Source organism: Ranitomeya imitator, chromosome 3, assembly GCF_032444005.1.
Source record: "Ranitomeya imitator isolate aRanImi1 chromosome 3, aRanImi1.pri, whole genome shotgun sequence".
NCBI lineage: Eukaryota > Metazoa > Chordata > Amphibia > Anura > Dendrobatidae > Ranitomeya > Ranitomeya imitator.
Window position 1 is genome coordinate 829,940,512 of NC_091284.1, and position 288,358 is coordinate 830,228,869.

The 288,358-nt window shown below is 48.1% G+C and overlaps 1 protein-coding gene across 1 annotated transcript; it reads right to left on the bottom strand.

Moving 5' to 3' along the window:
• Nucleotides 1-64,591: 64,591 nt before the first annotated feature.
• CHRDL2 (chordin like 2) lies at nt 64,592-197,963 on the bottom strand. Its single transcript, XM_069760312.1, has 11 exons — nt 197,831-197,963; nt 132,423-132,535; nt 113,787-113,880; nt 113,301-113,443; nt 111,940-112,033; nt 105,135-105,190; nt 92,560-92,731; nt 91,912-92,106; nt 89,534-89,716; nt 87,936-88,028; nt 64,592-65,694 (listed from the first exon to the last, which is right to left on the bottom strand). The coding sequence occupies exons 1-11, from the start codon at nt 197,919-197,921 to the stop codon at nt 65,615-65,617; spliced, it is 1,314 nt and encodes a 437-aa protein (XP_069616413.1). The 5' UTR covers nt 197,922-197,963; the 3' UTR covers nt 64,592-65,614.
• Between the last annotated feature and the right edge of the window lie 90,395 nt (nt 197,964-288,358).

Below are 288,358 nucleotides of genomic sequence, written 5' to 3' on the forward strand. Positions count from 1 at the left end.
GCCATTCCTGCTCTGCTGTTCCTGGGTGCTGTCTGCTCACACAACTCTGCTACAACTAGGGGCATGTCTGCCATTCCTGCTCTGTTGTTCCTGGGTGCTGTCTGCTCACAGAACCGTGCTACAACTAGGGGCATGTCTGCCATTCCTGCTCTGCTGTTCATGGGTGCTGTCTGCTCACACAACTCTGCTACAACTAGGTGCATGTCTGCCATTCCTGCTCTGTTGTTCCTGGATGCTGCCTGCTCACACAACTCTGCTACAACTAGGGGCATGTCTGCCATTCCTGCTCTGTTGTTCCTGGGTGCTGTCTGCTCACACAACTCTGCTACATACAACTAGGTGCATGTCTGCCATTCCTGCTCTGCTGTTCCTGGGTGCTGTCTGCTCACACAACTCTGCTACAACTAGGGGCATGTCTGCCATTCCTGCTCTGTTGTTCCTGGGTGCTGTCTGCTCACACAACTCTGCTACATACAACTAGGTGCATGTCTGCCATTCCTGCTCTGCTGTTCCTGGGTGCTGTCTGCTCACACAACTCTGCTACAACTAGGTGCATGTCAGCCATTCCTGCTCTGCTGTTCCTGGGTGCTGTCTGCTCACACAACCGTGCTACAACTAGGGGCATGACTGCCATTCCTGCTCTGTTGTTCCTGGGTGCTGTCTGCTCACACAACTCTGCTACATACAACTAGGGGCATGACTGCCATTCCTGCTCTGTTGTTCCTGGGTGCTGTCTGCTCACACAACTCTGCTACAACTAGGTGCATGTCTGCCATTCCTGCTCTGCTGTTCCTGGGTGCTGTCTGCTCACACAACTCTGCTACAACTAGGGGCATGACTGCCATTCCTGCTCTGTTGTTCCTGGGTGCTGTCTGCTCACACAACTCTGCTACATACAACTAGGTGCATGTCAGCCATTCCTGCTCTGCTGTTCCTGGGTGCTGTCTGCTCACACAACTCTGCTACAACTAGGGGCATGTCTGCCATTCCTGCTCTGTTGTTCCTGGGTGCTGTCTGCTCACACAACTCTACTACAACTAGGTGCATGTCTGCCATTCCTGCTCTGTTGTTCCTGGGTGCTGTCTGCTCACACAACTCTGCTACAACTAGGGGCATGACTGCCATTCCTGCTCTGTTGTTCCTGGGTGCTGTCTGCTCACACAACTCTGCTACAACTAGGTGCATGTCTGCCATTCCTGCTCTGCTGTTCCTGGGTGCTGTCTGCTCATACAACTCTGCTACAACTAGGGGCATGTCTGCCATTCCTGCTCTGCTGTTCCTGGATGCTGTCTGCTCACACAACTCTGCTACAACTAGGGGCATGTCTGCCATTCCTGCTCTGCTGTTCCTGGATGCTGTCTGCTCAGTTGGATCGCCCCCAGACACAGGGCCACAAGTCACTCGGTACCGGTCCCTTCTCCTTCTGCTCTGCGGTTGTCACGGTGACTAGACCCGGTCGTGACCCTGCTAAGGGGCGTCCAATGAAAATGGTAGTACAGTCTGTCAGGGGGTTCGTGACGCCACCTGTGGTGTTCGGTCAGGGTGACCGACGCTGCTGTGGGGTCCACTGGGGTGATGGAATGGCAGCTGGATGGTATACCTTCCCACAGGTGAAGTATGTCCCCAGGGCTTCCCAGTAAGGTGGATGGTGATGGTGTGAGGTGCAGGCAATAACGAGGACACAAGGTTGCAGTCTCTTTACCTTTTACTGAAGGCTTCAGTACACTCAGTCCAGAGCACTGCTAACAGGGCTATCAGAGACCGGCCGGTCCGATGGGCACATCATGAGTTTCCCTCGCAGATGGAAATCGTTGCCTACCAATAGCGCCTGTGTGTTGTAGTCCTACCCTGCTGAGCATTCGGAATAGTCCTCACAACTGCTGTTCTCTTTCGTTCGTTCTCTACAGCTCTCTCTCTCTCTCTCTCGTTCTTTGGTTCCAGATGTTGCTAGTTTCTAACGTCCCCCAGATAAAGTATGGCTAGGACATCACTCGTTTGACGGGAAGGCTTGGAGGTCTTCCGGGACCCTAGAGACGCCCCTCTCCCAATGTTGCCCCCTATGTCTTCGTAGGTGTAGAAGGTAGACAGCCAACCTATAATCAACTGTCCAGTGGAGTTTGAAGTAATGCGTGAAGTCAGTTACTCCTACGGTGATCCGGCCACCGACTACGCGCCTCAGTAAGATGTTGCCTTCCTCTCTCGGCACAACTCTTACTGGCTCTCCTTTGTGCTTGATCTCGTTTGCACTGTTCCACAATATTCTTCCCCTCTTGTCTCTTCCTTAGGATACTGCCGCAAGGTGTGCAGGCGCGGTTCCGTTACGTTCTGTCCTTTCGCTAGGCGCCTGCCAGGTTCCCACGCCTGACAGGGACCCCCCTGTGTCTTCTCCCTGCAACACTCTCTGCCACGGGATGTTGCCTGGTTCCAACCCAGTCAGCTTCTGACTAACTTCCTCCCCAACCCCTAGTTTTACCAGTGTGAGGAGTGGCCCAATAAATAAAGCCTTTTTCTCCCCCTAGTGGCCGGAGTGTGAAGGGTAATGTGTTCTGGTGATACCTGGTCAGGAGAACTCTTTAGTGCCATCGGACGTACCGCTACTCGCCTTGGGGCCATACTGCAACGACCAGGTCTCTGGGGCGCTGCACATACATCTCTGCTACAACTAGGGGCATGTCTGCCATTCCTGCTCTGCTGTTCCTGGATGCTGTCTGCTCATACAACTCTGCTACAACTAGGTACCTGACTGCCATTCTGGCTCTGCTGTTCCTGGGTGCTGTCTGCTCACACAACTCTGCTACATACAACTAGGGGCATGTCTGCCATTCCTGCTCTGCTGTTCCTGGGTGCTGTCAGCTCATACAACTCTGCTACAACTAGGGGTATGTCTGCCATTCCTGCTCTGCTGTTCCTGGGCACTGTCTGCTCACACAACTCTGCTACAACTAGGGGCATGTCTGCCATTCCTGCTCTGCTGTTCCTGGGTGCTGTCTGCTCACACAACTCTGCTACAACTAGGGGCATGTCTGCCATTCCTGCTCTGCTGTTCCTGGATGCTGTCTGCTCACACAACTCTGCTACATACAACTAGGGGCATGACTGCCATTCCTGCTCTGCTGTTCCTGGGTGCTGTCTGCTCACACAACTCTGCTACAACTAGGGGCATGTCTGCCATTCCTGCTCTGCTGTTCCTGGATGCTGTCTGCTCACACAACTCTGCTACATACAACTAGGGGCATGTCTGCCATTCCTGCTCTGCTGTTCCTGGGTGCTGTCTGCTCATACAACTCTGCTACAACTAGGGGCATGTCTGCCATTCCTGCTCTGCTGTTCCTGGGTGCTGCCTGCTCACACAACTCTGCTACAACTAGGTGCATGTCTGCTATTCCTGCTCTGCTGTTCCTGGGTGCTGCCTGCTCACACAACTCTGCTACAACTAGCTGCATGTCTGCCATTCCTGCTCTGCTGTTCCTGGGTGCTGCCTGCTCACACAACTCTGCTACAACTAGGGGCATGTCTGCCATTCCTGCTCTGCTGTTCCTGGGTGCTGTCTGCTCACACAACTCTGCTACAACTAGGGGCATGTCTGCCATTCCTGCTCTGCTGTTCCTGGGCGCTGTCTGCTCACACAACTCTGCTACAACTAGGGGCATGACTGCCATTCCGGCTCTGCTGTTCCTGGATGCTGTCTGCTCACACAACTCTGCTACAACTAGGGGCATGACTGCCATTCCGGCTCTGCTGTTCCTGGATGCTGTCTGCTCACACAACTCTGCTACAACTAGGGGCATGTCTGCCATTCCTGCTCTGCTGTTCCTGGGCGCTGTCTGCTCACACAACTCTGCTACAACTAGGGGCATGTCTGCCATTCCTGCTCTGCTGTTCCTGGGCGCTGTCTGCTCACACAACTCTGCTACAACTAGGGGCATGTCTGCCATTCCGGCTCTGCTGTTCCTGGGTGCTGTCTGCTCACACAACTCTGCTACAACTAGGGGCATGACTGCCATTCCGGCTCTGCTGTTCCTGGGTGCTGTCTTCACACTTTGCTCTGTTACAACAAGGTGCTTGTCTGTCAGTTCAGCTCAGTTATACCTGTTTTTAATTCTTAAACTGGGCTCTGCTACAACAGTGTGCCTGTCCACTAGTCCTGCTCTGCTGTTCCTGGGTATAGTAGATACATTCATTTCTGTTACAAGAAGGTGCCTGTTTGTCATTCCTGTTCTGTTACAACAATGTGATTGTCGGCTAATCCATCTCTGCTGTTCCTGGGTGCTGCATGCACACTCAGCTTTACTACAACAAGGTGCCTGTATGCCATTTTAGCTCTGCTGTTCCTGAGTGGTCCACACACTTCACTCTGCTACAACAACCTACCTGTCTGCCAGCACAGCTCTGCTGTTCCCAGGTGCTGCCTGCACTCTCTGCTCTGCTACACCTAGGTGCCTGATTACATACACTGTTGTACTTTTCCTAGTTCCTTTTCAGTTCCACGCTTTTCCACATGATAGCTGTTATGATCAGGTGACCTTGGAGCAGCATGAAAACTTTCACTGGAGTAGGTGGTAACTATACTGACCGCAAACCCTGATCTTATCACCGCAACTAGAAGTAGCCGTGGGGTGTGCCTAACAAAACCTAGACACCTCGACACAGCCGGAGGACTAAATACCCCTATAGATGGAAATAGGAATTTCTACCTTGCCTCAGAGCAGAACCCCAAAGGATAGGCAGCCCCCCACAAATATTGACTGTGAGTAGTAGTGGAAAAGACACACGCAGGTAGGAAACAGGATTTAGCAAAAGAGGCCACTCTAGCTAAAATAGGAAAGGATAGGACAGAATACTAAGCGGTCAGTATTAAAACACTTCCAAAAATATCCACAGCAGAAAATACAAAAACTCCACCATCTAACTAAAGATGTGGAGAGTATATCTGCAACTCCTGAGAATCCAACAAGACAGAGAAAACACACAATCTAAGCTGGACAAGAGAAAACAAATGAATAGCACAGAATTATTAAGCACACAGCATGTGTGCCACAGAAACACAAACCAGACACTTATCTTTGCTGAATTGGCAGCTAAGCAGGAGAAGCCAGAAAGTGATCCAACACTTCAGAAGAAACATTGACAACTGGAAAGGACTAATGAATCCTGCACACCTAAATATCCCAGTCAGAACTGCAATCAGCAGATACACCTGGCCAGGACTGCGACTGAGAGACAACTGCATTCCCACCTACAACCACTGGAGGGAACCCAAAAGCTGAATTCACAACAGATAGCTCCACCCAATTGGATAAAAAGACTAGATTTCTATATGGGAAAGAGAGGCCATATTTCAGGAACAGAGAAGCTCAGGAAGAAAAGAAAAATATCGCCGGATTCAAGAGAACAGCAACATTTACACCAGGTAAAACACCTATTTATGGCAAGTGATAGAACACTTTTATCAAGGATGTTCCTAGACATTAAGGCTATGTGCACACGATGCGGATTTTGCTACGGATCCGCAGCAGTTTCCCATGAGTTTACAGTACAATGTAAACCTATGGGAAATGAAATCCGCAGTGCACATGCTGCGGAAAAAAACACGCGGAAACGCAGCGGATTATTTTCCGCAGCATGTCAATTCTTTGTGCGGAATCCGCGGCGGTTTTACATCTGCTCCAATAGAAAACTGCAGATGTAAAACCGCAGCGGAATCCGCAGTAGAATCTGCAATAAATCTGCATTAAAAACCGCAGAGGTTTTCCAATGCCGATTTATCAAATCCGCTGCAGAAAAATCCGCAGAGGATCTTTCTACGTGCGCACATAGCCTTATACGTTTGCTCCAGATCAAGTCTACCGTGAAAATACAAATGTCCATGTTTATTTTTGTGGAGGATAACAGGTTGCCAAACCCTTATTGCTCTGCTTATTTTCCTGAAGAATAAATGGCCGGGCAGGGTAAAATCCAACTTGTGTTTTGTTCACATGCTCCTTTACATTTCCTCTTATCAACGGTCTGTATGGACCTTTATAAAGGGAGCCTCCAGGTCGGGGTCTTCTACTGTACATAGTCTCTGATCGGCAGGACGGGAGGACAGATCCAGAGGTGTAACCATGAAGTGAATACCAGGTATAGCCTTTAGATAATTGCATAGGACTCAACCAGGACCAGAAATGACCATGGGCAAGATCCAGAGGTTCTGCAAGCTGTGCAAACATTACAGTAGTGAATACATCAGTGGAGCTCTACCAGGACCTTCCACCTCAAAGATGTCTCCATAGAACTAAAGATCGTTCTTTAGTTAGAAATATGGGTAAAATATGAAGCATAGGAAATACCCCCCAAAAAAATATTGGGATACTCTGCCGGGAGATGTTTAGCTATGTGTATCACCCAGTAAAAGTAGAATGAACTGCAGCCCGTCCACTGGTTTTACTGGTCTGTTCTGATACTGAATTGCATTTGCAGTGGGAGAAAGTGGAGTCCCTAATGCAATTCTCGGAAAGGTAAGACCGGGCACCTCTGCGAGAAGAATTTGTACAACAGGGCACTTATGAATATTTCCAATATGGTCTTTGTGTTTTCTGCAGACTGGAACCCCTCGTCCTCACGAATACTGAATATAACATGTTCTTTATTATGATGAATGCCCATGACCTACTACCTGGCTACTCTTCAGATTGGCATTTTCCCAGTCCCTTACACCAAAATTTGCAACAGAGAGCACTGTCTGCAAGACACATTCTGGGCACTTCAGCCTCTTAGAGGGAGACCAAGAAATGTCAACGCTCTGCAGAGACAGTCACCGGGAGACGATACTTTCTGAGTGTCCTGTCAAAGTTTTATAGGATATTTTTGTTAATTTATGTGTTTAAGAAGAGGCTTAGTGGCGTCCCGTCATAACAGTTGCCCATTAATGTGTCTCCATGCTTGGCACGGCCGATACGGGAGGTGTCTACCTACTTGTTCAAGAAACGAGTGGACAAGTTGATGTCCTCATCTCCAAGCTCTATGGGGAAATGGATGAATGACAGTGCCCAAAATGAAGTCAGGATGGCGAGAGAAGACGACGGGGGGGCACAGTGGTGGCATTTGGCATAGAGGTTGCTTTTTAATTCTCAGCAGGTGTGACTTGGAGCTTGGCATGGCTCACAGATTTCTTGCTTCTGTAGAAGCTGACAGTCTTGCATTCCTATTTACAAGCTCTTTCCATCAAAGAACTGCTGTCAGCACCATGACTCCTGAAATCATGTCTTCCTACAGCCTTGAGCAACTCTGAAGGAGCTGACAGCCAAGGAGTGGGGGTTGAATGGCAAGTGAAAGCCTTTTAACGAGCTCCTTGTATGATTCATGTTTACCCCCAAAGACAACTGATGAAACCTCCGAGGTGACTTGACGTTTGAAGCCAAAGACAGTTCTTAATTATGCAATTTATAGAGTGCATTTAACAACCTCATCCCAAGACACAACCTCCATAAACCATGCGTGCACACACACACACTTACGCTCATGACCAAGGAGAAAGCATCAAGTCTAGGAAAGTTGGCCACAGCTATTTATGGTTGAGCGACTTCAATAATGCAGAGAGAGAGAGAATGAGAAAGAGAAGAGATCACTGGTGGAAATGTCGCCTGTGGAGAAGAAAATTACCACATGTGGAAATGATCATGAGGAACAATGTCGGTGGTCCCAATCCAAAGCAACAAAAACCACTAAACGTGTGTGCTCAAGTCTATGGAGGGTGTAGGATTCTCGTCAGAAGGCTCCAGATATATTGTGTATATATTTACTAGTCAATAAATCCTGAGAATAGTAGTATATCATGAGGTCTTACCAACTCTTGATGGTCTGTTGACTATCTGGATAATTTTTGATAGCAACATTAAGAGCTAACATCTCACATGGACCAATCATTGTGTGTGCGCCAGTCTTGGGAGGCTGTAGGTTTCTCATCAGTAGGCTCCAGGTAAATTTTGATTGATACCAGTCAATAAATCCTGAGGATAGTAGTATATCTTGGGGTCTTACCTTCTCTTGATAGATGCTGGATTCTCCGGGCAATTTTTGGTAGCAAAATCAAGAGCAAACATCTCACATGGACCAATCATTGTTTGTGCGCCAGTCTTGGGAGGGTGTAGGATCCTCATCAGTAGGCTCCGGATGTTTTGCATATATATTAACTAGTCAGTAAATCCTGACGATAATATATCATGGAGTTTTACCATCTCTTGATGATCGCTTGACTATCTGGACAATTTTTGGTAACAACATTAAGATCAAACATCTCGCAAAGACCAATCATCATATGTGCGCCATTCTCGGGAGGGTGTAGGTTTCTCATCAGTAGGCTCCAGATAAATTTTGACTCACACCAGTCAATAAATCCTGAGAATAGCAGTATATCATGGAGCCTTACCATCTGTTGATGGTCTGTTGACTATCTGGACAACTTTTGGTAGTAATATTATGAGCAAATATCTCACATGGACAAATCATTGTGTTTGTGGCAGTCTCGGGAGGGTGTCTCAGAAGGTTCCAGATAAATTCTGATTGACACCAGTCACCTGGGAATAGTATATCTTGGGCTCTTACCATCTCTTGATGGTCTGTTGACTACCGTATCTAGACAATTTTTGGTAGCACCATCATGAGCAAACATCTTACAAGGACCAATCATTGTGTGTGTGCCAGTCTCGGGAGAGTATAGGTTTGTTATCAGTAGGCTAGGCTCCAAGTAAATTTTGATTGACAGCAGAGTATCCTTAGAATAGTTTCAAGATTAGATATTTAAGACTTCTCCATAACTCAATGGTTGCTTGACTACCCAAACAATTTTTGGTGGCACCATCAAGAATAATCAACTACCACTGGAGCATGTTGAATTTACGCTACTTTTAAGTATGCCAGCCATGAACAAAGTATGAGCAGAAGGAAGCAGAGAGCAGAGAACCCAACAAACTCCCCAAAAATATAAAGCGCCCCCAAACAGCAATTTACTCAGCTGTCAATAGGAGTCACAAACTTGGTTGTATGATGAATGCCCAAGAAAGTGTCGAGACGCACATAGCAGTTTTTGCTTCTTTTCCCCCACGTTTCTTGGCAGCTCATACTAAGTGCCTGACTTCAAAAACGTATGTGCTTACAGAGACTTGGAGAATGAACGTGTTAGTGATGGAAGCCACATTGCGGGGTAGTTCTGTTGTGCCTGCCGTCTTCATGGCTATGGACAGCAGTTACATGGTAGCTTTCGTTTGAGAATAAGCCGTCATGTGTTCATGAGGAATGACATTATTGTGACCATTGTGACTTGTATCCTGCTTTCATCACCAGTTTTCCCCTCTGCAAACTCCATCCTTAGTTTTCATTTTACTCTGACACTTTAGCGTCTTTGTAGAACGATGGCTGCCAGTGTTTTTTTAATTTCCGATGCTTTACCGTCCCCTTGTGTGACCCTCGTGCTTAATACTGTTTCCATATTCTCAGTGCGGGGTCCGAGGACGCGGCAATGACAGAACATTGTTATTTATAGAGCACGACTATATTAGACATTGGATGATGCATTGGATGTCGGCTGAAGGAGCGATGCCAATGATATCACATTTTTGATCTGATGTAACCAGAGTTCCTATCATGGCATTTGTGAGATTGCCAAAAAAAAGGAGCAGAAGCGAATGTACTTGTGTCATGTAGGAGCCTGCTGACAGGGCGAGGATATCGGCTGATGCACGCGGGCACGGCATAAAGAGCACGGAATAAACGCTGTCATATTCACCTGATGGGTAAAACTGACACCACTTTGTTCTATAAAGAATAAGCTGACAACATTTTCTAGAAGAGGAGAGGGGCTGATTGCATCATTAAGTCATAAAATCTGTGATGCTGAGTTACGTCCTGTATTATACTCCAGAGCTGAACTCACTATTCTGCTGGTGCAATCACTGTGTACATACATTACATTACTGATCCTGAGTTACATCCTGTATTATACTCCAGAGCTGTACTCACTATTCTGCTGGTGCAGTCACTGTATACATACATTACATTACTGATCCTGAGTTACATCCTGCATTATAGTCCAGAGCTGCACTCACTATTCTGCTGGTGCAGTCACTGTGTACATACATTACATTACTGATCCTGAGTTAACTCCTGTATTATACTCCAGAGCTGCACTCACTATTCTGCTGGTGCAGTCACTGTGTACATACATTACATTACTGATCCTGAGTTACATCCTGCATTATACTCCAGAGCTGCACTCACTATTCTGCTGGTGCAGTCACTGTGTACATACATTACATTACTGATCCTGAGTTACATCCTGCATTATACTCCAGAGCTGCACTCACTATTCTGCTGGTGCAGTCACTGTGTACATACATTACATTACTGATCCTGAGTTACATCCTGTATTATACTCCAGAGCTGCACTCACTATTCTGCTGGTGCAGTCACTGTATACATACATTACATTACTGATCCTGAGTTACCTCCTGTATTATACCCCAGAGCTGCACTCACTATTCTGCTGGTGCAGTCACTGTATACATACATTACATTACTGATCCTGAGTTACATCCTGTATTATACTCCAGAGCTGCACTCACTATTCTGCTGGTGCAGTCACTGTATACATACATTACTGATCCTGAGTTACCTCCTGTATTATACCCCAGAGCTGCACTCACTATTCTGCTGGTGCAGTCACTGTGTACATACATTACATTACTGATCCTGAGTTACATCCTGTATTATACTCCAGAGCTGCACTCACTATTCTGCTGGTGCAGTCACTGTGTATATACATTACATTACTGATCCTGAGTTACATCCTGTATTATACCTCAGAGCTGCACTCACTATTCTGCTGGTGCAGTCACTGTGTACATACATTACATTACTGATCCTGAGTTACATCCTGTAGATCTTTTATTATAAAAATGAAAAACATAACAATAATAATAGCAGAAAACATAACAAAATATTAGCCAGAAAATAATCAGCATACTGAACACTGGTCCAGCCGCTCATTCTCTCCTCTCACACAGTATATACAGAATAACTACTTTGACTCTGGTCCGGTCACCAAACAAAATAATAATAACAAATAAAATAAACAATGGCAAACAAAAACTATATATATTAACTTTTTTAAAAAAAATAAAATAACTACAAATATATACAATACTAAGCTATCCTTCATTCGCAACCCCCCGCACTGACCTGAGAGCTGGCCCTGCGTCTCATGCCTCAGTCCATGTCCAACGTCCATAGGCCAGATCAGGCAGTGCCAGTTTTCCCCCAAACAACCCAGTGTCCCATAGTCCCACAAGATAATCCCACCTCCCCCCTTTTCCCACCACCCAACCTAACACCTACACCCAAATCTATATCCCTATATACGATATATACATTATATACAGCAGCACACACCACAATAATTACACATCACGAAGCCCAAGTTCGGCGCCTGCAGCCCTACATCACTGTATAATGATCAAACAAAACAAAAATCTACAGTGTCAGCAGCAGCCCACCACCAGGAAAGGAGATGACCAGACTAGGGCACACTAAAAGAAAAGCCCCTCCAGAGGAGAGCGGCCTTCCGTGCGCCCAGTCTCCCATACTCCAGAGAGCGCACCTTGACCAGGTCACCGAGTATGGTCCTAAACACATCTTCCACTGGGAGGATTTTTCGTTGCGTCGATACTAAGCACCGTGCGTTCCACGTGTGATACCTAACCACTGCGCTAACTAGAAATAAGGTACAGCGGTCCCGACCACCAAGGTCTCCGAATGCTCCATAGGCCCATTCCGCATAGGAGAGACCGGCCAGCCGAGACCAGCCAATGAAGGCGCCCACCCTGTTGTACACCTCTGTGTTGAAGGGACAATGAAGCAGGAAGTGGTCCATGCTTTCCAGCAAGGTACCACAATGCTTCAAAGGACAATTCCTGTCCTCAGAGCTCCTACACTTCAGATTGTCCCTCACACACAGTTTCCCATGGAAGCAGCGCCAAGCCAAGTCCCAAAACTTCAAGGGGATCCTGATAGAATTCAAAAGATGCAAACCCACCCCAAGATCCCGACTTGGGCAGTCCCTGAGCGCCAGAGGCCTCTGGAAATGGGTCAACAGAACCCTATTGTCAAGGAGTTTCCTTGGCAGAGTCCTGATCTCCCACATTCCCAGACCCCACCGACGAATTACCTTCAGAACCAAGGTAGCGTAAGCCGGAAGATGTCCATGCGGTGTGCGAAGATCCTTCACTTGCCCTCCTGTCTCCCATTCCTGGAAGAAAGGCTGAAACCATCCCCTACAGGAGAATACCCACGGAAGAGCCCTCTCTTTCCAGAGGTTTGCAATATTGATCTTAATGAAGGTATCCACAAGGAATGCCACAGGGTTTACCATACCCAACCCTCCTAGTCTCCTCGTACGGTAAGTAACCTCCCTCTTGACCAGGTTCAGTCTATTCCCCCATAACAGTTGGAAGAACAAACTGTAGACCCGAGTCCAGAGAGATTCCGGCAAGATGCACACACTGCCCAGATAAATCAGTAAAGGGAGCAGGTAAGTTTTGATCAGGTTTACCCTTTCCTTTAGGGTCAAAGACCAACCCTTCCATTGGTTCACCTTCTGAGTGGCGATCTCTAGCCTGCTGTCCCAATTTTGTTTGGGGTAATCCCCCTGACCAAATTCGATGCCAAGGACTTTTGCAGAGACTTTGGGTCTTGGAAGGGTGTCCGGGAGATCAAAACCAGGATCTCCTCCTCCCAGCCAGAGACTCCCACACTTATCTTGGTTGATCTTGGACCCGGATGCCTCCGAGTAGCGATCTACCTCTGACATCAGCCACCCTGCCTCCTCATGAGAGGAAACAAACACAGTGACATCATCAGCATACGCCACCACCCTCAGAGTGGCTTCTGGTGCTGCCTGGTCCATCCCGATCCCGGCCAACAGTCCACGCTCCACCCTCCTAAGAAGAGGGTCAATTACAAACACGTACAGCAGCGGGCTCAAGGGACAACCCTGGCGAACACCGGACCCAACCTCAAAAGAGCTGCCAATCCCACCATTCACAAGCGGGAAACTCTGCCCCACTGTACAAGGTCTTAAGCCAATCAACAAACCCCCCCGGCAGGCCATATCTCAGAAGGACGGACCAGAGGTACTCATGATTAACCCGATCAAATGCTTTTGCCTGGTCCAGTGACAGCATGTACCCCTTCCAGTCACCAGCCCTACCCTGCTCCACTGCCTCTTTAACAGAGCACATCACTAAATGTGCTGCGGCCTGGAACAGAGCAATGCTGGGCCTCCAAAAGGAGTCGGGGTGCAAATTTCACCAGCCGATTAAACAGCACCTTTGCCAGAACCTTCCTGTCTGCATTGAGAAGCGCTATGGGACGCCAATTCTCAATGCAAGACGGGTCCTTACCCTTTGACAAGATGATCAGAGCAGACCTCCTCATTGACTTCGGCAGAGTGCCCGAGGAAAGACACTCATTGAATACCTCAGTCAAGAGGGGAACCAAAATGTCCTTAAAGGTCTTATAGAATTCAGATGTTAAGCCATCTGGACCAGGCAATTTTTGGGGGGCAAGCCCTTCAATCGCCAACTGAACTTCCTCTTCCCCGATCATTTCTGTCAAAACGTCAAGAGAGGGGTCTACCCCAGGTTCAGGGACAGCTTCAGCCAGGAAAGCCGACATCTCATCCCAATCAAGATCCCTCTTCCCCAAGAGGTGCGAGTAGAAGGATCTGACAACCTCCAGGATCCCTGATCTGGATCGCCTCAGGGACCCCGTAGTGTCGACCAGTCCTGTAACCACTTTACTATTCACTGACATCTTGCAGTTTCTGTAAGGGTCGGGCGAGCGGTATTTCCCGTAATCCCTCTCAAAAACCAAAGATGCGTGTCTATCGTACTGACACCTCATAAGCAAAGATTTCACTCTGGAGATCTCCTCGCGGCTACCTCCAGTTGAGACAAGATGCTCGAGTTTCCTCCTCAGACCCTGATATAGGCGGTACCTGCTCAGACTCCTGAGGCTCGAGAGCTGGCGGAAGAATCTCGCCACCCTTTCCTTGAACATCTCCCACCACTCTGACTTACTACTACAAAGATCCAGTAATGGTACCTGGCTCTGAAGAAAATCCTCAAAGGACTGTCTTATCTCCGCTTCTTCCAAGAGAGACGAATTGAGCCTCCAAAAGCCTCTTCCCATCCGGAGGGTCTCTGTAACATTCAGAGAAAACAAAATTAAACAGTGGTCGGAGTACTCCACCTCAACAACAGACAGTGCTGAAGAGACAGCTTCCTCCTTTAAATAAAACCTATCTATCCTGGACCTACAGTTACCTCTATGATAGGTGAACCCCTCGTGGCTTGGTGTGTGCCGAATGTGGACATCCACCAGGTGAGCCTCACTAGCTATACTATTAAGGGCGACGCTGTCATAAGTCAGCTTGTCTCTGGAACCTCCTCTATCTCGGGGCCTCGTGACAGCATTGAAGTCCCCTCCAAAGACAACCTGCAGACTTGTAAAAAGGTAGGGCTTGATCCTCATAAAGAGACACTTCCTGTCCCACTTAGATTGGGGACCATAGATGTTGATGAGCCGGAGCTCTTGTCCCTTCATGAAGACATCTAAGATCAGGCACCTCCCCATTTCTTTTATCAGATAAATTTTTATTAAACATAATAAATGACATCTGTTTATATTACAAGTTACATTTGTTTTTTTCATTTAACAAGAAAATATACCCCTCCCCCCCTCCTCCCTCAGATAACCAACCCCACCCGAACCAACCCCTCAACGAGAAGATCATCCCTGTTACAAACATATTGTATCATTAACATTGTTTTCAACAACCCCTCAATTGTTCCCATCTAGCCATGGCTGCCATAGCTTTTGAAAAAACCCCATCCTATTCCTCTTAATATAGATGCTTTTTTCGAGCTGGACAATATGATTCGCCTGTGCAACAAACTCTCGTCTAGTTGGAGGTTCCTCCCTGATCCAGTATCTCGCAATCACCTTCCTTGCGATGAAGAGTAGTCTAGCTATTGCCATTTTTGCAGTTTCGTCGGCCGACACTTCCTCCACATACCCAAGTACACAAACCACTGGATCCCTGGGTACCGCACACCCATAAAGCACCCCAATTTGGTTCAACACCACCACCCAATATGCAAAGAGTCTGGGACACAACCATAACATGTGCAGCATACCCGCCCCAGACTGAGCGCACCTAGGGCACCCGGAATCAGGTCTCACTCCAGCTCTAAACAACAAGTCGGGTGTCCAATAGGACCTATTTACCACATACAGTTGCGACATTCTCCCAGGTTCACTCATCGACAATTTGGGCACGTATTCCAGGATAGATTCCCATTTGTCATCGTCTATTTCTCCTAGCTCAGCCTCCCACTTCTCTCTGGCCTTAATCGGGTAATCTATTAAAAATGTGTGCAGTAAATCCCCATATACTTCGGAAATTGCCCCCTTTGTTCCGTTATTGTTTAGTATAAAGTCTAACATAAGGTCTTTCTGAATCACCATGGGCCCCCTCCTCCTCTGTGCCTGAAAAGCGTGCTGAACTCTCCTATATTGATACCATTTCAACCCCGGGAACTGAAACTCCTGCTGAAGCGCATCGTAAGATTTAAGACTCCCATTATGAATCAATTGTCCTAGCAGCCTAATGCCTTTTTCCCTCCATTCTCCCATTCCTTCCATATGGTTAAATTCTTGAAGAGCGGAGTTATCCCAGATAGGTGAAAACTCCGTGAATCCCCCAACTCCCCTAATTCGTTTCAGCATCTGCCATACCCTATGAATTAGATTCATGGTGAGAAAACAAGTCCCCAATTTCTTAAAGAGTCCTGCTTCCAGACCCAGACTCAAGGGCCACACCCAACTCACGTGCACCAGAGTACTATGAACCAGTTCCTTCTCTAGCCCTTTCCCCCAACCCCTAAGATGCTGGCTCTGTGCAGACAGAGAGTACAACCATGGGTTGGGTAGTGCCAGCCCCCCCTCGTCTTTGGGTCTCTGCAGAGTCTCCTGTCTAATCCTTGGGCTCTTCCTTCCCCACACCAACTCTCCGAATAACGATCTCAACTTACGGAATGTTCTCATTGGGATCCATACTGGAGAATTATGCAAAATATACAAAATCTGAGGCATCACCACCATCTTGAGGAGATTCACTCTTCCCACCACCGACAAGTTTAGCTTACTCCAAACTGAGATTTTAGTGCGTAATTTAGTTATTAACGGCTCGAGGTTGAGTTCCTCAAATCTGGTTAAGGGGAGAGGTACCTGGATTCCCAAATATTTAAATTGTGTGACCACCCTTAGTTTTGTGCCTTCTTCCACCTCCCTCGTACAATCCATTTCCCTATCTACCTGCAAAACACTCACCTCCCCATTTCTAACTCAATAACCTGTCGCCATTCCACGGTGCGGTAAAAAGGACCGCCACTCTGCTATACGGCTCGGCCGCAAGAGACCAATAGGAGGGCCCGAGTCTCCACTCCCTCTTAGCTTTAAACACGTCTGCCATGTTTGGCAGCCTGGTCTCTTGCAAAAAGAAAATGTCAGCTTCAACCCGGCTGAGAAAATGAAAGGCTGCAAATCTAGCTGTATTTGACTTTATGCTGGCGACGTTAATGGACGCCAGCGTCAACGGATCAGCGTCCTCTATCATTGGTGATTGAGTTGGATGGCTTTCTTTTTCCCTCTCCCCTTATCCTCTGCCTCAGAGGAGGAATCTTTCCACCTCTTTAATGACAATGAGGTATCAATTCCCACGTGTTTTTATTTTTATCGTCCTCGTCTCCGGACTCTGGGCCAGTCCCTCCGTCCAAGGATCTTACATTCCCAGAAGAAGGAGACTTGGCGTCCCCTGTGAGCCCTGCCGAAGCCGGAACCTCACCCTCAGCTTCCTCCTCAGAGGAAGAGATGTTTTCAAGGGCTTGGAACCAGTTAGAAAGACCAACCAGAGGGGAGTCGGTTTTTCCTGCCTTAGGTACCTTGGTCAGAGTAGGAGAATATTTTTTATCTCCCTTCTTTCTCTTCTTTTTGGTGCCGAGCTTACGCTTGTCCTTTAGCCACTGCCTATTATCCTCATCCATACTTTCATAATGGGAGGACTCTGAGGCAGTAGCACTTTCCTCCCTGTGGATCCTCCTGACCTCCTCATCCAACTCATCATCCCTCGGGGCCTCAGCAGCAAGACTGGTGTCCAGAACAGGGGCCGCCCCAGTAGCCCGGGGCTCGCCCAGCTCCCTATCCTGTTTGCGCTTGTCTAGACACCTTAGCTGGGCAGGTGGCTTTTTATTGCTTTTCTTCCTTGGCCCCTCCGCTCCCTCACCCCTGCTAGTCCCTTCCCCAGCAGAATCAGCCTCACAGCTTTCTCCCACCGGGGTCACGACTGCATTAGCGAAGGAGAGAGGACAACGGCTGAATGGTTGACCTAACTCACCACACAGGTGGCACCTAATCTCCACACAAGATGCAGCAAGATGGCTGCACCTGTGACAGAGCTCCGGTTGCCCCTGGTAGAAGACCAGGATACGATCCCTACCCAGGAAGGCAGATGATGGTATGTGGGCAACCATACCACCTGAACGCTTACGTTTTACCATAAACGTCCAGGCTCCTGACCAGATACCAAACTCGTCACGGTTTTTCTTTGGCATTTCTACCATTTCTCTTTACCGGCCAAGCCACATCATGATGTCATAACAAGAAAGTAACTCGTTACAAGTCATCACGGTCACTTTCTTGACTTGGTTTTGGCGAGACACCACCTGAACTGCAAAGTCTCACCAGCCGGGCTAATTTTTTGCCAACTCATAGTTCGACCAGAAGAGCTCAAGTCTCTCCGGCCGAACAAAGCTGACATCAAACTCAGGTGTGGAATAGGGATGTATCAAGGCATAGATGTCAATCGCCTTGAATCCCATCCTCAGCAGGAGCTCCACAACTTTAGACCTTGGAGGACACGCATCAGTGCCCCATCACCGAAGATGGACCACATTCCTACACTACCCGGCCCAGCTGTTGGGAGGGAACACACTATATCCCCCTCTTTGCTCTCGGAAGGCCCCAAGGCCATGCCTCTCTATCCAGAGGGATAGATCAACCTCTCGACCCTCTACCATTAGTGATCTCTCCACCTTCTTTAGAGCCTCCAGGAGACGCCGTTGAAACATGTCGTCCCCAGAGCCCGGAGACGGGGAGGATGCCCTATTTCCCCTGGAGGTGACAGCGGCAAAACTCCTGACAGCTGCTGCTACCACCGGGGGGGCAACTGGACCAGTGACCACATACACACCAACAGTATCACTATTACCCACCTCCATAACCCCCTCACCCTCTACCAAACCAGCAACCACACCACTAGACAAAGAATTTTCCTCAACCATACCCACCACCACATTCACTCCTGCTGGACCTGTGACAATGGGGGATGACATTTTGACCTCTGCATCATCAGGCACAAGGGGCTGAGTCTCCTCCAAAGAACTGGAAACGACCTCACCCCTGGTCTTATGTGTGCCCTCCGCAAAATCAGTTGATATTTTCCGCTGCTTTACTGTTGATACCAGGCGCCACTGATCTTTCACCGCTGTGGGGCACCGCTGATCTTGTTGACCAGCGGCTTCTCAACTAAATGATCAGCGGCAACAGCATTCAGGGGCACTGAGGCTACCGGAGCTTCCCCCAACACTGGGCCGCTCCCCCCTCCCACTGAGGAGTGCACCACAGTATCGTGGCCTGACCGTTTGGCCTCTTCCGGGCCGCCCTCACTGTCCAGCCTCTCAGGTGATTCACCTGCTGCTATGTCCCCGCTACTACAAGCAGAGACGGAGCTCTGCGCCTCATTACCGTGCTCTGTAATCTCCCCGCACCTTTGCACCAGATCCACAGCAGAACCCGAGCTGGGCTGGGCAACAGGGCTTATACAGCGAGCTGACCCTGCAGCTGACTCAGGCAGTACAGGGAGGGGGGCATATACATAGCTTACCGCTTCCTGCAGCTTAGGTTTCATCTTCTTTACCTTTATCTTCTGGCCCCCAGGTGCCTCCTCTGGTAAATCACCACCAAGATGGAAGTTCTGAAGGCACACTGGGGACTCCAGCAGCTTGATCTCTGCCATTAGCGCCCCTCCCTGGCCGCTGTTGTCACTGTCCTCCCCAGAGCCAGCAGAACTGCGCCCAGATGTTAATGTCGCTTGTCCTGCAGGAAGCCCGCTGCACGTGGCCTGTGAGTGACTTTGCAGGCTGCCAGGTGAGGCTTTCTGACCATCATCCTCCTCTTCATCATCATCATCCACCTGGCTCTCAGGCTACAGCCCCATCTGCCTTTGCTCTCTGTTATCAGCCATTTCTCTGAATCGATCTTCATTAATAAGTTTTTCCTTAAACGGTCCACTTTTTTCTCTGATGAAAGCTTTTCTGACTTCAAGCTCATTGATGTCAACTTTCAGTCTCCTTACCTCCGCCTGGAGCTGATTCTTCCTCGGTTTGGAAGCACCTGCAGCTTTGTTGCTTGTGCAGCGCAGCTCCTCCCGGATCCTCCTCAGGTTCTTACTCGCCTCTTCATTCTCGCGGAGGTGGCTCCTGACCCAGGAGGCATAGGTGGACACAGACTCCCGGGGTCTCTGCAGCGCCCATCCCTCCTCAGTGAGGTCAGCCGCACCTCCGTGAGTACTCAGCTTTCCTCTAGAAGGACCGCCATCTTGCACGTTAACAGTGTTATCCTCCATGGGAGCCTTGCGGCTTCTCTGGGTCTCTGCAGACCTGGGGGGAGTAGGAGCCACATTGCTGCGACTCCTGGTGGAGCGTCTCATCTCCTGAATCCTTTGATGTGCAGGCTGGTTGCTGGTTCCTTCTGCCCCCCGCCAGCCTGGTCCGGGAAGCAGAAGCCTGGGACTTGGCTCCTTCACTCATCCCAGGAAACCCACTCCCTCCCTGGGTAAGAGAGAGAGCAGGTCCCCGGGTGGAGGGGTGGTGGTTCCCAGGAGCTCAGGAGCACACAGCAGGTTCAGCAGCGACCGAACCCACAATTAGCACAATGAGGAGCAGCAGCTGAGCAGAACTGCACTCACTATTCTGCTGGTGCAGTCACCGTGTACATACATACATTACTGATCCTGAGTTACCTCCTGTATTATACCCCAGAGCTGCACTCACTATTCTGCTGGTGCAGTCACTGTGTACATACATTACATTACTGATCCTAAGTTACATCCTGTATTATACCACAGAGCTGCACTCACTATTCTGCTGGTGCAGTCACTGTGTACATATATTACATTACTGATCCTGAGTTACTGTACATCCTGTATTATACCCCAGAGCTGCACTCACTATTCTGCTGGTGCAGTCACTGTGTACATACATTACATTACTGATCCTGAGTTACCTCCTGTATTATACTCCAGAGCTGCACTCACTATTCTGCTGGTGCAGTCACTGTGTACATATATTACATTACTGATCCTGAGTTACTGTACATCCTGTATTATACCCCAGAGCTGCACTCACTATTCTGCTGGTGTAGTCACTGTGTACATACATTACATTACTGATCCTGAGTTACATCCTGTATTATACCCCAGAGCTGCACTCACTATTCTGCTGGTGCAGTCACTGTGTACACACATTACATTACTGATCCTGAGTTACATCCTGTATTATACTCTAGAGCTGCACTCACTATTCTGCTGGTGCAGTCACTGTGTACATATATTACATTACTGATCCTGAGTTACTGTACATCCTGTATTATACCCCAGAGCTGCACTCACTATTCTGCTGGTGCAGTCACTGTGTACATACATTACATTACTGATCCTGAGTTACATCCTGTATTATACCCCAGAGCTACACTCACTATTCTGCTGGCGCAGTCACTGTGTACATACATTACATTACTGATCCTGAGTTACATCCTGTATTATCCTCCAGAGCTGCACTCACTATTCTGCTGGAGTCACTGTGTACATACATTACATTACTGATCCTGAGTTACCTCCTGTATTATACTCCAGAGCTGCACTCACTATTCTGCTGGTGCAGTCACTGTGTACATACATTACATTACTGATCCTGAGTTACCTCCTGTATTATACTCCAGAGCTGCACTCACTATTCTGCTGGTGCAGTCACTGTGTACATACATTACATTACTGATCCTGAGTTACATCCTGTATTATACTCCAGAGCTGCACTCACTATTCTGCTGGTGCAGTCACTGTGTACATACATTACATTACTGATCCTGAGTTACATCCTGTATTATACCCCAGAGCTGCACTCACTATTCTGCTGGTGCAGTCACTGTGTACATACATTACTGATCCTCAGTTACATCCTGTATTATACTCCAGAGCTGCGCTCACTATTCTGCTGGTGCAGTCACTGTGTACATACATTACTGATCCTGAGTTACATCCTGTATTATACTCCAGAGCTGCACTCACTATTCTGCTGGTGCAGTCACTGTGTACATACATTACATTACTGATCCTGAGTTACATCCTGTATTATACCCCAGAGCTGCACTCACTATTCTGCTGGTGCAGTCACTGTGTACATACATTACTGATCCTCAGTTACATCCTGTATTATACTCCAGAGCTGCGCTCACTATTCTGCTGGTGCAGTCACTGTGTACATACATTACTGATCCTGAGTTACATCCTGTATTATACTCCAGAGCTGCGCTCACTATTCTGCTGGTGCAGTCACTGTGTACATACATTACTGATCCTCAGTTACATCCTGTATTATACTCCAGAGCTGCACTCACTATTCTGCTGGTGCAGTCACTGTGTACATACATTACATTACTGATCCTGAGTTACATCCTGTATTATACTCTAGAGCTGCACTCACTATTCTGCTGGTGCAGTCACTGTGTACATACATTACATTACTGATCCTGAGTTACATCCTGTATTATACTCTAGAGCTGCACTCACTATTCTGCTGGTGCAGTCACTGTGTACATACATTACATTACTGATCCTGAGTTACATCCTGTATTATACTCTAGAGCTGCACTCACTATTCTGCTGGTGCAGTCACTGTGTACATACATACATTACTGATCCTGAGTTACATCCTGTATTATACTCCAGAGCTGCGCTCACTATTCTGCTGGTGCAGTCACTGTGTACATAAATTACTGATCCTCAGTTACATCCTGTATTATACTCCAGAGCTGCACTCACTATTCTGCTGGTGCAGTCACTGTGTACATACATTACATTACTAATCCTGAGTTACATCCTGTATTATACTCCAGAGCTGCACTCACTATTCTGCTGGTGCAGTCACTGTGTACATACATACATTACTGATCCTCAGTTACATCCTGTATTATACTCCAGAGCTGCACTCACTATTCTGCTGGTGCAGTCACTGTGTACACACATTACATTACTGATCCTGAGTTACATCCTGTATTATACCCCAGAGCTGCACTCACTATTCTGCTGGTGCAGTCACTGTGTACACACATTACATTACTGATCCTGAGTTACATCCTGTATTATACTCTAGAGCTGCACTCACTATTCTGCTGGTGCAGTCACTGTGTACATACATTACATTACTGATCCTCAGTTACATCCTGTATTATACTCCAGAGCTGCACTCACTATTCTGCTGGTGCAGTCACTGTGTACATACATTACATTACTGATCCTGAGTTACATCCTGTATTATACTCCAGAGCTGCGCTCACTATTCTGCTGGTGCAGTCACTGTGTACATACATACATTACTGATCCTCAGTTACATCCTGTATTATGCTCCAGAGCTGCACTCACTATTCTGCTGGTGCAGTCACTGTGTACATACATTACATTACTGATCCTGAGTTACATCCTGTATTATACTCTAGAGCTGCACTCACTATTCTGCTGGTGCAGTCACTGTGTACATACATTACATTACTGATCCTGAGTTACATCCTGTATTATACTCCAGAGCTGCACTCACTATTCTGCTGGTGCAGTCACTGTGTACATACATTACTGATCCTCAGTTACATCCTGTATTATACTCCAGAGCTGCACTCACTATTCTGCTGGTGCAGTCACTGTGTACATACATTACATTACTGATCCTGAGTTACATCCTGTATTATACTCTAGAGCTGCACTCACTATTCTGCTGATTATCCTAGCGTTAAACAGTTTTCCATGTTACACACAGTCCAGGCAATACTTTTTGCACTACTCTATATTGCTCAGTAGAGGTCGTTACTCTGTCCATATATACCTTCTCATCTTTGCTTGTGTCTCCCCTGCTGACAGGGTGACTCTGCAGGGAAGTTATAGATCATGAGACAGTTTGGGTTTCATTGGCCTCCGGGGTTGTGCTCTGTGTGAGTAAAATATACATATAAACGTGTTTGTGCCTCACACGCGGCTTCTTGCTGAGCAGTGTCATGCGGTGGGCTACTGGTGTGGGCTGCTGGCATCTGTTTTCAGGTAGAAGGAATTTATTAGAGCTGACTGGTATATGGCTTGTCCTAAAATCAACAGGATAATTAGTCTGCAGGAAAGTGTTTTCATTGTTCACAGATGGCTTAAAGAAAGTTTTGTATTGAGTATTTGCATTGTCTCAGTAAATTCGATTGAACGTCAGTAAGTGTTCATAATGATGCCTACTTTTTGTCAGTAAAAGAGAACTATTTTGTGTACTTCCATGTTTGTTAACGAAAAGACAGAAGGGATTTATCACTATTTCCATTGCCTTTATCCATGCTATAGTGTTCTCAACAAAACCAAGCTTACTACACAGATAAAGCAGCAGAACATGCTTAGTACATAGATACAGTATCTATGTAGTATGGTTCTGTTGCTGTATCTATCTAGCCAGCATGGTTCTGATACTGCATCTATGTACTAGGCATGGTTCTGTTACTGTAACAGTAGCATGTTTACTACATAGATATAGTAACAGAACCAAGGTTATTACATAGATACATTTACAGAACCAAAGTTACTATATAGATAGGGGAGTAGAATCTTACTACATAAATACAGTAAAATAAGCAAGCTTACTACATAAATATGGTAAATAAAATGTTTAAAAAGTTTACTACATAGATATTGTAACAGGACCAAGCTTACTCCAAAGAGATAAGAACAAAACCAATCTTCATAGATACAGTGATAAAATCAAGTACACTACATAGATACGGGTACAGAAACAAGCTGCCTACATAAATACAGTTAAACCACAAAATGTCCCACTATCACAACTGGGCACTTCAACTAGCAATATAACCAAATTTTCCATATTACTCCATATGAAATGGAAATAAGAAGAGATCCCAAAATAATAAAAATTAACTTTTATTAAATGATGTATAGAAACTGATAAAAAAGCAATGGACACCGAACAGCCAATCACATAGATGAGGTAAATAAGATCATAGGGTAATAATTCAGATGTAAAAAAAATCATACAAAAAGTGTTAAGATATAAATATATACTGTAACACTCTTTACAAAAAAGTAGCTGTAACTTATACAGTATATATATATATATATATATATATATATACCAGGTCTTAATACCAGGTCTTAATAAAGTATAATTAATAACATCAATATCCCCATACACTATGAACTATTCCTAATAACATCACTATAAATGTAGATTACCTATGTCAGAAAGTGCTATGTGCTCACTCGATTCTGTACACGTGTACCCGTTCGGCGTCCACTCACCCCGACGTACGTTTCGCCGCCAGCTTCTTCCAGGGGCGTGTCAGGGTGAGGGGCAGCCAAGTATAAATACAGGGCACCACCAATCAGCTTGTTGGGAGGAGGAAGTCTATACCAGCCCGTAGTATCGCATAGCGCATGCGCCCGCCTCCCTCACAGGGCGCTTCCCTAGTAACGCTCAGACGCCTGCGTGTCAGTGGGAAAGCGTCCTGGGAAGTCCCAGGAGGCCGGAATGCACGCGCATGCGCAGAGGCACATAGACACCATAAGGAAAGGAAGCTAAGAACATTGGACACTTCATCATGATATCAATCAATAAACAATCAAAAATTAGATACGGGGAGTGGGGAGTGCTTATTATAAGATAACTACCACCAGAATGTATAAAGAAATGAGGAGAATAGTGTAAAATGGATTGTGCAAAAAAAAGTGTTAAAGGAAAAGGTATGAATAGATCATGAACACCCAAGGATCTAAACATATAATTTTATTAAGCAAGTATATATAACAATATAAAAATAGTGAAAGTGATTATACGCATAGAATAATGAATTAACCCATGGTGGACTTTATAAAAGTGACAGTGTGAATACAGATAAATAAATTAGTGATAAAAAAATTATATTATGGATCAATCAATGACCCAATTTGATATAAAGATATTTTTCAATAAATTAGTCACCCAATTAGAGTATATTTTAAATACAATTTACCCCCTAATTACTATTTCTTAATAATATAAAGTGACAGTGCCTATAATTAGTGGCCCAATTTGATCCCTAAATATATAGCATACACAATCATCTTCTTACTGTATCCTCTGTCCTCAAATCTTGCGGTCAAATCCATACATTGTCTCTCAAATGATTTCTGATCAGAACAAATTTTCTTCACCCGAAGGAATTGGCCGATTGGAATCCCCCGGATAGTCCTTTTTGGATGTGAAGAATCAGCCCTAAGATAGGAATTCGTAGCAGTGGGTTTTCTGTAGACGTCTGTATTTATAGTTCCATTTGTTGAAGCCTCAAACCATATATCCAGAAACTCTAGACTCCTGCCAGATTTCAAAGTGAGTTGTATATTATGATTGTTACTGTTTAATTTCTGCATCAAATTAATAATATAATGGAGTTTTATAATATTTATATTATTTATAATGTTAAAGGAGTAATATGGAAAATTTGCTTATATTACATAAATACAGTTGTAGAACCAATCTTACTACATGGATATGGGAACAAATCCACAAGTACTACATAGATATTGGAACAGAACCAAGTTTACTACATTGATACGGTAACAGAACAAGATTAGTACATAACTACTGGAACAGAACCAAATTCTCTACATAGATACAGAAACAGAATCAAGGCTACTACATAGATATTGCAGAAGAACCAAGTTTAGCATATGGAAATGGGAAAAGAAGCAAGCTTAGTACATAGGGTAACATAATTAAAGGTAATCTGTCACTCCCTGGATGTATTTAACCCCTTTCTGACCTCGGACGGGATAGTACGTCCGAGGTCAGAAGCCCCGCTTTGATGCAGGGCTCCGTGGTGAGCCCGCATCAAAGCCGGGACATGTCAGCTGTTTTGAACAGCTGACATGTGCCCGTAATAGGCACAGGCAGAATCGCGATCTGCCCGCACCTATTAACTAGTTAAATACCGCTGTCAAACGCAGACAGCGGCATTTAACTACCGCTTCCGGCCGGGCGGCCGGAAATGACGTCATCGCCGACCCCCGTCACATCATCGGGGGTCGGCGATGCTTCAGGATGGTAACCATAGAGGTCCTAGAGACCTCTATGGTTACTGATCACCGGTGGCTGTGAGCGCCCCCCTGTGGTCGGCGCTCACAGCACACCTCCATTTCTGCTACATAGCAGCAGATCGCTGCTATGTAGCTGAGCCAATCGCATTGTACCAGCTTCTAGCCTCTCATGGAGGCTATTGAAGCATGGCAAAAGTAAAAAAAAAAAAAGTTAAAAAAAAATGTGAAAAAAATAAAAAAAATATAAAAGTTTAAATCACCCCCCTTTCGCCCCAATCAAAATAAATCAATAAAAAAAAATCAAACATACACATATTTGGCATCGCCACGCTCAGAATCGCCCGATCTATCAAATAAAAAAAAGCATTAACCTGATCGCTAAACGGCGTAGCGAGAAAAAAATTCGAAATGCCAGAATTACGTTTTTTAGGTCGCCGCGACATTGCATTAAAATGCAATAACGGGCGATCAAAAGAACTTATCTGCACCAAAATGCTATCATTAAAAACGTCATCTCGGCACACGAAAAATAAGCCCTCAACCGACCCCAGATCACGAAAAAAGGAGACGCTATGAGTATCGGAAAATGGCCAATTTTTTTTTTTTTTAGCAAAGTTTGGAATTTTTTTTCACCACTTAGATAAAAAATAACCTAGTCATGTTAGGTATCTAAGAACTCGTAGTGACCTGGAGAATCATAATGTCAGGTCAGTTTTAGCATTTAGTGAACCTAGCAAAAAAGCCAAACAAAAAACAAGTGTGGGATTGCACTTTTTTTGCAATTTCACCGCACTTGGAATTTTTTCCCCGTTTTCTAGTACACGACATGCTAAAACCAATGATGTTGTTCAAAAGTACAACTCGTCCCGCAAAAAATAAGCCCTCACATGGCCAAATTGACGGAAAAATAAAAAAGTTATGGCTCTGGGAAGGAGGGGAGCGAAAAACGAACACGGAAAAACGGAAAAAACCCAAGGTCATGAAGGGGTTAAGCTATTACTATGGACATAGAGGTAATAGAATCGTACAAATATTCTTACCTGTGTGCCTCAAGCCGTGGTCTAGTTGTGGAGATATATAGTTTTACTGTTTTAGGCCGGCTTCACACTTGCGAGTTTTACGGACGTAAGAGCGCAGAAACTACGTCCGTAAAACTCGCAAAAAATACGGCACAATTATTCTCTATGCCCCTGCTCCTATCTGCCGTTTTTACTGATCAGTATTATACGGCTTTCTACGGCCGTACAAAATCGCAGCATGCTGCGTTTGTCACCGTACTGCGCAAGAAATACGCCAATGAAAGTCTATGGAAGCGTGAAAAATACGGATTACACACGGACAAGCAGTGTGACTTGCGAGAAATACGCAGCGGTGTTAGAGAGAAAAGCCGGCAATTCAGTGCGGTGTACAGTAAAATCACACTGACAGCTTACAGTAGAATAGGTAGAATAAATGTGTACACATAGAATAGGTATATATATATATGTCAGTGAGACACATATATGTATATATATTAATATTTATTCCAGCGCTATACAGCTTGAAAGCCGGTAATTCAATTACCGGCTTTTTCTTTCTCCTTCCTAAAACCCGACATGATTTGAGACATGATTACATACAGTAAACCATGTCTTCTCTCCTTTTTTTTTGCAGATTCCACACTACTAATGTCAGTAGTGTGTATCTGCAAAATTTGGCCGTTCTAGCTACTAAATTAAAGGGTTAAATGGCGGAAAAAATTGGCGTGGGCTCCCGCACAATTTTCTCCGCCAGAGTAGTAAAGCCAGTGACTGAGGGCAGATATTAATAGCCTGGAGAGGGTCCATGGTTATTGCTCCCCCCCTGGCTAAAAACACCTGCCCCCAGCCACCCCAGAAAAGGCACATCTGGAAGATGCGCCTATTCTGGCACTTGGCCACTCTCTTCCCATTCCCGTGTAGCGGTGGGATATGGGGTAATGAAGGGTTAATGCCACCTTGCTATTGTAAGGTGACATTAAGCCTAATTAATAATGGAGAGGCGTCAATTATGACACCTATCCATTATTAATCCAATTGAATGAAAGGGTTAAAAAAAAACACACACACATTATTAAAAATTATTTTAATGAAATAAAAACAAAGGTTGTTGTAATATTTTATTTAACGCCCAATCCAATCACTGAAGACCCTCGTTCTGTAAAAGAAAAAACATAATAAACCAACAATATACTTACCTTCCGCAGATCTGTAAAGTCCAACGATGTAAATCCTTCTGAAGGGGTTAAAACATTTTGCAGCAAGGAGTTCCGCTAATGCAGCGCTGCTCCTTGCTGCAAAACCCCGGGGAATGAAGCTAAATATAGGTCAATGATCTATATTTAGCTTCATTTGCGGTGAGGCGCCCTCTGCTGGCTGTTCATAGATCGTGGGAACTTACCTAGAAAGCCTGGGAGCTTTCTAGGAAAGTTCCCACGATCTAGGAACAGCCAGCAGAGGGCGCCTCACCGCAAATGAAGCTAAATATAGGTCATTGACCTACTTTACCTTCATTTTCCGGGGTTTTTGCAGCCATGAGCATCATTGCATTAGCAAAGCTCGTGGCTGCAAAATATTTTAACCCCTTCAGATGGATTTACATCGTTGGACGTTACAGATCTGCGGAGGGTAAGGATATTGTTGGTTTATTATGTTTTTTTACTTACAGAACGAGGGTCTTCAGTGACTGGATTGGGCGTAGAATAAAATACTCCAACAACCATTGTTTTTATTTCATTAAAATAATTTTAAATAATGTGTTTGTGCTTTATTTAACCCTTTACTACAATTGGATTAATAATGGATAGGTGTCATAATTGACGCCTCTCCATTATTAATTAGGCTTAATGTCACCTTACAATAGCAAGGTGGCATTAACCCTTCATTACCCCATATCCCACTGCTACACAGGAATGGGAAGAGAGTGGCCAAGTGCCAGAATAGGCGCATCTTCCAGATTTTGTCTAGCTTTGCCGCACTCCTTCCACAGCACCCCCGGTTGTGTAGATGTTTTTTATGCTTTTGGAATAAAGTTCACCCGCAGCGAACGTCCAGGTAGTGCGCTCCTTTCTTCATACTCGTTATTCACTTGTGGCTGCTTTCTGTGGAGTCTCGCACCCAGGACTGAGCTTTTCCTCCAAGACACAGGTGAGCGGTTCCCACAGTACCCTTTTGGCGGTGGTGCCGCCCGGCTGTTTTCTCTTTGTTTGCATATACATATACTAGCTATTGAACCCGTTCTACGCCCGGGTGGCGAGCATTTATATTGGTATATGGTCTCCATCCTGGTATGTGCTGCTCCATCCTGCGCCCCCATCCTGTCTTGTGCTGCTCCCATCCTGCGCCCCCGTTCTGTCATGTGCTGCTCCCATCCTGCGCCTCCATTCTGTCATTTGCTGCTCCCATCCTGTCATTTGCTGCTCCCATCCTGCGCCCGTTCTGTCATTTGCTGCTCCCATCCTGCGTCCCCGTTCTGTCATTTGCTGCTGCCATCCTGCGCCCGTTCTGTCATGTGCTGCTGCCATCCTGCGCCCGTTCTGTCATGTGCTGCTGCCATCCTGCGCCCATTCTGTCATGTGCTGCTGCCATCCTGCGCCCGTTCTGTCATGTGCTGCTGCCATCCTGCGCCCGTTCTGTCATGTGCTGCTGCCATCCTGCGCCCGTTCTGTCATGTGCTGCTGCCATCCTGCGCCCGTTCTGTCATGTGCTGCTGCCATCCTGCGCCCGTTCTGTCATGTGCTGCTGCCATCCTGCGCCCGTTCTGTCATGTGCTGCTGCCATCCTGCGCCCGTTCTGTCATGTGCTGCTGCCATCCTGCGCCCGTTCTGTCATGTGCTGCTCCCATCCTGCGCCCGTTCTGTCATGTGCTGCTGCCATCCTGCGCCCGTTCTGTCATGTGCTGCTGCCATCCTTCGCCCGTTCTGTCATGTGCTGCTGCCATCCTTCGCCCGTTCTGTCATGTGCTGCTGCCATCCTGCGCCCGTTCTGTCATGTGCTGCGGCCATCCTGCGCCCGTTCTGTCATGTGCTGCTGCCATCCTGCGCCCGTTCTGTCATTTGCTGCTCCCATCCTGCGTCCCCGTTCTGTCATTTGCTGCTGCCATCCTGCGCCCGTTCTGTCATGTGCTGCTGCCATCCTGCGCCCGTTCTGTCATGTGCTGCTGCCATCCTGCGCCCGTTCTGTCATGTGCAGCTGCCATCCTGCGCCCGTTCTGTCATGTGCTGCTGCCATCCTGCGCCCGTTCTGTCATGTGCTGCGGCCATCCTGCGCCCGTTCTGTCATGTGCTGCTGCCATCCTGCGCCCGTTCTGTCATTTGCTGCTCCCATCCTGCGTCCCCGTTCTGTCATTTGCTGCTGCCATCCTGCGCCCGTTCTGTCATGTGCTGCTGCCATCCTGCGCCCGTTCTGTCATGTGCTGCTGCCATCCTGCGCCCGTTCTGTCATGTGCAGCTGCCATCCTGCGCCCGTTCTGTCATGTGCTGCTGCCATCCTGCGCCCGTTCTGTCATGTGCTGCTGCCATCCTGCGCCCGTTCTGTCATGTGCTGCTGCCATCCTGCGCCCGTTCTGTCATGTGCTGCTGCCATCCTGCGCCCGTTCTGTCATGTGCTGCTGCCATCCTGCGCCCGTTCTGTCATGTGCTGCTGCCATCCTGCGCCCGTTCTGTCATGTGCTGCTCCCATCCTGCGCCCGTTCTGTCATGTGCTGCTGCCATCCTGCGCCCGTTCTGTCATGTGCTGCTGCCATCCTTCGCCCGTTCTGTCATGTGCTGCTGCCATCCTGCGCCCGTTCTGTCATGTGCTGCGGCCATCCTGCGCCCGTTCTGTCATGTGCTGCTGCCATCCTGCGCCCGTTCTGTCATGTGTTGCGGCCATCCTGCGCCCGTTCTATCATGTGCTGCTGCCATCCTGCGCCCGTTCTGTCATGTGCTGCGGCCATTCTGCGCCCGTTCTGACATGTGCTGCTGCCATCCTGCGCCCGTTCTGTCATGTGCTGCTGCCATCCTGCGCCCGTTCTGTCATGTGCTGCTGCCATCCTGCGCCCGTTCTGTCATGTCCTGCTGCCATCCTGCGCCCTTTCTGTCATGTGCTGCTGCCATCCTGCGCCCGTTCTGTCATGTGCTGCTGCCATCCTGCGCCCGTTCTGTCATGTGCTGCTGCCATCCTGCGCCCGTTCTGTCATGTGCTGCTGCCATCCTGCGCCCGTTCTGTCATGTGCTGCTGCCATCCTGCGCCCGTTCTGTCATGTGCTGCTGCCATCCTGCGCCCGTTCTGTCATGTGCTGCGGCCATCCTGCGCCCGTTCTGACATGTGCTGCGGCCATCCTGCGCCCGTTCTGTCATGTGCTGCTGCCATCCTGCGCCCGTTCTGTCATGTGCTGCTGCCATCCTGCGCCCGTTCTGTCATGTGCTGCTGCCATCCTGCGCCCGTTCTGTCATATGCTGCTGCCATCCTGCGCCCGTTCTGTCATGTGCTGCTGCCATCCTGCGCCCGTTCTGTCATGTGCTGCTGCCATCCTGCGGCCGTTCTGTCATGTGCTGCTGCCATCCTGCGCCCGTTCTGTCATGTGCTGCTGCCATCCTGCGCCCGTTCTGTCATGTGCTGCGGCCATCCTGCGCCCGTTCTGTCATGTGCTGCGGCCATCCTGCGCCCGTTCTGTCATGTGCTGCGGCCATCCTGCGCCCGTTCTCTCATGTGCTGCGGCCATCCTGCGCCCGTTCTGTCATGTGCTGCGGCCATCCTGCGCCCGTTCTGTCATGTGCTGCTGCCATCCTGCGCCCGTTCTGTCATGTGCTGCTCCCATCCTGCGCCACCATTGTATTATATGCCCCCGAATGCTGCTGCCATATAAAAAAAAATAAAAATACCATACTCACCTATCGTCCGGCTCCACTGCAGGTATGTCTTCAAGAAAATGGCGCCGGAAAGCGGGGACTGCGCAGGCGCCGATTCCGGCAGCAGGAATCAGCGCCTGCGCAGTCCGCGCTTTCCGGCGCCATTTTCTTGAAGACACACCTGCAGTGGAGCCGGAGTGTGTCTTCAAGAAAATGGCGCCGGAAAGCGCGGACTGCGCAGGCGCTGATTCCGGCAGCAGGAATCGGCGCCTGCGCAGTCCGCGCCCTCCGGAGCCGGGAGCAGAGGAGCCGGGAGACGGAGCCGCAAGCAGCGCTGGAACCGGGAAAGGTGAGTATACTTACCCTCCCTCCTGGCGGTCCCTGACTCTCCGGTGGAGATCGCGGTATGCGTTCAGTGCTTACGCATACCGCGATCTCCCGGGAGCGTCGCTCTGTGAGGCCCAGACTGCGCCGGCGCTTGCGCTTGCGCAGTCTATAGAGGCTTCGGACAGAGTGACGCTCCCAGCGTTATATTATAGATGTGTCTACTGACATATATATATATATATATATATATATATATATAGACAGTATATATATATATTTTTTTTTCTTTTTGGGACACATGGATCACTTCTATAGCGGTATGTTGGTTTTGCAAGCCTGCGAGAAAACCACGCAGTACGGATGCCATACGGATTACATACGGAGGATGCCATGCGCAAAAAACGCTGACACACCCTGCCTACGGAGGAGCTACGGACCACTATTTTCGGGACTTTTCAGCGTATTACGGCCGTAATATACGGACCGTATTTTCATACGCTGAGTGTGAAGCCGGCCTTATGTTAATGATTTCTTTCATGCTCCGGGGCGTGCGGTGCCTGTAAGAAATCTCTGCCTCCAGACTTCATTATAATACCAATGAACCTATCAAATAACTTCCAAAGTAAGATCCAAGCAGACAACTAAGCATGAATAAAAAAGAACCACTTGAAAAAATAATAAATAATAAATCCAAAAACCATAATGTACAAATGGTACTCCCTGACGAAGCAACGTGTGAAAACGCGCGTTGGAGTGCAGGGCAGCAGTTGCACCACGTGGAAAATGAATCTGGGTTAGTATATGGAGACTGCTCCTTTTACTATGTGCTGGCTACCGTCCTATTAGGGAATATTGTAGGTAATGTCACTAGATGCACTTTATTTAGTGGTTATATATGCCCGATTATTTATGCACTTTATGTCATACTACCTGGATTGGATTAAATAAATACTTATAGGCACTTTATTTTTCTATTTATTTAGATTTATGAAATTTAGTATACGCTCCCCATTATATGGAAATAGGAACTATTACATATGATATTTTTGTGATTGATGATTCAGATTACTAGTGGTGCTCTGCTCCCTCTGGTTTTTATTGTCGTTTATATGTTTTTTTTATCATGTTTTTGTGTTAGTCTTGATTGGTGTCTCTAATAAAATTTTGACATTTGTACATTATGGTTTTTTGATTTATTATTTATTATTTTTTCAAGTGGTTCTTTTTTATTCATTATAATACCACTCCGCTCCCATGCATCTCATACTACTTTGTGACGTGCAGTTGTGGTGCCATAATTCTGCGCCTGTGCCCTGCACTTATGCTGTTTTGGGTACCTTATCCGCAATTCTAAGGCTAGTGTCTTCATCCTGTTTCTGCGGTGAGTCACTGTGCAGCAATATTATATTGAAGGCATTAGATACTGTACCACACAACAGCCTGTTGGATATTGTATCACACAACTGATGGTCCAGAAGCAGAGACTAGGGGAAACTCTATACAGATGGGTAAGTGTGGAGACATGGGGGGTCAGAGGGTGCTCTAGTCAAGCTTAGGAAGCTGACAGTCCATTGAGTCACAAGGCCAGGTGACCAGAGGGTAGCATCCTGGCTTCTCCAAACTTCTCCATGGAGCCAGGTAACCGGCGAGTCCCAATCCTGGCTTCTCCAAATGTATCCATGGGTTCAGTGATGGTCATTGGAGAAGATCTGTATTCTTTCAGCCGGGTCCCTGGATCCCAAAGCTGGCATCTGTGATCTGGCAGCTACCCTATAGAGTGTTTCTGGCTGAGGTTTTGTAAAAAGTCTCTGGCTGTTTGGATTTCTGGATCTTTTAACATAGTAACATAGTTAGTAAGGCCGAAAAAAGACATTTGTCCATCCAGTTCAGCCTATATTCCATCATAATAAATACCCAGATCTACGTCCTTCTACAGAACCTAATAATTGTATGATACAATATTGTTCTGCTCCAGGAAGACATCCAGGCCTCTCTTGAACCCCTCGACTGAGTTCGCCATCACCACCTCCTCAGGCAAGCAATTCCAGATTCTCACTGCCCTAACAGTAAAGAATCCTCTTCTATGTTGGTGGAAAAACCTTCTCTCCTCCAGACGCAAAGAATGCCCCCTTGTGCCCGTCACCTTCCTTCCTTCCTTTTGCTGGCTTGGATGACTAGATGTCTTGTTACAGAGGCATATCCTCTTTTTATAGTTCACAACTCTTCTTTAAACTATCAATCACAGGTCAAGGGGGTGGGGTGACAAGATTAACCCACAATGTATGATTATTTATAATATATCCTTCAATGTTTTCAAGTCAACAAAGTGCATTGCCTGGTATAATATGTAAACAACATATCAGCAAACATCATTGTTCGGTGACCCTGCATCCCTGTTTTGCAAAGATAGCAGACAATAAACTGTAGGCGCTGATCTAAGAGGTAAATAATAACCATTCATCAAATCACAAATATCAAATAAACCTACAAGAAGAGTCAACATAGACATCTGGATAATTAAGATTAAAGGGACTCTGTCACCTGAATTTGGAGGGAACAATCTTCAGCCATAGGGGCGGGGTTTTCGGGTGTTTGATTCACCCTTTCCTTAGCCACTGGCTGCATGCTGGCTGCAATATTGGAATGAAGTTCATTCTCTGTCCTCCATAGTACATGCCTGCACAACGAAAAGTCGTCCTAAATGGGATATAGTCAGCAGTGGGGACCGCAAGGATCTGTACTGGGAGCAGTGGGTGGCATCAGCTATCTGTACTGGGAGCAACGGGGGCCACAGGAATCTATAATAGGAATCTACATAGGAGCAGTGGGTACCGCTGGGATCTGTACTAGTAAAAATGGGGACCACAAGGATCTGTATTGAAAGCAACAGGGAAAGCAGAGATTTATATTGAGAGAATTGGCAACTGCAGGGATCTGTACTGTGAGCATTGGGGACTGCAGGGATCTGGAGAGGGAAATGAGTATGCTCTGTGGCCTGGAGAGTGCAGTCAGTATGCTCTGTGACCTGGAGAGTGTAGTGACTATGCTCTGTGATCTGAAGAGTGCAGTGAGTATGCTCTGTGACCTGAAGAATGCAGCGAGCATGCTCCGTGACCTGAAGAGTGAAGAGTGTATGCACTGTGACCTGAAGAGTGCAGGGAGTATGCTCAGTGAACTGGAGCGTGCAGTGAGTATGCTCAGTGAACTGGAGAGTGCAGTGAGTATGCTCTGTGACCTGAAGAGTGCAGTGAGTATGTTCTGTGACCTGAAGAGTACAGTGAGTATGATATATGACCTGGAGAGTGAAGAATATGCTCTGTGACCTGGAGAGTAAAGTGAGCATGCTCTGTGACCTGGAGAGTGCAGTGAGTATGCTCTGTGACCTGGAGAGTGAAGAATATGCTTTGTCACCTGGAGAATGAAGTGAGCATGCTCTGTGACCTGGATAGTGCAGTGAGTATACTCTGTGACCTGGAGAGTTCAGTAACTATGCTCTATAACTTGTAGAGTGCAGTGAGTATGCTCTGTGACCTGAAGAGTGCAGTGAGTATGCTCTGTCACCTGAAGAGTGCCGTGAGTATGCTCTGTAACCTGAAGAGTGCAGTGAGTATGCTCTGTGACCTGAAGAGTACAGTGAGTATGATCTATGACCTGGAGAGTGCAATGAGTATGCTCTGTGATCTGCGGAGTGCAATGAATATGCTCTGTGACCTGGAGAGTGCAGTGAGTATGCCCTGTGACCTGGAGAGTGCAATGAGTATACTCTGTGACCTGGAGAGTGAAGAATATGCTCTGTGACCTGGAGAGTGCAGTGAGTATACTCTGTGACCTGGAGAGTTCAGTAACTATGCTCTATAACTTGTAGAGTGCAGTGAGTATGCTCTGTGACCTGAAGAGTGCAGTGAGTATGCTCTGTGATCTGCGGAGTGCAATGAATATGCTCTGTGACCTGGAGAGTGCAGTGAGTATGCCCTGTGACCTGGAGAGTGCAATGAGTATACTCTGCTGGTTGTTCCTGGAGCATGGGAACTTTCCTAGAAAGCTCCCAGGCTCGAGTTCATATGAGGACAACCAGCAGAGGGCGCCTCACCGCAAATGAAGGTAAATATAGGTCATTGACCTACTTTACCTTCATTCCCCGGGGTTTTGCAGCCAGGAGCACCGCTGCATTAACAGAGCTCCTGGCTGCAAAATATTTTAACCCCTTCAGATGGATTTACATCGTGGGACCTTACAGATCTTCGGAAGGTATGTATATTGTTGGTTTATTATTTTTTTCTTTGTTACAGAGCGAGGGTCTTCAGATGGATTGAGCGTAGAATAAATTATTACAACAACCTTTGTTTTTATTTCATTAAAATAATTTTTAATAATGTGTATGTGCTTTTTTTAACCCTTTACTACAATTGGATTAATAATGGATAGGTGTCATAATTGACGCCTCTCTATTATTAATTTGGCTTAATATCACCATACAATAGCAAGGTGGCATTAACCCTTCATTACCCCATATCCCACCGCTACACGGGAATGGGAAGAGAGTGCCAAGTGCCAGAATAGGCGCATCTTCCAGGTGTGCCTTTTCTGGGGTGGCTGGGGGCAGATGTTTTTAGCCAGGGGGGGCCAATAACCATGGACCCTCTCCAGGCTATTAATATCTGCCCTCAGTCACTGGCTTTACTACTCTGGCGGAGAAAATTGCGCGGGAGCCCACGCCAATTTTTTCCACCATTTAACCCTTTAATTTAATAGCTAGAACGGCCAAATTTTGCATAGACACACTACTGACATTAGTAGTGTGGAATATGCAAAAAAATGGTGATATGAGATGGTTTACTGTATGTAATCATGTCTCATATCATGTCGGGTTTAGGAAGGAGATAGCAAAAGCCGGGAATTGAATTACCGGCTTTAAAGCTGTCTAGCGCTGTATGAAATATTAATATATATACATATATGTGTTTACTGACATATATATATATATATACCTATTCTATGTGTACACATTTATTATACCTATTCTATTGTAAGCTGTCAGTGTGATTTTACTGTACACCGCACTGAATTACCGGCTTTTCTCTCTAACACCGCTGCATAAAAAAAAAGGAAAAAGCTAACATATTAAACACCTTCTTCTCCACGGTATTCACGGTGGAAAATGAAATGCTAGGTGAAATCCCAAGAAACAATGAAAACCCTATATTAAGGGTCACCAATCTAACCCAAGAAGAGGTGCGAAACCGGCTAAATAAGATTAAAATAGATAAATCTCCGGGTCCGGATGGCATACACCCACGAGTACTAAGAGAACTAAGTAATGTAATAGATAAACCATTATTTCTTATTTTTAGGGACTCTATAGCGACAGGGTCTGTTCCGCAGGACTGGCGCATAGCAAATGTGGTGCCAATATTCAGAAAGGGCTCTAAAAGTGACCCTGGAAATTATAGGCCAGTAAGTCTAACCTCTATTGTTGGTAAAATATTTGAAGGGTTTCTGAGGGATGTTATTCTGGATTATCTCAATGAGAATAACTGTTTAACTCCATGTCAGCATGGGTTTATGAGAAATCGCTCCTGTCAAACCAATCTAATCAGTTTTTATGAAGAGGTAAGCTATAGACTGGACCACGGTGAGTCATTGGACGTGGTATATCTCGATTTTTCCAAAGCGTTTGATACCGTGCCGCACAAGAGGTTGGTACACAAAATGAGAATGCTTGGTCTGGGGGAAAATGTGTGTAAATGGGTTAGTAACTGGCTTAGTGATAGAAAGCAGAGGGTGGTTATAAATGGTATAGTCTCTAACTGGGTCGCTGTGACCAGTGGGGTACCGCAGGGGTCGGTATTGGGACCTGTTCTCTTCAACATATTCATTAATGATCTGGTAGAAGGTTTACACAGTAAAATATCGATATTTGCAGATGATACAAAACTATGTAAAGCAGTTAATACAAGAGAAGATAGTATTCTGCTACAGATGGATCTGGATAAGTTGGAAACTTGGGCTGAAAGGTGGCAGATGAGGTTTAACAATGATAAATGTAAGGTTATACACATGGGAAGAAGGAATCAATGTCACCATTACACACTGAACGGGAAACCACTGGGTAAATCTGACAGGGAGAAGGACTTGGGGATCCTAGTTAATGATAAACTTACCTGGAGCAGCCAGTGCCAGGCAGCAGCTGCCAAGGCAAACAGGATCATGGGGTGCATTAAAAGAGGTCTGGATACACATGATGAGAGCATTATACTGCCTCTGTACAAATCCCTAGTTAGACCGCACATGGAGTACTGTGTCCAGTTTTGGGCACCGGTGCTCAGGAAGGATATAATGGAACTAGAGAGAGTACAAAGGAGGGCAACAAAATTAATAAATGGGATGGGAGAACTACAATACCCAGATAGATTAGCGAAATTAGGATTATTTAGTCTAGAAAAAAGACGACTGAGGGGCGATCTAATAACCATGTATAAGTATATAAGGGGACAATACAAATATCTCGCTGAGGATCTGTTTATACCAAGGAAGGTGACGGGCACAAGGGGGCATTCTTTGCGTCCGGAGGATAGAAGGTTTTTCCACCAACATAGAAGAGGATTCTTTACTGTTAGGGCAGTGAGAATCTGGAATTCCTCACCTGAGGAGGTGGTGATGGCGAACTCAGCCGAGGGGTTCAAGAGAGGCCTGGATGTCTTCCTGGAGCAGAACAATATTGTATCATACAATTATTAGGTTCTGTAGAAGGTCACAAAAATTCTTCTGTTCCTAGTGTCATACAGTAGGAGACCAGACTTTCAAATACACTGCTCAAAAAAATAAATAAACAACAGAAAACAGAATATAACTCCAAGTAAATCAAATTTTTGTGAAATCAAACTGTCCACTTAGGAAGCAACACTGTTTGACAATCAATGCTGTTGTGCAAATGGCATAGATAACAGATGGAAATTATTGGCAATTATCAAGACCCCCTCAATAAAGGAGTGGTTCTGCAGGTGGGGACCACAGTCCACGTCTCAGTACCAATGCTTTCTGGCTGATGTTTTGATCACTTTTGAATGTTGGTTGTGCTTTCACACTCGTGGTAGCATGAGACGGACTCTACAACCCACACAAGTGGCTCAGGTAGTGTAGCTCATCCAGGATGGTTCATCAATGCGAGCTGTGGCAAGAAGGTGTGCTGTGTCTGTCAGCGTAGTCTCCAGTGGCTGGAGGCGCTACCAAGAGACAGGCCAGTACACCAGGAGATGTGGAGGGGGTCATAGGAGGGCAATAATCCAGCAGCAGGACCGCTACCTCAGCCTTTGTGCAATAAGGAAAAGGAGGAGCACTGCCAGAGCCCTGTAAAATGACCTCCAGCAGGCCACAAATGTGCATGTGTCTGCACAAACGGTTAGAAACTGACTCCATGAGGATGGTCTGAGTGCCCGACGTCCACAGATGGGGGTTGTGCTTACAGCCCTACACCATGCAGGACGCTTGGCATTTGCCACAGAACTCCAGGATTGGCAAATTCACCACTGGCACCCTGTGCTCTTCATAGAAGAAACCAGGTTCACACTGAGCACATGTGACAGACGTGACCGAGTCTCTAGATATCATGGAGAGCGATCTGCTGCCTGCAACATCCTTCAGCATGACCGGTTTGGCAGTGGGTCAGTAATGGTTGTTGGGTGGCATTTCTTTGGAGGGCCGCACAGCCCTCCATGTGCTCGCCAGTGGTAGCCTGACTGCCATTAGGTACCGAGATGAGATCCTCAGACCCCTTGTGAGACCATATGCTGGTGCAGTTGGCCCTGGGTTCCTCCTAATGCAGGACAATGCCAGACCTCATGTGGCTGGAGTGTGTCAGCAGTTCCTGCAAGATGAAGTCATTGAAGCTATGGACTAGCCCGCCCATTCCCCAGACCGGATTCCGATTGAACAAATCTGGGCATCATGTCTTGCACCATCCACCAACGTCACATTGCACCACAGACTGTCCAGGAGTTGGCAGATGCTTTAGTCCAGGTCTGGGAGGAGATCCCTCAGAAGACCATCCGCTGCTTCATCAGGAGAATGCCCAGGCGTTGTAGGGAGATCATATAGGCACATGGAGGTCACACACTACTGAGCATCATTTCCATGTCATGACTCAGGAGGCATTTCCACTGAAGTTGGATCAGCCTGTAACTTCATTTTCCACTTTGATTTTGAGCATCATTCCAACTCCAGACCTCCATGGGATATTAGTTGTGATTTACATTGATAATTTTTAGTTTTTTTTGTTCTCAACACATTCCACTATGTAATGAATAAAGATTTACAACTGGAATATTTCATTCAGTGATATCTAGGATGTGGGATTTTAGTGTTAACTTTATTTTTTTGAGCGGTGTATTTTGTAGCAACTTGTGTGTTATAGAGGCCTGATCCAGAGGCCACCAAAAATCCTTCTGTTCCTAGTGTCATACAGTAGGGGACCTGACCCAGTGCTCAAGTGGATAGCAAGCGCAGCTTCAAGTGGCCTCTCCTCCTCTTGCTCCACCTCAACACCACAGTACAGTCCACAGAGGTGGCACCCAAATTCCCTGTGCTTCCCCCTGCATCCCAACTATCCAACAGTACAACTGACTGTACAGAACCACAGATGGGTGAGTCAGAAGAGCTGTTCACACCTTCTACGCCATGGTCATCAGAAGTGTACTCAAAAGCTTTACATAGTCAAGAGGAAGAAATCTGCACCAACGACCAAACTTTTTTAGCTGGGATCTGAGGCAGACAAAGTAGGGCCCGAACAGCATCCTGACCCTCATCATCAGATGTTAACCCTTGGGGGGGAGTTGATCATGATGAGACTAATATCTGAGGCTCACGCAGACTGTCCTGTGCTGTCAGGGCAGGAAGAGGAGGAGAGTGACTCCATGGGCGAGGAATGTGATAACACAGAGGATGATGATGAGGTGTTAGATCCCAGTCGGCATGAAGATAGAATACAAATAAACACCGTGTGCACTGCTATATATGTGGTGCAGAGACTAGGTTCCCAAACCGTCCGTAATAAGTATAAAAGTCTCGCACTCAACTTAAGTCTCTTAGATTACTTAATTTTTATTTGTGCAGGGTAGCACTAGAAACGTTTCAGCTCAAACAGAGCTTTCATCAGTCACTACAAATCATGAAAAATAATATACATAAGAAACACGAAAAACAAAATATACAGTATACAAATCAAATATATAAAAAAATGAAGAAATAAATATATAATGAAACAAAGGTATATACAGATTTCCGCATGGTCATACAATAGCCAGAGATATATTGAATAAACGTACAAAGCGTATCACGCGGCAGTGAAAACACGCTTATACATACTTGCTCGCTCTAGGTTATATTAGATGAAGAGAACACACATACCGTGCTGTGCCTTAAGAGTATAAATCGGATATGTCAAAGGTTGGTGTACAGATCATGCTGGTTACCTAATATAGCATAAGAGAATATGGGTTGAATGAAGGTGTAATGTGAATAAGGAGCATAAGAATCCTACATGGATAGACGTATACTCACAGCCAAGTAACTGTAGAAGGACAGGATAGTGGTCCTGTATTAAGTACCTATACTACAGAGTAGGAAAGCTGTAAAAACATAGAGGAGAGAGGAGAGGTTCATAATTCCCCAAAATAATGTAACATGTGACGCTTGTAGTCAGATATGTAATATTACCTTTTAATAGCAAGTCACTCTGGCAAAGGGGCAGGAGCCTCGAATTAAGTCAGCATAAGAGTGGGAACTATGAGGGATACAATATGGACCAGAGACTGAAATATAGAAAGTGAACTATGTCACAATGGTATAACGCTGCAAAGGAATGTGTACTATACCTTGTAAATATGGTGTCCGCAGTATGAGGTAAATGACCTCTAGGATGGCCAAAAGAGGAACAGGGGCTGAAATGAGCATAATCTGCATCAGAGAATGCGGAAAGATACGTATATGTCCATACAGTAATAGGGGCCGTGGGTGGGAGTAAGGAGAAATACCTGCTACTAGACGCCGCCTGTGTGAGGATGCCGTCCCTGGAGACGCGGAGTCCACCGCTCGTCTAACATATGGGACGTGAGGCGCGCTATTTAAGCTCGGCGCTGCCATACTGATAGGAGCGCCAAAACCGGAAGTGACGTCAGGGAACCCGGGCAGGGCGGAAGAAGATGGCCGTGCGTTTCACTGTGAGGAACAGCGTTCCACCAGTGAAGCGCTAAAGCGTATATGCCTCAGAACACTGGTGTGTGGAGCAAGGGAGAAGATGTCATGCAGGGAAACCGATAATGTGGTGTAATATGAGAATATAAGGATCGGGGCTAATACATGTATCTACGGAGGGTGGGATGAGAGGAGGAGCCAAGGGAGGAGAATAATCTGGTGCAGTAGAATCCAATTAGGAGTAGAAGAAGGCGTTGTGTGGAGAAAGATACGTGCCTGATAGACCATTCATGCAGATCTGTTCTATGGTGGAGATGAGTGTGACATACTAAGTCCAATATCAAGAAGTAAGATGGTGATAACCGTGTCAATCATTCATAAGTGCACAACAATGGTAGATGGTGACACAGAGAAGGTGCTCCAGACGGTGACTCAAGACGTATCATTCATCGTTAATACAGTCGATTCTAAAAGACAAAATACAGAGTCAGAACATATGCAAAATAACACCTTCATATACACGGCATGTGTGTCAAGATAATAAGGTAATAACCTCATATAAATGCAGACAGTTCGTAGTCCCTATTGAGACCTCTGGGTGATAAGGTATCCAGTGTGTGGATCCAATAGGCTTCACGTTTCTTCAGCATAAGGATCCTATCACCCCCCCTGCGTTGTAAGGGGACATGTTCTAGAACTTGAAACCTCAGTTGTGCAATATTGTGTTTAAATGTATGGAAATGATGAGGTAGTGGGAGTAATAAATTCTGGCAATGGATCGTGGATTTATGCTTGGACACTCTGTCCCTGATGGACTGTGACGTTTCCCCCACGTAAAATAACCCACACGGGCATTTTATCACATATATTACATACGTGGAATCACATGTAAAGTATCCTCTAATCTTAAATTCCTTACCGGAACGTGGATGTTTAATGGTGCTGCCTTTTTGAACGTTATTGCACTGGACACACCTCAGGCAGGGGAAAGTACCCTCCCGAGGTGTGCCCAGAAATCTTTGTCGTGTGGTGACGTTGGTACCAATATCTGCCCTTACTAGATTGTCCCGCAAACTGGGGGCTCGTTTAAAACAAGGGAGGAATGGATTCTGGAATTCTCTAACATTGGGATAGGCATTGGTGAGGATCGGCCAATTGCTACGTATGGTTCTGTGTAATCTGTACATAAAAGGGTGAAACCTATGCACAAATGGAATGCGGGAGTTAGTATCAGACTTGGGTCTGTCCGCAGTGGTTTTGGACTGTTCCAGAAGTGATAACGGATAACCCCTAGCCCTAAAATTTCTGGGTCATCTCTTCTGTGCGTAATTCCCTGGTGTCAAGATTCGAAACAATACGTTTCACTTTCTGGTACTGTGCTTTAGGTATGGATTTTTTGGTAGATGGTGGGTGAAGACTACCAAAATGTAAAAGACTGTTGCGGTCAGTACACTTTGAATAAAGGTCCGTACTTAGAAGGCCGCTAGAGTTTTTTACCACCATAGTATCCAAGAAATTCATTCTCCATAGATTGTAACTCATGGTGAATGTGATCCCAGGACATGATGTGTTGAGAAAGGATAGGAAAGTGTGAAGGGACTCCTCCGAACCCCGCCATATACAGAAGACATCGTCTATGTATCTTTTCCATATACTAACGTTGTCCCTAAATAAGGAACTGGGATAGATCTTACTCTCCTCGAAGTCAATCATATACGCGTTTGCGTAAGGGGGTGCTGCGTGTGACCCCATAGCGGTCCCCCGTTTTTGTAGATAGAACGTATCTTGGAATAGAAAGTAGTTAGATGTGAGTACAACTCTGAGTAGATCAATGCAGAGTGATATATGGTCTATATCCCTGTCTGTGTTTTCAAGAAGGTGGCGTATCGATCCGAGACCTTCTTCGTGAGGGATAGAGGTATACAGATCTCTCACGTCAAGGGTAACCAGGAATGCGTCTGTAGGAATGCTAATGGTATCACTGATAAGGTGTAGGAAAGAGCCAGTGTCCAATAAGAATGATTTAGACTTCTGAATAAGTGGGGTAAGTATGCGTTCAACATATCTAGCCATAGGGGATAGTATGGAGTCCGTGGAGGCCACTATGGGTCTCCCCGGTGGGTTCTCTAGATCCTTGTGGACCTTGGGCAGGGTGTAGAAGACCGGTGTTATGGGATTAGAGTTTAGGAGAAAATTGCATGTTTTCTGGTCTAAAACGCCACGGTCAGTATAACAACGGAGTATAGTTTCAATCTTCTGACGGATGTCAGGTAAAGGGACCCTATCGAGTGGCTGGTAAATCGAGTCATCACTTAGTTGTCGTATTATCTCAGCTAGATATTTAGATTTGTCCATCACGACCAATGCCCCACCCTTGTCAGCCGGTTTTATTATAATGGTTCTGTCCTCCTGGAGGTTTTTGAGAGAATGTCTCTCTTCTACAGTAAGGTTAGGAGGGTAGAATAAGTGTCCCCTACCCATGTCCTCTTTCAGTGATGTGAATGAGTCTTTTACAAACCCAATGAAAGTCTCAACTGCATGGTAGCTCTGTGGGGGTCTGAAATGGCTCTTGGTTCGTAGGCCTAAACTGGCTGACGATAGCAGTTTGGGGTGACTGCTCACAGGAGTCATGTCTAAGGGGGGAGGGATGGTAGCAAAGTGTGCCTTAAATCTTATAGACCGAAAGAATCTCTGAAGATCCATATCTAGATCGAAGGTGCGGCATCGATAGGACGGGCAGAATGAGAGCCCTTTTTGAAGGAGTGAGTGCTCGGCCACACTTAGGGTACGGGATGAAATGTTAATGACTAAATTGTCCATACCTTCGATTGGGTAGTCCTGTAGTTGTCCTGATTTCTCCTTGTGTTTCTGTCCCCGTCTCGTCTTCTTGTGGGGTATCGGCGCTGTCCTAAAAAAGGAAGTGTAGACACAGTAGTTGAAGATCCGGCCTCGTGATCCGACCCCGAGGTAGAGAGATCTGAGGATGTATGTAGGTTTGGACGTGTGTTCATGCGTCGAGAGTTGTCCTGCCATCTGTAGACTTTGTTATTCTTGTAGTCGTCTGCGTCCCTTGTGAATTTGTTGCGTTTCCTGGCTTCGATGTCTTTCTTGTGCCTGGTGATCCGATCCTGTATTTCTGTTTTGAGAGTGGATAATTCCTCCGGTGTACCTGTTGTAGACAACTGTAATTCAATAGCCTTGATCTTTTCAGCGTTGTCAGAAATAGCCCGTTGGAGGAACTCAACCGTCAGGGTGATAAGATCAAGAGAACACTTATTAAGGATGTGCTCAAACCTATTGCAGAAATCAGGGGAATCTTTAAATAGTGTAGGGCGCAGAGGAACCCGTAGTCCCCTTGGGATTCTTTGTACTCTTATGTACTCTGACAGGGTGGCGCAATGAAGTTCAAGATTAGTTTGAGATCTAAGTTCTCGTTCTAGGTCACGCCCCCGTATTTCACGTGGCGGGATTAGTAAGAAGTCACTGGATAATTTGGATCGAGCAAGGATGTTAGCGGTTTCCTCTGCGTTATAGGAAAACGTAGGAAGTGTGGACATGGCTAAATAGCGTGCAACCACGTATGGGTAGAACGTATACAAATAAACACCGTGTGCACTGCTATATATGTGGTGCAGAGACTAGGTTCCCAAACCGTCCGTAATAAGTATAAAAGTCTCGCACTCAACTTAAGTCTCTTAGATTACTTAATTTTTATTTGTGCAGGGTAGCACTAGAAACGTTTCAGCTCAAACAGAGCTTTCATCAGTCACTACAAATCATGAAAAATAATATACATAAGAAACACGAAAAACAAAATATACAGTATACAAATCAAATATATAAAAAAATGAAGAAATAAATATATAATGAAACAAAGGTATATACAGATTTCCGCATGGTCATACAATAGCCAGAGATATATTGAATAAACGTACAAAGCGTATCACGCGGCAGTGAAAACACGCTTATACATACTTGCTCGCTCTAGGTTATATTAGATGAAGAGAACACACATACCGTGCTGTGCCTTAAGAGTATAAATCGGATATGTCAAAGGTTGGTGTACAGATCATGCTGGTTACCTAATATAGCATAAGGGAATATGGGTTGAATGAAGGTGTAATGTGAATAAGGAGCATAAGAATCCTACATGGATAGACGTATACTCACAGCCAAGTAACTGTAGAAGGACAGGATAGTGGTCCTGTATTAAGTACCTATACTACAGAGTAGGAAAGCTGTAAAAACATAGAGGAGAGAGGAGAGGTTCATAATTCCCCAAAATAATGTAACATGTGACGCTTGTAGTCAGATATGTAATATTACCTTTTAATAGCAAGTCACTCTGGCAAAGGGGCAGGAGCCTCGAATTAAGTCAGCATAAGAGTGGGAACTATGAGGGATACAATATGGACCAGAGACTGAAATATAGAAAGTGAACTATGTCACAATGGTATAACGCTGCAAAGGAATGTGTACTATACCTTGTAAATATGGTGTCCGCAGTATGAGGTAAATGACCTCTAGGATGGCCAAAAGAGGAACAGGGGCTGAAATGAGCATAATCTGCATCAGAGAATGCGGAAAGATACGTATATGTCCATACAGTAATAGGGGCCGTGGGTGGGAGTAAGGAGAAATACCTGCTACTAGACGCCGCCTGTGTGAGGATGCCGTCCCTGGAGACGCGGAGTCCACCGCTCGTCTAACATATGGGACGTGAGGCGCGCTATTTAAGCTCGGCGCTGCCATACTGATAGGAGCGCCGAAACCGGAAGTGACGTCAGGGAACCCGGGCAGGGCGGAAGAAGATGGCCGTGCGTTTCACTGTGAGGAACAGCGTTCCACCAGTGAAGCGCTAAAGCGTATATGCCTCAGAACACTGGTGTGTGGAGCAAGGGAGAAGATGTCATGCAGGGAAACCGATAATGTGGTGTAATATGAGAATATAAGGATCGGGGCTAATACATGTATCTACGGAGGGTGGGATGAGAGGAGGAGCCAAGGGAGGAGAATAATCTGGTGCAGTAGAATCCAATTAGGAGTAGAAGAAGGCGTTGTGTGGAGAAAGATACGTGCCTGATAGACCATTCATGCAGATCTGTTCTATGGTGGAGATGAGTGTGACATACTAAGTCCAATATCAAGAAGTAAGATGGTGATAACCGTGTCAATCATTCATAAGTGCACAACAATGGTAGATGGTGACACAGAGAAGGTGCTCCAGACGGTGACTCAAGACGTATCATTCATCGTTAATACAGTCGATTCTAAAAGACAAAATACAGAGTCAGAACATATGCAAAATAACACCTTCATATACACGGCATGTGTGTCAAGATAATAAGGTAATAACCTCATATAAATGCAGACAGTTCGTAGTCCCTATTGAGACCTCTGGGTGATAAGGTATCCAGTGTGTGGATCCAATAGGCTTCACGTTTCTTCAGCATAAGGATCCTATCACCCCCCCTGCGTTGTAAGGGGACATGTTCTAGAACTTGAAACCTCAGTTGTGCAATATTGTGTTTAAATGTATGGAAATGATGAGGTAGTGGGAGTAATAAATTCTGGCAATGGATCGTGGATTTATGCTTGGACACTCTGTCCCTGATGGACTGTGACGTTTCCCCCACGTAAAATAACCCACACGGGCATTTTATCACATATATTACATACGTGGAATCACATGTAAAGTATCCTCTAATCTTAAATTCCTTACCGGAACGTGGATGTTTAATGGTGCTGCCTTTTTGAACGTTATTGCACTGGACACACCTCAGGCAGGGGAAAGTACCCTCCCGAGGTGTGCCCAGAAATCTTTGTCGTGTGGTGACGTTGGTACCAATATCTGCCCTTACTAGATTGTCCCGCAAACTGGGGGCTCGTTTAAAACAAGGGAGGAATGGATTCTGGAATTCTCTAACATTGGGATAGGCATTGGTGAGGATCGGCCAATTGCTACGTATGGTTCTGTGTAATCTGTACATAAAAGGGTGAAACCTATGCACAAATGGAATGCGGGAGTTAGTATCAGACTTGGGTCTGTCCGCAGTGGTTTTGGACTGTTCCAGAAGTGATAACGGATAACCCCTAGCCCTAAAATTTCTGGGTCATCTCTTCTGTGCGTAATTCCCTGGTGTCAAGATTCGAAACAATACGTTTCACTTTCTGGTACTGTGCTTTAGGTATGGATTTTTTGGTAGATGGTGGGTGAAGACTACCAAAATGTAAAAGACTGTTGCGGTCAGTACACTTTGAATAAAGGTCCGTACTTAGAAGGCCGCTAGAGTTTTTTACCACCATAGTATCCAAGAAATTCATTCTCCATAGATTGTAACTCATGGTGAATGTGATCCCAGGACATGATGTGTTGAGAAAGGATAGGAAAGTGTGAAGGGACTCCTCCGAACCCCGCCATATACAGAAGACATCGTCTATGTATCTTTTCCATATACTAACGTTGTCCCTAAATAAGGAACTGGGATAGATCTTACTCTCCTCGAAGTCAATCATATACGCGTTTGCGTAAGGGGGTGCTGCGTGTGACCCCATAGCGGTCCCCCGTTTTTGTAGATAGAACGTATCTTGGAATAGAAAGTAGTTAGATGTGAGTACAACTCTGAGTAGATCAATGCAGAGTGATATATGGTCTATATCCCTGTCTGTGTTTTCAAGAAGGTGGCGTATCGATCCGAGACCTTCTTCGTGAGGGATAGAGGTATACAGATCTCTCACGTCAAGGGTAACCAGGAATGCGTCTGTAGGAATGCTAATGGTATCACTGATAAGGTGTAGGAAAGAGCCAGTGTCCAATAAGAATGATTTAGACTTCTGAATAAGTGGGGTAAGTATGCGTTCAACATATCTAGCCATAGGGGATAGTATGGAGTCCGTGGAGGCCACTATGGGTCTCCCCGGTGGGTTCTCTAGATCCTTGTGGACCTTGGGCAGGGTGTAGAAGACCGGTGTTATGGGATTAGAGTTTAGGAGAAAATTGCATGTTTTCTGGTCTAAAACGCCACGGTCAGTATAACAACGGAGTATAGTTTCAATCTTCTGACGGATGTCAGGTAAAGGGACCCTATCGAGTGGCTGGTAAATCGAGTCATCACTTAGTTGTCGTATTATCTCAGCTAGATATTTAGATTTGTCCATCACGACCAATGCCCCACCCTTGTCAGCCGGTTTTATTATAATGGTTCTGTCCTCCTGGAGGTTTTTGAGAGAATGTCTCTCTTCTACAGTAAGGTTAGGAGGGTAGAATAAGTGTCCCCTACCCATGTCCTCTTTCAGTGATGTGAATGAGTCTTTTACAAACCCAATGAAAGTCTCAACTGCATGGTAGCTCTGTGGGGGTCTGAAATGGCTCTTGGTTCGTAGGCCTAAACTGGCTGACGATAGCAGTTTGGGGTGACTGCTCACAGGAGTCATGTCTAAGGGGGGAGGGATGGTAGCAAAGTGTGCCTTAAATCTTATAGACCGAAAGAATCTCTGAAGATCCATATCTAGATCGAAGGTGCGGCATCGATAGGACGGGCAGAATGAGAGCCCTTTTTGAAGGAGTGAGTGCTCGGCCACACTTAGGGTACGGGATGAAATGTTAATGACTAAATTGTCCATACCTTCGATTGGGTAGTCCTGTAGTTGTCCTGATTTCTCCTTGTGTTTCTGTCCCCGTCTCGTCTTCTTGTGGGGTATCGGCGCTGTCCTAAAAAAGGAAGTGTAGACACAGTAGTTGAAGATCCGGCCTCGTGATCCGACCCCGAGGTAGAGAGATCTGAGGATGTATGTAGGTTTGGACGTGTGTTCATGCGTCGAGAGTTGTCCTGCCATCTGTAGACTTTGTTATTCTTGTAGTCGTCTGCGTCCCTTGTGAATTTGTTGCGTTTCCTGGCTTCGATGTCTTTCTTGTGCCTGGTGATCCGATCCTGTATTTCTGTTTTGAGAGTGGATAATTCCTCCGGTGTACCTGTTGTAGACAACTGTAATTCAATAGCCTTGATCTTTTCAGCGTTGTCAGAAATAGCCCGTTGGAGGAACTCAACCGTCAGGGTGATAAGATCAAGAGAACACTTATTAAGGATGTGCTCAAACCTATTGCAGAAATCAGGGGAATCTTTAAATAGTGTAGGGCGCAGAGGAACCCGTAGTCCCCTTGGGATTCTTTGTACTCTTATGTACTCTGACAGGGTGGCGCAATGAAGTTCAAGATTAGTTTGAGATCTAAGTTCTCGTTCTAGGTCACGCCCCCGTATTTCACGTGGCGGGATTAGTAAGAAGTCACTGGATAATTTGGATCGAGCAAGGATGTTAGCGGTTTCCTCTGCGTTATAGGAAAACGTAGGAAGTGTGGACATGGCTAAATAGCGTGCAACCACGTATGGGTAGAACGTATACAAATAAACACCGTGTGCACTGCTATATATGTGGTGCAGAGACTAGGTTCCCAAACCGTCCGTAATAAGTATAAAAGTCTCGCACTCAACTTAAGTCTCTTAGATTACTTAATTTTTATTTGTGCAGGGTAGCACTAGAAACGTTTCAGCTCAAACAGAGCTTTCATCAGTCACTACAAATCATGAAAAATAATATACATAAGAAACACGAAAAACAAAATATACAGTATACAAATCAAATATATAAAAAAATGAAGAAATAAATATATAATGAAACAAAGGTATATACAGATTTCCGCATGGTCATACAATAGCCAGAGATATATTGAATAAACGTACAAAGCGTATCACGCGGCAGTGAAAACACGCTTATACATACTTGCTCGCTCTAGGTTATATTAGATGAAGAGAACACACATACCGTGCTGTGCCTTAAGAGTATAAATCGGATATGTCAAAGGTTGGTGTACAGATCATGCTGGTTACCTAATATAGCATAAGGGAATATGGGTTGAATGAAGGTGTAATGTGAATAAGGAGCATAAGAATCCTACATGGATAGACGTATACTCACAGCCAAGTAACTGTAGAAGGACAGGATAGTGGTCCTGTATTAAGTACCTATACTACAGAGTAGGAAAGCTGTAAAAACATAGAGGAGAGAGGAGAGGTTCATAATTCCCCAAAATAATGTAACATGTGACGCTTGTAGTCAGATATGTAATATTACCTTTTAATAGCAAGTCACTCTGGCAAAGGGGCAGGAGCCTCGAATTAAGTCAGCATAAGAGTGGGAACTATGAGGGATACAATATGGACCAGAGACTGAAATATAGAAAGTGAACTATGTCACAATGGTATAACGCTGCAAAGGAATGTGTACTATACCTTGTAAATATGGTGTCCGCAGTATGAGGTAAATGACCTCTAGGATGGCCAAAAGAGGAACAGGGGCTGAAATGAGCATAATCTGCATCAGAGAATGCGGAAAGATACGTATATGTCCATACAGTAATAGGGGCCGTGGGTGGGAGTAAGGAGAAATACCTGCTACTAGACGCCGCCTGTGTGAGGATGCCGTCCCTGGAGACGCGGAGTCCACCGCTCGTCTAACATATGGGACGTGAGGCGCGCTATTTAAGCTCGGCGCTGCCATACTGATAGGAGCGCCAAAACCGGAAGTGACGTCAGGGAACCCGGGCAGGGCGGAAGAAGATGGCCGTGCGTTTCACTGTGAGGAACAGCGTTCCACCAGTGAAGCGCTAAAGCGTATATGCCTCAGAACACTGGTGTGTGGAGCAAGGGAGAAGATGTCATGCAGGGAAACCGATAATGTGGTGTAATATGAGAATATAAGGATCGGGGCTAATACATGTATCTACGGAGGGTGGGATGAGAGGAGGAGCCAAGGGAGGAGAATAATCTGGTGCAGTAGAATCCAATTAGGAGTAGAAGAAGGCGTTGTGTGGAGAAAGATACGTGCCTGATAGACCATTCATGCAGATCTGTTCTATGGTGGAGATGAGTGTGACATACTAAGTCCGATATCAAGAAGTAAGATGGTGATAACCGTGTCAATCATTCATAAGTGCACAACAATGGTAGATGGTGACACAGAGAAGGTGCTCCAGACGGTGACTCAAGACGTATCATTCATCGTTAATACAGTCGATTCTAAAAGACAAAATACAGAGTCAGAACATATGCAAAATAACACCTTCATATACACGGCATGTGTGTCAAGTTAATAAGGTAATAACCTCATATAAATGCAGACAGTTCGTAGTCCCTATTGAGACCTCTGGGTGATAAGGTATCCAGTGTGTGGATCCAATAGGCTTCACGTTTCTTCAGCATAAGGATCCTATCACCCCCCCTGCGTTGTAAGGGGACATGTTCTAGAACTTGAAACCTCAGTTGTGCAATATTGTGTTTAAATGTATGGAAATGATGAGGTAGTGGGAGTAATAAATTCTGGCAACGGATCGTGGATTTATGCTTGGACACTCTGTCCCTGATGGACTGTGACGGTTACCCCACGTAAAATAACCCACACGGGCATTTTATCACATATATTACATACGTGGAATCACATGTAAAGTATCCTCTAATCTTAAATTCCTTACCGGAACGTGGATGTTTAATGGTGCTGCCTTTTTGAACGTTATTGCACTGGACACACCTCAGGCAGGGGAAGGTACCCTCCCGAGGTGTGCCCAGAAATCTTTGTCGTGTGGTGTCGTCAGCCAGTTTAGGCCTACGAACCAAGAGCCATTTCAGACCCCCACAGAGCTACCATGCAGTTGAGACTTTCATTGGGTTTGTAAAAGACTCATTCACATCACTGAAAGAGGACATGGGTAGGGGACACTTATTCTACCCTCCTAACCTTACTGTAGAAGAGAGACATTCTCTCAAAAACCTCCAGGAGGACAGAACCATTATAATAAAACCGGCTGACAAGGGTGGGGCATTGGTCGTGATGGACAAATCTAAATATCTAGCTGAGATAATACGACAACTAAGTGATGACTCGATTTACCAGCCACTCGATAGGGACCCTTTACCTGACATCCGTCAGAAGATTGAAACTATACTCCGTTGTTATACTGACCGTGGCGTTTTAGACCAGAAAACATGCAATTTTCTCCTAAACTCTAATCCCATAACACCGGTCTTCTACACCCTGCACCCTGCCCAAGGTCCACAAGGATCTAGAGAACCCACCGGGGAGACCCATAGTGGCCTCCACGGACTCCATACTATCCCCTATGGCTAGATATGTTGAACGCATACTTACCCCACTTATTCAGAAGTCTAAATCATTCTTATTGGACACTGGCTCTTTCCTACACCTCATCAGTGATACCATTAGCATTCCTACAGACGCATTCCTGGTTACCCTTGACGTGAGAGATCTGTATACCTCTATCCCTCACGAAGAAGGTCTCGGATCGATACGCCACCTTTTTGAAAACACAGACAGGGATATAGACCATACATCACTCTGCATTGATCTACTCAGAGTTGTACTCACATCTAACTACTTTCTATTCCAAGATACGTTCTATCTACAAAAACGGGGGACCGCTATGGGGTCACACACAGCACCCCCTTACGCAAACGCGTATATGATTGACTTCGAGGAGAGTAAGATCTATCCCAGTTCCTTATTTAGGGACAACGTTAGTATATGGAAAAGATACATAGACGATGTCTTCTGTATATGGCGGGGTTCGGAGGAGTCCCTTCACACTTTCCTATCCTTTCTCAACACATCATGTCCTGGGATCACATTCACCATGAGTTACAATCTATGGAGAATGAATTTCTTGGATACTATGGTGGTAAAAAACTCTAGCGGCCTTCTAAGTACGGACCTTTATTCAAAGTGTACTGACCGCAACAGTCTTTTACATTTTGGTAGTCTTCACCCACCATCTACCAAAAAATCCATACCTAAAGCACAGTACCAGAGAGTGAAACGTATTGTTTCGAATCTTGACACCAGGGAATTACGCACAGAAGAGATGACCCAGAAATTTAGGGCTAGGGGTTATCCGTTATCACTTCTGGAACAGTCCAAAACCACTACGGACAGACCCAAGTCTGATACTAACTCCCGCATTCCATTTGTGCATAGGTTTCACCCTTTTATGTACAGATTACACAGAACCATACGTAGCAATTGGCCGATCCTCACCAATGCCTATCCCAATGTTAGAGAATTCCAGAATCCATTCCTCCCTTGTTTTAAACGAGCCCCCAGTTTGCGGGACAATCTAGTAAGGGCAGATATTGGTACCAACGTCACCACACGACAAAGATTTATGGGCACACCTCGGGAGGGTACCTTCCCCTGCCTGAGGTGTGTCCAGTGCAATAACGTTCAAAAAGGCAGCACCATTAAACATCCACGTTCCGGTAAGGAATTTAAGATTAGAGGATACTTTACATGTGATTCCACGTATGTAATATATGTGATAAAATGCCCGTGTGGGTTATTTTACGTGGGGGAAACGTCACAGTCCATCAGGGACAGAGTGTCCAAGCATAAATCCACGATCCGTTGCCAGAATTTATTACTCCCACTACCTCATCATTTCCATACATTTAAACGCAATATTGCACAACTGAGGTTTCAAGTTCTAGAACATGTCCCCTTGCAACGCAGGGGGGGTGATAGGATCCTTATGCTGAAGAAACGTGAAGCCTATTGGATCCACACACTGGATACCTTATCACCCAGAGGTCTCAATAGGGACTACGAACTGTCTGCATTTATATGAGGTTATTACCTTATTATCTTGACACACATGCCGTGTATATGAAGGTGTTATTTTGCATATGTTCTGACTCTGTATTTTGTCTTTTAGAATCGACTGTATTAACGATGAATGATACGTCTTGAGTCACCGTCTGGAGCACCTTCTCTGTGTCACCATCTACCATTGTTGTGCACTTATGAATGATTGACACGGTTATCACCATCTTACTTCTTGATATTGGACTTAGTATGTCACACTCATCTCCACCATAGAACAGATCTGCATGAATGGTCTATCAGGCACGTATCTTTCTCCACACAACGCCTTCTTCTACTCCTAATTGGATTCTACTGCACCAGATTATTCTCCTCCCTTGGCTCCTCCTCTCATCCCACCCTCCGTAGATACATGTATTAGCCCCGATCCTTATATTCCCAGATTACACCACATTATCGGTTTCCCTGCATGACATCTTCTCCCTTGCTCCACACACCAGTGTTCTGAGGCATATACGCTTTAGCGCTTCACTGGTGGAACGCTGTTCCTCACAGTGAAACGCACGGCCATCTTCTTCCGCCCTGCCCGGGTTCCCTGACGTCACTTCCGGTTTCGGCGCTCCTATCAGTATGGCAGCGCCGAGCTTAAATAGCGCGCCTCACGTCCCATATGTTAGACGAGCGGTGGACTCCGCGTCTCCAGGGACGGCATCCTCACACAGGCGGCGTCTAGTAGCAGGTATTTCTCCTTACTCCCACCCACGGCCCCTATTACTGTATGGACATATACGTATCTTTCCGCATTCTCTGATGCAGATTATGCTCATTTCAGCCCCTGTTCCTCTTTTGGCCATCCTAGAGGTCATTTACCTCATACTGCGGACACCATATTTACAAGGTATAGTACACATTCCTTTGCAGCGTTATACCATTGTGACATAGTTCACTTTCTATATTTCAGTCTCTGGTCCATATTGTATCCCTCATAGTTCCCACTCTTATGCTGACTTAATTCGAGGCTCCTGCCCCTTTGCCAGAGTGACTTGCTATTAAAAGGTAATATTACATATCTGACTACAAGCGTCACATGTTACATTATTTTGGGGAATTATGAACCTCTCCTCTCTCCTCTATGTTTTTACAGCTTTCCTACTCTGTAGTATAGGTACTTAATACAGGACCACTATCCTGTCCTTCTACAGTTACTTGGCTGTGAGTATACGTCTATCCATGTAGGATTCTTATGCTCCTTATTCACATTACACCTTCATTCAACCCATATTCTCTTATGCTATATTAGGTAACCAGCATGATCTGTACACCAACCTTTGACATATCCGATTTATACTCTTAAGGCACAGCACGGTATGTGTATTCTCTTCATCTAATATAACCTAGAGCGAGCAAGTATGTATAAGCGTGTTTTCACTGCCGCGTGATACGCTTTGTACGTTTATTCAATATATCTCTGGCTATTGTATGACCATGCGGAAATCTGTATATACCTTTGTTTCATTATATATTTATTTCTTCATTTTTTTATATATTTGATTTGTATACTGTATATTTTGTTTTTCGTGTTTCTTATGTATATTATTTTTCATGATTTGTAGTGACTGATGAAAGCTCTGTTTGAGCTGAAACGTTTCTAGTGCTACCCTGCACAAATAAAAATTAAGTAATCTAAGAGACTTAAGTTGAGTGCGAGACTTTTATGGCATGAAGATAGAGGCACACAGCTGAGTAAGTCATCTGAGGAAGATGAGGTTACGTTGGGCCGTACGTCGCAGACACGTAGTGATGCAGCCACAACGAGAAATACATCCTCAGCCACACTGTGGCTGTGACCAGCACAGTCTGCGGGTCTGCAGATCGCAGGGATGGCAAGGGTTGCCTAGCCTGGGCCTATTTTGACACTGCAAAGGGTGAGCCAACTCACATAATCGCGGTAAAAAGTGCAATAATTTGACTACTACATGTATGAACCTTCACATGCGCAATCAACATGCTTTACTGTGGGAATCCTACTACGCAAAATGCGGACCTCAACAACCATCAGCCTCCCCATCAATCGCATCTGCTGCTTCTTCCTCCTCCTCTGTTACCATGCCAACTATGAAGACGCAGATCTTCGAACGCAGAACCTTGGGTTCTTTACCCGCTTCAGTCACGCTGACTGAGAGCCCACCATCGGCTGTAATAGAAGCAGACATGCGTGCTGTTTTTGACCGATCTCAGAGAACGAGCACACCACAACTTTCTCAATCCACCGTAACATCTCTACCTGCACCTCTCTCACGGTCCAGCAGTTTGTCGGGTTTACCGTACTCCGACCTGCAGCCAGCCCACGGTTCCGCAGTTGTGGTCATGTAAAAAATTGTTTCTTCCTACATCTCTAATGGAGAGTGCAGTCAGTATGCTCTGTCACCTGGGAAGTCTAGCGAGTATACTCTGTGACCTGGAGAGAGCAGAGAGTATGATCTGTGACCTGGAATGTATATCCAGTATGCTCTGTGACCTGGAGAGTGTAGTGAATATGATCTGTGACCTGGAGAGCGCAGTGAGTATGCCCTGTGAACTGGAGAGTCTAGCCAGCATGCTCTGTGACCTGGAAAGTGCAGTGAGTATGCTCTGTGACCTGGAGAGTCTAGTGAGTATGCTCTGTGACCTGGAGAGTGCAGTGAGTATGGTCTGTGAACTGGAGAGTCTAGTGAGTATGCTCTGTCACCTGGAGAGTCTAGTGAGTATGCTCTGTGACCTGGAGAGTGCAGTGAGTATTCTCTGTGACCTGGAGAGTCTAGTGAGTATGCTCTGTGACTTGGAGCGTGCAGTATGCTCTGTGACCTGGAGAGTGCAGTGAGTATTCTCTGTGACCTGTAGAGTGCAGTGAGTATGCTCTGTGACCTGGAGAGTGCAGCAAGTAAGGTCTGTGGCCTGGAGAGTCTAGTGAGTATGCTCTGACCTGGACAGTGCAGTAAGTGTGCTCTGTCACCAGGAGAGTGCAGTGAGTATGCTCTGTCACCTGGAGAGTCTAGTGAGTATGCTCTATGACCTGGAGAGTCTAGTGAGTATGCTCTGTTACCTGGAGAGTGCAGTGAGTATTCTCTGTGACCTGGAGAGTTTAGTGAGTATGCTCTGTGACCTGGAGCATGCAGTGAGTATGGTCTGTGACCTGGAGAGTGCAGTGAGTATGCTCTGTGACCTGGAGAGTGCAGTGAGTATGCTCTGTGACCTGGAGAGTCTAGTGAGTATGATCTGACCTGGAAAGTACAGTGAGTATGCTCTGTCACCTGGAGAGTGCAGAGAGTATGATCTGTGACTTGGAGAGTGTATCTAGTATGTTCTGTGACCTGGAGAGTGCAGAGAGTATGCTCTGTGACCTGGAGAGTGCAGTGAGTATTGCATGTGACCTGGAGAGTCTAGTGAGTATGCTTTGTGACCTGGAGAATGTAGTGATGATGATCTGTGACCTGGCGAGTGCAGTGAGTATGCTCCGTGACCTGGAGAGTGCAGTGAGTATGGTCTGTGACCTGGAGAGTCTAGTGAGTATGCGCTGTGACCTGGAGAGTGTAGTGATAATGATCTGTGACCTGGAGAGTGCAGTGAGTATGCTCTGTGACCCAGAGAGTGCAGTGAGTATTCTCTGTGACCTGGAGAGTGCAGAGAGTATTCTCTGTGACCTGGAGAGTTTAGTGAGTATGCTCCGTGACCTGGAGCATGAAGTGAGTATGGTCTGTGACCTGGAGAGTGCAGTGAGTATGCTCTGTGACCTGGAGAGTGCAGTGAGTATGCTCTGTCACCTGGAGAGTAGTGAGTATACTCTGTCCCCTCGAGAGTCTAGTGAGTATGTTCTGTGACCTGGAGAGTCTAGTGAGTATGCTCTGACCTGAAGAGTGCAGGGAGTAAGCTCTGTCACCTGGAGAGTGGAGAGAGTATGCTCTGTCACCTGGAGAGTCTAGTGAGTATGCTCTGTGACTTGGAGAGTCTCTAGTGAGTATGCTCTGTGACCTGGAGATTTTAGTAAGTATGCTTTGTGACCTGGAGAGTCTAGTGAGTATTCTCTGTGACCTAGAGAGTGCAGAGAGTATTCTCTGTGACCTGGAGAGTTTAGTGAGTATGCTCCATGACCTGGAGCGTGCAGTGAGTATGGTCTGTGACCTGGAGAGTGCAGTGAGTATGCTCTGTGATCTGGAGAGTGCACTGAGCATTCTCTGTGACCTAGAGAGTGCAGAGAGTATTCTCTGTGACCTGGAGAGTCTAGTGAGTATGCTCTGACCTGGACAGTGCAGTAAGTGTGCTCTGTCACCAGGAGAGTGCAGTGAGTATGCTCTGTCACCTGGAGAGTCTAGTGAGTATGCTCTGTGACCTGGAGAGTCTAGTGAGTATGCTCTGTGACCTGGAGAGTGCAGTGAGTATTCTCTGTGACCTGGAGAGTTTAGTGAGTATGCTCTGTGACCTGGAGCATGCAGTGAGTATGCTCTGTGACCTGGAGAGTGCAGTGAGTATGCTCTGTGATCTGGAGAGTCTAGTGAGTATGATCTGACCTGGAGAGTACAGTGAGCATGCTCTGTCACCTGGAGAGTGCAGCGAGTATGATCTGTGACTTGGAGAGTGTATCCAGTATGCTCTGTGACCTGGAGAGTGCAGTGAGTATGCTCTGTGACCTGGAGAGTGCAGTGAGAATTGCCTGTGACCTGGAGAGTCTAGTGAGTGTGCTCTGTGACCTGGAGAGTGTAGTGATGATGATCTGTGACCTGGAGAGTGCAGTGAGTATGCTCCGTGACCTGGAGAGTGCAGTGAGTATGGTCTGTGACCTGGAGAGTCTAGTGAGTCTGCGCTGTGACCTGGAGAGTGTAGTGATAATGATCTGTGACCTGGAGAGTGCAGTGAGTATGCTCTGTAACTCGGAGAGTGCAGTGATTATTGTCTGTGACCTGGAGAGTGCAGAGAGTATTCTCTGTGACCTGGAGAGTTTAGTGAGTATGCTCCGTGACCTGGAGCATGAAGTGAGTATGGTCTGTGACCTGGAGAGTGCAGTGAGTATGATCTGTGACCTGGAGAGTGCAGTGAGTATGATCTGTGAGCTGGAGAGTCTAGTTATTATGCTCTGTGACTTGGAGCGTGCAGTATGGTCTGTGACCTGGAGAGTGCAGTGAGTATGCACTGTGACCTGGAGTGCAGTGAGTATGCTCTGTGACCTGAAGAGTGCAGCAAGTAAGGTCTGTTACCTGGAGAGCCTAGTGAGTATGCTCTGACCTGGAGAGTGCAGTGAGTATGCTCTGTCACAAGGAGAGTGCAGTGAGTATGCTCTGTCACCTGGAGAGTAGTGAGTATACTCTGGCACCTGTAGAGTATAGTGAGTATGTTCTGTGACCTGGAGAGTCTAGTGAGTATGCTCTGTGACCTGAAGAGTGCAGTGAGTATTCTCTGTGACCTGGAGAGTGTAGTGAGTATGATCTGTGACCAGGAGAGTCTAGTGAGTATGCTCTGACCTGGAGAGTGCAGGGAGTAAGCTCTGTCACCTGGAGAGTGGAGCAAGTATGCTCTGTCACCTGGAGAGTCTAGTGAGTATGCTCTGTGACTTGGAGAGTCTCTAGTGAGTATGCTCTGTGACCTGGAGATTTTAGTAAGTATGCTCTGTGACCTGGAGAGTCTAGTGAGTAAGCTCTGTGACCTGGAGAGTGCAGTGAGTATGCTCTGTGACCTGGAGAGTGCAGTGAGTATGCTCTGTGACCTGGAAAGTGCAGTGAGTATGGTCTGTGACCTGCAGAGTGCAGTGAGTATGCTCTGTGACCTGGAGAGTGCTGTGAGTATGCTCTGTGACCTGGAGAGTCTAGTAAGTATGCTCTGACCTGGAGAGTGCAGTGAGTATGCTCTGTCACCTGGAGGGTGCGAGTATGCTCTGTGACCTGGGAAGTCTAGCGAGTATACTCTCTGACCTGGAGAGAGCAGAGAGTATGACCAGAGTCTAGTGAGTATGCTCTGTGACCTGGAGAGTGTAGTGATAATGATCTGTGACCTGGAGAGTGCAGTGAGCATGCTCTGTGACCTGGAGAGTCTAGTGAGTATGCTCTGTGACCTGGAGAGTCTAGTGAGTGTGTCTGATCTGGAGAGTGCAGTGAGTATGCTCTGTGACCTGGAGAGTGCAGTGAGTATGCTCTGTGACCTGGAAAATGCAGTGAGTATGCTCTGTGACCTGGAGAGTTTAGTGAGTATGCTCCGTGACCTAGAGCGTGCATTGAGTATGGTCTGTGACCTGGAGAATGCAGTGAGTATGCTCTGTGACCTGGAGAGTCTAGTAAGTATGCCCTGACCTGGAGAGTGCAGTGAGTGCTCTGTCACCTGGAGAGTGCAGCGAGTATGCTCTGTGACCTGGGAAGTCTAGCGAGTGTACTCTGTGACCTGGAGAGAGCAGAGAGTATGATCTGTGACCTGGAGAGTGCAGTGAGTATGCTGTGACCTGGAGAGTGCAGTGAGTATGCTCTGTGACCTGGAGAGTGCAGTGAGTATGGTCTGTGACCTGCAGAGTGCAGTGAGTATGCTCTGTGACCTGGAGAGTGCTGTGAATATGCTCTGTGACCTGGAGAGTCTAGTGAGTATGCTCTGACCTGGAGAGTGCAGTGAGTATGGTCTGTGACCTGGAGAGTCTAGTGAGTATGCTCTGTGACCTGGAGAGTGTAGTGATGATGATAATCTGTGACCTGGAGAGTGCAGTGAGTATGCTCTGTGACCTGGAGAGTCTAGTGAGTATGCCGTCACCTGGAGAGTCTAGTGAGTATGCTCTGTGACCTGGAGAGTCTAGTGAGTATGCTCTGTAACCTGAAGAGTGCAGTGTGTATTCTCTGTGACCTGGAGCGTGCAGCGAGTATGCTCTGTGACATGGACAGTGCAGTGAGTATTCTCGGTGACCTGGAGAGTGCAGTGAGTATGGTCTGTGACCAGGAGAGTCTAGTGAGTATGCTCTGACCTGGAGAGTGCAGTGAGTAAGCTCTGTCACCTGGAGAGTGGAACGAGTATGCTCTGTCACCTGGAGAGTGTAGTGAGTATGCTCTGTGACTTGGAGAGTCTCTAGTGAGTATGCTCTGTGACCTGGAGATTTTAGTAAGTATGCTCTGTGACCTGGAGAGTCTAGTGAGTATGCTCTGTGACCTGGAGAGTGCAGTGAGTATGCTCTGTGACCTGGAGAGTGCAGTGAGTATGCTGTGACCTGGAGAGTGCAGTGAGTATGCTCTGTGACCTGGAGAGTGCAGTGAGAATGCTCTTTGACCTGTAGAGTCTCTAGTCAGTATGCTCTGTGACCTGGAGATTCTAGTAAGTATGCTCTGTGACCTGGAGAGTCTAGTGAGTATGCTTTGTGACCTGGAGAGTGCAGTTAGTATGCTTTGTGACCTGGAGAGTGCAGTGAGTATGCTCTGTGACCTGGAGAGTGCAGTGAGTATGCTCTGTGACCTGGAAAATGCAGTGAGTATGCTCTGTGACCTGGAGAGTTTAGTGAGTATGCTCCGTGACCTAGAGCGTGCATTGAGTATGGTCTGTGACCTGGAGAATGCAGTGAGTATGCTCTGTGACCTGGAGAGTCTAGTAAGTATGCCCTGACCTGGAGAGTGCAGTGAGTATGCTCTGTCACCTGGAGAATGCAGCGAGTATGCTCTGTGATCTGGGAAGTCTAGCGAGTATACTCTGTGACCTAAAGAGAGCAGAGAGTATGATCTGTGACTTGGAGTGTATCCAGTATGCGTGACCTGGAGAGTGCAGTGAGTATGCTCTGTGACCTGGAGAGTGCAGCGAGAATTGCCTGTGACCTGGAGAATGCAGTGAGTATGCTCTGTGACCTGGAGAGTCTAGTAAGTATGCCCTGACCTGGAGAGTGCAGTGAGTATGCTCTGTCACCTGGAGAATGCAGCGAGTATGCTCTGTGATCTGGGAAGTCTAGCGAGTATACTCTGTGACCTGGAGAGAGCAGAGAGTATGATCTGTGACTTGGAGTGTATCCAGTATGCGTGACCTGGAGAGTGCAGTGAGTATGCTCTGTGACCTGGAGAGTGCAGCGAGAATTGCCTGTGACCTGGAGAGTCTAGTGAGTATGCTCTGTGACCTGGAGTCTAGTGAGTATGCTCTGTGACCTGCAGAGTTTAGTGAGTATGCTCTGTGACCTGGAGCGTGCAGTGAGTATGGTCTGTGACCTGGACAGTGCAATGAGTATGCTCTGTGACCTGGAGAATGCAGTGAGTATGGTCTGTGACCAGGAGAGTCTGGTGAGTATGCTCTGACCTGGAGAGTGCAGTGAGTAAGCTCTGTCACCTGGAGAGTGGAGTGAGTATGCTCTGTCACCTGGAGAGTCTAGTGAGTGAGTATGCTCTGTGACCTGGAGAGTGCAGTGAGTATGCTCTGTGACCTGGAGAGTGCAGCGAGTATGCTCTGTGACCTGGAGAGTGCAGTGAGTATGCTCTGTGACCTGGAGAGTGCAGTGAGAATGCTCTGTGACCAGGAGAGTCTTAAGTCAGTATGCTCTGTGACCTGGAGAGTCTAGTGAGTACGCTCTGTGACCTGGAGAGTATAGTGAGTATGCTTTGTGACTTGGAGAGTCTAGTGAGTATGCTCTGTGAACTGGAGAGTGCAGTTAGTATGCTCTTTGACCTGGAGAGTGCAGTGAGTATGCCCTGTGACGTGGAAAGTGCAGTGAGAATGCTCTGTGACCTGTGCAGGAGGAGGGAGGGTGTCCTTGAGATGTCACCTTTAAAAAAGAACCTGTCCAACATTTTAGTAATGCAACATTTATTGCACAGATGTCCGTATGTTTATCCTTTTGTAAATTAGGCTGCTAGTGCTCTGAGCATTTTTACTGCACTTGCAGACCATGACTCCTCTTCAGTTCTTTCCACTCAATGGTTCATCGGGTTAGTTTTTATTTGTAATTTTTATTTATTTTTCCTCTTTTAGGGATCAGGTGAGACCCCATCGTTGACTCCTCTACCTCTTCCTTCTTGGTCGATTTGTGAATAATTAAAATAAATGTGCGGAGAGCGCGTACAATAGAATAATACTTTATTATAAATTTTATAAACACAAAATAAACAAGAAAAAAAATAATTCAGAAAATATTTTAATTAGATTTTTTTTTTCTCTGAGACAGAAATATATATCAAAATAAATAGATGTGCTCCGTCACAGTCAGCTTCACGGCGACATCTGCTAAGAGATTGATAATCCAGCACACTGACCAGCTCCACGCTAGACCTCTCCTATACTTGCCTGCAAGAACCTCCAGCCCTTCCTCAGGACACTCACCTCCATCCACAAGTATAATACAGTAGATAATGTATAGTATACATATACATCTGAGCTCCATAAACACTCTCAAAGTGTCGGGCATCCTCCAGGAAGGACGGACAAAAGAAAATATGAACCTGACACTGAACCAGCAGAGACTGCAAGAAGATGCGAGCTGAGAGCCAAGTGAAAGCCAGCAGAATCCTCAGAGCAGACCCGCTGAAGGATCAGAGATGTACGTCTTATTTTTGTATGTGATTGGAGTCAGAAAAGGTGATGAGGATTCTTGAAGTTACTGAACAAGCAGCAACAAAAATTGCAACTTTTTGCATTTTCTTGTGTTTCATCGAGTCTGAATATTGTGGAATTTCAGGATTGAGCAATCCTATAACGTTCCAGGCAGCAAACAAGTCAAGAAGAAGAACATGAATGTGGCAAGGCATCAAAATCTCCCAGTTCTAGGCAGCAGGAATTCCGAAAGACGCAAAGTTCCTTCCACCCCACAGAAGGGGGCAGACCTGAAGATGGGGCAATGGCGGCATGAGGCAACACTTGCCGTAAGTCCATCCTCTTCCTCACAGAGAACCAGACATGACCACAGTCTCTGATCAGGCTGATCCGGTGCCAGGACAGAAACAAGACTCCCTTGGAGCTGAGGTCTTCTTCTCCGAGGTCCCACCACCTTGATGATCAGGTTGGGAAATGTTTTTGGCATGAATGTTTTTGTTTTTATTCGTCTCTATATATTCAGACTGCTCGGCATCGGTGGAGATCAATCATCACTACGAGGCCCCCGTCTGCAGCTCAACGACCTCGGTCATGTTCAGGTCCGGAGGCTGAGGTCTAAAGATGTTCCACTGACCTAAAGAAGAAGAAGAAGACACAAGTTAGGGGCTTCTGAAGACAAACCCACCTGGTGGTGATAACATCACTGATTGTTACCAGCTCTGTCTCCTTGCGATGACATCACTGATTGTTGCCAGCTCTGCCCCTTGTGATGACATCACTGATTGCTGCCAGCTCTGCTCCCTTGTGATGACATCACTGATTGTTGCCAGCTCTGCCCCTTGTGATGACATCACTGATTGTCGGCTCTGCCCCCTTGTGATGACATCACTGATTTAATGTAATGATATGTGATCAGAGATGAGACCATGTTAGTACTAGGTTATTGTGTCCAACCCCCTGTTCAATAAACCATCTAAGACAGATGTCTGTCCAGCCGCTGTTTGAAGACTTCCATGGAAGGAGAACTCACCACCTCTCGTGGCAGCTTGTTCCACTCATTGATCACCCTCACTGTCAAAAAGTTTTTTCTAATCTCTAATCTGTGTCTTCTCCCTTCCAGTTTCATCCCATTGCTTCTCATGTTTCCATGTGGAAATGACAATATTGATGATCCCTCTACACTGTGACGGCCCTTCAGATCTTTGTAGACGGCACTTAAGTCTCCTCTTAGACTTCTTTCTTACAAGCTAAACATTCCCAGATCCTTTGACCGTTCCTCGTAGGACACACTCTGCAGTCCGATCACCATCCAGGCTATTCTACAAGACAATCTCGTCATTGATTACTGCTGACAACCAGCCCCAATAACATGAGCAAAAGGTTGTCAGCTCAGCCCCATAATTGCACCCACAGATAGGAGGACAAATGAGCGCCACTGCAGTGTTTAACTATCTACCCACTGGAGCGGCACGTTTTCTCCCGAGCACATGCTCACAGTTGTCTCGCTTTCCTCCGCCAGCGCTGGCACAGAACCGCCTGATTTTTGTAATTTTTGGCTGCTAATTTTTTTTTTACAAGTCGTGTCGTGAAATTCTCACTCTGTGTAGCGACGACGCCAGTAAAAAAAACACAGAGTCTGATTTACGGGATCCAGCAGAGACTACTCCACACTTAGTCCAGACTTCCTTACACTCCAAGAGGGACCAATAAAGGCCTGAGAAGAGGACTGCGGTTACCCCATCATAAATCAGCGGTCTGCAGCCAGAATGATGTCACATCACAATCATCCCCCTGAGCCAGCGAGAGCAGGGGAACCACACACACCCCACTGTGCTCCCAACAAGGTGCATGGCCACACTATCCCACACCTGGGAACTTTAACCCCTTATGACTTAGCTTGATGATGGCTGACGCAGCAATTCTTTTCTTTGATTTATCTACAAATGTAATTTTATTTCCATTGACAGATAACGGTTATATTCTTGTACATATGCAGTATTATAGTAGTTATATTCTTGTACATAGGAGCAGTATTATAGTAGTTATATTCTTGTACATAGGAGCAGTATTATAGTAGTTATATTCTTGTACATAGGAGCAGTATTATAGTAGTTCTATTCTTGTACATAGGAGCAGTATTATAGTAGTTATATTCTTGTATATAGGAGCAGTATTATAGTAGATATATTCTTGTACATAGGAGCAGTATTATAGTAGTTATATTCTTGTACATAGGAGCAGTATTATAGTAGTTCTATTCTTGTACATAGGAGCAGTATTATAGTAGTTATATTCTTGTATATAGGAGCAGTATTATAGTAGATATATTCTTGTACATAGGAGCAGTATTATAGCAGTTATATTCTTGTACATAGGAGCAGTATTATAGTAGTTATATTCTTGTATATAGGAGCAGTATTATAGCAGTTATATTCTTGCACATAGGGGCAGTATTATAGTAGTTATATTCTTGCACATAGGGGCAGTATTATAGTAGTTATATTCTTGTACATAGGGGGCAGTATTATAGTAGTTATATTCTTGTACATAGGGACACTATTATAGTAGTTATATTCTTGTACATAGGAGCAGTATTATAGTAGTTATATTCTTGTACATAGGGGCAGTATTATAGTAGTTATATACTGTATATAGGGGCAGTATTATAGTAGTTATATTCTTGTACATAGGGGCAGTATTATAGTAGTTATATTCTTGTACATAGGGGCAGTATCATAGTAGTTATATTCTTGTACATAGGAGCAGTATTATAGTAGTTATATTCTTGTACATAGGGGCAGTATTATAGTAGTTATATTCTTGTACATAGGGGCAGTATTATAGTAGTTATATTCTTGTACATAGGAGCAGTATTATAGCAGTTATATTCTTGTATATAGGAGCAGTATTATAGCAGTTATATTCTTGCACATAGGGGCAGTATTATAGTAGTTATATTCTTGTACATAGGGGGCAGTATTATAGTAGTTATATTCTTGTACATAGGGACACTATTATAGTAGTTATATTCTTGTACATAGGAGCAGTATTATAGTAGTTATATTCTTGTACATAGGGGCAGTATTATAGTAGTTATATACTGTATATAGTGGCAGTATTATAGTAGTTATATTCTTGTACATAGGGGCAGTATTATAGTAGTTATATTCTTGTACATAGGGGCAGTATTATAGTAGTTATATTCTTGTACATAGGAGCAGTATTATAGTAGTTATATTCTTGTACATAGGGGCAGTATTATAGTAGTTATATTCTTGTATATAGGAGCAGTATTATAGCAGTTATATACTTGTACATAGGAGCAGTATTATAGTAGTTATATTCTTGTATATAGGAGCAGTATTATAGCAGTTATATTCTTGCACATAGGGGCAGTATTATAGTAGTTATATTCTTGTACATAGGGGGCAGTATTATAGTAGTTATATTCTTGTACATAGGGACACTATTATAGTAGTTATATTCTTGTACATAGGAGCAGTATTATAGTAGTTATATTCTTGTACATAGGGGCAGTATTATAGTAGTTATATACTGTATATAGGGGCAGTATTATAGTAGTTATATTCTTGTACATAGGGGCAGTATTATAGTAGTTATATTCTTGTACATAGGGGCAGTATTATAGTAGTTATATTCTTGTACATAGGAGCAGTATTATAGTAGTTATATTCTTGTACATAGGGGCAGTATTATAGTAGTTATATTCTTGTACATAGGGGCAGTATTATAGTAGTTATATTCTTGTACATAGGAGCAGTATTATAGCAGTTATATTCTTGTATATAGGAGCAGTATTATATCAGTTATATTCTTGCACATAGGGGCAGTATTATAGTAGTTATATTCTTGTACATAGGGGGCAGTATTATAGTAGTTATATTCTTGTACATAGGGACACTATTATAGTAGTTATATTCTTGTACATAGGAGCAGTATTATAGTAGTTATATTCTTGTACATAGGGGCAGTATTATAGTAGTTATATACTGTATATAGTGGCAGTATTATAGTAGTTATATTCTTGTACATAGGGGCAGTATTATAGTAGTTATATTCTTGTACATAGGGGCAGTATTATAGTAGTTATATTCTTGTACATAGGAGCAGTATTATAGTAGTTATATTCTTGTACATAGGGGCAGTATTATAGTAGTTATATTCTTGTATATAGGAGCAGTATTATAGCAGTTATATTCTTGTACATAGGAGCAGTATTATAGTAGTTATATTCTTGTATATAGGAGCAGTATTATAGCAGTTATATTCTTGCACATAGGGGCAGTATTATAGTAGTTATATTCTTGTACATAGGGGGCAGTATTATAGTAGTTATATTCTTGTACATAGGGACACTATTATAGTAGTTATATTCTTGTACATAGGAGCAGTATTATAGTAGTTATATTCTTGTACATAGGGGCAGTATTATAGTAGTTATATACTGTATATAGGGGCAGTATTATAGTAGCTATATTCTTGTACATAGGGGCAGTATTATAGTAGTTATATTCTTGTACATAGGGGCAGTATTATAGTAGTTATATTCTTGTACATAGGAGCAGTATTATAGTAGTTATATTCTTGTACATAGGGGCAGTATTATAGTAGTTATATTCTTGTACATAGGGGCAGTATTATAGTAGTTATATTCTTGTACATAGGAGCAGTATTATAGCAGTTATATTCTTGCACATAGGGGCAGTATTATAGTAGTTATATTCTTGTACATAGGGGGCAGTATTATAGTAGTTATATTCTTGTACATAGGGACACTATTATAGTAGTTATATTCTTGTACATAGGAGCAGTATTATAGTAGTTATATTCCTGTACATAGGGGCAGTATTATAGTAGTTATATTCTTGTATATAGGGGCAGTATTATAGTAGTTATATTCTTGTACATAGGGGCAGTATTATAGTAGTTATATCCTTGTACATAGGAGCAGTATTATAGTAGTTATATTCTTGTACATAGGGGCAGTATTATAGTAGTTATATTCTTGTACATAGGGGCAGTATTATAGTAGTTATATTCTTGTATATAGGGGCAGTATTATAGTAGTTATATTCTTGTACATATGGGCAGTATTATAGTAGTTATATTCTTGTACATAGGAGCAGTATTATAGTAGTTATATTCTTGTACATAGGGGCAGTATTATAGTAGTTATATTCTTGTATATAGGGGCAGTATTATAGTAGTTATATTCTTGTACATATGGGCAGTATTATAGTAGTTATATTCTTGTACATAGGAGCAGTATTATAGTAGTTATATTCTTGTACATAGGAGCAGTATTATAGTAGTTATATTCTTGTACATAGGGGCAGTATTATAGTAGTTATATTCTTGTACATAGGGGCAGTATTATAGTAGTTATATTCTTGTACATAGGGGCAGTATTATAGTAGTTATATTCTTGTATATAGGGGCAGTATTATAGTAGTTATATTCTTGTACATATGGGCAGTATTATAGTAGTTATATTCTTGTACATAGGAGCAGTATTATAGTAGTTATATTCTTGTACATAGGGGGCAGTATTATAGTAGTTATATTCTTGTACACAGGAGCAGTATTATAGTAGTTATATTCTTGTACATAGGGGCAGTATTATAGTAGTTATATTCTTGTACATAGGGGGCAGTATTATAGTAGTTATATTCTTGTACATAGGAGCAGTATTATAGTAGTTATATTCTTGTACATAGGGGCAGTATTTTATGATCATGTTATAATGATTAATGTCTGGAGCTCTCTTATATTAGAGTAATCAGCTCGATAATGACATTTTCTTCTCTTTGTGGGGTAGCTCAGGGTCTCTGCGCTCCCCCACAGTAGAGAACAGGTTAAACTTTTTTTTATCCTTTAATAAAATTATTTGATAAATTCCAGGGAACATTTTTTCTCGTTTCACAAGTGTTACTTACGTAAGGGAGTGAATATATATTTATTTCTAAAAGGGCAAATAACAAGGAAGATGAGGGAACACGAATAGGAATCTCCATTCCTGGGAGGTCTGGTTTCACCGCACCACCATAAACTTTACAAGAGGAGGACTTATCCACCACCGTGAAGGTCAGGACACAAGATGTGTCTGAGTCAGATGTGCTGTGCACTGGCCCTTTAATTGACCATTTCATAGTGCTGGATGACCGCTGGTTACATCACTTTCCCCGGCCCGGTGGCAGTGGGCATTCTGCACCCTACTCTCCAGTCACTGATTTCCAGCTGTGGAGTTTCCAGTGCCCACCGGCCTTTCCTACCACATGTTTGTGGCCCGGGGTCTCACGCATTTCATACCCTGGTGCCCTTTAATGCCTTAATATTCCTTAAGTTCTGTACACGGCTGACGCCTCATCAGAAGACAGAAGTGAAATGTTATTATCTAAACAGATATAAAATCTCCGTTTTACGGGCATTCTTAAAGGGCCAGTGCACTATTATGCATTACCTTTAACCCCTTTACCCCCAAGGGTGGTTTGCACGTTAATGACCAGGCCAATTTTTACAATTCTGACCACTGTCCCTTTATGAGGTTATAACTCCGAAACGCTTTAACGGATCCTGGTGGTTCTGACATTGTTTTCTCGTGACATATTGTACTTCATGATAGTGGTAAAATTTCTTTGATAGTACCTGCGTTTATTTGTGAAAAAAACGGAAATTTGGCGAAAATTTTGAAAATTTCGCAATTTTCAAACTTTGAATTTTTATGCAATTAAATCACAGAGATATGTCACACAAAATACTTAATAAATAACATTTCCCACATGTCTTCTTTACATCAGCATAATTTTGGAACCAATTTTTTTTTTTGTTAGGGAGTTATAAGGGTTAAAAGTTGACCAGCAATTTCTCATTTTTACAACACCATTTTTTTTTAGGGACCACGTCTCATTTGAAGTCATTTTGAGGGGTCTATATGATAGAAAATGCCCAAGTGTGACACCATTCTAAAAACTGCACCCCTCAAGGTTCTCAAAACCACATTCAAGAAGTTTATTAACCCTTCTGGTGTTTCACAGGAATTTTTGGAATGTTTAAATAAAAATGAACATTTAACTTTTTTACACAAAAAATTTACTTCAGCTCCAATTTGTTTTATTTTACCAAGGATAACAGGAGAAATTGGACCCAAAAAGTTGTTGTCCAATTTGTCCTGAGTACGCTGATACCCCATATGTGGCAGTAAACCACTGTTTGGGCGCATGGGAGAGCTCGGAAGGGAAGGAGCGCCGTTTGACTTTTCAATGCAAAATTGACAGGAATTGAGATGGGACGCCATGTTGCGTTTGGAGAGCCACTGATGTGCCTAAACATTGAAACCCCCCACAAGTGACACCATTTTGGAAAGTAGACCCCCTAAGGAACTTATCTGGATGTGTGGTGAGCACTTTGACCCACCAAGTGCTTCACAGAAGTTTATAATGCAGAACCGTAAAAATAAAAAATCATATTTTTTCACAAAAATTATATTTTTGCCCCCAATTTTTTATTTTTCCAAGGGTAAGAGAAGAAATTGGACCTCAAAAGTTGTTGTCCAATTTGTCCCGAGTACGCTGATACCCCATATGTGGCAGTAAACCACTGTTTGGGCGCATGGGAGAGCTCGGAAGGGAAGGAGCGCCGTTTGACTTTTCAATGCAAAATTGACAGGAATTGAGATGGGACGCCATGTTGCGTTTGGAGAGCCACTGATGTGCCTAAACATTGAAACCCCCCACAAGTGACACCATTTTGGAAAGTAGACCCCCTAAGGAACTTATCTGGATGTGTGGTGAGCACTTTGACCCACCAAGGGCTTCACAGAAGTTTATAATGCAGAGCCATAAAAATAAAACAAAATTTTTTTCCCACAAAAATTATTTTTTAGCCCCCAGTTTTGTATTTTCCCTAGGGTAACAGGAGAAATTGGACCCCAAAAGTTGTTGTCCAATTTGTCCTGAGTACGCTGATACCCCATATGTGGGGGGGGACCACCGTTTGGGCGCATGGGAGGGTTCGGAAGGGAAGGAGCGCCATTTGGAATGCAGACTTAGATGGAATGGTCTGCAGGTGTCACATTGCGTTTGCAGAGCCCCTAATGTACCTAAACAGTAGAAACCCCCCACAAGTGACACCATTTTGGAAAGTAGACCCCCTAAGGAACTCATCTTGATGTGTTGTGAGAGCTTTGAACCCCCAAGTATTTCACTACAGTTTATAACGCAGAGCCATGCAAATAAAAAATATTTTTTTTTCCACAAAAATTATATTTTAGCCCCCAGTTTTGTATTTTTCCAAGGTTAGCAGGAGAAATTGGACCCTAAATGTTGTTGTCCAATTTGTCCTGAGTACGCTGATACCCGATATGTGGGGGGGAACCACCGTTTGGGCACATGGGAGGGCTCGGAAGGGAAGGAGCATCATTTGGAATGCAGACTTAGATGGATTGGTCTGCAGGCGTCACATTGCGTTTGCAGAGCCCCTAATGTACCTAAACAGTAGAAACCCCCCACAAGTGACCCCATATTGGAAACTAGACCCCTCAATGAACTTATCTAGATGTGTTGTGAGAACTTTGAACCCCCAAGTGTTTCACTACAGTTTATAACGCAGAGCCGTGAAAATAAAAAATCTTTTTGTTTTCCCACAAAAATTATTTTTTAGCCCCCAGTTTTGTATTTTCCCAAGGGTAACAGGAGAAATTGGTCCACAAAAGTTGTTGTCCAATTTGTCCTGAGTACGCTGATACCCCATATGTGAGGGTAAACCCCTGTTTGGGCACACAGGAGAGCTCGGAAGGGAAGGAGCACTGTTTTACTTTTTCAACGCAGAATTGGCTGGAATTGAGATCGGACGCCATGTCGTGTTTGGAGAGCCCCTGATGTGCCGAAACAGTGGAAACCCCCCAATTATAACTGAAACCCTAATCTAAACACACCCCTAACCCTAATTCCAACGGTAACCCTAACCACACCTCTAACCCTGACACACCCCTAACCCTAATCCCAACCCTATTCCCAACTGTAAATGTAATCTAAACCCTAACCCTAACTTTAGCCCCAACCCTAACTGTAGCCCCAACCCTAACCCTAACCCTAGCCCTAACCCTAGCCCTAACCCTAACCCTAGCCCTAACCCTAGCCCTAACCCTAACCCTAGCCCTAACCCTAGCCCTAACCCTAACCCTAGCCCTAACCCTAGCCCTAACCCTAGCCCTAACCCTAGCCCTAACCCTAACCCTAACCCTAGCCCTAACCCTAGCCCTAACCCTAGCCCTAACCCTAACCCTAACCCTAATCCTAGCCCTAACCCTAGCCCTAATGGGAAAATGGAAATAAATACATTTTTTTTTATTTTTTCCCTAACTAAGGGGGTGATGAAGGGGGGTTTGATTTACTTTTATAGCGAGTTTTTTAGCGGATTTTTATGATTGGCAGCCGTCACACACTGAAAGACCCTTTTTATTGCAAAAAATATTTTTTGCAATACCACATTTTGAGAGCTATAATTTTTCCATATTTTGGTCCACAGAGTCATGTGAGGTCTTGTTTTTTGCGGGACGAGTTGACGTTTTTATTGAAAACATTTTTGGGCACGTGACTTTTTTTATCGCTTTTTATTCCGATTTTTGTGAGGAAGAATGACCAAAAGCCAGCTATTCATGAATTTCTATTGGGGGAGGCGTTTATACCGTTCCGCGTTTGGTAAAATTGATAAATCAGTTTTATTCTTCGGGTCAGTACGATTACAGCGATACCTCATTTATATCATTTTTTTATGGTTTGGTGCTTTTATACGATAAAAACTATTTTACAGAAAAAATAATTATTTTTGCATCGCTTTATTCTCAGGACTATAACTTTTTTATTTTTTTGCTGATGATGCTGTATGGTGGCTCTTTTTTTGCGGGACAATATGACGCTTTCAGCGGTACCATGGTTATTTATATCTGTCCTTTTGATCGCGTGTTATTCCACTTTTTGTTCGGCGGTATGATAATAAAGCGTTGTTTTTTGCCTCGTTTTTTTTTTTTTTTTTCTTACGGTGTTTACTGAAGGGGTTAACTAGTGGGACAGTTTTATAGGTCGGGTCGTTACGGACGCGGCGATACTAAATATGTGTACTTTTATTGGTTTTTTTTTTTTATTTAGATGAAGAAATGTATTTATGGGAATAATATATATTTTTTTTTTTTCATTATTTTGGAATATTTTTTTTTATTTTTTTTACACATTTGGAAAATTTTTTTTTTACTTTTTTACTTTGTCCCAGGGGGGGACATCACAGATCAGTGATCTGACAGTTTGCACAGCACTCTGTCAGATCACTGATCTGACATGCAGCGCTGCAGCCTTCACAGTGCCTGCTCTGAGCAGGCTCTGTGAAGCCACCTCCCTCCCTGCAGGACCCGGATCCGCGGCCATCTTGGATCCGGGGCTCGAGCAGGGAGGGAGGTGAGGAGACCCTCGCAGCAACGCGATCACATCGCGTTGCTGCGGGGGGCTCAGGGAAGCCCGCAGGGAGCCCCCTCCCTGCGCGGTGCTTCCCTGTACCGCCGGCACATCGCGATCATCTTTGATCGCGGTGTGCCAGGGGTTAATGTGCCGGGGGCGGTCCGTGACCGCTCCTGGCACATAGTGCCGGATGTCAGCTGCGATAAGCAGCTGACACCCGGCCGCGATCGGCCGCGCTCCCCCCGTGAGCGCGGCCGATCGGCTATGACGTACTATCCCGTCCAGGGTCAGATAAGCCCAGGGCACCTCGACGGGATAGTACGTCTAAGGTCACAGAGGGGTTAAAGGGGTTGTTCACATTTGGGGTCACTATAATTTTTTTTTTTACTTTATTCTATGTATTTTGGCCTAAAAATCATTTTTGCTATTGGGTTTTTTAACCCCTTCATGACCCAGCCTATTTTGACCTTAATGACCTGGCCGTTTTTTGCAATTCTGACCAGTGTCCCTTTATGAGGTAATAACTCAAGAACGCTTCAACGGATCCTAGCGATTCTGAGATTGTTTTTTCGTGACATATTGGGCTTCATGTTAGTGGTAAATTTAGGTCAATAAATTCTGCGTTTATTTGTGATAAAAACGGAAATTTGGCGAAAATTTTGAAAATTTCGCAATTTTCACATTTTGAATTTTTATTCTGTTAAACCAGAGAGTTATGTGACACAAAATAGTTAATAAATAACATTTCCCACATGTTTACTTTACATCAGCACAATTTTGGAAACAAATTTTTTTTTTGCTAGGAAGTTATAAGGGTTAAAATTTGACCAGCGATTTCTCATTTTTACAACAAAATTTACAAAACCATTTTTTTTAGGGACCACCTCACATTTGAAGTCGGTTTGAGGGGTCTATATGGCTGAAAATACCCAAAAGTGACACCATTCTAAAAACTGCACCCCTCAAGGTGCTCAAAACCACATTCAAGAAGTTTATTAACCCTTCAGGTACTTCACAGCAGCAGAAGCAACATGGAAGGAAAAAATGAACATTTAACTTTTTAGTCACAAAAATTATCTTTTAGCAACAATTTTTGTATTTTCCCAATGGTAAAAGGAGAAACTGAACCACGAAAGTTGTTGTACAATTTGTCCTGAGTACGCCGATACCTCATATGTGGGGGTAAACCACTGTTTGGGCGCACGGCAGGGCTTGGAAGGGAAGGAGCGCCATTTGACTTTTTAAATGAAAAATTGGCTCCACTCTTTAGCGGACACCATGTCACGTTTGGAGAGCCCCCGTGTGCCTAAAAATTGGAGCTCCCCCACAAGTGACCCCATTTTGGAAACTAGACGCCCCAAGGAACTTATCTAGATGCATAGTGAGCACTTTAAACCCCCAGGTGCTTCACAAATTGATCCGTAACAATGAAAAAGTACTTTTTTTTCACAAAAAAATTATTTTAGCCTCAATTTTTTCATTTTCACATGGGCAACAGGATAAAATGGATCCTAAAATTTGTTGGGCAATTTCTCCTGAGTACACCAATACCTCACATGTGGGGGTAAACCACTGTTTGGGCACATGGTAAGGCTCGGAAGGGAAGGAGCGCCATTTGACTTTTTGAATGAAAAATTATCTCCATCGTTAGCGGACACCATGTCGCGTTTGGAGAGCCCCTGTGTGCCTAAACATTGGCGCTCCCCCACAAGTAACCCCATTTTGGAAACTAGACCCCCCAAGGAACTTATCTAGATGCCTAGTGAGCACTTTAAACCCTCAGGTGCTTCACAAATTGATCTGTAAAAATGAAAAAGTACTTTTTTTTCACAAAAAAATTCTTTTCGCCTCAATTTTTTCATTTTCACATGGGCAATAGGATAAAATGGATCCTAAAATTTGTTGGGCAATTTCTCCCGAGTACGCCGATACCTCATATGTGGGGGTAAACCACTGTTTGGGCACACGGCAGGGCTCGGAAGGGAAGGCGCGCCATTTGACTTTTTGAATGGAAAATTAGCTCCAATTGTTAGTGGACACCATGTCGCGTTTGGAGAGCCCCTGTGTGCCTAAACATTGGAGCTCCCCCACAAGTGACCCCATTTTGGAAACTAGACCCCCCAAGGAACTTATCTAGATGCATATTGAGCACTTTAAACCCCCAGGTGCTTCACAGAAGTTTATAACGCAGAGCCATGAAAATAAAAAATAATTTTTCTTTCCTCAAAAATGATTTTTTAGCCTGGAATTTCCTATTTTGCCAAGGGTAATAGGAGAAATTGGACCCAAAATGTTGTTGTCCAGTTTGTCCTGAGTACGCTGATACCCCATATGTGGGGGTAAACCACTGTTTGGGCGCACGGCAGGGCTCAGAAGGGAAGGCACGCCATTTGGCTTTTTAAATGGAAAATTAGCTCCAATCATTAGCGGACACCATGTCACGTTTGGAGAGCCCCTGTGTGCCTAAACATTGGAGATCCCCCACAAATGACCCCATTTTGGAAACTAGACCCCCAAAGGAACTAATCTAGATGTGTGGTGAGGACTTTGAACCCCCAAGTGCTTCACAGAAGTTTATAACGCAGAGCCATGAAAATAAAAAAAAATATATTTTCTCAAAAATGATCTTTTAGCCTGCAATTTTTTATTTTCCCAAGGGTAACAGGAGAAATTTGACCCCAAAAGTTGTTGTCCAGTTTCTCCTGAGTACGCTGATACCCCATGTGTGGGGGTAAACCACTGTTTGGGCACACGTCGGGGCTCAGAAGGGAAGTAGTGACTTTTGAAATGCAGACTTTGATGGAATGGTCTGCGGGCGTCACGTTGCGTTTGCAGAGCCCCTGGTGTGCCTAAACAGTAGAAACCCCCCACAAGTGACCCCATTTTAGAAACTAGACCCCCCAAGGAACTTATCTAGATATGTGGTGAGCACTTTGAACCCCCAAGTGCTTCACAGACGTTTACAACGCAGAGCCGTGAAAATAAAAAATCATTTTTCTTTCCTCAAAAATGATGTTTTAGCAAGCAATTTTTTATTTTCACAAGGGTAACAGGAGAATTTGGACCCCAGTAATTGTTGCGCAGTTTATCCTGAGTATGCTGGTACCCCATATGTAGGGTAAACCACTGTTTGGGCACATGTCGGGGCTCGGAGTTGAGGGAGCACCATTTGACTTTTTGAATACAAGATTGGCTGGAATCAATGGTGGCGCCATGTTGCGTTTGGAGACCCCTTATGTGCCTAAACAGTGGAAACCCCTCAATTCTACCTCCAACACACCCCTAACTCTAATCCCAACTGTAGCCATAACCCTAATCACAACCCTAATTCCAACCCTAACCCTAAGGCTATGTGCCCACGTTGCGGATTCGTGTGAGATTTTTCAGCATCATTTTTGAAAAATCCGCGGGTAAAAGGCACTGCGTTTTACCTGCGGATTTTCCGCGGATTTCCAGTGTTTTTTGTGCGGATTTCACCTGCGGATCCTATTGAGGAACAGGTGTAAAACGCTGCGGAATCCGCACAAAGAATTGACATGCTGCGGAAAATACAACGCAGCGTTTCCGCGCGGTATTTTCCGCACCATGGGCACAGCGGATTTGGTTTTCCATAGGTTTACATGGTACTGTAAACCTGATGGAACACTGCTGCGAATCCGCAGCGGCCAATCCGCTGCGGATCCGCAGCCAAATCCGCACCGTGTGCACATAGCCTAATTCTAAGGGTATGTGCACACGCTGCGGAAAACACTGCGGATCCGCCATAAATCCGCAGCGGTTTAGCACTGCGGATTTATCAAATCCGCAGCGGAAAAATCCGCAGAGGACCAGAATACGTGTGCACATACCGAAAATCTAACCCTAGCCCTAACCCTAACCCTACCCCTAACCCTACCCCTAACCCTACCCCTATTCTAACATTAGTGGAAAAAAAAATTCTTTATTTTTTTATTGTCCCTACCTATGGGGGTGACAAAGGGGGGGGGGGGGGTCATTTATTATTTTTTTTATATTGATCACTGTGATAGATTATATCTCAGTGATCAAAATGCACTTTGGAACGAATCTGCCGGCCGGCAGATTCGGCGGGCGCACTGCACATGCGCCCGCCATTTTGGAAGATGGCGGCGCCCAGGGAGAAGACGGACGGACTCCGGCAGGATCGGTAAGTATGATGGGGTGGGGGGGAGCACGGGGGGGGGGGGGGATCGGAGCATGGGGGGGTGGATCGGAGCGCGGGGGGGTGGAACGGAGCACGGGGGTGGTGGAACGGAGCACGGGGGGGTGGAACGGAGCACGGGGGGGTGGAACGGAGCACGGGGGGGTGGATCGGAGTGCAGGGGGGTGATTGGAGCACGGGGGGGTGATTGGAGCACGGGGGGAGCGGACAAGAGCACAGGGGGAGCGGAGCACAGGACGGAGGGGAGCCGGAGCAGTGTACCGGACAGATCGGGGGGCTGGGGGGGGCGATCGGTGGGGTGGGGTGGGGGCACATTAGTGTTTCCAGCCATGGCCGATGATATTGCAGCATCGGCCACGGCTGGATTGTAATATTTCACCAGTTTTAATAGGTGAAATATTACAAATCGCTCTGATTGGCAGTTTCACTTTCAACAGCCAATCAGAGCGATCGTAGCCACGGGGGGTGAAGCCACCCCCCCTAGGCTAAACTACCACTCCCCCTGTCCCTGCAGATCGGGTGAAATGGGAGTTAACCCTTTCACCCGATCTGCAGGGACGCGATCTTTACATGACGCCACATAGGCGTCATGGGTCGGATTGGCACCGACTTTCATGACGCCTACGTGGCGTCATGGGTCGGGAAGGGGTTATAGTCTTGCACTGTTTGCCTTTTGTATGTTCTTGTTTTGTCAAAGGGCACGAGAACGCTGACGGAGCAGAGAGACAAAGAGTCTGTGAAAGCCAAACGGCGCAAAATGTTTAATGAAACCCAACTGTAAAAATTATTTTTAGGCCAAATTATATTGAATTGTGCTTCTAAATCATATTGCACTTTGTGTTATTGCGCTTTGTGTTTTCACTCCCCAACATTTTCACTTTAGTGTATGATGAGTGCAGCAGTCTGCCGAGCTCGATCTTTCCTACATTGCACTGGGTTATGGGGCCAAAGGAGAAGTCGGATTATGGGGCTTTGGATCGCCTTGTATTGCCTTGTTTGGATGATAGGCGGCGACCGAAAAACAGCAATTTTGACTTTTTTATTGTATTTTTCATTACGGCATTTACCTTATGGGTTAAATAATTTTATACTTTGAAGCCCAATATGTTTATTTTATTTATTTATTACTTTTGGTTTAGAAAAAGGGTGGAATGTGGTACAAATTGTTATGTTTTTTTCTTTTTACTACATTTTCAATAAATTTTATCTGTAGCATGTCAATTCTTTTTCTGCAGTGTTTCCGCACTCCTTGACTTCAATTGAGTCAGTCCAATCTGCAGCAAAAACGCAGGTATAAAAATGTTTGTGGATTTGTCATCTGTGTGACAGCATGGGAAACACCATGCGGTGGTTCTAACAGGCAGTAACGCTACCTCCGCTAAGACCATCGATGGGTCAGAGCGCTGCGGGATCATGCTGGCAGTTGTCAAGATTGATCCCGCAGCTCACTGTGACCTGCGGTAAAAATATGGCGTGGGCCGATGAGACTACTGCTCCCTTCGGGCTGTGTCTGCTGTTACTGATAACAGTGACAGCAGGTGCCGCTGATCGGAGAAGTAGTATCATCTACTGACACCTGTGGTCACAGTTGAAAAAGTAAAATTACATACATATTCACATAAAAAAAAAAATACAATCAACTAACACCAAATCCCCGATGCCCTCGTCTCCTAGAAATAACTAGAAATAACTAGAAATAATAAACCAACATATTTTCACCTGTCCGCCGTAGTCCATGTAATCCAGATTGTCCCACGGCGACCTCACGTGTAGAACAGTCACATTGGGAGATACACTGACTGCTCTACCCAGCCACCAGCGATACACTGAATGGAGGTAATCGCTCACGCAGTGTAAGGCTGAGCTGCAGTGAGAGTTCATCGGAGTTCATCAGCTGATCAGCTCCGGTGCTCTTACTTACGGGACCGCTGCGTGAGAACTTTCACGCAGCAGTAGTGCTGTAAGGGAGATCACTGGAGCTGATCACCTGATGAACTCTCACTGCAGCTCAGCCATACACTGCGTGAGCGATTACCTCCATTCAGTGTATCGCCGGCTGCCTTTGAGAGCAGTCACATCACTGATGTGACTGCTCTCAAAGTGATCTGGATCGTAGTGGGACATTATGGATTACCTTCTCTGCGGACAGGTGAGGAATATTGTGGTTTATTATTTTATTTTTGTTGCAGGAGACGTTGGCTTCGGTGGATTAGTCATTCGGTAAGTAAGATTTATTAAAGGAGTCAAATAAAGGACTTTTTTCTGGATGTCTGTGTTTTTATACAATTTCACTATAAGGTTACTAATGGATAGCTGTCTTATAGACGTCTGTGGGCTTGATGTCACCTGACAATACAAAGGTGACATCAACCCCACAAATATGAACACCACTTGCCACCGATACAGGGAAAGTGGGAAGAGTGAGGTTAAGCGCCAGATTTGCCGCATCTTATAGATGCGCCTTTTCTGGGGCAGCTGAGAGCTGATGTTTTTAGTCTGGGAAGGGTCAATATCCATGGCCCCTTCCTATGCTATTAATATCAGGCCACAGCTGTCTGCATAGCCTTTGCTGGTTATTAATTATAGGGGAAACCCACATCATTTTGGGAGGTCCCCCATTTTAATAGCCAGTAAAAGGCTAAGTATACAGCTGTGAGCTGATATTAATAGACTGGGAAGCTCCATGGGTATTACCCCCTTCCCAGGCTATAAACATCTGCCCCCAGCCATAGGCTTTTCCTCTGCTGGTTATTAAAATTACGCAGGAGCCCACGCAATTTTTTTTCTTTAAAATTAACAGTTGCTGTCTGGTTACAGCCTATGAACGTTCCTTCTGTTAATGCTCCTACTTAGGCTAGTGACAATGTGTGTGTGTAGGTATGTGTGTGTTTGTGTTTACTTATCGGCTTAGTAATGAGGGTGTTGGGTTGACAGCTGCCGACACCAAGCCCTAATTCCATTACCCTCATGCCACACTGCGTCAGCATGAAAAAGGTGATGTTGAGCCAAGAAATTACATAACAAAACTTTTTTTTTCAAATATCTCTATTTAGCTCAAAAAAGCCTTCATTGCTGTACAAAAATGCATGCAAAAACGCATATAAAAACGTGGCAAAAACGAGCATTTTTGCCGCAGCGTTTTTCCTGCCAAGGGATGCAGAAACCTTGCAGAAATTTCTGCAAGCAAATACTCAACGAGCGCACATATCCTAAATGGGTGCAGAGAAACTGCAACATCAGAAACTCATCGAAAACTCATGGTGGGAACGTAGCCTAAAACAGCTGCACACAATACTCTTCCCACTACACTTCCTGACAGAAGTTATGTACTTATCCATGTTATGTAAATAAAAGCTTATAACCTGATGTTAAATTCATCCATTGGTTCTATAAATTATTCTTTTGAAAGCTGAAACCATCAGAAATGTGGTTTAGGTTAAGAAAATAAATTGGCATCAATGCAGAAATATTCATCATTTAATGGACACAGAAGGGTCAGATTTTGGCAAGACAAAAGTTTTGTCGCCCACAGAAAGTAATGTCATTTTCAAACAAATAATTTAATTAAAATACAAATATATGTTGCATAACATTGGTGAATTAAGTTGTGGGGCTATTAGAGTCATATTTAATATTTTGTGTGACTTCCATGAGCTTGAAGGACTGCATCCATGCGGTTCAACAATGATTCCTACAACAACAGCCCGAAACACCGTGTCTGCGAATTGAGATACTGATTTGGCTTTTATGCTAAGTCATATTGCACGACTCGTTAAAGGGTTGATTGTGACTTGTAGGATCGCTGCTTCCAACAGGTGGCGCTATAGAGTTTAAGTCCTCTTTTTCTCTGAAGAGGCAATTTGCAGATACAATTTATTAATGAAGTCATCAGGAATAGCACAGAATGCAGTCTTCCATGCCTCCCAGAGTTCATCTAGATTCTTTGGTTTTGTCATCCAAGCTTCCTCTTTCATCCTACCCCAAACATGCTCAATGATGTTCATGTCTGGTGACTGGGCTGGCCAGTCCTTGAGCACCTTGATCTTTTTTGATGGAGGAACTTTGTTGTAGAGATGGATGTAGGAGATGGAGCACCATCCTGCTGCAGAATTTGACCCCTTTTATGATTTGGACTATAAGAGGTAGCTAATACTTCTTGATATTTTAGGCTATTGCTATTGCCTTCCACCTTGCACATGTTTCACCCCCCCCCATACTGAATATAACCCCAGACCATGATCTTTCCACCATCAAATGTAACTGTTTTCTGGGCGTATTTTGGATCCATGCGGGCTCCAGTAGGTCTCCTGCAGTATTTATACATACATAAAACAACTCGGCACAGACGGCAACAACCGTGGCACACGCTGCAAACACGTTTCCTGCAGCGGTGCTCCAGGTGCGCAGAACGTCTGTGGAGAAAATCTAATCTACCCGAAGATTTCATCCATTATAAGTTCATGCTAAAGACATACAATTCTGCCCTTCACCTCTCCAAACAAACCTACTTCAACACCCTCATCACCTCCCTGTCCAATAACCCTAAACGTCTCTTTGACACGTTCCAGTCCCTACTCAACCCAAGAGCGCAGGCCCCAACCACGGATCTCCGTGCTGACAATCTGGCCAATTACTTCAAAGAAAAAATTGACCATATTCGACAGGAAATCATCTCCCAATCTCTTCATACCATGCACTGTCCTCCCTCCCCCACTGCATCTAGTTCACTCTCTGACTTTGAACCAGTTACAGAAGAAGAAGTAAGCAGGCTCCTTGCATCTTCTCGCCCGACCACTTGCACCAGTGACCCCATTCCGTCACATTTCCTCCAGTCCCTTTCCCCGGCTGTCACCTCTCACCTAACAAAAATATTCAACCTTTCCCTCACTTCCGGTATTTTTCCCTCCTCATTTAAGCATGCCATCATACATCCATTACTTAAAAAACCATCCCTCGACCAAAACTGTGCCGCTAATTATAGACCTGTCTCTAATCTTCCCTTCATCTCTAAACTCCTCGAACGCCTGGTCCACTCCCGTCTTACCCGCTATCTCTCAGATAACTCTCTTCTCGACCCTCTTCAATCTGGTTTCCGCTCTTTACACTCTACTGAAACTGCCCTCACTAAAGTCTCTAATGACCTACTAACAGCTAAATCTAATGGTCACTACTCCATGCTAATTCTCTTGGATCTCTCTGCAGCATTTGATACTGTGGATCATCAGCTCCTCCTCACTATGCTCCGCTCCATCGGCCTCAAGGACACCGTTCTCTCCTGGTTCTCCTCCTATCTCTCTGACCGATCCTTCACTGTATGTTTCGCTGGTTCCTCCTCCTCTCACCTTCCCCTTACTGTTGGGGTTCCTCAAGGATCAGTCCTAGGCCCCCTCCTCTTCTCTTTGTATACTGCCCCTATTGGACAAACAATCAGTAGATTTGGCTTCCAGTACCATCTCTATGCTGACGACACCCAACTATACACTTCTTCTCCTGATCTCACGCCTGCCTTATTAGAAAACACCAGTGATTGTCTTACCGCTGTCTCTAGCATCATGTCCTCCCTCTATCTGAAACTAAACCTGTCAAAAACTGAACTCCTCGTGTTTTCTCCCTCTACTAACCTACCTTTGCCTGACATTGCCATCTCCGTTTGCGGTTCCACCATTACTCCAAAGCAACATGCCCGCTGCCTTGGGGTCATCCTTGATTCTGACCTTTCATTCACCCCCCACATCCGATCACTGGCTCGCTCTTCTTACCTGCATCTCAAAAACATTTCTAGAATTCGCCCTTTTCTTACTTTCGACTCTGCAAAAACTCTTACTGTTTCACTTATTCATTCTCGTCTGGACTATTGTAACTCTCTACTAATCGGCCTCCCTCTTACCAAACTCTCCCCGCTCCAATCTGTCCTGAATGCTGCTGCCAGGATCATATTCCTCACCAACCGTTACACCGATGCCTCTACCTTGTGCCAGTCATTACACTGGTTACCCATCCACTCAAGAATCCAGTACAAAACTACTACCCTCATCCACAAAGCACTCCATGGCTCAGCACCACCCTACATCTCCTCTCTGGTCTCAGTCTACCACCCTACCCGTGCCCTCCGCTCCGCTGATGACCTCAGGTTAGCATCCTCAATAATCAGAACCTCCCACTCCCGTCTCCAAGACTTTACACGTGCTGCGCCGATTCTTTGGAATGCACTACCTAGGATAATACGATTAATCCCCAATCCCCACAGTTTTAAGCGTGCCCTAAAAACTCATTTGTTCAGACTGGCCTACCGCCTCAATGCATTAACCTAACAATCCCTGTGTGGCCTATATTAAAAAAAAAAAAAAAAAATTAATTAACTGGTTCATGCAGCTTTACATGAACACCCAAGCCTTACACTATGGCTGGTCCGAATAACTATAGCAATTGTTACCATCCACCTCTCGTGTCTCCCCTTTTCCTCATAGTATGTAAGCTTACGAGCAGGGCCCTCACTCCTCTTGGTATCTGTTTTGAACTGTATTTCTGTTATGCTGTAATGTCTATTGTATGTACAAGTCCCCTCTATAATTTGTAAAGCGCTGCGGAATATGTTGGCGCTATATAAATAAAAATTATTATTATTATTATTATTATTATTATTTGCGGCGGCTGTGGTGTAATTCCTACAACAACAGCCCGAAACACCGTGTCTGCGAATTGAGATACTGATTTGGCTTTTATGCTAAGTCATATTGCACGACTCGTTAAAGGGTTGATTGTGACTTGTAGGATCGCTGCTTCCAACAGGTGGCGCTATAGAGTTTAAGTCCTCTTTTTCTCTGAAGAGGCAATTTGCAGATACAATTTATTAATGAAGTCATCAGGAATAGCACAGAATGCAGTCTTCCATGCCTCCCAGAGTTCATCTAGATTCTTTGGTTTTGTCATCCAAGCTTCCTCTTTCATCCTACCCCAAACATGCTCAATGATGTTCATGTCTGGTGACTGGGCTGGCCAGTCCTTGAGCACCTTGATCTTTTTTGATGGAGGAACTTTGTTGTAGAGATGGATGTAGGAGATGGAGCACCATCCTGCTGCAGAATTTGACCCCTTTTATGATTTGGACTATAAGAGGTAGCTAATACTTCTTGATATTTTAGGCTATTGCTATTGCCTTCCACCTTGCACATGTTTCACCCCCCCCCCATACTGAATATAGCCCCAGACCATGATCTTTCCACCATCAAATGTAACTGTTTTCTGGGTGTATTTTGGATCCATACGGGCTCCAGTAGGTCTCCTGCAGTATTTGCGGCGGCTGTGGTGTAATTCTACTGAAAATTCATTAGAGAAATCCACCTTCTGCCACTTTTCCGGGGTCCATCTGTTTAGCAGGCTGTGGGACTTTGCAAATGCCACACGGTTTTCTATTTGCCTTTTGTTTAGTGCTGGCTTCTGGGCACTGATTCGACCATGGAGGCCATTTCGAGACAGAATCCTACAAACTGTTCTAGTTGACACAGGGACTTGTGGTGACCAGGCCTGTTGGAGACCTGCTGTAGTGGAAGAGGGGCTTGCTTTGGATTTTCTAACCAACAAAAGTTCCTCCTGAGCAGTTGTCTTGCGGGGTCTGCCAGACCTGGGCTTATCAAACACATCTCCAGTCTATTCAAATCTATTTTAATTCTTTGTACTTGACGCTGAGACACATTAAAGGTGCCAGCCACCTCTGCAGTGGATCTGGTCTTCAGCCTCTTGATAATCCAGGCTTTGGTTGCAGCGTGGATTTTTTGAATGTTGTCAGAACTCAAGTTGCAGTTCATGTGAAGGTCTGGGGTGCTGGATTTCTTTTTATACACACACACACTAATTAACCGATCATTTACTGAGCACAGGTGAGGCTGTAAACTAGGATTGGGTGCATTATATTACCAGGCCACAAAACTTTTGGCTTGCCAAAATCTGACCATTCTGTGTCCATTAACTGATCAATATTTCTTGATTGATGCCAATTTATTTTCTTAACCTAAACCAAATTGCGGAAGGTTTCAGCTTTCAAAAGAATAATTTATACAACCAATGGATGAATTTAACATCAGTTTATAAGCTTTTATTTACATAACATGGATAAGCGACATAACTTCTGTCTGGGAGTGTACACAGACCCCCTATCTGGAGAGCTAGGCTGGTTTTCCAGGAACCCCCATATCCTAATGCTGTGATCATAGGTTGGTTGTAAATTACCTTCGCTTGTCCGGGTCACCAGCCGGAAATGTTCTGCATCTTGCTTAAAGTCCTGTTTTGCCACTTTTTTAATCTGGATTAAGTGGAAAATTCCTGCAGGGAAAAAAAATTTACAGGAAAATGAAATCTAATTGTTGCACATAAACCACAAATCACGTTCCATCCCAGAGGAAAATACGGTTTCTGCAAACTCCTCAACCACTTTCACCATCTTCAATATCTCTGGTTGCTGTCAGTGAAACAGGACATTTGTTACATAGGCTAAAAATTATCATATAAACTTTTTACAGTCATGAAATTGCTCCAGAAAATTAAGTATTTCTCCAAGAACATTATCACATTTTCCCATGGTTTGTTATACACAGGTTTGTTCCCTTTATGTTTTTTGTAACAATACAAAAAAAAACTGAAAAAAAGGCAAATTGGGCATAACTTACACAAAACACCAAAAGTGGGCAGGACAAAATTGTTAGCACCCTCCTTAATATTTGGTTGCACCCTTCGGAATAAATAACTGGAATTGATCGCTTCCTATAACCATCCACAAGCTTCTTCCTCCTCTCAGCCGGGATCTTGGCCCATTCTTCATACAATCTGCTCCCGATCTCAGATTTCGCCTTCTCCCAACATCGATTGTAAGATCTCTCCACAGGTGATCAGTGGGGTTTAGATCTGGACTCATTGCTGCCACTTCAGAACTCTCCAGCACTTTGCTTCCATCCATATCTGGGTGATTCCTGAAGTATGTTTGGAATCATTGTTCTGCTGGAAGACCCATGACCTAGGACACAAGCCCAGCTTTCTGACACTGGGCTCTACATTGCCACCCAAAATCCTTAGGTAATCTTCAGACTTCATGATGCCTTGCACAGCAACCAACTGTAAAACATCTATGAACCTCCACCATATCTGACTGTAGGTACTGTGATTTTTTTCTTTGTACGCCTCATTCCATTTTCAGTAAACAGTTGATTGATGTGCTTTACCAGAAAGCTCTATCGTGGTCTCATCTGTCCACAAGACTCTTTCCCAGAAGGATTTTGGCTTACTCACGAACATTTTAGCCAACTCCAGTCTAGCTTTTTTATGTCTCTGTGTCAGGAGTGGGGTCCTCCGTGGTCTCCTGCCATAATGTTTCATCTCATTCACATGTGGATGGATAGTTCGCGCTGACACTGATGCGCCCTAAGCCTGCAGGACAACTTGAATTTCTTTGGAACTTGATTGGGGCTGCATATTTAAGAGAAATTCTGGAAAAAATACTTTGTTTTCTGGAACAATTTCAAGGGTGCCAACACTTCCGGCCATGACTGTATATCTCACAGCTGAGGGTTTGTTACAATTGTAAACACAGCAGCAGTACAAATCTCTCCTCCTTACAGATTGTTATAATTTATCAGGCCGCAGACACAGCTGGAAACATCTGTAACAGAAGCCCAGCTGTGGGAAGCATGTGATAGGGTCGGGTTTTCACCTTCTGTAATAACTTCCGCTTTCATTCACTGACAGCAAGCAGGGATCTTGGAATGGAGACATAGAATACTTTAGAAAGCTGTAGAACTTTTCGTACTGCTTTAATTTCCCATTGGGGGATTCACCTTTCACCATCTTCCAGACATAAATCTCCACATCCTCCGAGGCTTCCTTCTCGATGGCGATTTTCCGGAGGTTTTCCTTCTGGGTGGCAGAGTTGGGGGACATGTACATGTAGACCAGGATCTTATTGGGGTTCTTCACGCATCTGGTGGAGACGACCTCGGCCGTGGGCTGCACTTTATCATCTGGAGGGGGGAGGAGAGGGCACATGTGAGACGCGAGGTTATTGTAATGTTACCCCATGAATCATATAGAACCCACATATTTAACCCGTTAAGGACCACTTGTCATTATTGCGCTTTGATTACGGCGTTCATTGTGCTGAAATGATGAAGGTCGGTACGACTGTGGCAAGACCGAACTTGTATCATTTTTATTAATTATTATTATTTTGGGGATAAAAAAAAAATCAGCACATCGTTTAAAAAAAAAAAAAAAAAAAAAAAAAAAATGTCGCTATTTTCCGAGACCCGTAATATTTTTTTTTATTTTTCCGGTTTGGTGTTTTTGTTTTTTTTCCCCAGCTGCGCAGATGTTTTTATTGCTACCACATTGGGTTAAATAAGACTTTTTATTACATTTTTACAGTGCGGCAAATGGAAAACGGCAATTTGGGCGTTTCGTTATTTTTTTTTTAATATTCTCTGCGTGTAACTGACGGGATGAATAATTGTATATTTTCATAGACTGGATTGTGACAGACAAGAAGAAACCATTTCTTTCTTTATTTCATTGGGAAAGTTTACACCGTGTTCCAAATTATTATGCAAATTGGCTTTAAGTGTCATAAAGATTTAAATGTTTTGTTTTTCATGTAAACTCGTGGATGGTTCTGTGTCTCAGGGCTCAATGGATCACTGAAATCAATCTTAAAACATGTGATAATTAGCTTTCCAGGTGATTCTAATTAAAGGAAAACTACTTAAAGATGATGTTCCACATTATTAAGCAGCCAGAGGTTTCAGGGAATATGGGAAATAAAAAAGATCTCTCTGCTGCTGAAAAGCATTAAATAGTGCAATGCCTTGGACAAAATATGAAAACATTAGATATTCCACGAAAACTTAAGAGTGATCATCAGACTGTGAAGAGATTAGTGACGAAATTCCTCTGGCCTCATCTTCAGCGATCCCCAGAGACCGCAAATCTGTTCATCTCCATGTTACCAATCAACACTCAGCTTTCATTTTACCAAGAGAACCAATCAGAGCTCAGCTTTCATTTTACCAAGCAGAGAGCAGCTCTTATTCTACCAATCAGAGCTCAGCTTTCATTTTACCAGGAGAACCAATTACAACTCACCTTTCATTTTAACAATCAACATTCAGCTTTCATTTTACCAGAGGAACCAATCAGAGCTCGGCTTTCATTTTACCTCCACTCACACAGGACTTTGATGCTTGCGCTCTCAGGATCAGGCACGGTCCCATACGTATTATCTATCCCATGGACATGTTGTTTATAGGAGAACCCCTCTTAGTGGCGGTGGTCCAGTACAACCCCTCTTAGTGGCGGTGGTCCAGTACAACCCCTCTTAGTGGCGGTGGACCAGTACAACCCCTCTGAGTAACGGTGGTCCAGTACAACCCCTCTTAGTGGCGGTGGACCAGTACAACCCCTCTGAGTAACGGTGGTCCAGTACAACCCCTCTTAGTGGCGGTGGACCAGTACAACCCCTCTTAGTGGCGGTGGACCAGTACAACCCCTCTTAGTGGCGGTGGACCAGTACAACCCCTCTGAGTAACGGTGGTCCAGTACAACCCCTCTTAGTGGCGGTGGACCAGTACAACCCCTCTGAGTAACGGTGGTCCAGTACAACCCCTCTTAGTGGCGGTGGACCAGTACAACCCCTCTGAGTAACGGTGGTCCAGTACAACCCCTCTTAGTGGTGGTGGTCCAGTACAACCCCTTTTAGTGGAGGTGGACCAGTACAACCCCTCTTAGTGGCGGTGGACCAGTACAACCCCTCTGAGTAACGGTGGACCAGTACAACCCCTCTTAGTGGCGGTGGACCAGTACAACCCCTCTGAGTAACGGTGGTCCAGTACAACCCCTCTTAGTGGAGGTGGTCCAGTACAACCCCTTTTAGTGGAGGTGGACCAGTACAACCCCTCTTAGTGGCGGTGTTCCAGTACAACCCCTCTTAGTGGCGGTGGACCAGTACAACCCCTCTTAGTGGCGGTGGACCAGTACAACCCCTCTTAGTGGCGGTGGTCCAGTACAACCCCTTTTAGTGGAGGTGGACCAGTACAACCCCTCTTAGTGGCGGTGGACCAGTACAACCCCTCTTAGTGGCGGTGGTCCAGTGCAACCCCTCTTAGTGGCGGTGGTCGAGTGTGCCCTCACACCCGCAGTTCTCGCGGCCTGTGGCAGCCCTTACCCGGGCAGACCTTGCAGCACTTCCCCTCCACCTTCTCCGGATTGTCGCAGGGATATTCCTCCGGGCAGGTGACGCGCTGACAGTCCTGGGCTCCATCTTTACACGTGCACACGATACAGGGGATCGCTCCGAAATTCCGGAAGACGGGATGCCAGACCTCGCCGTGGGAATACGTCTTCCCATTATACACGCAGGCTGGGGGGAGACAATCAGCAAGGATTACACAGGGGGTGCAGAGGTCACATGTGGGCCCTGGAGGGTCCCGATGGCTCCTGTCGCATGAGAGGCCCCCAGTATTATACACATGGCAGCCGGGAGGACGGTTATAGATTTTGCCTCCAGCTACGGCAGTTTCTGGCTGAGCTCCAGGAAGCAACCACTGCAAATAAGCAGAGATGCAGTGTAAAGCAAGGGGGGATTTTCGGTTGTTCACAGTCCAACAGTTGATGCCGCCAAGATGGCATCGCTGATAGAGCAGTGTGGCAGTGTAAAGTATGGGGAGGTGAGGTGTGAAGCAGCCAGAAACCCATGAGACATCAGGAGACGATGGCGCTAATTTTCTTTGGGTGATCGTAGCGGAGTATTAATGGATCGGAGCTGTAGTATAAAGTATGGGGAATGGCAAAACAGCAAAGCCAAGCCTCTCACCTTTCTTATGCTTCTCCTTCATCAGAATCTTCACCGTCGTCCCCCCGCCCCCTCCTTTCTGCTTGAAGCTGCGGGGGTTAAACCCCAGGGAGGGGCTGACCATGGTGGATTCTGTGGCCCCCAGGTTCTTCTTACTGAGCAGCTCGCTCAGACACTGGTCCTGGGAATGTCTCTGCGGGACACAAAACACACAGCACTTCACAAACTACACAACCAGGACCCCTGTATAAGCCCTATTCCATCTGTGGCGCCCCCCAGAGGTGAGATGTGAGGGATCCTACATTTCATCCACTTTGCTAGAACATTACGACGCTGCGTTGTTTTTGTGCAGCAAAAACTTAGCCCAAGCCTTCTGCTGGTCGGCCACCAGCTAACAATGGAGCAGATCAGAGGAGACAGGATTCCTATAGGGCCGACTGTTTTAGGATCGTGCAGAAAATGCAGCAAACGACTATACTCCTTGATCATGTCTAAGTTTAGTTTTCTTTCAAGGAGTTTTTATGTACAGATCTTTGGACAGGTGTCATAGACATGGGGCACATATTGTGGCTGATATCACCTTAAAAAAGTAATAACACAGTTAATGCAAGAAGCAGGATGTGTTGTGTGTGTATGTGCGTGCCTGTATGTGTATGCGCGTGCCTGTGTGTGTATGTGCCTGTGTGTGCCTGTATGTGCGTGCTTGTATGTGTATATAGATGCATGCCTGTATGTGCGTATGTGTGTGCCTGTATGTGTATGCGCGTGCCTGTATGTGTGTGTATGTGCCTGTATGTGTGTGCCTGTATGTGCGTGCCTGTATGTGTATGCACATGCCTGTGTGTATGTGTGCCTGTATGTGCGTGTATGCGTGTGCCTGTATGTGTTTGTATGTGTGTGCCTGTATGTGTGTGTGCGCGCGTCTGTATGCCTGTGTGTGTGCGCATGTGCATGCCTATATGTGTGTGTGTGTGTATGTGCATGACTATATGTGCGTGTGCATGCCTGTACTGTATGTATGTGTGCATGTGCGTGCCTGTCTGTGTGTGTGTGCGTGCCTGTATGTGTGTGTATGTACGTGCCTGTAGGTGTGTGTGTGCATGTGCATGCCTGAATATGTGTGTGTGTGTGTGTGTGCGCATGTGTATGCCTGTATGTGTGTGTGCATGTGCGTGCCTGTATGTGTGTGTATGAGCATGCCTGCATGTATGTGTATGTGCGTGCCTGTATGTGTGTGTGCATGTGCGTGCCTGTATGTGTGTGTATGTCTGTATATGTGTTGTGCATGTGTGTGCCTGTATGTGTGTTGTGCATGTGCGTGAATGTATGTGTGTGTATGCGTGTGCCTGTATGTGTGTGTGCATGTGTGCGCCTGTATGTGTATGCGCGCGCCTGTATGTGTCTATGTGCGCGCCTGTATGTGTGTGTATGCGCGTGCCTGTATGTGTGTGTATGTATGTGTGTGCGTGCCTGTATGAGTGTATGCGCATGCCTGTATGTGTGTGTGTGCATGTGCGTGCCTGTATGTGCGTATTTATGCGTGCCTGTATGTGTGTGTGTGTGTGTGTGTGTGCGTGCCTGTATGTGTATATACTGTAGATGCATGCCTGTATGTGTGTGTATGTGCGTGCCTGTATGTGTATATAGATGCATGCCTGTATGTGTATGTGCGTGCCTTTATGTGTGTGCTTGTATGTGCGTGCATGTGGGTGTGTGTGTACGTGCGTGCCTATATGTGTGTACAGTTGTGCTCAAAAGTTTACATACCCCGGCAGAATTTTTGCTTTCTTGGCCTTTTTTCAGAGAATATGAATGATAACACCAAAACATTTTCTCCACTCATGATTAGTGGTTGGGTGAAGCCATTTCACTATGGCTGGTCCGAATAACTATAGCAATTGTTACCATCCACCTCTTGTGTCTCCCCTTTTCCTCATAGTTTGTAAGCTTGCGAGCAGGGCCCTCATTCCTCTGGTATCTGTTTTGAACTGTATTTCTGTTATGCTGTAATGTCTATTGTATGTACAAGTCCCCTCTATAATTTGTAAAGCGCTGCGGAATATGTTGGCGCTATATAAATAAAAATTATTATTATTATTATTATTATTTATTGTCACTACTGTGTTTTCTCTTTATAAATCATAATGACAACCCAAAACATCCAAATGATCCTGATCAAAAGTTCACATATCCATTTCTTAATACCGTGTATTGCCCCCTCTAACATCAATGACAGCTTGAATTCTTTTGTGGTAGTTGTGGTTGAGGTTCTTTATTTTCTCAGATAGTAAAGCTGCCCACTCTTCTTGGTAAATGCCTCCAGTTCCTGCAAATTCCTGGGCTGTGTAGCATGAACTGCACTGTTGAAATCTCCCCAGAGTGGCTCAATGATATTGAGGTCAGGAGATTGAGATGGCCACTCCAGAACATTCACTTTCTTCTGCTGTAGCCAATGACAGGTCGACTTGGCCTTGTGCTTTGGATCGTTGTCATGTTGGAACGTCCAAGTACGTCACATGTGCAGCTTCTGGGCTGATGAGTGCAAATTTGCCTCCAGTGTTTACTGATAACGTGCTGCATTCATCTTTCCTTCAACTTTGACCAAGTTTCCTGTGCCTTTGTAGCTCACACATCCCCAAAACATCAGCGATCCACCTCCATGCTTTACAGTAGGAATGGTGCTGCTTTCATCATAGGCCTTGTTGACCTCTCTCCAAATGTAATGTTTATGGTTGTGGCCAAAAAGTTCAATTTTTGTCTCATCACTCCAGATTACCTTGTTCCAGAAGTTTTGCGGCTTGTCTCTGTGCTGTTCTGCATATTGTAGGTGAGATACTTTGTGGCATTTGCACAGTAATGGCTTTCTTCTGGCGACTCGACCATGCTGCCCATTTTTCTTCAAGTGCCTCCTTATTGTGCATCTTGATCCAGCCACTCCACTAGTTTTCAGAGAGTCCTGTATTTCAGTGATGTTATTTGTGGGTTTTTCTTTGCATCCCGAACAATTTTCCTGGCAGTTGTGGACGACATTTTTGTTGGTCTACCTGACCGTGGTTTTGTTTTTACAGAACCCCTGATTTTTCATTGGTTAATCACAGTGTGAATTGTTGTGAATTCTGTGGCCATGCTCCCTCCTGTGGTCGTGAGTGGTACTTCGGCTGGTTCTGTCTATGTGCTTCCTTTGGTGGATGGGAGTGGTACTGCGGCTTCTGAGTTTCCTTCCTCAGGTTATGAGGTTAAGTCGTTAGGTGCTGCTCTATTTAACTCCACCTAGTGCTTTGATCCTGGCCTCCAGTCAATGTTCTAGTATTGGTCTTGCTTCCTCCTGGATCGTTCCTGTGGCCTGTCTATCCTGCATAAGCTAAGTTTTGCTTGTGTTATTTTTGTTTGCTACTTTTTCTGTCCAGCTTGCTATATTGGTTTTTCTTGCTTGCTGGAAGCTCTGGGACGCAGAGGGAGCACCTCCGTACCGTTAGTCGGTGCGGAGGGTCTTTTTGCCCCCTCTGCGTGGTTGTTTGTAGGGTTTTGTGTTGACCGCAAAGCAATCTTTCCGATCTTCGGTCTGTTCAGTAAGTTGGGCCTCACTTTGCTAAATCTATTTCATCTCTGCGTTTGTATTTTCATCTCAACTCACAGTCATTATATGTGGGGGCTGCCTTTTCCTTTGGGGTATTTCTCTGAGGCAAGGTAGGCTTATTTTTCTTTCTTAGGGCTAGCTAGTTTCTCAGGCTGTGCTCGAGGCGCATAGGACTGGTCAGGAGCGCTCCACGGCTACCTTTAGTGTGGTTGGATAGGATTAGGGATTGCGGTCAGCAGAGTTCCCACGTCTCAGAGCTCATCCTATGTTTTTGGTAATTGTCAGGTCACTTTGTGTGCTCTGAACTTCAAGGTCTATTGTGGTTCTGAATTACCTATTTATAACAGTACTGGAGGCCCAAAGTACTAATGCTTCTCAATAGAGGGAAAAGAGAAGTTCTGAGACCATTTTTTTTCTTTGCACTGTGTTCTGTCTTTCTTTTCCCCTTTACATCAGGGTGGTTCAGAACACAGGTGTGGACATGGACATTCAAGGTCTGTCCTCTTTGATGGATAATCTCGCTATAAATGTACAGAATATTCAAGATTTAGTGGTTCAGAATCCTATGTTAGAACCTAAAATTCCTATTCCTGAGTTATTTTCTGGAGATAGAGCTAAGTTTTTGAATTTTAAAAATAATTGTAAACTATTTCTGGCCTTGAAACCCCGCTCCTCTGGTGACCCAGTTCAACAAGTTAAGATCATTATTTCTTTATTACGTGGCGACCCTCAAGACTGGGCATTTTCCCTTGCACCAGGAGATCCTGCATTATGTAATATTGATGCGTTTTTTCTGGCGCTCGGATTGCTGTACGATGAGCCTAATTCAGTGGATCAGGCAGAGAAAAATTTGCTGGCTCTGTGTCAGGGTCAGGATGAGATAGAGATTTATTGTCAGAAGTTTAGAAAGTGGTCCGTGCTCACTCAATGGAATGAATGTGCGCTGGCAGCTATTTTCAGAAAGGGTCTCTCTGAAGCCCTTAAAGATGTCATGGTGGGATTTCCTATGCCTGCTGGTCTGAATGAGTCTATGTCTTTGGCCATTCAGATCGGTCGACGCTTGCGTGAGCGTAAATCTGTGCACCATTTGGCGGTATTATCTGAGCATAAACCTGAGGCTATGCAGTGCGATAGGACTTTGACCAGAGCTGAAAGGCAAGAACACAGACGTCAGAATGGGCTGTGTTTCTACTGTGGTGATTCCACTCATGCTATCTCCGATTGTCCTAAGCACACTAAGCGGTTCGCTAGGTCTGCCACCATTGGTACGGTACAGTCGAAATTTCTTTTATCCGTTACTTTGATCTGCTCTTTGTCGTCCTATTCGGTCATGGCATTTGTGGATTCAGGCGCTGCCCTGAATTTGATGGACTTGGAGTATGCTAGGCGCTGTGGGTTTGTCTTGGAGCCCTTGCAGTGTCCTATTCCATTGAGAGGAATTGATGCTACGCCTTTGGCCAAGAATAAGCCTCAGTATTGGACCCAGCTGACCATGTGCATGGCTCCTGCTCATCAGGAGGATATTCGCTTTCTGGTGTTGCATAATCTGCATGATGTGGTCGTGTTGGGGTTGCCATGGCTACAAGTCCATAACCCAGTATTAGATTGGAAATCAATGTCTGTGTCCAGCTGGGGTTGTCAGGGGGTGCATGGTGATGTTCCATTTCTCTCTATTTCGTCATCCACCCCTTCTGAGGTCCCAGAGTTCTTGTCTGATTACCGGGATGTATTCGATGAGCCCAAGTCCAATGCCCTACCTCCGCATAGGGATTGTGATTGTGCTATCGATTTGATTCTTGGTAGTAAGTTTCCTAAGGGTCGACTGTTTAATTTATCTGTACCTGAGCACGCCGCTATGCGGATTTATATAAAGGAATCCTTGGAGAAGGGTCATATTCGCCCGTCATCGTCGCCATTGGGAGCGGGGTTCTTTTTTGTGGCCAAGAAGGATGGTTCGCTGAGACCTTGTATTGATTACCGCCTTCTAAATAAAATTACGGTCAAATTTCAGTACCCCTTGCCGCTGCTGTCTGATTTGTTTGCTCGGATTAAGGGGGCTAGTTGGTTCACCAATATAGATCTTCGTGGTGCATATAATCTTGTGCGTATTAAACGGGGCGATGAATGGAAGACAGCATTTAATACGCCCGAAGGCCATTTTGAGTACCTGGTTATGCCATTCGGGCTTTCTAATGCTCCATCAGTGTTTCAGTCCTTTATGCATGACATCTTCCGAGAGTACCTGGATAAATTCCTGATTGTATACTTGGATGATATTTTGGTCTTCTCGGATGATTGGGAGTCTCATGTGAAGCAGGTCAGAATGGTGTTCCAGGTCCTGCGTGCTAATTCTTTGTTTGTGAAGGGGTCAAAGTGTCTCTTTGGTGTTCAGAAGGTTTCATTTTTGGGTTTCATTTTTTCCCCTTCTACTATCGAGATGGACCCTGTTAAAGTTCAAGCCATTTATGATTGGACTCAGCCAACATCTCTGAAGAGTCTGCAGAAGTTCCTGGGCTTTGCTAATTTTTATCGTCGCTTCATCAATAATTTTTCTAGTATTGCTAAACCGTTGACTGATTTAACCAAGAAGGGTGCTGATGTGGTCAATTGGTCTTCTGCTGCTGTGGAAGCTTTTCAGGAGTTGAAGCGTCGTTTTTCTTCTGCCCCTGTGTTGTGTCAACCAGATGTTTCGCTTCCATTCCAGGTCGAGGTTGATGCTTCTGAGATTGAAGCAGGGGCTTTTTTGTCGCAGAGAAGTTCTGATTGCTCGGTGATGAAACCATGTGCCTTCTTTTCCAGGAAATTTTCGCCTGCTGAGCGAAATTATGATGTTGGCAATCGAGAGTTGCTAGCCATGAAGTGGGCATTCGAGGAGTGGCGTCATTGGCTTGAAGGAGCTAAGCATCGCGTGGTGGTCTGGACTGATCACAAGAACTTGACTTATCTTGAGTCTGCCAAACGGTTGAATCCCAGACAGGCTCGTTGGTCGCTGTTTTTCTCCCGTTTTGACTTTGTGGTTTCGTACCTTCCGGGCTCTAAAAATGTGAAGGCGGATGCCCTGTCTAGGAGTTTTTTGCCCGATTCTCCGGGTTTGCCTGAGCCGGCGGGTATTCTCAAAGAGGGGGTAATTTTGTCTGCCATCTTCCCTGATTTGCGGCGGGTGCTGCAAAAATTTCAGGCTAATAGACCTGACCGTTGCCCAGCGGAGAGGCTGTTTGTCCCTGATAGGTGGACGAATAAAGTTATCTCTGAGGTTCATTGTTCGGTGTTGGCTGGTCATCCTGGAATCTTTGGTACCAGAGATTTGGTGGCTAGATCCTTTTGGTGGCCGTCTCTGTCGCGGGATGTGCGTTCTTTTGTGCAGTCCTGTGGGACTTGTGCTCGGGCTAAGCCCTGCTGTTCTCGTGCCAGTGGGTTGCTTTTGCCCTTGCCGGTCCCAAAGAGGCCTTGGACACATATCTCTATGGATTTTATTTCGGATCTCCCCGTCTCTCAAAGAATGTCGGTCATTTGGGTGGTCTGTGATCGCTTCTCTAAGATGGTCCATTTGGTGCCCTTGTCTAAATTACCTTCCTCCTCTGATTTGGTGCCATTGTTCTTCCAGCATGTGGTTCGTTTACATGGCATTCCAGAGAACATCGTTTCTGACAGAGGTTCCCGGTTTGTTTCGAGGTTTTGGCGAGCCTTTTGTGCTAGGATGGGCATTGATTTGTCTTTTTCCTCGGCTTTCCATCCTCAGACAAATGGCCAGACTGAACGAACCAATCAGACCTTGGAAACATATCTGAGATGTTTTGTTTCTGCTGATCAGGATGATTGGGTGTCCTTTTTGCCTTTGGCTGAGTTCGCCCTTAATAATCGGGCCAGCTCGGCTACTTTGGTTTCGCCGTTTTTCTGCAATTCTGGGTTCCATCTTCGTTTCTCTTCAGGACAGGTTGAGTCTTCGGACTGTCCTGGTGTGGATACTGTGGTGGATAGGTTGCAGCAGATTTGGACTCATGTAGTGGACAATTTGACTTTGTCCCAGGAGAAGGCTCAACGTTTTGCTAACCGCAGGCGCTGTGTGGGTCCCCGACTTCGTGTTGGGGATTTGGTTTGGTTGTCATCTCGTTATATGTTCCTATGAAGGATTCCTCTCCTAAGTTTAAGCCTCGTTTCATTGGTCCATATAGGATTTCTGAGGTTCTTAATCCTGTGTCTTTTCGTTTGACTCTTCCAGCTTCTTTTTCCATCCATAACGTGTTCCATAGGTCATTGTTGCGGAGATACGTGGCACCTGTGGTTCCATCTATTGATCCTCCTGCTCCGGTTTTGGTTGAAGCGGAGTTGGAGTATATAGTGGAGAAGATTTTGGATTCTCGTGTTTCGAGACGGAAACTCCAGTATCTGGTTAAGTGGAAAGGTTATGGTCAGGAAGATAATTCCTGGGTCTTTGCCTCTGATGTCCATGCTGCCGATCTGGTTCGTGCCTTTCATGTGGCTCATCCTGGTCGGCCTGGGGGCTCTGGTGAGGGTTCGGTGACCCCTCCTCAAGGGGGGGTACTGTTGTGAATTCTGTGGCCAAGCTCCCTCCTGTGGTCGTGAGTGGTACTTCGGCTGGTTCTGTCTATGAGCTTCCTTTGGTGGATGGGAGTGGTACTGCGGCTTCTGAGTTTCCTTCCTCAGGTCATGAGGTTAAGTCGTTAAGTGCTGCTCTATTTAACTCCACCTAGTGTTTTGATCCTGGCCTCCAGTCAATGTTCCAGTATTGGTCTTGCTTCCTCCTGGATCGTTCCTGTGGCCTGTCTTCCTGCATAAGCTAAGTTTTGCTTGTGTTATTTTTGTTTGCTATTTTTTCTGTCCAGTTGCTATATTGGTTTGGTCTTTGCCCCCTCTGCGTGGTTGTTTGTAGGGTTTTGTGTTGACCGCAAAGCAATCTTTCCTATCTTTGGTCTGTTCAGTAAGTTGGGCCTCACTTTGCTAAATCTATTTCATCTCTGCGTTTGTATTTTCATCTCAACTCACAGTCATTATATGTGGGGGGCTGCCTTTTCCTTTGGGGTATTTCTCTGAGGCAAGGTAGGCTTATTTTTCTTTCTTAGGGCTAGCTAGTTTCTCAGGCTGTGCTCGAGGCGCATAGGACTGGTCAGGAGCGCTCCACGGCTACCTTTAGTGTGGTTGGATAGGATTAGGGATTGCAGTCAGCATAGTTCCCACGTCTCAGAGCTCGTCCTATGTTTTTGGTAATTGTCAGGTCACTTTGTGTGCTCTGAACTTCAAGGTCTATTGTGGTTCTGAATTACCTATTTATAACAGTGAATGCTGCTGACTGGCATTATCAATTGCTTGGATATCTTTTTGTATTCCTTTCCTGTTTTATACAATTTAACTACCTTTTGCCGCAGATCCGCTGACAATTCTTTTGCTTTCCCCATGACTCACAATCCAGAACTGTCAGTGGCTGGATGAAAGATGCAAGAGTCTGTCTGGATCCCAGAAACTCACTTAACTTTTATGCACACACTGATTACAAGCAAACAGGTCACAGGTGAGGATGTTCCCTTTAGTAGCCAGTCACATCCATTTGTATCAACTTCTGTGCATGTTATCAGGCCAAAATCACCAGGGGATGTGAACTTCTGATCAGGGTCATTTGGATGTTTTGGGTTGTCATTATGATTTAAAAAGAGAAAACACAGTAGTTTGACAATAAATGGCTTCACCCAACCATTAACCATGAGTGGATAAAAAGTTTTGGTGTTATCATTCATATTCTCTGAAAAAAGGCCAAGAAAGCAAAAATTCTGCCGGGGTGTGTAAACTTTTGAGCACAACTGTATATGTGCGTGTCTGTATGTGCGTGCCTGTATGTGTGTATATGTACGTGCCTGTATGTGTGTGTCTGTGTGCGTGCCTGCATGTGTGGGTATGTGCGCGCCTGTACGTGTGTGATAAATTGGCATGTAAAAATTTTGAACAGTTAAGCAAGTTGAAGATGAAATTATCTCTAAAAGGCCTAATGTTACAGATGACACATTTCATTTGTATTTTAGGCAAAAATATATACGGTATATATTTTTATCTTTTACATTTTAAAAATAAAAAAAAAGAAAATGAGCAGATGCAAAAGTTTGGGCACCCTGCATGGTTAGTACCTAGTAGTGCCCCCTCTTACAAGTATCACAGCTTGTAAACTCTTTTTGTAGCCAGAAAAGAGTCTTTCAGTTCTTGTTTGAGGGATTTTCCTCCGTTCTTCCTTGGAGAATTCCTCCAGTTCTGTGAGATTCCTGGACGTTTTGCTTCCTCTGCTATTTTGAGGTCTAGTCACAGATTTCCAATGATGTTCAGATCAGGGGACTGTGAGGGCCATTGTAAAACCTTCAGCTTGCGCCTTTAGAGGTCGTCTATTGTGGAATGTGACATGTTTAGGATCATTCTCCATTTGTAGCAGTCATCCTCTTCCTCTTCTTCTCTTCACCTTCAGCTTTTTTACAGATGGTGTTAGGTTTGCATTAAGAATTTGTTGAAATTTAATTGAATCCATTCTTCCTTCTACCCGTGAAATGTTCCCCATGCCATTGGCCGCAACACAACCCCAAAGCATGATTGAGCCACCCCCATGCTTAATGGCTGGCGAGATGTTTTTTTTTTTCCCTGAAATTCTGTGCCCTGTTTTATCCACACATACTGTACCTTTGATCATTGTGGCCACAGATTTCTATTTAACTTCATCAGTCCACAGGACTTGTTTCCAAAATGCATCAGGTTTGTTTAGATGTTCTTTTGCATACTTCTGATGCTGAGTTTTATGGTGAGGATGCAGGAGAGGTTTTCTTCTGATGACTCTTCCATGTAAGTGTCTCTGAACAGTAGAACAATGTACCACAACTCCAGAGTCTGCTAAATCTTTCTGAACATCTTTTGCAGTCAAGAGAGGAATCTGATTTTCATCTTTAGCAATCCTACAAGCAGCTCTCACTGAAATTTTTCTTGGGTCTTTCAGACCTTATCTTGACCTCCACTGTTCCTGGTAACAGCCATTTCTGAATTACATTTTGAACTGAGGTAAGGACAACGTGAACGCTTTGCTCTCTTCTTATAACCTCCTGCTTTGTGGGCCTCCACCATTCTCATTCTCAGAGTGCTCGGCAGCTGCTTAGAAGAACCCATGGCTGCTGTTTTCGGCACAAGGTTAGAGGCAGATGGTTTTTATAAAGCTGTAAATTTGCATCACCTGCCCTTTCCTAACAATGATGGTGAACAAGTCATTACCCTTACAGGCTAATTAAGGGCTGAAACCTCGGTCAAAGTTATCTGAGCACACAAATCTCCAAGGGTGCCTCATATATATATATATATATATATATATATATATATATATCTATCTATATATCTATAATATAACGCTGGGAGCGTCACTCTGTCCGAAGCCTCTATAGACTGCGCAAGCGCAAGCGCCGGCGCAGTCTGGGCCTCACAGAGCGATGCTCCCGGGAGATCGCGGTGTGCGTTCACACTGAACGCACACCGCGATCTCCAACAGAGAAGCAGGGACCGCCAGGAGGGTGAGTATCGGACATATTCACCTGTCCCCGTTCCATCGCTGAGCGCCGCCATCTTCCCGGTCTTCTGGCTGTGAGTGTTCAGTCAGAGGGCGGCGCCGGCGCCGGCGCCGCCCTCTGACTGAACACTCACAGCCAGAAGACCGGGAAGATGGCGGCGCTCAGCGATGGAACGGGGACAGGTGAATATAGTAAGTGCTGGGGAGCCTGAGCTGGAGGCGATACCGGCACCTGACCCCCACAGCGCGCCGGTGTCCCCGCCTGCTCCGGCCCCCCAGCACTCGGCGCCGAGCGGGTCAGAGGCAGTATGGGGACGCAGGATGGAGCAGCAGGATGGAGCAGCAGGATGGGGACGCAGGATGGAGCAGCAGGATGGGGACGCAGGATGGAGCAGCAGGATGGGGACGCAGGATGGAGCAGCAGGATGGGGACGCAGGATGGAGCAGCAGGATGGGGACGCAGGATGGAGCAGCAGGATGGGGACGCAGGATGGAGCAGCACATAAGGATGGGGACGCAGGATGGAGCAGCACATGACAGGATGGGGACGCAGGACGGAGCAGCGCATGACAGGATGGGGACGCAGGATGGAGCAGCACATGACAGGATGGGGACGCAGGACGGAGCAGCGCATGACAGGATGGGGGCGCAGGATGGAGCAGCGCATGACAGGATGGGGACGCAGGATGGGAGCAGCGCATGACAGGAAGGGGAACGCAGGATGGAGCAGCACATGACAGGATGGGGACGCAGGACGGAGCAGCACATGACAGGATGGGGGCGCAGGATGGAGCAGCGCATGACAGGATGGGGACGCAGGATGGGAGCAGCGCATGACAGGAAGGGGAACGCAGGATGGAGCAGCACATGACAGGATGGGGACGCAGGATGGGAGCAGCGCATGACAGGAAGGGGAACGCAGGATGGAGCAGCACATGACAGGATGGGGACGCAGGACGGAGCAGCACATGACAGGATGGGGGCGCAGGATGGAGCAGCACATGACAGGATGGGGGCGCAGGATGGAGCAGCACATGACAGGATGGGGACGCAGGATGGGAGCAGCGCATGACAGGAAGGGGAACGCAGGATGGAGCAGCACATGACAGGATGGGGACGCAGGACGGAGCAGCGCATGACAGGATGGGGACGCAGGATGGAGCAGCACATACCAAGATGGAGACAATATACCAATATAAATGCTCGCCACCCAGGCGTAGAACGGGTTCAATAGCTAGTATATATATATATATCTGTGTCATCTGTAACTTTAGGCCTTTTATAGATCATTTCACCTTCAACTTGCTTAACTGTTCACAATAACAGTGATTTTGACCGGGGGTGCACAAACTTTTACATGTCACTGTATGTGCCTGCCTGTATGTGTGTACATATGTGTGTCTGTATCTTGCGGAGCACTTCAGAACTTGGCAGTAAATGTATGAAGATATAGAGAGAAAAGAGCAGAATGTCACGTACAACACCTCTGTTTAACTGCAGCGGCTCTTCCTCCACCGAACGATCGAATGACCCGTCTGAAAAACACAAGTCACAGTGAAAGCTGCACCGTCGTATGTAGCCAAACCATAGTGGCTGTAAAATGTGGAAGTCAGCAAGTTTAGAATGTACGCTGCGTATTATGAGGTTCTGCAGCAGCAGAGGTGTACTATGAGGTTCTGCAGCAGCAGAGGTGTACTATGAGGTTCTGCAGCAGCTGAGGTGTATTATGAGGTTCTGCAGCAGCAGAGGTGTACTATGAGGTTCTGCAGCAGCTGAGGTGTACTATGAGGATCTGCAGCAGCTGAGGTGTATTATGATGTTCTGCAGCGGCTGAAGTGTACTATGAGGTTCTGCATCAGCTGAGGTGTATTATGAGGTTCTGCAGCAGCTGAGGTGTATTATGAGATTCTGCAGCAGCTGAGGTGTATTATGAGATTCTGCAGGAGCTGAGGTGTGTAGCATGAGGTTCTGCAGCAGCTGAAGTGTATTATGAGGTTCTGCAACAGCTGAGGTGTATTACGAGATTCTGCGGGAGCTGAGGTGTAATATAAGGTTCTGCGGCAGCTGAGGTGTATTACGAGGTTCTGCGGCAGCTGAGGTGTATTATGAGGTTCTGCAACAACTGAGGTGTATTACGGGGTTCTGCGGCAGCTGAGGTGTATTATGAGGTTCTGCAACAGCTGAGGTGTATCACGAGGTTCTGCGGCAGCTGAGGTGTAATATGAGGTTCTGCGGCAGCTGAGGTGTAATATGAGGTTCTGCGGCAGCTGAGGTGTATTATGAGGTTCTGCAACAGCTGAGGTGTACTACGAGGTTCTGCGGCAGCTGAGGTGTAATATGAGGTTCTGCAGCAGCTGAGGTGTATTATGAGGTTCTGCGGCAGCTGAGGTGTTTTATGAGGTTCTGCAACAGCTGAGGTGTATTACGGGGTTCTGCGGCAGCTGAGGTGTATTACGAGGTTCTGCGGCAGCTGAGGTGTAATATGAGGTTCTGTGGCAGCTGAGGTGTATTATGAGGTTCTGCAACAGCTGAGGTGTATTACGAGGTTCTGCGGCAGCTGAGGTGTAATATGAGGTTCTGCAGCAGCTGAGGTGTATTATGAGGTTCTGCGGCAGCTGAGGTGTTTTATGAGGTTCTGCAACAGCTGAGGTGTATTACGGGGTTCTGCGGCAGCTGAGGTGTATTACGAGGTTCTGCGGCAGCTGAGGTGTAATATGAGGTTCTGCGGCAGCGGAGGTGTATTACGAGGTTCTGCGGCAGCTGAGGTGAATCATGAGGTTCTGCGGCAGCTGAGGTGTATGAGGTTCCGCAGCAGCGGAGGTGTATTACGAGGTTCTGCAGCAGCTGAAGTGTTTTATGAGGTTCTGCAACAGCTGAGGTGTATTACGGGGTTCTGCGGCAGCTGAGGTGTATTACGAGGTTCTGCGGCAGCTGAGGTGTAATATGAGGTTCTGCGGCAGCAGAGGTGTATTACGAGGTTCTGCGGCAGCTGAGGTGAATTATGAGGTTCTGCGGCAGCTGAGGTGTATGAGGTTCCGCAGCAGCGGAGGTGTATTACGAGGTTCTGCAGCAGCTGAGATGTATTATGAGGTTCTGCAGCAGCTGAGGCATGGCTAAAGTTTTCAGACTTACACATATTTTGGTTTTCACATTTCACTGTTCAGTTCTTATACTGGTTATTAGCATTAACTCCAGATTGTCATGAAGAACAATTAGATAAACTGCAGTCGTTTCTTGCCATGAAAATTAACTTAATCACAAATCCCCATTATCACTGAATTTCAGCCCTGATATGCCATCACCTGCTCACACCATTTCAGTCATCTTGTTAGCTCAGGAGAAAATGTTATCAAGGACAAGGACAACTTTATAATGATGCTGGTGCTTGAAACCATTGTCTTCTGTTAACCTTGCCTTGCATCCAAAGGGCTTTACAGGCCAGGTCATTGCTACTTGTAAGATTGCCCCTAAATCAACCATGTATTGGATCATTAAGAACCTTAAAGGGAACCTGTCACCCCGAAAATCGCGCGTGAGGTAAGCCCACCGGCATCAGGGGCTTATCTACAGCATTCTGTAATGCATTCTGTAATGCTGTAGATAAGCCCCCGATGTTACCTGAAAAAGGAAAAAAAGACGTTATATTATACTCACCCAGGGGCGGTCCCGCTGCTGGTCAGGTCAGATGGGCGTCTCCGGTCCGCTGCGGCACCTCCTATCTTCTTTCCATGACGTCCTCTTCTGATCTTCAGCCACGGCTCCGGCACAGGCGTATTTTGCTCTGCCCTGTTGAGGGCAGAAGATAGTACTGCAGTGCGCAGGCGCCGAGCCTCTGACCTTTCCGGCGCCTGCGCACTGCAGTACTTTGTCTGCCCTCAACAGGGCAGAGCAAAGTACGCCTGCGCCGGAGCCGTGGCTGAAGATCAGAAGAGGACGTCATGGAAAGAAGATAGGAGGCGCCGCAGCGGACCGGAGACGCCCATCTGACCTGACCAGCAGCGGGACCGCCCCTGGGTGAGTATAATATAACGTCTTTTTCTCCTCTTTCAGGTAACATCGGGGGCTTATCTACAGCATTACAGAATGCTGTAGATAAGCCCCTGATGCCGGTGGGCTTACCTCACCCGCGAATTTCGGGGTGACAGGTTCCCTTTAAAGAGAGAAAATAAATTGCTGTTAAGAAGCTCCAGGACGCCCAAGAAATTCCTGCAAGTGCCAGGACCATCTCTTAAAGTAGACTCAGCTAAGAGAGCACTTCAACACCAGTGCAGAGCTTGCTCAGGAATAGCAGCACGCAGGTAATGCGCAGCAAGGCAAAAGCTGTTGGAGACTTCCTGGTGTCAAGAAGAGCAGCAAAGAAGTCACTTCTCTTCAAGAAAACATCATAGAAAGACTGACATTCTGCAGTAAGTGCAAAGATTGGACTGCAGACGCCCAGAACCAGATATCCAAATGCTGAGGAGAAGAACAGAAGTCTGGAGAATAAGGAGCCGGAGTCTGGAGAATAAGGGGCAGGAGTCTGGAGAATGAGGGGCAGGAGTCTGGAGAATAAGGGGCAGGAGTCTGGAGAATGAGGGGCAGGAGTCTGGAGAATGAGGGGCAGGAGTCTGGAGAATAAGGGGCCGGAGTCTGGAGAATGAGGGGCAGGAGTCTGCAGAATAAGGGGCAGGAGTCTGGAGAATAAGGGGCCGGAGTCTGGAGAATAAGGGGCAGGAGTCTGGAGAATAAGGGGCAGGAGTCTGGAGAATAAGGGGTAGGAGTCTGGAGAATAAGGGGCAGGAGTCTGGAGAATAAGGGGCAGGAGTCTGGAGAATAAGGGGCAGGAGTCTGCAGAATAAGGGGCAGGAGTCTGGAGAATAAGGGGCAGAAGTCTGGAGAATAAGGGGCAGGAGTGTGGAGAATAAGAGGCAGGAGTGTGGGAAATAAGGGGCATGAGTGTGGAGAATAAGGGGCAGGAGTGTGGAGAATAAGGGGCAGGAGTGTGGAGAATAAGAGGCAGGAGTCTGCAGAATAAGGGGCAGGAGAGTGCAGAATAAGGGGCAGGAGTCTTCAGAATAAGGGACAGGAGTCTGCAGAATAAGGGGCAGGAGTCTGGAGAATAAGGGGCAGGAGTCTGGAGAATAAGGGGCAGGAGTCTGGAGAATAAGGGGCAGGAGTCTGGAGATTAAGGGGCAGGAGTGTGGAGAATAAGGGGCAGGAGTGTGGAGAATGAGGGGCAGGAGTGTGGAGAATGAGGGGCAGGAGTGTGGAGAATGAGGGGCAGGAGTGTGGAGAATGAGGGGCAGGAGTGTGGAGAATGAGGGGCAGGAGTGTGGAGAATGAGGGGCAGGAGTGTGGAGAATGAGGGGCAGGAGTCTGGAGAATGAGGGGCAGGAGTCTGGAGAATAAGGGGCAGGAGTCTGGAGAATAAGGGGCAGGAGTGTGGAGAATAAGAGGCAGGAGTGTGGAGAATAAGGACAGGAGTGTGGAGAATAAGGGGCAGGAGTGTGGAGAATAAGGGGCAGGAGTCTGGAGAATAAGGGGCAGGAGTCTGGAGAATAAGAAACAGGAGTGTGGTGAATAAGGGGCAGGAGTGTGGAGAATAAAGGGGCAGGAGTGTGGAGAAAAGGGGCAGGAGTGTGGAGAATAAGGGGCAGGAGTGTGGAGAATAAGGGGCAGGAGTGTGGAGAATAAGGGGCAGGAGTCTGGAGAATAAGGGGCAGGAGTCTGGAGAATAAGGGGCAGGAGTGTGGAGAATAAGGGGCAGGAGTGTGGAGAATAAGGGGCAGGAGTGTGGAGAATAAGGGGCAGGAGTGTGGAGAATAAGGAGCAGATGTCTGGAGAATCAGGGGCAGGAGTGTGGGGAATCAGGGGCAGGAGTCTGGAGAATAAGGGGCAGGAGTGTGGAAAATAAGGGGCAGGAGTGTGGGCAATAAGGGGCAGGAGTGTGGGGAATCAGGGGCAGGAGTGTGGAGAATAAGGGGCAGGAGTCTGGAGAATAAGGGGCAGGAGTCTGGAGAATAAGGGGCAGGAGTGTGGAGAATAAGGGGCAGGAGTGTGGGGAATAAGGGGCAGGAGTGTGGGGAATAAGGGGCAGGAGTGTGGGGAATAAGGGGCAGGAGTGTGGGGAATCAGGGGCAGGAGTGTGGAGAATAAGGGGCAGGAGTCTGGAGAGTAAGGGGCAGAAGTCTGGAGAATAAGGGGCAGTGCTGGGAATATTGAGGTTTCACATAAACTCTATATATTTGTCAACAGAAGTGTAAGAACATCAGGAATGTTTATAAATGTCCTTCAGGAACCAGAGAAACATCCGACTTAGGCTACTTTCACACTAGCGTTTTTTTAAATCCGTCACAATGCGTCGTTTTGCAGAAAAAACGCATCCTGCAAAAGTGCTTGCAGGATGCGTTTTTTTCCCCATAGACTTCTATTGACGACGCATTTGCGACGGATTGCCACACTTCGGATGCGTCGTGCTTTGGCGGACCGTCGGGAGAAAAAAACGCTACATGTAACGTTTTTTTCTCCTGACGGACCGCTTTTTCCGACCGCGCATGCGCGTCCGGAACTCCACCCCCACCTCCCCGCACCTTACAATGGGGCAGCGGATGCGCCGGAAAAATGCATCCGCTGCCTCCATTGTGCAATGCAGTAAACGCTAGCGTCGGAATCTCTCCCCGACGTATTGCGACGGGGAGATTCCGACGCTAGTGTGAAAGAAGCCTAAGGCTGCCGTCACATGATCAGTATTTGGTCAGTATTTTACATCAGTATTTGTAGCCAAAACCAGGAGTGGGTGATAAATACAGAAGTGGTGCAGATGTTTCTATTATACTTTTCCTCTTATTGTTCCACTAATGGTTTTGGCTACAAATACTGATGTAAAATACTGAGCAAATACTGATAGTGTGACGGCAGCCTAAGAGCGAAAACACTGAAGAGGTGAAATGTGAAAAACAAAATTTGTGTTAGTTTCAAAACTTTTGGCCACAACTGTATTATGAGGTTCTGCAGCAGCTGAGGTGTATTATGAGGTTCTGCAGCAGCAGAGGTGTACTATGAGATTCTACAGCAGCTGAGGTGTATTATGAGGTTCTGCATCAGCAGGGGTGTAGCATGAGGTTCTGCAGCAGCTGAGGTGTATTATGAGGTTCTGCAGCAGCAGAGGTGTAGCATAAGGTTCTGCAGCAGCTGAGGTGTATTATGAGGTTCTGCTGCAGCTGAGGTGTACTATGAGGTTCTGCAGCAGCAGAGGTGTTGCATGAGGTTCTGCAGCAGCTGAGGTGTATTATGAGGTTCTGCTGCAGCTGAGGTGTATTATGAGGTTCTGCTGCAGATGAGGTGTATTGCGAAGTTACGAGGTTCTGCAACAGCTGAGGTGTATTACGAGATTCTGCGGCAGCTGAGGTATATTAAGAGGTTGTGCAGCAGCTGAGATGTCTTATGAGGTTCTGCAGCAGCTGAGATGTATTATGAGGTTCTGCAGCAGTTGAGGTATACTATGAGGTTCTGCAGCAGCTGCAGTGTCTCATGAGGTTCTGCAGCAGGTGAGATGTCTCATGAGGTTCTGCAGCAGCTTAGGTGTCTCATGAGGTTCTGCAGCAGGTGAGATGTCTTATGAGGTTCTGCAGCAGCTGAGGTGTCTGATGAGGTTCTGCAGCAGCTGAGGTGTATTACGAGATTCTGCGGCAGCTGAGGTGTATTAAGAGGTTGTGCAGCAGCTGAGATATCTTATGAGGTTCTGCAGCAGCTGAAGTGTATTATGAGGTTCTGCAGCAGTTGAGGTATATTATGAAATTCTGCAGCAGCTGCAGTGTCTCATGAGGTTCTGCAGCAGGTGAGATGTCTCATGAGGTTCTGCAGCAGGTGAGATGTCTTATGAGGTTCTGCAGCAGCTGAGGTGTCTCCTGAGGTTCTGCAGCAGCTGAGGTGTCTCATGAGGTTCTGCAGCAGCTGAGGTGTCTCATGAGGTTCTGCAGCAGCTGAGGTGTCTCATGAGGTTCTGCAGCAGCTGAGGTGTCTCATGAGGTTCTGCAGCAGGTGAGATGTCTTATGAGGTTCTGCAGCAGCTGAGGTGTCTCCTGAGGTTCTGCAGCAGCTGAGGTGTCTCATGAGGTTCTGCAGCAGCTGAGGTGTCTCATGAGGTTCTGCAGCAGCTGAGGTGTCTCATGAGGTTCTGCAGCAGCTGAGGTGTCTCATGAGGTTCTGCAGCAGGTGAGATGTCTTATGAGGTTCTGCAGCAGCTGAGGTGTATCATGAGGTTCTGCAGCAGCTGAGGTGTGCCCTGTGGGCGGCAGCCTCTTACCTCTGCACACTGGGCAGCAGGAGTCCGGTACGGTCAGTGGGGAGGCGCAGACCAGCTCAGGACAGGTCACCAGGCCGCAGTAGATCTGCCCGTCCTGAAATAGGAGCCAATCACAGGAGATCTCATTATAATACTACAACGATGGTTTCCAGACCTCTGCTGCTGCCACTGAATGGGAACATTGTGGACAAGTCAGACTCTCACAGAGGACTTGGTACATTTGTATCATGACCCCAGACTGATACATTGTAACAGACTATCAGGACGTGGGGGCCGGGGGGGGATTTGTTCTCAGAGAGGAAACATTGCAACAAACCCTCAGCTATGAAAAGTACAAGATCTAAGCCTGTAAATGTCAATATTGAATGTTCACAGTAACGACAGCAAGCAGAGATCCTAGAACAGCGAGAAATGAAAGCACTGAATACACTGGCAGCTGAATATGGGGGTCAGCGCAGAGACCCCACAGACACATTGGAGGGTGATGTGAGCCGTCCCTCGGGCCCCCGCTCCGCACCTCTGGGGTCCGCCATATTATTCTTCCCCTCCCATATACAGTAAAAACCACATCAAATCTCCCACAAAATCCACCGAGAGCGGAAAAAAGTGAAGCAGAACATAAAAGCTGAGGCTTTCCTGGAACAGACTGACATCGGCTGCTGCCAGGAACCCCCCACCACCTGAGACAGGGGGTCAAGTCAGAGAAGTCAGGATCATGGACGCTGGGGAACTACAACTCTCAGCAAATTCCTTTAAGGCCATTTCTGGAAGATGATAGTGGTTGTAGTATGAATGGAAGAAGCGTGCACTTCATTTCCAAGAACTCTGCTTTCTGTTCACATTCAGAGGCTGTATGGCCCCGATACTTGTCACAGCTGAGGGTTTGTCACAGTTGCGTCCAGCGTAGACAATAAACTAAGCACTGAAGCACATATTGTGTCCCGATGGTTTGTTACAATGTGTCGTCTAGTCTGGATACAATGCAACAAACCCTCAGCTGTGAGTAGGGTTAGAAAGCCATGGTGGCTTGCTTTCAGAAACAGCGCCACCCCTGACTACGGGTTGCACGTGGTATTGCAGCTCAGTGCCAGATGCAACCCATGGTCAGGGGGGACGCTATTTTTTTGGGGGAAAATAGCAGCTATGTTTTTCTAAAAGTTTATAACCCCTTTAATAGGAAGGTTTCTATTCACTGACAGCAAGATTCTATAAATGTATCACAGCAATTAAAGGGGACAACAATGCAATGGTAGTAGGCCCCTCTCAGAGCGGACGGGAGGGCTCATCTCCGGGAGGCTGACTGGGATCGGCTCCCTATGGGGGGTCTGTCCGCACTATGGGGGTCCGCGGCTGGCACTCACCGAGCAGCTGCACTGCACGCACTGGTTGGACTGTCTGGACGGGAACAGCTCCTGGGTGGTGAACATCTCGCCCTGCTGGTAAGTCGTCCCATTGTGCTGGCAGACCTTCGGAGCGGCCCGCAGACCGGAGGGGGAGTGCGGCTCTGCAGGAAAGAGCACACGGCCTGAGCAGCAGCCTATCACAACCTCTCACAGCTGAAGGTTTGCTACAATTGTATCTCGTCTAGACAGATCAGACTGATACATTGTAACAATCTGAGGATAGGAAGATGTCTACACTGGATACAATTGTCACAAGGAGCGCTCCACAGCTACTATTCACTGACAGCAAGCCACGCTCTTTCCTGTGCCTCAATGCGTCGTGGTCCTTCATTTTGGAACCCAAAAAAAGTTGTCTGCAGGCAATTTAATAAAACCGTGAACGTGATGCAGCAGTCTGACAATATGCATGGGTGGGGTTGCATCCTCCTTCCGGGGGCCACTTACCTACACATCTGGGGCAGCACTGCTGAGGGTCCGTGACAGTGTGGACGCAGTGCAGGACAGGACACTTTATTCTGTAGCAGCTGACGCTGCCGCCCTGCTGGACACACAGAAGAAACGCAAAGGATTATTTGCTGCCTTCTCACAGAGGATTGTCTGGACCGGATACAATTGTAACAAACCCTCTAAATGTTTCCATTCACTGACAGCAAGATGAAGCGAATACTGGATTTCCCTGGTGACGGGACGGGATTGTCATCCGCTCACAGTAAAGTTCTGCAGCTTTATAAGACCCTTATGTCCAGGTCCTTGCTTGCTGTCATTGAATGGAAGCATTCTTGGGTAATTTAGAGACTTGTCAGGCTTTTCCCTCTCGGTGCGCTGCAGACAATAGCGCCATGTCTGCCGAGAATACAGAGAAATAGGCTATGTGCACACGGTGCGGATTTCCTGCGGATCCGCAGCGTTTTTTGCGGTGCAGAAATGCTGCAGATCCGCAAGTGATTTACAGTACAATGTAAATCAATGAGAAAAAAAAACGCTGTGCAGATGGTGCGGAAAATTCCGTGCAGAAACGCTGCGGATTAAAAGAAGTAGCATGTGACTTCTTTTTTGCGGATCTGCAGCGTTTTTGTACCCATTCCATTATAGAAAACCGCAGGGGTAAAAAACGCAGCAAATCCGCAAAAAATCTGCAGCAAATCCGCAACAAGAACGCACAAACTCCGCACAAAAACGAGACAAATCCGCAGCAGAAATTCCTAAGCCTAATCTGCAACGTGTGCACAGAGCCTTATTTTGAGGCGGCCGTAATAAATCTGTCTGCGGAGCGGGGGCCAAGTGATGTCAGTGCCATGTCTGGGGGGTGCAGGGGTGGTCAGTGCCATGTCTGGGGGGTGCAGGAGTGGTCAGTGCCATGTCTGGGGGTGCAGGAGTGGTCAGTGCCATGTCTGGGGGGTGCAGGAGTGGTCAGTGCCATGTCTGGGGGTGCAGGGGTGGTCAGTGCCATGTCTGGGGGGTGCAGGGGTGGTCAGTGCCATGTCTGGGGGGTGCAGGGGTGGTCAGTGCCATGTCTGGGGTGTGCAGGGGTGGTCAGTGCCAAGTCTGGGGGGTGCAGGAGTGGTCAGTGCCATGTCTGGGGGGTGCAGGGGTGGTCAGTGCCATGTCTGGGGGGTGCAGGGGTGGTCAGTGCCATGTCTGGGGGGTGCAGGAGTGGTCAGTGCCATGTCTGGGGGGTGCAGGGGTGGTCAGTGCCATGTCTGGGGGGTGCAGGGGTGGTCAGTGCCATGTCTGTGGGGTGCAGGGGTGGTCAGTGCCATGTCTGGGGGGTGCAGGGGTGGTCGGTGCCATGTCTGGGGGGTGCAGGGGTGGTCGGTGCCATGTCTGGGGGGTGCAGGTGTGGTCGGTGCCATGTCTCGGGGGTGCAGGGGTGGTCGGTGCCATGTCTGGGGGGGTGCAGGGGTGGTCGGTGCCATGTCTGGGGGGTGCAGGAGTGGTCGGTGCCATGTCTGGGGGGTGCAGGGGTGGTCGGTGCCATGTCTGGGGGGTGCAGGGGTGGTCGGTGCCATGTCTGGGGGGTGCAGGGGTGGTCGGTGCCATGTCTGGGGGGTGCAGGGGTGGTCGGTGCCATGTCTGGGGGGTGCAGGGGTGGTCGGTGCCATGTCTGGGGGGGTGCAGGGGTGGTCGGTGCCATGTCTGGGGGGTGTAGGAGTGTCCCCGCTGATCCCGGGGGGCAGGCGGCCGCTGCGGTGTCATGGGCATGTGTGACGTTGTGTCTTTCTCTATCATGGAGCCGGTGAGACACCGCTCTGCAGCTTATGAATGAGGCCTTGTTCGGTTACTGCTCCGGAGCAGCGCTCAATGGGATTAAGAACAAAAATGTTGTGGCTTGTAAAGGGACCGCGCCGCGAAATCCTCCACTGCAGACAAAGAATAGGGCAGTGTTAGTGTGCGCAGCCCCCCGGGGGTTAACGCCGTCACTGGCGGGAATAATTCCCAACATAACAAGGATTCAATTACATTTATGTTAATTTTAGTCATTTATTAAGGACTGCAGGCAGTAAATGCCGGGTCTGCCCCTCCGAGGTGAACACACTGCGCTCCCAAACTCGGGGCGCCCAGGATTAAAAAACAGAGTCTGTACACAGGTGCAGAGAACTACAACCCTCATCATTCTGGTCCTGTTAGGTGGTGGCTTCTATCTATGGGGCCAGTGGCTGTTGGTTTCCGGGCGCAGCGTTGGGACGGGCAGAGGAGCAGTGTCCCGAGTGCAAAATTCTATGGGGAACAATATGGGAAAAGAAAAGAGCAGAAGCATCGCTGGCGGTGAAGATCCGGAGCAGAGCACATGCCCAGGACTTCTAGCCGTGTGTCCCCGATCTTCGAGCGCGCGCTACTTTAAAATGTTTCACTGTCAGCATTACACCAATGTAGATGGACACAATGGCAGAACAGGAGGAATGGACCATTCTCCATCCAAGGACCTCACTGCACTACGACATCTGTGCAGAGCCATGGACCATTCTCCATCCAAGGACCTCACTGCACTACGACATCTGTGCAGAGCCATGGACCATTCTCCATCCAAGGACCTCACTGCGCTACGACATCTGTGCAGAGCCATGGACCATTCTCCATCCAAGGACCTCACTGCGCCACGACATCTGTACAGAGCCATGGACCATTCTCAATCCAAGGACGTAACTGCACCACGACATCTGTGCAGAGCCATGGACCATTCTCCATCCAAGGACCTCACTGCGCCACGACATCTGTACAGAGCCATGGACCATTCTCAATCCAAGGACGTAACTGCAACACGACATCTGTACAGAGCCATGGACCATTCTCAATCCAAGGACGTAACTGCACCACGACATCTGTGCAGAGCCATGGACCATTCTCCATCCAAGGACCTCACTGCACTACGACATCTGTACAGAGCCATGGACCATTCTCCATCCAAGGACCTCACTACACCACTACATCTGTGCAGGAGCCATGGACCACTCTCCATCCAAGGACCTCACTGCACCACGACATCTGTGCAGAGCCATGGACCATTCTCCATCCAAGGACCTCACTGCACCACGACATCTGTACAGAGCCATGGACCATTCTCCATCCAAGGACCTCACTGCACTACGACATCTGTGCAGAGCCATGGACCATTCTCCATCCAAGGACCTCACTGCACTACGACATCTGTGCAGAGCCATGGACCATTCTCCATCCAAGGACCTCACTGCACCACGACATCTGTGCTGGAGCCATGGACCATTCTCCATCCAAGGACCTCACTGCACCACGACATCTGTACAGAGCCATGGACCATTCTCCATCCAAGGACCTCACTGCACCACGACATCTGTACAGAGCCATGGACCATTCTCCATCCAAGGACCTCACTGCACTACGACATCTGTGCAGAGCCATGGACCATTCTCCATCCAAGGACCTCACTGCACTACGACATCTGTACAGAGCCATGGACCACTCTCCATCCAAGAACCTCACTGCACTACGACATCTGTACAGAGCCATGGACCACTCTCCATCCAAGAACCTCACTGCACTACGACATCTGTACAGAGCCATGGACCACTCTCCATCCAAGGACCTCACTGCACTACGACATCTGTACAGAGCCATGGACCATTCTCCATCCAAGGACATCACTGCACTACGACATCTGTACAGAGCCATGGACCACTCTCCATCCAAGAACCTCACTGCACCACGACATCTGTACAGAGCCATGGACCATTCTCCATCCAAGGACCTCACTGCACTACGACATCTGTACAGAGCCATGGACCATTCTCCATCCAAGGACCTCACTGCACTACGACATCTGTACAGAGTCATGAACCATTCTCCATCCAAGGAACTCACTGCACCGCGACATCTGTACAGAGCCATGGACCATTCTTCATCCAAGGACCTCACTGCACTACGACATCTGTACAGAGCCATGGACCACTCTCCATCCAAGGACCTCACTGCACCACGACATCTGTACAGAGCCATGGACCATTCTCCATCCAAGGACCTCACTGCACTACGACATCTGTACAGAGCCATGGACCATTCTCCATCCAAGGACCTCACTGCACTACGACATCTGTGCAGAGCCATGGACCATTCTCCATCCAAGGACCTCACTGCACTACGACATCTGTACAGAGCCATGGTTCATTCTCCATCCAAGGACCTCACTGCACCACGACATCTGTGCAGAGCCATGGACCATTCTCCATCCAAGGACCTCACTGCACCATGACATCTGTGCAGAGCCATGAACCATTCTACATCCAAGGACCTCACTGCACCACTACATCTGTGCAGGAGCCATGGACCATTCTCCATCCAAGGACCTCACTGCACCACGACATCTGTACAGAGCCATGGACCATTCTCCATCCAAGGACCTCACTGCACCATGACATCTGTGCAGAGCCATGAACCATTCTACATCCAAGGACCTCACTGCACCACTACATCTGTGCAGGAGCCATGGACCATTCTCCATCCAAGGACCTCACTACACTACGACATCTGTACAGAGCCATGGACCATTCTCCATGCAAGGACCTCACTGCACCACGACATCTGTACAGAGCCATGGACCATTCTCCATCCAAGGACCTCACTGCACCACGACATCTGTGCTGGAGCCATGGACCATTCTCCATCCAAAGCTGTCACTTCACCACGACATCTGTGCAGAGCCATGGACCATTCTCTATCCAAGGACCTCACTGCACCATGACATCTGTGCAGAGCCATGGACCATTGTACATCCAAGGACCTCACTGCACCACGACATCTGTGCAGAGCCATGGACCACTCTCCATCCAAGGACCTCACTACACTACGACATCTGTACAGAGCCATGGACCATTCTCCATCCAAAGCTGTCAATTCACCACGACATCTGTACAGAGCCATGGACCATTCTCCATCCAAGGACCTCACTGCACCACGACATCTGTACAGAGCCATGGACAATTCTCCATCCAAGGACCTCACTGCACCACGACATCTGTACAGAGCCATGGAGCACTCTCCATCCAAGGACCTCACTGCACCACGACATCTGTACAGAGCCATGGACAATTCTCCATCCAAGGACCTCACTGCACCACGACATCTGTACAGAGCCATGGAGCACTCTCCATCCAAGGACCTCACTGCACCACGACATCTGTACAGAGCCATGGACCATTCTCCATCCAAGGACCTCACTACACCGCGACATCTGTGCAGAGCCATGGACCATTCTCCATCCAAGGACCTCACTGCACTACGACATCTGTGCAGAGCCATGGACCATTCTCCATCCAAGGACCTCACTGCACCACGACATCTGTGCAGAGCCATGGACCATTCTCCATGCAAGGACCTCACTGCACCACGACATCTGTGCAGAGCCATGGACCATTCTCCATGCAAGGACCTCACTGCACGACAACATCTGTGCAGAGCCATGGACCATTCTCCATCCAAGGACCTCACTGCACTACAACATCCGTGTACGAGCCATGGACCATTCTCCATCCAAGGACCTCACTGCACCACGACATCTGTGCTGGAGCCATGGACCATTCTCCATCCAAGGACCTCACTGCACCGCGACATCTGTGCTGGAGCCATGGACCATTCTCCATCCAAGGACCTCACTGCACTACGACATCTGTACAGAGCCATGGACCATTCTCCATCCAAGGACCTCACTGCACCACGACATCTGTACAGAGCCATGGACCATTCTCCATCCAAGGACCTCACTGCACCACGACATCTGTACAGAGCCATGGACCATTCTCCATCCAAGGACCTCACTGCACCACGACATCTGTGCTGGAGCCATGGACCATTCTCCATCCAAAGCTGTCACTTCACCACGACATCTGTACAGAGCCATGGACCATTCTCCATGCAACGACCTCACTGCACCACGACATCTGTACAGAGCCATGGACCATTCTCCATCCAAGGACTTCACTACACCACGACATCTGTACAGAGTCATGGACCATTCTCCATCCAAGGACCTCACTGCACCACGACATCTGTACAGAGCCATGGACCATTCTCCATCCAAGGACTTCACTACACCACGACATCTGTACAGAGCCATGGACCATTCTCCATCCAAGGACCTCACTGCACCACGACATCTGTACAGAGCCATGGACCATTCTCCATCCAAGGACCTCACTGCACCACGACATCTGTACAGAGCCATGGACCATTCTCCATCCAAGGACCTCACTACACCGCGACATCTGTGCAGAGCCATGGACCACTCTCCATCCAAGGACCTCACTGCACCACGACATCTGTGCAGAGCCATGGACCATTCTCCATCCAAGGACCTCACTGCACCACGACAAATGTGCAGAGCCATGGACCATTCTCCATCCAAGGACCTCACTGCACCACGACATCTGTACAGAGCCATGGACCATTATCCATCCAAGGACCTCACTGCACGACGACATCTGTGCAGAGCCATGGACCATTCTCCATCCAAGGACCTCACTGCACTACAACATCCGTGTACGAGCCATGGACCATTCTCCATCCAAGGACCTCACTGCACCACGACATCTGTGCAGAGCCATGGACCATTCTCCATCCAAGGACCTCACTGCACCACGACATCTGTACAGAGCCATGGACCATTATCCATCCAAGGACCTCACTGCACGACGACATCTGTGCAGAGCCATGGACCATTCTCCATCCAAGGACCTCACTGCACTACAACATCCGTGTACGAGCCATGGACCATTCTCCATCCAAGGACCTCACTGCACCACGACATCTGTGCTGGAGCCATGGACCATTCTCCATCCAAGGACCTCACTGCACCCCGACATCTGTGCTGGAGCCATGGACCATTCTCCATCCAAGGACCTCACTGCACTACGACATCTGTACAGAGCCATGGACCATTCTGCATCCAAGGACCTCACTGCACCACGACATCTGTACAGAGCCATGGACCATTCTCCATCCAAGGACCTCACTGCACCACGACATCTGTACAGAGCCATGGACCATTCTCCATCCAAGGACCTCACTGCACCACGACATCTGTGCTGGAGCCATGGACCATTCTCCATCCAAAGCTGTCACTTCACCACGACATCTGTACAGAGCCATGGACCATTCTCCATGCAAGGACCTCACTGCACCACGACATCTGTACAGAGCCATGTACCATTCTCCATCCAAGGACCTCACTGCACTACGACATCTGTGCAGAGCCATGGACCATTCTCCATGCAAGGACCTCACTGCACCACGACATCTGTGCAGAGCCATGGACCATTCTCCATGCAAGGACCTCACTGCACCACGACATCTGTGCAGAGCCATGGACCATTCTCCATCCAAAGACCTCACTGCACCACGACATCCGTGTACGAGGCATGGACCATTCTCCATCCAAGGACCTCACTGCACAACGACATCTGTACAGAGCCATGGACCATTCTCCATCCAAGGACCTCACTGCACTACGACATCTGTACAGAGCCATGGACCATTCTCCATCCAAGGACCTCACTGCACAACGACATCTGTACAGAGCCATGGACCATTCTCCATCCAAGGACCTCACTGCACCACGACATCCGTGTACGAGCCATTGACCATTCTACATCCAAGGACCTCACTGCACCACGACATCTGTGCAGAGCCATGGACCATTCTCCATCCAAAGCTGTCACTGCACTGCGACATCTGTACAGAGCCATGGACCATTCTCCATGAAAGGACCTCACTGCACCGCGACATCTGTGCAGAGCCATGGACCATTCTCCATCAAAGGACCTCACTGCACTACGACATCTGTGCAGAGCCATGGACCATTCTCCATCCAAGTACCTCACTGTTATGACACGGTGGTCCAGGAGCAACATGGAACGAGCTCTGAAGGACGTGGTAACTGTACTGACCGTAGTCCCTAAGCTCAACACAACACTAGAAGTAGCTGTGGGATGCTCCTAACTCTCCCTAGGCACCTCGTCACAGCCTAAGATCTAACTACCCATAAAGATAGAAGCAGGAGAGCTATCTTGCCTCAGAGAAAATCCCCAAAGGATAGATAAGCCCCCACAAATAATGACTGTGAGTGGAGAGGGAAAAGACATACACAGAATGAAACCAGGATGAGCACAGGAGGCCAGTCTAGCTAAATAGAAAGGACAGGATGGAATACTGTGCGGTCAGTATAAAACACTACAAAAAATCCACGCAGAGTTTACAAAAAATCTCCACACTTGACTAAAGGTGTGGAGGGTAAATCTGCTTCCCAGAGCTTCCAGCAAGACAGAATTAATTCATACTGATAAGCTGGACAAACATAGAAAGCACAGAACGAATAAGTACACAATCTGTGAACAGAGCAGAGCAAGAAAGAACTTAGCTTTGCTGAACTGGTCAGGATAACAGGGAAATCCAAAGAGATGTGAATCCAACCAGGAACCATTTACAAGTGGCACTGGCTGAAGAAAGAGCCAGGCCTAAATAGCCGAGCAGAAGAGACGATCAGTAGAGGCAGCTGCTGATAGCCAACTCCAAGGAGCAGCCATACCACTCGAAACCACAAGAGGGAGCCCAAGAGCAGAACACACAAAAGTGCCACTTACAACCACCGGAGGGAGCCCAAGAGCGGAATTCACAACACCTCACTGCACTACGACATCTGTGCTGGAGCCATGGACCATTCTCCATTCAAGGATCTCACTGCACTACGACATCTGTACAGAGCCATGGACCATTCTCCATCCAAGGACCTCACTGCACAACGACATCTGTACAGAGCCATGGACCATTCTCCATCCAAGGACCTCACTGCACCACGACATCCGTGTACGAGCCATTGACCATTCTACATCCAAGGACCTCACTGCACCACGACATCTGTGCAGAGCCATGGACCATTCTCCATCCAAAGCTGTCACTGCACTGCGACATCTGTACAGAGCCATGGACCATTCTCCATGAAAGGACCTCACTGCACCGCGACATCTGTGCAGAGCCATGGACCATTCTCCATCAAAGGACCTCACTGCACTACGACATCTGTGCAGAGCCATGGACCATTCTCCATCCAAGTACCTCACTGTTATGACACGGTGGTCCAGGAGCAACATGGAACGAGCTCTGAAGGACGTGGTAACTGTACTGACCGTAGTCCCTAAGCTCAACACAACACTAGAAGTAGCCGTGGGATGCTCCTAACTCTCCCTAGGCACCTCGTCACAGCCTAAGATCTAACTACCCATAAAGATAGAAGCAGGAGAGCTATCTTGCCTCAGAGAAAATCCCCAAAGGATAGATAAGCCCCCACAAATAATGACTGTGAGTGGAGAGGGAAAAGACATACACAGAATGAAACCAGGATGAGCACAGGAGGCCAGTCTAGCTAAATAGAAAGGACAGGATGGAATACTGTGCGGTCAGTATAAAACACTACAAAAAATCCACGCAGAGTTTACAAAAAATCTCCACACTTGACTAAAGGTGTGGAGGGTAAATCTGCTTCCCAGAGCTTCCAGCAAGACAGAATTAATTCATACTGATAAGCTGGACAAACATAGAAAGCACAGAACGAATAAGTACACAATCTGTGAACAGAGCAGAGCAAGAAAGAACTTAGCTTTGCTGAACTGGTCAGGATAACAGGGAAATCCAAAGAGATGTGAATCCAACCAGGAACCATTTACAAGTGGCACTGGCTGAAGAAAGAGCCAGGCCTAAATAGCCGAGCAGAAGAGACGATCAGTAGAGGCAGCTGCTGATAGCCAACTCCAAGGAGCAGCCATACCACTCGAAACCACAAGAGGGAGCCCAAGAGCAGAACACACAAAAGTGCCACTTACAACCACCGGAGGGAGCCCAAGAGCGGAATTCACAACACCTCACTGCACTACGACATCTGTGCTGGAGCCATGGACCATTCTCCATTCAAGGATCTCACTGCACTACGACATCTGTACAGAGCCATGGACCACTCTCCATCCAAGGACCTCACTGCACTATGACATCTGTACAGAGCCATGGACCATTTTCCATCCAAGGACCTCACTGCACCACGACATCTGTACAGAGCCATGGACCATTCTCAATCCAAGGACTTCACTGCACCGCGACATCTGTACAGAGCCATGGACCATTCTCCATCCAAGGACCTCACTGCACCACGACATCTGTGCAGAGCCATGGACCACTCTCCATCCAAGGACCTCACTGCACCACGACATCTGTACAGAGCCATGGACCATTCTCCATCCAAAGCTGTCACTGCACCACGACATCTGTACAGAGCCACGGACCATTCTCCATCCAAGGACGTCACTGCACCATGACATCTGTGCAGAGACATGAACAATTCTCCATCCAAACACGTCACTACACCACGACATCTGTGCAGGAGCCATAGACCATTCTCAATCCAAGGACTTCACTACACCACGACATCTGTACAGAGCCATGGACCATTCTCCATCCAAGGACCTCACTGCACCGCGACATCTGTACAGAGCCATGGACCATTCTCAATCCAAGGATGTCACTGCACCACGACATCTGTACAGAGCCATGGACCATTCTCAATCCAAGGACCTCACTGCACCGCGACATCTGTACAGAGCCATGGACCATTCTCAATCCAAGGACGTCACTGCACCACGACATCTGTACAGAGCCATGGACCATTCTCCATCCAAGGACGTTACTGCACTACGACATCTGTACAGAGCCATGGACCATTCTCCATCCAAGGACGTCACTGCACCACGACATCTGTACAGAGCCATGGACCACTCTCCATCCAAGGACCTCACTGCACCGCGACATCTGTGCTGGAGCCATGGACCATTCTCCATCCAAACACGTCACTACACCACGACATCTGTGCAGAGCCATGGACCATTCTCAATCCAAGGACCTCACTGCACCGCGACATCTGTACAGAGTCATGGACCATTCTCAATCCAAGGACATCACTGCACCACGACATCTGTACAGAGCCATGGACCATTCTCCATCCAAGGACGTCACTGCACCACGACATCTGTACAGAGCCATGGACCACTCTCCATCCAAGGACCTCACTGCACCGCGACATCTGTGCTGGAGCCATGGACCATTCTCCATCCAAACACGTCACTACACCACGACATCTGTGCAGAGCCATGGACCATTCTCAATCCAAAGACCTCACTACACCACGACATCTGTACAGAGCCATGGACCATTCTCAATCCAAGGACCTCACTACACCACAACATCTGTGCAGAGCCATGGACCATTCTCAATCCAAGGACCTCACTGCACTACGACATCTGTACAGAGCCATGGACCATTCTCAATCCAAGGACCTCACTACACCACAACATCTGTGCAGAGCCATGGACCATTCTCAATCCAAGGACCTCACTACACCACGACATCTGTACAGAGCCATGGACCATTCTCTATCCAAGGACCTCACTGCAATACGACATCTGAACAGAGCCATGGACCATTCTCCATTCAAGGACGTCACTGCACCGTGACATCTGTGCTGGAGCCATGGACCATTCTCCATCCAAACACGTCACTACACCACGACATCTGTGCAGGAGCCATGGACCATTGTCAATCCAAGGACCTCACTACACCACGACATCTGTGCAGATCCATGGACCATTCTCCATCCAAGGACCTCACTGCACCACGACATCTGTACAGAGCCATGGACCATTCTCCATCCAAGGACGTCACTGCACCACGACATCTGTGGTGGAGCCATGGACCATTCTCCATCCAAGGACCTCACTGCACCGCGACATCTGTGCAGAGCCATGGACCATTCTCCATCCAAGGACCTCACTACACCACGACATCTGTGCAGAGCCATGGACCATTCTCCATCCAAGGACCTCACTGCACCACGACATCTGTACAGAGCCATGGACCATTCTCCATCCAAGGACCTCACTGCACTACGACATCTGTGCAGAGCCATGGACCATTCTCCATCCAAGGACCTCACTGCACTACGACATCTGTACAGAGCCATGGACCATTCTCCATCCAAGGACGTCACTGCACAACGACATCTGTGGTGGAGCCATGGACCATTCTCCATCCAAGGACCTCACTGCACCGCGACATCTGTGCAGAGCCATGGACCATTCTCCATCCAAGGACCTCACTGCACCACGACATCTGTACAGAGCCATGGACCATTCTCCATCCAAGGACCTCACTGCACCACGACATCTGTACAGAGCCATGGACCATTCTCCATCCAAGGACCTCACTGCACTACGACATCTGTGCAGAGCCATGGACCATTCTCCATCCAAGGACCTCACTGCACTACGACATCTGTACAGAGCCATGGACCATTCTCCATCCAAGGACCTCACTACACCACTACATCTGTGCAGGAGCCATGGACCATTCTCCATCCAAGGACCTCACTGCACTACGACATCTGTGCAGAGCCATGGACCATTCTCCATCCAAGGACCTCACTGCACTACGACATCTGTGCAAAGCCATGGACCATTCTCCATCCAAGGACCTCACTGCACTACGACATCTGTGCAGAGCCATGGACCATTCTCCATCCAAGGACCTCACTGCACTACGACATCTGTGCAGAGCCATGGACCATTCTCCATCCAAGGACCTCACTGCACTACGACATCTGTGGTGGAGCCATGGACCATTCTCCATCCAAGGACCTCACTGCACCGCGACATCTGTGCAGAGCCATGGACCATTCTCCATCCAAGGACCTCACTGCACCACGACATCTGTACAGAGCCATGGACCATTCTCCATCCAAGGACCTCACTGCACCATGACATCTGTGCAGAGCCATGGACCATTCTCCATCCAAGGACCTCACTGCAATACGACATCTGTGCAGAGCCATGGACCATTCTCCATCCAAGGACCTCACTGCACTACGACATCTGTGCAGAGCCATGGACCATTCTCCATCCAAGGACCTCACTGCACTACGACATCTGTGCAGAGCCATGGACCATTCTCCATCCAAGGACCTCACTGCACTACGACATCTGTGCAGAGCCATGGACCATTCTCCATCCAAGGACCTCACTGCACCATGACATCTGTGCAGGAGACAGAAGGACTATTAGGGGAGTGTAAACTTCATTACTATTTGTGGGTGGGTGGCACAAAGGGGGAATCATCACTTTTGGTAAAGATGCAATTAGGTCACATAGTTACTTTTAGAGAAGGTGTAAATACTTTCTAAAGGGGCACTCCGGGGGTATTATTTGTTTCAAGAGTCAACTTGGCATCATACCCTTTACCTCTGGCTGCTGAACTTTTGGTCTTTGCTCGCAAGTTATAGGGTGCTGGTTACCAGCTGAAGAATTGTGGGTTTCTAGTTTACCAGTCTCAGCTCGGAGGGTTTCAGCTGGTGGTTAGTGGCTGTTGTGTTGGTCACCAGCTGCTTGTCATTAACTATAGGATATACGTCGGTTGGTGCCATCTTATTCTTAGATGGCATCAGCTGTTAGATGGAGATTGCTGGTAACCAGCTCTAGACTGGCACTTTCTATCCATTGGATGGTTATTACTACTCATTTTTTGGCATCCGCTATTATTCGGTTGTTGCTAGTTATCGGTTATTAGTTGGTTGTTTCTAGCTACTTCTTGGCTGGTATCAGATAAAGATTTGCAGCTGCTAATTACCAACTATTGCTTGGTGATTTCTATCTATTGGTTCATTTTTTACCGGCTACATTTTGATGAGACTCGGCTATAGGTTTTTGACTATTGGGTGCCAGTTGATGACTTGTGGCTTGTATCCATGGGTTGGTATTACCATCTACCCAATAGTGTTTATCAGCTATAGGTTGGTGACTGTTAGAAACCAGCAGTTATCAACTGGTACCCATCTATGGATTGGTAGTTACCAGCTACTCAATGGTTGGTATCAGCTATAGGTTGGTGACTGTTGGGTGCCAGTTGATGACTGCTGGTTTCTCTCTATGGATTGGTAGTTACCAGCTACTCAATGGTTGTTATATTGATTGGTGACTGTTGGGTACCAGTTGATGACTGCTGGTTTCTATCTATGGGTTGGTGGTTACCCGCTACTCATTCGTGGGTATCAGCTATAGGTTGGTGACTGTTGGGTACCAGTTGATGACTGCTGGTTTCTATCTATGGGTTGGTAGTTACCAGCTATTCAATGGTTGGTATCAGCTATTGATTGGTGACTGTTGGGTACCAGTTGATGACTGCTGGTTTCTATTTATGGGTTGGTAGTTACCAGCTATTCAATGGTTGATATCAGCTATTGATTGGTGACTGTTGGGTGCCAGTTGATGACTGCTGGTTTCTATTTATGGGTTGGTAGTTACCAGCTATTCAATGGTTGGTATCAGCTATTGATTGGTGACTGTTGGGTACCAGTTGATGACTGCTGGTTTCTATTTATGGGTTGGTAGTTACCAGCTATTCAATGGTTGGTATCAGCTATTGATTGGTGACTGTTGGGTGCCAGTTGATGACTGCTGGTTTCTATCTATGGGTTGGTAGTTACCAGCTATTCAATGGTTGGTATCAGCTATAGGTTGGTGACTGTTGGGTGCCAGTTGATGACTGCTGGTTTCTATCTAGGGGTTGGTAGTTACCAGCTATTCAATGGTTGGTATCAGCTGTAGGTTGGTGACTGTTGGGTACCAGTTGATGACTGCTGGTTTCTATTTATGGGTTGGTAGTTACCAACTATTCAATGGTTGGTATCAGCTATTGATTGGTGACTGTTGGGTACCAGTTGATGACTGCTGGTTTCTATCTATGGGTTGGTAGTTACCAGCTATTCAATGGTTGGTATCAGCTATTGATTGGTGACTGCTGGGTACCAGTTGATGACTGCTGGTTTCTATTTATGGGTTGGTAGTTACCAGCTATTCAATGGTTGGTATCAGCTATTGATTGGTGACTGTTGGGTACCAGTTGATGACTGCTGGTTTTTATCTATGGGTTGATAGTTACCAGCTATTCAATGGTTGGTATCAGCTATTGATTGGTGACTGTTGGGTGCTAGTTGATGACTGCTGGTTTCTATCTATGGGTTGGTAGTTACCAGCTATTCAATGGTTGGTATCAGCTATTGATTGGTGACTGTTGGGTGCTAGTTGATGACTGCTGGTTTCTATCTATGGGTTGGTAGTTACCAGCTACTCAATGGTTGGTATCAGCTATAGGTTGGTGACTATTGGGTTCCAGTTGATGACTGCTGGTTTCTATCTATGGGTTGGTAGTTACCAGCTACTCAATGGTTGGTATCAGCTATTGATTGGTGACTGCTGGGTACCAGTTGATGACTGCTGGTTTCTATCTATGGGTTGGTAGTTACCAGCTATTCAATGGTTGTTATCAGCTGTAGGTTGGTGACTGTTGGGTTCCAGTTGATGACTGCTGGTTTCTATCTATGGGTTGGTAGTTACCAGCTATTCAATGGTTGGTATCAGCTATTGATTGGTGACTGTTGGGTTCCAGTTGATGACTGCTGGTTTTTATCTATGGGTTGGTAGTTACCAGCTATTCAATGGTTGGTATCAGCTATTGATTGGTGACTGTTGGGTTCCAGTTGATGACTGCTGGTTTTTATCTATGGGTTGGTAGTTACCAGCTATTCAATGGTTGGTATCAGCTATTGATTGGTGACTGTTGGGTACCAGTTGATGACTGCTGGTTTCTATCTATGGGTTGGTAGTTACCAGCTATTCAATGGTTGGTATCAGCTATTGATTGGTGACTGTTGGGTACCAGTTGATGACTGCTGGTTTCTATTTATGGGTTGGTAGTTACCAGCTATTCAATGGTTGATATCAGCTATTGATTGGTGACTGTTGGGTGCCAGTTGATGACTGCTGGTTTCTATTTATGGGTTGGTAGTTACCAGCTATTCAATGGTTGGTATCAGCTATTGATTGGTGACTGTTGGGTACCAGTTGATGACTGCTGGTTTCTATTTATGGGTTGGTAGTTACCAGCTATTCAATGGTTGGTATCAGCTATAGGTTGGTGACTGTTGGGTGCCAGTTGATGACTGCTGGTTTCTATCTAGGGGTTGGTAGTTACCAGCTATTCAATGGTTGGTATCAGCTATAGGTTGGTGACTGTTGGGTGCCAGTTGATGACTGCTGGTTTCTATCTAGGGGTTGGTAGTTACCAGCTATTCAATGGTTGGTATCAGCTATAGGTTGGTGACTGTTGGGTGCCAGTTGATGACTGCTGGTTTCTATCTATGGGTTGGCAGTTACCAGCTATTCAATGGTTGGTATCAGCTATAGGTTGGTGACTGTTGGGTGCCAGTTGATGACTGCTGGTTTCTATTTATGGGTTGGTAGTTACCAGCTATTCAATGGTTGGTATCAGCTATTGATTGGTGACTGTTGGGTGCCAGTTGATGACTGCTGGTTTTTATCTATGGGTTGGTAGTTACCAGCTATTCAATGGTTGGTATCAGCTATTGATTGGTGACTGTTGGGTACCAGTTGATGACTGCTGGTTTCTATCTATGGGTTGGTAGTTACCAGCTATTCAATGGTTGGTATCAGCTATTGATTGGTGACTGTTGGGTACCAGTTGATGACTGCTGGTTTCTATCTATGGGTTGGTAGTTACCAGCTATTCAATGGTTGGTATCAGCTATTGATTGGTGACTGTTGGGTACCAGTTGATGACTGCTGGTTTTTATCTATGGGTTGGTAGTTACCAGCTATTCAATGGTTGGTATCAGCTATTGATTGGTGACTGTTGGGTACCAGTTGATGACTGCTGGTTTCTATTTATGGGTTGGTAGTTACCAGCTATTCAATGGTTGGTATCAGCTATTGATTGGTGACTGTTGGGTGCCAGTTGATGACTGCTGGTTTCTATCTATGGGTTGGTAGTTACCAGCTATTCAATGGTTGGTATCAGCTATTGATTGGTGACTGTTGGGTACCAGTTGATGACTGCGGGTTTCTATCTATGGGTTGGTAGTTACCAGCTATTCAATGGTTGGTATCAGCTATAGGTTGGTGACTGTTGGGTTCCAGTTGATGACTGCTGGTTTCTATCTATGGGTTGGTAGTTACCAGCTATTCAATGGTTGGTATCAGCTATAGGTTGGTGACTGTTGGGTGCCAGTTGATGACTGCTGGTTTCTATCTATGGGTTGGTAGTTACCAGCTATTCAATGGTTGGTATCAGCTATAGGTTGGTGACTGTTGGGTGCCAGTTGATGACTGCTGGTTTCTATTTATGGGTTGGTAGTTACCAGCTATTCAATGGTTGGTATCAGCTATTGATTGGTGACTGTTGGGTGCCAGTTGATGACTGCTGGTTTCTATTTATGGGTTGGTAGTTACCAGCTATTCAATGGTTGGTATCAGCTATTGATTGGTGACTGTTGGGTGCCAGTTGATGACTGCTGGTTTCTATTTATGGGTTGGTAGTTACCAGCTATTCAGTGGTTGTATCAGCTATTGATTGGTGACTGTTGGGTGCCAGATGATGACTGCTGGTTTCTATCTATGGGTTGGTAGTTACCAGCTATTCAATGGTTGGTATCAGCTATTGATTGGTGACTGTTGGGTTCCAGTTGATGACTGCTGGTTTCTATCTATGGGTTGTTAGTTACCAGCTACTCGATGGTTGGTATCAGCTATTGATTGATGACTGTTGGGTTCCAGTTGATGACTGCTGGTTTCTATCTATGGGTTGTTAGTTACCAGCTACTCAATGGTTGTTATCAGCTATAGGTTGATGACTGTTGGGTGCCAGTTGATGACTGCTGGTTTCTATCTATGGGTTGGTAGTTACCAGCTACTCAATGGTTGGTATCAGCTATAGGTTGGTGACTGTTGGGTACCAGTTGATGACTGCTGGTTTCTATCTATGGGTTGGTAGTTACTAGCTATTCAATGGTTGGTATCAGCTATTGATTGGTGACTGTTGGGTTCCAGTTGATGACTGCTGGTTTCTATTTATGGGTTGGTAGTTACCAGCTATTCAATGGTTGATATCAGCTATTGATTGGTGACTGTTGGGTACCAGATGATGACTGCTGGTTTCTATCTATGGCTGGTTGTACCCAGATATAGTTTGGTGGCTATCAACTGTTGGTCGGTGGCTGTTAGATATCGGATTTTGAAGGGACCTTGGTTTGTACCAGATTTTGGAAGCTTTTGAGGAGATATCGGCTGTTGGATGAGGACACTGGATTAATTGTATCAGATATTGGTTGGTGGTTTCTGTCCATGAAATGATTTCTCGTTATTAGTTGGTGACGTCTATCTATGAGTTGGTTGTTCTCTCATGGGTAGGAGCTATTGGTCGATATAGCTAGTTTCTGACTGATGATTTCCGGCTTGGAAAACTACCGGTAATTTACATGATTTATTGACTAGAAAAAGAAGAGCAGCGTTTTTTTCAGGACTTTCTAGCGAGGAGCCTAAAGTGTAGCTGATGGCCACGTGATGCAGATGGTGGAGACCCGTGTAAAAGTGAGGAGCATGAAATAGGAGTGGAAAATGGCATCTCATGTTAATCTGTTTCTATCACAGACGCCATATACCCGGACAGACCTACCTCAGAACACGTGCAACGTATGCAATATACAACTCCTTGGGGCTCCAGGTACGGGTGCCAGCTCTCCCCCGGGCTGTACTTCTTGCCATGAAATAAACAGAACAGATCTGGACCTAAAATTAATAAAACAAAACCATTTATGAGCACTACAATCCCCAACACGAGCAAGTGGCCAGATATAATCAGAATACATTCCCTTCATAGACCACCACAACTCCCAGCATGCCATGACCAGAGGGAGATATTCCGTGGAGCGTTCGGCCAATACTCAGAGGTACTAATGCCCGGCATTCACCACCAGTGGTGCCCCACACATAGGGTGGGCAACAATCTCCGCACGTCAGGACCCCCAGCTCTGGTCACATCACAGACATCGCTCGTGTAGATTCCGGCAACAGAAAAAATCTCGCCAGCAAATAAAGATGGCGACACATACAGGCGCCTCCCAGGCTGATGGTCTTGGCTCACGGTTCTTGGCTGGGGGTTTTGTCCTGTGTAATTTCCACCATTTGATGCAATCTTCTTAATTCTCCCGGATCGTCCTCCAAATCTGAACACCATCATATAATCCCTCCAGGAAACCGAAAGAGCGAAGACATCCCAAAAAAAATCATCAGCAGTGCGGGCAGACTCTGGTAATCCACCATAATCCATGGACACATTGTCGATTTAATCCAGAAATTGATCATTATTCCAAAGGAAAGAGCAGAATTATAATCCACTGAGCTGTAATCCACAGGGAAAGGTGACAAGGGAGAATCCACCGCGATGATAAGGGTTTGTAATCCAAATGGGCGAAACATGGTGGATGCCATAAAATAGCGCCACGTTTGTAATCCACAGGAGGACGAGGGTCCGTCAGCTGCAGAGGACGAGCAACAGCCACGGGACGGACAGCGTGTGAAAGACGGAACGGGGAGAACATTCACGGATACATGCTCCAAGAAAAGAAAAAAGCGCAAAAGGGCTACAGCACGGAGGAAACGTCCATTCAGAACCTTAAAGAATCGCATTTATAGTACCCAGAATAACCACAAAGAAAACATCCGCCGTCATGTTGTACCGAGCAATGGTGGAAGTGAACAGAAATCTTACATTCACTCACAATTCACACAAGATATTCACATAGCAGGCAGGGCCGGATTTAGACAAAGTGCGGCCCTGGGCAAAAGTGTAAAATGGGCCCAAATGCTGACACATGGCTCCATCACTCAGAAGCATTTACATGCGCTGTGAAACGAGTGTGATCGACAATAATGTGCTTGTTTCCCGGCCGCTTTACATCGGCTGATGAAAAATGACGGGCACAGAACAATCACTGTTAGATCAATCTGTCCCCGTACAGCCTCATGTTTGTATCATCGCAGTTTACACCGGCGATGTGCTGCTGGGAACAATCCAATCACAATCCAAAGACCCCCATACTCCTCCACATAGTCTAATGCACACCCCATAGTCCTCCATATTGTATAATACACTCCCCATAGTACTGCGTACAGAATAATGCACTCTACACAGTCCTCCATATTTTGTAATATACTCCCCATAGTCCTCCATATACCAAAATACACTCCTCATAGTCCTCCATATAGTATAATACACTCCCCGTTGTCCTCTATCTAATATAATACACTTGCGTAGTCCTCCATATAGTATAAAATACTCCCCATAGCACTCTATACAGTATAATGCACTCCACATAGCCCTCAATATAATATAATATACTCCATATCGTCCTCCATATAGTATAATGCACACTACATAGAGTATAATGCATCCCCATATAGTACGCATAGTATAATGCAGCCCCCATATATTATTATGCCGCCCCACATAGTACACATAGTATAATGCAGCCATATAGAATATAATACAGCCTACCATAATACTATATGCATTATACTATATGTATTAAATAGGGGTTACATTATGCTATATGGGGGCCCCATAGAGTATAATTCAGCCCCCCATAGAGAATAATGCAGCCCCCAATATAGTATAATGCAGCCCCATGGAGTATAAAGCAGCCTCTCATAGAGGATAATGCAGCTATGTATACTCTATGGGGGCCACCTTAGAAGTCTCCAGTGCTTTCTCTCAAACCATTTTCTAGTGCTTTTTGAAGTGTGTTTTGGGTCATTGTCCTGCTGGAAGACCCATGACCTCTGAGGGAGACCCAGCTTTCTCACACTGGGCCCTAAATTATGCTGCAAAATTTGTTGGTAGTCTTCAGACTTCATAATGCCATGTACACGGTCAAGCAGTCCAGTGCCAGAGACAGCAAAGCAACCCCAAAACATCAGGGAACCTCCGCCATGTTTGACTGTAGGGACCGTGTTCTTTTCTTTGAATGCCTCTTTTTTTCTCCTGTAAACTCTATGTTGATGCCTTTGCCCAAAAAGCTCTACTTTTGTCTCATCTGACCAGAGAACATACTTCCAAAACGTTTTAGGCTTTTTCAGGTAAGTTTTGGCAAACTCCAGCCTGGCTTTTTTATGTCTCGGGGTAAGAAGTGGGGTCTTCCTGGGTCTCCTACCATACAGTCCCTTTTCATTCAGACACCGACGGATAGTACGGGTTGACACTGTTGTGCCCTCGGACTGAAGGGCAGCTTGAACTTGTTTGGATGTTAGTCGAGGTTCTTTATCCAACATCCGCACAATCTTGCGTTGAAATCTCTTGTCAATTTTTCTTTTCCGTCCACATCTAGGGAGGTTAGCCACAGTGCCATGGGCTTTACACTTCTTGATGACACTGCGCACTGTAGACACAGGAACATTCAGGTCTTTGGAGATGGACTTGTAGCCTTGAGATTGCTCATGCTTCCTCACAATTTGGTTTCTCAAGTCCTCAGACAGTTCTTTGGTCTTCTTTCTTTTCTCCATGCTCAATGTGGTACACACAAGGACACAGGACAGAGGTTGAGTCAACTTTAATCCATGTCAACTGGCTGCAAGTGTGATTTAGTTATTGCCAACACCTGTTAGGTGCCACAGGTAAGTTACAGGTGCTGTTAATTACACTAATTACAGAAGCATCACAGGATTTTTCCAACAGTGCCAATACTTTTGTCCACCCCCTTTTTTATGTTTGGTGTGGAATTATATCCAATTTGGCTTTAGGACAATTCTTTTTGTGTTTTTTCATTTAAGATAAATTACATGAAGATAATAATAACAAATAATTTGTGTTTGCAATCATTTTCAGGAAGAAACTGAGTATTATCTGACAGAATTGTAGGGGTGTCAATACTTTTGGCCACAACTGTATGGCCGGCGTCACACTCGGCGTAAGACAATACGGTCCGTATTTTACGGCCGTAATACGCAGAAATGTTCCCAAAATAGTGATCCGTATCTCCTCCGTAGGCAGGGTGTGGCAGCGTATTTTGCGTATGTAATCTGTATGGCATCCGTACTGCGATATTTTCTCGCAGCCTTGCAAAACCGACATCTAATGGATTTATGGGCTCAAATGTCCGTTAAAACATATATACAGTATATATATATATAAATATATATGTCATTGAGACACATATATATATATTATATATATATATATATATACACTGTATTTATATTTCATTCAGCGCGAGATATCTGAAAAGCCGGAAATTCAATTGCTGGCTTTTTCTTTCTCCTTCCTAAACCCGACATGATATGAGACATGATTACATACAGTAAACCATGTCTTCTCTCCATTTTTTTTGCATATTCCACACTACTAATGTTAGTAGTGTGTATATGCAAAATTTGTGCGCTCTAGCTATTAAATTTAAAGGTTAAATGGCGGAAAAAATTGGCGTGGGCTCCCGCACAATTTTCTCCGCCAGAGTAGTAAAGCCAGTGACTGAGGGCAGATATTAATAGCCTGGAGAGGGTCCATGGTTATTGGCCCCCCTGGCTAAAAACATCTGCCCCCAGCCACCCCAGAAAAGGCACATCTGGAAGATGCGCCTATTCTGGCACTTGGCCTCTCTCTTCCCATTCCCCTGTAGCGGTGGGATATGGGGTAATGAAGGGTTAATGTCACCTTGCTATTGTAAGTTGACATTAAGCCAGATTAATAATGGAGAGGCGTCAATTATGACACCTATCCATTATTAATCCAATAGTAGTAAAGGGTTAAAAAAACACAAACACATTATTAAAAAGTATTTTAATGAAATAAACACAAAGGTTGTTGTAATATTTTATTCTACTGGTAATCCACCTGAAGACCCTCGCTCTGTAACAAAGAAAAAATAATAAACCAACAATATACATACCTTCCGAAGATCTGTAACGTCCCACGATGTAAATCCATCTGAAGGGGTTAAAATATTTTACAGGCAGGAGCTCTGCTATAATGCAGCTGTGCTCCTGGCTGTAAAACCCCGGGGAATGAATGTAAAGTAGGTCAATGACCTGTAGTTACCTTCATTCGCGGTGAGGCGCCCTCTGCTGGATGTCCTTCGAGCGTGGGAAAAAAATCAGAAAAGTTCCCAGGCTCGAGTTCATATGAGGACACCCAGCAGAGGGCGCCTCACCGCGAATGAAGGTAACTACAGGTCATTGACCTACTTTACATTCATTCCCTGGGGTTTTACAGCCACGAGCACAGCTGCATTATAGCAGAGCTCCTGCCTGTAAAATATTTTAACCCCTTCAGATGGATTTACATCGTGGGACATTACAGATCTTCGGAAGGTATGTATATTGTTGGTTTATTATTTTTTCTTTGTTACAGAGCGAGGGTCTTCAGCGAGTGGATTGAGCGTAGAATAAAATATTACAACAACCTTTGTGTTTATTTAATTAAAATACTTTGTAATAATGTGTGTTTGTGTTTTTTTAACCCTTTACTACTATTGGATTAATAATGGATAGGTGTCAGAATTGACGCCTCTCCATTATTAATCTGGCTTAATGTCACCTTACAATAGCAAGGTGACATTAACCCTTCATTACCCCATATCCCACCGCTACATGGGAATGGGAAGAGAGTGGCCAAGTGCCAGAGTAGGTGCATCTTCCAGATGTGCCTTTTCTGGGGTGGCTGGGGGCAGATGTTTTTAGCCAGGGGGGCCAATAACCGTGGACCCTCTCCAGGCTATTAATATTTGCCCTCAGTCACTGGCTTTACTACTCTGGCAGAGAAAATTGTGCGGGAGCCCACGCCAGTTTTTTCCACGATTTAACCCTTAAATTTAATAGCTAGAGCGCCGAAATTTTGCAGATACACACTACTAACATTAGTAGTGTGGAATATGCAAAAAAGATGGGGATATGAGATGGTTTACTGTATGTAACCATGTCTCATATCATGTCGGGTTTAGGAAGGAGATAGCAAAAACTGGCAATTGAATTACCGGCTTTTAAGCTATCTCGCGCTGTATGAAATATTAATATATATATATATGTGTCCCACTGACATATATATATATATATATATATATACTTATTCTATGTGTACACATTTATTCTACCTATTCTACTGTAAGCTGTCAGTGTGATTTTACTGTACACTGCACTGAATTGCCGGCTTTTCTCTCTAACACCGCTGCGTATTTCTCGCAAGTCACACTGCTGGTCCGTGTGTAATCCGTATTTTTCTCGCCCCCAAAGACTTTCATTGGCTTATTATTTGCGCAATACGGTGACAAACGCAGCATGCTGCGATTTTGTACGGCCGTAGAAAGCCGCATAATACGGATGTGTTATATACGGCTGATAGGACCTGACCCATTGAGAATCATTGGGCCGTGTGTAATGCGTGTTTTACGGATGTATTTTATGCGCTCATACGTCCGTAAAACTCGCTAGTGTGACGCCGGCCTAAGTGTGAGTTTTTGGATGGGTTGTGCGCTCACAGTTCTCCACTGATTCACTTCCATCAGTAATGCGACCCTCGCTCTAGTTCTGCAGTAATGAGCTCAGCTCCATTAGGCAGGAAGGTGCAGACACACAGCCCACTCCTCACCTTAAATACTCTGTGCTGCTTTGGATACATATTCCTTCCACTACATGAGTCAGTCTGTGACCTTCCACAAATTAAGCATCCCTCCACTGAAATACTCTGTGCTGCTACAGGACACGGCCCCTACCAGCGAGATCAGCAAACGTATCTCTCCTGAAATACTCTGCGCTGCTGCTGAACCAGTTACTTCTATTAGGGTCTATCTTCTCCCACATTCAGCCCATGCTTGTTCTCTCGCACACCCCTCAATTATGAACCATTCCATCAGAACACATGATGCCCCTACAATATTCCAGCAGACCCTGCAGTAGCAGCAGCATGTGTTTCCTATCAGTGTTTATAAAGAACCATGGACAGCGCAGTCTGCAGACACCGAGTGTCCATAAAGAGCCCCAAACTGCAGAAACCGAGCGTCCATAAAGAGCCCCAAACTGCAGAAACCGAGCGTCCATAAAGAGCCCCAAACTGCAGAAACCGAGCGTCCATAAAGAGCCGCAGTCTGTAGACACTGAGCGTCCATAAAGAGCCGCAGTCTGCAGACACCGAGCGTCCATAAAGAGCCGGCAGTCTACAGACCCCGAGCGTCCCTAAAGAGCCGCAGTCTGCAGACACCGAGCGTCCATAAAGAGCCGCAGTCTGTAGACACTGAGCGTCCATAAAGAGCCGCAGTCTACAGACCCCGAGCGTCCCTAAAGAGCCGCAGTCTGCAGACACCGAGCGTCCATAAAGAGCCGCAGTCTGTAGACACTGAGCGTCCATAAAGAGCCGCAGTCTACAGACACCGAGCGTCCATAAAGAGCCGCAGTCTGTAGACACCGAGCGTCCATAGAGAGCCGCAGTCTGCAGACACCGAGCGTCCCTAAAGAGCCGCAGTCTGCAGACACCGAGCGTCCATAAAGAGCCGCAGTCTGCAGACACCGAGCGTCCATAAAGAGCCGCAGTCTGCAGACACCGAGCGTCCATAAAGAGCTGCAGTCTGCAGAATAATTATAAATAGAGAAACTCCAAATGCACCGTGACCATCAGAAATATTAGAAATAAAGTGCACTAGTGCCGATAATCAGCCTAAATACTGCCCATTGATCAAAAAAGTGCTAACTAATTGGTGCCAAATATATACCTGCGGTGTTTAGGCCAGTGTGCGCGCTCACCCGACGCGCGTTTCGGAAACGATCCTTCTTTCCTTCGTCAGGGGTAGCTACATATGGCTGTGTCACTCCAGGACACAGACCCCGCACGCGCACAGCCGCAACTAGAGGACAAATGGGGCCATAACCAAATGTGTAAGTATATATTGTAACATAGTAGTAGGATTGTACAGCACTTCATGTTTGTACACATTTGGTTATGGCCCCATTTGTCCTCTAGTTGCGGTAACAGTTCCTTATTACCCTTCCCTTTCCTTATCCTTTCATCTTCTATTGTTCCTTACTGGATCCGATTCATCTGTCTTCCCACAATGCGCCCCTGGCTGTGCGCGTGCGGGGTCTGTGTCCTGGAGTTCCGGTTCCCCGCGTCCATGTTTCCGTGGTTACGCTGGGTACTCCGTTCCCATGCGGCCGGTCATGTGACGCGGGGACCGGAAGTCTCGGACCTCCCGACTGCGCATGCGCCGGACATACCCGGGCCGCAGCGCTCGGATTAAGACGCTATATAAAGCGTCTCAGCGCCATATGTAGCTACCCCTGACGAAGGAAAGAAGGATCGTTTCCGAAACGCGCGTCGGGTGAGCGCGCACACTGGCCTAAACACCGCAGGTATATATTTGGCACCAATTAGTTAGCACTTTTTTGATCAATGGGCAGTATTTAGGCTGATTATCGGCACTAGTGCACTTTATTTCTAATATTTCTGATGGTCACGGTGCATTTGGAGTTTCTCTATTTATAATTATTCTAATATGTTTTAGTCCCTGGAGTGGACATGGATAAACAACAATAGGATAGGATATATATCTATTTATCTCTTTTTCTCCCTGTTTCTCCCCCCCTTTTTTTTATATTTTGCACACTGTCACTTTAATTAGCACATATTGCACATTTAATTGTTGTGGCATATGCAGTGGATTGTTTTGATAACCAAATTTTAAGTGTAATTACACCTTTGTTAATTCACATTTTCTCTTTTCGGGGTGTTATAATAGAGAGTATAATAGGGATCAGGATACTCCATTCCCCTCCTCCTGCTGTTTATCTGTATTAGTCATTCTGATTTGGCACAGTATATTTAATTTTTGGAGCAATATTGTATACACAAAAATTTTTTTTATATATTTATTTTTCATATAAATTTTATATCATTTTTACTCTTTGGTGTAGTCATATAATTATATATAGATATAAATTATATCCTGGTGGTAGGTTCGGCCATAATTTTTTCTTTTATATATTATCAGTGTGCGTAAGCTTTTATTTTAATTTTTTCGAGACTTTTACTTAAATTAATATATTGATTTTGATTTTATGTAATCATAGGCATCTGATTAATAAAGCCTTATTTTCCCTATCTCAGTCTTGGTTGTGTCTTTTCGGACTCTGTCCCATGTCACTTTACGTTGGTTGTTAGGTCTTCTTCACAGTGGGTTTTCACTGTACTCCTGCACAGCACCCTATATATATTTTATATTATTACATTTAATTTTCATTATTTATTTTATTTGGTTATAATCTTGGGTACTGTGTTATATACTTAATAGACACCGAGCGTCCATAATGAGCCGCAGTCTGTAGACACTGAGCGTCCATAAAGAGCCGCAGTCTGGAGACACCGAGCGTCCATAAAGAGCCGCAGTCTGCAGACACCGAGCGTCCATAAAGAGCCGCAGTCTGCAGACACCGAGCGTCCCTAAAGAGCTGCAGTCTGCAGACACCGAGCGTCCCTAAAGAGCCGCAGTCTACAGACACCGAGCGTCCATAAAGAGCCGCAGTCTGCAGACACCGAGCGTCCATAAAGAGACGCAGTCTGCAGACACTGAGCGTCCATAAAGAGCCGCAGTCTACAGACAACGAGCGTCCATAAAGAGCCGCAGTCTGCAGACACCGAGCGTCCATAAAGAGCCGCAGTCTGTAGACACCGAGCGTCCATAAAGAGCCGCAGTCTGCAGACACCGAGCGTCCATAAAGAGCCGCAGTCTGCAGACCCCGAGCGTCCATAAAGAGACGCAGTCTGTAGACACCGAGCATCCATAAAGAGCTGCAGTCTGTAGACACCGAGCGTCCATAAAGAGACGCAGTCTGTAGACACCGAGCGTCCATAAAGAGCCGCAGTCTGTAGACACCGAGCGTCCATAAAGAGATGCAGTCTACAGACCCCGAGCGTCCATAAAGAGCCGCAGTCTGTAGACACCGAGCGTCCATAAAGAGCCGCAGTCTGTAGACACCGAGCGTCCATAAAGAGCCGCAGTCTGCAGACACCGAGCGTCCATAAAGAGCCGCAGTCTGCAGACACCGAGCCTCCATAAAGAGACGCAGTCTGTAGACACCGAGCGTCCATAAAGAGCCGCAGTCTGCAGACACCGAGCATCCATAAAGAGCTGCAGTCTGTAGACACCGAGCGTCCATAAAGAGCTGCAGTCTGTAGACACCGAGCATCCATAAAGAGCCGCAGTCTGTAGACACCGAGCCTCCATAAAGAGACGCAGTCTGTAGACACCGAGCGTCCATAAAGAGCCGCAGTCTGCAGACCCCGAGCGTCCATAAAGAGCCTCAGTCTGTAGACACCGAGCGTCCATAAAGAGCAGTAGTCTGCAGACACCGAGCGTCCATAAAGAGCCGCAGTCTGTAGACACCGAGCGTCCATAAAGAGCCGCAGTCTAGACACCGAGCGTCCATAAAGAGCCGCAGTCTGCAGACAACGAGCCTCCATAAAGAGACGCAGTCTGTAGACACCGAGCGTCCATAAAGAGCCGCAGTCTGCAGACACCGAGCATCCATAAAGAGCTGCAGTCTGTAGACACCGAGCGTCCATAAAGAGACGCAGTCTGCAGACACCGAGCGTCCATAAAGAGCTGCAGTCTACAGTCCCCGAGCGTCCATAAAGAGCCGCAGTCTGGAGACACCGAGCGTCCATAAAGAGCCGCAGTCTGCAGACACCGAGCGTCCATAAAGAGACGCAGTCTGCAGACACTGAGCGTCCATAAAGAGCCGCAGTCTACAGACACCGAGCGTCCATAAAGAGCCGCAGTCTACAGACCCCGAGCGTCCATAAAGAGCCGCAGTCTGTAGACACCGAGCGTCCATAAAGAGACGCAGTCTACAGACACCGAGCGTCCATAGAGAGCCGCAGTCTGGAGACACCGAGCGTCCCTAAAGAGCCGCAGTCTGCAGACACCGAGCGTCCATAAAGAGCCGCAGTCTGTAGACAGCGAGCGTCCATAAAGAGCCGCAGTCTACAGACACCGAGCGTCCATAAAGAGCCGCAGTCTGGAGACACCGAGCGTCCATAAAGAGCCGCAGTCTGTAGACACCGAGCGTCCATAAAGAGCTGCAGTTTGCTGACACCAAGCATCTTGAGGCTACAAACCATAAAACACCAGGGACTAAGGCTATAAAATACGAGACACCAGGGACCATGTTTGCAAACCAAGAAACCAGTTCACCTTGTACTTTCTCTGCCCTGAGATCAGAGGAGGGTCTCCTTACATCTCACACAGGAATAGTCCAGAACAGGCTTCTCCTGTGTGATACATGATGACAGCTCTGATCTTGCTGTGGAGCCAGTACAATTTTATTGAGCACAGCAGACATACAGTAAGTGTGATTACTCACACTTCTCCAGGAGGCAGTGTGGGGAGGGGCAGTACAGTAGTGCTATGAGAGAAGGAGAGTTTATAGAAGGATTTATAATAGGACGGCTAAACTCAGGAGGTGAGACCAGGAGATCAGGGCTGTATCTGAATCTGACACACTGAGAAACCTGCTCTGAGATGTGGTGGCGGCTTGTTCTTCTTTTCTCTGAGTGTTTTTACTGGCTTATGATTGGTCAGCATCATAGAGGGGGAAAAAGGACACACCCTCCAGTGAAAACTGTCTGATAACTCATTAGCTGCCAAATACTTTGATTGTTAATATCTCTGCAGCAAAGAGGAGAAATAAAAAAAAAAGTTTTATTCCGCTCTGCAGCCACTATTACATCGTGTGTCCAGTTCACGACGAAAACTTTGGTGAAAGGTCATCTTCAACACAATTCATCTGAAGTTATGCAGCGCTAGCAGGAACATGCGTGGAAGGGTTACCAGCTTGACTTTTTATTTTTTCTGGTCAGGTTATAAAAAAAATCACGGACAGACAATATTTTTTACGGACACATTGGAAAACCATAATAATTCAATATGATTGTAAGTGATCCATGTCCACAGCCCATGATTCTGGTCTGAGACATCAGCTGCATTCACTGTATACTGTAAACGGTGATGATTACAGTCAAGATAATTTGCATAAGTTTCTTCGGCTTCAAATAAATCAGGGACACCACACATTATTTTTATGCACAGGGCAAAAAATTGACGAATCTTTATGAACTGTCCTGGAATTTCTGGACAGGTGACAACTTTGAAAGGGACTACTGTGTGAGCCTCCATTGGTGGTCTACTGTGTAAAGACTGGTGGAGGAAACGACAGTGGGGAACTATTGTGAGCACTTTATTGGATGACTATTGTGAGCACTTGATTGGATGACTATTGTGAGCACTTGATTGGATGACTGTTGTGAGCACTTTATTGAGGTAACATTGGGAGCACTTTACTTGGGGACAATTGTGAGCACTCTACTAATGTAAGCACTCTAAGGGACTAATGTAAGCACTCTAAGGGACTATTGTGAGCACTCTAAGGGACTATTGTGAGCACTCTTTCAGAGAAATATTGTGAGCACTCTAATAAGGGACTATTGTGAGCACTCTTTCAGAGAAATATTGTGAGCACTGTATTGAGGGACTTATCAGCACTCAAATGAGACTATTTTCAACACCCTATTGAGAGACTTATCAGCACTCTATCAGGGGACTATTATGAGCACTCTACAAGTGGACTATTGTGAACAGTCTATCAGGGGTGTATTGTGACCACTCTATCAGGGGACTAATGTGAGCACTCTACCAGGGGACTATTGTGAGCACTGTACCGGGAGACTATTGTGCTAACAATCAGGATATTATCATTAGCACTCTACCAGGGGACTATTGTGAGCACTCTACCAGGGTAAGGGGACTATTGTGAGCACTCTACCAGGGGACTATTGTAAGCACTCTACCAGGGGGACTATTGTGAGCACTCTTCCAGGGGACTATTGTGAGCACTCTACATGGGGACTATTGTGAGCACTCTGTTGGGGGACTATTGTGAGCATTCTACATGGGGACTATTGTGAGCACTCTACATGGGGACTATTGTGAGCACTCTGTTGGGGGACTATTGTGAGCACTCTACTGGGGGACTATTGTGAGCACTCTGTCGGGCGACTATTGTGAGCACTCTACATGGGGACTATTGTGAGCACTCTGTTGGGGGACTATTGTGAGCATTCTACCTGGGGACTACTGTGAGCACTCTACTGGGGGACTATTGTGAGCACTCTGTCGGGGGACTATTGTGAGCACTCAACCAGGGGAGTATTGTGAGCACTCTACTGGGGGACTATTGTGAGCACTCTGTCGGGGGACTATTGTGAGCACTCAACCAGGGGACTATTGTGAGCACTCTACTGGGGGACTATTGTGAGCACTCTGTCGGGGGACTATTGTGAGCACTCTTCCAGGGGACTATTGTGAGCACTCTACATGGGGACTATTGTGAGCACTCTGTTGGGGGACTATTGTGAGCACTCAACCAGGGGAGTATTGTGAGCACTCTACTGGGGGACTATTGTGAGCACTCTGTCGGGGGACTATTGTGAGCACTCAACCAGGGGACTATTGTGAGCATTCTACTGGGGGACTATTGTGAGCACTCTACCAGGGTAAGGGAACTATTGTGAGCACTCTACCAGGGGACTATTGTAAGCACTCTACCAGGGGGACTATTGTGAGCACTCTTCCAGGGGACTATTGTGAGCACTCTACATGGGGACTATTGTGAGCACTCTGTTGGGGGACTGTTGTGAGCACTCTACTGGGGGACTATTGTGAGCACTCTGTTGGGGGACTATTGTGAGCATTCTACCTGGGGACTACTGTGAGCACTCTACTGGGGGACTATTGTGAGCACTCTGTCGGGGGACTATTGTGAGCACTCAACCAGGGGAGTATTGTGAGCACTCTACTGAGGGACTATTGTGAGCACTCTGTCGGGGGACTATTGTGAGCACTCAACCAGGGGACTATTGTGAGCATTCTACTGGGGGACTATTGTGAGCACTCTACCAGGGTAAGGGAACTATTGTGAGCACTCTACCAGGGGACTATTGTAAGCACTCTACCAGGGGGACTATTGTGAGCACTCTTCCAGGGGACTATTGTGAGCACACTACATGGGGACTATTGTGAGCACTCTGTTGGGGGACTATTGTGAGCACTCTACTGGGGGACTATTGTGAGCACTCTGTTGGGGGACTATTGTGAGCATTCTACATGGGGACTATTGTGAGCACTCTACATGGGGACTGTTGTGAGCACTCTGTTGGGGGACTATTGTGAGCACTCTACTGGGGGACTATTGTGAGCACTCTGTCGGGCGACTATTGTGAGCACTCTACATGGGGACTTTTGTGAGCACTCTGTTGGGGGACTATTGTGAGCATTCTACCTGGGGACTACTGTGAGCACTCTACTGGGGGACTATTGTGAGCACTCTGTCGGGGGACTATTGTGAGCACTCAACCAGGGGAGTATTGTGAGCACTCTACTGGGGGACTATTGTGAGCACTCTGTCGGGGGACTATTGTGAGCACTCAACCAGGGGACTATTGTGAGCACTCTACTGGGGGACTATTGTGAGCACTCTGTCGGGGGACTATTGTGAGCACTCTTCCAGGGGACTATTGTGAGCACTCTACATGGGGACTATTGTGAGCACTCTGTTGGGGGACTTTTGTGAGCACTCTACTGGGAACTATTGTGAGCACTCTGTTGGGGGACTATTGTGAGCATTCTACATGGGGACTATTGTGAGCACTCTACATGGGGACTATTGTGAACACTCTGTTGGGGGACTATTGTGAGCACTCTACTGGGGGACTATTGTGAGCACTCTGTTGGGGGACTATTGTGAGCACTCTACATGGGGACTATTGTGAGCACTCTGTTGGGGGACTATTGTGAGCATTCTACCTGGGGACTACTGTGAGCACTCTACTGGGGGACTATTGTGAGCACTCTGTCGGGGGACTATTGTGAGCACTCAACCAGGGGAGTATTGTGAGCACTCTACTGGGGGACTATTGTGAGCACTCTGTCGGGGGACTATTGTGAGCACTCAACCAGGGGACTATTGTGAGCATTCTACTGGGGGACTATTGTGAGCACTCTACCAGGGTAAGGGAACTATTGTGAGCACTCTACCAGGGGACTATTGTAAGCACTCTACCAGGGGGACTATTGTGAGCACTCTTCCAGGGGACTATTGTGAGCACTCTACATGGGGACTATTGTGAGCACTCTGTTGGGGGACTATTGTGAGCACTCTACTGGGGGACTATTGTGAGCACTCTGTTGGGGGACTATTGTGAGCATTCTACATGGGGACTATTGTGAGCACTCTACATGGGGACTATTGTGAGCACTCTGTTGGGGGACTATTGTGAGCACTCTACTGGGGGACTATTGTGAGCACTCTGTCGGGCGACTATTGTGAGCACTCTACATGGGGACTATTGTGAGCACTCTGTTGGGGGACTATTGTGAGCATTCTACCTGGGGACTACTGTGGGCACTCTACTGGGGGACTATTGTGAGCACTCTGTCGGGGGACTATTGTGAGCACTCAACCAGGGGAGTATTGTGAGCACTCTACTGGGAGACTATTGTGAGCACTCTGTCGGGGGACTATTGTGAGCACTCAACCAGGGGACTATTGTGAGCACTCTACTGGGGGACTATTGTGAGCACTCTGTCGGGGGACTATTGTGAGCACTCTACCAGGGGACTATTGTGAGCACTCTACCAGGGGACTATTGTGAGCACTCTGTCAGGCGACTATTGTGAGCACTCTACAGGGGGACTATTGTGAGCACTCTGTCGGGGGACTATTGTGAGCACTCAACCAGGGGAGTATTGTGAGCACTCAACTGGGGGACTATTGTGAGCACTCTACCAGGGGACTATTGTGAACACTCTACCAGGGGACTATCATGTGTGGCTACTCAGGCTACTATATAACAATTGCTGTGTAGCTTGTACCATATTCACATAGAAAGTTCATTAAACCTAATTCTAAAGACACATTTCCATGCAATCAGAGCTGGTAACGTTTGTGACCCCCTTCTGCTTCTTCTTACTTTCTGATGTGAATCAGTTATAGCACAAACTGAAGGGAAATAATGTATCAAGTACAAGGGAGAAAGAGTCCTTGAGGAGATGACACATCCACAGTCACTGGAGACGACCACACAAGAATCCCCCTAAAGAACAAAGACCCCAAATGTGGCAGGAAATCGCCTCCTACAGCATCGGCCCCAGGTGGGAACCTTCTTCCTGGCAGAATATTACTAATTACAGGCAGCAAGGCTGCAGACGTCCTCCAGTCTGAAGGCAGCGCACGGAGACCATCAGGAAGAGGTCAAGGAAACCCCCAAAAGAAGAAAACGACCCCATGACTATGACACGGTCCATCTGTTACCACCAGTCATCAAAGCTGAAATAACCTTCCTGTAATATCATAGGGACATTATCATTTTAAAGGGGTTTTTCCATTTACGGGAAATGTATTGTAAAAGTCTCAGAGTTTGCCCACAACATTCTCCTATGGAAACGAATGATGGAACTTATTAGGGCTCTCGAGTAAAAAAAGAAAAAAATTGGTAAAAGCCACATTCGTGCTCAAAGTTGCAACTTTTTGTACTTCTCGTGGTGCAAAGCGGTGAGTGATAAAGTAAACGATGAGGATTAGGTAAAAGCAGGAGGCATGGGATCAAAATCAGCCCTACAGCAAAGAATACACGAAGACGCTGACTGGCTGCAAAATATGGTCAAGTCACTGCCAGGAACCGCTGGGCGATGTCAAGAAGTGGACAACATCTAAGAAATAATCTGGGTGACACATTCCCATTGATATGCTGGTGACATACAATCATGTTTCAAAAAAATGCAGCATTTCTCCCAGGAAATTATTGCGATTACGCATGTTTTGTTATACGCAGGTTTATTTCCTCTGTGTATATTGGAGCAACACAAAAAAAAAAGAAGAAAAAAAAAAAAGGCAAATTGGACAGAATTTCATACAAAACCCCCAAAATGTGCAAGAAAAAAAATGTTGTCATATTTCCAAAACATGTGATGCTACTTCAAACTCACCTGTGGCAAGTAACAGGTGTGGGCAATATAAAAATCACACCTGAAACCAGATAAAAAGGAGACTCAATCTTTGCATTGTGTGTCTGTGGTTGCCACACTAAGCATGGAGAACAGAGAGAGAACGGTCTGAGGACTCGAGAACCGAAAGTCTTCCAAACTATCCACAATCTCAAGGTTACAAGTCCATCTCCAGAGATCTTCATGTTGCTTTATCTATGGTGCACAACATAATTAAGAAGTTTACAACCCTTGGCACTCTAGATAATCTCCCTGGACCGTGGACGGCAGAGGAAAATTGATGAAAGGTTGCAACACAGTATAGTCAGGATGGAGGATTAACAGCCCCAATCAAGCCCAGTAAGCCAAAATCCTTCTGGGTGGGCGTCTTTTGGACAGATGAGCCCAAGATAGAGCTTTCTGGTAAAGCACATCATTCTACTGTTTGCTGAAAACGGAATGAGGCATACAAAGAAAAGAACACAATACCTACAGTCAGATATGGTGGAGGGTAACAGATGTTTTGGGGTTGTTTTGCTACCTTTGGCATTGGGTGCCTTGACCGTGTGCAAGGCATCCTGAAATCTAAGGGCTTACCAAAGTATTTTGGGTGCAATGTAGTGCCCAGTGTCAGAAAGCTGGGTTTGTGTCCTAGGTCATGGGACAATGACCCCAAACATACTTCAAGAAGCCACCAGAAATGGATGGAAACAAAGCGCTGGAGAGTTCTGAAGTGGCAGAAATGAGTCCGGGTCTAAATCCCATTGATCACCTGTGGAGAGATCTTACAATCGCTGTTGGGAGAAGACGCCTTCACATATGAGAGATCGGGAGCAGATTGTAAAAGAAGAAGAGTCCAATATTCCAGCTGAGAGGAGGAAGAAGCGGATGATGGTTATAGGAAGCGACTGATTGTAGTTACTGATTCTAAAGGGTGAAGCTAAATATTAAAAGTTAAGGGTGCCAACAATTTTGTCCGGCCTACTTTTGGGGTTTTGTGTAAAATTATGTCCAATTTGCCTTTTGTTCTCAGTTTTTTGTGTTGTTCCAATAAATACAAAGGGAATAAACATGTGTATAACAAAACATGGATAAATGCAATAATTTTCTGGGTGAAATTCAAGGGTGCCAACACTTTCGGCCATGACTCCATTACCGGGACATGCCATTGATCAGGGAGGATCCGCTGACGGGAGATGTGCTCAGCTCTGTCTGTTTGTTGCAATGTATCAGTCTGGAGTTCCACATGTTTGGTTCCCAGAGGATTCTATGCGCTTGATACAAATGTATCCACTGAGGACAGGTCTGGTTACAGGATCACTGCTGGTGAATGGACACTACCAGTGTGTTCTCATTGCCTGACAGCCAGAGGGAAAGAACATGGTGAGGAAAGGAAACTATTAGAAAGATGTGAAACTTTGCATTAATAAGACCCCTTCAATATAGAGATATAGAAAGAGCCAAAGTCTCTGCGAGCCACAAGAACTGTCTGCTGTAGTATGTAAGGGAAGACCACCAAAATGTGACCTACATAATATATATATATAATAACCCAGAGATGATCTGTGTGGTCGGATCGGCACATCATACACCTCTCATCATATAATAAGTGACAGCGCTGTAATAACACAAATATAGAAATGGTGTGTAAGAGCGCCCCCTGCTGGCCGACACACAGCTCCTCACCGTACAGGGAGAACGGGTTTACAGACCTTGTATATACTAAGCTGTGTGTAAGGGATCATTCCCCGAGAGGCAGAAGAAAATCTCATCAACAGGATCCATCAAGAGCAACAGGAGCCATTTATATATTTTATATCAGCCGCAAGGGAGTATTTACTAGCTCTACAAGATCAGCGGTGACATCACTGAGAATGTCTCCTATCCATCACCAGAGATCAGCGGTGACATCACTGAGAATGTCTCCTATCCATCACCAGAGATCAGTAGTGTCATCACTGAGAATGTCTCCTATCCATCACCAGAGATCAGCGGTGACATCACTGAGAATGCCTCCTATCCATCACCAGAGATCAGCGGTGACATCACTGAGAATGTCTCCTATCCATCACCAGAGATCAGCGGTGACATCACTGAGAATACCTCCTATCCATCACCAGAGATCAGCGGTGACATCACTGAGAATGTCTCCTATCCATCACCAGAGATCAGCGGTGACATCACTGAGAATGCCTCCTATCCATCACCAGAGATCAGCGGTGACATCACTGATAATGTCTCCTATCCATCACCAGAGATCAGCGGTGACATCACTGAGAATGTCTCCTATCCATCACCAGAGATCAGAGGTGACATCACTGAGAATGCCTCCTATCCATCACCAGAGATCAGCGGTGACATCACTGATAATGTCTCCTATCCATCACCAGAGATCAGCGGTGACATCACTGAGAATGTCTCCTATCCATCACCAGAGATCAGCGGTGACATCACTGAGAATGCCTCCTATCCATCACCAGAGATCAGCGGTGACATCACTGATAATGTCTCCTATCCATCACCAGAGATCAGCGGTGACATCACTGAGAATGTCTCCTATCCATCACCAGAGATCAGAGGTGACATCACTGAGAATGCCTCCTATCCATCACCAGAGATCAGTGGTGACATCACTGAGAATGCCTCCTATCCATCACCAGAGATCAGAGGTGACATCACTGAGAATGTCTCCTATCCATCACCAGAGATCAGCGGTGACATCACTGAGAATGTCTCCTATCCATCACCAGAGATCAGCGGTGACATCACTGAGAATGTCTCCTATCCATCACCAGAGATCAGCGGTGACATCACTGAGAATGTCTCCTATCCATCACCAGAGATCAGTAGTGTCATCACTGAGAATACCTCCTATCCATCACCAGAGATCAGTGGTGACATCACTGAGAATGTCTCCTATCCATCACCAGAGATCAGAGGTGACATCACTGAGAATGTCTCCTATCCATCACCAGAGATCAGAGGTGACATCACTGAGAATGTCTCCTATCCATCACCAGAGATCAGAGGTGACATCACTGAGAATGCCTCCTATCCATCACCAGAGATCAGCGGTGACATCACTGAAAATGCCTCCTATCCATCACCAGAGATCAGCGGTGACATCACTGATAATGTCTCCTATCCATCACCAGAGATCAGCGGTGACATCACTGAGAATACCTCCTATCCATCACCAGAGATCAGCGGTGACATCACTGAGAATGCCTCCTATTCATCACCAGAGATCAGAGGTGACATCACTGAGAATGTCTCCTATCCATCACCAGAGATCAGAGGTGACATCACTGAGAATGTCTCCTATCCATCACCAGAGATCAGCGGTGACATCACTGAGAATGTCTCCTATCCATCACCAGTGATCAGAGGTGACATCACTGAGAATACCTCCTATCCATCACCAGAGATCAGAGGTGACATCACTGAGAATGTCTCCTATCCATCACCAGAGATCAGAGGTGACATCACTGAGAATGTCTCCTATCCATCACCAGAGATCAGCGGTGACATCACTGAGAATGCCTCCTATCCATCACCAGAGATCAGCGGTGACATCACTGAGAATGCCTCCTATCCATCACCAGAGATCAGAGGTGACATCACTGAGAATGTCTCCTATCCATCACCAGAGATCAGCGGTGACATCACTGAGAATGCCTCCTATCCATCACCAGAGATCAGCGGTGACATCACTGAGAATGTCTCCTATCCATCACCAGAGATCAGCGGTGACATCACTGAGAATGCCTCCTATCCATCACTAGAGATCAGCGGTGACATCACTGAGAATGCCTCCTATCCATCATCAGAGATCAGCGGTGACATCACTGAGAATGTCTCCTATCCATCACCAGAGATCAGAGGTGACATCACTGAGAATGCCTCCTATCCATCACCAGAGATCAGCGGTGACATCACTGAGAATGTCTCCTATCCATCACCAGAGATCAGCGGTGACATCACTGAGAATGCCTCCTATCCATCACCAGAGATCAGCGGTGAATCACTGAGAATGTCTCCTATCCATCACCAGAGATCAGCGGTGACATCACTGAGAATGCCTCCTATCCATCACCAGAGATCAGCGGTGACATCACTGAGAATGCCTCCTATCCATCACCAGAGATCAGCGGTGAATCACTGAGAATGTCTCCTATCCATCACCAGAGATCAGCGGTGACATCACTGAGAATGCCTCCTATCCATCACCACAGATCAGCGGTGACATCACTGATAATGTCTCCTATCCATCACCAGAGATCAGCGGTGACATCACTGAGAATGTCTCCTATCCATCACCAGAGATCAGCGGTGACATCACTGAGAATGCCTCCTATCCATCACCAGGGATCAGCGGTGACATCACTGATAATGTCTCCTATCCATCACCAGAGATCAGCGGTGACATCACTGAGAATGCCTCCTATCCATCACCAGAGATCAGAGGTGACATCACTGAGAATGCCTCCTATCCATCACCAGGGATCAGCGGTGACATCACTGAGAATGCCTCCTATCCATCACTAGAGATCAGAGGTGACATCACTGAGAATGCCTCCTATCCATCACCAGAGATCAGAGGTGATATCACTGAGAATGTCTCCTATCCATCACCAGAGATCAGCGGTGACATCACTGAGAATGCCTCCTATCCATCACCAGAGATCAGCGGTGACATCACTGAGAATGTCTCCTATCCATCACCAGAGATCAGCGGTGACATCACTGAGAATGTCTCCTATCCATCACTAGAGATCAGCGGTGACATCACTGAGAATGCCTCCTATCCATCACCAGAGATCAGCGGTGACATCACTGAGAATGTCTCCTATCCATCACCAGAGATCAGCGGTGACATCACTGAGAATGCCTCCTATCCATCACTAGAGATCAGAGGTGACATCACTGAGAATGCCTCCTATCCATCACCAGAGATCAGAGGTGACATCACTGAGAATGTCTCCTATCCATCACCAGAGATCAGCGGTGACATCACTGAGAATGCCTCCTATCCATCACCAGAGATCAGCGGTGACATCACTGAGAATGTCTCCTATCCATCACCAGAGATCAGCGGTGACATCACTGAGAATGTCTCCTATCCATCACCAGAGATCAGCGGTGACATCACTGAGAATGTCTCCTATCCATCACTAGAGATCAGAGGTGACATCACTGAGAATGTCTCCTATCCATCACTAGAGATCAGTAGTGTCATCACTGAGAATGTCTCCTATCCATCACCAGAGATCAGCGGTGACATAACTGAGAATGCCTCCTATCCATCACCAGAGATCAGCGGTGACATCACTGAGAATGTCTCCTATCCATCACTAGAGATCAGAGGTGACATCACTGAGAATGTCTCCTATCCATCACCAGAGATCAGTGGTGACATCACTGAGAATGTCTCCTATCCATCACCAGAGATCAGCGGTGACATCACTGAGAATGTCTCCTATCCATCACCAGAGATCAGCGGTGACATCACTGAGAATGCCTCCTATCCATCACCAGAGATCAGCGGTGACATCACTGATAATGTCTCCTATCCATCACCAGAGATCAGCGGTGACATCACTGAGAATACCTCCTATCCATCACTAGAGATCAGTGGTGACATCACTGAGAATGCCTCCTATCTATCACCAGAGATTAGCGGTGACATCACTGAGAATGTCTCCTATCCATCACCAGAGATCAGCGGTGACATCACTGAGAATGTCTCCTATCCATCACCAGAGATCAGCGGTGACATCACTGAGAATGTCTCCTATCCATCACCAGAGATCAGCGGTGACATCACTGAGAATGCCTCCTATCCATCACCAGAGATCAGCGGTGATATCACTGAGAATGTCTCCTATCCATCACCAGAGATCAGCGGTGACATCACTGAGAATGCCTCCTATCCATCACCAGAGATCAGAGGTGACATCACTGAGAATGTCTCCTATCCATCACCAGAGATCAGCGGTGACATCACTGAGAATGTCTCCTATCCATCACCAGAGATCAGTGGTGACATCACTGAGAATGTCTCCTATCCATCACCAGAGATCAGCGGTGACATCACTGAGAATGCCTCCTATCCATCACCAGAGATCAGAGGTGACATCACTGAGAATGCCTCCTATCCATCACCAGAGATCAGTGGTGACATCACTGAGAATGTCTCCTATCCATCACTAGAGATCAGCGGTGACATCACTGAGAATGCCTCCTATCCATCACCAGAGATCAGAGGTGACATCACTGAGAATGCCTCCTATCCATCACCAGAGATCAGCGGTGACATCACTGAGAATGTCTCCTATCCATCACCAGAGATCAGCGGTGACATCACTGAGAATGCCTCCTATCCATCACCAGAGATCAGCGGTGACATCACTGAGAATGCCTCCTATCCATCACCAGAGATCAGCGGTGACATCACTGAGAATGTCTCCTATCCATCACCAGAGATCAGCGGTGATATCACTGAGAATGTCTCCTATCCATCACCAGAGATCAGCGGTGACATCACTGAGAATGTCTCCTATCCATCACCAGAGATCAGCGGTGACATCACTGAGAATGCCTCCTATCCATCACCAGAGATCAGTGGTGACATCACTGAGAATGCCTCCTATCCATCACCAGAGATCAGAGGTGACATCACTGAGAATGTCTCCTATCCATCACCAGAGATCAGAGGTGACATCACTGAGAATGTCTCCTATCCATCACCAGAGATCAGCGGTGACATCACTGAGAATGTCTCCTATCCATCACCAGAGATCAGCGGTGACATCACTGAGAATGTCTCCTATCCATCACCAGAGATCAGCGGTGACATCACTGAGAATGTCTCCTATCCATCACCAGAGATCAGCGGTGACATCACTGAGAATGCCTCCTATCCATCACCAGAGATCAGCGGTGACATCACTGAGAATGTCTCCTATCCATCACCAGAGATCAGAGGTGACATCACTGAGAATGCCTCCTATCCATCACCAGAGATCAGCGGTGACATCACTGAGAATGTCTCCTATCCATCACCAGAGATCAGCGGTGACATCACTGAGAATGTCTCCTATCCATCACCAGAGATCAGAGGTGACATCACTGAGAATGCCTCCTATCCATCACCAGAGATCAGAGGTGACATCACTGAGAATGTCTCCTATCCATCACCAGAGATCAGCGGTGACATCACTGAGAATGTCTCCTATCCATCACCAGAGATCAGAGGTGACATCACTGAGAATGCCTCCTATCCATCACCAGAGATCAGAGGTGACATCACTGAGAATGCCTCCTATCCATCACCAGAGATCAGCGGTGACATCACTGAGAATGTCTCCTATCCATCACCAGAGATCAGAGGTGACATCACCGAGAATGCCTCCTATCATCACCAGAGATCAGAGGTGACATCACTGAGAATGCCTCCTATCATCACCAGAGATCAGCGGTGACATCACTGAGAATGTCTCCTATCCATCACCAGAGATCAGCGGTGACATCACTGAGAATGTCTCCTATCCATCACCAGAGATCAGCGGTGACATCACTGAGAATGCCTCCTATCCATCACCAGAGATCAGCGGTGACATCACTGAGAATGTCTCCTATCCATCACCAGAGATCAGCGGTGACATCACTGAGAATGTCTCCTATCCATCACTAGTGATCAGAGGTGACATCACTGAGAATGTCTCCTATCCATCACCAGAGATCAGCGGTGACATCACTGAGAATGCCTCCTATCCATCACCAGAGATCAGCGGTGACATCACTGAGAATGCCTCCTATCCATCACCAGAGATCAGCGGTGACATCACTGAGAATGTCTCCTATCCATCATCAGCCTAACAGACCACTGCGCTCTGCAAATGACTTTCGGCTAACCTCTGCACTAATCCGTACCTCCCACTCCCGACTCCAAGACTTCTCCCGTGCTGCGCCAATCCTCTGGAATGCTCTACCCCAAGATATTAGGACCATCCATAATTTGCATAGTTTTAGGCGCTCGCTCAAAACACATTTGTTCAGAGCGGCCAATCACATTCAGTAATCAAAGTTATGTTATGTTTGTGTGTGTGTAGCCCATTCACTATCCCCATCTATTCCCCAACCACTGAAGATGGCTGGACCGTCATTGTAAATACATCATTGTAAATACACACCTGTACTTTGCATCTCCCCCACCTCATTGTAGATTGTAAGCTCTCACGAGCAGGGTCGTCTTATTTTGCTTTAATTATTGTATTGTTAACGTTGTTACTTATGACTTTTGTGTTTGAAACTGTTAAACTGTAAAGCGCTGCGGAATATGTTGGCGCTATATAAATAAAGATTATTATTATTATTATTATCACTGAGAATGTCAACTATCCATCACCAGAGATCAGAGGTGACATCACTGAGAATGCCTCCTATCCATCACCAGAGATCAGAGGTGACATCACTGAGAATGCCTCCTATCCATCACCAGAGATCAGCGGTGACATCACTGAGAATGTCTCCTATCCATCACCAGAGATCAGCGGTGACATCACTGAGAATGCCTCCTATCCATCACCAGAGATCAGAGGTGACATCACTGAGAATGCCTCCTATCCATCACCAGAGATCAGCGGTGACATCACTGAGAATGTCTCCTATCCATCACCAGAGATCAGCGGTGACATCACTGAGAATGTCTCCTATCCATCACCAGAGATCAGCGGTGACATCACTGAGAATGTCTCCTATCCATCACCAGAGATCAGCGGTGACATCACTGAGAATGTCTCCTATCCATCACCAGAGATCAGAGGTGACATCACTGAGAAATGAGAATGCCTCCTATCCATCACCAGAGATCAGAGGTGACATCACTGAGAATGTCTCCTATCCATCACCAGAGATCAGAGGTGACATCACTGAGAATGTCTCCTATCCATCACCAGAGAACAGCGGTGACATCACTGAGAATGCCTCCTATCCATCACCAGAGATCAGTGGTGACATCACTGAGAATGTCTCCTATCCATCACCAGAGATCAGAGGTGACATCACTGAGAATGTCTCCTATCCATCACCAGAGATCAGCGGTGACATCACTGAGAATGCTTCCTATCCATCACCAGAGATCAGAGGTGACATCACTGAGAATGCCTCCTATCCATCACCAGAGATCAGCGGTGACATCACTGAGAATGCCTCCTATCCATCACCAGAGATCAGAGGTGACATCACTGAGAATGTCTCCTATCCATCACCAGAGATCAGAGGTGACATCACTGAGAATGTCTCCTATCCATCACCAGAGAACAGCGGTGACATCACTGAGAATGCCTCCTATCCATCACCAGAGATCAGCGGTGACATCACTGAGAATGTCTCCTATCCATCACCAGAGATCAGAGGTGACATCACTGAGAATGCCTCCTATCCATCACCAGAGATCAGAGGTGACATCACTGAGAATGCCTCCTATCCATCACCAGAGATCAGCGGTGACATCACTGAGAATGTCTCCTATCCATCACCAGAGATCAGAGGTGACATCACTGAGAATGTCTCCTATCCATCACCAGAGATCAGAGGTGACATCACTGAGAATGTCTCCTATCCATCACCAGAGATCAGCGGTGACATCACTGAGAATGCCTCCTATCCATCACCAGAGATCAGAGGTGACATCACTGAGAATGCCTCCTATCCATCACCAGAGATCAGCGGTGACATCACTGAGAATGCCTCCTATCCATCACCAGAGATCAGCGGTGACATCACTGAGAATGTCTCCTATCCATCACCAGAGATCAGAGGTGACATCACTGAGAATGTCTCCTATCCATCACCAGAGATCAGCGGTGACATCACTGAGAATGTCTCCTATCCATCACCAGAGATCAGAGGTGACATCACTGAGAATGTCTCCTATCCATCACCAGAGATCAGAGGTGACATCACTGAGAATGTCTCCTATCATCACCAGAGATCAGAGGTGACATCACTGAGAATGTCTCCTATCCATCACCAGAGATCAGCGGTGACATCACTGAGAATGTCTCCTATCCATCACCAGAGATCAGCGGTGACATCACTGAGAATGTCTCCTATCCATCACCAGAGATCAGCGGTGACATCACTGAGAATGCCTCCTATCCATCACCAGAGATCAGCGGTGACATCACTGAGAATGTCTCCTATCCATCACCAGAGATCAGAGGTGACATCACTGAGAATGTCTCCTATCCATCACCAGAGAACAGCGGTGACATCACTGAGAATGCCTCCTATCCATCACCAGAGATCAGCGGTGACATCACTGAGAATGTCTCCTATCCATCACTAGAGATCAGCGGTGACATCACTGAGAATGTCTCCTATCTATCACCGGAGATCAGCGGTGACATCACTGAGAATGTCTCCTATCCATCACCAGAGATCAGCGGTGACATCACTGAGAATGTCTCCTATCCATCACCAGAGATCAGAGGTGACATCACTGAGAATGTCTCCTATCCATCACCAGAGATCAGAGGTGACATCACTGAGAATGTCTCCTATCCATCACCAGAGATCAGCGGTGACATCACTGAGAATGTCTCCTATCCATCACCAGAGATCAGCGGTGACATCACTGAGAATGTCTCCTATCCATCACCAGAAATCAGCGGTGACATCACTGAGAATGTCTCCTATCCATCACCAGAGATCAGAGGTGACATCACTGAGAATGTCTCCTATCCATCACCAGAGATCAGCGGTGACATCACTGAGAATGTCTCCTATCTATCACCAGAGATCAGCGGTGACATCACTGAGAATGCCTCCCATCCATCACCAGAGATCAGAGGTGACATCACTGAGAATGTCTCCTATCCATCACCAGAGATCAGAGGTGACATCACTGAGAAATGGGAATGCCTCTTATCCATCACCAGAGATCAGAGGTGACATCACTGAGAATGTCTCCTGTCCATCACCAGAGATCAGAGGTGACATCACTGAGAATGTCTCCTATCCATCACCAGAGAACAGCGGTGACATCACTGAGAATGCCTCCTATCCATCACCAGAGATCAGCGGTGACATCACTGAGAATGTCTCCTATCCATCACCAGAGATCAGAGGTGACATCACTGAGAATGCCTCCTATCCATCACCAGAGATCAGAGGTGACATCACTGAGAATGCCTCCTATCCATCACCAGAGATCAGCGGTGACATCACTGAGAATGTCTCCTATCCATCACTAGAGATCAGAGGTGACATCACTGAGAATGTCTCCTATCCATCACCAGAGATCAGAGGTGACATCACTGAGAATGTCTCCTATCCATCACCAGAGATCAGAGGTGACATCACTGAGAATGTCTTCTATCCATCACCAGAGATCAGCGGTGACATCACTGAGAATGTCTCCTATCCATCACCAGAGATCAGAGGTGACATCACTGAGAATGTCTCCTATCCATCACCAGAGATCAGAGGTGACATCACTGAGAATGTCTCCTATCCATCACCAGAGATCAGAGGTGACATCACTGAGAATGCCTCCTATCCATCACCAGAGATCAGAGGTGACATCACTGAGAATGCCTCCTATCCATCACCAGAGATCAGCGGTGACATCACTGAGAATGTCTCCTATCCATCACCAGAGATCAGAGGTGACATCACTGAGAATGTCTCCTATCCATCACCAGAGATCAGAGGTGACATCACTGAGAATGTCTTCTATCCATCACCAGAGATCAGCGGTGACATCACTGAGAATGTCTCCTATCCATCACCAGAGATCAGAGGTGACATCACTGAGAATGTCTCCTATCCATCACCAGAGATCAGAGGTGACATCACTGAGAATGTCTCCTATCCATCACCAGAGATCAGAGGTGACATCACTGAGAATGCCTCCTATCCATCACCAGAGATCAGAGGTGACATCACTGAGAATGCCTCCTATCCATCACCAGAGATCAGAGGTGACATCACTGAGAATGTCTCCTATCCATCACCAGAGAACAGAGGTGACATCACTGAGAATGTCTCCTATCCATCACCAGAGATCAGCGGTGACATCACTGAGAATGCCTCCTATCCATCACCAGAGATCAGCGGTGACATCACTGAGAATGTCTCCTATCCATCACCAGAGATCAGCGGTGACATCACTGAGAATGTCTCCTATCCATCACCAGAGATCAGAGGTGACATCACTGAGAATGTCTCCTATCCATCACCAGAGATCAGAGGTGACATCACTGAGAATGTCTCCTATCCATCACCAGAGAACAGCGGTGAAATCACTGAGAATGCCTCCTATCCATCACCAGAGATCAGCGGTGACATCACTGAGAATGTCTCCTATCCATCACCAGAGATCAGCGGTGACATCACTGAGAATGTCTCCTATCCATCACCAGAGATCAGCGGTGACATCACTGAGAATGTCTCCTATCCATCACCAGAGATCAGCGGTGACATCACTGAGAATGCCTCCTATCCATCACCAGAGATCAGCGGTGACATCACTGAGAATGTCTCCTATCCATCACCAGAGATCAGAGGTGACATCACTGAGAATGCCTCCTATCCATCACCAGAGATCAGAGGTGAATCACTGAGAATGTCTCCTATCCATCACCAGAGATCAGCGGTGACATCACTGAGAATGCCTCCTATCCATCACCAGAGATCAGCGGTGACATCACTGATAATGTCTCCTATCCATCACCAGAGATCAGCGGTGACATCACTGAGAATGTCTCCTATCCATCACCAGAGATCAGCGGTGACATCACTGAGAATGCCTCCTATCCATCACCAGAGATCAGCGGTGACATCACTGATAATGTCTCCTATCCATCACCAGAGATCAGCGGTGACATCACTGAGAATGCCTCCTATCCATCACCAGAGATCAGAGGTGACATCACTGAGAATGCCTCCTATCCATCACCAGAGATCAGCGGTGACATCACTGAGAATGTCTCCTATCCATCACTAGAGATCAGCGGTGACATCACTGAGAATGCCTCCTATCCATCACCAGAGATCAGCGGTGACATCACTGAGAATGTCTCCTATCCATCACCAGAGATCAGCGGTGACATCACTGAGAATGCCTCCTATCCATCACTAGAGATCAGAGGTGACATCACTGAGAATGCCTCCTATCCATCACCAGAGATCAGAGGTGACATCACTGAGAATGTCTCCTATCCATCACCAGAGATCAGCGGTGACATCACTGAGAATGCCTCCTATCCATCACCAGAGATCAGCGGTGACATCACTGAGAATGTCTCCTATCCATCACCAGAGATCAGCGGTGACATCACTGAGAATGTCTCCTATCCATCACCAGAGATCAGCGGTGACATCACTGAGAATGTCTCCTATCCATCACCAGAGATCAGCGGTGACATCACTGAGAATGTCTCCTATCCATCACTAGAGATCAGTAGTGTCATCACTGAGAATGTCTCCTATCCATCACCAGAGATCAGCGGTGACATAACTGAGAATGCCTCCTATCCATCACCAGAGATCAGCGGTGACATCACTGAGAATGTCTCCTATCCATCACTAGAGATCAGAGGTGACATCACTGAGAATGTCTCCTATCCATCACCAGAGATCAGTGGTGACATCACTGAGAATGTCTCCTATCCATCACCAGAGATCAGCGGTGACATCACTGAGAATGTCTCCTATCCATCACCAGAGATCAGCGGTGACATCACTGAGAATGCCTCCTATCCATCACCAGAGATCAGCGGTGACATCACTGATAATGTCTCCTATCCATCACCAGAGATCAGCGGTGACATCACTGAGAATACCTCCTATCCATCACTAGAGATCAGTGGTGACATCACTGAGAATGCCTCCTATCTATCACCAGAGATTAGCGGTGACATCACTGAGAATGTCTCCTATCCATCACCAGAGATCAGCGGTGACATCACTGAGAATGTCTCCTATCCATCACCAGAGATCAGCGGTGACATCACTGAGAATATCTCCTATCCATCACCAGAGATCAGCGGTGACATCACTGAGAATGTCTCCTATCCATCACCAGAGATCAGTGGTGACATCACTGAGAATGCCTCCTATCCATCACCAGAGATCAGAGGTGACATCACTGAGAATGCCTCCCATCCATCACCAGAGATCAGAGGTGACATCACTGAGAATGTCTCCTATCCATCACCAGAGATCAGCGGTGACATCACTGAGAATGTCTCCTATCCATCACCAGAGATCAGAGGTGACATCACTGAGAAATGAGAATGCCTCCTATCCATCACCAGAGATCAGAGGTGACATCACTGAGAATGTCTCCTATCCATCACCAGAGATCAGAGGTGACATCACTGAGAATGTCTCCTATCCATCACCAGAGAACAGCGGTGACATCACTGAGAATGCCTCCTATCCATCACCAGAGATCAGCGGTGACATCACTGAGAATGTCTCCTATCCATCACCAGAGATCAGAGGTGACATCACTGAGAATGTCTCCTATCCATCACCAGAGATCAGCGGTGACATCACTGAGAATGTCTCCTATCCATCACCAGAAATCAGCGGTGACATCACTGAGAATGTCTCCTATCCATCACCAGAGATCAGAGGTGACATCACTGAGAATGTCTCCTATCCATCACCAGAGATCAGCGGTGACATCACTGAGAATGTCTCCTATCTATCACCAGAGATCAGCGGTGACATCACTGAGAATGCCTCCCATCCATCACCAGAGATCAGAGGTGACATCACTGAGAATGTCTCCTATCCATCACCAGAGATCAGAGGTGACATCACTGAGAAATGGGAATGCCTCTTATCCATCACCAGAGATCAGAGGTGACATCACTGAGAATGTCTCCTGTCCATCACCAGAGATCAGAGGTGACATCACTGAGAATGTCTCCTATCCATCACCAGAGAACAGCGGTGACATCACTGAGAATGTCTCCTATCCATCACCAGAGATCAGCGGTGACATCACTGAGAATGCCTCCTATCCATCACCAGAGATCAGCGGTGACATCACTGAGAATGTCTCCTATCCATCACCAGAGATCAGAGGTGACATCACTGAGAATGCCTCCTATCCATCACCAGAGATCAGAGGTGACATCACTGAGAATGTCTCCTATCCATCACCAGAGATCAGAGGTGACATCACTGAGAATGCCTCCTATCCATCACCAGAGATCAGCGGTGACATCACTGAGAATGTCTCCTATCCATCACCAGAGATCAGAGGTGACATCACTGAGAATGTCTCCTATCCATCACCAGAGATCAGAGGTGACATCACTGAGAATGTCTCCTATCCATCACCAGAGATCAGAGGTGACATCACTGAGAATGTCTCCTATCCATCACCAGAGATCAGAGGTGACATCACTGAGAATGTCTTCTATCCATCACCAGAGATCAGCGGTGACATCACTGAGAATGTCTCCTATCCATCACCAGAGATCAGAGGTGACATCACTGAGAATGTCTCCTATCCATCACCAGAGATCAGAGGTGACATCACTGAGAATGTCTCCTATCCATCACCAGAGATCAGAGGTGACATCACTGAGAATGCCTCCTATCCATCACCAGAGATCAGAGGTGACATCACTGAGAATGCCTCCTATCCATCACCAGAGATCAGAGGTGACATCACTGAGAATGTCTCCTATCCATCACCAGAGATCAGAGGTGACATCACTGAGAATGTCTCCTATCCATCACCAGAGATCAGAGGTGACATCACTGAGAATGTCTCCTATCCATCACCAGAGAACAGCGGTGACATCACTGAGAATGCCTCCTATCCATCACCAGAGATCAGCGGTGACATCACTGAGAATGTCTCCTATCCATCACTAGAGATCAGCGGTGACATCACTGAGAATGTCTCCTATCTATCACCGGAGATCAGCGGTGACATCACTGAGAATGTCTCCTATCCATCACCAGAGATCAGCGGTGACATCACTGAGAATGTCTCCTATCCATCACCAGAGATCAGAGGTGACATCACTGAGAATGTCTCCTATCCATCACCAGAGATCAGAGGTGACATCACTGAGAATGTCTCCTATCCATCACCAGAGATCAGCGGTGACATCACTGAGAATGTCTCCTATCCATCACCAGAGATCAGCGGTGACATCACTGAGAATGTCTCCTATCCATCACCAGAAATCAGCGGTGACATCACTGAGAATGTCTCCTATCCATCACCAGAGATCAGAGGTGACATCACTGAGAATGTCTCCTATCCATCACCAGAGATCAGCGGTGACATCACTGAGAATGTCTCCTATCTATCACCAGAGATCAGCGGTGACATCACTGAGAATGCCTCCCATCCATCACCAGAGATCAGAGGTGACATCACTGAGAATGTCTCCTATCCATCACCAGAGATCAGAGGTGACATCACTGAGAAATGGGAATGCCTCTTATCCATCACCAGAGATCAGAGGTGACATCACTGAGAATGTCTCCTGTCCATCACCAGAGATCAGAGGTGACATCACTGAGAATGTCTCCTATCCATCACCAGAGAACAGCGGTGACATCACTGAGAATGCCTCCTATCCATCACCAGAGATCAGCGGTGACATCACTGAGAATGTCTCCTATCCATCACCAGAGATCAGAGGTGACATCACTGAGAATGCCTCCTATCCATCACCAGAGATCAGAGGTGACATCACTGAGAATGTCTCCTATCCATCACCAGAGATCAGAGGTGACATCACTGAGAATGTCTCCTATCCATCACCAGAGATCAGAGGTGACATCACTGAGAATGTCTTCTATCCATCACCAGAGATCAGCGGTGACATCACTGAGAATGTCTCCTATCCATCACCAGAGATCAGAGGTGACATCACTGAGAATGTCTCCTATCCATCACCAGAGATCAGAGGTGACATCACTGAGAATGTCTCCTATCCATCACCAGAGATCAGAGGTGACATCACTGAGAATGCCTCCTATCCATCACCAGAGATCAGAGGTGACATCACTGAGAATGCCTCCTATCCATCACCAGAGATCAGAGGTGACATCACTGAGAATGTCTCCTATCCATCACCAGAGATCAGAGGTGACATCACTGAGAATGTCTCCTATCCATCACCAGAGATCAGCGGTGACATCACTGAGAATGCCTCCTATCCATCACCAGAGATCAGCGGTGACATCACTGAGAATGTCTCCTATCCATCACCAGAGATCAGCGGTGACATCACTGAGAATGTCTCCTATCCATCACCAGAGATCAGAGGTGACATCACTGAGAATGTCTCCTATCCATCACCAGAGATCAGAGGTGACATCACTGAGAATGTCTCCTATCCATCACCAGAGAACAGCGGTGAAATCACTGAGAATGCCTCCTATCCATCACCAGAGATCAGCGGTGACATCACTGAGAATGTCTCCTATCCATCACCAGAGATCAGCGGTGACATCACTGAGAATGTCTCCTATCCATCACCAGAGATCAGCGGTGACATCACTGAGAATGTCTCCTATCCATCACCAGAGATCAGCGGTGACATCACTGAGAATGCCTCCTATCCATCACCAGAGATCAGCGGTGACATCACTGAGAATGTCTCCTATCCATCACCAGAGATCAGAGGTGACATCACTGAGAATGCCTCCTATCCATCACCAGAGATCAGAGGTGAATCACTGAGAATGTCTCCTATCCATCACCAGAGATCAGCGGTGACATCACTGAGAATGCCTCCTATCCATCACCAGAGATCAGCGGTGACATCACTGATAATGTCTCCTATCCATCACCAGAGATCAGCGGTGACATCACTGAGAATGTCTCCTATCCATCACCAGAGATCAGCGGTGACATCACTGAGAATGCCTCCTATCCATCACCAGAGATCAGCGGTGACATCACTGATAATGTCTCCTATCCATCACCAGAGATCAGCGGTGACATCACTGAGAATGCCTCCTATCCATCACCAGAGATCAGAGGTGACATCACTGAGAATGCCTCCTATCCATCACCAGAGATCAGCGGTGACATCACTGAGAATGTCTCCTATCCATCACTAGAGATCAGCGGTGACATCACTGAGAATGCCTCCTATCCATCACCAGAGATCAGCGGTGACATCACTGAGAATGTCTCCTATCCATCACCAGAGATCAGCGGTGACATCACTGAGAATGCCTCCTATCCATCACTAGAGATCAGAGGTGACATCACTGAGAATGCCTCCTATCCATCACCAGAGATCAGAGGTGACATCACTGAGAATGTCTCCTATCCATCACCAGAGATCAGCGGTGACATCACTGAGAATGCCTCCTATCCATCACCAGAGATCAGCGGTGACATCACTGAGAATGTCTCCTATCCATCACCAGAGATCAGCGGTGACATCACTGAGAATGTCTCCTATCCATCACCAGAGATCAGCGGTGACATCACTGAGAATGTCTCCTATCCATCACCAGAGATCAGCGGTGACATCACTGAGAATGTCTCCTATCCATCACTAGAGATCAGTAGTGTCATCACTGAGAATGTCTCCTATCCATCACCAGAGATCAGCGGTGACATAACTGAGAATGCCTCCTATCCATCACCAGAGATCAGCGGTGACATCACTGAGAATGTCTCCTATCCATCACTAGAGATCAGAGGTGACATCACTGAGAATGTCTCCTATCCATCACCAGAGATCAGTGGTGACATCACTGAGAATGTCTCCTATCCATCACCAGAGATCAGCGGTGACATCACTGAGAATGTCTCCTATCCATCACCAGAGATCAGCGGTGACATCACTGAGAATGCCTCCTATCCATCACCAGAGATCAGCGGTGACATCACTGATAATGTCTCCTATCCATCACCAGAGATCAGCGGTGACATCACTGAGAATACCTCCTATCCATCACTAGAGATCAGTGGTGACATCACTGAGAATGCCTCCTATCTATCACCAGAGATTAGCGGTGACATCACTGAGAATGTCTCCTATCCATCACCAGAGATCAGCGGTGACATCACTGAGAATGTCTCCTATCCATCACCAGAGATCAGCGGTGACATCACTGAGAATGTCTCCTATCCATCACCAGAGATCAGCGGTGACATCACTGAGAATGTCTCCTATCCATCACCAGAGATCAGTGGTGACATCACTGAGAATGCCTCCTATCCATCACCAGAGATCAGAGGTGACATCACTGAGAATGCCTCCCATCCATCACCAGAGATCAGAGGTGACATCACTGAGAATGTCTCCTATCCATCACCAGAGATCAGCGGTGACATCACTGAGAATGTCTCCTATCCATCACCAGAGATCAGAGGTGACATCACTGAGAAATGAGAATGCCTCCTATCCATCACCAGAGATCAGAGGTGACATCACTGAGAATGTCTCCTATCCATCACCAGAGATCAGAGGTGACATCACTGAGAATGTCTCCTATCCATCACCAGAGAACAGCGGTGACATCACTGAGAATGCCTCCTATCCATCACCAGAGATCAGCGGTGACATCACTGAGAATGTCTCCTATCCATCACCAGAGATCAGAGGTGACATCACTGAGAATGTCTCCTATCCATCACCAGAGATCAGCGGTGACATCACTGAGAATGTCTCCTATCCATCACCAGAAATCAGCGGTGACATCACTGAGAATGTCTCCTATCCATCACCAGAGATCAGAGGTGACATCACTGAGAATGTCTCCTATCCATCACCAGAGATCAGCGGTGACATCACTGAGAATGTCTCCTATCTATCACCAGAGATCAGCGGTGACATCACTGAGAATGCCTCCCATCCATCACCAGAGATCAGAGGTGACATCACTGAGAATGTCTCCTATCCATCACCAGAGATCAGAGGTGACATCACTGAGAAATGGGAATGCCTCTTATCCATCACCAGAGATCAGAGGTGACATCACTGAGAATGTCTCCTGTCCATCACCAGAGATCAGAGGTGACATCACTGAGAATGTCTCCTATCCATCACCAGAGAACAGCGGTGACATCACTGAGAATGTCTCCTATCCATCACCAGAGATCAGAGGTGACATCACTGAGAATGCCTCCTATCCATCACCAGAGATCAGCGGTGACATCACTGAGAATGTCTCCTATCCATCACCAGAGATCAGAGGTGACATCACTGAGAATGTCTCCTATCCATCACCAGAGATCAGAGGTGACATCACTGAGAATGTCTCCTATCCATCACCAGAGATCAGAGGTGACATCACTGAGAATGTCTCCTATCCATCACCAGAGATCAGAGGTGACATCACTGAGAATGTCTTCTATCCATCACCAGAGATCAGCGGTGACATCACTGAGAATGTCTCCTATCCATCACCAGAGATCAGAGGTGACATCACTGAGAATGTCTCCTATCCATCACCAGAGATCAGAGGTGACATCACTGAGAATGTCTCCTATCCATCACCAGAGATCAGAGGTGACATCACTGAGAATGCCTCCTATCCATCACCAGAGATCAGAGGTGACATCACTGAGAATGCCTCCTATCCATCACCAGAGATCAGAGGTGACATCACTGAGAATGTCTCCTATCCATCACCAGAGATCAGAGGTGACATCACTGAGAATGTCTCCTATCCATCACCAGAGATCAGCGGTGACATCACTGAGAATGCCTCCTATCCATCACCAGAGATCAGCGGTGACATCACTGAGAATGTCTCCTATCCATCACCAGAGATCAGCGGTGACATCACTGAGAATGTCTCCTATCCATCACCAGAGATCAGAGGTGACATCACTGAGAATGTCTCCTATCCATCACCAGAGATCAGAGGTGACATCACTGAGAATGTCTCCTATCCATCACCAGAGAACAGCGGTGAAATCACTGAGAATGCCTCCTATCCATCACCAGAGATCAGCGGTGACATCACTGAGAATGTCTCCTATCCATCACCAGAGATCAGCGGTGACATCACTGAGAATGTCTCCTATCCATCACCAGAGATCAGCGGTGACATCACTGAGAATGTCTCCTATCCATCACCAGAGATCAGCGGTGACATCACTGAGAATGCCTCCTATCCATCACTAGAGATCAGCGGTGACATCACTGAGAATGCCTCCTATCCATCACCAGAGATCAGCGGTGACATCACTGAGAATGTCTCCTATCCATCACCAGAGATCAGAGGTGACATCACTGAGAATGCCTCCTATCCATCACCAGAGATCAGAGGTGAATCACTGAGAATGTCTCCTATCCATCACCAGAGATCAGCGGTGACATCACTGAGAATGCCTCCTATCCATCACCAGAGATCAGCGGTGACATCACTGATAATGTCTCCTATCCATCACCAGAGATCAGCGGTGACATCACTGAGAATGTCTCCTATCCATCACCAGAGATCAGCGGTGACATCACTGAGAATGCCTCCTATCCATCACCAGAGATCAGCGGTGACATCACTGATAATGTCTCCTATCCATCACCAGAGATCAGCGGTGACATCACTGAGAATGCCTCCTATCCATCACCAGAGATCAGAGGTGACATCACTGAGAATGCCTCCTATCCATCACCAGAGATCAGCGGTGACATCACTGAGAATGTCTCCTATCCATCACTAGAGATCAGCGGTGACATCACTGAGAATGCCTCCTATCCATCACCAGAGATCAGCGGTGACATCACTGAGAATGTCTCCTATCCATCACCAGAGATCAGCGGTGACATCACTGAGAATGCCTCCTATCCATCACTAGAGATCAGAGGTGACATCACTGAGAATGCCTCCTATCCATCACCAGAGATCAGAGGTGACATCACTGAGAATGTCTCCTATCCATCACCAGAGATCAGCGGTGACATCACTGAGAATGCCTCCTATCCATCACCAGAGATCAGCGGTGACATCACTGAGAATGTCTCCTATCCATCACCAGAGATCAGCGGTGACATCACTGAGAATGTCTCCTATCCATCACCAGAGATCAGCGGTGACATCACTGAGAATGTCTCCTATCCATCACTAGAGATCAGAGGTGACATCACTGAGAATGTCTCCTATCCATCACTAGAGATCAGTAGTGTCATCACTGAGAATGTCTCCTATCCATCACCAGAGATCAGCGGTGACATAACTGAGAATGCCTCCTATCCATCACCAGAGATCAGCGGTGACATCACTGAGAATGTCTCCTATCCATCACTAGAGATCAGAGGTGACATCACTGAGAATGTCTCCTATCCATCACCAGAGATCAGTGGTGACATCACTGAGAATGTCTCCTATCCATCACCAGAGATCAGCGGTGACATCACTGAGAATGCCTCCTATCCATCACCAGAGATCAGCGGTGACATCACTGATAATGTCTCCTATCCATCACCAGAGATCAGCGGTGACATCACTGAGAATACCTCCTATCCATCACTAGAGATCAGTGGTGACATCACTGAGAATGCCTCCTATCTATCACCAGAGATTAGCGGTGACATCACTGAGAATGTCTCCTATCCATCACCAGAGATCAGCGGTGACATCACTGAGAATGTCTCCTATCCATCACCAGAGATCAGCGGTGACATCACTGAGAATGTCTCCTATCCATCACCAGAGATCAGAGGTGACATCACTGAGAATGCCTCCCATCCATCACCAGAGATCAGAGGTGACATCACTGAGAATGTCTCCTATCCATCACTAGAGATCAGAGGTGACATCACTGAGAATGCCTCCTATCCATCACCAGAGATCAGCGGTGACATCACTGAGAATGCCTCCTATCCATCACCAGAGATCAGCGGTGACATCACTGAGAATGCCTCCTATCCATCACCAGAGATCAGCGGTGACATCACTGAGAATGCCTCCTATCCATCACCAGAGATCAGCGGTGATATCACTGAGAATGTCTCCTATCCATCACCAGAGATCAGCGGTGACATCACTGAGAATGTCTCCTATCCATCACCAGAGATCAGCGGTGACATCACTGAGAATGCCTCCTATCTATCACCAGAGATCAGAGGTGACATCACTGAGAATGTCTCCTATCCATCACCAGAGATCAGCGGTGACATCACTGAGAATGTCTCCTATCCATCACCAGAGATCAGTGGTGACATCACTGAGAATGCCTCCTATCCATCACCAGAGATCAGAGGTGACATCACTGAGAATGCCTCCTATCCATCACCAGAGATCAGAGGTGACATCACTGAGAATGCCTCCTATCCATCACCAGAGATCAGCGGTGACATCACTGAGAATGTCTCCTATCCATCACCAGAGATCAGCGGTGACATCACTGAGAATGCCTCCTATTCATCACCAGAGATCAGCGGTGACATCACTGAGAATGCCTCCTATCCATCACCAGAGATCAGCGGTGACATCACTGAGAATGCCTCCTATCCATCACCAGAGATCAGCGGTGATATCACTGAGAATGTCTCCTATCCATCACCAGAGATCAGCGGTGACATCACTGAGAATGTCTCCTATCCATCACCAGAGATCAGCGGTGACATCACTGAGAATGCCTCCTATCCATCACCAGAGATCAGTGGTGACATCACTGAGAATGCCTCCTATCCATCACCAGAGATCAGAGGTGACATCACTGAGACTGTCTCCTATCCATCACCAGAGATCAGAGGTGACATCACTGAGAATGTCTCCTATCCATCACCAGAGATCAGCGGTGACATCACTGAGAATGTCTCCTATCCATCACCAGAGATCAGCGGTGACATCACTGAGAATGTCTCCTATCCATCACCAGAGATCAGCGGTGACATCACTGAGAATGTCTCCTATCCATCACCAGAGATCAGCGGTGACATCACTGAGAATGCCTCCTATCCATCACCAGAGATCAGCGGTGACATCACTGAGAATGTCTCCTATCCATCACCAGAGATCAGCGGTGACATCACTGAGAATGCCTCCTATCCATCACCAGAGATCAGCGGTGACATCACTGAGAATGTCTCCTATCCATCACCAGAGATCAGCGGTGACATCACTGAGAATGTCTCCTATCCATCACCAGAGATCAGAGGTGACATCACTGAGAATGCCTCCTATCCATCACCAGAGATCAGAGGTGACATCACTGAGAATGTCTCCTATCCATCACCAGAGATCAGCGGTGACATCACTGAGAATGTCTCCTATCCATCACCAGAGATCAGAGGTGACATCACTGAGAATGCCTCCTATCCATCACCAGAGATCAGAGGTGACATCACTGAGAATGCCTCCTATCCATCACCAGAGATCAGCGGTGACATCACTGAGAATGTCTCCTATCCATCACCAGAGATCAGAGGTGACATCACTGAGAATGCCTCCTATCCATCACCAGAGATCAGAGGTGACATCACTGAGAATGCCTCCTATCCATCACCAGAGATCAGCGGTGATATCACTGAGAATGCCTCCTATCCATCACCAGAGATCAGAGGTGACATCACCGAGAATGCCTCCTATCATCACCAGAGATCAGAGGTGACATCACTGAGAATGCCTCCTATCCATCACCAGAGATCAGCGGTGACATCACTGAGAATGTCTCCTATCCATCACCAGAGATCAGCGGTGACATCACTGAGAATGCCTCCTATCCATCACCAGAGATCAGCGGTGACATCACTGAGAATGTCTCCTATCCATCATCAGCCTAACAGACCACTGCGCTCTGCAAATGACTTTCGGCTAACCTCTGCACTAATCCGTACCTCCCACTCCCGACTCCAAGACTTCTCCCGTGCTGCGCCAATCCTCTGGAATGCTCTACCCCAAGATATTAGGACCATCCATAATTTGCATAGTTTTAGGCGCTCGCTCAAAACACATTTGTTCAGAGCGGCCTATCACGTTCAGTAATCAAAGTTATGTTATGTTTGTGTGTGTGTAGCCCATTCACTATCCCCATCTATTCCCCAACCACTGAAGATGGCTGGACCATGATTGTAAATACATCATTGTAAATACACACCTGTACTTTGCATCTCCCCCACCTCATTGTAGATTGTAAGCTCTCACGAGCAGGGTCGTCTTATTTTGCTTTAATTATTGTATTGTTAACGTTGTTACTTATGACTTTTGTGTTTGAAACTGTTAAACTGTAAAGCGCTGCGGAATATGTTGGCGCTATATAAACAAAGATTATTATTATTATTATTATTATCACTGAGAATGTCAACTATCCATCACCAGAGATCAGAGGTGACATCACTGAGAATGCCTCCTATCCATCACCAGAGATCAGAGGTGACATCACTGAGAATGCCTCCTATCCATCACCAGAGATCAGCGGTGACATCACTGAGAATGTCTCCTATCCATCACCAGAGATCAGCGGTGACATCACTGAGAATGCCTCCTATCCATCACCAGAGATCAGAGGTGACATCACTGAGAATGCCTCCTATCCATCACCAGAGATCAGCGGTGACATCACTGAGAATGTCTCCTATCCATCACCAGAGATCAGCGGTGACATCACTGAGAATGTCTCCTATCCATCACCAGAGATCAGCGGTGACATCACTGAGAATGTCTCCTATCCATCACCAGAGATCAGCGGTGACATCACTGAGAATGTCTCCTATCCATCACCAGAGATCAGAGGTGACATCACTGAGAAATGAGAATGCCTCCTATCCATCACCAGAGATCAGAGGTGACATCACTGAGAATGTCTCCTATCCATCACCAGAGATCAGAGGTGACATCACTGAGAATGTCTCCTATCCATCACCAGAGAACAGCGGTGACATCACTGAGAATGCCTCCTATCCATCACCAGAGATCAGCGGTGACATCACTGAGAATGTCTCCTATCCATCACCAGAGATCAGAGGTGACATCACTGAGAATGTCTCCTATCCATCACCAGAGATCAGCGGTGACATCACTGAGAATGTCTCCTATCCATCACCAGAGATCAGAGGTGACATCACTGAGAATGCCTCCTATCCATCACCAGAGATCAGCGGTGACATCACTGAGAATGTCTCCTATCCATCACCAGAGATCAGAGGTGACATCACTGAGAATGTCTCCTATCCATCACCAGAGATCAGAGGTGACATCACTGAGAATGTCTCCTATCCATCACCAGAGATCAGCGGTGACATCACTGAGAATGCCTCCTATCCATCACCAGAGATCAGAGGTGACATCACTGAGAATGCCTCCTATCCATCACCAGAGATCAGCGGTGACATCACTGAGAATGCCTCCTATCCATCACCAGAGATCAGCGGTGACATCACTGAGAATGTCTCCTATCCATCACCAGAGATCAGAGGTGACATCACTGAGAATGTCTCCTATCCATCACCAGAGATCAGCGGTGACATCACTGAGAATGTCTCCTATCCATCACCAGAGATCAGAGGTGACATCACTGAGAAATGAGAATGCCTCCTATCCATCACCAGAGATCAGAGGTGACATCACTGAGAATGTCTCCTATCCATCACCAGAGATCAGAGGTGACATCACTGAGAATGTCTCCTATCCATCACCAGAGAACAGCGGTGACATCACTGAGAATGCCTCCTATCCATCACCAGAGATCAGCGGTGACATCACTGAGAATGTCTCCTATCCATCACCAGAGATCAGAGGTGACATCACTGAGAATGTCTCCTATCCATCACCAGAGATCAGCGGTGACATCACTGAGAATGTCTCCTATCCATCACCAGAAATCAGCGGTGACATCACTGAGAATGTCTCCTATCCATCACCAGAGATCAGAGGTGACATCACTGAGAATGTCTCCTATCCATCACCAGAGATCAGCGGTGACATCACTGAGAATGTCTCCTATCTATCACCAGAGATCAGCGGTGACATCACTGAGAATGCCTCCCATCCATCACCAGAGATCAGAGGTGACATCACTGAGAATGTCTCCTATCCATCACCAGAGATCAGAGGTGACATCACTGAGAAATGGGAATGCCTCTTATCCATCACCAGAGATCAGAGGTGACATCACTGAGAATGTCTCCTGTCCATCACCAGAGATCAGAGGTGACATCACTGAGAATGTCTCCTATCCATCACCAGAGAACAGCGGTGACATCACTGAGAATGCCTCCTATCCATCACCAGAGATCAGCGGTGACATCACTGAGAATGTCTCCTATCCATCACCAGAGATCAGAGGTGACATCACTGAGAATGCCTCCTATCCATCACCAGAGATCAGAGGTGACATCACTGAGAATGTCTCCTATCCATCACCAGAGATCAGAGGTGACATCACTGAGAATGTCTCCTATCCATCACCAGAGATCAGAGGTGACATCACTGAGAATGTCTTCTATCCATCACCAGAGATCAGCGGTGACATCACTGAGAATGTCTCCTATCCATCACCAGAGATCAGAGGTGACATCACTGAGAATGTCTCCTATCCATCACCAGAGATCAGAGGTGACATCACTGAGAATGTCTCCTATCCATCACCAGAGATCAGAGGTGACATCACTGAGAATGCCTCCTATCCATCACCAGAGATCAGAGGTGACATCACTGAGAATGCCTCCTATCCATCACCAGAGATCAGAGGTGACATCACTGAGAATGTCTCCTATCCATCACCAGAGATCAGAGGTGACATCACTGAGAATGTCTCCTATCCATCACCAGAGATCAGCGGTGACATCACTGAGAATGCCTCCTATCCATCACCAGAGATCAGCGGTGACATCACTGAGAATGTCTCCTATCCATCACCAGAGATCAGCGGTGACATCACTGAGAATGTCTCCTATCCATCACCAGAGATCAGAGGTGACATCACTGAGAATGTCTCCTATCCATCACCAGAGATCAGAGGTGACATCACTGAGAATGTCTCCTATCCATCACCAGAGAACAGCGGTGAAATCACTGAGAATGCCTCCTATCCATCACCAGAGATCAGCGGTGACATCACTGAGAATGTCTCCTATCCATCACCAGAGATCAGAGGTGACATCACTGAGAATGCCTCCTATCCATCACCAGAGATCAGAGGTGACATCACTGAGAATGCCTCCTATCCATCACTAGAGATCAGAGGTGACATCACTGAGAATGTCTCCTATCCATCACCAGAGATCAGAGGTGACATCACTGAGAATGTCTCCTATCCATCACCAGAGATCAGAGGTGACATCACTGAGAATGTCTCCTATCCATCACCAGAGATCAGAGGTGACATCACTGAGAATGCTTCCTATCCATCACCAGAGATCAGAGGTGACATCACTGAGAATGCCTCCTATCCATCACCAGAGATCAGCGGTGACATCACTGAGAATGCCTCCTATCCATCACCGGAGATCAGAGGTGACATCACTGAGAATGTCTCCTATCCATCACCAGAGATCAGCGGTGACCTCACTGAGAATGCCTCCTATCCATCACCAGAGATCAGAGGTGACATCACTGAGAATGTCTCCTATCCATCACCAGAGATCAGCGGTGACCTCACTGAGAATGCCTCCTATCCATCACCAGAGATCAGAGGTGACATCACTGAGAATGCCTCCTATCCATCACCGGAGATCAGAGGTGACATCACTGAGAATGTCTCCTATCCATCACTAGAGATCAGCGGTGACATCACTGAGAATGCCTCCTATCCATCACCAGAGATCAGCGGTGACATCACTGAGAATGTCTCCTATCCATCACCAGAGATCAGTGGTGACATCACTGAGAATGCCTCCTATCCATCACCAGAGATCAGAGGTGACATCACTGAGAATGTCTCCTATCCATCACCAGAGATCAGAGGTGACATCACTGAGAATGTCTCCTATCCATCACCAGAGATCAGCGGTGACCTCACTGAGAATGCCTCCTATCCATCACCAGAGATCAGAGGTGACATCACTGAGAATGCCTCCTATCCATCACCGGAGATCAGAGGTGACATCACTGAGAATGTCTCCTATCCATCACTAGAGATCAGCGGTGACATCACTGAGAATGCCTCCTATCCATCACCAGAGATCAGCGGTGACATCACTGAGAATGTCTCCTATCCATCACCAGAGATCAGTGGTGACATCACTGAGAATGCCTCCTATCCATCACCAGAGATCAGAGGTGACATCACTGAGAATGTCTCCTCTCCATCACCAGAGATCAGTGGTGACATCACTGAGAATGCCTCCTATCCATCACCAGAGATCAGAGGTGACATCACTGAGAATGCCTCCTATCCATCACCAGAGATCAGAGGTGACATCACTGAGAATGTCTCCTATCCATCACCAGAGATCAGTGGTGACATCACTGAGAATGCCTCCTATCCATCACCAGAGATCAGAGGTGACATCACTGAGAATGCCTCCTATCCATCACCAGAGATCAGAGGTGACATCACTGAATGCCTCCTATCCATCACCAGAGATCAGCGGTGACATCACTGAGAATGTCTCCTATCCATCACCAGAGATCAGCGGTGACATCACTGAGAATGTCTCCTATCCATCACCAGAGATCAGAGGTGACATCACTGAGAATGCCTCCTATCCATCACCAGAGATCAGAGGTGACATCACTGAGAATGCCTCCTATCCATCACCAGAGATCAGCGGTGACATCACTGAGAATGTCTCCTATCCATCACCAGAGATCAGCGGTGACATCACTGAGAATGCCTCCTATCCATCACCAGAGATCAGAGGTGAATCACTGAGAATGTCTCCTATCCATCACCAGAGATCAGCGGTGACATCACTGAGAATGCCTCCTATCCATCACCAGAGATCAGTGGTGACATCACTGAGAATGTGTCCTATCCATCACCAGAGATCAGAGGTGACATCACTGAGAATGCCTCCTATCCATCACCAGAGATCAGCAGTGACATCACTGAGAATGTCTCCTATCCATCACCAGAGATCAGAGGTGACATCACTGAGAATGCCTCCTATCCATCACCAGAGATCAGCGGTGACATCACTGAGAATGTCTCCTATCCATCACCAGAGATCAGAGGTGACATCACTGAGAATGCCTCCTATCCATCACCAGAGATCAGCGGTGACATCACTGAGAATGCCTCCTATCCATCACCAGAGATCAGAGGTGACATCACTGAGAATGTCTCCTATCCATCACCGGAGATCAGAGGTGACATCACTGAGAATGCCTCCTATCCATCACCAGAGATCAGTGGTGACATCACTGAGAATGTCTCCTATCCATCACCAGAGATCAGCGGTGACATCACTGAGCTGAAGTTCCAGTCACAGCCTCCAGTGTGGTGTGGTGCTGTTTTCCCCATTTTCCATTGTCTCCTCCGTGTTTCCGCGTGTGGGGTCTTCACGGGAGGACACGTGGTCCCGTCCGCGGTGGGCCATCACCAGACACTCTAGGCAGTTTGTAAACACAATGTCCTGCACTTCATTGTTGGACAATCACTCCTATCTGGCGCGGCCTGGGATTACCACCATGTCAGGATTCCTATGAGTAAGTGGAAAGTAACAGGTAGATGTTTGATAGACGCGGATTAGATATACGTAGCCCCCTCATGGCCGGCACACGGGGGTCTGGATCATCCCTCATATGGGCACAGGTTCTGGAGAAGAAGAATATCCGTCCTTCCTGAAAACATCACGACTTAACCCATCGTGCACGAAAAAATCTATTCCTGAGGGTTTGTTACAAATGTATCCAGTGCAGACACATCAGCAGCACAATCTCTTGTCCGGATTGTTACAATGTATCAGTGCAGGTGAAATGTGTCCCCTCTGTATGTGATAAAGGGGCAGAGGCGCCATTACAGTTGTCATCCATCCACAGGATGAGTCTCTACTGGCTGGGGAACCTTACTGCCAAGACCCCCACAAATCTTCGGAATGGGATCCTTTTAGTTTTCAAGATCTCCTCCGCGAGCCGCCCTTATGTCCCAGTATGTAAATGTTTCTATTCCCTGAGAGCAAGCATCCTGGAAAGACTGACAGCAGATCCTTTATGAGATACTGATTGTTGACCAAGTCCCGGATCAGCGGCCCAGGAGGAGATAAGCATCGCCTCCTGCAGACTCTCAGATCCCTCCATGGATCAGGATGTCAGGTCTGAGAGCAGCAGCTGAGATGTCTCCAGCTTTCGGAAGCAGCTGGTTCGGACACATGGATTAAAGCAGGTGCAGTCATTAGTATGAGATTTACATGGGAACGACAGCCGAGCAGGAAGCGGCAGCACTGTGATCAATGTATAGGAGAACAGTACCGCAGAGGCCAGGGGAAGAGAAGGAACAACCCAAAGCACTGACCCCCAAACCACAGACCCCAGCAAGCAGAGCACCAACCACCGACACATGAGCGGACCCATTACAGGGAGTAATCAGTCCTATGTAAAAAAAAATAAGGTTTTATCATTGTGTCTGTGTGGTCCTCAGGAGCGCACTGCTCCTCTGCTTCCTTTTTCCAGGGGTCTGTGAGCTCCTGATGATTGACAGTTCGGACCAGTAGAGGTGTAGCTGTGCCACTGGACGCTACTGGGGTACCGCAGGGGTCGGTGTTGGGACCTTTTCTCTTCAACATATTCATTAATGATCTGGTAGAAGGTTTACACAGTAAAATATCAATATTTGCAGATGATACAAAACTATGTAAAGCAGTTAATACAAGAGAAGATAGTATTCTGCTACAGATGGATCTGGATAAGTTGGAAACTTGGGCTGAAAGGTGGCAGATGAGGTTTAACAATGATAAATGTAAGGTTATACACATGGGAAGAAGGAATCAATGTCACCATTACACACTGAATGGGAAACCACTGGGTAAATCTGACAGGGAGAAGGACTTGGGGATCCTAGTTAATGATAAACTTACCTGGAGCAGCCAGTGCCAGGCAGCAGCTGCCAAGGCAAACAGGATCATGGGGTGCATTAAAAGAGGTCTGGATACACATGATGAGAGCATTATACTGCCTCTGTACAAATCCCTAGTTAGACCGCACATGGAGTACTGTGTCCAGTTTTGGGCACCGGTGCTCAGGAAGGATATAATGGAACTAGAGAGAGTACAAAGGAGGGCAACAAAATTAATAAAGGGGATGGGAGAACTACAATACCCAGATAGATTAGCGAAATTAGGATTATTTAGTCTAGAAAAAAGACGACTGAGGGGCGATCTAATAACCATGTATAAGTATATAAGGGGACAATACAAATATCTCGCTGAGGATCTGTTTATACCAAGGAAGGTGACGGGCACAAGGGGGCATTCTTTGCGTCTGAAGGATAGAAGGTTTTTCCACCAACATAGAAGAGGATTCTTTACTGTTAGGGCGGTGAGAATCTGGAATTGCTTGCCTGAGGAGGTGGTGATGGCGAACTCAGTCGAGGGGTTCAAGAGAGGCCTGGATGTCTTCCTGGAGCAGAATAATATTGTATCATACAATTATTAGGTTCTGTAGAAGGACGTAGATCTGGGGATTTATTATGATGGAATATAGGCTGAACTGGATGGACAAATGTCTTTTTTCGGCCTTGGTAACTATGTTACTTTGTTACTATGTGCTCTGCCAGGCTGCAGCAGATTCATAGTTGCAAAGGAACAGTAAAGCTCGATGAACAGAGCCTGAAATCACTGAGCATGCTCGGCCACCACTGCTAGATCACAGTGGTGGCCAGTAACCTAGAAAACGGGCTGTAAACACCAAAATAAAAAAAGCAAGCCTGCCTGTTTCTACAAACACTTTGCAGTTGTAACCATCGTTGATGTGAAACGACCCATTGTAACAGACTTTGCTGACATCTCAAGATTATCAAGATCTCTGCTTGTCAGAAAATAGCAGCATCTAAAAGATACAAAGCAACCATGATACCTGAGGCTGTAACACAAAGCGTCTGCTGCAGACAATCCACCATGAGAAAGTATCCAACAAAAATAAGTTAGACCGCACCCAATACTGACATTGTCTCTATGGACATCGGGGCGCTCGTCCACACCAGGGGGTCCATCCCAGTAGAAGAATCCACAGTAAGAATACGAAGAAGGACAGCGCCACACCAGGAAGTGACAAGCAGTAACACACTTTATTCTGCCTCCTGCGGCGACGTTTCGGTCTGTGGACCTTGCTTGATAAAGGTCCACGGACCGAAACGTCGCCGCAGGAGGCAGAATAAAGTGTGTTACTGCTTGTCACTTCCTGGTGTGGCGCTGTCCACCATGAGAAGACGCTACTGATACATTGTAACAAAATGCAGGGACAGGAAAGAATGTTCTGTTGATGCAGATAGATCGTAGAATTCTATCTCATGTGTCTATTATCTATCATCTATTTAATTATATGTTATATATCTATCATCTATCTATTTATTTATTATCTATCTATTATCCATCATCCATCATCCATCGATCTAGTTATTATCCATCTATTATCTATATCTATCTATCATCTATTATCTATCATCTATTATCTATCTATCTATCTATCTACACTGCGTGCAGAATTATTAGGCAAGTTGTATTTTAGAGGATTATTTTTATTATTGATCAACAACTATGTTCTCAATCAACCCAAAAGACTCATAAATATCAAAGCTTAATATTTTTGGAAGTTGGAGTGGGGTTTTTTAGATTTGGCTCTTAGGAGGATATCTGTTTGTGCAGGTAACTATTACTGTGCAGAATTATTAGGCAACTTAATAAAAACCAAATACAATCCCATCTCACTTGTTTATTTTCACCAGGTAAACCAATATAACTGCACAAAATATAGAAATAAACATTTCTGACATGAAAAAACAAAATCCCCCAAAAATGAGTGCCCAGTATAGCCCCCTTTCTTTATGATGACACTCGGCAGCCTCCATCCCTAGATTCTGTCAGTTCCTTGATCTGTTTACGACCAACATTGGTGCAGCGGCCACCACAGCCTCCAGACACTGCTCCGAGAGGTGGACTGTTATCCCTCCCTGTAGACCTCACAGGTTCTCTATGGGGTTCAGATCAGGTGAACAAGGGGCCATGTCATTATTTTTCTTTCTTTGAGACCTTTACTGGCCAGCCACGCTGTGGAGTAGTTGGAGGCTTGTTATGGAGCATTGTCCTTCATGAAAATCATGTTTTTCTTGAACTATACCGACTTCTTCCTGTACCACTGCTTGAAGAAGTCTTCCAGAAACTGGCAGTAGATCTGGGAGTTGAGCTTCACTCCATCCTCAACCCGAAAAGGCCCCACAAGTCCATCTTTGATGATCCCAGCCCATACCAGTCCCCACCTCCACCTTGCTGGCGTCTGAGTCGGAGTGGAGCTCTCTGCCCTTTACTGATCCGGCCTCCGGCCCATCCATCTGGTCCATCAAGAGTCACTCTCATCTCATCAGTCCATAAAACCTTTGAAAAGTCAGTCTTAAGATATTTCTTGGCCCAGTCTTGACGTTTTATCTTATGTTTCTTGGTCACAGCTGGTCGTTTTTCAGCCTTCCTTACCTTGGCCATGTCCCTGAGTATCGCACACCTTGTCCTTTTTGTTACTCCAGTAACATTGCAGCTCTGAAATATGGCAAAACTGGTGGCAAATGGCATCTTGGCAGCTTCACACTTGATTTTCCTCAATTCATGGGCAGTTATTTTGCGCCTATTTGCCCAACACGCTTCTTGCAACCCTGTTGGCCATTTGCCATGAAACGCTTGATTGTTCGGTGGTCAAGATTCAAAAGTTTGGCAATTTCAAGACGGCTGCATCCCTCTGCAAGACATCTCACAATTGTGGACTTTTCAGAGCCGTCAAATCTCTCTTCTGACCCATTTTGCCAAAGGAAAGGAAGTTGCCTAATAATTACGCACACTTTATATAGGGTTTGATGTTATTAGACAACACCCCTCCTCATTACAGAGATGCACATCACCCGATTTACCTAATTAGTAGTTGGCTCTCAGTCTGAACAGCTTGGAGTGGGACAACATGTATAAAAAGTATCATGTGATCCAAATTGGCTTCTTCACTTTCTCTCTGCTGACACTCCCACCATCATCATGGGTGACTTCAACATCCCCATTGATACCCTTCAGTCAACAGCCTCCAAACTTCTGTCCCTTACCTCATCCTTTGGACTTACTCAGTGGTCCTCCGCAGCCACCCACACGGACGGGCATACATTAGACCTGGTATTCACCCGTCTCTGCTCTCTATCTAACTTCACCACCTCCCCTCTCCCTCTATCCGACCACCATCTGCTCACCTTCTCATCCCTGTCCTCCTCACCAATCATCCATATCCAGCAACATGCGCACCCACGCAGAAACCTTGCACACCTAGACACCCACACACTCTCTGACTCCATCCTACCACTGGCATCCATATTCTCACTCCACGACACAGACAGTGCTGCTGATTTCTACAATGCCACTCTCGCATCAGCTATTGACACGGTTGCCCCTCTCGTCCATGGCAGAGCGCGACGTATCAATAGACAACCTTGGCATAATAACACCACCAAAAAGCTAAGGCAAGTGTCCAGGGTTGCGGAGCGGCGTTGGAAGAGAACACACTCGCAAGACGACTTCACTGTATTCAAACAAGCAACACTCGCTTTTAAATCTGCACTCACCTCTGCTAAACAGGCCTACTTCACAACCCTCGTATCTTCCCTATCCCACAACCCCAAACAGTTATTCAAAACCTTTAACTCCCTCCTCTGCCCCCCACTGCCCCCTCCAACCTCCCTCATCTCTGCTGAGGACTTTGCCACACACTTTAAAAATAAGATCGACCAGACAAGGCAAGACTTTATTGTTCAACCACCACAACCCCTTTGTATACCAGACCAATGCCCAAACCCCATAACCTCCATATCCAACATCACTGAAGGGGGACTTAATTGTCTCCTCTCCAAATCCCACCTCACCACCTGTGCGCTCGACCCCATCCCACCTCCTCCCCAACCTCACCACCACACTTATCCCATCCCTAACCCACCTCTTCAACCTATCACTAACTTCTGGCATCTTCCCCTCTGCGTTCAAACATGCCACAATCACGCCTATCCTTAAAAAGCCAACCCTCGATCCAACTGCTATGTCCAGCTATCGCCCAATATCGCTGCTCCCATTTGCTTCCAAACTCCTGGAGCAGCACGTCCACGCTGAACTCTCCTCCCACCTCTCATCTAACTTGTTGTACGACAATCTACAATCTGGTTTCCGCCCCCATCACTCAACTGAGACTGCCCTGACCAAAATCACTAACGACCTACTTACCGCCAAAGCTACTGGACAATACTCTGTACTCCTCCTTATAGACCTGTCCTCTGCTTTCGACACGGTTGACCACTGCCTCCTACTACAGATCCTCTCCTCCTTTGGCATCAAAGACCTCGCCCTATCCTGGATCGCCTCGTACCTTTCCAACCGCACATTCAGCGTCTCCCACTGCCACACTATCTCCTCATCCCACCCTCTCTCTGTTGGAGTCCCCCAAGGCTCTGTTCTAGGACCCCTACTCTTCTCAATCTATACACTTGGCTTGGGACAACTCATAAAGTCCCATGGATTCCAGTACCACCTCTATGCTGATGACACTCAGATCTATCTCTCTGGCCGAGACGTCACCGCTCTGCTGTCCAGAATCCCAGAGTGCCTATCAGCCATATCCTCCTTCTCCTCTCGCTTCCTCAAACTCAATGTGGACAAATCTGAACTCATCATCTTTCCTCCATCCCACAAATCTTCCTTACTTGACCTATCTATCGCAGTCAATGACATCACGCTTTCCCCTGTACCCGAAGTCCGCTGCCTCGGAGTAACCTTCGACTCTGCCCTGTCCTTCAAACCACACATCCAAGCTCTTTCCACCTCCTGTCGCCTCCAGCTCAAAAATATCTCCAGGATCCGTCCTTTCCTCAACCCCCAATCTACTAAAATGCTTGTGCACACCCTCATCATTTCCCGCCTTGACTACTGCAACATCCTTTTCTGTGGCCTCCCTGCTAATGCCCTTGCACCTCTCCAGTCCATCCTTAACTCTGCTGCCCGACTAATCCATCTCTCTCCTCGCTACTCCTCCGCTTCCCCCCTCTCCAAATCTCTTCACTGGCTCCCATTCCCTCAGCGTATCCAGTTCAAATTGCTAATACTGACCTACAAAGCCGTCCACAACCTGTCTCCTCCATATATCTCTGAACTAATCTCTCGATATCTTCCCTCACGTGACCTCCGGTCCTCCCAAGACCTCCTTCTCTCCTCCACACTTATTCGCTCCTCATCCAATCGCCTCCAAGACTTCTCCCGAATATCCCCCATCCTCTGGAACTCTCTGCCCCAACACGTCCGACTATCAACCACAGTCGGATCCTTCAGACGGAACCTGAAAACTCATCTCTTCAGGAAAGCCTACAGCCTGCACTGACACCGCTGCTGCCTCATCACGAACGAAGCTACCGCCTCACCAACACCGGAGCTACCGCCTCACCAACACCGGAGCTACCGCCTCACCAACACCAGAGCTACCGCCTCACCAACACCGGAGCTACCGCCTCACCAATACCGGAGCTACCGCCTCACCAACACCGGAGCCACCGCCTCACCAACACCGGAGCCACCACCTCACCAACACCAGAGCTACCGCCTCACCAACACCGGAGCTACCGCCTCACCAACACCGGAGCTACCGCCTCACCAACACCGGAGCTACCGCCTCACCAACACCGGAGCTACCGCTTCACCAACACCGGAGCTACCGCCTCACCAACACCGGAGCTACCGCTTCACCAACACCGGAGCTACCGCCTCACCAACACCGGAGCTACCGCTTCACCAACACCGGAGCTACTGCCTCACCAACCTGCAACCCTCAACCTACTGTCTCCTTCCCCATAATCCTGTAGAATGTAAGCCCGCAAGGGCAGGGTCCTCGCCCCTCTGTATCAGTCCGTCATTGTTAGTTTGTTTACTGTATGTGATATTTGTAACTTGTATGTAACCCCTTCTCATGTACAGCACCATGGAATCAATGGTGCTATATAAATAAATAATAATAACAATAATAATAATAATAATAATAAATACAACTTGCCTAATAATTCTGCACATGGTGTATTTGTCTATTATCTATTTATCTATCTATTTTCTATCTATCTCTTATCTATCTATCTATTATCTATCTATTATCTATCATCTATTATCTATCTATTATCTATCTATCCATCTATCTATCTATCTATCTATTATCTGTCTATTATCTATCTATTATCTATCTATCTATCATCTATCTATCTATTATCTATATATCTACAGTATCTATTATCTATCTATCTACTATCTATCTATTATCTCTCTATCTATCTATCTATTATCTGTCTATTATCTATCTATTATCTATCTATCTATCTATCATCTATCTATCTATCTATCTATCTATCTATTATCTATCTATCTATTATCTATCTATCTATCTATCTATTATCTATCTACAGTCATGGCCAAAAGTATTGACACCCCTGCAATTCTGTCAGATAATACTCAGTTTCCTCCTGAAAATGATTGCAAACACAAATTCTTTGTTATTATTATCTTCATTTAATTTGTCTTAAATGAAAAAACAGAAAAGAGAATGAAGCAAAAAGCAAAACATTGATCATTTCACACAAAACTCCAAAAATGGGCCAGACAAAAGTATTGGCACCCTCAGCCTAATACTTGGTTGCACAACCTTTAGCCAAAATAACTGCGACCAACCGCTTCCGGTAACCATCAATGAGTTTCTTACAATGCTCTGCTGGAATTATAGACCGTTCTTCTTTGGCAAACTGCTCCAGGTTCCTGATATTTGAAGGCTGCCTTCTCCAAACTGCCATTTTTAGATCTCTCCACAGGTGTTCTATGGGATTCAGGTCTGGACTCATTGCTGCCACCTTAGAAGTCTCCAGTGCTTTCTCTCAAACCATTTTCTAGTGCTTTTTGAAGTGTGTTTTGGGTCATTGTCCTGCTGGAAGACCCATGACCTCTGAGGGAGACCCAGCTTTCTCACACTGGGCCCTACATTATCCTGCAAAATTTGTTGGAAGTCTTCAGACTTCATAATGCCATGTACACGGTCAAGCAGTCCAGTGCCAGAGGCAGCAAAGCAGCCCCAAAACATCAGGGAACCTCCGCCATGTTAGACTGTAGGGACCATGTTCAACCCGTACTATTTGAATGAAAAGGGACTGTATGGCAGGAGACCCAGGAAGACCCCACTTCCTACCGCGAGACATAAAAAAGTAAGGCTGGAGTTTGCCAAAACTTACCTGAAAAAGCCTAAAATGTTTTGGAAGAATGTTCTCTGGTCAGATGAGGCAAAAGTAGAGCTTTTGGGGCAAAGGCATCAACATAGAGTTTACAGGAGAAAAAAAGAGGCATTCAAAGAAAAGAACACGGTCCCTACAGTCAAACATGGCGGAGGTTCCATGATGTTTTGGGGTTGCTTTGCTGCCTCTGGCACTGGACCGTTTGACCGTGTGCATGGCATTATGAAGTCTGAAGACTACCAACAAATTTTGCAGCATAATGTAGGGTCCAGTGTGAGAAAGCTGGGTCTCCCTCAGAGGTCATGGGTCTTCCAGCAGGACAATGACCCAAAACACACTTCAAAAAGCACTAGAAAATGGTTTGAGAGAAAGCACTGGAGACTTCTAAGGTGGCCAGCAATGAGTCCAGACCTGAATCCCATAGAACATCTGTGGAGAGATCTAAAAATGGCAGTTTGGAGAAGGCGCCCTCCAAATATCAGGAACCTGGAGCAGTTTGCCAAAGAAGAATGGTCTAAAATTCCAGCAGAGCATTGTAAGAAACTCATTGATGGTTACCGGAAGCGGTTGGGCGCAGTTATTTTGGCTAAAGGTTGTGCAACCAAGTATTAGGCTGAGGGTGCCAATACTTTTGTCTGGCCCATTTTTGGAGTTTTGTGTGAAATGATCAATGTTTTGCTTTTTGCTTCATTCTCTTTTGTGTTTTTTCATTTAAGACAAATTAAATGAAGATAATAATAACAAAGAATTTGTGATTGCAATCATTTTCAGGAAGAAGCTGAGTATCTGACAGAATTGCAGGGGTGTCAATACTTTTGGCCATGACTGTATCTATCTATCTATTATCTATCTATCTATCTATCTATCTATCTATCTATCTATCTATCTTCTATTATCTATCTATCTATTATCTATCTATTATCTATCTATCTATCTTCTATTATCTATCTATCTATTATCTATCTATCTATCTATCTATCTATTATCTATCTATCTATCTATCTATTATCTATCTATTATCTATCTATCTATTATCTATCTATCCATCTATCGATCTACAGTATCTATTATCTATCTATCTATTATCTATCTATCCATCTATCGATCTACAGTATCTATTATCTATCTATCTATTATCTATCTATCCATCTATCGATCTACAGTATCTATTATCTATCTATCCGTCTCTCCAGCATTTCTGCGGTTCTCTGGACTTTTTATAGTCATGTGGGCACCGGCTACATCTCCTTGCAGCCATTGTTCAGGCTTGTTCACACCTGCTTACTCTACACCCAGTCTCCCTTGGTACCAGATTGCAATGGAATAATATTATTCAGCCGGACTTGTAATACTAGATTTAAAGGGAATATTTCAGCATGGTTTTGCTATGTAATCTGACAGCAGCATAATGTAGGGGCTGAGACCCTGATTCTAGTGCTGTATCATTAGTTTACTGGGTGCAACAATTACGATAGTCAGGACCAGGAGGCACGATACATCTAGTCCTGTAGTAATAATATCCTGCTGATAAAACACTGATTTAATCGAAACAGGAAAACAGATCTCAGTAAGTGAGACCTCACTGGAATCAGGGTCTCTGCTGCTACATCATGCTGCTCTCAGATTACATACCAAAAACCTACTGAAAAGTTCCCTTTATTGTTAGGGTGGTGTCTAAAAGGGGATGTCTCATGAAGAGAACCCTTGTGCATTTGCCCTATGGGGCATAGAGCCGACATAGGGAATCCCCCAAATGACTCAGTGTGGAGTCGGCAGAACCTGCGGCTATGTGTTCCATTGGACAACATGTAATACTACATCTCCCCTGCAGGGGGCTGCATACAACTAACATGGGGTCTACCAGAATAATATTGGAGGATAATATTAGATGATCCCATTAGTCTCTGTCACCAATCACCCCCTCCATGTCACCCCCCCCCACCTCTCACATGGACCACCGGCGTCTGTGCAGGAGCCAAAGACCCTGCACCCAACACTGAGAGAAGCACTACAAAGCCCAGCATAACGCAGGGGCCCGAAACATCCAGGGATCGATCCAGGGTCCCAGGCGCTGATTACTTAAACCATGGGTAAGATTGTTTGCTCCCTATATGGATTTTAATGGTTTTGTTTCCTTCATGTATGGGTGACACTTGTCCACATGGAAGCAACTACTATTTACTGTGATAGGGGGTTCCACACTATATGCTACGGTTGGCCAGTTTTCTCCGGCGAAACACCATATCTTTTGTTATATATTTATATGGGTGCTCTGGTACTAATACCATGGTGACTTTACTCATATCTGTGCCTGGGATCAGGATGTCTTTTTTTACTAGGGTCTCCTTGCTTCTGTTTGTTCATTTTATTATATATATATTTTTTCTATGTAATCTCAAATAAAATATATTTATATTTATTACTTTTGTATAGAACTCAATTTTTTCTTCGTTGTTTCAAGTACTGGGAGTATACGTTACTGTCCCCAAATATATACATGGATAGAACCAGATACTTATCTATATTTTTCGATGTTTCATGTGGGATTCATGTCATTTCTGTGAGTGTGTTCACTGTATGAAGGACTATGTTGGACTATGTGGGGCCCATTATGCTACATGTAGGACTATGTGGGGCCCATTATACAGTATGAAGGAGTATGTGGGGCCATTATACTGTATAGAGAACTATGTGGGGCCCATTATATTTTCTGGAGGACTATGAGTCCATTATACTGTATGGATGACAATGTAGGGCCATTACACTGTATGGAGGACTATGTGGGGCCTTTATACTGTAAAGCGGATTATTTGGGGCCATTAAACTGTATGTAGGACTATCTGGGGCCATTACACAGCATGGAGGACTATGTGAGGCCGTTATACTGTATGGAAGGCAATGTGGGACCATTATACTGTGTGGATGACTATGTGGTGCCTTTATACTGTATGGAAGAATATTATGGGTTAATCATACTGTATGGAGGACTATGTGGGGCCCACTATATAGTAGGATGGACTAAATGGGGCCAATTATATTACAAGTAGGACTATGTGGGGGCCAATTATACTGTATAAAGGAGTATGTGGGGCCATTATATTTTATGGAGGAGTATGTGGAGCCATTATATTATATGGATGGCAGTGTGAGGCCCATTATACTGTATGCAGTACTATATGGGGCCATTACACTGTATAGAGGACTATGTTGGGGCATTATACTGTATAGAGGACTATGTGTGGCCATTATATTATATGGAGGACTATATGGGGCCATTATTCTGTATGGATGGCAATGTAGGGCCATTATACTGTATAGAGGATTATGTGGGGCCCATTAAACTGTATGGAGGAATATTTGGGGCCATTATACTGTATGGAGAACTATGTGGGGCCATTATAGTATGGATGGCAACGTGGAGCTATTATACTGTGTAGAGGACTATGTGGGGCCATTATAATGTATGGAGGACTATGTGTGGCCAATCATACTGTATGGAGGCCTTTGTGGGGTCATTTTACTGTTTAGAGGACTATGTGGGATCATTCATACTGTATGGAGGACTACATAGGGTACATTATACTGTATGGAGGACTATGTGGGGTCCATTATACTGTATAGAGGACTATATGGGGCCCATTATACAGTATAGTGGACTATATCTGGCCCATCATACTGTATGAAGAAGTATGTGGGGCCATTATACTGTATAGTATGCGGGGCCCATCATATTTTATGGAGGACTATGTGGGGCCATTATACTGTATGAATGGCAGTGTGAGGCCCATTATACTGTATGCAGTACTGTATAGGGCCGTTACACTATATAGAGGACTATGTGGGGCCATTATACTGTATGGAGGACTATGTGGGTCCATTATACAGTATGGAGGAATATGTGGGTCCATTATACAGTATGGAGGAATATGTGGGGTCATTATACCGTATGGAGGATTATTGGGGCCCATTATACCGTATGGAGGATTATGTGGAGCCATTAAACTGTATGGAGGAATATGTGGAGTCATTATACTGTAGACTATATGGCCTCATATATATTATGGCTGCACATAGTCTTCCATATAATTATATGGAAGACTATATGTGGGCCATTATACTGTACACAGAACTATGTGGGGCTCATTATATTTCGTGTAGGACTAAACTGTATGGATGGCAATGTGGGTCCATTATACTGTATGGAGGAATATGTGGGTCCATTATACAGTATGGAGGAATATGTGGGACCATTATACAGTATGGAGGAATATGTGGGTCCATTATACAGTATGGAGGAATATGTGGGGTCATTATAGTGTATGGAAGAACATGTGGGAGCATTATACTGTATGGAGGACTATGTAGCCTCATGTATAATGGCTGGACATAGACTTCCATATAATTATATGGAAGGCTATATGGGGGCAATTATACTGTTTGGGAGGCTATGTGGGGGAGTTTATATTGTGTATACACCGCATAACGCGGTGTAACATAGTCCGTTAACGCCGCCATTGATTGTAATGGCGAACGCATTGCTAGCGCATGCCCGCATTGGGCGTGTGCTAGCGATGTGCCGTCATTTGAGTGACGGACCGCGAACGCTGCTTGCAGGGGATCTGCGCTAGCGGGATCAGCAAACGCGATCCCTTTTGGGATATTGCGTTAGCGCAGTCCGTAGCGCTATGCGCTAAACGGACTGCCCTAACGCAATGTGACCCTAGCCTGAACACTTTCACAGGTAAATCTCTTTCATTTTACTGACACGTCCCCCAATAATCAGTGCGGACCCTCACACCGAGCCGGACATCAGTGCCCCCTGACACCTCGCCGTCCTGCTGACACTTATTGGTCACTGCTCAGACGCTACATGAAGCTGCTGTAAGTGACAACGCTTTATTTTAAATACACCGGATATTTATCTGTAACTAAGCAGCCCCCCATACACGGCGGAGAGACCCCCATACACGGCGGAGACCCCCCATACACGGCGGAGAGACCCCCCATACACGGCAGACAGCCCTCATACATGGCAGAGTTCCCCCCCATACATAGCAGAGACCCCCCATACATGGGGGAGAGACCCCCATACACGGCGGAGACCCCCCCATACATGGGGGAGAGACCCCCATACACGGCGGAGAGACCCCCCATACATGGCAGAGTTCCCCCCCATACATAGCAGAGACCCCCCCATACATGGCAGACAACCCCCCATACACAGCAGAGTACCCCCATATGTGGCAGAGAGCCCCCATACACAGCAGAGTACCCCCATATGCGGCAGAGAGCCCCCATACACAGCAGAGTACCCCCATATGCGGCAGAGAGCCCCCATACACAGCAGAGTGCCCCCATATGCGGCAGAGAGCCCCCATACACAGCAGAGTGCCCCCATATGCGGCGGTGAGCCCCCATACACAGCAGAGTACCCCCATATGCGGCGGAGAGCCCCCATACACAGCAGAGTGCCCCCATATGCGGCAGAGAGCCCCCATACACAGCAGAGTGCCCCCATATGCGGCAGAGAGCCCCCATACACAGCAGAGTGCCCCCATATGCGGCAGAGAGCCCCCATACACAGCAGAGTGCCCCCATATGCGGCAGAGAGCCCCCATACACAGCAGAGTACCCCCATATGCGGCAGAGAGCCCCCATACACAGCAGAGTGCCCCCATATGCGGCAGAGAGCCCCCATACACAGCAGAGTGCCCCCATATGCGGCAGAGAGCCCCCATACACAGCAGAGTGCCCCCATATGCGGCAGAGAGCCCCCATACACAGCAGAGTACCCCCATATGCGGCAGAGAGCCCCATACACAGCAGAGTACCCCCATATGCGGCGGTGAGCCCCCATACACAGCAGAGTGCCCCCATATGCGGCGGAGAGCCCCCATACACAGCAGAGTGCCCCCATATGCGGCGGTGAGCCCCCATACACAGCAGAGTACCCCCATATGCGGCGGAGAGCCCCCATACACAGCAGAGTGCCCCCATATGCGGCGGTGAGCCCCCATACACAGCAGAGTACCCCCATATGCGGCGGAGAGCCCCCATACACAGCAGAGTGCCCCCATATGCGGCGGAGAGCCCCCATACACAGCAGAGTGCCCCCATAAGTGGCAGAGAGCCCCCATACACAGCAGAGTGCCCCCATATGCGGCAGAGAGCCCCCATACACAGCAGAGTGCCCCCATAAGTGGCAGAGAGCCCCCCAAGCCCCAGTATCCTCTGTGACGCATATCGCTTATCTCACCCAAAACAAAAGGCTCAGCAGGTCCTCATCCCCCAACAATCTGCTGTCAGGACAGTTGGGGGACCCCCGCAAACACTGGAGAGAGACCCCCATACACACTGGAGGGAGACCCCCGTATACACTGGAGGGAGACCTCGTACACACTGGAGGGAGACCCCGTACGCACTGGAGGGAGACCCCCGTACGCACTGGAGGGAGACCCCCGTACACACTGGACGGAGACCCCCGTACACACTGGAGGGAGACCCCCGTATACACTGGAGGGAGACCCCCGTATACACTGGAGGGAGACTCCTGTACACACTGGAAGGAAACCCCCGTACACACTGGAGGGAGACCCCTGTACACACTGGAGGGAGACCCCCGTACACACTGGAGGGAGACCCCTGTACACACTGGAGGGAGACCCCTGTACACACTGGAGGGAGACCACTGTACACACTGCAGGGAGACCCCCGTACACACTGGAGGGAGACCCCTGTACACACTGCAGGGAGACCCCTGTACACACTGCAGGGAGACCCCTGTACACACTGGGGGGAGACCCCTGTACACACTGGAGGGAGACCCCCGTACACACTGGAGGGAGACCCCTGTACACACTGGAGGGAGACCCCTGTACACACTGCAGGGAGACCCCTGTACACACTGGGGGGAGACCCCTGTACACACTGGAGGGAGACCCCAATACGCACTGGGGGGAGACCCCTGTACACAATAGAGGGAGACCCCCGTACATACTGCACTGACAGCCCAGCCCCCCGTGTCAGTATATAACGGTGGTCTGCAGAAGAGTGCTGACTCCTCGCACTGACACAATCTCCTCTGGATTCTCCTGTACATTTCATTCACACTCTGCAGTTTCTGTCGCACTCACAGCCACCGATGTCTCTGTGCACTCATCTCCTGCTCACTGACTGTCTCCTCTCATCTCCTGCTCACTGACTGTCTCCTCTCATCTCCTGCTCACTGACTGTCTCCTCTCATCTCCTGCTCACTGACTGTCTCCTCTCATCTCCTGCTCACTGACTGTCTCCTCTCATCTCCTGCTCACTGACTGTCTCCTCTCATCTCCTGCTCACTGACTGTCTCCTCTCATCTCCTGCTCACTGACTGTCTCCTCTCATCTCCTGCTCACTGACTGTCTCCTCTCATCTCCTGCTCACTCACTGTCTCCTCTCATCTCCTGCTCACTCACTGTCTCCTCTCATCTCTCGACACTGTCTCCTCACTCTGTCGCTCACTGACTGTCTCCTCACTGTCATTCACTCTGTCACTCACTGACTGTCTCCTCACTCTGTCACTCACTGACGGTCTCCTCACTCTGTCACTCACTGTCGGTCTCCTCACTCTGTCACTCACTGTCGGTCTCCTCACTCTGTCACTCACTGTCTCCTCACTCTGTCACTCACTGTCTCCTCACTCTGTCACTCACTGTCTCCTCACTCTGTCACTCACTGTCTCCACACTCTGTCACTCACTGTCTCCTCACTCTGTCACTCACTGTCTCCTCACTCTGTCACTCACTGTCTCCTCACTCTGTCACTCACTGTCTCCTCACTGTCACTCACTGTCTCCTCACTCTGTAACACACTGTCTCCTCACTCTGTCACTCACTGTCTCCTCACTCTGTCACTCACTGTCTCCTCACTCTGTCACTCACTGTCTCCTCACTCTGTCACTCACTGTCTCCTCACTCTGTCACTCACTATTTCCTCACTCTGTCACTCACTGTCTCCTCACTCTGTCACTCACTGTCTCCTCACTCTGTCACTCACTGTCTCCTCACTCTGTAACACACTGTCTCCTCACTCTGTCACTCACTGTCTCCTCACTCTGTCACTCACTGTCTCCTCACTCTGTCACTCACTGTCTCCTCACTCTGTCACTCACTGTCTCCTCACTCTGTAACACACTGTCTCCTCACTCTGTCACTCACTGTCTCCTCACTCTGTCATTCACTGTCTCCTCACTGTCTCCTCACTGTCACTCACTCACTGTCTCCTCACTCTGTCACTCACTCACTGTCTCCTCACTGTCACCTCACTCTGTCACTCACTGTCTCCTCACTCTGTAACACACTGTCTCCTCACTGTCACTCGCTCACTGTCTCCTCACTGTCACTCACTGTCTCCTCACTCTGTCACTCACTGTCTCCTCACTCTGTCACTCACTGTCTCCTCACTGTCACTCACTCACTGTCTCCTCACTGTCACTCACTGTCACTCACTGTCACTCACTGTCTCCTCACTCTGTCACTCACTGTCTCCTCACTCTGTCACTCACTGTCTCCTCACTGTCACTCACTGTCTCCTCACTCTGTCACTCACTGTCTCCTCACTCTGTCACTCACTGTCTCCTCACTGTCACTAACTCACTGTCTCCTCACTCTGTCACTCACTGTCACTCACTCACTGTCTCCTCACTCTGTCACTCACTGTCTCCTCACTCTGTCACTCACTGTCTCCTCACTGTCACTCACTCACTGTCTCCTCACTGTCACTCACTGTCTCCTCACTCTGTCACTCACTGTCTCCTCACTCTGTCACTCACTGTCTCCTCACTGTCACTCACTGTCTCCTCACTCTGTCACTCACTGTCTCCTCACTCTGTCACTCACTCACTGTCTCCTCACTCTGTCACTCACTGTCTCCTCACTGTCACTCACTGTCTCCTCACTCTGTCACTCACTCACTGTCTCCTCACTCTGTCACTCACTCACTGTCTCCTCACTCTGTCACTCACTGTCTCCTCACTCTGTCACTCACTGTCTCCTCACTGTCACTCACTCACTGTCTCCTCACTGTCACTCACTCACTGTCTCCTCACTGTCACTCACTGTCTCCTCACTCTGTCACTCACTGTCTCCTCACTCTGTCACTCACTGACTGTCTCCTCACTCTGTCACTCACTCACTGTCTCCTCACTGTCACTCACTCACTGTCTCCTCACTCTGTCACTCACTGTCTCCTCACTCTGTCACTCACTGTCTCCTCACTCTGTCACTCACTGTCTCCTCACTCTGTCACTCACTCACTGTCTCCTCACTCTGTCACTCACTCACTGTCTCCTCACTCTGTCACTCACTCACTGTCTCCTCACTGTCAATAACTGTCTCCTCACTCTGTCACTCACTCACTGTCTCCTCACTGTCACTAACTGTCTCCTCACTCTGTCACTCACTGTCTCCTCACTCACTCACTCACTGTCTCCTCACTCACTCGCTCACTGTCTCCTCACTCTGTCACTAGCTCACTGTCTCCTCACTCTGTCACTCGCTCACTGTCTCCTCACTCACTCACTGTCTCCTCACTCTGTCACTCGCTCACTGTCTCCTCACTCTGTCACTCGCTCACTGTCTCCTCACTCTGTCACTCGCTCACTGTCTCCTCACTCGCTCACTGGCGGAGGCGGCGGGTACTCACGGGGTCGGGCTCTCGCCTGCGCGCTCCGGTGGATGCAGAGGACGGACAGCGCCCCCAGCAGCAGGGCGAGCTCGGGACGTGCGGGGGCCATGTGTGCGCTGCTGCTCTGCTGCCTCCGGGCGCGGACCCGGCTATAAGAGCAGCGCAGCCAGCGGGACACGGCGACGTCAGGCAGCGGCAGAGGGCAGCGCGGAGGGCGACCCCTGCCGGACACAGCGGGGACTGCACCCAGACAGCCGTCATGTGCAACTGCAGCTCACAGCGCACACGGGGGACTACAAGCTCCAGCAGACACTGCACGGCACATCCTGAGGTGAGTACAGCTACAAGACCCAGCAATCCCTGGCAGCAGGACCCCCATCATTATATCTGCACTACAAGACCCAGCAATCCCTGGCAGCAGGACCCCCATCATTATATCTGCACTACAAGACCCAGCAATCCCTGGCAGCAGGACCCCCATCATTATATCTGCACTACAAGATCCAGCAATCCCTGGCAGCAGGACCCCCATCATTATATCTGCACTACAAGACCCAGCAATCCCTGGCAGCAGGACCCCCATCATTATATCTGCACTACAAGACCCAGCAATCCCTGGCAGCAGGACCCCCATCATTATATCTGCACTACAAGATCCAGCAATCCCTGGCAGCAGGACCCCCATCATTATATCTGCACTACAAGACCCAGCAATCCCTGGCAGCAGGACCCCCATCATTATATCTGCACTACAAGATCCAGCAATCCCTGGCAGCAGGACCCCCATCATTATATCTGCACTACAAGACCCAGCAATCCCTGGCAGCAGGACCCCCATCATTATATCTGCACTACAAGATCCAGCAATCCCTGGCAGCAGGACCCCCATCATTATATCTGCACTACAAGACCCAGCAATCCCTGACAGCAGGACCCCCATCATTATATCTGCACTACAAGACCCTGCAATCCCTGGCAGCAGGACCTCATCATTATATCTGCACTACAAGGCCCAGCAATCCCTGGCAGCAGGACCCCCATCATTATATCTGCACTACAAGACCCAGCAATCCCTGGCAGCAGGACCCCCATCATTATATCTGCACTACAAGACCCAGCAATCCCTGGCAGCAGGACCCCCATCATTATATCTGCACTACAAGACCCAGCAATCCCTGGCAGCAGGACCCCCATCATTATATCTGCACTACAAGATCCAGCAATCCCTGGCAGCAGGACCCCCATCATTATATCTGCACTACAAGACCCAGCAATCCCTGACAGCAGGACCCCCATCATTATATCTGCACTACAAGACCCTGCAATCCCTGGCAGCAGGACCTCATCATTATATCTGCACTACAAGGCCCAGCAATCCCTGGCAGCAGGACCCCCATCATTATATCTGCACTACAAGACCCAGCAATCCCTGGCAGCAGGACCCCCATCATTATATCTGCACTACAAGACCCAGCAATCCCTGGCAGCAGGACCTCATCATTATATCTGCACTACAAGGCCCAGCAATCCCTGGCAGCAGGACCTCCATCATTATATCTGCACTACAAGACCCAGCAATCCCTGGCAGCAGGACCCCCATCATTATATCTGCACTACAAGACCCAGCAATCCCTGGCAGCAGGACCCCCATCATTATATCTGCACTACATGACCCAGCAATCCCTGGCAGCAGGACCTCCATCATTATATCTGCACTACAAGTCCCAGCAATCCCTGACAGCAGGACCCCCATCATTATATCTGCACTACATGACCCAGCAATCCCTGGCAGCAGGACCCCATCATTATATCTGCACTACATGACCCAGCAATCCCTGGCAGCAGGACCCCATCATTATATCTGCACTACAAGACCCAGCAATCCCTGACAGCAGGACCCCCATCATTATATCTGCACTACATGACCCAGCAATCCCTGGCAGCAGAACCCCCATCATTATATCTGCACTACAAGGCCCAGCAATCCCTGACAGCAGGACCCCCATCATTATATCTGCACTACATGACCCAGCAATCCCTGGCAGCAGGACCCCATCATTATATCTGCACTACAAGACCCAGCAATCCCAGACAGCAGGACCCCATCATTATATCTGCACTACAAGACCCAGCAATCCCTGGCAGCAGGACCCCCCTCATTATATCTGCACTACAAGGCCCAGCAATCCCTGGCAGCAGGACCCCCATCATTATATCTGCACTACAAGACCCAGCAATCCCTGGCAGCAGGACCCCCATCATTATATCTGCACTACAAGGCCCAGCAATCCCTGGCAGCAGAACCCCCATCATTATATCTGCACTACAAGACCCAGCAATCCCTGACAGCAGGACCCCCATCATTATATCTGCACTACAAGACCCAGCAATCCCTGACAGCAGAACCCCATCATTATATCTGCACTACAAGACCCAGCAATCCCTGACAGCAGGACCCCATCATTATATCTGCACTACAAGATCCAGCAATCCCTGGCAGCAGGACCCCCATCATTATATCTGCACTACAAGATCCAGCAATCCCTGGCAGCAGGACCCCCATCATTATATCTGCACTACAAGACCCAGCAATCCCTGGCAGCAGGACCCCCATCATTATATCTGCACTACAAGGCCCAGCAATCCCTGGCAGCAGGACCCCCATCATTATATCTGCACTACAAGACCCAGCAATCCCTGGCAGCAGGACCCCCATCATTATATCTGCACTACAAGGCCCAGCAATCCCTGGCAGCAGGACCCCCATCATTGTATCTGCACTACAAGACCCAGCAATCCCTGACAGCAGGAACCCCATCATTATATCTGCACTACAAGGCCCAGCAATCCCTGGCAGCAGGACCCCCATCATTATATCTGCACTACAAGGCCCAGCAATCCCTGGCAGCAGGACCCCCATCATTGTATCTGCACTACAAGACCCAGCAATCCCTGACAGCAGGACCCCCATCATTATATCTGCGCTACAAGACCCAGCAATCCCTGACAGCAGAACCCCATCATTATATCTGCACTACAAGACCCAGCAATCCCTGGCAGCTGGACCCCCATCATTATATCTGCACTACAAGGCCCAGCAATCCCAGACAGCAGGACCTCCATCATTATATCTGCACTACAAGACCCAGCAATCCCTGGCAGCAGGACCCCATCATTATATCTGCACTACAAGACCCAGCAATCCCAGACAGCAGGACCTCCATCATTATATCTGCACTACAAGACCCAGCAATCCCTGGCAGCAGGACCTCCATCATTATATCTGCACTACAAGACCCAGCAATCCCAGACAGCAGGACCCCATCATTATATCTGCACTACAAGACCCAGCAATCCCTGGCAGCAGGACCCCCATCATTATATCTGCACTACAAGACCCAGCAATCCCAGACAGCAGGACCCCATCATTATATCTGCACTACAAGACCCAGCAATCCCTGGCAGCAGGACCCCCATCATTATATCTGCACTACATGACCCAGCAATCCCTGGCAGCAGGACCTCCATCATTATATCTGCACTACAAGACCCAGCAATCCCTGGCAGCAGGACCCCATCATTATATCTGCACTACAAGACCCAGCAATCCCAGACAGCAGGACCTCCATCATTATATCTGCACTACAAGACCCAGCAATCCCTGGCAGCAGGACCCCATCATTATATCTGCACTACAAGACCCAGCAATCCCAGACAGCAGGACCTCCATCATTATATCTGCACTACAAGACCCAGCAATCCCTGGCAGCAGGACCCCCATCATTATATCTGCACTACAAGACCCAGCAATCCCTGGCAGCAGGACCCCCATCATTATATCTGCACTACAAGACCCAGCAATCCCTGGCAGCAGGACCTCCATCATTATATCTGCACTACAAGACCCAGCAATCCCTGGCAGCAGGACCCCCATCATTATATCTGCACTACAAGACCCAGCAATCCCTGGCAGCAGGACCCCCATCATTATATCTGCACTACAAGACCCAGCAATCCCAGACAGCAGGACCCCATCATTATATCTGCACTACAAGACCCAGCAATCCCAGACAGCAGGACCTCCATCATTATATCTGCACTACAAGACCCAGCAATCTCTGACAGCAGGACCTCCATCATTATATCTGCACTACAAGACCCAGCAATCCCTGGCAGCAGGACCCCCATCATTATATCTGCACTACAAGACCCAGCAATCCCTGGCAGCAGGACCCCCATCATTATATCTGCACTACAAGACCCAGCAATCCCTGGCAGCAGGACCCCCATCATTATATCTGCACTACAAGGCCCAGCAATCCCTGGCAGCAGGACCCCATCATTATATCTGCACTACAAGGCCCAGCAATCCCAGACAGCAGGACCCCCATCATTATATCTGCACTACAAGGCCCAGCAATCCCTGGCAGCAGAACCCCCTCATTATATCTGCACTACAAGACCCAGCAATCCCTGGCAGCAGGACCTCCATCATTATATCTGCACTACAAGACCCAGCAATCCCTGGCAGCAGGACCCCCATCATTATATCTGCACTACAAGACCCAGCAATCCCAGACAGCAGGACCCCCATCATTATATCTGCACTACAAGACCCAGCAATCCCTGGCAGCAGAACCCCCATCATTATATCTGCACTACAAGGCCCAGCAATCCCTGGCAGCAGAACCCCCATCATTATATCTGCACTACAAGGCCCAGCAATCCCTGGCAGCAGGACCCCCATCATTATATCTGCACTACAAGACCCAGCAATCCCTGGCAGCAGAACCCCCATCATTATATCTGCACTACAAGGCCCAGCAATCCCTGGCAGCAGAACCCCCTCATTATATCTGCACTACAAGACCCAGCAATCCCAGACAGCAGGACCCCCATCATTATATCTGCACTACAAGACCCAGCAATCCCAGACAGCAGGACCCCCATCATTATATCTGCACTACAAGACCCAGCAATCCCAGACAGCAGGACCCCCATCATTATATCTGCACTACAAGACCCAGCAATCCCTGGCAGCAGGACCCCCATCATTATATCTGCACTACAAGGCCCAGCAATCCCTGGCAGCAGAACCCCATCATTATATCTGCACTACAAGACCCAGCAATCCCTGGCAGCAGGACCCCATCATTATATCTGCACTACAAGGCCCAGCAATCCCTGGCAGCAGGACCCCCATCATTATATCTGCACTACAAGGCCCAGCAATCCCTGGCAGCAGGACCCCCCTCATTATATCTGCACTACAAGACCCAGCAATCCCTGACAGCAGGACCCCCATCATTATATCTGCACTACAAGACCCAGCAATCCCTGACAGCAGAACCCCATCATTATATCTGCACTACAAGACCCAGCAATCCCTGACAGCAGGACCCCATCATTATATCTGCACTACAAGACCCAGCAATCCCTGGCAGCAGGACCCCCATCATTATATCTGCACTACAAGGCCCAGCAATCCCTGGCAGCAGAACCCCATTATTATATCTGCACTACAAGGCCCAGCAATCCCTGGCAGCAGAACCCCATCATTATATCTGCACTACAAGGCCCAGCAATCCCTGGCAGCAGGACCCCATCATTATATCTGCACTACAAGAACCAGCAATCCCTGGCAGCAGGACCCCATCATTATATCTGCACTACAAGGCCCAGCAATCCCTGGCAGCAGAACCCCATCATTATATCTGCACTACAAGGCCCAGCAATCCCTGGCAGCAGAACCCCCTCATTATATCTGCACTACAAGACCCAGCAATCCCTGACAGCAGGACCCCCATCATTATATCTGCACTACAAGACCCAGCAATCCCTGGCAGCAGGACCCCCATCATTATATCTGCACTACAAGGCCCAGCAATCCCTGGCAGCAGGACCTCCATCATTATATCTGCACTACAAGACCCAGCAATCCCTGGCAGCAGGACCCCCATCATTATATCTGCACTACAAGACCCAGCAATCCCTGGCAGCAGGACCTCCATCATTATATCTGCACTACAAGGCCCAGCAATCCCTGGCAGCAGGACCCCCATCATTATATCTGCACTACAAGGCCCAGCAATCCCTGGCAGCAGGACCTCCATCATTATATCTGCACTACAAGACCCAGCAATCCCTGGCAGCAGAACCCCCATCATTATATCTGCACTACAAGACCCAGCAATCCCTGGCAGCAGGACCCCATCATTATATCTGCACTACAAGACCCAGCAATCCCTGACAGCAGGACCCCCATCATTATATCTGCACTACAAGACCCAGCAATCCCTGGCAGCAGGACCCCCATCATTATATCTGCACTACAAGACCCAGCAATCCCAGACAGCAGGACCTCCATCATTATATCTGCACTACAAGACCCAGCCATCCCTGACAGCAGGACCCCCATCATTATATCTGCACTACAAGACCCAGCAATCCCTGGCAGCAGGACCCCCATCATTATATCTGCACTACAAGACCCAGCAATCCCTGGCAGCAGGACCTCCATCATTATATCTGCACTACAAGGCCCAGCAATCCCTGGCAGCAGGACCCCCATCATTATATCTGCACTACAAGGCCCAGCAATCCCTGGCAGCAGGACCTCCATCATTATATCTGCACTACAAGACCCAGCAATCCCTGGCAGCAGAACCCCATCATTATATCTGCACTACAAGACCCAGCAATCCCTGACAGCAGGACCCCCATCATTATATCTGCACTACAAGACCCAGCAATCCCTGGCAGCAGGACCCCCATCATTATATCTGCACTACAAGGCCCAGCAATCCCTGGCAGCAGGACCTCCATCATTATATCTGCACTACAAGACCCAGCAATCCCTGGCAGCAGGACCCCCATCATTATATCTGCACTACAAGGCCCAGCAATCCCTGGCAGCAGGACCTCCATCATTATATCTGCACTACAAGACCCAGCAATCCCTGGCAGCAGGACCCCATCATTATATCTGCACTACAAGGCCCAGCAATCCCTGGCAGCAGAACCCCATCATTATATCTGCACTACAAGGCCCAGCAATCCCTGGCAGCAGGACCCCCATCATTATATCTGCACTACAAGACCCAGCAATCCCAGACAGCAGGACCTCCATCATTATATCTGCACTACAAGACCCAGCAATCCGTGACAGCAGGACCCCCTCATTATATCTGCACTACAAGACCCAGCAATCCGTGACAGCAGGACCCCCTCATTATATCTGCACTACAAGACCCAGCAATCCCTGGCAGCAGAACCCCATCATTATATCTGCACTACAAGACCCAGCAATCCCTGACAGCAGGACCCCCATCATTATATCTGCACTACAAGACCCAGCAATCCCTGGCAGCAGGACCCCCATCATTATATCTGCACTACAAGGCCCAGCAATCCCTGGCAGCAGGACCCCCATCATTATATCTGCACTACAAGACCCAGCAATCCCTGGCAGCAGGACCCCCATCATTATATCTGCACTACAAGGCCCAGCAATCCCTGGCAGCAGGACCCCCATCATTGTATCTGCACTACAAGACCCAGCAATCCCTGACAGCAGGAACCCCATCATTATATCTGCACTACAAGACCCAGCAATCCCTGACAGCAGGACCCCATCATTATATCTGCACTACAAGACCCAGCAATCCCTGGCAGCAGGACCCCCATCATTATATCTGCACTACAAGACCCAGCAATCCCTGGCAGCAGAACCCCCATCATTATATCTGCACTACAAGACCCAGCAATCCCTGACAGCAGGACCCCATCATTATATCTGCACTACAAGACCCAGCAATCCCTGACAGCAGGACCCCATCATTATATCTGCACTACATGACCCAGCAATCCCTGGCAGCAGGACCCCCATCATTATATCTGCACTACAAGACCCAGCAATCCCTGGCAGCAGAACCCCCATCATTATATCTGCACTACAAGACCCAGCAATCCCTGACAGCAGGACCCCATCATTATATCTGCACTACAAGACCCAGCAATCCCTGACAGCAGGACCCCATCATTATATCTGCACTACAAGACCCAGCAATCCCTGGCAGCAGGACCCCCATCATATCTGCACTACAAGACCCAGCAATCCCTGACAGCAGGACCCCCATCATTATATCTGCACTACAAGACCCAGCAATCCCTGGCAGCAGGACCCCATCATTATATCTGCACTACAAGACCCAGCAATCCCTGGCAGCAGGACCCCATCATTATATCTGCACTACAAGACCCAGCAATCCCTGGCAGCAGAACCCCCATCATTATATCTGCACTACAAGACCCAGCAATCCCTGGCAGCAGGACCCCCATCATATCTGCACTACAAGACCCAGCAATCCCTGACAGCAGGACCCCCATCATTATATCTGCACTACAAGACCCAGGAATCCCTGACAGCAGGACCCCATCATTATATCTGCACTACAAGACCCAGCAATCCCTGGCAGCAGGACCCCCATCATATCTGCACTACAAGACCCAGCAATCCCTGGCAGCAGGACCCCATCATTATATCTGCACTACAAGACCCAGCAATCCCTGGCAACAGGACCCCATCATTATATCTGCACTACAAGACCCAGCAATCCCTGGCAGCAGGACCCCCATCATTATATCTGCACTACATGACCCAGCAATCCCAGACAGCAGGACCCCCATCATTATATCTGCACTACAAGGCCCAGCAATCCCTGGCAGCAGGACCCCATCATTATATCTGCACTACAAGACCCAGCAATCCCAAACAGCAGGACCTCCATCATTATATCTGCACTACAAGACCCAGCAATCCCTGGCAGCAGGACCCCCATCATTATATCTGCACTACATGACCCAGCAATCCCTGACAGCAGGACCCCATCATTATATCTGCACTACAAGACCCAGCAATCCCTGGCAGCAGGACCCCCATCATATCTGCACTACAAGACCCAGCAATCCCTGACAGCAGGACCCCCATCATTATATCTGCACTACAAGACCCAGCAATCCCTGGCAGCAGGACCCCATCATTATATCTGCACTACAAGACCCAGCAATCCCTGGCAGCAGGACCCCATCATTATATCTGCACTACAAGACCCAGCAATCCCTGGCAGCAGGACCCCCATCATTATATCTGCACTACATGACCCAGCAATCCCAGACAGCAGGACCCCCATCATTATATCTGCACTACATGACCCAGCAATCCCTGACAGCAGGACCCCATCATTATATCTGCACTACAAGACCCAGCAATCCCTGGCAGCAGGACCCCCATCATTATATCTGCACTACAAGGCCCAGCAATCCCTGGCAGCAGAACCCCCATCATTATATCTGCACTACAAGACCCAGCAATCCCTGGCAGCAGGACCCCCATCATTATATCTGCACTACAAGACCCAGCAATCCCTGACAGCAGGACCCCCATCATTATATCTGCACTACAAGACCCAGCAATCCCTGGCAGCAGGACCCCCATCATATCTGCACTACAAGACCCAGCAATCCCTGACAGCAGGACCCCCATCATTATATCTGCACTACAAGACCCAGCAATCCCTGGCAGCAGGACCCCATCATTATATCTGCACTACAAGACCCAGCAATCCCTGGCAGCAGGACCCCATCATTATATCTGCACTACAAGACCCAGCAATCCCTGGCAGCAGGACCCCCATCATTATATCTGCACTACATGACCCAGCAATCCCAGACAGCAGGACCCCCATCATTATATCTGCACTACAAGACCCAGCAATCCCTGGCAGCAGGACCCCATCATTATATCTGCACTACAAGACCCAGCAATCCCAAACAGCAGGACCTCCATCATTATATCTGCACTACAAGACCCAGCAATCCCTGGCAGCAGGACCTCCATCATTATATCTGCACTACAAGACCCAGCAATCCCAGACAGCAGGACCCCACCATTATATCTGCACTACAAGACCCAGCAATCCCTGGCAGCAGGACCCCCATCATTATATCTGCACTACAAGACCCAGCAATCCCTGGCAGCAGGACCCCCATCATTATATCTGCACTACATGACCCAGCAATCCCTGGCAGCAGGACCTCCATCATTATATCTGCACTACAAGACCCAGCAATCCCTGGCAGCAGGACCCCATCATTATATCTGCACTACAAGACCCAGCAATCCCAGACAGCAGGACCTCCATCATTATATCTGCACTACAAGACCCAGCAATCCCTGGCAGCAGGACCCCCATCATTATATCTGCACTACAAGACCCAGCAATCCCTGGCAGCAGGACCCCCATCATTATATCTGCACTACAAGACCCAGCAATCCCAGACAGCAGGACCACATCATTATATCTGCACTACAAGACCCAGCAATCCCAGACAGCAGGACCTCCATCATTATATCTGCACTACAAGACCCAGCAATCTCTGACAGCAGGACCTCCATCATTATATCTGCACTACAAGACCCAGCAATCCCTGGCAGCAGGACCCCATCATTATATCTGCACTACAAGACCCAGCAATCCCTGGCAGCAGGACCCCCATCATTATATCTGCACTACAAGACCCAGCAATCCCTGGCAGCAGGACCCCATCATTATATCTGCACTACAAGGCCCAGCAATCCCAGACAGCAGGACCCCCATCATTATATCTGCACTACAAGGCCCAGCAATCCCTGGCAGCAGAACCCCCTCATTATATCTGCACTACAAGACCCAGCAATCCCTGGCAGCAGGACCTCCATCATTATATCTGCACTACAAGACCCAGCAATCCCTGGCAGCAGGACCCCCATCATTATATCTGCACTACAAGACCCAGCAATCCCAGACAGCAGGACCCCCATCATTATATCTGCACTACAAGACCCAGCAATCCCTGGCAGCAGGACCCCCATCATTATATCTGCACTACAAGGCCCAGCAATCCCTGGCAGCAGGACCCCCATCATTATATCTGCACTACAAGACCCAGCAATCCCTGGCAGCAGGACCCCCATCATTATATCTGCACTACAAGACCCAGCAATCCCTGGCAGCAGGACCCCCATCATTATATCTGCACTACAAGGCCCAGCAATCCCTGGCAGCAGAACCCCCATCATTATATCTGCACTACAAGGCCCAGCAATCCCTGGCAGCAGAACCCCCTCATTATATCTGCACTACAAGACCCAGCAATCCCAGACAGCAGGACCCCCATCATTATATCTGCACTACAAGACCCAGCAATCCCAGACAGCAGGACCCCCATCATTATATCTGCACTACAAGACCCAGCAATCCCAGACAGCAGGACCCCCATCATTATATCTGCACTACAAGACCCAGCAATCCCTGGCAGCAGGACCCCCATCATTATATCTGCACTACAAGGCCCAGCAATCCCTGGCAGCAGAACCCCATCATTATATCTGCACTACAAGGCCCAGCAATCCCTGGCAGCAGAACCCCATCATTATATCTGCACTACAAGACCCAGCAATCCCTGGCAGCAGGACCCCATCATTATATCTGCACTACAAGGCCCAGCAATCCCTGGCAGCAGGACCCCCATCATTATATCTGCACTACAAGGCCCAGCAATCCCTGGCAGCAGAACCCCATTATTATATCTGCACTACAAGGCCCAGCAATCCCTGGCAGCAGAACCCCATCATTATATCTGCACTACAAGGCCCAGCAATCTCTGGCAGCAGGACCCCATCATTATATCTGCACTACAAGAACCAGCAATCCCTGGCAGCAGGACCCCCATCATTATATCTGCACTACAAGACTCAGCAATCCCTGGCAGCAGAACCCCCTCATTATATCTGCACTACAAGACCCAGCAATCCCTGACAGCAGGACCCCCATCATTATATCTGCACTACAAGACCCAGCAATCCCTGGCAGCAGGACCCCCATCATTATATCTGCACTACAAGACCCAGCAATCCCTGGCAGCAGGACCCCATCATTATATCTGCACTACAAGGCCCAGCAATCCCTGGCAGCAGGACCCTCATCATTATATCTGCACTACAAGGCCCAGCAATCCCTGGCAGCAGGACCCTCATCATTATATCTGCACTACAAGGCCCAGCAATCCCTGGCAGCAGAACCCCCTCATTATATCTGCACTACAAGACCCAGCAATCCCTGACAGCAGGACCCCCATCATTATATCTGCACTACAAGACCCAGCAATCCCTGGCAGCAGGACCCCCATCATTATATCTGCACTACAAGACCCAGCAATCCCTGGCAGCAGGACCCCATCATTATATCTGCACTACAAGGCCCAGCAATCCCTGGCAGCAGGACCCTCATCATTATATCTGCACTACAAGACCCAGCAATCCCAGACAGCAAGACCTCCATCATTATATCTGCACTACAAGACCCAGCAATCCCAGACAGCAGGACCCCCATCATTATATCTGCACTACAAGACCCAGCAATCCCAGACAGCAAGACCTCCATCATTATATCTGCACTACAAGACCCAGCAATCCCAGACAGCAGGACCTCCATCATTATATCTGCACTACAAGGCCCAGCAATCCCTGGCAGCAGAACCCCATTATTATATCTGCACTACAAGGCCCAGCAATCCCTGGCAGCAGGACCCCATCATTATATCTGCACTACAAGGCCCAGCAATCCCTGGCAGCAGGACCCCCATCATTATATCTGCACTACAAGGCCCAGCAATCCCTGGCAGCAGAACCCCATCATTATATCTGCACTACAAGGCCCAGCAATCCCTGGCAGCAGGACCCCATCATTATATCTGCACTACAAGACCCAGCAATCCCTGGCAGCAGGACCCCATCATTATATCTGCACTACAAGGCCCAGCAATCCCTGGCAGCAGGACCCCCATCATTATATCTGCTCTACAAGACCCAGCAATCCCTGACAGCAGAACCCCATCAGTATATCTGCACTACAAGACCCAGCCATCCCTGACAGCAGGACCCCCATCATTATATCTGCACTACAAGGCCCAGCAATCCCTGGCAGCAGAACCCCATCATTATATCTGCACTACAAGGCCCAGCAATCCCTGGCAGCAGAACCCCCTCATTATATCTGCACTACAAGACCCAGCAATCCCTGACAGCAGGACCCCCATCATTATATCTGCACTACAAGACCCAGCAATCCCTGGCAGCAGGACCCCATCATTATATCTGCACTACAAGGCCCAGCAATCCCTGGCAGCAGGACCCCCATCATTATATCTGCACTACAAGGCCCAGCAATCCCTGGCAGCAGAACCCCATTATTATATCTGCACTACAAGGCCCAGCAATCCCTGGCAGCAGAACCCCATCATTATATCTGCACTACAAGGCCCAGCAATCCCTGGCAGCAGGACCCCATCATTATATCTGCACTACAAGAACCAGCAATCCCTGGCAGCAGGACCCCATCATTATATCTGCACTACAAGGCCCAGCAATCCCTGGCAGCAGAACCCCCTCATTATATCTGCACTACAAGACCCAGCAATCCCTGACAGCAGGACCCCCATCATTATATCTGCACTACAAGACCCAGCAATCCCTGGCAGCAGGACCCCCATCATTATATCTGCACTACAAGGCCCAGCAATCCCTGGCAGCAGGACCTCCATCATTATATCTGCACTACAAGACCCAGCAATCCCTGGCAGCAGGACCTCCATCATTATATCTGCACTACAAGACCCAGCAATCCCTGGCAGCAGGACCCCCATCATTATATCTGCACTACAAGGCCCAGCAATCCCTGGCAGCAGGACCTCCATCATTATATCTGCACTACAAGACCCAGCAATCCCTGGCAGCAGGACCCCCATCATTATATCTGCACTACAAGGCCCAGCAATCCCTGGCAGCAGGACCTCCATCATTATATCTGCACTACAAGACCCAGCAATCCCTGGCAGCAGAACCCCATCATTATATCTGCACTACAAGACCCAGCAATCCCTGGCAGCAGAACCCCATCATTATATCTGCACTACAAGACCCAGCAATCCCTGACAGCAGGACCTCCATCATTATATCTGCACTACAAGACCCAGCAATCCCTGACAGCAGGACCCCCATCATTATATCTGCACTACAAGGCCCAGCAATCCCTGGCAGCAGGACCTCCATCATTATATCTGCACTACAAGACCCAGCAATCCCTGGCAGCAGGACCCCCATCATTATATCTGCACTACAAGGCCCAGCAATCCCTGGCAGCAGGACCTCCATCATTATATCTGCACTACAAGACCCAGCAATCCCTGGCAGCAGGACCCCCATCATTATATCTGCACTACATGACCCAGCAATCCCTGACAGCAGGACCCCCATCATTATATCTGCACTACAAGACCCAGCAATCCCTGGCAGCAGAACCCCATCATTATATCTGCACTACAAGACCCAGCAATCCCTGGCAGCAGGACCCCCATCATTATATCTGCACTACAAGGCCCAGCAATCCCTGACAGCAGAACCCCCATCATTATATCTGCACTACAAGACCCAGCAATCCCAGACAGCAGGACCCCCGTCATTATATCTGCACTACAAGACCCAGCAATCCCTGGCAGCAGAACCCCCATCATTATATCTGCACTACAAGACCCAGCAATCCCTGACAGCAGGACCCCCATCATTATATCTGCACTACAAGACCCAGCAATCCCTGACAGCAGGACCCCCATCATTATATCTGCACTACATGACCCAGCAATCCCTGGCAGCAGGACCCCCATCATTATATCTGCACTACAAGGCCCAGCAATCCCTGGCAGCAGAACCCCATCATTATATCTGCACTACAAGACCCAGCAATCCCTGACAGCAGGACCCCCATCATCATATCTGCACTACAAGACCCAGCAATCCCTGGCAGCAGGACCCCCATCATTATATCTGCACTACAAGGCCCAGCAATCCCTGACAGCAGGACCCCATCATTATATCTGCACTACAAGACCCAGCAATCCCTGACAGCAGGACCCCCATCATCATATCTGCACTACAAGACCCAGCAATCCCTGGCAGCAGGACCCCCATCATTATATCTGCACTACAAGGCCCAGCAATCCCTGACAGCAGGACCCCCATCATTATATCTGCACTACAAGACCCAGCAATCCCTGACAGCAGGACCCCCATCATTATATCTGCACTACAAGGCCCAGCAATCCCTGGCTGCAGAACCCCCTCATTATATCTGCACTACAAGACCCAGCAATCCCTGGCAGCAGGACCCCCATCATTATATCTGCACTACAAGACCCAGCAATCCCTGGCAGCAGGACCCCCATCATTATATCTGCACTACAAGACCCAGCAATCCCAGACAGCAGGACCTCCATCATTATATCTGCACTACAAGACCCAGCAATCCCTGACAGCAGGACCCCATCATTATATCTGCACTACAAGAACCAGCAATCCCTGGCAGCAGGACCCCATCATTATGTCTGCACTACAAGGCCCAGCAATCCCTGGCAGCAGGACCCCCATCATTATATCTGCACTACAAGAACCAGCAATCCCTGGCAGCAGGACCCCCATCATTATATCTGCACTACAAGGCCCAGCAATCCCTGACAGCAGGACCCCCATCATTATATCTGCACTACAAGACCCAGCAATCCCAGACAGCAGAACCCCATCATTATATCTGCACTACAAGGCCCAGCAATCCCTGGCAGCAGAACCCCATCATTATATCTGCACTACAAGGCCCAGCAATCCCTGGCAGCAGAACCCCCTCATTATATCTGCACTACAAGACCCAGCAATCCCTGGCAGCAGAACCCCATCATTATATCTGCACTACAAGACCCAGCAATCCCTGACAGCAGGACCCCCATCATTATATCTGCACTACAAGGCCCAGCAATCCCTGGCAGCAGGACCTCCATCATTATATCTGCACTACAAGACCCAGCAATCCCTGGCAGCAGGACCCCCATCATTATATCTGCACTACAAGACCCAGCAATCCCTGGCAGCAGGACCCCCATCATTATATCTGCACTACAAGACCCAGCAATCCCTGGCAGCAGGACCTCCATCATTATATCTGCACTACAAGACCCAGCAATCCCTGGCAGCAGGACCCCATCATTATATCTGCACTACAAGGCCCAGCAATCCCTGGCAGCAGAACCCCATCATTATATCTGCACTACAAGGCCCAGCAATCCCTGGCAGCAGGACCCCCATCATTATATCTGCACTACAAGACCCAGCAATCCCTGACAGCAGGACCCCCTCATTATATCTGCACTACAAGACCCAGCAATCCCTGGCAGCAGAACCCCATCATTATATCTGCACTACAAGACCCAGCAATCCCTGACAGCAGGACCCCCATCATTATATCTGCACTACAAGACCCAGCAATCCCTGGCAGCAGGACCCCCATCATTATATCTGCACTACAAGGCCCAGCAATCCCTGGCAGCAGGACCCCCCTCATTATATCTGCACTACAAGACCCAGCAATCCCTGTCAGCAGGACCCCCATCATTATATCTGCACTACAAGACCCAGCAATCCCAGACAGCAGGACCCCCGTCATTATATCTGCACTACAAGACCCAGCAATCCCTGGCAGCAGAACCCCCATCATTATATCTGCACTACAAGACCCAGCAATCCCTGGCAGCAGGACCCCCATCATTATATCTGCACTACAAGGCCCAGCAATCCCAGACAGCAGGACCCCCATCATCATATCTGCACTACAAGGCCCAGCAATCCCTGGCAGCAGAACCCCATCATTATATCTGCACTACAAGACCCAGCAATCCCTGGCAGCAGGACCCCCATCATTATATCTGCACTACAAGACCCAGCAATCCCTGACAGCAGGACCCCCATCATTATATCTGCACTACAAGACCCAGCCATCCCTGACAGCAGGACCCCATCATTATATCTGCACTACAAGGCCCAGCAATCCCTGACAGCAGGACCCCCGTCATTATATCTGCACTACAAGACCCAGCAATCCCTGGCAGCAGGACCCCCATCATTATATCTGCACTACAAGACCCAGCAATCCCTGACAGCAGGACCCCCATCATTATATCTGCACTACAAGACCCAGCAATCCCTGGCAGCAGGACCCCATCATTATATCTGCACTACAAGGCCCAGCAATCCCTGACAGCAGGACCCCCATCATTATATCTGCACTACAAGACCCAGCAATCCCAGACAGCAGGACCTCCATCATTATATCTGCACTACAAGACCCAGCAATCCCAGACAGCAGGACCTCCATCATTATATCTGCAATACAAGACCCAGCAATCCCAGACAGCAGGACCCCCATCATTATATCTGCACTACAAGACCCAGCAATCCCAGACAGCAGGACCCCCATCATTATATCTGCACTACAAGACCCAGCAATCCCTGACAGCAGGACCCCCATCATTATATCTGCACTACAAGACCCAGCAATCCCAGACAGCAGGACCTCCATCATTATATCTGCACTACAAGACCCAGCAATCCCAGACAGCAGGACCTCCATCATTATATCTGCACTACAAGACCCAGCAATCCCAGACAGCAGGACCCCCATCATTATATCTGCACTACAAGACCCAGCAATCCCAGACAGCAGGACCCCCATCATTATATCTGCACTACAAGACCCAGCAATCCCTGACAGCAGGACCCCATCATTATATCTTCACTACAAGGCCCAGCAATCCCTGGCAGCAGGACCCCCATCATTATATCTGCACTACAAGACCCAGCAATCCCTGACAGCAGGACCCCCATCATTATATCTGCACTACAAGACCCAGCAATCCCTGACAGCAGGACCCCCATCATATCTGCACTACAAGACCCAGCAATCCCTGGCAGCAGGACCCCCATCATTATATCTGCACTACAAGGCCCAGCAATCCCTGACAGCAGGACCCCATCATTATATCTTCACTACAAGGCCCAGCAATCCCTGGCAGCAGGACCCCCATCATTATATCTGCACTACATGACCCAGCAATCCCTGACAGCAGGACCCCATCATTATATCTTCACTACAAGGCCCAGCAATCCCTGGCAGCAGGACCCCATCATTATATCTGCACTACAAGACCCAGCAATCCCTGACAGCAGGACCCCCATCATTATATCTGCACTACAAGACCCAGCAATCCCTGACAGCAGGACCCCCATCATTATATCTGCACTACAAGACCCAGCCTTCCCTGACAGCAGGACCCCCATCATTATATCTGCACTACAAGGCCCAGCAATCCCTGACAGCAGGACCCCCATCATATCTGCACTACAAGACCCAGCAATCCCAGACAGCAGGACCTCCATCATTATATCTGCACTAAAGACCCAGCAATCCCTGACAGCAGGACCCCATCATTATATCTGCACTACAAGACCCAGCAATCCCTGACAGCAGGACCCCCATCATTATATCTGCACTACAAGACCCAGCAATCCCTGACAGCAGGACCCCCATCATTATATCTGCACTACAAGACCCAGCCATCCCTGACAGCAGGACCCCCATCATTATATCTGCACTACAAGACCCAGCAATCCCTGGCAGCAGGACCCCCATCATTATATCTGCACTACAAGACCCAGCAATCCCTGGCAGCAGGACCCCCATCATTATATCTGCACTACAAGACCCAGCAATCCCTGGCAGCAGGACCCCCATCATTATATCTTCACTACAAGACCCAGCAATCCCTGACAGCAGGACCCCCATCATTATATCTGCACTACAAGACCCAGCCATCCCTGACAGCAGGACCCCCATCATTATATCTGCACTACAAGACCCAGCAATCCCTGACAGCAGGACCCCCATCATTATATCTGCACTACAAGACCCAGCAATCCCTGGCAGCAGGACCCCCATCATTATATCTTCACTACAAGACCCAGCAATCCCTGACAGCAGGACCCCCATCATTATATCTGCACTACAAGACCCAGCCATCCCTGACAGCAGGACCCCCATCATTATATCTGCACTACAAGGCCCAGCAATCCCTGACAGCAGGACCCCCATCATTATATCTGCACTACAAGACCCAGCAATCCCAGACAGCAGGACCTCCATCATTATATCTGCACTACAAGACCCAGCAATCCCTGGCAGCAGAACCCCCATCATTATATCTGCACTACAAGACCCAGCAATCCCTGGCAGCAGAACCCCCATCATTATATCTGCACTACAAGACCCAGCCATCCCTGACAGCAGGACCCCCATCATTATATCTGCACTACAAGGCCCAGCAATCCCTGGCAGCAGAACCCCATCATTATATCTGCACTACAAGACCCAGCAATCCCTGACAGCAGGACCCCCATCATTATATCTGCACTACAAGACCCAGCAATCCCTGGCAGCAGGACCCCCATCATTATATCTGCACTACAAGACCCAGCAATCCCTGGCAGCAGAACCCCATCATTATATCTGCACTACAAGACCCAGCAATCCCTGGCAGCAGGACCCCCATCATTATATCTGCACTACAAGACCCAGCAATCCCTGGCAGCAGAACCCCATCATTATATCTGCACTACAAGACCCAGCAATCCCTGGCAGCAGGACCCCATCATTATATCTGCACTACAAGACCCAGCAATCCCTGGCAGCAGGACCCTATCATTATATCTGCACTACAAGGCCCAGCAATCCCAGACAGCAGGACCTCCATCATTATATCTGCACTACAAGACCCAGCAATCCCAGACAGCAGGACCCCATCATTATATCTGCACTACAAGACCCAGCAATCCCTGGCAGCAGGACCCCCATCATTATATCTGCACTACAAGACCCAGCAATTCCAGACAGCAGGACCTCCATCATTATATCTGCACTACAAGACCCAGCAATCCCAGACAGCAGGACCCCATCATTATATCTGCACTACAAGACCCAGCAATCCCTGGCAGCAGGACCCCCATCATTATATCTGCACTACAAGACCCAGCAATCCCTGACAGCAGGACCCCCATCATTATATCTGCACTACAAGGCCCAGCAATCCCTGACAGCAGGACCCCCATCATTATATCTGCACTACAAGACCCAGCAATCCCAGACAGCAGGACCTCCATCATTATATCTGCACTACAAGACCCAGCAATCCCAGACAGCAGGACCCCCATCATTATATCTGCACTACAAGACCCAGCAATCCCTGACAGCAGGACCCCCATCATTATATCTGCACTACAAGGCCCAGCAATCCCTGGCAGCAGAACCCCATCATTATATCTGCACTACAAGACCCAGCAATCCCTGACAGCAGGACCCCCATCATTATATCTGCACTACAAGGCCCAGCAATCCCTGACAGCAGGACCCCCATCATTATATCTGCACTACAAGACCCAGCAATCCCAGACAGCAGGACCTCCATCATTATATCTGCACTACAAGACCCAGCAATCCCAGACAGCAGGACCCCCATCATTATATCTGCACTACAAGGCCCAGCAATCCCTGGCAGCAGGACCCCATCATTATATCTGCACTACAAGACCCAGCCATCCCTGACAGCAGGACCCCCATCATTATATCTGCACTACAAGGCCCAGCAATCCCTGACAGCAGGACCCCATCATTATATCTGCACTACAAGGCCCAGCAATCCCTGACAGCAGGACCCCCATCATTATATCTGCACTACAAGACCCAGCAATCCCAGACAGCAGGACCCCATCATTATATCTTCACTACAAGGCCCAGCAATCCCTGGCAGCAGAACCCCATCATTATATCTGCACTACAAGACCCAGCAATCCCTGACAGCAGGACCCCATCATTATATCTGCACTACAAGACCCAGCCATCCCTGACAGCAGGACCCCCATCATTATATCTGCACTACAAGACCCAGCAATCCCAGACAGCAGGACCCCATCATTATATCTGCACTACAAGGCCCAGCAATCCCTGACAGCAGGACCCCATCATTATATCTGCACTACAAGACCCAGCCATCCCTGACAGCAGGACCCCCATCATTATATCTGCACTACAAGACCCAGCAATCCCAGACAGCAGGACCCCATCATTATATCTGCACTACAAGACCCAGCAATCCCAGACAGCAGGACCCCATCATTATATCTGCACTACAAGACCCAGCAATCCCTGACAGCAGGACCCCCATCATTATATCTGCACTACAAGACCCAGCAATCCCAGACAGCAGGACCCCATCATTATATCTGCACTACAAGGCCCAGCAATCCCTGACAGCAGGACCCCATCATTATATCTGCACTACAAGACCCAGCAATCCCAGACAGCAGGACCCCATCATTATATCTGCACTACAAGGCCCAGCAATCCCAGACAGCAGGACCCCATCATTATATCTGCACTACAAGACCCAGCCATCCCTGGCAGCAGAACCCCATCATTATATCTGCACTACAAGGCCCAGCAATCCCAGACAGCAGGACCCCATCATTATATCTGCACTACAAGACCCAGCAATCCCTGGCAGCAGAACCCCCATCATTATATCTGCACTACAAGGCCCAGCAATCCCTGACAGCAGGACCCCATCATTATATCTTCACTACAAGGCCCAGCAATCCCTGGCAGCAGAACCCCATCATTATATCTGCACTACAAGGCCCAGCAATCCCTGGCAGCAGGACCCCATCATTATATCTGCACTACAAGACCCAGCAATCCCTGGCAGCAGAACCCCCATCATTATATCTGCACTACAAGGCCCAGCAATCCCTGACAGCAGGACCCCATCATTATATCTTCACTACAAGGCCCAGCAATCCCTGGCAGCAGAACCCCATCATTATATCTGCACTACAAGACCCAGCAATCCCAGACAGCAGGACCCCATCATTATATCTTCACTACAAGGCCCAGCAATCCCAGACAGCAGGACCTCCATCATTATATCTGCACTACAAGACCCAGCAATCCCAGACAGCAGGACCCCATCATTATATCTGCACTACAAGACCCAGCAATCCCAGACAGCAGGACCCCATCATTATATCTTCACTACAAGGCCCAGCAATCCCAGACAGCAGGACCTCCATCATTATATCTGCACTACAAGACCCAGCAATCCCTGACAGCAGGACCCCATCATTATATCTGCACTACAAGGCCCAGCAATCCCAGACAGCAGGACCCCATCATTATATCTGCACTACAAGACCCAGCAATCCCAGACAGCAGGACCCCATCATTATATCTGCACTACAAGGCCCAGCAATCCCAGACAGCAGGACCCCATCATTATATCTGCACTACAAGACCCAGCAATCCCAGACAGCAGGACCCCATCATTATATCTTCACTACAAGGCCCAGCAATCCCAGACAGCAGGACCTCCATCATTATATCTGCACTACAAGACCCAGCAATCCCAGACAGCAGGACCCCCATCATTATATCTGCACTACAAGGCCCAGCAATCCCTGGCAGCAGGACCCCCATCATTATATCTGCACTACAAGGCCCAGCAATCCCTGGCAGCAGGACCCCCATCATTATATCTGCACTACAAGACCCAGCAATCCCAGACAGCAGGACCCCCATCATTATATCTGCACTACAAGACCCAGCAATCCCAGACAGCAGGACCTCCATCATTATATCTGCACTACAAGACCCAGCAATCCCAGACAGCAGGACCCCCATCATTATATCTGCACTACAAGGCCCAGCAATCCCTGACAGCAGGACCCCCATCATTATATCTGCACTACAAGACCCAGCAATCCCAGACAGCAGGACCTCCATCATTATATCTGCACTACAAGACCCAGCAATCCCAGACAGCAGGACCCCCATCATTATATCTGCACTACAAGACCCAGCCATCCCTGACAGCAGGACCCCCATCATTATATCTGCACTACAAGGCCCAGCAATCCCTGACAGCAGGACCCCCATCATTATATCTGCACTACAAGACCCAGCAATCCCAGACAGCAGGACCCCATCATTATATCTTCACTACAAGGCCCAGCAATCCCTGGCAGCAGAACCGCCATCATTATATCTGCACTACAAGACCCAGCCATCCCTGACAGCAGGACCCCCATCATTATATCTGCACTACAAGGCCCAGCAATCCCTGACAGCAGGACCCCCATCATTATATCTGCACTACAAGACCCAGCCATCCCAGACAGCAGGACCTCCATCATTATATCTGCACTACAAGACCCAGCAATCCCAGACAGCAGGACCTCCATCATTATATCTGCACTACAAGACCCAGCAATCCCAGACAGCAGGACCCCATCATTATATCTGCACTACAAGACCCAGCAATCCCTGGCAGCAGGACCCCCATCATTATATCTGCACTACAAGACCCAGCAATCCCTGACAGCAGGACCCTCATCATTATATCTGCACTACAAGGCCCAGCAATCCCTGGCAGCAGGACCCTCATCATTATATCTGCACTACAAGACCCAGCAATCCCAGACAGCAGGACCCCCATCATTATATCTGCACTACAAGACCCAGCAATCCCAGACAGCAGGACCCCATCATTATATCTGCACTACAAGACCCAGCAATCCCTGACAGCAGGACCCCATCATTATATCTGCACTACAAGACCCAGCAATCCCTGACAGCAGGACCCCCATCATTATATCTCCACTACAAGACCCAGCAATCCCTGACAGCAGGACCCCCATCATTATATCTGCACTACAAGGCCCAGCAATCCCTGACAGCAGGACCCCCATCATTATATCTGCACTACAAGACCCAGCAATCCCAGACAGCAGGACCCCATCATTATATCTGCACTACAAGACCCAGCAATCCCAGACAGCAGGACCCCATCATTATATCTGCACTACAAGACCCAGCAATCCCTGGCAGCAGGACCCCCATCATTATATCTGCACTACAAGACCCAGCAATCCCTGACAGCAGGACCCCCATCATTATATCTGCACTACAAGACCCAGCAATCCTAGACAGCAGGACCCCCATCATTATATCTGCACTACAAGACCCAGCAATCCCAGACAGCAGAACCCCCATCATTATATCTGCACTACAAGACCCAGCAATCCCAGACAGCAGGACCCCATCATTATATCTGCACTACAAGACCCAGCAATCCCAGACAGCAGGACCCCATCATTATATCTGCACTACAAGACCCAGCAATCCCTGACAGCAGGACCCCATCATTATATCTGCACTACAAGACCCAGCAATCCCTGACAGCAGGACCCCCATCATTATATCTGCACTACAAGGCCCAGCAATCCCTGGCAGCAGGACCCCCATCATTATATCTGCACTACAAGGCCCAGCAATCCCTGGCAGCAGAACCCCCTCATTATATCTGCACTACAAGACCCAGCAATCCCTGGCAGCAGGACCCCCATCATTATATCTGCACTACAAGACCCAGCAATCCCTGACAGCAGGACCCCATCATTATATCTGCACTACAAGACCCAGCAATCCCAGACAGCAGGACCCCCATCATTATATCTGCACTACAAGACCCAGCAATCCCTGACAGCAGGACCCCATCATTATATCTGCACTACAAGACCCAGCAATCCCTGACAGCAGGACCCCCATCATTATATCTGCACTACAAGACCCAGCAATCCCTGGCAGCAGAACCCCATCATTATATCTGCACTACAAGGCCCAGCAATCCCTGACAGCAGGACCCCCATCATTATATCTGCACTACAAGACCCAGCAATCCCTGGCAGCAGAACCCCATCATTATATCTGCACTACAAGGCCCAGCAATCCCTGACAGCAGGACCCCCATCATTATATCTGCACTACAAGACCCAGCAATCCCTGGCAGCAGAACCCCATCATTATATCTGCACTACAAGACCCAGCAATCCCTGGCAGCAGGACCCCCATCATTATATCTGCACTACAAGACCCAGCAATCCCTGACAGCAGGACCCCATCATTATATCTGCACTACAAGACCCAGCAATCCCTGGCAGCAGAACCCCCATCATTATATCTGCACTACAAGACCCAGCAATCCCTGACAGCAGGACCCCCATCATTATATCTTCACTACAAGACCCAGCAATCCCTGGCAGCAGGACCTCCATCATTATATCTGCACTACATGACCCAGCAATCCCTGACAGCAGGACCCCCATCATTATATCTGCACTACAAGACCCAGCAATCCCTGGCAGCAGAACCCCATCATTATATCTGCACTACAAGGCCCAGCAATCCCTGACAGCAGGACCTCCATCATTATATCTGCACTACAAGACCCTGCAATCCCTGACAGCAGGACCCCATCATTATATCTGCACTACAAGACCCAGCAATCCCTGGCAGCAGAACCCCCATCATTATATCTGCACTACAAGACCCAGCAATCCCTGACAGCAGGACCCCCATCATTATATCTTCACTACAAGACCCAGCAATCCCTGGCAGCAGGACCTCCATCATTATATCTGCACTACATGACCCAGCAATCCCTGACAGCAGGACCCCCATCATTATATCTGCACTACAAGACCCAGCAATCCCTGGCAGCAGAACCCCATCATTATATCTGCACTACAAGGCCCAGCAATCCCTGACAGCAGGACCCCCATCATTATATCTTCACTACAAGACCCAGCAATCCCTGACAGCAGGACCTCCATCATTATATCTGCACTACATGACCCAGCAATCCCTGACAGCAGGACCCCCATCATTATATCTGCACTACAAGACCCAGCAATCCCTGGCAGCAGAACCCCATCATTATATCTGCACTACAAGGCCCAGCAATCCCTGACAGCAGGACCCCCATCATTATATCTTCACTACAAGACCCAGCAATCCCTGGCAGCAGGACCCCATCATTATATCTGCACTACAAGGCCCAGCAATCCCTGACAGCAGGACCCCCATCATTATATCTGCACTACAAGACCCAGCAATCCCTGGCAGCAGGACCCCCATCATTATATCTGCACTACAAGACCCAGCAATCCCTGACAGCAGGACCCCATCATTATATCTTCACTACAAGGCCCAGCAATCCCTGGCAGCAGGACCCCCATCATTATATCTGCACTACAAGACCCAGCAATCCCTGACAGCAGGACCCCCATCATTATATCTGCACTACAAGACCCAGCAATCCCTGACAGCAGGACCCCCATCATTATATCTGCACTACAAGACCCAGCCATCCCTGACAGCAGGACCCCCATCATTATATCTGCACTACAAGGCCCAGCAATCCCTGACAGCAGGACCCCCATCATTATATCTGCACTACAAGACCCAGCAATCCCAGACAGCAGGACCTCCATCATTATATCTGCACTACAAGACCCAGCAATCCCTGACAGCAGGACCCCCATCATTATATCTGCACTACAAGACCCAGCCATCCCTGACAGCAGGACCCCCATCATTATATCTGCACTACAAGGCCCAGCAATCCCTGACAGCAGGACCCCCATCATTATATCTGCACTACAAGACCCAGCAATCCCAGACAGCAGGACCTCCATCATTATATCTGCACTACAAGACCCAGCAATCCCAGACAGCAGGACCCCCATCATTATATCTGCACTACAAGACCCAGCAATCCCTGGCAGCAGGACCCCCATCATTATATCTGCACTACAAGACCCAGCAATCCCTGACAGCAGGACCCCATCATTATATCTTCACTACAAGGCCCAGCAATCCCAGACAGCAGGACCCCATCATTATATCTGCACTACAAGACCCAGCAATCCCTGGCAGCAGGACCCCCATCATTATATCTGCACTACAAGACCCAGCAATCCCTGGCAGCAGGACCCCCATCATTATATCTGCACTACAAGGCCCAGCAATCCCTGACAGCAGGACCCCCATCATTATATCTGCACTACAAGACCCAGCAATCCCTGGCAGCAGGACCCCCATCATTATATCTGCACTACAAGACCCAGCAATCCCTGGCAGCAGGACCCCCATCATTATATCTGCACTACAAGACCCAGCCATCCCTGACAGCAGGACCCCCATCATTATATCTGCACTACAAGACCCAGCAATCCCTGGCAGCAGAACCCCATCATTATATCTGCACTACAAGACCCAGCAATCCCTGGCAGCAGGACCCCCATCATTATATCTGCACTACAAGACCCAGCAATCCCTGACAGCAGGACCCCCATCATTATATCTGCACTACAAGACCCAGCCATCCCTGACAGCAGGACCCCCATCATTATATCTGCACTACAAGGCCCAGCAATCCCTGACAGCAGGACCCCCATCATTATATCTGCACTACAAGACCCAGCAATCCCAGACAGCAGGACCTCCATCATTATATCTGCACTACAAGACCCAGCAATCCCTGGCAGCAGGACCCCATCATTATATCTGCACTACAAGACCCAGCAATCCCTGACAGCAGGACCCCCATCATTATATCTGCACTACAAGACCCAGCCATCCCAGACAGCAGGACCCCATCATTATATCTGCACTACAAGACCCAGCAATCCCAGACAGCAGGACCCCATCATTATATCTGCACTACAAGACCCAGCAATCCCTGACAGCAGGACCCCCATCATTATATCTGCACTACAAGACCCAGCCATCCCAGACAGCAGGACCCCATCATTATATCTGCACTACAAGACCCAGCAATCCCTGGCAGCAGGACCCCATCATTATATCTGCACTACAAGACCCAGCAATCCCAGACAGCAGGACCCCCATCATTATATCTGCACTACAAGACCCAGCAATCCCTGGCAGCAGGACCCCATCATTATATCTGCACTACAAGACCCAGCAATCCCAGACAGCAGGACCTCCATCATTATATCTGCACTACAAGACCCAGCAATCCCAGACAGCAAGACCCCCATCATTATATCTGCACTACAAGACCCAGCCATCCCTGACAGCAGGACCCCCATCATTATATCTGCACTACAAGACCCAGCCATCCCAGACAGCAGGACCCCCATCATTATATCTGCACTACAAGACCCAGCAATCCCTGACAGCAGGACCCCATCATTATATCTGCACTACAAGACCCAGCAATCCCAGACAGCAGGACCTCCATCATTATATCTGCACTACAAGACCCAGCAATCCCAGACAGCAGGACCCCATCATTATATCTGCACTACAAGACCCAGCAATCCCTGGCAGCAGGACCCCCATCATTATATCTGCACTACAAGACCCAGCAATCCCAGACAGCAGGACCCCCATCATTATATCTGCACTACAAGACCCAGCAATCCCTGACAGCAGGACCCCATCATTATATCTGCACTACAAGACCCAGCAATCCCTGACAGCAGGACCCCCATCATTATATCTGCACTACAAGATCCAGCCATCCCAGACAGCAGGACCCCCATCATTATATCTGCACTACAAGACCCAGCAATCCCTGACAGCAGGACCCCCATCATTATATCTGCACTACAAGACCCAGCAATCCCTGGCAGCAGAACCCCATTATTATATCTGCACTACAAGGCCCAGCAATCCCTGACAGCAGGACCCCCATCATTATATCTGCACTACAAGGCCCAGCAATCCCTGGCAGCAGAACCCCATCATTATATCTGCACTACAAGACCCAGCAATCCCTGGCAGCAGAACCCCATCATTATATCTGCACTACAAGGCCCAGCAATCCCTGACAGCAGGACCCCCATCATTATATCTGCACTACAAGGCCCAGCAATCCCTGGCAGCAGAACCCCATTATTATATCTGCACTACAAGGCCCAGCAATCCCTGGCAGCAGGACCCCATCATTATATCTTCACTACAAGGCCCAGCAATCCCTGGCAGCAGAACCCCATTATTATATCTGCACTACAAGACCCAGCAATCCCTGACAGCAGGACCCCCATCATTATATCTGCACTACAAGGCCCAGCAATCCCTGACAGCAGAACCCCATCATTATATCTGCACTACAAGGCCCAGCAATCCCTGACAGCAGGACCCCCATCATTATATCTGCACTAGAAGACCCAGCAATCCCTGGCAGCAGGACCCCCATCATTATATCTGCACTACAAGGCCCAGCAATCCCTGGCAGCAGGACCCCATCATTATATCTTCACTACAAGGCCCAGCAATCCCTGGCAGCAGAACCCCATTATTATATCTGCACTACAAGGCCCAGCAATCCCTGGCAGCAGAACCCCATCGTTATATCTGCACTACAAGGCCCAGCAATCCCTGACAGCAGAACCCCATCATTATATCTGCACTACAAGGCCCAGCAATCCCTGACAGCAGGACCCCCATCATTATATCTGCACTAGAAGACCCAGCAATCCCTGGCAGCAGGACCCCCATCATTATATCTGCACTACAAGGCCCAGCAATCCCTGGCAGCAGAACCCCATCATTATATCTGCACTACAAGGCCCAGCAATCCCTGACAGCAGAACCCCATCATTATATCTGCACTACAAGGCCCAGCAATCCCTGACAGCAGGACCCCCATCATTATATCTGCACTAGAAGACCCAGCAATCCCTGGCAGCAGGACCCCCATCATTATATCTGCACTACAAGGCCCAGCAATCCCTGGCAGCAGGACCCCATCATTATATCTGCACTACAAGACCCAGCAATCCCTGACAGCAGGACCCCCATCATTATATCTGCACTACAAGGCCCAGCAATCCCTGGCAGCAGGACCCCCATCATTATATCTACACTACAAGGCCCAGCAATCCCTGGCAGCAGAACCCCCTCATTATATCTGCACTACAAGACCCAGCAATCCCTGGCAGCAGGACCCCCATCATTATATCTGCACTACAAGGCCCAGCAATCCCTGGCAGCAGAACCCCATCATTATATCTGCACTACAAGACCCAGCAATCCCTGACAGCAGGACCCCCATCATTATATCTGCACTACAAGACCCAGCAATCCCTGGCAGCAGAACCCCATTATTATATCTGCACTACAAGGCCCAGCAATCCCTGACAGCAGGACCCCCATCATTATATCTGCACTACAAGGCCCAGCAATCCCTGGCAGCAGAACCCCATCATTATATCTGCACTACAAGACCCAGCAATCCCTGGCAGCAGGACCCCATCATTATATCTTCACTACAAGGCCCAGCAATCCCTGGCAGCAGAACCCCATTATTATATCTGCACTACAAGACCCAGCAATCCCTGACAGCAGGACCCCCATCATTATATCTGCACTACAAGGCCCAGCAATCCCTGGCAGCAGAACCCCATCATTATATCTGCACTACAAGGCCCAGCAATCCCTGACAGCAGGACCCCCATCATTATATCTGCACTACAAGACCCAGCAATCCCTGGCAGCAGAACCCCATTATTATATCTGCACTACAAGGCCCAGCAATCCCTGGCAGCAGAACCCCATCATTATATCTGCACTACAAGACCCAGCAATCCCTGGCAGCAGGACCCCATCATTATATCTTCACTACAAGGCCCAGCAATCCCTGGCAGCAGAACCCCATTATTATATCTGCACTACAAGACCCAGCAATCCCTGGCAGCAGGACCCCCATCATTATATCTGCACTACAAGACCCAGCCATCCCTGACAGCAGGACCCCCATCATTATATCTGCACTACAAGGCCCAGCAATCCCAGACAGCAGGACCCCATCATTATATCTGCACTACAAGACCCAGCAATCCCAGACAGCAGGACCCCCATCATTATATCTGCACTACAAGACCCAGCAATCCCTGGCAGCAGGACCCCCATCATTATATCTGCACTACAAGACCCAGCAATCCCTGGCAGCAGGACCCCATCATTATATCTGCACTACAAGACCCAGCAATCCCTGGCAGCAGGACCTCCATCATTATATCTGCACTACAAGACCCAGCAATCCCTGGCAGCAGAACCCCCATCATTATATCTGCACTACAAGGCCCAGCAATCCCTGGCAGCAGAACCCCATCATTATATCTGCACTACAAGACCCAGCAATCCCTGGCAGCAGGACCCCATCATTATATCTGCACTACAAGACCCAGCAATCCCTGACAGCAGGACCTCCATCATTATATCTGCACTACAAGACCCAGCAATCCCTGGCAGCAGAACCCCCATCATTATATCTGCACTACAAGACCCTGCAATCCCTGACAGCAGGACCCCCATCATATCTGCACTACAAGACCCTGCAATCCCTGACAGCAGGACCTCCATCATTATATCTGCACTACAAGACCCAGCAATCCCTGGCAGCAGAACCCCCATCATTATATCTGCACTACAAGGCCCAGCAATCCCTGGCAGCAGAACCCCATCATTATATCTGCACTACAAGACCCAGCAATCCCTGGCAGCAGAACCCCATCATTATATCTGCACTACAAGGCCCAGCAATCCCTGACAGCAGGACCCCCATCATTATATCTGCACTACAAGGCCCAGCAATCCCTGACAGCAGGACCCCCATCATTATATCTGCACTACAAGGCCCAGCAATCCCTGACAGCAGGACCCCCATCATTATATCTGCACTACAAGGCCCAGCAATCCCTGACAGCAGGACCCCCATCATTATATCTGCACTACAAGGCCCAGCAATCCCTGGCAGCAGAACCCCATCATTATATCTGCACTACAAGACCCAGCAATCCCTGACAGCAGAACCCCATCATTATATCTGCACTACAAGACCCAGCAATCCCAGACAGCAGGACCCCCATCATTATATCTGCACTACATGACCCAACAATCCCTGGCAGCAGGACCCCCATCATTATATCTGCACTACAAGACCCAGCAATCCCTGACAGCAGGACCCCATCATTATATCTGCACTACAAGGCCCAGCAATCCCTGACAGCAGGACCCCCATCATTATATCTGCACTACAAGGCCCAGCAATCCCTGGCAGCAGAACCCCATCATTATATCTGCACTACAAGGCCCAGCAATCCCTGGCAGCAGAACCCCATCATTATATTTGCACTACAAGGCCCAGCAATCCCTGGCAGCAGGACCCCCATCATTATATCTGCACTACAAGGCCCAGCAATCCCTGACAGCAGGACCCCCATCATTATATCTGCACTACAAGGCCCAGCAATCCCTGGCAGCAGAACCCCATCATTATATCTGCACTACAAGGCCCAGCAATCCCTGGCAGCAGAACCCCATCATTATATCTGCACTACAAGACCCAGCAATCCCTGGCAGCAGGACCCCCATCATTATATCTGCACTACATGACCCAACAATCCCTGGCAGCAGGACCCCCCTCATTATATCTGCACTAGAAGACCCAGCAATCCCTGACAGCAGGACCCCCATCATTATATCTGCACTACAAGGCCCAGCAATCCCTGGCAGCAGAACCCCATCATTATATCTGCACTACAAGGCCCAGCAATCCCTGGCAGCAGAACCCCATCATTATATCTGCACTACAAGACCCAGCAATCCCTGGCAGCAGGACCCCCATCATTATATCTGCACTACAAGGCCCAGCAATCCCAGACAGCAGGACCTCCATCATTATATCTGCACTACAAGACCCAGCAATCCCAGACAGCAGGACCCCCATCATTATATCTGCACTACAAGACCCAGCAATCCCTGACAGCAGGACCTCCATCATTATATCTGCACTACAAGACCCAGCAATCCCAGACAGCAGGACCCCCATCATTATATCTGCACTACAAGACCCAGCAATCCCTGGCAGCAGGACCCCCATCATTATATCTGCACTACAAGGCCCAGCAATCCCAGACAGCAGGACCTCCATCATTATATCTGCACTACAAGACCCAGCAATCCCAGACAGCAGGACCTCCATCATTATATCTGCACTACAAGGCCCAGCAATCCCAGACAGCAGGACCTCCATCATTATATCTGCAGTACAAGACCCAGCAATCCCAGACAGCAGGACCTCCATCATTATATCTGCACTACAAGACCCAGCAATCCCAGACAGCAGGACCTCCATCATTATATCTGCACTACAAGACCCAGCAATCCCTGGCAGCAGGACCCCATCATTATATCTGCACTACAAGACCCAGCAATCCCTGGCAGCAGGACCCCATCATTATATCTGCACTACAAGACCCAGCAATCCCTGACAGCAGGACCCCCATCATTATATCTGCACTACAAGACCCAGCAATCCCTGGCAGCAGGACCCCCATCATTATATCTGCACTACAAGACCCAGCCATCCCTGACAGCAGGACCCCATCATTATATCTGCACTACAAGACCCAGCAATCCCTGGCAGCAGGACCCCAATCATTATATCTGCACTACAAGACCCAGCAATCCCTGGCAGCAGGACCCCATCATTATATCTGCACTACAAGACCCAGCAATCCCTGGCAGCAGGACCCCCATCATTATATCTGCACTACAAGACCCAGCCATCCCTGACAGCAGGACCCCCATCATTATATCTGCACTACAAGACCCAGCAATCCCTGGCAGCAGGACCTCCATCATTATATCTGCACTACAAGACCCAGCAATCCCTGGCAGCAGGACCCCCATCATTATATCTGCACTACAAGACCCAGCAATCCCAGACAGCAGGACCCCCATCATTATATCTGCACTACAAGACCCAGCAATCCCTGGCAGCAGGACCCCATCATTATATCTGCACTACAAGACCCAGCAATCCCTGACAGCAGGACCTCCATCATTATATCTGCACTACAAGACCCAGCAATCCCAGACAGCAGGACCCCCATCATTATATCTGCACTACAAGACCCAGCAATCCCTGGCAGCAGGACCCCCATCATTATATCTGCACTACAAGACCCAGCAATCCCTGGCAGCAGGACCCCCATCATTATATCTGCACTACAAGGCCCAGCAATCCCAGACAGCAGGACCTCCATCATTATATCTGCACTACAAGACCCAGCAATCCCAGACAGCAGGACCTCCATCATTATATCTGCACTACAAGACCCAGCAATCCCTGGCAGCAGGACCCCATCATTATATCTGCACTACAAGACCCAGCAATCCCTGGCAGCAGGACCCCATCATTATATCTGCACTACAAGACCCAGCAATCCCTGGCAGCAGGACCTCCATCATTATATCTGCACTACAAGACCCAGCCATCCCTGACAGCAGGACCCCCATCATTATATCTGCACTACAAGACCCAGCAATCCCTGACAGCAGGACCCCCATCATTATATCTGCACTACAAGACCCAGCAATCCCAGACAGCAGGACCTCCATCATTATATCTACACTACAAGACCCAGCAATCCCAGACAGCAGGACCTCCATCATTATATCTGCACTACAAGACCCAGCAATCCCTGGCAGCAGGACCCCATCATTATATCTGCACTACAAGACCCAGCAATCCCAGACAGCAGGACCCCCATCATTATATCTGCACTACAAGACCCAGCAATCCCTGGCAGCAGGACCCCCATCATTATATCTGCACTACAAGACCCAGCAATCCCAGACAGCAGGACCTCCATCATTATATCTGCACTACAAGACCCAGCAATCCCAGACAGCAGGACCCCCGTCATTATATCTGCACTACAAGACCCAGCAATCCCAGACAGCAGGACCCCCATCATTATATCTGCACTACAAGACCCAGCAATCCCTGGCAGCAGGACCCCCATCATTATATCTGCACTACAAGACCCAGCAATCCCAGACAGCAGGACCTCCATCATTATATCTGCACTACAAGACCCAGCAATCCCAGACAGCAGGACCCCCGTCATTATATCTGCACTACAAGACCCAGCAATCCCAGACAGCAGGACCCCCATCATTATATCTGCACTACAAGACCCAGCAATCCCTGGCAGCAGGACCCCCATCATTATATCTGCACTACAAGACCCAGCAATCCCAGACAGCAGGACCCCCGTCATTATATCTGCACTACAAGACCCAGCAATCCCAGACAGCAGGACCCCCGTCATTATATCTGCACTACAAGACCCAGCAATCCCAGACAGCAGGACCCCCATCATTATATCTGCACTACAAGACCCAGCAATCCCAGACAGCAGGACCTCCATCATTATATCTGCACTACAAGACCCAGCAATCCCAGACAGCAGGACCCCCGTCATTATATCTGCACTACAAGACCCAGCAATCCCAGACAGCAGGACCCCCATCATTATATCTGCACTACAAGACCCAGCAATCCCAGACAGCAGGACCTCCATCATTATATCTGCACTACAAGACCCAGCAATCCCTGGCAGCAGGACCCCCATCATTATATCTGCACTACAAGACCCAGCAATCCCAGACAGCAGGACCTCCATCATTATATCTGCACTACAAGACCCAGCAATCCCAGACAGCAGGACCCCCGTCATTATATCTGCACTACAAGACCCAGCAATCCCAGACAGCAGGACCCCCATCATTATATCTGCACTACAAGACCCAGCAATCCCTGGCAGCAGGACCCCCATCATTATATCTGCACTACAAGACCCAGCAATCCCAGACAGCAGGACCTCCATCATTATATCTGCACTACAAGACCCAGCAATCCCAGACAGCAGGACCCCCGTCATTATATCTGCACTACAAGACCCAGCAATCCCAGACAGCAGGACCCCCATCATTATATCTGCACTACAAGACCCAGCAATCCCAGACAGCAGGACCTCCATCATTATATCTGCACTACAAGACCCAGCAATCCCAGACAGCAGGACCCCCGTCATTATATCTGCACTACAAGACCCAGCAATCCCAGACAGCAGGACCCCCATCATTATATCTGCACTACAAGACCCAGCAATCCCAGACTGCAGGACCCCCATCATTATATCTGCACTACAAGACCCAGCAATCCCTGGCAGCAGGACCCCCATCATTATATCTGCACTACAAGACCCAGCAATCCCAGACAGCAGGACCTCCATCATTATATCTGCACTACAAGACCCAGCAATCCCAGACAGCAGGACCCCCGTCATTATATCTGCACTACAAGACCCAGCAATCCCAGACAGCAGGACCCCCATCATTATATCTGCACTACAAGACCCAGCAATCCCTGGCAGCAGGACCCCATCATTATATCTGCACTACAAGACCCAGCAATCCCAGACAGCAGGACCCCCATCATTATATCTGCACTACAAGACCCAGCAATCCCTGGCAGCAGGACCCCCATCATTATATCTGCACTACAAGACCCAGCAATCCCAGACAGCAGGACCCCCATCATTATATCTGCACTACAAGACCCAGCAATCCCAGACAGCAGGACCTCCATCATTATATCTGCACTACAAGACCCAGCAATCCCTGGCAGCAGGACCCCATCATTATATCTGCACTACAAGACCCAGCAATCCCAGACAGCAGGACCCCCATCATTATATCTGCACTACAAGACCCAGCAATCCCTGGCAGCAGGACCCCCATCATTATATCTGCACTACAAGACCCAGCAATCCCAGACAGCAGGACCTCCATCATTATATCTGCACTACAAGACCCAGCAATCCCAGACAGCAGGACCCCCATCATTATATCTGCACTACAAGACCCAGCAATCCCTGGCAGCAGGACCTCCATCATTATATCTGCACTACAAGGCCCAGCAATCCCTGGCAGCAGGACCCCCATCATTATATCTGCACTACAAGGCCCAGCAATCCCTGGCAGCAGAACCCCATCATTATATCTGCACTACAAGACCCAGCAATCCCTGGCAGCAGGACATCCATCATTATATCTGCACTACAAGACCCAGCAATCCCTGGCAGCAGGACCCCCATCATTATATCTGCACTACAAGACCCAGCAATCCCAGACAGCAGGACCCCCATCATTATATCTGCACTACAAGACCCAGCCATCCCTGGCAGCAGGACCCCATCATTATATCTGCACTACAAGACCCAGCCATCCCTGGCAGCAGGACCCCATCATTATATCTGCACTACAAGACCCAGCAATCCCAGACAGCAGAACCCCCATCATTATATCTGCACTACAAGACCCAGCAATCCCTGACAGCAGAACCCCCATCATTATATCTGCACTACAAGACCCAGCCATCCCTGGCAGCAGGACCCCATCATTATATCTGCACTACAAGGCCCAGCAATCCCAGACAGCAGGACCCCCATCATTATATCTGCACTACAAGACCCAGCAATCCCAGACAGCAGGACCCCCATCATTATATCTGCACTACAAGACCCAGCCATCCCTGGCAGCAGGACCCCATCATTATATCTGCACTACAAGACCCAGCCATCCCTGGCAGCAGGACCCCATCATTATATCTGCACTACAAGGCCCAGCAATCCCTGGCAGCAGGACCCCCATCATTATATCTGCACTACAAGGCCCAGCAATCCCTGGCAGCAGGACCCCCATCATTATATCTGCACTACAAGACCCAGCAATCCCTGACAGCAGGACCCCCATCATTATATCTGCACTACAAGACCCAGCCATCCCTGGCAGCAGGACCCCATCATTATATCTGCACTACAAGGCCCAGCAATCCCTGGCAGCAGGACCCCATCATTATATCTGCACTACAAGACCCAGCAATCCCTGGCAGCAGGACCCCCATCATTATATCTGCACTACAAGACCCAGCAATCCCAGACAGCAGGACCTCCATCATTATATCTGCACTACAAGACCCAGCAATCCCTGGCAGCAGGACCTCCATCATTATATCTGCACTACAAGGCCCAGCAATCCCTGGCAGCAGGACCCCCATCATTATATCTGCACTACAAGGCCCAGCAATCCCTGGCAGCAGAACCCCATCATTATATCTGCACTACAAGACCCAGCAATCCCTGGCAGCAGGACATCCATCATTATATCTGCACTACAAGACCCAGCAATCCCTGGCAGCAGGACCCCCATCATTATATCTGCACTACAAGACCCAGCAATCCCAGACAGCAGGACCCCCATCATTATATCTGCACTACAAGACCCAGCCATCCCTGGCAGCAGGACCCCATCATTATATCTGCACTACAAGACCCAGCCATCCCTGGCAGCAGGACCCCATCATTATATCTGCACTACAAGACCCAGCAATCCCAGACAGCAGAACCCCCATCATTATATCTGCACTACAAGACCCAGCCATCCCTGGCAGCAGGACCCCATCATTATATCTGCACTACAAGACCCAGCAATCCCTGACAGCAGAACCCCCATCATTATATCTGCACTACAAGACCCAGCAATCCCTGACAGCAGAACCCCCATCATTATATCTGCACTACAAGACCCAGCCATCCCTGGCAGCAGGACCCCATCATTATATCTGCACTACAAGGCCCAGCAATCCCAGACAGCAGGACCCCCATCATTATATCTGCACTACAAGACCCAGCAATCCCAGACAGCAGGACCCCCATCATTATATCTGCACTACAAGACCCAGCCATCCCTGGCAGCAGGACCCCATCATTATATCTGCACTACAAGACCCAGCCATCCCTGGCAGCAGGACCCCATCATTATATCTGCACTACAAGGCCCAGCAATCCCTGGCAGCAGGACCCCCATCATTATATCTGCACTACAAGGCCCAGCAATCCCTGGCAGCAGGACCCCCATCATTATATCTGCACTACAAGACCCAGCAATCCCTGACAGCAGGACCCCCATCATTATATCTGCACTACAAGACCCAGCAATCCCTGACAGCAGGACCCCCATCATTATATCTGCACTACAAGACCCAGCCATCCCTGGCAGCAGGACCCCATCATTATATCTGCACTACAAGGCCCAGCAATCCCTGGCAGCAGGACCCCATCATTATATCTGCACTACAAGGCCCAGCAATCCCTGACAGCAGGACCCCATCATTATATCTGCACTACAAGGCCCAGCAATCCCTGGCAGCAGGACCTTCATCATTATATCTGCACTACAAGACCCAGCAATCCCTGGCAGCAGGACCCCCATCATTATATCTGCACTACAAGGCCCAGCAATCCCTGGCAGCAGGACCCCCATCATTATATCTGCACTACAAGGCCCAGCAATCCGTGGCAGCAGGACCCCCATCATTATATCTGCACTACAAGACCCAGCAATCCCTGGCAGCAGGACCCCCATCATTATATCTGCACTACAAGACCCAGCAATCCCTGGCAGCAGAACCCCATCATTATATCTGCACTACAAGACCCAGCAATCCCTGGCAGCAAGACCCCCATCATTATATCTGCACTACAAGACCCAGCCATCCCTGACAGCAGGACCCCCATCATTATATCTGCACTACAAGACCCAGCAATCCCTGACAGCAGGACCCCATCATTATATCTGCACTACAAGGCCCAGCAATCCCTGGCAGCAGGACCCCCATCATTATATCTACACTACAAGGCCCAGCAATCCCTGGCAGCAGAACCCCCTCATTATATCTGCACTACAAGACCCAGCAATCCCTGGCAGCAGGACCTCCATCATTATATCTGCACTACATGACCCAGCAATCCCTGGCAGCAGAACCCCATCATTATATCTGCACTACAAGACCCAGCAATCCCTGACAGCAGAACCCCATCATTATATCTGCACTACAAGACCCAGCAATCCCTGGCAGCAGGACCCCCATCATTATATCTGCACTACATGACCCAGCAATCCCTGGCAGCAGGACCCCCATCATTATATCTGCACTACAAGGCCCAGCAATCCCTGGCAGCAGAACCCCATCATTATATCTGCACTACAAGACCCAGCAATCCCTGACAGCAGGACCCCATCATTATATCTGCACTACAAGACCCAGCAATCCCTGGCAGCAGGACCCCCATCATTATATCTGCACTACAAGGCCCAGCAATCCCTGGCAGCAGAACCCCATCATTATATCTGCACTACAAGACCCAGCAATCCCTGACATCAGGACCCCCATCATTATATCTGCACTACAAGGCCCAGCAATCCCTGGCAGCAGAACCCCATCATTATATCTGCACTACAAGGCCCAGCAATCCCTGACAGCAGAACCCCATCATTATATCTGCACTACAAGGCCCAGCAATCCCTGACAGCAGGACCCCCATCATTATATCTGCACTAGAAGACCCAGCAATCCCTGGCAGCAGGACCCCCATCATTATATCTGCACTACAAGGCCCAGCAATCCCTGACAGCAGGACCCCCATCATTATATCTGCACTACAAGGCCCAGCAATCCCTGGCAGCAGAACCCCATCATTATATCTGCACTACAAGACCCAGCAATCCCTGGCAGCAGAACCCCATTATTATATCTGCACTACAAGGCCCAGCAATCCCTGACAGCAGGACCCCATCATTATATCTGCACTACAAGACCCAGCAATCCCTGGCAGCAGGACCCCATCATTATATCTGCACTACAAGACCCAGCAATCCCTGACAGCAGGACCCCCATCATTATATCTGCACTACAAGGCCCAGCAATCCCTGGCAGCAGAACCCCATCATTATATCTGCACTACAAGACCCAGCAATCCCTGACAGCAGGACCCCATCATTATATCTGCACTACAAGACCCAGCAATCCCTGGCAGCAGGACCCCCATCATTATATCTGCACTACAAGGCCCAGCAATCCCTGGCAGCAGAACCCCATCATTATATCTGCACTACAAGACCCAGCAATCCCTGACATCAGGACCCCCATCATTATATCTGCACTACAAGGCCCAGCAATCCCTGGCAGCAGAACCCCATCATTATATCTGCACTACAAGGCCCAGCAATCCCTGACAGCAGAACCCCATCATTATATCTGCACTACAAGGCCCAGCAATCCCTGACAGCAGGACCCCCATCATTATATCTGCACTAGAAGACCCAGCAATCCCTGGCAGCAGGACCCCCATCATTATATCTGCACTACAAGGCCCAGCAATCCCTGACAGCAGGACCCCCATCATTATATCTGCACTACAAGGCCCAGCAATCCCTGGCAGCAGGACCCCCATCATTATATCTGCACTACAAGGCCCAGCAATCCCTGGCAGCAGAACCCCATCATTATATCTGCACTACAAGACCCAGCAATCCCTGGCAGCAGGACCCCATCATTATATCTTCACTACAAGGCCCAGCAATCCCTGGCAGCAGAACCCCATTATTATATCTGCACTACAAGACCCAGCAATCCCTGGCAGCAGGACCCCCATCATTATATCTGCACTACAAGACCCAGCCATCCCTGACAGCAGGACCCCCATCATTATATCTGCACTACAAGACCCAGCAATCCCTGACAGCAGGACCCCCATCATTATATCTGCACTACATGACCCAGCAATCCCTGGCAGCAGGACCCCCATCATTATATCTGCACTACAAGACCCAGCAATCCCTGGCAGCAGGACCCCATCATTATATCTGCACTACAAGACCCAGCAATCCCAGACAGCAGGACCCCATCATTATATCTGCACTACAAGGCCCAGCAATCCCTGGCAGCAGAACCCCATCATTATATCTGCACTACAAGACCCAGCAATCCCTGGCAGCAGGACCCCATCATTATATCTGCACTACAAGACCCAGCAATCCCTGGCAGCAGGACCCCATCATTATATCTGCACTACAAGACCCAGCAATCCCTGACAGCAGGACCTCCATCATTATATCTGCACTACAAGACCCAGCAATCCCAGACAGCAGAACCCCCATCATTATATCTGCACTACAAGACCCAGCAATCCCTGGCAGCAGGACCCCATCATTATATCTGCACTACAAGACCCAGCAATCCCTGGCAGCAGGACCCCATCATTATATCTGCACTACAAGACCCAGCAATCCCTGGCAGCAGGACCCCATCATTATATCTGCACTACAAGACCCAGCAATCCCTGGCAGCAGGACCCCCATCATTATATCTGCACTACAAGACCCAGCAATCCCTGGCAGCAGGACCCCATCATTATATCTGCACTACAAGACCCAGCAATCCCTGGCAGCAGAACCCCCATCATTATATCTGCACTACAAGGCCCAGCAATCCCTGGCAGCAGAACCCCATCATTATATCTGCACTACAAGACCCAGCAATCCCTGGCAGCAGGACCCCATCATTATATCTGCACTACAAGACCCAGCAATCCCTGGCAGCAGGACCCCATCATTATATCTGCACTACAAGACCCAGCAATCCCTGACAGCAGGACCTCCATCATTATATCTGCACTACAAGACCCAGCAATCCCTGGCAGCAGAACCCCCATCATTATATCTGCACTACAAGGCCCAGCAATCCCTGGCAGCAGAACCCCATCATTATATCTGCACTACAAGACCCAGCAATCCCTGACAGCAGGACCTCCATCATTATATCTGCACTACAAGACCCAGCAATCCCTGGCAGCAGGACCCCCATCATTATATCTTCACTACAAGGCCCAGCAATCCCTGGCAGCAGAACCCCATCATTATATCTACACTACAAGGCCCAGCAATCCCTGACAGCAGGACCCCCATCATTATATCTGCACTACAAGGCCCAGCAATCCCTGACAGCAGGACCCCCATCATTATATCTGCACTACAAGGCCCAGCAATCCCTGACAGCAGGACCCCCATCATTATATCTGCACTACAAGGCCCAGCAATCCCTGGCAGCAGAACCCCATCATTATATCTGCACTACAAGGCCCAGCAATCCCTGGCAGCAGAACCCCATCATTATATCTGCACTACAAGACCCAGCAATCCCTGACAGCAGAACCCCATCATTATATCTGCACTACAAGACCCAGCAATCCCAGACAGCAGGACCCCCATCATTATATCTGCACTACAAGACCCAGCAATCCCTGACAGCAGGACCCCATCATTATATCTGCACTACAAGGCCCAGCAATCCCTGACAGCAGGACCCCCATCATTATATCTGCACTACAAGGCCCAGCAATCCCTGGCAGCAGAACCCCATCATTATATCTGCACTGCAAGGCCCAGCAATCCCTGGCAGCAGAACCCCATCATTATATCTGCACTACAAGACCCAGCAATCCCTGACAGCAGGACCCCCATCATTATATTTGCACTACAAGGCCCAGCAATCCCTGGCAGCAGGACCCCCATCATTATATCTGCACTACAAGGCCCAGCAATCCCTGACAGCAGGACCCCCATCATTATATCTGCACTACAAGGCCCAGCAATCCCTGGCAGCAGAACCCCATCATTATATCTGCACTACAAGGCCCAGCAATCCCTGGCAGCAGAACCCCATCATTATATCTGCACTACAAGACCCAGCAATCCCTGACAGCAGGACCCCCATCATTATATTTGCACTACAAGGCCCAGCAATCCCTGGCAGCAGGACCCCCATCATTATATCTGCACTACAAGGCCCAGCAATCCCTGACAGCAGGACCCCCATCATTATATCTGCACTACAAGGCCCAGCAATCCCTGGCAGCAGAACCCCATCATTATATCTGCACTACAAGACCCAGCAATCCCTGGCAGCAGGACCCCCATCATTATATCTGCACTACATGACCCAACAATCCCTGGCAGCAGGACCCCCCTCATTATATCTGCACTAGAAGACCCAGCAATCCCTGACAGCAGGACCCCCATCATTATATCTGCACTACAAGGCCCAGCAATCCCTGGCAGCAGAACCCCATCATTATATCTGCACTACAAGACCCAGCAATCCCTGGCAGCAGGACCCCCATCATTATATCTGCACTACATGACCCAACAATCCCTGGCAGCAGGACCCCCCTCATTATATCTGCACTACAAGACCCAGCAATCCCTGACAGCAGGACCCCATAATTATATCTGCACTACAAGACCCAGCCATCCCTGACAGCAGGACCCCCATCATTATATCTGCACTACAAGACCCAGCAATCCCTGACAGCAGGACCTCCATCATTATATCTGCACTACAAGACCCAGCAATCCCAGACAGCAGGACCCCCATCATTATATCTGCACTACAAGACCCAGCAATCCCTGGCAGCAGGACCCCCATCATTATATCTGCACTACATGACCCAACAATCCCTGGCAGCAGGACCCCCATCATTATATCTGCACTACAAGACCCAGCAATCCCTGACAGCAGGACCCCCATCATTATATCTGCACTACAAGACCCAGCCATCCCTGACAGCAGGACCCCCATCATTATATCTGCACTACAAGACCCAGCAATCCCTGACAGCAGGACCTCCATCATTATATCTGCACTACAAGACCCAGCAATCCCAGACAGCAGGACCCCCATCATTATATCTGCACTACAAGACCCAGCAATCCCTGGCAGCAGGACCCCCATCATTATATCTGCACTACAAGGCCCAGCAATCCCAGACAGCAGGACCTCCATCATTATATCTGCACTACAAGACCCAGCAATCCCAGACAGCAGGACCCCCATCATTATATCTGCACTACAAGACCCAGCAATCCCTGGCAGCAGGACCCCCATCATTATATCTGCACTACAAGGCCCAGCAATCCCAGACAGCAGGACCTCCATCATTATATCTGCACTACAAGACCCAGCAATCCCAGACAGCAGGACCTCCATCATTATATCTGCACTACAAGGCCCAGCAATCCCAGACAGCAGGACCTCCATCATTATATCTGCAGTACAAGACCCAGCAATCCCAGACAGCAGGACCTCCATCATTATATCTGCACTACAAGACCCAGCAATCCCAGACAGCAGGACCTCCATCATTATATCTGCACTACAAGACCCAGCAATCCCTGGCAGCAGGACCCCATCATTATATCTGCACTACAAGACCCAGCAATCCCTGGCAGCAGGACCCCATCATTATATCTGCACTACAAGACCCAGCAATCCCTGGCAGCAGGACCCCCATCATTATATCTGCACTACAAGACCCAGCAATCCCTGGCAGCAGGACCCCATCATTATATCTGCACTACAAGACCCAGCAATCCCTGGCAGCAGGACCCCCATCATTATATCTGCACTACAAGACCCAGCCATCCCTGACAGCAGGACCCCCATCATTATATCTGCACTACAAGACCCAGCAATCCCTGGCAGCAGGACCTCCATCATTATATCTGCACTACAAGACCCAGCAATCCCTGGCAGCAGGACCCCCATCATTATATCTGCACTACAAGACCCAGCAATCCCAGACAGCAGGACCCCCATCATTATATCTGCACTACAAGACCCAGCAATCCCTGGCAGCAGGACCCCATCATTATATCTGCACTACAAGACCCAGCAATCCCTGACAGCAGGACCTCCATCATTATATCTGCACTACAAGACCCAGCAATCCCAGACAGCAGGACCCCCATCATTATATCTGCACTACAAGACCCAGCAATCCCTGGCAGCAGGACCCCCATCATTATATCTGCACTACAAGACCCAGCAATCCCTGGCAGCAGGACCTCCATCATTATATCTGCACTACAAGACCCAGCCATCCCTGACAGCAGGACCCCCATCATTATATCTGCACTACAAGACCCAGCAATCCCTGACAGCAGGACCCCCATCATTATATCTGCACTACAAGACCCAGCAATCCCAGACAGCAGGACCTCCATCATTATATCTGCACTACAAGACCCAGCAATCCCAGACAGCAGGACCTCCATCATTATATCTGCACTACAAGACCCAGCAATCCCAGACAGCAGGACCTCCATCATTATATCTGCACTACAAGACCCAGCAATCCCAGACAGCAGGACCTCCATCATTATATCTGCACTACAAGACCCAGCAATCCCAGACAGCAGGACCTCCATCATTATATCTGCACTACAAGACCCAGCCATCCCTGGCAGCAGGACCCCATCATTATATCTGCACTACAAGACCCAGCAATCCCAGACAGCAGGACCCCCATCATTATATCTGCACTACAAGACCCAGCAATCCCTGGCAGCAGGACCCCCATCATTATATCTGCACTACAAGACCCAGCAATCCCAGACAGCAGGACCTCCATCATTATATCTGCACTACAAGACCCAGCAATCCCAGACAGCAGGACCCCCATCATTATATCTGCACTACAAGACCCAGCAATCCCTGGCAGCAGGACCTCCATCATTATATCTGCACTACAAGGCCCAGCAATCCCTGGCAGCAGGACCCCCATCATTATATCTGCACTACAAGGCCCAGCAATCCCTGGCAGCAGAACCCCATCATTATATCTGCACTACAAGACCCAGCAATCCCTGGCAGCAGGACATCCATCATTATATCTGCACTACAAGACCCAGCAATCCCTGGCAGCAGGACCCCCATCATTATATCTGCACTACAAGACCCAGCAATCCCAGACAGCAGGACCCCCATCATTATATCTGCACTACAAGACCCAGCCATCCCTGGCAGCAGGACCCCATCATTATATCTGCACTACAAGACCCAGCAATCCCAGACAGCAGAACCCCCATCATTATATCTGCACTACAAGACCCAGCCATCCCTGGCAGCAGGACCCCATCATTATATCTGCACTACAAGACCCAGCAATCCCTAACAGCAGAACCCCCATCATTATATCTGCACTACAAGACCCAGCAATCCCTGACAGCAGAACCCCCATCATTATATCTGCACTACAAGACCCAGCCATCCCAGACAGCAGGACCCCATCATTATATCTGCACTACAAGGCCCAGCAATCCCAGACAGCAGGACCCCCATCATTATATCTGCACTACAAGACCCAGCAATCCCAGACAGCAGGACCCCCATCATTATATCTGCACTACAAGACCCAGCCATCCCTGGCAGCAGGACCCCATCATTATATCTGCACTACAAGACCCAGCCATCCCTGGCAGCAGGACCCCATCATTATATCTGCACTACAAGGCCCAGCAATCCCTGGCAGCAGGACCCCCATCATTATATCTGCACTACAAGGCCCAGCAATCCCTGGCAGCAGGACCCCCATCATTATATCTGCACTACAAGACCCAGCAATCCCTGACAGCAGGACCCCCATCATTATATCTGCACTACAAGACCCAGCAATCCCTGACAGCAGGACCCCCATCATTATATCTGCACTACAAGACCCAGCCATCCCTGGCAGCAGGACCCCATCATTATATCTGCACTACAAGGCCCAGCAATCCCTGGCAGCAGGACCCCATCATTATATCTGCACTACAAGGCCCAGCAATCCCTGACAGCAGGACCCCATCATTATATCTGCACTACAAGGCCCAGCAATCCCTGGCAGCAGGACCTTCATCATTATATCTGCACTACAAGACCCAGCAATCCCTGGCAGCAGGACCCCCATCATTATATCTGCACTACAAGGCCCAGCAATCCCTGGCAGCAGGACCCCCATCATTATATCTGCACTACAAGGCCCAGCAATCCGTGGCAGCAGGACCCCCATCATTATATCTGCACTACAAGACCCAGCAATCCCTGGCAGCAGGACCCCCATCATTATATCTGCACTACAAGACCCAGCAATCCCTGGCAGCAGAACCCCATCATTATATCTGCACTACAAGACCCAGCAATCCCTGGCAGCAGGACCCCCATCATTATATCTGCACTACAAGACCCAGCAATCCCAGACAGCAGGACCCCCATCATTATATCTGCACTACAAGGCCCAGCAATCCCTGGCAGCAGGACCCCCATCATTATATCTGCACTACAAGGCCCAGCAATCCCTGGCAGCAGGACCCCATCATTATATCTGCACTACAAGACCCAGCAATCCCTGGCAGCAGGACCCCCATCATTATATCTGCACTACAAGACCCAGCAATCCCTGGCAGCAGGACCCCCATCATTATATCTGCACTACAAGACCCAGCAATCCCTGGCAGCAGGACCCCCATCATTATATCTGCACTACAAGACCCAGCAATCCCTGGCAGCAAGACCCCCATCATTATATCTGCACTACAAGACCCAGCAATCCCTGGCAGCAGGACCCCCCTCATTATATCTGCACTACAAGACCCAGCAATCCCTGACAGCAGGACCCCCATCATTATATCTGCACTACAAGACCCAGCCATCCCTGACAGCAGGACCTCCATCATTATATCTGCACTACAAGACCCAGCAATCCCAGACAGCAGGACCCCCATCATTATATCTGCACTACAAGACCCAGCAATCCCTGGCAGCAGGACCCCCATCATTATATCTGCACTACAAGGCCCAGCAATCCCAGACAGCAGGACCTCCATCATTATATCTGCACTACAAGACCCAGCAATCCCAGACAGCAGGACCTCCATCATTATATCTGCACTACAAGACCCAGCAATCCCTGGCAGCAGGACCCCATCATTATATCTGCACTACAAGACCCAGCAATCCCTGGCAGCAGGACCCCCATCATTATATCTGCACTACAAGACCCAGCCATCCCTGACAGCAGGACCTCCATCATTATATCTGCACTACAAGACCCAGCAATCCCAGACAGCAGGACCCCCATCATTATATCTGCACTACAAGACCCAGCAATCCCTGACAGCAGGACCCCCATCATTATATCTGCACTACAAGACCCAGCCATCCCTGACAGCAGGACCTCCATCATTATATCTGCACTACAAGACCCAGCAATCCCAGACAGCAGGACCCCCCTCATTATATCTGCACTACAAGACCCAGCAATCCCTGACAGCAGGACCCCCATCATTATATCTGCACTACAAGACCCAGCCATCCCTGACAGCAGGACCTCCATCATTATATCTGCACTACAAGACCCAGCAATCCCAGACAGCAGGACCCCCATCATTATATCTGCACTACAAGACCCAGCAATCCCTGGCAGCAGGACCCCCATCATTATATCTGCACTACAAGGCCCAGCAATCCCAGACAGCAGGACCTCCATCATTATATCTGCACTACAAGACCCAGCAATCCCAGACAGCAGGACCTCCATCATTATATCTGCACTACAAGACCCAGCAATCCCTGGCAGCAGGACCCCATCATTATATCTGCACTACAAGACCCAGCAATCCCTGGCAGCAGGACCCCATCATTATATCTGCACTACAAGACCCAGCAATCCCTGACAGCAGGACCTCCATCATTATATCTGCACTACAAGACCCAGCAATCCCTGGCAGCAGGACCCCCATCATTATATCTGCACTACAAGACCCAGCCATCCCTGACAGCAGGACCCCATCATTATATCTGCACTACAAGACCCAGCAATCCCTGGCAGCAGGACCCCCATCATTATATCTGCACTACAAGACCCAGCAATCCCTGGCAGCAGGACCCCATCATTATATCTGCACTACAAGACCCAGCAATCCCTGGCAGCAGGACCCCCATCATTATATCTGCACTACAAGACCCAGCAATCCCTGGCAGCAGGACCCCATCATTATATCTGCACTACAAGACCCAGCCATCCCTGACAGCAGGACCCCCATCATTATATCTGCACTACAAGACCCAGCAATCCCTGGCAGCAGGACCCCCATCATTATATCTGCACTACAAGACCCAGCCATCCCTGACAGCAGGACCCCCATCATTATATCTGCACTACAAGACCCAGCAATCCCTGACAGCAGAACCCCATCATTATATCTGCACTACAAGACCCAGCAATCCCAGACAGCAGGACCTCCATCATTATATCTGCACTACAAGACCCAGCAATCCCTGGCAGCAGGACCCCATCATTATATCTGCACTACAAGACCCAGCAATCCCTGGCAGCAGGACCCCATCATTATATCTGCACTACAAGACCCAGCAATCCCTGGCAGCAGGACCCCCATCATTATATCTGCACTACAAGACCCAGCAATCCCAGACAGCAGGACCTCCATCATTATATCTGCACTACAAGACCCAGCAATCCCTGGCAGCAGGACCCCATCATTATATCTGCACTACAAGACCCAGCAATCCCTGGCAGCAGGACCCCATCATTATATCTGCACTACAAGACCCAGCAATCCCTGGCAGCAGGACCCTCATCATTATATCTGCACTACAAGATCCAGCAATCCCTGGCAGCAGGACCCCATCATTATATCTGCACTACAAGATCCAGCAATCCCTGGCAGCAGGACCTCCATCATTATATCTGCACTACAAGACCCAGCCATCCCTGACAGCAGGACCCCCATCATTATATCTGCACTACAAGACCCAGCAATCCCTGGCAGCAGGACCCCCATCATTATATCTGCACTACAAGACCCAGCAATCCCTGGCAGCAGGACCCTCATCATTATATCTGCACTACAAGACCCAGCAATCCCTGGCAGCAGGACCCCCATCATTATATCTGCACTACAAGACCCAGCCATCCCTGACAGCAGGACCCCCATCATTATATCTGCACTACAAGACCCTGCAATCCCTGACAGCAGGACCCCCATCATTATATCTGCACTACAAGACCCTGCAATCCCTGACAGCAGGACCCCCATCATTATATCTGCACTACAAGACCCAGCCATCCCTGACAGCAGGACCCCCATCATTATATCTGCACTACAAGACCCTGCAATCCCTGACAGCAGGACCCCCATCATTATATCTGCACTACAAGACCCTGCAATCCCTGACAGCAGGACCCCCATCATTATATCTGCACTACAAGACCCAGCAATCCCAGACAGCAGGACCTCCATCATTATATCTGCACTACAAGACCCAGCAATCCCTGGCAGCAGGACCCCATCATTATATCTGCACTACAAGACCCAGCAATCCCTGGCAGCAGGACCCCATCATTATATCTGCACTACAAGACCCAGCAATCCCTGGCAGCAGGACCCTCATCATTATATCTGCACTACAAGATCCAGCAATCCCTGGCAGCAGGACCTCCATCATTATATCTGCACTACAAGACCCAGCCATCCCTGACAGCAGGACCTCCATCATTATATCTGCACTACAAGACCCAGCAATCCCTGACAGCAGGACCCCCATCATTATATCTGCACTACAAGACCCAGCAATCCCTGGCAGCAGGACCCTCATCATTATATCTGCACTACAAGACCCAGCAATCCCTGGCAGCAGGACCCCCATCATTATATCTGCACTACAAGACCCAGCAATCCCTGGCAGCAGGACCCCCATCATTATATCTGCACTACAAGACCCAGCAATCCCTGACAGCAGGACCCCCATCATTATATCTGCACTACAAGACCCAGCAATCCCTGGCAGCAGGACCCTCATCATTATATCTGCACTACAAGACCCAGCAATCCCTGGCAGCAGGACCCCCATCATTATATCTGCACTACAAGACCCAGCCATCCCTGACAGCAGGACCCCCATCATTATATCTGCACTACAAGACCCTGCAATCCCTGACAGCAGGACCCCCATCATATCTGCACTACAAGACCCTGCAATCCCTGACAGCAGGACCTCCATCATTATATCTGCACTACAAGACCCAGCAATCCCAGACAGCAGGACCCCATCATTATATCTTCACTACAAGGCCCAGCAATCCCTGACAGCAGGACCCCCATCATTATATCTGCACTACAAGACCCAGCAATCCCTGGCAGCAGGACCCCCATCATTATATCTGCACTACAAGACCCTGCAATCCCTGACAGCAGGACCCCCATCATTATATCTGCACTACAAGACCCAGCAATCCCTGGCAGCAGGACCCCCATCATATCTGCACTACAAGACCCAGCAATCCCTGACAGCAGAACCCCCATCATTATATCTGCACTACAAGACCCAGCCATCCCTGACAGCAGGACCCCCATCATTATATCTGCACTACAAGACCCAGCAATCCCTGACAGCAGGACCCCCATCATTATATCTGCACTACAAGACCCAGCAATCCCTGGCAGCAGGACCCCCATCATATCTGCACTACAAGACCCAGCAATCCCTGACAGCAGGACCCCCATCATTATATCTGCACTACAAGACCCAGCAATCCCTGGCAGCAGGACCCTCATCATTATATCTGCACTACAAGACCCAGCAATCCCTGGCAGCAGGACCCCCATCATTATATCTGCACTACAAGACCCAGCAATCCCTGGCAGCAGGACCCCCATCATTATATCTGCACTACAAGACCCAGCAATCCCTGGCAGCAGGACCCCCCTCATTATATCTGCACTACAAGACCCAGCAATCCCTGACAGCAGGACCCCCATCATTATATCTGCACTACAAGACCCAGCCATCCCTGACAGCAGGACCCCCATCATTATATCTGCACTACAAGACCCAGCAATCCCTGACAGCAGGACCTCCATCATTATATCTGCACTACAAGACCCAGCAATCCCAGACAGCAGGACCCCCATCATTATATCTGCACTACAAGACCCAGCAATCCCTGGCAGCAGGACCCCCATCATTATATCTGCACTACAAGGCCCAGCAATCCCAGACAGCAGGACCTCCATCATTATATCTGCACTACAAGACCCAGCAATCCCAGACAGCAGGACCTCCATCATTATATCTGCACTACAAGACCCAGCAATCCCTGGCAGCAGGACCCCATCATTATATCTGCACTACAAGACCCAGCAATCCCTGGCAGCAGGACCCCATCATTATATCTGCACTACAAGACCCAGCAATCCCTGACAGCAGGACCTCCATCATTATATCTGCACTACAAGACCCAGCAATCCCTGGCAGCAGGACCCCCATCATTATATCTGCACTACAAGACCCAGCCATCCCTGACAGCAGGACCCCCATCATTATATCTGCACTACAAGACCCAGCAATCCCTGGCAGCAGGACCCCCATCATTATATCTGCACTACAAGACCCAGCCATCCCTGACAGCAGGACCCCCATCATTATATCTGCACTACAAGACCCAGCAATCCCTGGCAGCAGGACCCCCATCATTATATCTGCACTACAAGACCCAGCAATCCCTGGCAGCAGGACCCCATCATTATATCTGCACTACAAGACCCAGCAATCCCTGGCAGCAGGACCCCCATCATTATATCTGCACTACAAGACCCAGCAATCCCTGGCAGCAGGACCCCATCATTATATCTGCACTACAAGACCCAGCCATCCCTGACAGCAGGACCCCCATCATTATATCTGCACTACAAGACCCAGCAATCCCTGGCAGCAGGACCCCCATCATTATATCTGCACTACAAGACCCAGCCATCCCTGACAGCAGGACCCCCATCATTATATCTGCACTACAAGACCCAGCAATCCCAGACAGCAGGACCTCCATCATTATATCTGCACTACAAGACCCAGCAATCCCTGGCAGCAGGACCCCATCATTATATCTGCACTACAAGACCCAGCAATCCCTGGCAGCAGGACCCCCATCATTATATCTGCACTACAAGACCCAGCAATCCCAGACAGCAGGACCTCCATCATTATATCTGCACTACAAGACCCAGCAATCCCTGGCAGCAGGACCCCCATCATTATATCATAGTAACATAGTAACATAGTAACATAGTTAGTAAAGCCGAAAAAAGACATTTGTCCATCCAGTTCAGCCTATATTCCATCATAATAAATACCCAGATCTACGTCCTTCTACAGAACCTAATAATTGTATGATACAATATTGTTCTGCTCCAGGAAGACATCCAGGCCTCTCTTGAACCCCTCGACTGAGTTCGCCATCACCACCTCCTCAGGCAAGCAATTCCAGATTCTCACTGCCCTAACAGTAAAGAATCCTCTTCTATGTTGGTGGAAAAACCTTCTCTCCTCCAGACGCAAAGAATGCCCCCTTGTGCCCGTCACCTTCCTTGGTATAAACAGATCCTCAGCGAGATATTTGTATTGTCCCCTTATATACTTATACATGGTTATTAGATCGCCCCTCAGTCGTCTTTTTTCTAGACTAAATAATCCTAATTTCGCTAATCTATCTGGGTATTGTAGTTCTCCCATCCCCTTTATTAATTTTGTTGCCCTCCTTTGTACTCTCTCTAGTTCCATTATATCCTTCCTGAGCACCGGTGCCCAAAACTGGACACAGTACTCCATGTGCGGTCTAACTAGGGATTTGTACAGAGGCAGTATAATGCTCTCATCATGTGTATCCAGACCTCTTTTAATGCACCCCATGATCCTGTTTGCCTTGGCAGCTGCTGCCTGGCACTGGCTGCTCCAGGTAAGTTTATCATTAACTAGGATCCCCAAGTCCTTCTCCCTGTCAGATTTACCCAGTGGTTTCCCGTTCAGTGTGTAATGGTGATATTGATTCCCTCTTCCCATGTGTATAACCTTACATTTATCATTGTTAAACCTCATCTGCCACCTTTCAGCCCAAGTTTCCAACTTATCCAGATCCATCTGTAGCAGAATACTATCTTCTCTTGTATTAACTGCTTTACATAGTTTTGTATCATCTGCAAATATCGATATTTTACTGTGTAAACCTTCTACCAGATCATTAATGAATATGTTGAAGAGAACAGGTCCCAATACTGACCCCTGCGGTACCCCACTGGTCACAGCGACCCAGTTAGAGACTATACCATTTATAACCACCCTCTGCTTTCTATCACTAAGCCAGTTACTAACCCATTTACACACATTTTCCCCCAGACCAAGCATTCTCATTTTGTGTAGCAACCTCTTGTGCGGCACGGTATCAAACGCTTTGGAAAAATCGAGATATACCACGTCCAATGACTCACCGTGGTCCAGTCTATAGCTTACCTCTTCATAAAAACTGATTAGATTGGTTTGACAGGAGCGATTTCTCATAAACCCATGCTGATATGGAGTTAAACAGTTATTCTCATTGAGATAATCCAGAATAACATCCCTCAGAAACCCTTCAAATATTTTACCAACAATAGAGGTTAGACTTACTGGCCTATAATTTCCAGGTTCACTTTTAGAGCCCTTTTTGAATATTGGCACCACATTTGCTATGCGCCAGTCCTGCGGAACAGACCCTGTCGCTATAGAATCACTAAAAATAAGAAATAATGGTTTATCTATTACATTACTTAGTTCTCTTAGTACTCGTGGGTGTATGCCATCCGGACCCGGAGATTTATCTATTTTAATCTTATTTAGCCGGTTTCGCACCTCTTCTTGGGTTAGATTGGTGACCCTTAATATAGGGTTTTCATTGTTTCTTGGGATTTCACCTAGCATTTCATTTTCCACCGTGAATACCGTGGAGAAGAAGGTGTTTAATATGTTAGCTTTTTCCTCGTCATCTACAACCATTCTTTCCTCACTATTTTTTAATAGTATCTGCACTACAAGACCCAGCAATCCCTGGCAGCAGGACCCCATCATTATATCTGCACTACAAGACCCAGCAATCCCTGGCAGCAGGACCCTCATCATTATATCTGCACTACAAGATCCAGCAATCCCTGGCAGCAGGACCTCCATCATTATATCTGCACTACAAGACCCAGCCATCCCTGACAGCAGGACCCCCATCATTATATCTGCACTACAAGACCCAGCAATCCCTGGCAGCAGGACCCCCATCATTATATCTGCACTACAAGACCCAGCAATCCCTGGCAGCAGGACCCTCATCATTATATCTGCACTACAAGACCCAGCAATCCCTGGCAGCAGGACCCCCATCATTATATCTGCACTACAAGACCCAGCCATCCCTGACAGCAGGACCCCCATCATTATATCTGCACTACAAGACCCTGCAATCCCTGGCAGCAGAACCCCATCATTATATCTGCACTACAAGACCCAGCAATCCCTGGCAGCAGGACCCCCATCATTATATCTGCACTACAAGACCCAGCAATCCCTGACAGCAGGACCCCCATCATTATATCTGCACTACAAGACCCAGCCATCCCTGACAGCAGGACCCCCATCATTATATCTGCACTACAAGGCCCAGCAATCCCTGACAGCAGGACCCCCATCATTATATCTGCACTACAAGACCCAGCAATCCCAGACAGCAGGACCTCCATCATTATATCTGCACTACAAGACCCAGCAATCCCTGGCAGCAGGACCCCATCATTATATCTGCACTACAAGACCCAGCAATCCCTGACAGCAGGACCCCCATCATTATATCTGCACTACAAGACCCAGCCATCCCAGACAGCAGGACCTCCATCATTATATCTGCACTACAAGACCCAGCAATCCCAGACAGCAGGACCCCATCATTATATCTGCACTACAAGACCCAGCAATCCCTGACAGCAGGACCCCCATCATTATATCTGCACTACAAGACCCAGCCATCCCAGACAGCAGGACCCCATCATTATATCTGCACTACAAGACCCAGCAATCCCTGGCAGCAGGACCCCATCATTATATCTGCACTACAAGACCCAGCAATCCCAGACAGCAGGACCCCCATCATTATATCTGCACTACAAGACCCAGCAATCCCTGGCAGCAGGACCCCATCATTATATCTGCACTACAAGACCCAGCAATCCCTGACAGCAGGACCCCCATCATTATATCTGCACTACAAGACCCAGCAATCCCTGGCAGCAGGACCCCCATCATTATATCTGCACTACAAGACCCAGCCATCCCTGACAGCAGGACCCCCATCATTATATCTGCACTACAAGGCCCAGCAATCCCTGACAGCAGGACCCCCATCATTATATCTGCACTACAAGACCCAGCAATCCCAGACAGCAGGACCTCCATCATTATATCTGCACTACAAGACCCAGCAATCCCTGGCAGCAGGACCCCATCATTATATCTGCACTACAAGACCCAGCAATCCCTGACAGCAGGACCCCCATCATTATATCTGCACTACAAGACCCAGCCATCCCAGACAGCAGGACCCCATCATTATATCTGCACTACAAGACCCAGCAATCCCAGACAGCAGGACCCCATCATTATATCTGCACTACAAGACCCAGCAATCCCTGACAGCAGGACCCCCATCATTATATCTGCACTACAAGACCCAGCCATCCCAGACAGCAGGACCCCATCATTATATCTGCACTACAAGACCCAGCAATCCCTGGCAGCAGAACCCCCATCATTATATCTGCACTACAAGGCCCAGCAATCCCTGGCAGCAGAACCCCATCATTATATCTGCACTACAAGACCCAGCAATCCCTGGCAGCAGAACCCCATCATTATATCTGCACTACAAGGCCCAGCAATCCCTGACAGCAGGACCCCCATCATTATATCTGCACTACAAGGCCCAGCAATCCCTGACAGCAGGACCCCCATCATTATATCTGCACTACAAGGCCCAGCAATCCCTGACAGCAGGACCCCCATCATTATATCTGCACTACAAGGCCCAGCAATCCCTGACAGCAGGACCCCCATCATTATATCTGCACTACAAGGCCCAGCAATCCCTGGCAGCAGAACCCCATCATTATATCTGCACTACAAGACCCAGCAATCCCTGGCAGCAGGACCCCCATCATTATATCTGCACTACAAGGCCCAGCAATCCCAGACAGCAGGACCTCCATCATTATATCTGCACTACAAGACCCAGCAATCCCAGACAGCAGGACCCCCATCATTATATCTGCACTACAAGACCCAGCAATCCCTGACAGCAGGACCTCCATCATTATATCTGCACTACAAGACCCAGCAATCCCAGACAGCAGGACCCCCATCATTATATCTGCACTACAAGACCCAGCAATCCCTGGCAGCAGGACCCCCATCATTATATCTGCACTACAAGGCCCAGCAATCCCAGACAGCAGGACCTCCATCATTATATCTGCACTACAAGACCCAGCAATCCCAGACAGCAAGACCCCCATCATTATATCTGCACTACAAGACCCAGCCATCCCTGACAGCAGGACCCCCATCATTATATCTGCACTACAAGACCCAGCAATCCCTGACAGCAGGACCCCATCATTATATCTGCACTACAAGACCCAGCCATCCCAGACAGCAAGACCCCCATCATTATATCTGCACTACAAGACCCAGCCATCCCTGACAGCAGGACCCCCATCATTATATCTGCACTACAAGACCCAGCAATCCCTGGCAGCAGGACCCCCATCATTATATCTGCACTACAAGACCCAGCAATCCCTGGCAGCAGGACCCCATCATTATATCTGCACTACAAGACCCAGCAATCCCTGGCAGCAGGACCTCCATCATTATATCTGCACTACAAGACCCAGCAATCCCTGGCAGCAGAACCCCCATCATTATATCTGCACTACAAGGCCCAGCAATCCCTGGCAGCAGAACCCCATCATTATATCTGCACTACAAGACCCAGCAATCCCTGGCAGCAGGACCCCATCATTATATCTGCACTACAAGACCCAGCAATCCCTGACAGCAGGACCTCCATCATTATATCTGCACTACAAGACCCAGCAATCCCTGGCAGCAGAACCCCCATCATTATATCTGCACTACAAGACCCTGCAATCCCTGACAGCAGGACCCCCATCATATCTGCACTACAAGACCCTGCAATCCCTGACAGCAGGACCTCCATCATTATATCTGCACTACAAGACCCAGCAATCCCTGGCAGCAGAACCCCCATCATTATATCTGCACTACAAGGCCCAGCAATCCCTGGCAGCAGAACCCCATCATTATATCTGCACTACAAGACCCAGCAATCCCTGGCAGCAGGACCCCCATCATATCTGCACTACAAGACCCAGCAATCCCTGACAGCAGGACCCCCATCATTATATCTGCACTACAAGACCCAGCAATCCCTGGCAGCAGGACCCTCATCATTATATCTGCACTACAAGACCCAGCAATCCCTGGCAGCAGGACCCCATCATTATATCTGCACTACAAGACCCAGCAATCCCTGGCAGCAGGACCCCATCATTATATCTGCACTACATGACCCAGCAATCCCTGGCAGCAGGACCCCATCATTATATCTGCACTACATGACCCAGCAATCCCTGGCAGCAGGACCCCATCATTATATCTGCACTACATGACCCAGCAATCCCTGGCAGCAGGACCCCATCATTATATCTGCACTACAAGACCCAGCAATCCCTGGCAGCAGGACCCTGGCAGCAGATAAGGGAGCAGCACACCGAGGGCAGCACACCAGGGGCAGCACACCTGGAGCAGCACACCAGGGTCAGCACACCGGGGGCAGCACACCGGGGGCAGCACACCAGGGGCAGCACACCAGGAGCAGCACACCAGGGTCAGCACACCGGGGGCAGCACACCGGGGGCAGCACACCAGGGGCAGCACACCAGGGGCAGCACACCAGGAGCAGCACACCGGGGGCAGCACACCGGGGGCAGCACACCAGGGGCAGCACACTAGGGCCATCACACCAGGAGCAGCACACCAGGGTCAGCACACCGGGGGCAGCACACCAGGGGCAGCACACCAGGGTCAGCACACCGGGGGCAGCACACCAGGGTCAGCACACTGGGGGCAGCACACCAGGGGCAGCACACCAGGGTCAGCACACCGGGGGCAGCACACCAGGGGCAGCACACCAGGGAGCAGCACACCGGGGGCAGCACACCAGGGTCAGCACACCGGGGGCAGCACACCAGGGTCAACACACCGGGGGCAGCACACCAGGGGCAGCACACCAGGGGCAGCACACCAGGGGCAGCACACCGGGGGCAGCACATCAGGGGGCAGCACACCAGGGAGCAGCACACCGGGGGCAGCACACCAGGGGCAGCACACCAGGGAGCAGCACACCAGGGGCAGCACACTAGGGGCCGCACACAAGGGTCAGCACACCGGGAGCAGCACACCAGGGGCAGCATACCAGGGAGCAGCACACCAGGGGCAGCACACCAGGGTCAGCACACCGGGGGCAGCACACCAGGGTCAGCACACCGGGGGCAGCACACCAGGGGCAGCACACCAGGGTCAGCACACCGGGGGCAGCACACCAGGGGCAGCACACCAGGGAGCAGCACACCGGGGGCAGCACACTGGGGGCAGCACACTAGGGGCAGCACACCAGGGTCAGCACACCGGGGGCAGCACACCAGGGGCAGCACACCAGGGAGCAGCACACCGGGGGCAGCACATCAGGGGGCAGCACACCAGGGGGCAGCACACCAGGGAGCAGCACACCGGGGGCAGCACACCAGGGGCAGCACACCAGGGAGCAGCACACCAGGGGCAGCACACTAGGGGCCGCACACAAGGGTCAGCACACCGGGAGCAGCACACTATGGGCCGCACACAAGGGTCAGCACACCGGGAGCAGCACACCAGGGGCAGCACACCAGGGAGCAGCACACCAGGGGCAGCACACCAGGTAGCAGCACACCAGGGTCAGCACACCAGGGGCCGCACACCGGGAGCAGCACACCAGGGGCAGCACACCAGGGGCAGCACACCAGGGGCAGCACACCAGGGGCAGCACACCAGGGAGCAGCACACCGGGGGCAGCACACCAGGGGCAGCACACCAGGGAGCAGCACACCAGGGTCAGCACACCAGGGGCCGCACACCGGGAGCAGCACACCAGGGGCAGCACACCAGGGGCAGCACACCAGGGGCAGCACACCAGGGAGCAGCACACCAGGGTCAGCACACCAGGGGCCGCACACCGGGAGCAGCACACCAGGGGCAGCACACCAGGGAGCAGCACACCAGGGGCAGCACACCAGGTAGCAGCACACCAGGGTCAGCACACCAGGGGCCGCACACCGGGAGCAGCACACCAGGGGCAGCACACCAGGGGCAGCACACCAGGGGCAGCACACCAGGGGCAGCACACCAGGGAGCAGCACACCGGGGGCAGCACACCAGGGGCAGCACACCAGGGAGCAGCACACCAGGGTCAGCACACCAGGGGCCGCACACCGGGAGCAGCACACCAGGGGCAGCACACCAGGGGCAGCACACCAGGGGCAGCACACCAGGGAGCAGCACACCAGGGTCAGCACACCAGGGGCCGCACACCGGGAGCAGCACACCAGGGGCAGCACACCAGGGAGCAGCACACCGGGGGCAGCACACCAGGGGCAGCACACCAGGGAGCAGCACACCAGGGTCAGCACACCAGGGGCAGCACACCAGGGAGCAGCACACCAGGGGCAGCACACCAGGGGCAGCACACCAGGGGCAGCACACCAGGGGCCGCACACAAGGGGAGCACAGGTCTCAGTTCTGCACATTTCATCTAAATTTGTCGCTTTGTAAATATTTAATTCCTGTGAGAAAATAATAAAAAAGAAACAAATAAAAAGAAACTTAAAATGAATACATTTAACCCTGTCTGCGCCGATGTACACTACTAGAAGATTCCTGCGTTTTTTGTGCAGCACCTGTGGTGTTTTTTTAAAAAAAGCACAGAAAGTAATTTTTTTCATAGTTTTTACTATTCTGCATTTTATTTCTGAAGATTTGTTTCTTCTGACTGCACTTTTTTTGTTGCATTTTTTAGTGCATTTTTGGGTGTAGATTTGAAGCAGCGTTTGTTTTTGTTTTGTTTTTTTTTTTTGGGGGGGGGGCTGGAATTTTGCACTTAAAAGCACAATTGCATTTTTTTACGTTCTTTTTTTCCCAGGTTCCGCAATGCTCCCACCATTGTTACATTGTATCACTCCTCAGACAACACATTGTGTCAGAACCTTCCGATATTAAATGGTGGGCTGTTCAGAACCTGCGGCGGAGGGGCTTCTGGTTGTTCTGCTGTGGCCCATTCATTCTCGATCCTTCAAGGGTCCAGGTAGTCGGACCCTCCATCAGTCGCTTTCTATGGTGGTCCAGCCTCTATAGAAGGGGGCAATTTTCCCCTTTGTCAGCACCTACATATCAGCGGATGCGCCAGATCGGAGGAGACTCTGGACCGGTGGCCATACAGCAGAAATGTAGCCACCGGACTCGGGGCATTCTGGGAGCTGTAGTGCATCCACCAGACTCACAACCTACATACCTGCCACTCACTGCTGGTGGGTTGTTACAATTGCATCCGGTGTAGACGAGTAGAACCCTCTATCGGGAGCAGCACAAATCTTATCCTGGTCTTATTGTTTGCTACAATGTATCAGTGTAGGTAACATGTCAGTCTGGGTGGATGGAGGAGATCTGGATGGCTTCTCCCCCTGGAGGTTATTATTTCGGCTGTGGCTAGTGGCCACTTTGGCTGTGACACGGGTCACATGTACCTAGGGGAACCGGGACCACGACAAGCAAGTTACAAAAAGTCAGAATCTATTGGAATTCTTTTTGTTACGGTTGCGGTGCCCAAGAGGTCGCAATGTGACGCCATTACCCCGCAATGTGACGCCATTACCCCGCAATGTGACCCCATTACCCCGCAACGTGACGCCATTACCCCGCAATGTGACGCCATTACCCCGCAACGTGACCCCATTACCCCGCAACGTGACGCCATTACCCCGCAACGTGACGCCATTACCCCGCAATGTGACGCCATTACCCCGCAATGGGACCCCATTACCCCGCAATGCGACGCCATTACCCCGCAATGTGACGCCATTACCCCGCAATGTGACGCCATTACCCCGCAATGTGACGCCATTACCCCGCAATGTGACGCCATTACCCCGCAATGTGACCCCATTACCCCGCAATGTGACGCCATTACCCCGCAATGTGACGCCATTACCCCGCAATGGGACCCCATTACCCCGCAATGCGACGCCATTACCCCGCAACGTGACGCCATTACCCCGCAACGTGACGCCATTACCCCGCAATGTGACGCCATTACCCCGCAATGTGACCCCATTACCCCGCAATGTGACCCCATTACCCCGCAAAGTGACCCCATTACCCCGCAACGTGACGCCATTACCCCGCAACGTGACGCCATTACCCCGCAATGTGACCCCATTACCCCGCAATGTGACGCCATTACCCCGCAATGTGACGCCATTACCCCGCAATGGGACCCCATTACCCCGCAATGCGACGCCATTACCCCGCAATGTGACGCCATTACCCCGCAATGTGACGCCATTACCACGCAATGTGACCCCATTACCCCGCAATGTGACCCCATTACCCCGCAATATGACCCCATTACCCCGCAATGTGACGCCATTACCCCGCAATGTGACCCCATTACCCCGCAATGTGACGCCATTACCCGCGCAATGTGACCCCATTACCCCGCAATGTGACGCCATTACCCCGCAATGTGACGCCATTACCCCGCAATGTGACGCCATTACCCCGCAATGTGACGCCATTACCCCGCAAAGTGACGCCATTACCCCGCAACGTGACACCATTACCCCGCAACGTGACGCCATTACCCCGCAATGTGACGCCAGTGACCCCATTACCCCGCAATGTGACGCCATTACCCCGCAATGTGACGCCATTACCCCGCAATGTGACCCCATTACCCCGCAATGTGACGCCATTACCCCGCAACGTGACGCCATTAAACCGCAATGTGACGCCATTACCCCGCAATGTGACGCCATTACCCCGCAATGTGACGCCATTACCCCGCAATGTGACGCCATTACCCCGCAATGTGACGCCATTACCCCGCAATGTGACCCCATTACCCCGCAACGTGACCCCATTACCCCGCAACGTGACGCCATTACCCCGCAATGTGACGCCATTACCCCGCAATGTGACGCCATTACCCCGCAGTGTGACGCCATTACCCCGCAATGTGACGTCATTACCCCGCAATGTGACCCCATTACCCCGCAATGTGACGCCATTACCCCGCAATGTGACGCCATTACCCCGCAATGTGACGCCATTACCCCGCAATGTGACGTCATTACCCCGCAATGTGACCCCATTACCCCGCAATGTGACGCCATTACCCTGCAATGTGATGCCATTACCCCGCAATGTGACGTCATTACCCCGCAGTGTGACGCCATTACCCCGCAATGTGACGTCATTACCCCGCAGTGTGACGCCATTACCCCGCAATGTGACGCCATTACCCCGCAATGTGACGTCATTACCCCGCAACGTGACGCCATTACCCCGCAATGTGACGCCATTACCCCGCAATGTGACGCCATTACCCCGCAATGTGACGCCATTACCCCGCAATGTGACGCCATTACCCCGCAATGTGACGTCATTACCCCGCAATGTGACGCCATTACCCCGCAGTGTGACGCCATTACCCCGCAATGTGACGTCATTACCCCGCAATGTGACCCCATTACCCCGCAATGTGACGCCATTACCCCGCAATGTGACGCCATTACCCCGCAATGTGACGCCATTACCCCGCAATGTGACGTCATTACCCCGCAATGTGACCCCATTACCCCGCAATGTGACGCCATTACCCTGCAATGTGATGCCATTACCCCGCAATGTGACGTCATTACCCCGCAGTGTGACGCCATTACCCCGCAATGTGACGTCATTACCCCGCAGTGTGACGCCATTACCCCGCAATGTGACGCCATTACCCCGCAATGTGACGTCATTACCCCGCAACGTGACGCCATTACCCCGCAATGTGACGCCATTACCCCGCAATGTGACGCCATTACCCCGCAATGTGACGCCATTACCCCGCAATGTGACGCCATTACCCCGCAATGTGACGTCATTACCCCGCAATGTGACCCCATTACCCCGCAATGTGACGCCATTACCCCGCAATGTGATGCCATTACCCCGCAATGTGACGTCATTACCCCGCAGTGTGACGCCATTACCCCGCAATGTGACGTCATTACCCCGCAGTGTGACGCCATTACCCCGCAATGTGACGTCATTACCCCGCAACGTGACGCCATTACCCCGCAACGTGACGCCATTACCCCGCAATGTGACGCCATTACCCCGCAATGTGACGCCATTACCCCGCAAGGTGACGCCATTACCCCGCAACGTGACGCCATTACCCCGCAATGTGACGCCATTACCCCGCAATGTGACGCCAGTGACCCCATTACCCCGCAACGTGACGCCATTACCCCGCAACATGACGCCATTACCCCGCAATGTGACGCCAGTGACCCCATTACCCCGCAACGTGACGCCATTACCCCGCAATGTGACGCCATTACCCCGCAATGTGACCCCATTACCCCGCAATGTGACGCCATTACCCCGCAACGTGACGCCATTAAACCGCAATGTGACGCCATTACCCCGCAATGTGACGCCATTACCCCGCAATGTGACGCCATTACCCCGCAATGTGACGCCATTACCCCGCAATGTGACGCCATTACCCCGCAATGTGACGTCATTACCCCGCAACGTGACGCCATTACCCCGCAATGTGACGCCATTACCCCGCAATGTGACGCCATTACCCCGCAAGGTGACGCCATTACCCCGCAACGTGACGCCATTACCCCGCAATGTGACCCCATTACCCCGCAACGTGACGCCATTACCCCGCAATGTGACGCCATTACCCCGCAATGTGACCCCATTACCCCGCAACGTGACGTCATTACCCCGCAACGTGACGCCATTAAACCGCAATGTGACGCCATTACCCCGCAATGTGACGCCATTACCCCGCAATGTGACGCCATTACCCCGCAATGTGACGCCATTACCCCGCAATGTGACGCCATTACCCCGCAATGTGACGCCATTACCCCGCAATGTGACGCCATTACCCCGCAATGTGACGCCATTACCCCGCAATGTGACGCCATTACCCCGCAACGTGACGCCATTACCCCGCAATGTGACGCCATTACCCCGCAATGTGACGCCATTACCCCGCAAGGTGACGCCATTACCCCGCAACGTGACGCCATTACCCCGCAATGTGACCCCATTACCCCGCAATGTGACGCCATTACCCCGCAATGTGACGCCATTACCCCGCAATGTGACGCCAGTGACCCCATTACCCCGCAACGTGACGCCATTACCCCGCAATGTGACGCCAGTGACCCCATTACCCCGCAACGTGACGCCATTACCCCGCAATGTGACGCCATTACCCCGCAATGTGACCCCATTACCCCGCAATGTGACGCCATTACCCCGCAATGTGACGCCATTACCCCGCAATGTGACGTCATTACCCCGCAGTGTGACGCCATTACCCCGCAATGTGACGCCATTACCCCGCAACGTGACGTCATTACCCCGCAACGTGACGCCATTACCCCTCAACGTGACGCCATTACCCCGCAACGTGACGCCATTACCCCGCAAGGTGACGCCATTACCCCGCAAAGTGACGCCATTACCCCGCAACGTGACGCCATTACCCCTCAACGTGACGCCATTACCCCGCAATGTGACGCCATTACCCCGCAAGGTGACGCCATTACCCCGCAAAGTGACGCCATTACCCCGCAACGTGACGCCATTACCCCGCAAAGTGACGCCATTACCCCGCAACGTGACGCCATTACCCCGCAATGTGACGCCATTACCCCGCAATGTGACGCCATTACCCCGCAACTGGGCATGCTGGAGTTAATGGTGTCTGATCTTTAGAGGGGTCTGGAGGGGACAGCGGTGACCAGCGGGGGCTTATTCCCCTCTGTCTAGTGAGACTACATGGATGCTCCTCTGATCTGAGCATGCACGGCTATGGGGAAGGAAGTTATAAGAGCAAGCCTCCTTATGTGGACCACCTGGACCCCCAGTAATGGTGACCCCACATTCACGGCTCCATAACCTACAGAAGCCCCCATCCATAGGCATGAGAATGTCCCCCTCCTCCTCCTGGTCAGGATTTCGGGGGGCTTTATTCGAGCATCTATCGGCCCATCCTGCCCCTTACACTCTTATTATTAATGTTCCTGACAACCTCCGCCTGTCATTGTTGTCAGCTCCCTGCCCCCACACAACAATATGGAGAGAGAATCATCCAGAAGAGCGAAGGAAGTTTATGACTTTTTATAGGAAACTTCACAGATTTCCGGATGATCACAGTGTGATAATAGCCCTCCCCTCCCCCACAATATGGAGGCGTGGGCAGCCTCCACCTCCTGCCCGGGCCTCGTCCGTGGTGCTGAATACAAGGTGGGCATGTGAGGTCTCATCTGGCCCCACCTGAATCAGTCTGTGCGCCTCCCCCCCGACAGAGGGGGCACGGCCGACGTTATAGGGGTCCTCAGTAACCGAAGATCGACCATCGTGTAATGGAGACTCATCTACTTTGCTCTCATCTCAATTCCTCTGCTTGCTGTCAGTGAATAGGAACATTGCTGTTCACATCCTTATGCTGAAAACCCGTCCGGCTGAGTCCTCACACAGCTGAGGCTTCGGTACAGTGGTAAAATGACAATGAGGATAATAACAGAACTATCATTGCAAAAGCTTCAGTTTTACTGACATTAGCTGATGCAGAAATGAGTACACCCCACATCAATGACTCCAGTATTGTGCCTGACCTCCATGATGTGTAAGGAGCACTGGGCGACATGTGGGCATGTCCATCTTGCTCTGTTCTCCAGAATGAAGTCTTCTAGAGCCTGGATGTTGGATGGAGCATAGTAACATAGTAACATAGTTAGTAAGGCCGAAAAAATACATTTGTCCATCCAGTTCAGCCTATATTCCATCATAATAAATCCCCAGATCTACGTCCTTCTACAGAACCTAATAATTGTATGATACAATATTGTTCTGCTCCAGGAAGACATCCAGGCCTCTCTTGAACCCCTCGACTGAGTTCGCCATCACCACCTCCTCAGGCAAGCAATTCCAGATTCTCACTGCCCTAACAGTAAAGAATCCTCTTCTGTGTTGATGGAAAAACCTTCTCTCCTCCAGACGCAAAGAATGCCCCCTTGTGCCCGTCACCTTCCTTGGTATAAACAGATCCTCAGCGAGATATTTGTATTGTCCCCTTATATACTTATACATGGTTATTAGATCGCCCCTCAGTCGTCTTTTTTCTAGACTAAATAATCCTAATTTCGCTAATCTATCTGGGTATTGTAGTTCTCCCATTCCCTTTATTAATTTTGTTGCCCTCCTTTGTACTCTCTCTAGTTCCATTATATCCTTCCTGAGCACCGGTGCCCAAAACTGGACACAATACTCCATGTGCGGTCTAACTAGGGATTTGTACAGAGGCAGTATAATGCTCTCATCATGTGTATCCAGACCTCTTTTAATGCACCCCATGATCCTGTTTGCCTTGGCAGCTGCTGCCTGGCACTGGCTGCTCCAGGTAAGTTTATCATTAACTAGGATCCCCAAGTCCTTCTCCCTGTCAGATTTACCCAGTGGTTTCCCGTTCAGTGTGTAATGGTGATATTGATTCCCTCTTCCCATGTGTATAACCTTACATTTATCATTGTTAAACCTCATCTGCCACCTTTCAGCCCAAGTTTCCAACTTATCCAGATCCATCTGTAGCAGAATACTATCTTCTCTTGTATTAACTGCTTTACATAGTTTTGTATCATCTGCAAATATCGATATTTTACTGTGTAAACCTTCTACCAGATCATTAATGAATATGTTGAAGAGAACAGGTCCCAATACTGACCCCTGCGGTACCCCACTGGTCACAGCGACCCAGTTAGAGACTATACCATTTATAACCACCCTCTGCTTTCTATCACTAAGCCAGTTACTAACCCATTTACACACATTTTCCCCCAGACCAAGCATTCTCATTTTGTGTACCAACCTCTTGTGCGGCACGGTATCAAACGCTTTGGAAAAATCGAGATATACCACGTCCAATGACTCACCGTGGTCCAGCCTATAGCTTACCTCTTCATAAAAACTGATTAGATTGGTTTGACAGGAGCGATTTCTCATAAACCCATGCTGATATGGAGTTAAACAGTTATTCTCATTGAGGTAATCCAGAATAACATCCCTCAGAAACCCTTCAAATATTTTACCAACAATAGAGGTTAGACTTACTGGCCTATAATTTCCAGGTTCACTTTTAGAGCCCTTTTTGAATATTGGCACCACATTTGCTATGCGCCAATCGTGCGGAACAGACCCTGTCGCTATAGAGTCACTAAAAATAAGAAATAATGGTTTATCTATTACATTACTTAGTTCTCTTAGTACTCGTGGGTGTATGCCATCCGGACCCGGAGATTTATCTATTTTAATCTTATTTAGCCGTTTTCGCACCTCTTCTTGGGTTAGATTGGTGACCCTTAATATAGGGTTTACATTGTTTCTTGGGATTTCACCTAGCATTTCATTTTCCACCGTGAATACCGTGGAGAAGAAGGTGTTTAATATGTTAGCTTTTTCCTCGTCATCTACAACCATTCTTTCCTCACTATTTTTTAAGGGGCCTACATTTTCAGTTTTTATTCTTTTACTATTGATATAGTTGAAGAACAGTTTGGGATTAGTTTTACTCTCCTTAGCAATGTGCTTCTCTGTTTCCTTTTTGGCAGCTTTAATTAGTTTTTTAGATAAAGTATTTTTCTCCCTATAGTTTTTTAGAGCTTCAATGGTGCCATCCTGCTTTAGTAGTGCAAATGCTTTCTTTTTACTGTTAATTGCCTGCCTTACTTCTTTGTTTAGCCACATTGGGTTTTTCCTATTTCTAGTCCTTTTATTCCCACAAGGTATAAACCGCTTACACTGCCTATTTAGGATGTTCTTAAACATTTCCCATTTATTATCTGTATTCTCATTTCTGAGGATATTGTCCCAGTCTACCAGATTAAGGGCATCTCTAAGCTGGTCAAACTTTGCCTTCCTAAAGTTCAGTGTTTTTGTGACTCCCTGACAAGTCCCCCTAGTGAAAGACAGGTGAAACTGTACAATATTGTGGTCGCTATTTCCTAAATGCCCAACCACCTGCAGATTTGTTATTCTGTCAGGTCTATTAGATAGTATTAGGTCTAAAAGTGCTGCTCCTCTGGTTGGATTCTGCACCAATTGTGAAAGATAATTTTTCTTGGTTATTAGCAGAAACCTGTTGCCTTTATGGGTTTCACAGGTTTCTGTTTCCCAGTTAATATCCGGGTAGTTAAAGTCCCCCATAACCAGGACCTCATTATGGGTTGCAGCTTCATCTATCTGCTTTAGAAGTAGACTTTCCATGCTTTCTGTTATATTTGGGGGTTTGTAACAGACCCCAATGAGAATTTTGTTACCATTTTTCCCTCCATGAATTTCAACCCATATGGACTCGACATCCTCATTCCCTTCGCTAATATCCTCCCTTAAAGTGGACTTTAGACAAGACTAAAGTCTTGACAACTTGACAACTTGAAAAGCTGACAACTTGTCTCCACACAGGTGTCCGGTCGTCAGTTCAGGAGACACTTGGCCCCTGAGTCACTGTCACCGGCTCCTCTCCAGAAATGCCGCAGATGTCAGTTTTCTATAATTGAATGTGGGAGAAATTCTTATCTAGCGAGGGTCCGGAGTGATGGCGGCATCTGTCACTATGGAGCAGCACATCTCTGACTTCATGATCCTTTCAATGACATGTAGACCCCCGACACCAGCAGCTCATGTGCCCCCCGACACCAGCAGCTCATGTGCCCCCCGACACCAGCAGCTCCTGTGCCCCCGACACCAGCAGCTCTTGTACCCCCGACACCAGCAGCTCTTGTACCCCCGACACCAGCAGCTCATGTTCCCCCGACACCAGCAGCTCATGTGCCCCCAACACCAGCACCTCATGTGCCCCCTGACACCAGCAGCTCATGTGCTCCCTGACACCAGCAGCTCATGTGCCCCCCGACACCAGCAGCTCCTGTGCCCCCGACACCAGCAGCTCATGTGCCCCCAACACCAGCACCTCATGTGCCCCCTGACACCAGCAGCTCATGTGCCCCCGACACCAGCAGCTCCTGTGCCCCCCGACACCAGCAGCTCTTGTACCCCCGACACCAGCAGCTCATGTGCCCCCAACACCAGCACCTCATGTGCCCCCTGACACCAGCAGCTCATGTGCCCCCCGACACCAGCAGCTCATGTGCTCCCCGACACCAGCACCTCATGTGCCCCCTGACACCAGCAGCTCATGTGCCCCCGACACCAGCAGCTCATGTGCCCCCGACACCAGCAGCTCATGTGCTCCCCGACACTAGCAGCTCATGTGCCCCCCAACACCAGCACCTCATGTGCCCCCTGACACCAGCAGCTCATGTGCCCCCCGACACCAGCAGCTCATGTGCCCCCTGACACCAGCACCTCATGTGCCCCCTGACACCAGCAGCTCATGTGCCCCCGACACCAGCAGCTCATGTGCTCCCCGACACTAGCAGCTCATGTGCCCCCCAACACCAGCACCTCATGTGCCCCCTGACACCAGCAGCTCATGTGCCCCCCGACACCAGCAGCTCATGTGCCCCCCGACACCAGCAGCTCATGTGCCCCCCGACACTAGCAGCTCATGTGCCCCCCGACACCAGCAGCTCATGTGCCCCCCGACACCAGCAGCTCATGTGCCCCCCGACACCAGCAGCTCATGTGCCCCCCGACACCAGCAGCTCTTGTACCCCCCGACACCAGCAGCTCCTGTGCCCCCCCGACACCAGCAGCTCATGAACCCCCCCGACACCAGCAGCTCTTGTGCCCCCCAACACCAGCAGCTCATGAACCCCCCGACACCAGCAGCTCCTGTGCCCCCCCGACACCAGCAGCTCATGAACCCCCCCGACACCAGCAGCTCTTGTGCCCCCCAACACCAGCAGCTCATGAACCCCCCGACACCAGTCACCTTAGTGGCACCTCACAATTTTGCAGCCATCAGTTCCACAAACCTTTCTCAGGTCTCATGCCTCCAGAGTCCCAGAATCTCCATATTTTTCAGCCTGTATCCCGGCACATTGTAGGTGGCATTTTTGTGTCGGGGCTTTAGGAGCGGCCTCCTCCCTGGATGTCCCGCATGCTGCCGCTCCTCTGTGATGTGCGTGGGATTGCGTTCGGCTTTCTACGTCTTTAGATAACGGCAGGGAACCTCCATGTGCATTTTCTTCCCTTCACATCAGAAGACGCTCAAGTTTAGGTGGTGACTTCTGTGGTCCCTGGACGTCTCCATCTTTGTTACATTTCTGTATCACGTTTGCTCCAGTGTCTGACTGATAAGTAAAGATTTTCTGATCTACTTGGAGCTGTCACCTTCCTTATGATATGAAATGATTTTCTTTTTCAGATCTTGTGACATTTCTCTTCCTTGTGGTGCCATTGCTTACTTACAGTGGGTACAGAAAATATCACATGATCATTTGACCTTTGCTGTCATGTGACCTTTGCTCACATGCCGTCCATTTCCTTGTGATCCTCCTTGAGATGGTTCTACTCCTTCATTGGAGTCCAGTTGTGTGTAATTACACTGATAGGACGTGATTTGGAGCGGCGCACACCTGTCTATATAAGACCTCACAGCTCACAGTGCATGTCAGACCAAATGAGAATCATGAGGCCAAAGGAACTGGCCAAGGAGCTCAGAGACAGAATTGTGGCACGGCACAGACCTGGCCAAGGTTACAACAGAATGTCTGCAGGACTCAAGGTTCCTAAGAGCACAGTGGCCTCCATAATCCTTAAATGGAAGATGTTTGGGACCACCAGAAGTCTTCCTAGACCTGGCCGTCCAGCCAAACTGAGCAATCGTGAGAGAAGAGCCTTGGTGAGAGGTAAAGAAGAACCCCAAAATCACTGTGGCTGAGCTCCAGAGATGCAGTAGGGAGATGGGAGAAAGTTCCATAAAGTCACCTATCACTGCAGCCTCCACCAGTCGGGCCCAATGGAAGCCTCTCCTCAGTGCAAGACATATGAAAGCCGCATAGAGTTTGCCAGGGCTGTGGAGTCGGAGTCGAAGTTAGTTTTGGTTGGAGTCGGAGTCGGTAGAAATGTACCAACTCCAGCTTTAAAAAATGTATTAATATTTCATAATTGAACTTTCATATGAATTTTATAAATGTTACTCAAATATATATGTTCTATCAAACTATGAACAACAGTGATAAGCAGTTCTGCTGGAGATAGAGACATTTCTTACTTGTGTCACTGTTCTCCACTGCCCTTATCTAATCTTATTCTTGGTTAACCTCATGCTGCCCCAACTCCCCTGCTTACAATGTATGTAACTGAAAGTGAAAGGGGCAATTATTGATCAAGCCACACGATGGGGCAGTACTTACTTAATGATTCAGCGCTTGGTTGAACTGAAAACCTTTCTTATAGACCATCAACTGACGCTAAATGAAAGTCAGTGGAATCAGGTGACTGAGCTGGAAAAATTGCTAGAGCACCCATTTACAGTGACTAAAAAATGACAAGCAGAGGACTTAACTCCAGGTATTTTCTTGAAGGAGTGGAAGAACCTGATGTTTCGCCTGTCCCAAAGAGGAGGGTTAATTGCAAGTGGCATTGCTACATCAATGAAACGGAGAGAGGAGCTACTATTACAAAATAACATTCTTTTGGCAGCTGTTTATGTAGACCCAATGCATCGGATTCTTCAAGATGATCAACAGCTAACTAAAGGAAAAGAAGCTCTGTTTGAAATAGCAGTAAGGATGAAAGGGTTGCAGAACAGTCAGGAGGAACAAGAAGAATTTGGTCATCCTGCCACATCTTCACCCTCATCAACTAATGAAGATTTTAATTTAAAAAAATATTTGGATCACAAGGACCGTGCAAAGCGTTCCCGCATAGAAGAGTCATCCCCATCAAAGAACACAGCCAGTGTGCAGCGCCCCAGAGATCTGGTCGTTGCAGTATGGCGCTCTGCCACTAAGGGGAGCAGCGGTACGTCTGATGGCACTAAAGAGTTATCCTGACCAGGTATCACCAGAACACATTACACTTCACACTCCGGCCACTAGGGGGAGCAAAGGGCTTTATTTATTGGGCCACTTCTCACACTGGTAAAACTAGGGGCTGGGGAGGAAGTTAGTCAGAAGCTGACTGGGTTGGATTCAGGCAACATCCCGTGGCAGGGGGTGTTGCGGGGAGAAGACACAGGGGGGTCCCTGTCAGGCGTGGGAACCTGGCAGGTGCCTAGCGAACGGAACAGAACTGTTGTGGATTCTGTTTTTGGGCTCCCTCTGGTGGTTACAGATGGTACTGGGTGACTTGTGTTCTCTGCGGTCTCTGGTGTCCACCTGTTCTATCAGGATATGGGAGTTTCCTATTTAACCTGGCTTTCTTGTCATTTCCTCGCCGGCGATCAATGTAATCAGTGTGTCTTGTTACCTCTGCTTTCCGCTTCAGTAATCTTCAGGACAAGCTAAGTTTTTGATTTTCCTGTTCCATGTTTTGCTTTATTTTTGTTTTAGTCCAGCTTGCAGTTATGTGATTCCTTGTTGCTGGTTGCTCTAGTGGGCTGATATTACTCCTCATGTTCCATGAGTTGGCACATGAGTTCAGGTAATTTCAGGATGGTTTTTTGTAGGGTTTTTCGCTGACCGCGCAGTTCACTTTTGAAAGAAGCTCTGTTTGAAATAGCAGTAAGGATGAAAGGGTTGCAGAACAGTCAGGAGGAACAAGAAGAATTTGGTCGTCCTGCCACATCTTCACCCTCATCAACTAATGAAGATTTTAATTTAAAAAAATATTTGGATCACAAGGACCGTGCAAAGCGTTCCCGCATAGAAGAGTCATCCCCATCAAAGAACACAGCCAGTGTGCAGCGCCCCAGAGATCTGGTCGTTGCAGTATGGCGCTCTGCCACTAAGGGGAGCAGCGGTACGTCTGATGGCACTAAAGAGTTATCCTGACCAGGTATCACCAGAACACATTACACTTCACACTCCGGCCACTAGGGGGAGCAAAGGGCTTTATTTATTGGGCCACTTCTCACACTGGTAAAACTAGGGGCTGGGGAGGAAGTTAGTCAGAAGCTGACTGGGTTGGATTCAGGCAACATCCCGTGGCAGGGGGTGTTGCGGGGAGAAGACACAGGGGGGTCCCTGTCAGGCGTGGGAACCTGGCAGGCGCCTAGCGAGCGGAACAGAACTGTTGTGGATTCTGTTTTTGGGCTCCCTCTGGTGGTTACAGATGGTACTGGGTGACTTGTGTTCTCTGCGGTCTCTGGTGTCCACCTGTTCTATCAGGATATGGGAGTTTCCTATTTAACCTGGCTTTCTTGTCATTTCCTCGCCGGCGATCAATGTAATCAGTGTGTCTTGTTACCTCTGCTTTCCGCTTCAGTAATCTTCAGGACAAGCTAAGTTTTTGATTTTCCTGTTCCATGTTTTGCTTTATTTTTGTTTTAGTCCAGCTTGCAGTTATGTGATTCCTTGTTGCTGGTTGCTCTAGTGGGCTGATATTACTCCTCATGTTCCATGAGTTGGCACATGAGTTCAGGTAATTTCAGGATGGTTTTTTGTAGGGTTTTTCGCTGACCGCGCAGTTCACTTTTGAAAGAAGCTCTGTTTGAAATAGCAGTAAGGATGAAAGGGTTGCAGAACAGTCAGGAGGAACAAGAAGAATTTGGTCGTCCTGCCACATCTTCACCCTCATCAACTAATGAAGATTTTAATTTAAAAAAATATTTGGATCACAAGGACCGTGCAAAGCGTTCCTGCATAGAAGAGTCATCCCCATCAAAGAACACAGCCAGTGTGCAGCGCCCCAGAGATCTGGTCATTGCAGTATGGCGCTCTGCCACTAAGGGGAGCAGCGGTACGTCTGATGGCACTAAAGAGTTATCCTGACCAGGTATCACCAGAACACATTACACTTCACACTCCGGCCACTAGGGGGAGCAAAGGGCTTTATTTATTGGGCCACTTCTCACACTGGTAAAACTAGGGGCTGGGGAGGAAGTTAGTCAGAAGCTGACTGGGTTGGATTCAGGCAACATCCCGTGGCGGGGGGTGTTGCGGGGAGAAGACACAGGGGGGTCCCTGTCAGGCGTGGGAACCTGGCAGGCGCCTAGCGAGCGGAACAGAACTGTTGTGGATTCTGTTTTTGGGCTCCCTCTGGTGGTTACAGATGGTACTGGGTGACTTGTGTTCTCTGCGGTCTCTGATGTCCACCTGTTCTATCAGGATATGGGAGTTTCCTATTTAACCTGGCTTTCTTGTCATTTCCTCGCCGGCGATCAATGTAATCAGTGTGTCTTGTTACCTCTGCTTTCCGCTTCAGTAATCTTCAGGACAAGCTAAGTTTTTGATTTTCCTGTTCCATGTTTTGCTTTATTTTTGTTTTAGTCCAGCTTGCAGTTATGTGATTCCTTGTTGCTGGTTGCTCTAGTGGGCTGATATTACTCCTCATGTTCCATGAGTTGGCACATGAGTTCAGGTAATTTCAGGATGGTTTTTTGTAGGGTTTTTCGCTGACCGCGCAGTTCACTTTTGAAAGAAGCTCTGTTTGAAATAGCAGTAAGGATGAAAGGGTTGCAGAACAGTCAGGAGGAACAAGAAGAATTTGGTCGTCCTGCCACATCTTCACCCTCATCAACTAATGAAGATTTTAATTTAAAAAAATATTTGGATCACAAGGACCGTGCAAAGCGTTCCTGCATAGAAGAGTCATCCCCATCAAAGAACACAGCCAGTGTGCAGCGCCCCAGAGATCTGGTCATTGCAGTATGGCGCTCTGCCACTAAGGGGAGCAGCGGTACGTCTGATGGCACTAAAGAGTTATCCTGACCAGGTATCACCAGAACACATTACACTTCACACTCCGGCCACTAGGGGGAGCAAAGGGCTTTATTTATTGGGCCACTTCTCACACTGGTAAAACTAGGGGCTGGGGAGGAAGTTAGTCAGAAGCTGACTGGGTTGGATTCAGGCAACATCCCGTGGCGGGGGGTGTTGCGGGGAGAAGACACAGGGGGGTCCCTGTCAGGCGTGGGAACCTGGCAGGCGCCTAGCGAACGGAACAGAACTGTTGTGGATTCTGTTTTTGGGCTCCCTCTGGTGGTTACAGATGGTACTGGGTGACTTGTGTTCTCTGCGGTCTCTGGTGTCCACCTGTTCTATCAGGATATGGGAGTTTCCTATTTAACCTGGCTTTCTTGTCATTTCCTCGCCGGCGATCAATGTAATCAGTGTGTCTTGTTACCTCTGCTTTCCACTTCAGTAATCTTCAGGACAAGCTAAGTTTTTGATTTTCCTGTTCCATGTTTTGCTTTATTTTTGTTTTAGTCCAGCTTGCAGTTATGTGATTCCTTGTTGCTGGTTGCTCTAGTGGGCTGATATTACTCCTCATGTTCCATGAGTTGGCACATGAGTTCAGGTAATTTCAGGATGGTTTTTTGTAGGGTTTTTCGCTGACCGCGCAGTTCACTTTTGTATCCTCTGCTATCTAGTTTTAGCGGGCCTCATTTTGCTGAATGTTTTCATTACTACGTATGTGCTTTCCTCTCATTTCACCGTCATTACATGTGGGGGGCTGCTATTTCTGTGGGGTGTTTCTCTGGAGGCAAGAGAGGTCTTTGTTTCTTCTAATAGGGGAAGCTAGTCCTTCGGCTGGCGCGAGACGTCTAGAATCATCGTAGGCACGTTCCCCGGCTACTGCTAGTGTTGTGAATTAGGTTCAGGATCGCGGTCAGCTCAGGTTCCATCACCCTAGAGCTTGTTCTGTTTTTTGTGTGCTTGTCCTTTTGTGATCCCCTGCCATTGGGATCATGACAGTATCGCCGGCCTAAAAGTGGTAATCATATTGGCTGAAGTAGGAGGAAAAGTAGTCTGAGGAAGTTTTTTTTTTTTTTTTCCTTCCCTCAGAGTTTGCTGCGTCTTACCTCCTCTTAATCCTTGAATGGCTCTGACCTCAGCTGTTTATCATGGACGTCCAGAGTTTGGCTTCCAGCCTGAATAATCTTGCTGCTAAGGTTCAAAATATACAAGATTTTGTTGTACATGCTCCTATGTCTGAACCTAGAATTCCTATCCGAGTTTTTTTTCTGGAGATAGATCTAGTTTTCTGAATTTTAGGAACAATTGCAAGTTGTTTCTTTCTTTGAAATCTCGCTCCTCTGGAGACCCTGCTCAGCAAGTCAAGATTGTAATATCTTTCCTGCGGGGTGACCCTCAGAATTGGGCATTTGCATTGGCACCAGGGGATCCTGCGTTGCTCAATGTGGATGCGTTTTTTCTGGCATTGGGTTTGCTCTATGAGGAACCTAACCTAGAGATTCAGGCTGAAAAAGCTTTATTGGCTCTCTCTCAGGGGCAAGATGAAGCAGAAATATATTGTCAGAAATATCGGAAATGGTCGGTGCTTACTCAGTGGAATGAGTGCGCCCTGGCTGCAAGATTCAGAGATGGCCTTTCTGAGGCCATTAAAGATGTTATGGGGGGGTTCCCTGCGCCTACAGGTCTGAATGAGTCTATGACTATGGCTATTCAGATTGATCGGCGTTTACGGGAGCGCAAACCTGTGCACCATTTGGCGGTGTCTTCTGAACAGGCACCTGAGACAATGCAATGTGATAGAATTCAGTCCAGAAGTGAACGGCAAAACTATAGGCGGAAAAATGGGTTGTGTTTTTATTGTGGTGATTCAGCTCATGTTATATCAGCATGCTCTAAACGCACAAAAAAGGTTGATAAGTCTGTTGCCATTAGTACTTTACAGTCTAAGTTCATTCTGTCTGTGACTCTGATTTGTTCATTATCAGCCATTTCCGTCGATGCCTATGTGGATTCAGGCGCTGCCCTGAGTCTTATGGATTGGTCATTTGCCAACCACTGTGGGTTTAGTCTGGAGCCTCTGGAAGTCCCTATTCCTTTGAAAGGAATTGACTCTACACCTTTGGCTATGAATAAACCTCAGTACTGGACACACGTGACCATGCGTATGACTCCCGTTCATCAGGAGGTGATTCGCTTCCTGATACTGTATAATTTACATGATGTCTTAGTGCTTGGTCTGCCATGGTTACAAACTCATAACCCAGTCTTGGACTGGAAAACGATGTCTGTGTTAAGCTGGGGATGTCAGGGGGTTCATGATGATGCACCTCCGATTTCTATCGCTTCATCTACTCCTTCTGAGGTTCCTGTATTTTTGTCTGATTATCGGGAGGTTTTTGAGGAGCCTAAGCTCAATTCGCTTCCTCCTCACAGGGATTGCGATTGTGCTATAGATTTGATTCCTGGCAGTAAATTTCCTAAAGGTCGTTTGTTCAATCTGTCAGTGCCAGAGCATACTGCTATGCGGGATTATGTTAAGGAGTCCTTGGAAAAGGGACATATCCGTCCATCTTCGTCTCCTTTGGGAGCAGGTTTTTTTTTCGTGGCCAAAAAAGATGGTTCCTTGAGGCCTTGTATAGATTACCGTCTTTTGAATAAGATTACGGTCAAATATCAGTATCCTTTGCCATTGTTGACTGATTTGTTCGCTCGCATTAAGGGGGCTAAATGGTTCACTAAGATTGATCTGCGGGGTGCGTATAATCTTGTGCGGATTAAGCAGGGTGATGAGTGGAAAACCGCATTTAATACGCCTGAGGGCCATTTTGAGTATTTGGTGATGCCTTTTGGACTTTCTAATGCTCCTTCAGTCTTCCAGTCCTTTATGCACGATATTTTCCGTGAATATCTGGATAAATTTATGATTGTGTATTTGGATGATGTTTTGGTTTTTTCTGATGACTGGGAGTCCCATGTTCAGCAGGTCAGGAAGGTGTTTCAGGTCCTGTGGGCCAATTCTTTGTTTGTAAAAGGTTCAAAGTGTCTCTTTGGAGTCCAGAAGATTTCTTTTTTGGGGTATATTTTTTCCCCTTCTACTATTGAGATGGATCCCGTCAAGGTTCAAGCTATTTGTGACTGGACGCAGCCTACATCTCTTAAGAGTCTACAGAAGTTCTTGGGCTTTGCTAATTTTTATCGTCGTTTCATAACTAATTTTTCTAGTGTTGTTAAGCCTTTGACAGATCTGACTAAGAAGGGTGCTGATGTTGCTGATTGGTCTCCTGCGGCTGTGGAGGCCTTTCAGGAACTTAAGCGCCGGTTTTCTTCTGCTCCTGTGTTGCGTCAGCCAGATGTTTCGCTTCCTTTTCAGGTTGAGGTTGATGCTTCTGAGATTGTCACAGAGAAGCTCCGATTGCTCGGTGATGAAGCCATGTGCGTTCTTTTCTAGAAAGTTTTCGCCCACTGAGCGGAATTATGATGTTGGTAATCGGGAGCTTTTGGCCATGAAGTGGGCATTTGAGGAGTGGCGTCATTGGCTTGAGGGTGCTAGACATCGTGTGGTGGTCTTGACTGATCACAAAAATCTGATTTACCTTGAGTCTGCCAAGCGTCTGAATTCTAGACAGGCTCGTTGGTCACTGTTTTTCTCCCGTTTCGATTTTGTGGTTTCATACCTGCCAGGTTCAAAGAATGTGAAGGCGGATGCTCTTTCTAGGAGTTTTGTGCCTGATTCCCCTGGAAATTCTGAGCCCACTGGTATCCTTAGGGATGGGGTGATTTTGTCGGCTGTCTTCCCAGACTTGCGACGTGCTTTGCAGGAGTTTCAGGCGAATAAACTTGATCGTTGTCCGCCTGAAAGACTGTTTGTTCTGGATAATTGGACCAGTAGAGTCATCTCCGAGGTCCATTCTTCTGCATTGGCAGGTCATCCTGGAATATTTGGTACTAGAGACTTGGTGGCCAGGTCTTTTTGGTGGCCTTCCTTGTCGAGGGATGTGCGTTCTTTTGTGCAGTCTTGTGAAGTTTGCGCTCGGGCTAAGCCTTGCTGTTCTCGGGCCAGTGGATTGTTGTCACCTTTGCCTATCCCGAAGAGGCCTTGGACGCACATTTCCATGGACTTTATTTCGGATCTCCCTGTCTCTCAAAAAATGTCCGTCATCTGGGTTGTGTGTGACCGCTTTTCTAAGATGGTTCATCTGGTACCCTTGCCTAAGTTACCTTCCTCCTCTGAGTTGGTCCCTCTATTTTTTCAGAACGTGGTTCGTTTGCATGGGATTCCTGAGAACATTGTTTCTGACAGGGGATCCCAGTTTGTGTCTAGATTTTGGCGGACGTTCTGTGCTAAGATGGGCATTGATTTGTCCTTTTCGTCTGCATTCCATCCTCAGACGAATGGCCAGATGGAACGAACTAATCAGACCTTGGAAACTTATTTAAGGTGTTTTGTTTCTGCTGATCAAGATGACTGGGTTACCTTTTTGCCGCTTGCCGAATTTGCCCTTAATAATCGGGCTAGTTCTGCTACCTTGGTTTCTCCTTTCTTTTGTAATTCGGGGTTTCATCCTCGTTTTTCCTCTGGTCAGGTGGAGCCTTCTGATTGTCCTGGAGTGGACATGGTGGTGGATAGGTTGCATCAGATTTGGAGTCATGTGGTGGACAATTTGAAGTTGTCCCAGGAGAGGGCTCAGCAGTTTGCTAATCGCCGTCGCCGCGTGGGTCCTCGACTTCGAGTTGGGGACTTGGTGTGGTTGTCTTCTCGTTTTGTTCCTATGAAGGTCTCTTCTCCTAAGTTCAAGCCTCGGTTCATCGGTCCCTATAGGATCTTGGAAATTCTTAACCCTGTGTCGTTTCGTTTGGATCTCCCGGCATCGTTTGCTATTCATAATGTGTTCCATCGGTCGTTGTTGCGGAAGTATGAGGTACCTGTTGTTCCTTCGCTTGAGCCTCCTGCTCCGGTGCTGGTGGAGGGAGAATTGGAGTATGTTGTGGAGAAGATCTTGGATTCTCGTGTTTCCAGACGGAAACTCCAATATTTGGTCAAGTGGAAGGGTTATGGTCAGGAGGATAATTCTTGGGTGGTTGCCTCTGATGTTCATGCTGCTGATTTGGTCCGTGCATTTCATAGGGCTCATCCTGGTCGCCCTGGTGGTTCTCATGAGGGTTCGGTGACCCCTCCTCAAGGGGGGGGTACTGTTGTGGATTCTGTTTTTGGGCTCCCTCTGGTGGTTACAGATGGTACTGGGTGACTTGTGTTCTCTGCGGTCTCTGGTGTCCACCTGTTCTATCAGGATATGGGAGTTTCCTATTTAACCTGGCTTTCTTGTCATTTCCTGGCCGGCTATCAATGTTATCAGTGTGTCTTGTTGCCTCTGTTACTGGCTTCAGTAATCTTCAGGACAAGCTAAGTTTTTGATTTTCCTGTTCCATGTTTTGCTTTATTTTTGTTTTAGTCCAGCTTGCAGTTATGTGATTCCTTGTTGCTGGTTGCTCTAGTGGGCTGATATTACTCCTCATGTTCCATGAGTTGGCACATGAGTTCAGGTAATTTCAGGATGGTTTTTTGTACGGTTTTTCGCTGACCGCGCAGTTCACTTTTGTATCCTCTGCTATCTAGTTTTAGCGGGCCTCATTTTGCTGAATCTGTTTTCATTACTACGTATGTGCTTTCCTCTCATTTCACCGTCATTACATGTGGGGGGCTGCTATTTCTGTGGGGTGTTTCTCTGGAGGCAAGAGAGGTCTTTGTTTCTTCTAATAGGGGAAGCTAGTCCTTCGGCTGGCGCGAGACGTCTAGAATCATCGTAGACACGTTCCCCGGCTACTGCTAGTGTTGTGAATTAGGTTCAGGATCGTGGTCAGCTCAGTTTCCATCACCCTAGAGCGTGTTCTGTTTTTTGTGTGCTTGTCCTTTTGTGATCCCCTGCCATTGGGATCATGACACAGAACGTAACGGAACTGCGCCTGCACACCCTGCAGCGGTATCCAGGAGAGAGACACGAAGCGAAGGATATTGTGGAACAGTGAGAAACGAGATCAGCACAAAGGAGAGCCAGTAGGAGTCGTGCCGTGAGACCGAGGCAACATCCTACTGAGGCGCGTAGTCGGAGTAACTGACTTCAGGCCTTACTTCAAATTCCGCTGGACAGTTAATCATAGGTTGGCTGTCTACCTTCTACACCTACGAAGACATAGGGGGCAACATTGGGAGAGGGGCGTCTCTAGGGTCCCGGAAGACCTCCAAGCCTTCCCGTCAAACGGGTGGCGTCCTAGCCATAACATATCTGGGGGACGTTAGAAAATAGTAACATCTGGAACAAAAGAGAGAGAGAGAGCTGTTGAGAACGAACGAGAACAGAAGTTGTGAGGACTATTCCGAATGCTCAGCAGGGTAGCACTACAACACACAGGCGCTAGTGGTAGGCAACGATTTCCATCTGCGAGGGAAACTTTTGATGTGCCCATCGGACCGGCCGGTCTCTGATAGCCCTGTTAAACGTACCCTGAACTGAGTGTATTGAAGTCTTCAGTAAAGAGGTAAAGAGACTGCAACCTTGTGTCCTCGTTATTGACTGCACCTCACACCATCACCATCCACCTTACTGGGAAGCCCTGGGGCAGGGCCGGCGTCAGCACCCGGCACAGCAGGCAAATGCCGGGGCCCTGGGGAGAGAGGGGGGCCCACTCATGCTGTGATAGATACAGCTGGGAGAGCAGAGCAGGAGATAACATGCTCTCTCCGCCTACAAAGTCACTGCTGGCTGCGTTCTCTTAACCCCTATGTGCCAGCTCTGACACAAGCATCTTATCACTCAGTCAGTGCAGCCAGGCAGGCACACATAGGGGTTAAGAGAAGGCAGCCAGCGTGACATTGTTTGTGGGGGGAGAGAGCACGTTCTCTGCTCTGATCTCCGCCCCTGGCTGGCTGCCATGCTGCTGAAGTTATGAGGCAGATTCAGGAGGAGCTCCTAGTCCTACCAGTGCATGAGTGAGTGGCGCTGCTATATACTATGTGGGCTGCGCTGCTATATACTGCGTGGGCTGCTATATGCTACGTGGGCTGCTATATACTACATGGGCTGCTATATACTACGTGGGCAGTGTTATTTACTACATGGCTGTGTTTATATGCGATCATGAATCGGGGTATGTGTTAAAGGGGGGGCCCACTGAGACTCTTTCGCCCAGGGCCCTCAAAAACCTGGAGCCGGCCCTGCCCTGGGGACATACTTCACCTGTGGGAAGGTATACCATCCAGCTGCCATTCCATCACCCCAGCGGACCCCACAGCAGCATCGGTCACCCTGACCGAACACCACAGGTGGCGTCACGAACCATTGACAGACTGTACAAATCCCTTTACTGGACGCTCCTTAGCAGGGTCACGGACCGGGTCTAGCCACCGTGACAGCCTCAGAACCGAACCAGAGAGGCCCGGTACTGAGAACTCGTGGCCCTGTGTCTGGGGGCGCTCCAACTACATTTCAGCAGAATCTTTCATGTGCACTAAAAGAAATTGAGAAATTTGACCGTTCATCAAAAATAACAGTGCAACAAGCGATTCCTCTGTATCCTGACATTGTCAGAGATGTTGCCCAAGTGGTTACTGCTTTGCCACCAACCCAAGTTAGTGTAGAGAGGTTGTTCTCTGCTCTCAAAACAATTAGATCAGATTTGAGGGCATCCATGAAGGAGGATCTGACAGAGGCAATACTTTTTCTGAGGACAAATTTATAGATTTCTTCTTATTAACTGCAGAACAGTGTTTATTGCATATTTACTTACAAGAGTTTAGAAAAGTTTATAAAAGTTATTTGCTGTATTCTAATTGTATTCTAATAAATATAGTTTTTGCTCTAAGTGGTCTGATTACTTATATGATGGTGAGAAACTGAATAAGCATGATGTTAATATTTGGCAACAGTAAATTTATTGTTACGAATTGGCCATTTATGAAGGAGTCGGAGCCGGAGTCGGAACATGATAAAATCCAGGAGTCGGAGTCGCAACTGTGGCTTTCCGACTCCAGAGCCCTGGAGTTTGCTAAAAAAACACATGAAGGACTCCCAGACTATGAGAAATAAGATTCTCTGGTCTGATGAGATGAAGATAGACCTTTTTGGTGATAATTCTAAGCGGTATGTGTGGAGAAAACCAGGCACTGCTCATCACCTGCCCAATACAATCCCCACAGTGAAGCATGGTGGAGGCAGCATAATGCTATGGGGGTGTTTGTCAGCTGCAGGGACAGGACGACTGGTTGTCATTGAAGGAAACATGAATGCGGCCAAGTACAGCGGTATCCTGGATGAAAACCTCTTCCAGAGTGCTCTGGACCTCAGACTTGGCCGAAGGTTCAATGACCCTAAGCACACAGCTAAAATAACAAAGGAGCGGCTTCAGAACAACTCTGTGACCATTCCTGACCGGAGCCAGAGCACTTCTGTTGGTCCCAAACTTCTCCCATTTAAGGATTATGGAGGCCACTGTGCTCTTTGGAACCTTCAGTACTGCAGTTTGAGCGTTTTGCTTTTTCTTCTCATTATGGCATTTTCTGATCAGATTAATTCATTTTCTATTTTGATAGTCTGGACTTTTTCAGAAGCAATCAAAGGAAATATGTTTGTTTTTTTGTCATTTCTTTTCATGAGAGAAAAGAAAAAAAAACTTTTTTTTTTTTACCAATTTTATTTTTGTTTACCTTATTTGTTATACCCTTATTTATCCGGGTCCGGATGGCATACACCCACGAGTACTAAGAGAACTAAGTAATGTAATAGATAAACCATTATTTCTTATTTTTAGGGACTCTATAGAGACAGGGTCTGTTCCGCAGGACTGGCGCATAGCAAATGTGGTGCCAATATTCAAAAAGGGCTCTAAAAGTGAACCTGGAAATTATAGGCCAGTAAGTCTAACCTCTATTGTTGGTAAAATATTTGAAGGGTTTCTGAGGGATGTTATTCTGGATTATCTCAATGAGAATAACTGTTTAACTCCATATCAGCATGGGTTTATGAGAAATCGCTCCTGTCAAACCAATCTAATCAGTTTTTATGAAGAGGTAAGCTATAGACTGGACCACGGTGAGTCATTGGACGTGGTATATCTCGATTTTTCCAAAGCGTTTGATACCGTGCCGCACAAGAGGTTGGTACACAAAATGAGAATGCTTGGTCTGGGGGAACATGTGTGTAAATGGGTTAGTAACTGGCTTAGTGATAGAAAGCAGAGGGTGGTTATAAATGGTATAGTCTCTAACTGGGTCGCTGTGACCAGTGGGGTACCGCAGGGGTCAGTATTGGGACCTGTTCTCTTCAACATATTCATTAATGATCTGGTAGAAGGTTTACACAGTAAAATATCGATATTTGCAGATGATACAAAACTATGTAAAGCAGTTAATACAAGAGAAGATAGTACTCTGCTACAGATGGATCTGGATAAGTTGGAAACTTGGGCTGAAAGGTGGCAGATGAGGTTTAACAATGATAAATGTAAGGTTATACACATGGGAAGAAGGAATCAATGTCACCATTACACACTGAACGGGAAACCACTGGGTAAATCTGACAGGGAGAAGGACTTGGGGATCCTAGTTAATGATAAACTTACCTGGAGCAGCCAGTGCCAGGCAGCAGCTGCCAAGGCAAACAGGATCATGGGGTGCATTAAAAGAGGTCTGGATACACATGATGAGAGCATTATACTGCCTCTGTACAAATCCCTAGTTAGACCGCACATGGAGTACTGTGTCCAGTTTTGGGCACCGGTGCTCAGGAAGGATATAATGGAACTAGAGAGAGTACAAAGGAGGGCAACAAAATTAATAAAGGGGATGGGAGAACTACAATACCCAGATAGATTAGCGAAATTAGGATTATTTAGTCTAGAAAAAAGACGACTGAGGGGCAATCTAATAACCATGTATAAGTATATAAGGGGACAATACAAATATCTCGCTGAGGATCTGTTTATACCAAGGAAGGTGACGGGCACAAGGGGGCATTCTTTGCGTCTGGAGGAGAGAAGGTTTTTCCACCAACATAGAAGAGGATTCTTTACTGTTAGGGCGGTGAGAATCTGGAATTGCTTGCCTGAGGAGGTGGTGATGGCGAACTCAGTCGAGGGGTTCAAGAGAGGCCTGGATGTCTTCCTGGAGCAGAACAATATTGTATCATACAATTATTAGGTTCTGTAGAAGGAGGTAGATCTGGGGATTTATTATGATGGAATATAGGCTGAACTGGATGGACAAATGTCTTTTTTCGGCCTTACTAACTATGTTACTATGTTATTCAGGTCCCTTTAGAGAAAAATGTGATCATTTGATCACTTCTACTTTACTAGATGGAGGTGCTATCGCATCGAGAGGGCGGTAGTGTCACGATGGGGGCTGGCTTTGCAGCGTTGATAATCTCTCCCCCCCATGTGCTCACCCACCTATAATTGTCTGTGTCTGACCGTGTACAGAGCATACCCACAGCTCCTGGGCAGGGGAGGAAGCAAAAGACAATACTGACATTACAGCGGGAGATCGCAGAGGATACATTTTGTGAGGTAAAATATTGTTTAAAAACAGTCAGTGAAATATTTTACCTCACAAAATGAATCCACTGCGATCCCCTGCTGTAATATCAGTATTGTCTTTTGCTTCCTCCCCTGCCCAGGAGATGTGCTATGCTCCGTACACGGTCAGACACAGACAGTTTTTAAAATTAACTTTCGTTCTTGGGAAAACCCCTATAATGTGAGCGGCTTCCTCTGCCCGTAGACACGTCGCGCATCTGCTGCCGGGATCGCCGAAAGATTCACTGCGCCTGCACGGAATTCACACAGGTGCAGTAAATCAGACCGCCGCCATCTTTGTGCAGACAGATAGCGGCGGTCACATTAAGGCTATGTGCACACGTTGCGGTTTTTACCGCGGAACCGTGGCGATTTTGCTGCTGCGGGTCCGCAGCAGTTTCCATTGCGTTTACAGTAACCTGTAAACCCTATGGAAACCGCAAACCGCTGTGCACATGCTGCGGGAAAAAACACGCAGAAACGCAGCGGTTTACAACCCGCAGCATGTCACTTCTTTGTGCAGAATCGCAGCGATTCTGCACCCATAGAAATACATTGATTTGCTTACTTCCCGCATGGGGCTGTGCATACCATGCGGGAAGTAAGCGGACAATGTGCGGTTGGTACCCGGGGTGGAGGAGAGGAGACTCCTCCAGGTCCCGGGAACCATATTTGTGGTAAAAAAAAAGAATTAAAATAAAAAATAATGTTATACTCGCCTCTGAAGTCTCAGCGCTGCACGCGGCCGTCCGGTCTCAGGTTTGCTATGCGACCAGGACCTGCGGTGACGTCGCAGTCACATGACCGTGACGTCACGAAGGTCCTTCTCGCACAGCATCTTTGGAACCGGACCGCCGCCTGCAGCGCCGAGGAGATCGGGACGTCAGAGGGTGAGTATATCATGATTTTATTATTTTTAACATTACTATTGATGCTGCATATTGCTGCATATGCAGCATCAATAGTAGGGGTAAAATCCCGCAGCAGAACCCGCAGGACAAACCGCGATAAATCTGCAGGGATAACCGCAGCGGGTTTGCCCTGCAGATTTATCAAATCCGCTGCGGGAAAACCCGCAGGGACCCGACGCAACGTGTGAACATGGCTTAAAACTGCGCATGCGCTCCTCCTGTACAAAGATGGGGGCGATCAGTGAATCATTCTGCTGATCCCGGCGGCGGCGTGTTCGCGACAGTGTTCCGCTGGTGGTACCGCGCAAGAGGCTGCGCACGACATATGCAGTGTGTGTATTTGTGTATGTGTGTGTGTGTGGCGCGTATGGCGCATACAGTGTGTGTGGTGTGTACGGCATATACAGTGTGTGTGTGTGTGGTGCGTATGACGTATACAGTGTGTGTGCGTGTGTTGTATATGGCTTATACAGTGTGTGTGGTGCGTATGGCGTATACAGTGTGTGGGTGTGGTGCGTATGGCGTATACAGTGTGTGGGTGTGGTGCGTATGGCGTATACAGTGTGTGTGTGGTGCGTATGGCGTATACAGTGTGTGTGTGGTGCGTATGGCGTATACAGTGTGTGTGTGGTGCGTACGGCATATACAGTGTGTGTGTGTGGTGTGTACGGCATATACAGTGTGTGTGTGTGTGGTGTGTACAGCGTATACAGTGTGTGTGTGGTGCGTACGGCATATACAGTGTGTGTGTGTGGTGTGTACGGCATATACTGTGTGTGTGGTGTGTACAGCGTATACAGTGTGTGTGTTGCGTACGGCATATACAGTGTGTGTGTGTGGTGTGTACGGCATATACAGTGTGTGTGTGGTGCGTACAGTGTGTGTGTGTGGTGTGTACGGCGTATACAGTGTGTGTGTGGTGCGCACGGCATATACAGTGTGTGTGTGTGTGTGGTGCGTATACAGTGTGTGTGTGGTGCGTATGGCGTATACAGTGTGTGTGTGGTGCGTACGGCATATACAGTGTGTGTGTGTGGTGTGTACAGCGTATACAGTGTGTGTGGTGTGTACAGCGTATACAGTGTGTGTGTTGCGTACGGCATATACAGTGTGTGGTGTGTACGGCATATACAGTGTGTGTGTGGTGTGTACGGCATATACAGTGTGTGTGGTGCGTACAGTGTGTGTGTGTGTGTGTGTGGTGCGTACGGCGTATACAGTGTGTGTGTGTGTGGTGTGTACGGCATATACAGTGTGTGTGTATGGTGTGTACAGCGTATACAGTGTGTGTGTTGCGTACGGCATATACAGTGTGTGTGTGGTGTGTACGGCATATACAGTGTGTGTGTGGTGCGTATGGCGTATACAGTGTGTGTGTTGCGTACGGCATATACAGTGTGTGTGTGGTGCGTACAGTGTGTGTGTGTGTGTGGTGCGTACGGCGTATACAGTGTGTGTGTTGTGCGCACGGCATATACAGTGTGTGTGTGTGGTGCGTATACAGTGTGTGTGTGGTGCGTATGGCGTATACAGTGTGTGTGTGGTGCGTATGGCGTATACAGTGTGTGTGTGGTGCGTATGGCATATACTGTGTGTGTGTGTGTGTGGTGTGTACGGCATATACAGTGTGTGTGTGTGTGGTGTGTACAGCGTATACAGTGTGTGTGTTGCGTACGGCATATACAGTGTGTGGTGTGTACGGCATATACAGTGTGTGTGTGGTGCGTACAGTGTGTGTGTGTGTGTGTGTGTGGTGCGTACGGCGTATACAGTGTGTGTGTTGTGCGCACGGCATATACAGTGTGTGTGTGGTGCGTATACAGTGTGTGTGTGGTGCGTATGGCGTATACAGTGTGTGTGTGTGGTGCGTATGGCATATACTGTGTGTGTGTGTGTGGTGTGTACGGCATATACAGTGTGTGTGTGGTGTGTACAGCGTATACAGTGTGTGTGTTGCGTACGGCATATACAGTGTGTGTGTGGTGCGTACAGTGTGTGTGTGTGTGTGTGTGTGGTGCGTATACAGTGTGTGTGTGTGGTGCGTATGGCATATACTGTGTGTGTGTGTGTGTGGTGTGTACGGCATATACAGTGTGTGTGTGTGTGGTGTGTACAGCGTATACAGTGTGTGTGTTGCGTACGGCATATACAGTGTGTGTGTGGTGCGTACAGTGTGTGTGTGTGTGTGTGTGGTGCGTATACAGTGTGTGTGTGTGGTGCGCATGGCATATACAGTTTGTGTGTGGTGCAACGGTGTTCCCAGCCTCTTGCGCGGTACCACCAGCAGTTTCCATATTGAGACACCCATCACTTGGGTGTCACAATATGGAGGTCGGTGAATTTCCGCCGCTTGGAATTCTGGGATACGGTGACATCTGCATGGAACAGGATGTGAAGACATTACAAGGTTAGTATATATTAAGTTTCTGAAACACCAGAGTAAAGCAGAGTACAGTAACAGCTATGTCTCCTGTGAAGCGCATCCTGGGGCTGAGCTTCACAGGACCAAGATGGCAGTGACAGGGGTCTTTAAGAGACCACCAGCTGCCATGTTAACCCAT

Coding starts and splice junctions, on each gene's coding strand:
- CHRDL2 (XM_069760312.1), bottom strand. CDS start 197,921: ATGGCCCCCGCACGTCCCGAGCTCGCCCTGCTGCTGGGGGCGCTGTCC. Junction 92,732..105,134: donor TGCAGTTAAACAGAGGTGTT/GTACGTGACATT, acceptor TGTGTCCCGCAG/AGACATTCCCAGGACCAGTG. Junction 92,107..92,559: donor GAAGGAGAAGCATAAGAAAG/GTGAGAGGCTTG, acceptor GTCTCCCCCCAG/CCTGCGTGTATAATGGGAAG.